We start from the raw sequence: 259,629 nt of genomic DNA on the forward strand, positions 1-259,629 counted from the left end.
CAGATGTAAAACATGTCATCTTTGACAGAGCTGCATCTTAAAAATATCATGGTCACAAATAGTCCGACACTAATGTTATTCCATAACAACTCATACTGAGTTGCTATTACAGCCTGTATAATGTTCTAGTATTTTCTGACAAAGTAAAACTAAGAGTAGCATCATGTGATGGTTGCTGAAGACAGACAGTAATGTTGGTCATTTGAACTGAATAAGTCAACTTAAATGCAACTTAAATGAAAAGCATGACCAACGCAAAGAAGCAAGTGTCACAAGTCATGACACACGGCAAAGAGAGTCAAACTGAAACGGGAGACATGTTGAGTCATTGTTAACTTCACAAAATCGTTATAAACTTACCTGTCCACTCAGCCCACTCCTGTAATGTTGCCTGGCTGTAGCTTACTCTGTTCGTTACTGAGAAGACAGCGGTGAGGATTGAAGATTGAATGGAGTCAGAGCTCCATGTTTTGGACAAACGGCACAAGGACATTATTCTGCATGACTCCAACACTAAACAGCATTTACTGTTTTATGAGAAATTAATAGTATATAGGTGTTTAATTAGCAAAACTCCAGCCGATGATGATTATTTTGAAAAGGGCTATTACTGACTGATTTAATCTGCCGGCCGAAATATCGGTCTTTCCCAAGTTAAAATGTTACCTAACAATAAATATTTTATGTGTTACGTGTAAGCTGAGGTAGTTTTCCTATTTTCCCGAATGAATGTATGCATTTGAAAGCGTTGTTTTTCATATTTCCATTTTCTAGTGGACTTTCATGGTAAGAGTAGACATGCTAATATGCCAATTCCACTACAGGAGACACTTGATCTTCTCTGCCTAAAGTGTTATAAAAAAATATGAATATATCAGTATCTGCATCTGAACATCAGTCAAGATGAGTTGGAAAATGTCAGGTATCTGCAAAGAATCCAGTACTTTGCATCCCTGTTGTCTGAATGCATGAATGTCTGAATGTCTGTGCAAAAAATTCATGAGACTCATCTAATTGTTGTTGATCCTCAGCAGTCTGCTACAAAGTGGTGGACCGACCGTCACGCTGACATTGTCATCTTCAGTGTGACGCCGCAAGCATCTCTTAAAAATCATCTAATACTCTCTGCATTAGATTATCTCTTCATTTGCCTTGGCTTCTGAAAAATAATTTCCAGCCCTCATTATTATGTTGTCCCCCGTAGCGACTTTCTTACTGACAGAATACTTGTAATGTGGGCTTCTTGCCATGCTAATTAATTAAATGGCAATTTGCGGCATCCCTTTTAAACGTTTAATTGTTCCTGATAAGAGCGTCAGCAGGACGCATGAATGAAAGCGGATGGCTGGATGGTATTTCTGTCACACTGATTGAAATCTTCTTGTCTTTTGTGTTCACGTTGAATAAAAAACACTATTTTGTTCTTGCTTAATTTGCAGATAAGCTGCAGTTTTCTGTGCTTTCTTGTGCCAAAGGGAGGGATGTGTCTGTCAGTGTTATGTGCATTTCTAGCATTGTACTGCATGCATGGTCATGGACATGGCTGTATACATGTATGTGTGTGACCTTGTTTTATATGCAGTAAGGTTATGACCAGCAGGCTGGGATCATCATGATGGAGATAACATGCGTCCCTCATTCTGCTCCCCGGCCTTTATTGAAGTGGTGACAGCAGGTCTTTGACCCACAGGCCGAACTCTGTGGGATAATCGCTGCAGTGGCAATGAGCTCAGGTGAAGGAGAGGCCTCCGTCACCTTGTGTATGAGCAGCATTGCAGTAAAGGTGAGCTATTTTCTTTCCATTAAAGTCTTAGAATCTTTTAACCGTGTACCTACTCTACTTTTTTCTTTAGTTTTGAGATGACATGTTGAAACACACCTCCATTGATCTCATTAAACATGTTATTTATGAGTTAAAATCTGGTAGTATTTGACACTGAAGCAGAATTTTATCCCTAAGTACAACAGAGGCTTATATATTTTTGTAAAGTGATTGTGTGTTTCTTTAATTAGGGATCATTTCTCAGTCAAACAAACTCAGGGACTACGCTGACATGTGATGAAACCTAGCATGAGTTTGATGTGGTGTGCATGTGGTGTGCATACAGATAAGAAACATTATTATAAATGAACCCTATCAATGGATTCACATAGTACATGACAGTATGCATAACAATGAGGATAACAGCCGTAGGACTGCATCATAAATGTATTCTCCTTGTCGTGTGCAATTGAGCTTCGTTCTCCCATTTTCTTTTATCTTAACATCCAAGCGCCACAGGGATAATTGCAGCGTTCACATCCACTGGGTAACATATATGTATGAATATTGAACAGTGAGGCTCTCGGTAAGTAAGTGCATGTGTCACATAAAGAAAAGAAAATAGGTAAATCAAATGTGTTGGGTTCACTATAATGCTCAGTGCAACCAATAGACAGAAGATACCGCTCAGATGGTCTTCTCAGTCTGTGTTTAGCTAGTTTCTTGACATAAAGAATCTAAAGCCATGCTGACAACACTCTGCTGTACTTAACACAATAAAGATCTGAGCAACCCTGTTGTGCCTGAGTACTGGGTCTTTGTCCTTTGTGAGAACCAGAAACTGACTTTTTATGCCTATTTAGCTTGTTCTTTTGTTTCTTTTCCCCTCTAGTTTTGGCTTTAACAGCTTTGAACATCTTTTCACCTTTGTCCTTGTCCTTGTGGGTTAAACCTTGCGGCTTGACAGTGACTACAAGCAAATTGAGAGGTCGCTTATTTGTTGGTTTACTTGGATAAGGTCATTAAGGTAGAAGATGTTTCTAGAGAGTGTTTTAATTGAGGCCAATATGTCTTAGAAAGTTGAACATACACTATCGAAACTACAGACTTCATTTTTGTAGACTGCTATGAAGTTATTTAACCTTCCAACAAGCACTTTTAATCGACTAAATACAATTTTTTTGGACTCTGATAAATCAGCTGAATGTTACCTGGCAGACAAAGTAGCCAGTGAAGAAACTAACTGGCATTTGATCAACTCTGTATGTGTCCTTTATTCTGGAGTCACTGTGCCCCATAATGACATAGATAGAGAAATGTCACACAGCTGGTTATTGATTTGTTCAGAGAAATTACCTTTGGTGGTTGCACATACAAGAAATAAAGTTCTTTCTGTCTATAGTAAAGTTGAAAACAAAATGATGACAACCTGGTAGTGATGACCAAGCAACAACCTCCGGGCTGAAAAATGAAGTTTCAAAATCTGCAGTTCCTCCAGTTGCCATTTGAGGCTGCTGCAAAAGTGAATCAATCGTCATAGACACCCATAATAAAAAATTACCCAGCTTTACAACTGAAAAAAACATGTTGACAGTCTGGTACAAAAAACATTTTGGTCTCTACAGTTAATATCTCCTTTTATGATAACTGGAGTGATTTTAACTAGACTCACCGATTTAAATTGTATGAAATGCTTAAAGTTATACATAATGAAGGTTGTGGCTGCTCTGAGTGACAGGCGGATGCAGTCCTGAGAGAGTTTGTGGCCCAGAGTTGTACAGTCTCTTTCCAAATCTGCGCACAGTGTCAGTTTACTCCATCTACGTTAAAATCACTGAGGGTGGACAAAATGAACAACAAACAAAATACAATCTGAGAAAAGGACAGTCTGAAAGACGCATGTCGCAGTTTTTAAGTCAACAACTCCTGTTAGAATTTAAATTCAGAGTCACAGCTCTGGTTTGTTAGTGGAGACCTGAGTGAACTGAATGTTGGAGGGACCTGGATGCCCTTTAAGAATAAAAACCAAACAGAGCAAGCTATGCCTGGTGCATCTGTCTCTCTTCCTATTTGCAGAGCATGTTTCATTTTTTTCAGTCACACATGACCTTTAAAACCCCAAACCCTTCTATATCAATTGTGATATATATGTTGCTGCACTTGATTTGAATACTTTAAACCCAGTGCTTTCCCTGTCCCCCCAAGGTCCTGTTGTTATTTATGTATTTTTACACATTTCCATGCACCTCAAAATAAATTTCCCTGAAAAATCAGCCATTTACTGTATAAACCAATTGACCACAACAATCTTAAATGCTTGTAGACCCAGAGATACACTAAAGAGATCATTTTAATCTTGCAATCTATTATTTAATGTGATTTTTAAAAGTTATAATCTCACTTAAAGGATTAACTGTGTTTTCAGGTGTTTCCTTTCTCTATTGTTTAATTCTCTTCCTTTGAAGTGACCTTTAGGTGCTGCAAATAAGTAACACAACAATAAAGATGTGACCCACACTTTAACTGAGTTTTAATGAGTATTTGCTTGATGCTCTGAATCTATTTGCATATACTTGTGCAGGAAAGTCAAAATAGAAACAAAATAAAATAAGAAAAACCCTGCAACGCATTAATAAAACATAAAGAGCTAACTTTGAGAACAAACAAGGATTTGGAGGTAAATTATGTATACATATGCAAATCTTTGTTCACATGGAGGCCATAGTATGAAAAAACACCAACATGTGCAGTATGCTGACTACTGATTAGCAGATCATAAGGCACCATTTGATGAAATTACATGGTGAGAATAAAGCAAACAAATAAACAAACAAAAACAGGAAGGATCTTTGAAATCTAAGCCATTCGTTCTCCTCTTGGACTGTCTTCCTCCACCTGAAACAGTAAGAAAGGTTGCATTTGGACAGTAGAGACATTAGGTCATAAATAGAAAGATAACTCCTGATGCACACATTAATATTACAAGACAGCCACTGTTATAGAGCTACATTGGATGACAAAATGTTTACAGTCACCATTTTTGGAAATCCCACATGCGCTAGAATATCCCAAAGGCCCATTATTTATGAATGAGTCTTCCTCTGTGAGTGTCCTGTTTTTTAGTTGCGCATGTTTTTTTTGCTAAAGCCAAAATTACCTTTGCATGAGTAGCATATGTAATCTGTGTGAAGCAGTTGCAAGTACAGCAAACACAGCGGTACAAACAGCTTGTAAAGCTCACTCAGACATGGCATTAAAGCACAATATTTCCCAACAGTTTTCATCAGCTCACATAGCAGAGAGCTCTAATAATTATATAACGTGAAGCACAGATCAGGTCAATGTGGATAATCTGGTTGCAAAGACGCAAATACCAGCAAGTCTAGCAGAACAGGGGATTGTGGAGTTTATTTCAAAGTCAGGAACTGAATTTAGCTGCAGTGAGACAGAAAACACTTCAGCATAGATCGGTATATTTTTGTCACTTTCTATTCTCTTGTATAGATCTTAAAAATATTTCAATATTACCATAGCTATCAGCAATCAACACACTGTCAGAACACCAAGGAGAAAATCTGATGAGGACAAATTAGATTTCAGCTTTAGATGTGGCAAGAAAACAATGTGCCATATTTTTTCACCGTACAGTATGAGATATTATTGATGAAGTTCTATACAATGCAAAGACATAATTCACAGATTCCCCTGCTACTTAACCAGTCTTAAATCTTTATCCCAGATGTCACAGAAAAGCTGCAGATGATGTGATGGTTGACGTCCACCATCCTTCTAGAACACGTCTGACTAGCAGAGCTCAGCTGTTACCTAATCATCATATAGGGATATGTTGTCAGATTTATTTTTAGCATTTGGCTAAAGTTACATATTAGTGGTTCAGCATGTAGCGCTGATGATGCAAAGCTGTTTCACATATGATTTGTAGTTTCTCAGATGTCGAGGATGTGCGGATGTTGAAGAAAACGTCCGCTGACACTGATTTGCTTAATAAGAAGAATTTTATTACAAAGAACACAGCATCTGATGAGGCACTATGGTCTGCCCAATGGAGGATTCAAAGCCAATCTAAACCTCCCAGAATAACAATATGCGCTCACTTATCTAGGTTTGGTTGTGTATGAAATCTTAACATATGGTTTCTGTTATAATGGAAGCCAAAGGTCAAAACAAAGAGCTCTGTCCATCAACCTCCTGGACATAGCGACCCATTTCTAAACAACAGCATAGAGTTGCTCTAAATAGCCAAGAGCAGACAACACATTCAATTGTATTAATGTATAAATAACACGTGTCAGGTCAAATACTACAAAATGAAAAAAGAATGACACTTAATCATAATAATGGAAATTAAAATGTGAAACAGGCAGTTAGAATTAGAATTAATTTTATTGACAGATATTTCTCATAGTAGGAATTTGACTTGGTGTTCTGGTGCATAACTGTGCATAAACATTAGGAAATAGAACATGAAAAGGATCCTTAAAAAAAAAAAAGCAAGCATTGTAAGTCAAAATGAAAAGCAAGTGTAGCAAATCTAAGCTTTTATAAAGCACTAAAAATGCTTATACAACATACAGTTTTTGTAAAAAAAAATGTAAGGTGAACCTTCAAGCTCAATTGCTACATTATTTAGATGAAGGTGATTTCGCATTTCAGTTCAGCAGAGTTTGAGTTTAATCTGTAAGGGCAAAATAAATCCATTAACTCTTCAAAATGTGCTTCTTTAAGGAGGCTCTACGGCTCTACCAACTCAGCTAAACGCATGCGCAGTGCTGCTGTGAGTCATGTGACTGGTGATTCCGCTTCCTGGTAGCAGCAGCGTCAGTCCGGTGAGTTTAAGTTCTGTGTTTTCAGCTGGTTCTGTGTTTTATCGGTAGACAACTCCGGGACTGAGACATGGGGCACGAAGGCTTGAACCCGGCGTGTTAGTAGATTCACACTTTGCGGGTTTTGGGAGACCAAACTCGGTCTGGAGGTCTGTGGGGAAACATTCTGCTCCAGCTGAGGGAAAACTTTTTATTTCAACTGTTTGCTTTCCACAGAGGAATATTTTTAACACGGAAGCAGTTACCCTGTCCTCAGACCCAAACTAGCATCTACATTAAGGCCTGAACTCACTGTGTGAAGTTTTATCTCTACACTCTTTCATTAGTCCTTATTTAGCTCACATCTCACAAATATAACATCCGGTTAATTAAGTTCAGACAGCAATATTGCAAGAATTTCTCATTTGAAACGTCCCATTATCGCTGCTTCATAATCAAGCAAGGCAAAAAAAAAATTCAACAAGGGATACTGTAATCTTATTTCTTGTACTTCCACAGACAGAATTGTTAGACCGTAATACTAAAAAACGACTGATAATTAGCTTTTTTCAAGGCTGATGCCCATTGTCAGTAATTAAGGCCACCAATAATTGATATTTGGAACTGACAGACATTTGCAGTGAAAATTAAATTCTTGGTCTTCAAATCCACAATACCTTAATTCACATTTACTTCCAGCATCTCATTTATATCATAGAATTCTTGCTTTAATCCACAATAAAGACTAATTGCAGTTAATCAGGTAACCAGTAAGATCATTAATGCAGAAATAGGATTACATCAGTGTGTTAAACCGTTGATCTGTTGTGTGAGAACAGAGATGCGTAAACATCCATTTACTGTAACTGGAAGCTTCCGGTCATGACTGAAGCAGCAGAGAGGAACTACAGTGTCATCACGTTTCCTCTGCTGATGATATTATCTGGTAAATAATAATCTCAGAGCCATTAACCAGATTAAAAAGCTGGGTTTGAATTAAATTTCCGTGTCACTTTTAATTCATATTTCTGGGAAACCAAAAAGAATATTAAAGCTCTTCATTGTTGAGCACAAAGTACTGGTCACAGAAAATTAGTAACAAACAACACTGTTGGTTTGTGTTTTTTCTGCACTGCCTTAATTTATAAAATATTTTATTGAAGATGTTACACCAACTGTGTATACAGTGAACCTCCAGCATACAGAGATAAGTTGGTCTTTAATAGACAAAAAGTAAAGAAAAAAAATCTAACAAACAGTTATTACCACTGACTTAGATTTCCAGAGTTCACCCAGTGATTACAAAAATATACATTATGTGCATTTAACATGCAGTTAGTAGTTGAATAGCAAAGGGTAAATACAAGCCAGCTACCAAACAAAAACACAAAAAGAAAGGAGGAGAGGGTAACATTTTTTACACTTTTACTCATGACATGTAACCAAGCATGTGGTGCTGAAGGAAAGGCATTGCTGAAGTCCACAGAGAAGTGACGACAGATAGTGAGAGCTGGCTGCTTCTGAGTCAAGGTAACACATTTTGAAATTTAATTCTGTAATATTACTTTTTTTAAAAATGACGAAAGTGATAATCAATCAATCTATTATATCAAGGCTGACCCTTTTTTGCCAGTATTGGTTGTCAAAATTGCTATTATTTTTCATTACGTGCTAAATACTTACAAGTCATTGCCCTGAAAACTATAAACAACATGTTTTGATTTTTTTTTTTAATGCACCACTTAGGCAATTATTTTTTTGAGAAAAATGCTAAATCCCTGCAAGGACCTACAGCCTAAATTCTCATCTTTTAATTGCTTATTTTGGGATAACAGCAGGAAATGTTTCAGTTTATTGGTGGGAGTTTAGGAAAATCATAGATATCTCTAAAAAAATCTCTGCTTTTGTGTGTTATTGTCATATTCCATGTTGTAATTGAAGTTTTTGTGCAACCAAGAGCTGCACAATTAACAGACCTGCGTATTTGACAAATTACAAATGTAAATCATTCATTATTAAATAGCATGAAGAATAATTTTTCATAGTTGTCACTCAATTTAACTCTGTAATTTTATCTATTTATCTACTGCTAAGCTACAGTTTCTCGGCTTTTACGGTTTTTATTTTGACTTTGTAGCAGCTGAGATCTCAAATATATCAATGTTGATCAATTCAAAATGAATTAATATCACGTAACGTCTGACCCAGCCAAAGTATCTAAATCTCTTCATGGATCTCTGACGTGGACGACAAAAGTAACATCAGTCAGGCTGTTTGTCTTTCTTGTTTATGTTAACAGCGTTTCTGTTTCCAAATAGTGCTCAGAGCTGCTGACTTTCATAACCAGCAGTGGTGCTGATCCGTGTGATTTATGACATGTAGCTGATGGATGTGCTGTCATTAGTTGTATACCACATACTGCCATTCATCACTGCAGACTAATCAAGAAATGACCCAGAAATTCCTTCTCCTGCTCAATGTTGTCATCTAAATCATATGCACACGGGCATGAGAATTAACTCTGATAATTTGATTTTGACTGTAAATGATTTTTGTCATGAATCAGAAATTGTTCAATGATTACATGGATTGCTAAAGATTATTATAGCACAGGGTGACTGAGTTTCATATGGCCTAGTGTTGTGCTATTTTCTAGGAATCTATCCATCCATTCATCCACCTAAATAAATAAGGTAAAACCTCCATTTAAAAAAGGGAAAATAACTGGCCTGTTTTCTTTTTCCCTATTATGTTAGCAAGGAAAAGTTATTTTACATCCTTATATAGTTACTATATAAACATATTGATAAAGTACACCAGTGTTGAGTGAATCTGGTTACTTCCAAGCCTTATTATAGGATGCTGTGTGCTGTAGTTGTGATGTTGTCGGATGAAGCAGCCGCCTGTTGAGGTAATCGCTAGTATTTACAGTCTGCTCTGTGGCCCGAGGGCACCATATTACAACCAGCCGACATTTCAACACCACTCATGCACGGAGATTAGAATTAAGGGTTGCGGAGCTGAACCGCAGTATAAGTCACTGTGAAATGTACTCTCAGCTGATGCTTTTTTTTTTCTCTGAAGATTGAATCTACCTGCAGTGTGTAAGCAGGTCACATAAACACTAAAACACTCCGGTGGATTAGATCGAAGCAGAAAGTGGATGATGCAGGTTTGCTTTTTAATCAGTGCATGTCCCAACTTCTCTTGTTGTTGTCCCACAACAGGTGTGGAGGATGAACTCGGGCAATGGCACCAAGAGGAAAGTCAGCAAGCAGCAGCAGCAGCAGCAGCAGCCTTTCAACACGATGGTGGCATCTGACCCCGAAACACTGGCTGAGATACGAAGTCTTTTTAGTAAAGTTCGAACCTATGTGAAGCCATCCAGCGAGGAGTGGAGCATCCCCGACCCAAATGTTGCACTCAGACGCTCAGCAGAGGAGCACTGCCGTCTGCAGGCGCTGAAAGTGTCGCTGAACGGCGTGAAGAACCAGCTCAGTGACAAGAATGTACAGGTGTGGCATCAGCACACCAACTCCACCAATCGGGCCGGGAAGGTGATCGCTGCCGTACGTTCTGCTGCCAACGCAGAACTCTGCACTCAAGCCTGGTGTAAGTTCTACGAGATCCTTGGATCCTTTAATCTTCTCCCAGAGGAGGCTCTTCAGAATGGAGAGCTGAACACGGTCCACCTGTGTGAAGCTCCAGGAGCCTTTATAACCGCTCTGAACCACTACATGAAAACCAGTGAGTTCACGCGGTACTGTGACTGGAGCTGGGCCGCCAACACTCTCAACCCGTACCATGAGGCTAACGGGGGAGGCACGACCATCGCAGATGATCGGCTGATCGCCAACACGCTGCCCTGGTGGTTCTTTGGCTCAGACAACACCGGCAACATCATGATGCAGAAACATTTGCTGGATCTGCAGGCGTTTGTGTCAAACATGCGTAGAGTTGATTTGGTGACGGCAGATGGAAGTTTTGACTGTCAGGAGAACCCTGATGAGCAGGAGGCGCTGGTGGCTTCGCTGCATTACTGCGAGGTCACAGCTGCACTGCTGCTCCTGAGCCCAGGAGGCTCCTTTGTACTGAAAATGTTCACACTGTATGAACACACCTCCGTCTGCTTACTCTACCTGCTGAACTGCTGTTTCCAATCCGTCAACGTCTTCAAGCCCGCCACCAGCAAGGCAGGGAACTCTGAGGTTTATGTTGTGTGTCTGAACTATGATGCCAAAGAGGCTGTGAGGCCCCTGCTGTCAAAACTGATTCGTAATTATGGACCACATCTGGCTGACCGAGAGGCACTTTTCCCGAGTTCTGTCCTCCCGGAGACGTTTCTGAAACAGCATGAAGAAGTGTGCCTCTACTTCCACAAAGTGCAGGTGGAGACAATCACAGAAAACCTGCAAATGTTTGAGGAAATGAGCACAGAGGAGCGGCAGCAGCTCGACCACATCAGGGACTGTGTGGCTCACGAATACCTGCAGCGCTTCCAGGTAGGATGTTTTCAGAACGTGATGAGTAGATAACTGAGATGACAATAACCTAAAGATCCATTTAGAAGCTCTTCTAGAGTTTCCAGTCATATCACATGTTTCTCAGGAACAGATTGAGGTTGCAGTGAAGTTGGAGAATTATTTTTTCTCCTGAGCACTTTAAGGACAGTTTGTCAGTGAGCCTAAAGATTGAACTGAACATAGTGACAAGGCGCGTGCTTTGATTTTAGTGTGTTAGCATAGTCATTGTGAACTTCTTAGCAAATGAATGCCAGCAGTCAGCTCTAATCATGGCTGCAGACCTTTTATCAGATGTCAAAGTTCATTGTGTTCAAACTTAGTTGAGCTAGCCAGAGCATTTCAAGTCTTAATTTCTTTACTAACCTAAACATGTGTATATGCAAATGTTCAAAAACGGCGACTTAGTGAAATGGTTTTCTCTATGTCTAAGTTGCTCTTACATCTCAAAGCATAGCATCTCATGGGGTGAATTTGTCGGTACTTTCTTGTGCCTGCATCACCTGCACTTCAGCAGCAACTTTATTCTCATAAAGGTAAATTTTGCAGCAAGTACATATTTGCCAAATGGTATAAAAAAGTGTGTTGACAGACATTCGTTGAGACATTTAGGCCTTCTTTGTTTTTTGTAATTAAATCTGCAATCGCACTTTCAGACACTTGACTAAATTAGTTGTTTTTTTCATGGTATGAAGAACTTTAAAAAAATGTCCATTTGGTCCAGCTCTGGAACAGAAATGTGTGTTGGAGCTGATGTATTATTACCTTGTTTAAAAAAACCTAAATGTCCTCATTTTTTAATTATATGTAAGACAAATGCAGCATTAAATAGGTTGTAACTACTCTTGCCAGCCAGGTACTTAACTGTGAAGTTATTGATCTGTTTGAATTTCACCATCATTTATCAACAGATTCACCAATTTCATGAATCTGCACAAAATACCTACTTTAAAATTCATACATGGTGGTATACGTTAGAGTCAGACTGTGAAATATGCTGCAAAAATCCCAAAACAAATTCAATTTAAAATCAAACTCAAAGGGATAATGCTCCCTTTACCATCACTGGACATTCTGATCGGTGTTTTGTGCTTATTTAAATTCCAACATTATTCTCAAGCTTTGTAATGGCTGAAACGACAAACGTTAAATTGACTAAATTTGAACTTGAATAAGTGTTTCTGTGTGTAGGTGAGTTTTCTCCCGAGGAGCTGCTGGATCTCTCGTAACACGGTCAGTCCCGCCTGCTGCAGCGTCTCGGCTGGTCGACCTCTGGGACAGAAGAGGCAAACAGGCTCTTTCAATGAGCGCATGGAATTGCAGACCCTGAGCTGGAGGGAGCGCATTGAGAAAGGTTGTCATGCCAGCTGGATCCAGAGACACTGCACTGAGGACAGTGGGACGGGCTGCGTTTTAGAGGGACCCCTGTCCAGCTGCCACGTGGATTCATGGTATGTGATTGTTGGGGCAGCGCTGCCTGCTGTCAGAAACTCTCCGTTCTGTGAAGGAGGACTCTTAAACCACTTGAACGAAGCCCTGATGGACACCGCTGTAGACTGGACCCGTGTTGCTCCCTGTGACTCCTGCCATGTGGCTTGTGCGGCCTCCATCTTGTCTGAGGTTGCAGGTCTTTGTGCCTTCAGCGTGGGGAACAAAAAAAAGAAACAATGTCTGGTGGTTGGTGGCCGCTCAGTTTGGGGCGACTGTGAGAGCCAAATTGGGGATTTACTGTTAACATTTTCTGCAGAGCCTTCATTTCCTCCTGGAGGCTGCATGTCGCTGCACGACGGCGAGCCGCTTTACCAGCAGCAGCTCGTCACTTGTGTCCTGTTTTCCCTGCAGACTCTGAGCTCTGGAGATGCCCTGCTGCTGCCGGTGTTCTCCGCCCTCACTCGTGTCACTGCAGCTGTTGTGCTCTGCCTGCACACATGTTTTCAGTCCGTCTCCTTCAGGTGCCCGCCCCCCCCTGCTGTGGTTGGGATGCTGCTTGTGTGCATAGACTTCTGCCCTGAAGCTGCTGCCCGAATGCTGCCGGTTCTTAGCGACGTGCAGAGCTGCATGAATCAGTTAAAAGAAGAGGACACGGGTAAAAAGCAGCCTTGTGGAGGTGACAGACAGGTGCTGCAGTTTGTTCCCATGGAGGAGCTGCTCACTGGAGGACTCACTGAGTTCCTGTGGACCATGAACTCGGAAATCATCCAGCGGAAGCTGCATCTGCTCATGCAGTCATAGAGCAGTTTAGTGAACTGTCACTCTGGGATACATGCTGTCATTTCAGAAGCTGTCAGTCTGTTGTGTTGTTGTTGAAGCAGCAGACTGCACAGCTGTATGAGCTTCCAGCAGTTAGTCACTGAATCATTTTGCATGCTGATACCTACGGAGCACTCGTGTGATTGAACATTACACTCCTATAACGTCTGACTCTCAATGGACAGATTAAACAAGGATTAACAGTGAACTAGCAAAAACAGAGATTTCCTTTCTTCTTGCTCGTTAAAACCTGGTGCCTTCAGTACCCACAGCTCAGCATGACCTTGGATTTAAGCTCATTTCTTTCAACTCCACACTTCGGATATTTTTCATTCTCAGCCTTGTTGTTTTCAAGAATAATGCTGACTGTTGGAGGACATTTATCAGACTTTATTTACTTGCTGTGAAGCCACACAGAGCTTCATACAACCGATGGCACATTTTCATTTACGACACATATCTTGGTATAAGTGCATTAGCTGATAAACTACAAAAAGGCAGTATAGAAAAATGAAAGATCTTGACATGATACATTCTGTTTGAATTCATTTAGAAACTCTGTCACTGGGGAGTTTATTTTTCATCTGTAGAATGTCTTGTTCATTTAATTTCTTAGACACAGTTATTTACTGACCAAACTGAATAGATCTAACTTTAAGGAGAATATATTTAATTTGGATATACATACTTTTCTCATTGAGCTTTGATAAACAAAATAAACATTTAGTTCATCACGTGTTGCCCAAGTCCTACGCTGGAATTCCGAAGTCAATACAGATATTCATTTATTTCATTATTTTAACGGAAAATCCAGTAATGATTTGTTGTTATAGATTCATATTTGGTTATTAAATAACAGAACTTATTTGATAATGGACTGAACAGAGTGTTTCAGAGTTCATAAATACAGATGTCCAACCCATGACGTTTGTTTGTTTTATTTCATTCATTTGTACAATAAAAAAATGTTTTATGTAAATAAAAATAGTCACCAAACAAGAATGAAAGGGAGCAGAAAGAAGACAAGTCTTATTATGTCTACCCCTTTATCCCCAGAAATTCCAAAAAAGTGAACTTAAAAACAAAAAAAAAAACATGAAAAAAATATATGCATGTGTATACATACATGTATACACACACACACACACACCTATAATACAATAAAATAAAATAGCTGCTGGCCAACACAGACAGTGACATACCATTTTGGTTCTCCAGTTACAATTAAAGGGGAACTTCGTTTTTTTTCCAACCTGGGGTCTGTTTTCATATGTCATTTGATACATGTGAGTGATGGAGAAATGAATTTTCGACATAGCTCCAGTATTTAGTCAGGCAGGCAGCTTAGCAGGCAGCTTAGCAGCTCAGCTTAGCAGCTCAGCTAGCGAAAAGTATGGGGCAGCTGGCCCCCCTGCATCAAAGTCCGCCCTAACGTGCTTTTTTTGCCCCACACTGACCGGCTCAGATAGTCTCAATGAGTGTCCCACAACATACTAGAGATGAGAAGTGAACGAAAACCTCCACATTACCTGACGATCGCTCTTTGTTGTGGTCTGTATCCAAATCTCAGGACGCTAGAAAGCAAATCTCGTTCTGACAAATCGCGAGATTTCGGGGCCAGCTGCCCCATACTTTTCGCTAGCCAAGCTGCTAGCTGAGCTGCTAGCTGAGCTGCTAAGCTGCCTGCCTGGCTAAATACTGGAGCTATGTCGAAAATTCATTTCTCCATCACTCACATGTATAAAATGACATATGAAAACAGACCCCAGGTTGAAAAAAACCGAAGGTCCCCTTTAAGTTAGTACTTTTCAAAACAACAATGAAATGACAATCAAATGTAACTAATATTTCTTTAACAAACTAGCTTTAATTAATCTTTTAAATGCGGTGAATAAATTCAGCCTCACTTCTTCAATCTGAACATGACTTCAGTTCAAATTGTTGTAGTTTTTGTTTCACCTCCAGCATAATGTCAGTCTGTCGTATACACAGCTACTAAAGACCTGCAGGCGAGAACAAAACTGTGATGGTATGAACTTGCAAAGCATGAAAAAGCAAATTACTCTCAGTAGTTGATCAAAAGAGCTCAGCCGTGACTAAATCCACTGAGGATTTTAAGGAGGTTGAACAAACAGACGTCCACCCTCAGCCTCACACATCACAGTCTGGACTTTGCCCTGAAGTGCCTGCTGTCCTGCAACAACATGATTTCATCCCAGGATATTTGGGATCTTTCTATCCTCTATCTGAAGGCATGAAAATGTTTCGTAGGTCATGTTCTGCACAGCTCATGAAGTGTTGGAGGACAAAATTACATATTTGTAGTTGCTTCATTTGTTGATTGTTTTTTTGATGTTGGTCAAATTTAATGAAGGAGTTTATTTTCATACAAAAATATTAAAAATGTGCAGTGATAAATGACAAAGTTGAATCTTTCTGTCCGTTGAGACTGCTGAAGTGTGACAAAATCCCCTAGCGATGTGAAGGCAAGAATATCTGCCCTCTGTGTCCCTCAGAAAGTTTTTGTTTCTTTAAAATGAAAGAAGAAAAGTTTTCTCTGAATCTCTCTAAAACATGCACGATATGCTGCAGTGAAAATGCTTGTCACTTTGCATGAACTTCTGTACATAATCCCAAATACTGTTTCAGAAACAAAATATATGTATGCAGGCCTGATAGCAGCACTGTGAGGGTGAGATGTTCAATACAGTCTGGAAAACAAACTGAGACGTGGAAGAAAGCTGGAATGATTATTGAACAGGAAAATCATACAAACCGCATCAACAATAAAAGCTGATAAAAAATCCACAATCTTCCTCTTGAACTGAGGACAGAAAAGGTTTTACAGTGTATAGCTCTACATCCAACCTGAAATTAATGCGAATATTACTTCTCCGTCAAAACACTAAAAGAGAATCAGAGTAGAACACAGATCAAACCTTCACCTTTGTAGGTGAAAAAAGAGATTTATCTTTAATCTGGTCCAGCCTGATAAACTATAGGTCAGTATTATGGATCAAACCATTAAAAAACACGGTTGTCACTCAAAACTCAGCAAATTTCATCAACAGGGATTTTCATTAGGCAATTTAATACCTTTAAAGTTTGACATTGTGGATTACAGTCGAAAGCTGGATCAGAAAGCGAATCAGCAAGTCATATTCCACTAATCTTTCTCGCTGTTTGCGACACCACCGCCCACACAAACAATACAAATCAGACAGATTCATACAAATTTATGATTTAGGAGACTTTTTTCATTCATTCTTTATCTGAGAGGCAGAAAGAAGCAGCAGTTAATTCATGTTTACAGCGCATGGCTTTGAAAGGGATGTTTAGTTAAGTCTGTGTGTGCACATGGATTTGCTGCGCTTAATGTTGAGCCAAAACCCTTGTTGTTGGGACATTTCATGAATTGTTTCTTACAACTTTAAGAGCCATTTGAGCGTGAAGTTTTGGTTTAACGTAAGTCAGGTTGAGATTTGACACTTAGTTGTGGTAGTTAAGGTTGGAGCTAGTTGCTAAGGAATGTATTGTCAATGCGAGTCCTGACAAAGATAGAAAAAACACTGTGTGTGAGAGAGAGAGATTGGGTTGTATTTCACTGTGCGGTTTTAATCCTCCCTTAGTGTAATATTCTTCTGTCCTTTCCAAATATTACACACACAAACCAGTGTGTGTGTGTGTGTGTGTGTGTGTGTGTGTGTACTTGTTTCTGCTATTCCGGTGGGGACTTTGACCTGACTATTTGCTATAAAGGTGGGGACTTGTCTTACGGTGGGGACCTAAAATGAGGTCCCCACGGGTGGCAACACCGTTTTCTTGGCCATATTGTTGTTAATAAAAATGTAAAAGTGCAAAAGCGTTTGTTTAGGGTGAGGCATTGATTTGGTGATGGTTAAGGTTAGGGTTAGGGTATGGGTTAGGAGTTAGATATGAATGGGAGTCAATGGTAAGTCCCCACCGGTATAGAAAAACAAACGTGTGTGTGTGTGTGTGTGTGTGTGTGTGTGTGTGTGTGTGTGTGTGTGTGTGTGTGTGTGTGTGTGTGTGTGTGTGTGTGTGTGTGTGTGTGAGACATACTGACCACAGTCCAGTTTGTGCAGATAACGTGATCAGATTGTGAACTTTGCTTTGAACTCAGTCTGACCTTTATCAAGTCCAGTTTTCTGAACTGACTTATCGGCACCATTGACATTTTTACTGTTTTTAGGCCTAAAATCAACACCAAATGGCATTTTTATGAAAGATTCTTCTAAATATTATTTATACACTTCAGTAAAATTGAAATTTCTTCATAAAGATATTGTAGTAACACTGTTGACATGCCATAAATCCAGTGTTGGGCAAGCTACTTGGAAACTGTAATGAGCTAAGCTACCAGCTACTCTGTGTTAAATCAAGCTTCACTACACTGAAGCTATGACCCACAGAAATGTAGCAAGCTAAGCTACAGCAATACGGCCAAAGTAGCTTAATACATTCAAGTTACTTTTTTTTCTTACCAAAAAATTTCAGGGACTAATGAAGTCAGTCAAACGGAGACAAGAAAATGCTGACTTGTTTATTATTAAACCATCATTTTTGTTCTCAGTGCTCCAAACTTAGTAAATTGATACACTGAGGAATATGTGGAGCTATATTTAAAATGAATCAACCTTTTTACATTAGAAATCATTGTTTTGATTTTCTTTTTAGTTTGTATTGCAGACATAATGTATCTGATAATTAAGTTGCAGTAGCTTATATTAACACACCACTTACATTGGAGGGTATAATAGGTTACATTTGATATCATTTCCATATAAAGTAAGCAATATTATAGTAAGACAATTTTATACATAATTTGGGTATTCACGTTGGGTATTAAATCAAGTTTTATTTCTTAAGTCTAATATCTATGTAAAATCATTCAATGCTTTCCCAAAGTGCTGTATCCACTACTACTTAACTCAATTTTGGTCTTGAGTGTAAGATTAAGATATTTAATCATTTATGCCATCACTTTTGTTTCCCTTTCTGTTATTTTTTTCAGCCATTTGCTCATTAGTGTTAACAGTAATACTGAAGAAGACAGATTTTGGTTTTACTGTTACCTCGTTTTCTCCCATACCTCTTCCCTCCTATATGTATCAGTTTATTTAATCCCCCAATTTATACATATTCACACACTGCCACCACAACCTTACGCTTAATTTAATTAATTTACTGCCACGCGAATTTTAGATGTTGAAAAGTAGCTCGTTTGTGTGTGCATCTTATACTGCGGTTGACATGTGGTGGTTAGCTAACTGCTGCTGGTTGTGCATATTCGGTAGTCACCTGTATATGGGTTCTCTGATTTGTATTTGACGTCTTTGAAGTTGACAGAAACTTCGCCTTGGGCTGGCACAGTAGGCATCTGAAAACAACTTTTCTCCGTTTTTTCACAAAAACTGATAACTATTTAGGTAGGGCCACGGTGACTCTGACTCCTTCTCTGCCATCTCTCAGTTAACTGAAGCGAGCGTCTGTGTGTGTGGATCCAGTGAAGAGATTGTTGAATGACGACATCAACAGTTCCTCCGCTTCTATTGGTCGACACAGACATGTCGGCGTTTGGAGAGGATGTCACTATCTGATCCTTAAAAGTGTGAGATGAGACTGCAGCAGAGCAGAAAGCTCCGCTTCAAGCAGTTCAACATTCATCATTTTAAAATGTAGCTTTTTGCGTTCGCTACCGCGCTACATGACCAAAAGATTAGCTAAGCTGTTGAAACGTTTTTTGATTTTGTAAACAACGACGCTACCACGTCGTTACAGAAAAATGTAGTTAAACTACTAACGACGCTATTTGTAGTGACGTTACTGCCCAACACTGCATAAATCCACACTTGACTCACACACTACTTTATATTAAATAACACAGAAAGCCTTGGAGTCGTTTCTTCAGGAGGAAATGACATCATGTGGAGCAGGTCATGTGATCTGGAATTAACACACCTCCTTGAGAGGTGTTTTGTAATGAGTAACTAGTAATTTCTCAGGCACAGATACAATTTTTTTATTTTCTGTATAAAATTTGATATATGGCCAAAACAATATCTGTAATGTTTATTTCAACTTAATAAAAAGAACAAACGTTTTTGAAGAAACTCATTTTATTATTGTTTAGCTAATTAGAAGGTGGTTGTTACTAAATTTGGATGGTTATTTAGTTGATATTTTGGTGATATCCAGTCATTTTTTAAATTAATAAATGATTCTTTCCATAATAAATAATTATGGAATTTGTAAAGACAGGATAACAATGAACATAAAAAAACTTTAGTGTTTTTGCTTTTAATAAAAATGGATGCAAGATAAATCCCATGGACTTCAGAAGTCCCTCAATTATATATTGACCCACATATACACTACTCAGTCAATTTTTAAATTGAACCCAAACTAAAGGAGAATGGCACTAGTGTGAATGCAGCAAAATGCTGCATAACTCAATGTCAGCAGAGTCTCTGACTGATATGAGTGTTGTGTTGATGCCTTGATTCTATTTTTGTTTTTAAATCGCTGCTGAATGAAGACGTGCTCCTCTGTCTGCACAGTAAGGATGCTAACAGATCAGGTGAAGTGAAACACTCATTATGCAACAAAGAAAAGACAGCAGGAATAAACTGGTGAGGAGGAGGAAGTCTGTGTTCCTCCTCTGAGCAGGACGCGTTCATCAGAGCAAATCAGCTCAGTCAGTCAGTTGTCTGTTTCCCATTTCACTTAAAGACAAGCGTTTCCTGCTTATTAGTCTCACTTTGTGACTGATTGCTAATATGTGAGAGAAATTAAACTAGTTGCAGTAAAGAGATAATTAACATGCCTCAAAACATCCTTAGCAAAATAAATGACTTATTAACTTGTTTCTTCGATCCTGCCAGCCTAATAATTACATTTTTGGGTGCCTTTATAACCTGCACTGTATGTTGATTTATCTTTTGTTGCAGGTTTCACATGGCACATGCGATCAGGATTTTACTTTTAGATTGTTTCTCAAGTCACAGTTATAGAGATCAGAGCCAACTATTGAAGAAAAAGTTGGCCAGCCTCGGGGGAATATGCTGATTTACTCTTTTGCGGACTGAAGACGAGATGAAAACCACTGTAATGGTCATACAGTGAATGTAAAGTTGCAACAAAGACAAACCAATTATTTCAGCACCTCAGAAACTCAACTTTTTATCTTTTTATTTTAACACGTATAAACTGAACTGTAAAAATGATGATTTGGGTGTTGAGTGCCAGACTGTTTCTCGGCTGTTAAATTCAGCTCTCATCAGCTGCATTTAAAGACTTCAGGAGGTTACAGTGCAGTGCTGGACTCACATCAAACACTCAGAAAGAAAGCAGTGCTGTATATCCCAGCATGACTGAAGCTAGAAAAGTTCTGATTAAAAACTAAAAACACTCAATTTACTAAAGACTCTCTCCATACCTGGTTTGTCAGGTCACACCTGTCTGTTTGAAAAGCAGCTCCATCCAGCGGCATCACTTCAGTGAACACATTCGCCTTCATGTTATCTGGTCAGTTGATGAGACTGTCAGTGTTGAAGCAGCTGCTTTGCCAGATGCTGCGTCATCTCTGCAGTGCGATACAGAGAAGAGGAGAAACTCAGAGTGACTCTTGTTTCTGCCTGTCTGCAGCTCCACAATGAGATATCTTAACACCTACTCAGAGAACAGATCCGAATTACTTCAGTGACCTCTGACTTCTGACATTTTTAGTTTGGAGTGAAATGTTTTCATCCTTGAAAAGAACCAAATCTTGCACCATCATCAGAAATAATTTGTTCTCTGGTTTGCATTAAAGACCTAAATAAACAACGTTTAGTCCTGATCACATCACCAATGTAGTCGATGATTCCTGCATACTTCATGTGGTTCTTTGGTTCTCTCTCTGAAGGTTATTCATCTTTATTTGGTGGCATGAAATTAGAGCTTTAACTAACGGTTTGTACCGCAATCAATAAATCATCAGAAAATAGTGACAAATTCCCATCACAAACATCCCAAATCCTAAACTGGCATCTTGTAATGTGTTGTAATGTGTAGAACCCGAAACATGAAATGTATTCTAAGTCCTGCAAATTTTTACATTAACAGTTCACACATAAAAGTTCCTAAAATCAATGTGTTTGTTGCTATCAAATGCATTTCGTGTTTGTGGATTTTCATTATGGAGTCACGCGTTACTTTCATGTTTTTGGGGTCTCTGCTACTCCTCACAGTGATTGATTTTGTGTTTGACCAATACTTCCATTGGTGCCCACATTTTTAATACCTTGCTTGTCTAAATGGCTCCATTTATTCATGTTCCTTACTGATGTTCATGTGCTTGTTTTTCAATCGACACAGATTATTTTTATTTAAAATACTCACATAACCATTTGTTTTTGTAAAATTACTTTAGAACTATTTGACAGAAGTTTTTTTTCAGCGAACCTGGTGGAGCACACAGAACTATATTGTAAAGAGCCTTTTTTTAAAAATGTATTTTATTTACCAGAGTTGTTTGGAGAACCATTTATGAGGCTTCGAGGGACTATTTTGATGATTCCTGGAGGCATCTTGGGGGTATCTTTAAAGACCTGCTTGCAGAGATGGCTCTTCTGTGGAACTAAAAATAGCTCATCTATAGCTTCCCTCCAAAGAACCATTTTTATTTCCAGTTTGAAACTTTATGTTTCTGGATGTAACAGAAACAGCAACAACAGAAAGTAACGATGAAAGAAGAAAAGTAAATATGTGTTGAGTTTTTAAAGGTGGGATGATTTTGTTATAGAGGCGTCTGAGCATTTATGCAGAATGGATGCCGTGGATGACAGTTATGTTTCATCTCCAACTAGATGAGGAACGGAGCAGAAATAAACGCAGCACTAAGCCATCACAGGGAACATCTGCTCTCTGTCACAGAGACACTGCAGCGATGCAAACCAGTCGCTCTCTCTCTCTCCCCCTGCAGCTGTTGTTTGACAACAAACTCTCTCTGTCGCTCTCATCCAGGAAAGATGGATCATCTAAAAACAGATAGCTGCGAGATCAATCTCTGAATTAGACAGAGACATGAGGCGTATCACATCTGGCGTGGTCCACACAGACAATGCTTTTACAGTATAAACAGGGACATGAGCAAATATGAAGAAGAAGAAAAAAAACACATTTTTAATTTGTGTTAACAGCCCTGGTGAGCGGCTTGTGAAGTTACTGTCATAGTTGAGGGCTTAACTACCCAAAGCAAAGCCTTCTGAGCTCTGCTGAGCAGTCACTGATAGTGACGGCACTCAGCTATTTTCTGCAGTATTAGTGGAAATGTTAAAATGAGAAAAAAACCAGCACAACACAGATAAGAAAAAATAGAACGGTGGAGATGTAATCCGAAAAACTGTGATGGGTCGACTCCACAGAAGTCACCCTGTGAGATAAAACCATCCCTTCTTCTAAACTGACTGCTGCAGATAAAGTCTGAAGTGATTCACACATACTGTATTCTTCCAATAATCCTCGCTGGAACAGAACATACAATTTGCCAGTCTGTAAAAAGAATGAATTCATTTATGTCGAAAGGTTTTAGTTCTATGTGGGAGTGTAGATACAGCTAAGGAGTCTTTGGGGAAAAATTACAAACTTACCAGAGGAGAAAAGAGGGATTTGGGAGGTCACAAATCTTCCTGTGTGGCAGGTGCTTTCTATTCATAAACAACAACAACCAATTAACCTTTAACACCAGGCCAGAATTGAGGTGTCGATCTTTGTCGATTCTTGGAAATTTTGCATTTTAGTTCCTGTTCTAATGGCTGCTTTTATGGACTGAGTATGTAAATCACGTCGGATGGTTTCAGATTTATTGCCGAAGCCTGATGGTCTGTAGGTTTGTCTTCTTAAAATGCTAATCAGTTTAAGTCTACTGTCTTTTTTTCCGACAGTCTTCTGTGGAGCGAGAAAAATCAGGTAAAGAACTGAGATTCACAGCCTCTGTCATACGTGAGCTGGAAGTCTGATGGTAGTGAAAAGAAATGGCTTTAGTGTCATGTAGAGTCAGCTGTTTAACCCTCATGTTGTCCTGTGGGTCAAAATTGACTCGTTTTAAAGTTTGAAAATGTGGGGGACAAAAACTATTTTCACAGTGAAACTTCTAATGTTCACATTTTCAACATTTTTGGAAAGTCTTTGAACATTTTTTGTGAGGAAAAAAGAAATGTTAAAAATGTTTCTTAAGAACATTCACAAAAAATCAACCAAAATCCAGCGAATTTTGCTTTAGATATTTAGAAATCAGATATTTTTTGGATTTTTTTGGGAAGATTTTGGCTCATTTTTTGAAAATATTTACTGGAATTTTCTTATTTTTTTAAATAAAACTTTAAGGGAAACCTTTAAGGAATTATTGAAGTTTTCTTCCTGAAGGTTTTGCAAATTTTCAGAAATTTTGGATTTTTTCAGAAAAGGAAACAATATTTTTTGGTGCCCATAAATGAGGACAACAGGAGGGTTAAATGTGCGATTCTTGAGGTGAAGAGTCATTTATCTTTTGTTTTAGTTTGGGCTCCTCATTCTTATTTGTTGTCAGTTTTATGAGTGTACTATATTCACACGGGCTGCAAAAGTAATTACAGACTTTAAGAACAGAACAGTTGATATGATTCAGTAGCTGCTGGGTAAAATATTTGTTTTTTACTTTTCATTCTTTCTGTAACTTTAAAGTTGTTTTCATTTTGTATTATGCTGATTGATTCCAAAAGCAATAACAAAACATTCCCCGTCCACACGGCGCCCCGAACATCTCATCTCACACATTCAATCAGAACCTCCTCTGCAGTCGCTGGTGGCCGTGAAAACAGATCGTTCGTCCCTGCAGCCAATAACTGAAGCTCCTGGTGTTTTAACTGTTGTAGGTAAAAACAAAAGCTCATATAGTGGTTTATTTTACAATTTGGAAGACTGAATCGCAGAGCTCTGGTAAAATCTCTTGAAAACTTCTTGTCTGATCTGATGGGATTTCAGCTTTATCGTTATTATCATATTTTACCACAGAACGTAGGCCGACAAATGTTGATCTGTTGTGCCATAATCCTTGACCTGTTAGATTCTGAGAGGATCGAATACATGAAAAACATCAAAATGTCAACCAAATATTGTCAGACAAGGTGTTGGTGCTCTACAGACGAAAAATACTTGAATGTAATCTATAAATATAAAGCATTTGACAGCAAACTGTGAGTAAATACTTTAGTCTATTACGGCACAGTAAATGAAAAAATGTGAAATAAGTCAAAACATGTTTTATATTTTAGATTCTTCAAAATAAGCACCCTTTGCTTTGATTACTGCTTTGCATTCTCTCTGTGAGTTTCATAAAGTAGTCACCTGAAATGGTTTTCCAACAGTCTTGAAAGAGTTCCCAGAGATACTGAGCACTTATTGGCCCTTTTGCCTTCACTCTGTGGTCCATCTCATCCCAAACTTTCCAAGAAGGATAGTGATGGAGTGCTGCGTTTACTACAAAAGCCTCTCAAACAACAAAGGGTAAAGGATCAGCAGGAAAGCTACATTTTAATGGATTGGGAGCATTTATTCAAAGGCGTACAGTAATTTGTAGCCAGTTAATATATTTTTTATTCATTATTATTTGAAATTATTTTAAAAATCAAAATATTTCCTTTCAAAGCTCCTGAAAGCAAGTCACTACAAATATGCCTTGTGAATTGTTGTGTGAAAACTTCATGTTCAAATGCCACCATTAATTGTTGTCATTTCTTTGTCTTTCTGCAAAAGAAGCATCACATTTTACAGTATTTAACCATATTTTGAAAAAAATGTACACTAAAGTCAGAATTTGCTAGTATTTTTAAATAATTTGTTGCAGTGTGGGTGAACATTTGCAGTTATCCATAATAAAAAAAATATCATTGGATTGGATACTGTAAAGATGCTTAAAAAAATGAAGCCATAGATGCATTTAATCACATAAATGGAAGGTAATGGATGACTGTCAGAACCTCTGAGGTCTCTGATCTAAACGCAATTTTTAAAAACTCAATAAACAAGCATTGTGCTGACAGTGCATGTGAATCTGCATTTTTCTCTGTGAGGGAGGGGACGCTTAAAAAAATCAAAAAGTGTTGTCTAAAATGTTAATCTGATACGGCTAAAACCCGCCTGGCCTCTATTCGGAGCCAACAGATTGCACTTTGAGCTCATTGTGTCATTTTCTCTCCAAAATACAAACATGATGGAGGCAAAGCCTTCAAATGCTCAGCTGCCAGAACTCTGAGTGTGTGAAGCTGCTGCGTGTTTGTTGGATCATGCGTGTTTTCCAACAGTTTGGCAGCGAGATTATGTCCCATATGGGCCACATTGGTTTGAGTTAATTTGATTAATTTGCTTCAACACTCATAATCACAGACACGGATTCTCTCATTTCCAGTAGTTTGTACAATTACAGTTGATGGCAGATGGATGGTCGATTACTGTACACTGGTGTGTCTCTCCGTCTGTCTCACCGTCTCATGATGTTGCTAGAAGGCTAGACCTCTGCTCACCCGCCGAATTGAACTGGCTCAATAAAGAGGATTGCCTGGACAGAAGGGGAGGGGGAGGGCACAAATCAGACCACAGTGACACTTGTTGTGGACGTTCATTATGCGCGCACACACACACACACACACACACACACACACACACACACACACACACACACACACACACACACACACACACACACACACACACACACACACACACACACACACACACACTGTCCACATCCATCTGAGCTGTGTTTGCTCAGGTTTGTATGCTGCACTTTTATATGTGCATGTGGGACTGCTTGTTGTGCTTCAGTGCATTTGTTTATGGAAGTCTGTCAGCAGACTGATTCATCTCAGCGCTGAGCTCCTGGTCTCAGACGTTTCCCAGCATGTGTGTGATTCATGTTTGCTCAGATTCATATTTCTCCACCTAAAAAACGTTGATGATGAAGCGTGATGTGTGCAGCATCACCTCAGTTTTATTGGGTTTGTGTGGAAAAAAGCAGCACCCAAATGATTAGATGCTCAGATCAACACTTCAGTTTGGTTCTCTTGCATTGAAAGGCAATCACGTATGAGTGGTTTAATTGCCACTGCTCAGAGACACATTAGCAAGATGTGTAATTATGTACAAACATTACCCGTATGACCTGTTCTGCACCATAACGTCTCCCAGTTTTATTCTTAGAGGCTCTAGCTGTGTTTTTAACAGGCATATGGATGATCTGATGAAGAGATTTACCAGGAAGTGTCTTTCTGCAAATATCACTAAGGTAAGACATGAATCTCAACGAATTACACTGATATTTGACACTTTTGTTCACAAATTGGTGGTTGGAGGGTTGTGTGCTGCTGTGCTAAGCTAAGCTAACTGGTATTGGAGCAAACAGCAGGCCCATTAGTGCTCAAAATGATGGACAGTGTTGTTTCTGAGCAGATTCAACATTACTTCTGCATGAATCACTTAAACCTGCCTACAAACCTGGAACGCTCCACTAGCAGCTCACATGACAGACAGCTGGTGTAAAGGTCTTGACAGCTGCAAATAAGTAGAAGGTTGCAATCTTGGACTTTGGTGCAGCCTTTGATTTAATAAATGATTTTTTTTTTTGACTCCTGTAGGTTATGGGTTCTCAACCACATTCCTACTTACACTCAACAAAATATAAACGCAACACTTTTGTTTTTGCTCCCATTTTTTATGAGATGAACTCACAGATCTCAAACTTTTTCCACATACACAATATCACCATTTCTCTCAAATATTGTTCACAAATCTGTCTAAATCTGTGATAGTGAGCACTTCTCCTTTGCTGAGATAATCCATCCCACCTCACAGGTGTGCCGTATCAAGATGCTGATTAGACACCATGATTAGTGCACAGGTGTGCTTTAGACTGCCCACAATAAAGTATGACTGTATGACTAGTCTGGTAATGTCAGACCATTCTGCAGCTAGGATAGTCTGACTGCACCTCATTATCTTCCACGTTTGTTTGCATTTCTTTATTACAGTCACAATTGTATTGGATGGAGTGAAGCCTAGGTTGCAGCAACGGTATCCTTTCTATGACTGCCTAACTTCAGAATCCAGTTTCTCTGAGAAAACCTTTAAATTTTCAGTGCAAAGGTTGTAGCTGTTGTTGTTTTCTATAGTGGAGGAGACTTCAATAAAGACAGCACATAAATGGTGAAAGGAGAGGAAAAAGCTGCGTGAAATACACAGAAATGGCATGTGATGAGTCAGACTACATATGACTGATCACTGAAGGAGTCTGGGTTACTGCTCTTCTTTGTTTGTGTCTAGAGTGACTCTGCTTCTTCTCTTACATGAAAGATTTTGGAAGACAGGAAGACACCACTGTGGCAGAAGCTACTGGGAATACAAAAACAGCTCCATGTTTAGCAGAAAGAAGAGTTTATCTGTTCTTTCATCTGCCTCTTCTGTGTGTGTGTGAAGAACTTGCTCTCAGCTGGACTTAAACTCGCCAAATCATGTGACTTTTCTCGCTGACTTCTTGTTTGCCAGCTCTTTTCTCTTTTTGTAGACCCATAAAGTTATTGCCTCACATTGCTGCAGGTCTCACTGTTGCATCATGAGGACAAATAATCACTTCTAGTCCCAGGTGACCCTATTCCTCATGGTCGGCTTGTTTTTGAAGTTGAGAAATGTGCTCTCAGGAGGTCCAGGGTCTTAATTGTTCCCCATGGAAGAGGGAAGAAGTCGTCCTGCTCTGCCAGCAGGGATTTGCTTTTCTACTGTTCAACCACCCATCAGAAACATCATTTCGAATGTCTAGTTTAGTGCTACGGTGATATGTGGATCACATTGTGTTGAGTTCAGCTCCTATCTCGGCAGGAAGCCACAGTGTGATGGTAAAGAGCTGCTGCTACTGTATGTGGTTCTCTACATATTTGTTGTCTGTCCATTGGCACGCAGGAAACGATGATGCAGTTTTTTTGTCATTGCACGGTGTTTATCTCTAGCAGCTCGGCAGAAGAAAATCACAACTCAATCTATCAAATAGACTGAAAATTGGATTCTGCTTTATCTGTTTTTAGCATAGGTTTTCCAGCCTTTGGCAGCTCCGACAGTTGCTATCTCTGATGACTGCACTATAGTTACTCGGTCCACATTGTGCAGCAGATAAAAATGGCTGATTACTGCGATGAGGCACCCTGTCACTCTAATTTACACAAATGGCACACTCCCACTCTGACTGCTGCTCAGCCACATTAACACCGGAGCAAATGTCTGGCAGTCAAACCCAGAAAGCCTAATTTAATCTACATGCACACTTCCACACAAATAATCCCGCTGTGACATTCATTCCTCCCAACAATATGCATATTTGGCATTTGTTGTTCTTCAGAGCATGTAATTATGCAGTTTTAGATGCGGTTGTCTCAGTGGCATCCCATCAGCGAGTGCGACTTTAGTGTAAGTGATTTCCAGTTGGGCCAGTTCAGCTGATATTCCTGATTAGCTGCACGATGAGAAGCTGCAGGAGGTTGAGGAGCTCATGAACATGGCTGCCCTGAACAGCTAATGATGACAGGTGAGACAAACAGCTACATGGATCTGCCAGACACCACAGGACGCCACCAGAGGCCCCGTGTTCATGCTGTGATGGGTCAGAGCTGTTCTGGCAGCACCTATACAATATTTAGATTTAATGTTGTGGTTGATCAGTGGTACATGTCCTAATGATATATGTGGTGACTCTGCCTACTGTTTTCTGCAGTGTGTGGAGGTGCAGGACTGAACTACCAAGTGATTGAAAATCTAAAATTCTAAGCTTAGGAAGTTCACTTTAGTTCTGCTTCACATTTCCCTGTAATGAAATGAACCACCACAGAGCTGCGTTTGATCCGTCTGCAGCAGCTCAGCCTGATCACACTGGCTGCTTCATATACTCAACAAAAATATAAATGCAACACTTTAGTTTTTGCTCCCATTTTTTATGAATTGAACTCAAAGATCTAAAACTTTTTCCACATACACAATATCACCATTTCTCTCAAATATTGTTCACAAATCTGTCTAAATCTGTGATAGTGAGCACTTCTCCTTTGCTGAGATAATCCATCCCACCTCACAGGTGTGCCATATCAAGATGCTGATTAGACACCATGATTAGTGCACAGGTGTGCCTTAGACTGCCCACAGTAAAAGGCCACTCTGAAAGGTGCAGTTTTATCACACAGCACAATGCCACAGATGTGGCAAGATTTGAGGGAGCATGCTGACAGCAGGAATGCCAACCAGAGCTGTTGCTCGTGTATTGAATGTTCATTTCTCTACCATAAGCCGTCTCCAAAGGCGTTTCAGAGAATTTGGCAGTACATCCAACCAGCCTCACAACCACAGACCACGTGTAACCACACCAGCCCAGGACCTCCACATCCAGCATGTTCACCTCCAAGATCGTCTGAGACCAGCCACTTGGACAGCTGCTGAAACAATGGGTTTTCATAACCAAAGAATTTCTGCCCAAACTGTCAGAAACCGTCCCAGGGAAGCTCATCTGCATGCTCGTTGTCCTCATCGGCGTCTCGACCGGATTCCAGTTCATCGGCGTAACCGATCTGAGTGGGCAAATGCTCACATTCCATGGCGTCTGGCATGTTGGACCGCCATGACTGATGAACTGTTTCTGCTTTTGGAATCTCTGGACAGCATGAAACATCACTTATAATAACAGACATGAAGGAATAATCACAGCTTACTGAGTTATTCAAAATTTGTGAGGATACTTGTCAAATTTTCTCTCACTGATAAGATGAGATACGATTAGATAAGGTAAGACAAGAAAAGATAGGATAAGACACAATAAGATGAATCTACATATGGATATGTACATATCTAACATGGTGAATTTACACATAGATTAGCTCAGCTATGACATGGTGAGTTTACATATGGATATCTACACATTTGACTTGATGAATTTGCTTATGTGCAGGTATGGCATGGAAGAAACGTGCTCACAATTCTGCTATTGCAGTAAGAAGTGTTATTTGGAAAAGACCAGAGCTAAACATAAAGTTATGTCATATTTCTTGATGATCAATCTGGAAGAGCTGTGAAAAGAGAGAAGAAGTGTGAGAATAAATTACAGTTTTACATATTGTTGTGGGGTTGTATGGGAGCAAACTTTGATTGTTCACGAAGAGTAGTAGAGAGAAAATTGGTGTTAAGGGATGATGTGGCATCAGAAGAGCTACAAGGAGAAGAAAGCAGTGACTAAGCAATGCTGTTGATTCAGAAGAGCTGCAGAATAGAAGAACTGTGTTAGCAAAGAAGCTGGTAGAGCTATAGGATAAAAAACAGTGTTACCTGATGTAGATTGTTGCACCTGAAAGCTCGTCAATAGAGAAAAACAATACTAAAACATATTATTGCAATGACATGGTCGTGTTGAACAGTCGGACTGCAGAGGGAACAAAGGACCTGTGGTAATGCTTCTTCTTGCATCGTGGCTGTAGCAGCTTTTGCTGAAGGAGATGCTTAAGGTTTCCACGGTCTCATGCAGAAGGTGAAAGGTGATGTCCATGATAGATGTCAGCTTGGTTAACATCCTCGTCTCACCCACCTCTTTGATGGAGTCCAGAGGACAGACCAGGACAGACCTGGCCCTCCTGACCGGTTTGTCTCCTGTTCGTGCTTCCTCATCCCCAGCAGATCATCATAGAAGATTGCAGAAGCAACTACAGTGTTATAAAAGGTCTCTACCAGTGTTGTACACACTCCAAAAGACCTCAGTCTCCTCAGCAGGTGGAGACGACTTTGGCCCTTCATATATGGGACGTCTGTGTTGTTTGACCAGTCCAGTGGACCCTTTATCGGGCAAGTGATCACATTTGGAACTTCTACACACATTAAATATGGTGTTGCCTCTCAGAGAGGTGGAGAAAATGTGGTTTTTAACAGCCAATCAGCAAAGATCACTCTATGTTACAGCACACTACATCGTGACATTAGTCACTTCTACTTCTACTTCTTCTACTTCATTTGTGATAATCATGTGCATCACAGTCAATAGCATGACTTTCTGATGACACTACATTGTTTGACTTATTCACTCCAAAGTAGATGATGGAAACAAGCCCAATTTGCATCTTTGTTGTCATATTTGCAACATTTTTAAAGTTTATTTGAATTTTGCTCATCTCATATGGAAACACAGCTGTAGTGAGAGTGGAAACAAAACAGATTTATAGCTTCATAACCTGTGTAATATAAATGCACGTACACTCTGGTTTTATGGTGGTGAATGTTTGAGAGGTTCATTTTGAATGCATAATTCCTTACTGAACTTTCATCATCAGTGTTTCCTGCTGCTTGTAGTCACTCCTGTTGTTCAGCAGCTGACTTTTTCTCACTGTGGATAAGCAGCAATGAGCCAGGGGCTACATTTAGGCAAAGAAAGCAGCTATGCAGCTGTGTTTGATATTTTTGTTTTATTTAGAAGACACTAACGTTTAATATAATACTTCTCAGCCTCCACATTTCCCTCAGATGCAACTGTCTTTTCATATAAACATCATAGAAAATTACACTCCCCAAACCTCAAAAATTACTCTAAACTGTGTTACATTTTGCTGTTGTTTTTACTCTTGACTCTGCTTTCTTTGAATTGATGTCAGTGTCTGTAACAAATTTAATATGACATTCATCCCAGACAGCAGAAGACTTTATTCAGTCATTACACAGTGAGAAGGTAACTGTGGGTGTAAAATTCACAAAGGACAAGATAATGTAAATACTGCTATTGAAGTTTTGGCTGTGTTTTATGTTTGCTCGTGGAAGGAGAAGAGGGAGCGAATGGCCAAGAAAGACAAGTTGGAGCAAAGACTTCCATTGATTGGAGCAGGACAGATGTGATGAAACAGCAGCAGACACTGGAGGTAATAATCATCCATAACAAAAGCCATTAACCCAACCTGCAGCCGCCAACATATCTGACTTTATTTAAATACGAATATATTTCAGTTGGTGTTCATTCAGAGCTACTGCGGCAGCACTCTTACCACAGGTTATCATTTGATTATTTTTGAAATAATCAGTTCTTCTTGTGTCTAAACTCCACCAGGGTTTCTGCTTTCAGTTGTGCATAACTTTGCATAAAACCAAAGTTCTCACACTGTTGTTGCCTTTCAGAAAAATTAAATCAAAGTGCACTGAAAAGCCTCTTAGGCACCTGGCCGATCTGCATCGCTTTCACGGTCCGATTTCACTTTCCGCGTTAAATATCAACGGTAAGCCACTTTAACTAATCTAAATTTCATACGATGTGTTTAATACACCATTAACAGGATTGCATAATTATCTATAATCTGCAATCTGCAATGACTGGCATGCAAAGCTAACACCACGGCCTTCCTGATTTCAATTCATCATTTATGTGTGTCTGTGCTCTTGCCTTTGCATTTGTCTGTTCATTCACTGCTACCTAAGTACACGAGGGTGCATATGTGAGTTCATATCCACATGACACTTTTCCATTTGAAAGGTGATCAATGAGGATTAGGATCTTTGTCCCATATCCATTTCTGTCGCTCTCATTTGCCACATCTCTCCATTATTCATGCCATCACTTTACTTCCAGCAGAAAGTGCTGGAAGCCCTTCAAACAAACCCTACAATTCTCTAATTATTATTCATACAGTTTAGGCTTCACGAGGGGAGTTCCTATAAATATCTCCCCCGACTCTGTCTATTTTTCCCTCCCTCCCTTTCTGTCTTTCACACACACAAGCAGTTGTAAATATTTACTTATTCTACATGCAAAAACACACGCTTAATATCTGCCCTCCTCAACTCCCTCTCTGTTTTAGTTTCTCTTCCGTTTCTCTGATCAGCTCTGCAAGGACAAGATAAAGTGTCTTCTCCTTCTCCTGCGTCGTCCCCCTCCTCTCCCAGCACAGCACCCATCCTTCACACCACCTTGTGGAGTCCAAACCAGGGAGGGAGATGCAGCACAGTGAGGAGAGCTCATCCTGCAGCATGAACAAAGGCGCGTTAGTGATTTAGTGGCCACGCAACAACTACTGCTGCTGCTGCTGCTGCTTGGATTTACGCCAAACGAAGGTTCGATTGGCCCAAGAAGACTGAGTGCCCCTCTGACCTGCATAGGCAGAAAGAATGATGGCAGGTGGAGGGTGAAAGGGGATAAAAAGTGAAAGCACAAGAATGGAGGAAGAGTGGGAGGGTGTGGTCTCCCCTGATAGGTGCACTCAAAACTCAGCGGGGCAGTGAAGTGATGATTTGGAGGGAAGCTCGGCCTTGACTGGAGCATGACGTGTACATCACTGCTCTGCTTTATTGTGGAGGTCCTCCTCCTGAGGTGCTGTGGCCCTGGTGATTGGAGATTTAAATTATTCAGGCTTTATCTGACAATTCACAATGCAAGATATAAGATTAGAGGAGACAGGGATGAAATGGATCCTCGTGGATCTACGCAGGCCAGCGGGGTGCCTCGCAGTAGAATAAATTGTTTGATGTAATTTTCTCGTCTGGGGAGCAGCAGGATTGAGTGAAGTCTAATGATCCTGCTATCAAACCAGCAGCCTGGCCAGCAGTTAATGGCAGCTCATATGTAAAGCCCAGGAGAGCCTTCCTCTCCTCCTCCTCCTCCTCCTCTTCCTCCTGTAATTGGTCTCCTGCTGCAGCTGGAGGCTCTGTTCACAGAGGAGGCGCCCCCTTGTGGTGGGCAGGGGAAGCGCGGACGCCGCGGGTGGTTTAAAAGCTCCGGCTGAGGAGGCGCTGCCCACAGAACCGAGGAGCTCTACAGCGGGAAAAGTTTACCTCCAACTACTCCAGACCACTTTCAGGAGGGACAACCTGCAGAGATGGCAACTCAAACGCAGCAGCCGCCCCACCTGCGCCTGGCCGAGCTCACCGCAGCGCAGTTTGTGGACATCTGGAAGCATTTTGACGCAGACGGTCAGTGCGCAAAGTGTCCGATGTGATGGGTGTAGAATTAACTGAGACATCAATTAGTGTTTTTTAAAAGCTCCGAATTCAATTGAGAGCAATTTGCATTATTTAAAATGAAGATTTTTATTTAAAATACTACAGCAGTTTTGTTTTCCAGCGAGAGTTTAATCATTCTGCAGCGTTTTCAGAATAATCCAGTGAAATCAGAAACATCATATATATATATGTATATATATATATATATATATATATATATATATATATATATATATATATATTCACTCTGACTAATTTGAAATGAATGCCAGCTTATAAGGAATATTTGTGATGTCACTGTTTTAGAAATGCACTCAGAAATTTAGTGCATCTGAGATTTTTGTTGGGTGCTATCACTAAAACATTTATCAGTATCACTAATGTTGTGACTTACTCTGCTGTAAAAAAAAAAAAAAGTGTCACTGTGGCTTTTGGGCTATTTGAGTGAAGTTACAGAGAAGAGTCTGGAAAAAGAGGGAGAAGAGAGTGAAAAAGGGATAAGAAAGAGAGGAGGAGAGGAGGAGTGGGGAGGGAGGCTGAAAGATTAAAAAAGAGTGAAAAGAAGATGGGGGAGAGGGAGATGAGGATGCAGAGGAGGGAGGATGAGGGAGGGAAAAGGTAAGAGATGGGAGGATGCCACAGTGGAGGGGTGTTTTCTCCTGGATCTTGCTGGGTGGAGCTAATGGATCTTACTGGGAATGAACTTGTGTGTGTGTGTGTGTGTGTGTGTGTGTGTGTGTGTGTGTGTGTGTGTGTGTGTGTGTGTGTGTGTGTGTGTTGTGTTTGTGTTTGCGCTGGTATCACACAACTACTGCTAGAAGATCCTTCATTAATGCATGAACTCACATTCCAAATTACACTCAAGTAAAAGTAAATAACAGTAAATAGAACATGATGTGTGTTAAAGTAAAAGTTCTCATTCTGCAGGCAGAGCACACCACTGATTACAAAATTACAATTACAGTAATGGACCATTATGACTGATACATTAACATATAAGCAGCTGCTTAACATCTAATGCTGAGCTGAGATGTTATGCTGTTTTGTTGTTAAATCCGTCACTCAATGTTTGATTAGTGTTTTAATGTTAACATGCTCAAACCTTGTTTTTTTCTCAGATTTTCTGTACCTGAGTATTTACATTATTTTCTACTGCTGACTCAACCAAACAACCAGTCTGATTACTGACTCAGAATTATAAATGCAATTGTAACGGTGCATTTTTAAATAAAATGCTGTTTCTTACAATTTAGAAGACCAAACAAATGAAATAATCAATAGATAATTAAAGATGAACATAATGACTGAAGCCATGTTAACTGGTCTGAAGTGACACAAAAACCTAAAGTATCTCAGAGTAAATGCATAACATCAGGTATTTACATGTGTGACAGACAAACTACATATGAGTGCTGTCACTGTCTCACTTTGAGCCACTCCAGCTTCACTGATTTTCATGTTTCAACTTCAATTGAAGGATTATTTTTGAGCCATTCAAAAAAAAAAGCCATGACCTACAGTTAAACCCCTTTAGAAACCTCATCCAAAAGACACGGTTTGATTTCATATTGACTAACGCTGCTGCAATATCCCACAAAGCCTCTACCGTCCAGCCTCACTGCAGGCTGCTTTCTTCTGATGCTCGATGACCAACAAGGCTGTTTTTGTGCGTATGCATGTAAAACTCAACTATGACCAACGTAGAGGTGACAGAGCAGAGGATGACCACAGCTAATGAGCAGCCACTGATGTTAAACACTGTTAAAAATCTAGTCTTCTGTGTCCATTCAGAAGACACATCATGAGCAAAACAAGCAATTAGTGTCACGACTGAGCATCTTCATCCTGACTCTGCAGTGACTGATGACATTCTAAAAAAAAAAAAGATTCAGACTTCAAAGGTTTCATACGTAATGAAATAATCCTGTCAAGATGGACGGTGGAGCTCTCTGAGTCATAGGTGGGTGAGCTGGTGTGCTCCAGCTACAGTAAGTGGCTTAGAGGTGAGTGGAGAGAGAGACAGGGACTTCATAGATCTGCATATTCTAGTGGATATCTAAACCATTTTAAGGCAGCATGGGGTTATTTCAATCTAAAAAAAACCCTTTTAAATAATTAACTTTGATACACAGAGATGATTTTTAGGGTCTACTGATGAGAGATTTTCAATCAGGTCACAGGGATTCTACGTAATGAGAGACAATGCTCATTATGAGTTTCACAGCTGTGTTTGTGTTTGGTGAGAAGAATCAGCAGATGGAGAGACTACAGATGGTGAATGATCAATAGCTAATTGATCCAGAACCTTTCAAAGCTGAACAACAGTAGGGATTTTTAATTGGTTGCATCATCAACTGCAGAGAGGTTAAAGATGGTGATTACTTCCCCACCGATGCATGCCGAATCGTGGCCTTAACTACTTTGACTACATTGAAGTTCCCTTCGGGGATGAATAAAGTGATTCTATTCTATTCTATTCTATTCTATTCTATTCTATTCTTGAGACAATGTTTTATAGCTTTGTCCGTCAATGTAACACAGTAATTTATATACAAACTAAATCATACTTAAAATCTGATCCACCAAGGTAGAACATTAACAAATGAGCCTCGTCAGACCCGGAGACTAACCAGATTTAACTGTTTTTTACTACTAGAATGAATCAGTCAAATGGTATAAAAGATTGAGCCTCTTTATAGAAACCCTAAACATACCAGTAAACACAGAATCCTTTGTCCACTCTTTGTAAAACAGTTCATTTCCTGGACGTGTTGCTTGATGGACTTCAGTTGACTAAAATGGCTCCATTGCATCTGCAGATTGTTTGTCTTTACCACAGCTGCAAGATAGAAAACTGAGCTTCACGGTCGACCAGACACAAAGAATGGAGCATATTTCCCTCTTAATCACACAAACAAAAACAACTCATCCACTTGAAGCGCGACACTGCAGCGTTCAGGACCTCATGTGGCCTCATCTTTGCACCTTTCGGGTTGAGAAGCTCAGTCACCCTCTTGTGATCTGTCCCTGGCGTGGCCCTGTTTCAGTCATTATGTGTTAGGCAGCTGAATTGTTTTTTGGAGGTGCCATTGAGCAATCAGCAATTGAGCTGTGTTTGGAAATGTTTTGTGAGAGACGGGACTGCATCTGCTCAGTGTGCAGTGGTGCGCTCCATGTGACAGCTCAGATTTGGATTGCAACTAAACTCTGGCAGTGAGCCCCAGTGAGCTGAGAACACAGTTACTTATGCGGGATTTATTACAAGTCACCGGATGTGAACGCAAACATACTTCAGATAATATCTTCTTTCCAATGTGACAGTCTCTGTTCTGTATTTAATCACCTTCATTTAATCTCTACATAATAGGAACATTAAAAGAGTGAACTGAACACGACATTTGTCAGGTGAAAAGGGCAGCTATGAGTAAAATATAAGGAGTGCTGTAACAGCACAAGATGATTAAAAGTATTTGGTACACTTTAATTGGGATCAGTCAGAGCAGGATTAGTTGTTTGGCCAGCAGTTACCTCCACTGTAGCAATTTGTAGAAAACAGTTTCAGTACCTTTGACATTGCCATGTTCTTGAATGTCAACAAGAACACACTTACACACACAAGTCTTGACCTACAGTGCAGAAACCACTGTGCACAATAAACTGTGCTTCTGGTCTTGCACATTTTTTGACATATGATGAAACATGGTCTGCCCAATACCTGCAAACACGTTTTAGTTAACTAAACAGACGTAATTTAACTAAAGCGTGTTTGCGAGTGTAACTGAGCCACTGGTCACAGAGTAAAACAATTCCAGTATGGAAGTTTTGTGATCTTGTATTTGATAGTCGTTCTCTTTAAATACAGGTACAGACACATAACTATCTGAGTAACTTCATAAGTGTCTGAATTCCACCAATTTAAAACAGTCTTTTCCAGTCATGCTATCAGAGTGGCTAAAAAAAGAACAACTAAATCTCAGTAAAAGCTCTCTAAAAAAAGAGCAAGTAAATCTCTGAGGAGGATTTCTCAAAATGTCAAACTACTGCTTTAAAAGGCTCTTATGTGGACCAGTAAGAACATATTGCATAGAAATGATCTTTGTCTATCTGCTGAGTTTAAATGATCTTGTGAACCTGCGGTTAGATAAAAGTATATGTGTAGTTATAACACTGCCTACACTGTTCTTAATTAAGCCCTGTTAGATACATCTGAAGTTTGAACTGAACATTCTCTAAGTTGAAACTAAGCATTGAATATAATAAAAATGCTGAAAGTGAGTTGAATATACTGTATATCGCTTTCTGCTTCTCTGTTTGTCAGTCAGTCCACTAACTATTGGACAGATTGCTATAAAGTATGCTCCAGACATTAATGTCATCCTAAACATGAAATACAACCACTTCAGTTTTTATACAACACTATCAGTACACCAAAGATTTTCACATTTTCTTCAGTTGCATGCAAACCTGATGACTTTCCCATCAGCATCAGCTGTATGCTGTTTAATACTGAGTAGCAAAAGCTAAGCTAAGATGGTTAAGATGATAGTGTACCTACAAAACATTGGTACGTTAACCTGTTGCTGTTACAGCCTCATGGAGCTCTTAGTAGAGCTGTTTCGTAAAGCTGGAACATGCAGCATTGCAGAAAAACTAAGGAAATTTTTTAAAGCTTACAACTGACCAAAAAAAAGCCCATCCACCTTTCAGGGTTCTCTCCAAAGTAATTTCTCTACAACACATAAACACTCAGTGTGTATGTACAGCTGGAGGATTAATCCACGACAGTGAGCGCTGATGGGGAGCAGAGAGCAGCGCATTAAAGCTACCTCATGTCTAAAAACACAAAAATAGGCTCCATCCAAAGGCTGATAGTCTAACATAACATGAATACCATCAAACGACACTTGTTCACAACGAGGCTGCAACACACACAGGCAGAGATACAGAAATGTGTAAACATGCGCTAATGAAATTGGAGGATGATAGAGATTACAGACACTTAAAAAAAGATTATCTGACATGTTGTAGGTTTAGGTGAAACAACAAAACGCAGCTGTGCTTTACCTGCCATTTGCACAAAATGCCTGCAGGTAGGCAGGTATGTAGTTTGATAGGCAGGTGGGCCGTCCAATCATCTCATGCAGAGCAAATGCAAGGATTGGACATACTTTTACAGGCCTGTTGCTGCCACAAATAAGAGATTTTTGTCAGGATGTACAGAGACTTTCAACAAATAAAACCAAAAAATGCCTCTGGAATGAATTGCATACACTAGCTTTAAACATAAAGCTCACATAAACAGTATTAGATCAGTTAATCAGTCTAAAAGTATGATTCAAAAGTCTTGTTTTTGTCCAGACTGTGGTTCCTGATAGCTGCATCAATTTTACACCACAATTAGTGATTTGAAATCTATCCTTCCTATATTTTCAGAGACACAAACTGGCACAGGTTGTTGTGTTGCTGTGATGTGTTTCAGCCAAAAATAAATTATCAAGAGCAAAAGTAAAGTAAAATTGAAGCGAAGGTGAATTTCAGGCTTTAGTATTTCATTTTAGCTTCTTTTGTTTCTGCATCCGTAGCTTTGTGCCGCTGTGTCGAGTTGTTTGTATCTAAAACACCCGCTCATCCAAAGCACAGATGGTGACATGGAGCACCTATGAAATACAGTGTGGGAGATGGGGGGGAATCATCAAAAAGGAAAGGAGATGAGAGGATAAGAGATTAAGAGATGAAGAAAGGAGCAGGGTGAATGTCTGCATTTTATTCTGTACATCTGTGTTTTGCTCTGAATCGAAATAATTTTTTGTGCGATAAAAGGCAAAAATCCCAAATCCTCCGGTCGGATTGTAGACAGATGGGGCTCATTCTTCTGATTAAAAAGAGAACGCTGAATGTTCTATATGTTAGGCTGTGACTTGCAGGCAAACCAGTGGAGTAAATTATTGTGTTAAATCATCCCCGGTCTTGTGACTGTCAAAAGAAGTACAAACTCAGACAGAGGGACAGAATGCCCCAATAAGCATCAAGCCGACTGCCCACTTTCACCCTCTTAGGCAAGAAAACGCTCATTATAGTGCTTACACTCCAACGGCACTTGACTCTTGTGGTCTGTTTCCTTCCTGCTGCAGCACGTCACTAAATCTCCACAGTTCTCTCCACAGCTAAATGCCAATTTGGCATGAATTCACGGCGTTCTGTGGGCTTGACCTTGTTTTTGTGTGTTCAGTTACCAAAGAGAGTTTTCAATTAAAAGTTTTCTGTTGTGTGGCGATGATATAACGAGATAATCTCCTCTCCTCAGAGTTACAGAGCATCATAAACATGAATAATAGCGAGCCAGAGTTGTGTTTTGACTAGTTTGCTGAATTCAGGGCTAAGCCAAGCAAATGCTGTTAGAAATGCTCAAACTGAATTAAGCCCAGATGTATGCATAGAAACTCTCTGTATGCAATCCTGTAAACTGCTTACTCTGGTTCAGTCCTGGAGAAGCTGAAACTGTACTGGCACTTGAAATTTGGCAACTGTTCCAAAATTTAAAGACCTCCAGTGACCTCTAATCTTTGATCTGATTCTTTAATCAATCATCTGAACGGTCAACAAAGCTCGAAGCCACTCAAACGCTTCACAACATCAATTCGTGCCAAACTAATTTTGCTCCTCTGGTGCGCCGCAGGAAACGGCTACATCGAAGGGAAGGAGCTGGAGAACTTCTTCAAAGAGCTGGAGACTGCGAGACGAGGAGCCGCCGGAGTGGTGAGTGGGAGCTCATCACCGAACACCAAAGTGACACGAGTGAATTTAGCGTCACATTGTGTCCGACGACTTTCACCTTCAAGCTGTTGTTTGAGAAGATCAAAAGGGACACGCTAATCACAACGAAGCATCCCTGTGTCATAGAAGTTTTGTTTAACAGCTACTAATGAGGAAGCAGCTGCACATAGTGATGATAAAAAAATAAAAAGAAATATTCAATCATGTTAATCGGAAACATGATAATACATGAGCACAAGTATTTTTCCTGTTGGTACTCCAACACAGAAACAACATGCAGCAGAGATTCACCCATTGTTGAACTGACTAGCTTTTGTTGATATTTAGCTGATATTTACTGTAGCATTTTTTTTCCAATCATATTGTTGTTGGTGTTATTGTTATTTATCTCATTGCTAATCTAATGAATTTAAAATTGGGCTGCTGTGGCTCTAATGCAGCTGCCTCTCTTTGTTTGTGGTCTCAAGCAATCTCCTGCCTACAGCACTATTTGACTGATCGCATGTCACAAAAAATATCCAATTAATGCTGAAGAAAAAAAGGCTGAATGTTCTCTTTTTTTCCAACAACTCAGCTCAACTCAACTTTATTACTTGTCCCTTGAGGTACATAGATAAACAAAGGAAATTTAAAGTTCTGTATTGGAGTTTGAGTTATTATAAATTTTGTTTTAAGTTTTTTCTTTTTTGCTACAAATATATGGATCAATATATAATATCGAAGGACTTTTGAAGACCATGGGATATATCTTGCATGCATTTTTATCAAAAAAAAAAAAAAAAGGTAATTATGTTTATTATGATCATGTATTTACAAATTCCATAATTGTTTATTATGGAAACAATCACTTATTGATAAAAAAAAATGACTGGATATCACTAAAATGTCATCTAAATAACTGTCTGAATTTCATAACAACCACCTTCTAATTAGCTAAACAGTAATAAAATGAGCTTATTCAAAAATAGTTTTGATTGTGTTCTTTTTATTAAGTTCAGATAATCATGACAGGCCTTTCTTTTTTGGAAATATATCAAATTTTATATGGAAAATAACAGATTGTATCTGTGTCCGAGAAATCACTTTGAACTAAGTTCCCTGTTACAAAAACAGCTCTGAAGGAAATGTGTTAATTCCAGATCACATGACCTGCTCCACATGATGTCATTTCCTTCTGAAGAAAAGACTCCAAGGCTTTCTCAGTTATTTAATATAAAGTAGTGTGTGAGTCAAGTGTGGATTTATCGCATGTCAACAGGTTTACTACAATATTTTTATAAATAACTTTCAATTTCAATTTTGCTCAGTTGTATATATGTGATATTTAGAAGAATCTTTCTGTGTAAATGCCATGTGGTGTTTGGTTATAGGCAGCCATGTTGATTTTAGTCCTGAAAACAGCAAAAATGTCAACTATGATACAAAAAGTCTCACAATTATTCACTGATTTGTATTTCAGTTCCACATATTGGTTATCTGTCAACACCTAAAGCACAATTATAGTTACAAACTCTCGCTCCACCTTTCTAAACCTGAACTGTAATTAATTAAACTGTAAACTCTTTTAGGCACAATAATTTTGTAGTGAAAATCAGCCCTATAGCCTTGAATATGAATCGGTCTACAAAGTGACCACAGGTCAATTGACTGCTATGAATTCCTAAACATGAGAGCAAAAAATAAATTAAATACAATGTCTTGCTAATACATTCAAGATTTTCAAGCTTGCCACATACGATGTGTTAAATGACACGGATTATTCATTATGTTGACAGGAAAGTTTAACACAAAGCTGAGTTGCTTTTAAAGCTGCTGTTGACATATTTTAATACGTGTAATTTGCTGTGCTTGCAGGATCCCACACATACTGCGTTCAAAGAAAAGATGAAGGAGTTCATGGCCAACTTTGACAAGAATGCTGATGGGAGGATTGAGATGTCTGAGGTGAGAATAAATTAAACCGGCCTCCTTTGGTAAAGACACATCAAACACAGCAGATCAACTCTCCATCTGTCTGCCTGTGTGTGACCTCTGGGTCTTCACAGAGAATCTATCTCACAAATATAGCGACTGTTAAAACAAATCCTAAATGTTTCTTGTCTTTATCAGCAGTGAGTCATTAAAGTAAAGCCTCTCTGTTAATAATCCTTCCGTCTCTTTATGTAGTTGGCTCAGATTCTGCCCACAGAAGAAAACTTCCTGCTCTGTTTCAGAGAGTTTGTTGGATCCAGTGCTGAATTCATGGCAGTAAGTTTATTTGTGTTCACATCTGTGTCACCTTGTTTGTTGACATGCAGCGTACACTTACATAACTCTATACATTAGATTTGCTCAGTCCGATTCTCATCCAAAGTCATACTTCGCCTTTTTCCCTCTCTGTTTCTGCTGGAGTCAAATATTTTGGACTTAAACTTGCTCGCCGCTCACTGATTAACCGTACTGAGCTGTGAAATTTCCTCCAAAATGCCTCAAGTCAGCGTGCTGTCGCAGTCCTTCCTGTGGGATCCATGTTCAGCTGCCCCACAATTCCTTCTGTTTCTCTGCCAAGTCAGGACGCCTTTTTCAAACAGTTCGGGTGTAAATTGTTAATTTAAAGCCTGCGTGCCGTCTGGAACTTAAACACTCTTAAAATGTTATTCTACTGGAAACTGCACAATGTTTGAGATTTAGATCGCAGTCACTCCTGAGAGCAAACTATAATTATAATTCAGAATATCTATGGATTAGTATTGTCAGTGACTAATATTTAAAGAGTATTTTGGCTAAACAGTTATCAGAATACTGTAAATCAGAGAAAATATCACATGTACCCTAAACTGGATATTTTACAGTCATAAAAAACATTATATTTGACTCACACTTCTGGATCCCACAAGAAAACCCTCATTTCTTCGGTGCTACATGCTGAAACAGAGAAAATGTTGACGCACCAAACGCCTGATCCACAGAGTTTTAAAATACTCTGCACACACACACACTTGGTTAACTGTGTTTTCGGAGGCTTTTCAGTGGTGTGATGTTCCAGCTGCTGTCTGTGTTAAAGCTATTCTCAGACAGCCATACATTATGAATGGAGCCCAGCTTTCTGCAGGGAAAGTCAGCGAGTGCTAGAGGGGTTTAGGTATCCATCTTTGATAAAGGCTTTGACTAATTCTATATTTACACTGTGTCTTATGACACTGCCGTTTCTCGCTGCCGCGGCCTTTGTGAATGTGTAAGTATTTTGTCTCTGTAGTTTTCTGAAAACGTCCCTCCTCTCGTGCAGGCCTGGCGGAGGTATGACACCGACCGTAGTGGGTACATCGAATCCAATGAGCTGGAGGTAAAAATCTGCAATGCACAGCTTTTAATGTGCAGTTTGAATTTAGATGTCTGCTTCTGCAAAAACATGCACAACTCATTCTCTTGCATTGAACCCATGACAGTTTGTGCAGTATGGAATGTTAACAATGTCCCTACACATGATAATTATATGTTTAGGAGTTTGTATAAAGACAGCATCATCTGGTACAAATAGTAAATATATGAATGAGTGAATGAATCTGCAGTAATTATTAGGAACACATCCAACCCTGGTTAAGATGATTAGTCTCTGTGTTGTGCTGTGGTACAATTGGTGCCAGTGTTTCTACAGACTGAACCCATCTGAATCTGCACATGCACTGAAAATTCTTGCTGTTAAATGTAAAACAAAACCATTGCTCAACTTGCTTTAACCCACCGGACTCTTAATTTTCACCATAGCTGCTCACCATCACTCATAATTGCTTTAAATAATCTCATTCATTACTGACTGTGGCATTTTCTCTCCTCAGGGTTTCCTGTCAGACCTGCTGAAGAAGGCGAACAGAAACTACGATGCCAAGAAGCTCAATGACTACACACAGACTATTGTGAGTGTTATGAGCAATGTTGGGCTTGTTATTCAAAAAAGTAATGCACTACTTTACAAATTGACTCCCTGTAGAGAGTAATCCGTTACTCTACTTGCTGCTATGCTTCTTCATGACTCCACAACGTCCTCTAAGATGCTTTGCCTCATTATTCCCAGTTATCAATAAATCATTAAATGTTCTATATGTGCTCATATCAGCACAAATCCTTTCACTATTATGCTGGGACTTACAAAAGATCTTTCTTTTGATGCACTTTAATGGAGTTTTACCTCAAAACCAACAGTAAGCTAGGTGAAAATCTGCCTAAAGAACACTTCACAGCAACATCTAATGGCAAAAACAAAACTCGATTGCATTTCTAAGAGAATCAATTTAACACCAGCAGCAGGCTGTACTGGGGATGTTGGATTGTTATCAATGTCCAATATGCTGATATTTTCCAACTTACTTTGGCTGATTGCTAATGTGGTTGCTGATATATGTGCATATTTTTACTTCACTAGACTGCAGAGAACATCGGGGCTTTCTTGTGGTGGAATTAACATCATTTTATCTTATTGTGACGGGTCAATGCACACATTAAATGCAATACTTTACAAATTTTCACTGGGGAATATAAGAAAACTAGTTGAACTTGAGTGTAAAACAGGCCTTGTTTATTTTTGTGCACAGAAAACTGTGAACCTAATCCTTCCCTAACAGGCTCGGATGATGCTCTGGCTGACGCCGTCCTGGCAACAACCACAACCAGAGCACATTTGACCTATTTTACAAGTTGCAAAACAAATAAATAAATGTAATCTCCGTCCACATGTGCACCCTCATGTCGGAGCTGCAGCGCTCAGCGTTAGTCAGCATCATCTAATCTGCCTTTTCATGTTTATTGTGGCCAATATTTCATTTAAAACTCTCTCCTAGAAACAGTAATGCATTAAAGTGTCACAGAGAAATGCAATGTGTTTACAGTTATTCATAGATTTACAGATGGATCTGTTTAACGTGTGTGTTTCTTCTTGCTGTGTAGCTGAGGATGTTTGATCTGAATGGTGATGGAAAGCTGGGCCTCTCCGAGATGGCGAGGTGAGCGTCGCTTTGGTTTCATCTGTTTAGATTGTAAGATTTTGCTGCTGAGATCAAACCTGACCAGCCTCTGTGTTTGTCACAGGCTGTTGCCTATCGAGGAAAATTTCCTGCTGAAGTTCCAGGTAAGATTGAGCTCTCAAACAGCAAAATGTCCCATCCGTCCCTCTGATGTAGAGAAGTCAGACAACACTGGAGACTCAGAGTAGTACAATTCACCATTATTGGATTCACTACAAGAGGATTATTTGTCATTAAGGTACTGAATGGACATATGGGGCATTGGAATTAGATATTACACTTTCTTTATAAACATAATAATCTCCTCTTATGTGTTTGGGAGCAGCTTTAATGTTGCATTAGATTGATGTGATCATTAAAAGTCACATAGTCCCTATTAAAGTTGTCTCTTTATACAAATCTTGGACGTTATATGCATCTCAAAATAAAAATTTCAAAGCATATACTTGACAGTTCATGGGGGATAAAGCCATCGGACAAGTCGCCAGTCTATCACAGGGTTAAAATGAAAATAGCTTATCATTTTGCACAGCTTCATATATATTACCCCCTACGACATGTCAGCAAAGAACAACTTAAGATCTTTATATACTATTAATCTTCAATTTGTACCACAGCGTCCGTGCGCCTCTGCATTGATCTCTTGCTTGTATTATGTCACGTATGTTCCCATATGTACATGCTGGCTTGTGAGAGCAGATCAACAGTTCCTTTTCGACAGAGGATTAGTCTGTCTCATGTGGATTAACTGAACTCTAGTCCCACTTATCGTAATCTGCGTGGATTAATATCAGTTCTAGATCTGGTGGGGCTTTTACCGCTCTCTAGAAATAACCACCAGTTTCTAACAGTTCTCCCTCCTCTCTCTCTTTTTCTTGCACACAGGGCATCCGACTCACCGTTAAAGAATTTGACTCCCTCTTCACCTTCTATGATAAGGTGAAACAAGCAGGTTTCTTTCTTATATGTACTGTGTGTGGCACCTAAACAAGAGTCTGCAGCCATCTGTGAAGCTGTACTTATGATTGACCGTGAATATCTGCTCTGAATGTCACGGTGATCCATTCCTTAGTCGCTGATATATGTCAATCTCATCTACAAATGTCAACCTCGCTGTGGTGGTCATGGAGAACTCAGAGGATCAAGTGATTTGGATTCATCCTCAGGGGGAAATGTCATGGAAATCCGTGCAGTAGATGGTGAGCTCAGTTGGGAGCAAAGTGACGGTTCACTGACTGACATCACTGACATCATGGCTGTAGGCATGGCAACGCCGGTCACATTTACACATTTCTAAATTTGATTGTCATGACTGAATACACACTGGCATTTAGTTATGCACTTATGGCTTCAAATTGATTTGTAGTTAAAGCCACTTTTCCTCACAAGTATTTGATAAATGCTCAGTTTGTAGACATGCTGGTGGCATCATGGCATTAAAGATGTGAATGTTAGTTTTTGATCTGGACTGAAGCACAAACAGCTCACGGACGTATTTATGGTTATTTATGTTGATGATTCCTAGAAGATGAATCCCAGTGTCTTTGTTGCTCCCCTGATGTTTCCTCAAGCACTACTGTGAGGTTTTAAATGAAATGGCTCAAGAACTATTGTGTGAATTAGATCTAGTACAAACGTTCATGTTGCCAAAAATGCTCAAATCATCAGAAATATGTTGCTCGACCATCTCTAAGTTGCTTTAAACTTTTTTTTGTCATAAATGACGGATATTTAAAACAGCAATTTTAAAATTTTAGATTGATTTGTCAAGTACTTTTTGAAATATATATATAGGTATATTTATTAGATATTTATATTTTTCTACATGAACATTGAAATTGGAGGTTATGTTTGAATGACAATATCTCAGGAACAATTGAAGATAAACCATAACATTTTCACTGTTATTTGTCATCATCTGAGTGATTGAGAATATTGGACAAGTAGATCAGATTATCTTTGATTATGGGCAAGTTGAAATTCGAAAAAAAAAATGAAGTCATCACAAAAAGCCGCATCTTTGAGTGCATATGAACAAAAAAATAGATGAACAACAAATGAGATTTTCTGAACCGTATGTGCATGCATGTAGCAATAATTCATACCAAAACATATCTAAAACTTTTAAATATGGAATAATTGGTTACAAGAATGATGAGGAAGTTATTTTTTGTTGAACTGATTGAGCAGATATGACGAGTTGTGCCAAAAAAAGAAAAGGGAAAAATTTGGGTGTCAAAATGGACAATAAAAAAAGATTATATTCAACTTCACAGAAGTAACTTTGTGCCAAAATCTATGTAAAAATGCATCTTAAAAGAGCAATTTCTATTTCACTGACAGTTTAGACAACAGCTGCTCTATTCAGATGGGACACAGAAGTATTCCACAGATATTGATCAAAATGAAAATACTGTTTAAGGACATATCTCTCACATTATGATTTAGTTTTCAACCCAGATCCTTCCTCATCTGCACCACAGAAAACCTACCCAGGATTTAGCCTGACTCTTTAACCCTGTGAGCATTTATTGTGCTATCCTCATTTCAGATGTGGATCATATATGGTGGCACCTAAACTTTGTTCTAAACCTGCAGTGATAAAAACCTATGGATTAACGCACTTTGCACAATGCAAGGACACACGCAGAGAAAGAGAGAGCGAGATAAAACAGAGAAAGAAAAAAACTGAAAAAAAAAATTCTTGGCTTTTAATTTGAAGCCAAAGCATTTGGTGTGAGGTGTAGGTCCTGGGATGAGGTGAGCCAAGCAGGGCTCTGAGGTTTCACAACGGTTTTCCAGAAAACTTATTTTTGAATTGAGGCAAATACAGTAACATCATTCTTCATCACTTCAGACATCACATATTCTACTCAATGCATCATTGAAGCATAGTGTCACATTTCGATGCATGAAAAAATGTGTTGAAAGTGGGTTGAATATCCATAATTGATGCTATAAAAATTTAATTCAAATTAGAGACGGTTGAGCAGAAATTGTACTAAAATGAACCTTTAGTGATTATCTGACTTTTCCTGTTGCATCATCATCAGTTCAGGCATATCCAGTACTGCAGTTAATGATTAAAACTTCAGACATCCACATCAGCTTCAACTATACTTTGTGTTTGGAGCTGCTTCACTAAACCTCCCATAACTACTCTGATAGCTGAATCCCTTTATAGAATCCTTGCAGTCTGTCTAATTCCAACCTCTCGTCGTCTCCTTCACCAGGATGGTAATGAGTATATTGATGAGCAGGAGCTGGATGCTTTGCTGAAGGACCTCTGTGACAAGAACAAAATGGTAATGAATAGTTTGCCCATTGATTGATCAGTTCAGGTTACCTTTCTGCTTTCCAAATATAGACCTGAGATGGTGTAGCTGCCTCAGATGCCTCTGCAATGTATGGTTTGATGTACCATCCATGGAGTGCTCTGTGTCCACTGACTGTATGTGTCTGTGGCAGGACGTGGACTCGACAGGGCTGGTGGATTACAAGAAGAGCATCATGGCTCTGTCTGATGGAGGGAAACTGTACCGCACTGAGCTGGAGATCGTCCTCTGCCGGGACTCCACGCTGTGACCTCCCTGCCTGGGACCTGCCACTCTCCCTGCTGCCTCCTCCTTCCTACCTCCTCATATAACCTGGTGCATGTGTGACCCTTAACCTTGACACCACTTAGAATGAAGACTAACGTGCTCCTAAAGCACAGTGTACTGCTGGCCCTGCTGTTTTAACTTCGAACCTCCTCTTAAGTTATTCTGCTTTTTTCTTTTCTTTTTTTTTTAAAACCCATGCAGTTCCATAGTGAGATAGCCATAGCAATGATTAAAGGAAAATATTGTGCATTTATTTGTTTGACTTCTCGTTTTTAATATGAATTTGTATTTTTAACTTGATCTCATATCTGTATGTACATGTTTTGCTCCCATTGGATTTGAAATGAACACTTCTGTTATGCAGCATTTTATTTATTTATTTATGTTTCGTTTACTATGAGCTTGTACGGTTCTATTGAATATATTACTGAGAGAATGAATAAATATGACATGACAACTCCTGCTGCATGTTCATTTGCATAGAAAAGCATCTAAACATTGTTTTGTCACATCTCAGCTATCGGGGGATCATATCAGCTGTGCCGCTGAAAAGGTTTGTTCGGTGTTTTCTCTTAGTGGCAGGTGAGACAAAGTAATCCCCCGGCAACCCCTCTGACTCTGACTGTCGCGTGGAGATTAAATCTTCAGTACAGATGCACAGACCGAGAGTGTTTTCTCCGGAGTGCTCCACCTTCACTTTCTAATCTCCTGGTAGCAGTAAGTGTGATGTCAAAAGAGCTTGTGCTGCTCTATTTTTATAGAGGACAGTCTCAGAGGCACTCGTAGAACTCGGTGCCACTTTGAGAAGAAGGGGGCGAAGGAAGACCTGCTGAGAGATGAGCAGTAAAAATACAGGAAGAAGGGATGATCTGCTCACTTCTATAGCACAGCATGAGTAAACACAGGCAAAAACTGCACTAGTAAATCATTTAGATATCTTTCTGTCATTCAGATGTGTGTATCTGAACCTCCACATCAGTTTTCTTCAATACAGAACTGATCAAATTAGCAAATTATGCTTCCTGTCACTCATTTTTCACCATAATGTCTCTCTTAAGATGGTGTCCTAGTTTTCTCAAAAAAATGCAGCTTTTCCCCCCACTTTTCTGTTTTTCTACAGTAGAAAAGTCAACACCACCCCACACACACACACATTTCAGCTTGATGGAACAGTCTACCTTCCATCAATTAATCATCAGCCCTTTCATCTTTAATTAAACTCACTATCTTTAAAGCACACCCCTTCATGCACGCCATCACTACAGCTGCACACACGCTCGCTCGTATGCAGAAAGAATGCAACGCCCAGTGCTTCCTTATGGCAAATGTTCAGTGGGCACATGAACACACACACATATATACACCCACAGAAGTAGAGAGGGGCACATGTGAAACAGTGAGCCACAGATCAAGCTGTTAACTGCTGACAACAAAGAAAAAGAGAGTTATATCCACCCTGATTCCTTCACACACATCAGTCCCACTCAGTGAGAGGAATGAGACAAGCAGATGAGATTCCCTGTTATTTACCCTCTGCACAGCTGCACACACACACACACACACACACACACACACACACACACACACACACACGTCAATAATTTTTTAACAGCTCTACCAAGAGGTGATTTTCCCGTCTGAATTTCTCGCATGGTTTCATGTTAATGAATGTTCAAATGATTCAATATCACACCAAAGATTAGATCGAAGATTAGAGAAATGCGATAAACAGATTTAAGCATCAGTACTTTTATCTGCTTTTCTTTCCCATTAATCATCTGACAGCCTCTCAGATTTATCTGGTGTCCCTATATATAAAACTGGAAATATAATAGTTCAGAATGGCTCCACCTGCAGCAGCTACAACACTAACATGCTGCTGACACACTGAGGATTCACTATCTATAATCTAATGATGACTTATATAATAATATATATGTCAGATTAACCACAAGAGTACTCCTACTTCAGTGCTTTAATTGTATTTTGTCATGAATACTCATGAATTTTACTTCAGTGGAATTTTTAATGCAGGACTTTTACTTGCAATGGAGTATTTTGTATTTTTTTACATTTTAAAATTGAATTACTACATAAATAAAAGCTTTAAGTACTTCCTTCAAAACAACTGACAGACATTTGTGACTGTATTCACTGTACAAAGAAAACACAATAAAATAAGCTTAAACTTTGCCTCATTTTCTCAGTGACTTTACTGTGTGTTGATAAATCCTGTTACTTCAGTAATAAATTTGTGCGTGTATGTGTGTTTATTTTTGGACAGTTATATGCTCTTATTCATTTAAAAATGATTTTAGTTCCTTTGCTTGTTGAAGTCACAGAAAACAAGTAATGTGCATTGTATTTCATTAGTTTTTAAATACGCCTTTCATATTTCCTGTTGTCGCTTCAGTTTTTAAATTAATTTTCTAAAACACAAAACCCAGTAAATAAACACAAATCATGTTCAGAAATCAAATCCTTTAAATAAAAATGAGCCCTGAATCCAGAACATCCTGAATCCCAGACTGAGTCAAACAGGACACAGAATGGAACCCATTTGCCACATGGTGTCAAGTATCATTAGTATCATTTTTTCAAATGTAAAGTCTAATGGTTTTCTTCACTGTTTCACATCTTTTCATCATCACAGCAGTCTGATGTCAAACCACCTACAAACCATTAACCTCACAGGGAGCACAGAGGAGGGATAATACTGTCTGTTTGAACATTATTTATGTGAAAAATGAAACAGTTTATAAGTTAAACCAACAATAACAACAGTGTGCTCAAATACACAGAATTTTTGAAAGAAGCCTGTTAAAATTTAAGCTAAGCTGCAAACATCACTCAGCATTACGGTCAGTAGCACGTCTCTCTTATCAGTTTTCCTTTATTGTTTTTCTGGTGCTCTTTCATTTTAATGCCTCTTTCGGCTCTGCCCTGTTTGCTCCACTGTTCCTCAGCTTCCTCCTCCTCATCTCTAAATATTAAACTGTCACCATTTTCTTTCAGCCAAGTGGTTTTAGGACAAATGTAGAATTATTTTAGTTTTGCTCTGCTGTTAGGATTAACTCATGCTTGAGAAATACTTAAAGATTTGGATCATATTTATATTAACTCAAGCTTATGCTCGGACACGCATAGAGTGTAATCACTGAGATGGCAAAAATTCAGCTACGATTCATTCTATTAAGGAAAGCAAAGTTCAGACCCCCGTATGTTACTTCTGCACAAAAAATGGAAATTTTAAAAGCTGCTTTGTGTTCTCCCTCATATTTGTTCCTCTCTGACTTCATGGGTATGTTGGAAATACCCATATCTCCTCTGCACACTGGCAGTCCCACATGTGAGCCAAGAACATGTAGTGTTCTGTCACTCTGTTGGTGTGCCAGTGGAAGCTGCTGTTGTCTGTCAAGTTGCAGGAAAATGTTTCATGGACTTCCAGGCTCTGCAGTATGATGTTCTTCCAGATCACTGCTCTTTCCACACAGACTGACAGTGAGGTGGCTTTCCTCGCAAACCTATGCAACTCCAAAACCAAAACCTGCCAGGCGCCTTCACTTAATGCTGGACTCTACAGAAGCTCCTTAACGTCAGGCCAAGGCTCATTTATACACACTGTGGAAGAAAACACCCTGAAAGTTTAAAAAAAAAAGTGATCAATAGTTTGAGAGGCTAATATGTTTTTTAAAGGTTGTGATTGTACTCCAAATACAAATCTTCATTCTACATTTAAGTTCCCCTATACATCTCTTCAGCTACAGCACAAGAAACAATGAGCGCCAGTGAGAAGTGAAAATGTGGAAAAGGTCTCCATCTGGTGGGCAGTTGAACACGCTGTACTGCACCTGCTGCAAATGAGTAAATCAGTAATTGTAGTTCTTAGCTGTGGTTAAAAAAAAAATGCAGTGAGCCAGACACAGTTGAGCATTTGATCGTCAGTGTCAGATCACAGCTCCTCAGATATTAACATATGATCTTTATGCAGGTGAAAATCCATCTTAATGTAATTAGTCACGCTTCTGTGGTAGGTTAACATGCAGAGACCAACTATAAATGCAACTGGAATTCAGACGATAGTGTCTATTGCGTGATACTACCCTCCAGCAGAACATCAAGTAACTGCAGAATTGTCCTACTGAGGGATGCTCTCATTTATGCAATAAAGCATCCTGATACTATCATGTTCATTCATCTGTTAAACCTTTAGCTAAACTTGGAGTACATTGATGTGTGCAGGCCTCATTTACAGTGTAGCTGACTCAGCACACAAGTAAGAAACCTGGACAACAACAAAAATATAATGCTTAAAGGTAAGTCAGTTATTTTAATTTTTTTTTTAAATTTATCAACCAAAACAAGAGCAGGCAGAAGTAAAAGAAGATAAAATTAAAGCTTGAGTTTATCCTAGGGTATAAATGAGTTTAGCTTTAGATTGTTCAGCAATTTTATTTAAAAATGGAGTTTCCAAGATGCAGTGTAATCAAATCATTTGAGTGTGTATGGCAAGATTCTGCATAAAAGACAGTAATGAGGTAATGTAAGAAGGCAAAAGACCCATAAAGGTCTTATAGATAAATAAAACACACCTCACCTCAGCATACAGCTCACAGAGATGAGTATTATGATTATCCCCAGTGATAAATCTAAATGCAGAATGATAAATAGGGTCTTGCGGTTTAAGAGTCCCTACTGATGCATAAATGTATTAAATTCAACAGTGATAGAAAAATTGCTTCAATTAGCATTTTTCTACAATGCAGAGTAAAACATGACACTACTGCAAAAGAAAGACAGCTTCTCAGCGATTGATCTGTTACTCTTTGAACATTTGTACCATTCAGAGTAGAGATGACAAGATTGTCATAAGCAATATTTATGTCTCCGGTATAGATGATCTATTTAGTTTTATCTGCACTGACAACTAGTTTAGGTTCATCAAGTACAACTTGTGACTAAGCAAAGCAGTGCTGAAATAGCCTAGCCATGCTAGATCCCATGTTTCTGACGGCACAAGGGTCTTGGGAAGCTCGAAGGAGGCGGGCTAAAAGGTTGTCTATCAAATCCCTCTGCAGCAATTGGGTAGGTATACAACCAATCAACGCAACGAATAGGCTGACGTGGTTCCGAGAGCACCGGCGGATTGTGTGGCTAAGTCCCATTAGCTTCCCAACCAGCGGAGCCAACTGGTATATTAAGGATTTGCTATATCCCGTCGGTATAAGTCCAAATACGTCTTTCTTCTCAATGAAACACTTAAGTGCCGTCCTTTGTTTATCTTTCAAGTTGAATTTTAGCTTCAAATCTTTAAGGGCTGTGGCCAAAGCCGAGTCGAAAGATAACTGTTTATTGTGCGCCGGTTGTTTCTGTCAGAATCGTCACGCCTCTGTCGTCACTTCGTTACGCCCGCCTTCTGACTCTACACTTCATGGTGATTGGTCCGGCCAGTTTTAGGAGAATCCAGCCTCGAGCCTTATGGAGGGTAACTAGACCCACCCTGGCAGAGAATTAAATTCGTTGCCGTGGGTTGTCTAGCGCGGCTAGGCTAGTGCTGAAAGCCTTTGAGAGTAGAATACACTTTAGCTGTACTTCAATGTAAAATATAAATTGAGTTGGTCACTTCCTCCATCTCTGCTGCCTACACACAGAAATCTTTCATTATTTTTTAATAAATCTTATTTTTCCATGTTATATGGTTGTGCATATTTACTGTATGTTTTACCACAATATGTTTGAAATCGCTTGTAGTTACATTGTCTCAGCTGTGATTTTTAATATTAATTCTCATATTTTTTGTTGCTTTGTTCACATATGATGGTGTTTGAGGGCATTTCTCAGCTATGAAGGCCTCTATCTGTGTCACATTAATGTGGACTGATGCCTGAACCCAGTGAAACATGACACTTGAAACATAAACATCCACTGTCAGTTTTAATCCTGAAAAAGTGTGTGTGTAGCTTTCCCCTCCCTCCTCAGATGTGCTCTCCATGCAGCACTAGTTTTAGGGATTACCATTCAGATTATGTTTCCTTCCTGCGTGCGCGCGTTACTCTGATGTCAGCGCGTACAGCAGAGCGTGGCGCCGTGGTCGCTTCTGCCCTTCACATCCGTCCACATCCTTCCAGGCTCGACTCCCAAGCGCAGCAACGATGGCCCTGCTCAAATCCAACAAGGTGATCTACTGTCTGGGCAACATCTCCCCGTCCCTGGGAGTTCTGTCCACCCGCAACAGGTAAACGGGCATAACTCGGTACCAAAATAAACGCGGACAGAGACACTTAAACAGTTAAAGCTCCGGTTGTATTAACGGCGTGTTTTCACCGCTAGTTAGACCAGCAGATAACCTGTTATTTGAAGGTTACCGTCAGGCGCCGGTTATACGTTGAGGCTTCGTTACTTGATGATTAGTGTAGCTCGACAAGCTAGTTAGCTAGCAGGGGTCAAATGGTTTCCACAGGCCCCACGGAGCTGTCGGTTGAGGTTAGCTTCAGTGACAAGAGCATAGCTAGTTATTGCTCATAATGTAGCTCTGCTGTTTTATGACTCGGTAACCTAACCGGTTTGACCCAGAAGTTCAAGAACTCTCCTCTGATAGCCAATAAACTGACCTTTACAGTATAACTTTGTGTTGCCATCAGTAAAGCTGCTACTAATGAAAGTCACGTTAGTGTGTCAGTAGCACAGCTTCCCGTGTGGCAGGCACCTGCTGTGGACGGAAATAAGAGCCCAGCTATATATATATTTTACTTGTTGCAAATAACTTATTTATTATAATGAAGTTAAATGAAATTGTTGAATTTAACCAAATTCCATGACATTTTTAAAACAACTTTATTGACTATTTTAAACGATCGCGATAGCGTCAGTTGTTAAACCCGACGCGTAGTTTGAGCCAAGCGGCTTGTCGTAGTCGGTGAAGTCGTGTGAGCTGATTGGCTGTCGTGTTCCGGCTTTGATGGCTGATTGGCTGATTTCTAGCGGTGGAACTGAGATCGAAAGCGGCGTGTCCTTTCATGGCGTGCTTGGAGGGCAAGCTTGTTTAGGTCTTTTATTGCGCTTTTATGTAGTTAAGGGTTTAATATGAAGCTTTTATAATGTTAGTTTCAGCATTAGTGCTTTTATTTGTCGAACCCCTCGACCTATCTCCTACGGTGTAACTCTAGGTTTCATTTTGCTTGCTGCTCGTCTCCTATTTCTGTCTGCGTGGGTGTGTTTCAGTGTGAATGCTTTGTGTGTCACACACCGGTAGCAACACCTGTATTCAGACGTTATTATTTAATGCTAGACGTCAGGACGGGAAGTTGAGACGGTTCGATCGTGCTATTTAACTTTCCCAAAAGGTCCTTGGTCTATCGATCCCTGATAACCCACCAGTCACTCATATTTATTTGAACCCTGAAGTTCAGCTGTTCAAGGTTCTGTGTGCATGTACATTGCAGACTGAGTGAGACCACTTGAGGCCAAATGCCTCTTCAGGGAGCAGTTTGCTGTTGCTCTTTTCAATTGTAAGATACTACATTGTGTTAAAATTCCACACTAAAATAACTGCAAGCATAGAAATGATTGCATACACTGTCTTACAGCTAAAACATGCCATAGTGATAGTCTCATGTGTTGAGAACGTTTACTAGATTTCTCTGTAGTCCCCCTATGATTATATGGTAACCTTATCTAATCTTAAACAACACAGATGTAGAACATTTTCACCTGTATGTGACAACTTCACACAGGGATCGACAATGTCAGCATGTACAACTACAATACAACACCACCACAAAATACAACCTCAGGAATACCTTAGAAATAATCTCTTACGCACTCTCAACAAAGTAGACCTCACTAAGGTGTTTTTTGTATTACTTTGTAAAGAGTTTTATTAAAATTACAATTGCAAGGCGAAACCTAGAACTGCCTTTGTCCTAATCAGTCCAGACTAGATTTTCATGCAAGAAGTTATGTTTGTCATTGAATGAAGTCACAGTGTAACTAATCACATCTGTGTTTTAATATTAGGGGATTGGAGACTCTTGCCCTTTGCAAAGCGCTATGTCCTAAATTTAGCTGCAAAGTTTAGAGCGTTTAGATAGTACAAGAAACCTGAGACAATGACATGTACGTGAGGATAGGAGTGCAGTCACAACGTATAACACACTTCATTTATCAAGCAGAATGTGTCCAGCAAGTTCATCTATTGTACACAAGGTTCCAGCAGCAGGAGGACTATTATGCACCACTGCAATTTGGCATGGTAGCTAAATATACTGTTGCAGCGCAGACCATAATAGTTTGACTTTATTTCTTCTTGGCATTTTACAATTACATTAAGATTCAGCTCATATATAGTGATTAAGCAGCTGTGATTATGTTTACTTTGTAAGATGGAAGTGCAACAAACACCAGTGTGGGATATTCAGTTAGAAATGAGTTTTGAAACCATTCATCTAGTTGAAAACAGAGTAGTTTGTGTTACTGCCTATGAAGTCGAATGTGCTTAGGTAAGCTTAAATCTTATTATGGTTTAAGTCTAAAGAAAATGACTGTCATGTGCATGATAAATTATAGACTGTCAGACTGAGGTCAAGAAGGCAGACTACATGACCTTTTTACATTTGTGTGGAACTTTTATTGCTGCCTTTAATTGTGGCCTACTTTCTTACTCAGATGGCAGTGTGTGAAAGACAAGACTAAAACAGTGTTAAAAGTAAGCAGATGAGTCGGATATTTTCTAGTGAAATACAGGATTAATAAACTAAACATAAAACATTAGGAATCCACAGGCCAGTGAATGATATATATTTTTTTAAAATATGAGTTTACAAATACTGCTACAACCACGCGAAAAGGAAACAACAGTAGTAAATTGGCATGCTTGATCATTGCATTGTCTAGAACATTTAAATCTCTCACATTCTGCGGTGTCCTACTGAGTGTTTACTGTTGTACTGACTGAGTAAATGTGGGAGCGATTTTAGAGACGGCCCACATTTTAGACCCACATTTATCGTCGCTCTTGTTTTTGGACTTTGGACCTCCTAAATGGATTATAATGTTTGCCCCATGAAACTTGTGCTCACAGTGCATGGTTAACGTGTCTGCAGGTCAGTGTGGTGTCCTCAGATCACATGAGGAGTTAAGCTCCTGAACATGTCACAGGAACATCGCTAATGCAGGCTTCAGAGTAGTGACCGGTGTTATTTATGACCACAAAGAAGCAGCTCTTTATAGAACCTTGTTAAGACACATTAGTGTTTCTGTTCATCAACAAAGTTTTCCAGTTCAGTGCCCACAAACATGTCGACAGTCTTCAGTGTTCATCGTTACTGTTGTTCTGTCTTTGCAGCTCATGGTGGGGTGGAGTGCAGATGGGTCCCCCCGATCCCATCCTGGGGGTGACCGAGGCTTTCAAGAGGGACACCAATCCCAAGAAGATGAACCTGGGAGTAGGAGCCTACAGGGATGATCAGGGAAAGCCCTTTGTCCTCAGCTGTGTTCGCAAGGTAAAAATGTCACCAAATCCTCCAGTGAATCCACTGATTTTATTGTTTCTTTGTGTCAGACCTTTGGTGAACTCAAATAGATGTGCAGTACTCCAGTAACCTTTTAAAGCAAGTCTTAATGAAATTGAGGTTGGGGCAGTTTGGATGGTTAATATTTTGACTGGTTGTTAGAGGAGTTTAAAGGTTGTTACTGGTGTCTTCCTCATTGGTTCATTCCTGCTTTGTCATCCGGAGTTCCTGCTTCAGCAGCAGGAACTCTGAACTCTGAATTTCTGAATCATCACCATGAACTAATGTCTGGGCAGTTGTTTTGTTTCTAAGAGAATGTTCACTGTATCACAGATATTTGATGTATAAAGTAAGGGAATACCAGTCCAGGAAACTACAGTTATGTTTTATACCCCCATTTCATGCTGTAGGCAGAGGCTTTGATTGCATCCAAACAGCTGGATAAGGAGTACCTTCCCATTGGTGGTCTGGGGGAATTTACCAAGGCCTGTGCCCAGCTGGCTCTTGGTAATGATAGTGAGGTCCTGAAGAGCAGCAGGGTATGTTGGAGTGTTTTTCAATCCAACCTAAATTAAGTTCAAATAATTTCTGGCAGTTTTAAATTCAAACCAATGCAGCAGTTTTCTTTTATCAACAGAGCATCACCGTCCAGACCATCTCAGGAACTGGATCTCTGCGCATTGGAGCCAACTTTTTGGTGAGTTATTTTATTTTTTGTATTAGACACTTTGCAGAAAACAATAAAAAAATGCAGTATTTAGACTATTCTGGCTGTCTCACCTGGTCTGGTCTTTCTCGGTCACAGTCTCGATTCCATGGAGGTCCTCATGATGTGTACCTGCCCAAACCCTCCTGGGGAAACCACACACCCATCTTCAGAGATGCTGGCATGCAGCTCAAAGCTTACAGATACTATGAGCCCTCCACCTGTGGATTTGACTTCAAAGGAGCTCTTGAGGACATTTCTGTAAGACATCGATGAAAGCTAGACATCAGAGGGTCAATTAAATGAATTCAGCACCGGTTTGAGGTTGGAAGAAATGCTAAAATCCAATCCTTGTCAGTCAGAAGGCTGCTCAGTCTGTATGTAAGGATTTAATCCACATACAAACATTTCTCTGACAATGAATCAAGCTCTGTGTTACCTCATTTTTAGTTTGTTAATGTTCATTAGAATGTTGAATTTTAGTTTGTAGGATTTTAGTAACTTTCAAAAGTTCAGCAGTTAACTGTCACTGAGCAGTTTGGATCAATTCAGTGAACTCGCTGCTGAAATCCTAAAATCCCAGCCCTACTCTGTGCTATTTCTGGAGAGATTCATTAGTCTAGCTCAATGCATTCCTGTCCTTTTCGGCTCTTAGCAAGCAAATCTTAGGTTTCAAAATTCTTCAGTAATCGCCTAGATACGTCAGCTTCCTCCTGTTTTTACTTGCACTATACTGTATGTGCAACATTAAATGTTTACAGTTAAAAAGATATCCATGATTGTGTTTACTCTTTATCAGTTATTTAAACATCTTCTAAATAAATCTACACATAGAGGCCCAGCCTTTGTTAACATTTAGTGATGAGGAAGCATCAAGTTAATGATATGAGCGGAATGCAGGCACAGTGGATGTTACTGTGTGGGTCGTCAGTTAAACTGTGATGGAGCAGTGCTGTAGTAAAAATACTGTCAACAAGGAGAGTCTGCAGTCGATGTAGTGTTGTAGTTTGACAAACCGAAACTCTTCTTTATGTGACAGAAAATCCCAGAGCAGAGTGTGATCGTGCTTCATGCGTGCGCCCACAACCCGACCGGCGTGGACCCGAAGCCCGAGCAGTGGAAGGAGATTGCTAGCATTGTGAAGGTCAGTGAGCATCATTATCAGCAAGGTTCTGCACAACTTTAGCAACATCGTTGATAAAATGTGTTCTTTGTTTTTATCTCAGATGGTCTTTGACAGTTCAAAAGCCATACCTGATAAGTGCTGCATGTTGAGTGTTATCACAATAACTTCTTTATCTTCTTTGTCTGCGTCTTTCTTGTCTCCTCCTCCTTTTTTTCTTTTTTCTTTCTCACCTTATAGAAAAGGAACTTGCTTGTTTTCTTCGATATGGCCTACCAGGGCTTTGCCAGTGGAGACATTGATCGCGATGCCTGGGCCGTGCGCTACTTTATTGAACAGGGCCACAACATTGTGCTGTCCCAGTCCTTCGCCAAGAACATGGGACTCTATGGTCAGTTGGATTTCAGTGCAGACTCTTCTTAAATATATCTTCATAAAGACAACAATCAGTTTCCAGAGCCACAATTAACTAAAACATTTTATTGAAAATTTACCGGTAGGGGAAATTCATGTTCAATCAGTGACTGTCAGAGAATGAAAAATAAACAAAGTGTATCACTTCTTGAACCTCAGCTTGTGTTTTACCACCACCCAGTGGTGGAAATTTGTTAGTCAAATATGGTTTATTCAAATAAGCTTTCAGGCTTTCAGAGTTCTAAAAAAAATTTGAATAATTCATTTATTTCTACTTTGCTGTTCACTCACAGCTGCTTCTGTGTAAAATCTGAATATCATGAAATAATCATATAGTGATATCTGGCATTGCACTGAGAGATTTAAGTCAGGCATAAGAGATTTGTAAAAAAAATAGAGCAGTGGAAGCAACACATTTTACTTTCTTTGCGTTTTACACATGATACGCAATGATTCTGTGACTGTCATATACAAACTCACCCAATTCTGTTCTAGAAGATTCTTAACAGATTGCGATGATGATTTTACTATTTGAATGTACAAATGTAGAGAATTCAGTGTCTGTTTTAAGCTTTACCCTTCTAAGCCCCAAACAGTTTAGGTGTTTTTTGCTCCTGTCACATTTTTACTGTTTCTCATGTTTCGCTGCTACATAAAATTCTGCAACACCATAAAAGAGAACTCGAGTCTATTTTTCTGCCGATTTTTTGTTTTTTACATAATCTGGTTGCTTCGTTTTTTCCCCACAAAATTTTTAAATGAGATGTATAGAATTACAGTGATTATTAATTCAGTGTTCCAGAATTCTGCTTAGATTTGGTCGTTTTTCTCTGCGAAATGATTAGCTCTGGGGCCTTGTCAAAGTTGATAGAAGGGATTAAATCAATCAATATTTGCAGATGAACAGTTTTCCATGAGCGGGTCAGACTCACTGTTAATCTCATTGTTTTCCCTGAATGTGTGTATTAATGCTGACAGGTGAGCGTGTTGGAGGCTTCACTGTCGTGTGCAAAGATGCAGAGGAGGCAAAGAGAGTGGAGTCTCAACTGAAGATCCTCATCAGACCCATTTACTCCAACCCTCCAATGAACGGCGCCAGAATCGCTGCAACCATTCTCAACACACCAGATCTGCGCTCGCTGTGGTACGAGCTTTCAGATGCATGTTTATGGATACTACATCCACATAAAAAATTTTATCTGAATTACCTGTTCGAGACGCATTCTTACACCTTTTTCTTGATCCATGTGTTTGTTTATTCAGGCTGGAGGAGGTCCATGGTATGGCTAACCGCATCATCAAGATGAGAGAACAGCTGGCGGCCGGTCTGAAAAAGAACGGCTCCTCCCACAACTGGCAGCACGTCATCGACCAGATCGGGATGTTCTGCTTTACAGGCCTCAAACCTGAACAGGTACTCGGATACACAACAGAAGAATATGTTCCTCATTTAAATAACTCCATACAAAGTTCAGTTGTAAACCTACTTTTGCTTTGATAAGTTGTATCACACAACAGATGATGCAGCAAAAATACAGTAAAGGAATAGTGCAGCATTTTGGGAAACACTTTGGTGTCTTTGAGCTGAGGATTAATGCAGAAGGTTGATACCACTCTCATCTTTGTTCATTGAATTTAAACCTGAATCCAGAAACCAGAAAAGCAGCTTTGTGGAATCTTAGCTGGTTGCCTGGCAACTGCTCAGCACCAAGAAATAGACAGGAGCGTGAAACGGCAAGTTATGGCCATTTTTCTCCTGCAGGTTTTTTACGGATTTAAACCTAAATGACATTAGGTCTTATTTTGTGAGCTTCAGAGGTGCTGCTGGGTCGATTTAGTTCCCTTTGTCCAGAGACGGGTGACTTCAGCTGTTTCCTCTCCCGTGTTCTGTCTCTTTCTTCAGCTGAACAGGTGCTGGCTCTGGCTTCATATTTACTGCATTGGTGGGAGGGTGGTATTGATTTTCTCATCTAACTCTCCCCAGAAAGCCAATATATGTATTTCCCAAAATGTCAAGTCATTCTTTTAAGGTCATACAAAAAGCACCAAGAAAAAAATGTCAATTTACAAGAAAGATGAAAAAAAAAGAACCAGCAGCCTTTTCTTTGCTCTCTGCATTAAGATGTTTGTAGATTGAAACTTTGTTCTTTTGATAAATATGAAGTCTAGCTTAAATTCAGGGAATTCACACATTTCTTTTGCACAATTTCAATGATTTTGGAGGGTTTTTTTTGGCCTTTTGTTTGCTTTATTGGACCGGTTAGTGGAGAGGCAGACAGGCAAGTAGTGAGAAGAATAGGGGGACGACCTGCAGCAAAGTTCTGTGAACTGAAATCAAACCCAGGCTGCTGCATCAGGGGCTTTACCACCCGTTCATAGGTAGACTGCTCAACCAGTTGAGCTACCTGGGTGCTGACATTTTGGAATTTTTACACTCTTTTTTTAATATTCAATTAAGATCAGAGTTTATGTTCTTGCTTCGATCAGCTCTTCAATAAACATTTGCAGTTAAAAACTTTCAAACAAAAAAAATAATAAAGAAATCCCTCAAATTGGTACCAATATTGAGTAAAATTACATCTATTTCTGAGGGTTTTTTTTTTCCTGCATGGTAGAATCATATTAGCTTCTTTAGTGTTTATTGTTGAACTATCAAACTCCCCTGAGACACTGTGAGAGCAAATCTCTGCTTCTGGTCTTAGTAGAGTTGTTAAATTTGTGTTTGTTACCTTTCTTTTCCTGCAGGTTGAGCGCATCATAAAGGAGTATTCAGTGTACATGACCAAGGATGGCAGAATTTCCATGGCAGGAGTGTCGTCTGGGAACGTGGGCTACCTGGCAGAAGCCATCCACGCGGTCACCAAGTAGACTGTCCTGCTGGGAAAGCGACAAAATCAAAGCAGCAGTGTTGAAAAGGAGCTTTATGCGTCACTTGTTATTGGTCTCCTCCATTCCACCTTTAGAACAGCTCAATATTTAGATTATCTCGATTGGATTTTGTCACAAATTCAACTTGGAACGGCTGCTGTTAATAGTTTGTTCTCTGGTTACGTTTCTTTTTCGGTTTGAATTTCACTGAACAAGCTCCCCAGCCAAACTGCAAAGTATACATTTCTTCCCCCTATTGACCGAGCTGATTGTCTCATCTTTACTTGTTTATTTTGTGGAACCAACTGTTGGCTGTGCATGAACGTCCTCCTGAATTTGTGCTCTTAATCTGCTCTGGGCCCTCTCACTTTGGAACATCAAGGAAAAAACATAGGGCAGTGTTACACTGTGCGTTTGTTTTACGTACAAGATGAGATCTGTTGCTTTGTGAAATCCTGTAGAAATATGTTTTGTTTTATTTTATTGGTGAGTTGTAGCACTTTTTAAGCTGTACAGCACTGTTTAACTTTCAAGACAAGACCGTCAGTGGGCTTTACTGTATTAGCGGGAATTTTAATCAGTTTATCAGTTCTCTGGGTTAATCTGAATGAATCAATCATCCAGTAATTTAGTCTCTTGATTATCTCCTTTTGGAATTTGCACATCAGTCTTTCAATGTATTCAGTACTTTTCCAGTAGGATTTGTAAGTCTTATATTGATTTCAGTTTAGGTGGTCACAGGGCAGCAGTTTCTCAGTCGTTCCTCCTTTATGGCCCTAAAAAAACAAGCACACAAGCCTAAAGAGTTAAACTACAGTACTCTATGGATTCCACCATAAAGAATTATTTTTCAAACTTCACCCAAACCCCAGTTGCAACACCTAGTTTTTTATTTTCATAGTGAGGCTTCGTACTTGATACCCATGCTACTGTCTCTCTGTGTGGCTAATAAACATGAGTGGGGTGTCCGCTGGGAATGAACCCAACAGTTTATTAGGAAAACATGCACATGCTGCTCATTCACTCAGACGCCGTGTTTCAGTGTATGAATCTGGTCATTGTGAAGTCTGTGAGACACAGATGGCATCGAGAATGTGGGCTTTACCCCAGTCTGCTCAGAAAGGTCTCACACTGCGCCTCCATGTTTTCCATTCTGTCAGAAAATATGGATCATTGATCATGTACTTCATTGAACAAACAATAAATCAACATAGAGTAATGAGCTGTTCTGCTGTGTTTTATGTCTGTTCTCGAGCAATTCCTCATGTTTCCCTTCGTGTTTGACTTCTTGTGCACGCTTACATGCTTACATGTTTTTTATTGCAAGGGATAGTTAACCAGCCCGACGGGTACGTCGGCGGGGTTATTGCATTCGGTGCGGTATCTGGCTGGGTAAGTATGTATGTATGTATGTGGCTATGTCCGGTCCGATATCTCTGCAACCGCTGAAGTCAGGATAATCAAACTTGGCACTGAAGATCAGTCTAAGGTCCCCTGCTCAGTTGTGGAGTTACAGGTCAGCAGATCAAGTAGGGAGGGAGAGATGTACAATGATCAAGATTGATACATATTGCATCAGTTGTATAGGGAGGACAGGGTTTTCGCCAGCAGAGGGCGTGGTTCTGCCCTTTACTGAGGGCTCATCTAGTTTGTTTTGTAATGCAACTTGAAGTTATCATAGGGAGATTAATTTAAATGCCATGTTTCAGTTTATTAATTTATCATGCAAATAAATCAGAAGAAGTCTTTAGACAATAATTACGCATAAAGGAATAGGTGTTCAGTTCAGAGAGGATCTTTATTTTCTTCACAAAAACAATGTTTAAAAGCCTGATATCTGATCTTAAACTGAGAGATGTGATTTAGGTTTTTTTTAAAGGTTAAAAAAACAAAGAAATGCAGATATGAAATCTTAAACGCTTCACATTTTACAAACAGACAAATGCCTGTCTATTCCGGCTAACGATTCTGCGTCGGTCTTGTATAAACACTTTAATATTGTACGTTCCTGAAGGAAGATGCAATTAAATCACCTTGAAAATAAAGTGCCACTTGTTTTGCAGTTTGGGGTTGAGTTTGGGTTTAGCAAACGTTTAACTAATAATAATGTAATCTAGTAATAATAATATAATGTACATAATAACATTAAAATAATGTAATAGTAATAAAATGAGAGGATTTAGGATAGGATTGAATTCGGGTTAGCAGACATTTCACGAATAATACAATAAAATAACAATAATATATATCTATATATAATATTTATAATACTATAATGAAATAATAATAATAGTAATATAATAATAGTATAATATTAAAAACAAGACTTTTTATTGGCATGCTTTAAAATGATAAAATCAAAGAAATATTTGGTCCCTTTAATTTGAGGAGTTTGCTCCGTTCATCAGTTAAAGTCCCAAAAACTACAACTCCCACAATCCCAAGGGACACTCAACATCCAGTCACGTGATGACGTGTCACATGCTCCTCCGTTTCCTACCATCGACTATACACAGTCCGTCAGTCATTCTCTGCGGCGGAGGCTCCAGGTAATGTTACGACTCAACAGCACTTTGTCCTTTTTTTTTATAACTGAACATTACAATGAATATAAATATTAAAGAGGTATTTTTATTTTTGTTCGCTCTGTTTGGTGGAAACGAGCTTCGGTGTATTCCGCTGTCATTTTGGTGTTCGTCTGATAGCTAGCTATTGTAGGACACAACAACAAAGGGCAGAGCTGTGTTGACAAATGTTATTGTTGCGTTAATGAAAAGGAAAGCTCTAATCTAATCAAGGCGGAGTAGTTTCTTGTAGGTTGTTTGTCCGTGATGAGGAGCTTTAAATGAAATCATCACCTCTTACATTTCTTCCTGGTAGCTTTATTTATTGTGCTGAACTTTCTGTTGAGACTGTGAGTACTTGTTAGTGATTTACGTGATGGCAAACATTAGCAAAATGAAAAAAATGTCAGCTAATTATCTCAAACTGGGCGTTTTTAGTAAGATTAACCTCCTGTACACCAAAAAACATTCATCATTCAGGACAAGGACATGTTGGATTTGGGGACTTTTGAAACTGTAAGATTGTTTTACAGGTTATAGTCAGGCTGTGTACTTACAGCTTTGGAAATTATTCTTAGACTCTTGTTGTCTTTGAAAAATAATCACAGCAGGCTTTCAACATCGATAATTCCCCTTTAATTCTGTCTTCTTGTAAAAGACTTGGAAAAAATGTCTATAATGCATGCATAACATGTAATTGAATGAATACAACAAATTAGGTTTAAAATATATATATTCAAAATTCACACCACAAGCCACCATTATTTTGTGCAAAAGTAAAATCAACAGACAATCTAAATGAAGTTATCACTCGACAATGGCTAAAGGAAGAGAATTGCAAAATAGGAGGATGCCAGCAGTCTTGTTGCTTAACAAAGAGGCACAGCAAATCAGCTTTGCATTACAACCTTAACAAGAAAACACAGAATCACTCTACCAAACACACAGAGGTCTGGTCATCCTGGAGTAAAGGTATATACAGTTTACAGTCATGTTAGTCTAGCTTTCAGTTCACGTTTCTGTCTTCTGTACTCGACTGTGGAGCACTTATCCTTCCTTTTATGAAATAGAAGCAATTCAGGAGCTGGCTCATTAAAACTTCACTGTAATGAACCACTGATGGTCGGAAACGATTTAAAATTAGCCAGTACTGCAGGTTTCATGTGAGTCATAAACCTTCTATACTGACTAATGTGAAACTACACAACAAGTCATGTTCTTGCACGAATTAAAACTCTAAGCTGTTACCTCTTTTTGTTGCTACTTCTTGTTTGTACTTCTTCTTTGGACTCGGTATGTTATTATAGTACAATGCTGATCAGTTGTAGTTCGCTAATGCAAGTATGTCTAAACGCAACCAATGTTTCTTTACAGATCGATCATCAAATGGCTCCAGCATCACGCTGTTGCTGCTGACAACTTTGAGAAACATCCAGACTGCAGTGAAACTTCAGGACTTTCAGCTGCAGTTATTTCTTGTCCCTTCACTCAGACGTTCTCATCTAATTGAATTTATCTTAGAAGCTAATTTTCTGGGCTGCGTGAGGCTCTGGAGGCCCAGCTCCAGCCTGTCCACTCATGGCGATCAACACTGATGTCGAGGACTGGGGCGGCGTTGGCAGCAACGACTCTGGGGAGAGGGCGTGGCTCCTGCAGAGTCCCAGCGTCGACTCCGTCCGGCATCCTGAGGCCGACGGCAGCAGGAGAGGAGGAGTGTCATCTTTGGGAGCTGTGTTCATTGTAGTGAATGCGGCGCTGGGAGCAGGTCTGCTCAATTTCCCTGCAGCCTTCAATATGGCGGGAGGAGTGACTGCAGGAGTGATGCTTCAGATGGTGAGGAGATCCGAGTTATACGATGCACCTCTTCTACAGGTTGTTTCTTGCTGTGTGGAGCAAGTGTTCAAGACTATAAACATGTAGTGTAACGTAATAATAGGGCTGCACATTTATAATTTGGTGTGGAACATGTTTAATAATTGCAGCTGCTAATCAGACATTAGTAGAGACATTTGTTTCATACTGAACATATATACACAACAGAGAGAAGCAAACATTTTGGCATCAGTTCAGTTAAGTTCGGCTTTCTTTAAACAGCACTAATTCACAGCTTCTGTCTTGTCAAAGCACTAAACATGGTAAAGTGAAGAGCCTAAAGAAAATCATACACAGAAACCCAACAAAATTCCCTTTGGATTCCCTTTGATCAAGCACTTGGCAACAGTGGGAAGAAAAAAACTCCGCTTTGCCAAAAAGAGCAGCAGAACCAGGCTCAGGTAGGGTGGGATTCTGCCTCGACTGGTTGGGATGAGGTTGAAGGGTAAAGAGAAGATTATAGATAGAGAACAGACACATAAGGCACAATACAGCTGACAGGAAATAATGTTTAGTTTTTTGTTATTATTGCTTAAAGTTAATATATGATTATTTGTGTTAAAATGTAAGACTGAACGTTTCTTCATTAAGTGCATTTTCCTCTGATTGTTTGAGCTGGCAGCAGTCTGCAGCATTTACTCTTCTGACCAACACTGAACCTATAACAGACGATGTACAATAATTAGCTGCCTCTTGTTCCTTTGTGTTTCAGTTTATGCTGATCTTCATCATCAGTGGGCTGGTGATTTTAGGCTACTGCTCCCAGGTTTGTGTTGCTTCAGAACATCACACTCTGACTGTCTGAATGTCTTTACCTCCATTTCCTGCTGCTCCACATCTTCACCATGTAACTCTAACTCTTCGGTATTTTCTTTCACTGGTGGTTGAAGTACTGGAGCAGCATTGTTGTGTAATACCGTCTTTGCTCTGTGGTTGTATTCCTGATCAGAAGCAAAGACTTTCACTTCCTGAATAGCTCAGACATGCTTACATGCTAAAACACAGCGAAGAAAGAAAAGCAAAGATGACTCAACAGGAGTCAAGAATGCTTCTGATGCAGCTAATTATATATAGAGAACTCTGTCTTAAAGTATACAAGTTTGATGAAACAGCCTGAACTTAGAGGCTACTGCTGCAGATTTGTCAACATAAACGTCTGTTTTGATGCTACAAACTACAGAAGTGAACAGTGTGTTTATCTGATAAGCAAAAAAAAGTCCATTTTAACTTGATGGAAATATCAGATGAAGGAACTTTCCACTTGCATACCTTTGGAAACTGATCTGATACCTGATTGTGTGATTGTTGTACTTTAAACTTCACTCATGGAATGTTACAACTCAAACAAGTGGGGGGAATGATATAATTTCCAGAAAGTCCAAAATTTTTAAACAGAAATTGAATATTTTAGCCATATTTGTTACAATACATAAGCATAATACTTGCATTAAAATTGAACCGTAAAAAAAAAAAAGTACTTTAATGGTTAGAATTTAACTTTTAGTTCTGTTAAAATTAAAGTAAAATTCCCAAAATGTAAATTTGATCATAAGAATGTGGGAATTTGATGAATGTGATTCACACAGAAACATCACCTGTGAGCTGCAGCACTACAAATTACAAATGGAGAGTTTGACCTATGTTTTCTGCGACTAGCCTGTATTAAACTACTGCTAAATAATGTGATTCTTAGACTTGCACTCCATTGCTATGTGTGCTTTTATGTCCGTAAAGACAGACTGGACTCAGCAGCTGTACATATTGAAGTGAATGTATGTGTGTATGAATAATGAAATTATTATTGATGATCTTTTTTTGTGTAAGCAGGAAAAAATACTTTTTACTGCTGAAACTCTGTCCATGTTTTTGACTTGCTTGTCTGGTTTCTTCAGGTCAGTAATGAAGGCACCTATCAGGAGGTTGTTCGAGCCACTTGTGGGAAAGTCACCGGCGTCTTATGTGAAGTAGCCATCGCTGTCTACACCTTTGGCACCTGCATCGCTTTCTTTATTGTCATTGGAGACCAGCTGGATCGCTGTAAGTGTATTTATACTGTTTCTGTCTCATTTTATCACACGATAAGGCTTTTTTTTTTTAATCTTAGGTGATGTTTTCCTTCACTTTTAAAAGTTAAAAAAGCCATTTTTGCTGTCAGCACTTATTTTTCTGTCACCTACATTTATATTGACTTTTTGTCCTTCATCTGACTGTAGCCTGTGTTTGAACTGATAAAGATATTTCGTGTGTCTTAAGACTGTGGCATCTTTAATGAGGGCAAAGAGCAGCAGGGAAGACACCACTCAGCTGTTTTGCTCAGTAAACGCGCCTCTCATGTGACCCACTCGTACATTTCCCTCCACAGAGATGCTGACAGTTAAAAATCCTGCCTGGGTCAGTTGGTGACCTGCTGCCTCCTTTCAGTCCTTTGAAATGAATGAGGTGGTTGTGACTTGAATTATGTACTTTGGTAAATCTCTGCCGTGTGTAAAGCAGTATACAGCTAATGCCCTGTGTGGCACGCAGGGCGTTGCACTGACTCCCTCTGTTTGTGTCCTCAGAGATTTTTGTATGTCCTGCTTTTTGTTGCAGTGATCGCTGCGATGGATCATAATACCGATGGTACAGCCAGCGGCTACTGGTACACTAACCGCAAGTTTACCATCGTTGTTACTGGACTCCTGGTTATTCTCCCTCTGTCCATCCCCAAAGAAATTGGCTTCCAGAAATATGCCAGGTACAGAAACCTTTCATAATCCATCTACAGCAGGGGTGTCAACCATGCGGCCCGCGGACCAAAACTGGAACCTCCAGAGGGTCCAGTGAAGTGCAGAAATTACAGAGAAGACTTCAACTGCAAATTGTAAATTTGCAAAATTCTAAATTTAAAATAATTTTGAGACCATGACAAGTTGTTTTGATCATAAAGTGGAATACTAGATTGTTCACTGTTCTTTTGTCGTTTTGTGTCTCGCTTTTGTGATATTTTGTCTTAATTTTGTTGCCTTTTTTGTCTTATTCTTGTATCATGTTTTTGTCATTTTGTGTTTCCTTTTTGTTCCGCTTGTGTTTTTTGTCATATTTTGTCATTTTATGTTTTACTTTATTCACTGTTTTGGGTATCGTTTTTTGTTTTGTGTTTTTTTTTGTCTTGCTTATGTTGTTTGTCTATTTTGTCATTTTGTTTCTCATTTTTGTAGTATTTTGTTGTTTTTGTCCTTTTTTGTCTGACTTTTGTCGTTTTGTGTCTCATTTTTGTAATATTTTGTCTTGTATTTGTTGTTTTTTGTCTTTTTTGTCTGGCTTTTGTTGCTTTTTGTCTTGTTTTTGTTATTTTTTGTCTGACTTGTCATCTGAATCATACAGTAAAATATTATGTCGTTCAGTTCCAGATACCTGTGGTTAAATGCTTTGTTCCTTTAAAGTCACTCTGTGATCTGTAAGTTGTAATGTGTAAATGATAAACTGAGGAATAACATTGTTGAAATTGAGTTTATTATTCTTAAGAAATTTCCGCTTGTTCATGATGTTTTGTTAAAAGATAATTCCTTAAATGTGAACATTTTCAGAACATGTTTTTTTGTACTTAAACAACGGAAACATTTGAAGTTGTGTTATTTGTAGGTTATTATGCTCTGATTTTACTGGTCTGTCCCACTTCAGATAAAATTGGGCTGAATGTGGCCCCTGAACTAGAAAGAGTTTGGTTTTCCCTGATCTACAGCTTATTTTCACTCTAGAAATGTTAATTTTTCACTTTTACCTTCCACAGTAATAATTTGAGCTGCTGTTTTTTCCCTGCAGTGCCCTGAGTGTGATGGGAACCTGGTATGTTACCATCGTGGTGATTGTAAAGTACATTTGGCCAGATAAGGAGGTGACTCCAGGCTATGTTCCCACCAGGTAGGACCTCTTCACACTTCATGACACCGACCTTACATATTACACTTAGCAACTTATTTTATAATTATTCTGGCGCTGCCCACCAACTCATTCAAGCCGAAGCATCTGCAGCCTCGTCACCTGGCTTTGCTTGCGTCGCTAAATCGTTGTGTTTGTTACAGTTCTGCTTCCTGGACTGCAGTTTTCAATGCAATGCCCACCATATGCTTTGGTTTCCAGGTACTTCCTCATTTACTATCATTTGCAATTTTAAAATGATTTGAGTTTAATGCTGGGGAATTATTTCTGTCTCATCTCCGGCTCCCTGGTCTCTGTCTCTCTCTCTCTGCAGTGCCATGTCAGCTGTGTGCCGGTGTTCAACAGCATGAGCAGGAAAGAAATCAAACCTTGGGGACTTGTTGTCACGCTCAGCATGATCATCTGCCTTTTTGTTTACACAGGAACAGGTACTAGTGTTACAGTCTGACAATAACTGAGAATCAATTTATAGAGTTGTATGTTAAAGTTTCTATACAATTAAACCACCATGATCAATTTTATGACACTATAAATTTATTTCAAGCTTCAAAAAATGTGCATGATCAGATCTACAAAGTTGTTCTAAACCTATAAAACCTTGCAGACCGATAACAAAAGACCAGTATTGTGTAGCTTTGTTTCCTGTCAGGTGGCTTGTGACTGACTGTCCATGTTTGGTGTGATTTGTTTGTGATCAGGTGTCTGCGGCTTCCTGACGTTCGGCTCCAGCGTCAGTCAGGATGTGTTGATGTCGTATCCTCCCGATGACGTCGCCGTGGCCCTGGCGAGAGCTTTCATCGTCGTCTGTGTGGTCACCTCCTATCCCATTTTACACTTCTGTGGCAGGTAAGATACAGTGAAAAGATAACAGCCAGGCTTGCATACATTCACTTGTGACTAAGATGTGCACTAAGCATGAAAGAATGAAATCGTCAGTGCTTTCTGGAGGACAAACTACTGCATCGTCTTGTTGCTAAGATAAGATCGTCTAATGTAACAGCCTACCTCTTTTTTGGTCTCTTTGCTTACTTTGCTTTGACTAATTGATGAACTAAGATACACAAATACTGGATACTAAATCAATTCCAGCAGATATACTGACCTTATTAAAATGATCAGGTGTTTGCTAAAGGTGATCTACTTACATTCAGTGCTGTTTGCAAATGACAGTAGTATTGTTTTTGCCCAGATTTTGTAAATGGTCTTCATCTCTAAACGTCTATGCTCTTCAGAAATAGATTGTTTTTGTAGCTACCTCAGACATAAAGGAATGATTCTAGTCAGTTAGAGCAGGGGTGTCAAACATGAGGGACGTGGGTCAAAATCGGTTCTCCAGAGGGTCCAATCCAGCCCACAGGACGACTTTGTAAAATGTAAAAATTACAGAGAAGACATTTACTGCAAATTGTTAATTTGTGAAACTGTAACTTTAAAATAATTTCTAGACCAATCATACAGTAAAATACTAGATTGTTCATTGTTGTTTTGTCATTTTGTGTCTCATTTTTGTAATATTTTGTCTTGTTTTTGTTGTTTTTTGTCTGACTTTTGTTGTTTCTCTCATGTTTTTGTCGTCTTGTTTCTCGTTTTTGTCGTTTTGTGTTTCCTTTTTAGCTCGCTTGTGTTGTTTGTCTACTTTTTTGTCATTGTGTTTTTCACTTTTGTCTTTCTTTGTCTCGTTTGTGTCATTTGTGTGATTTTTTTTTTTTAAAATAATTTTTCCGCCCTACCCTGAGTATAGCTTTCAGAGTGTGTATCTGAAGATAAGCAGGAGATAAATGCTTCCTAAGTGTGTGGTTTGGTCACTTTCATTGTTTTACAGCGCAGTATATATAGCAGTTTCTTTTCTACAGTCCCATGCGATCATGTGTCTTTCCAGGGCTGTAATTGAAGGACTTTGGCTGCGTTTCCAAGGCGAGCAGGTGGAGGTGTGCGTGCGCCGTGAGCAGAGGAGAAGGATCCTGCAGACGCTGGTGTGGTTCGTCGTCACCCTCGTCCTCGCCCTCTTCATCCCAGACATCGGCCGTGTGATCTCACTGATCGGAGGATTGGCAGCCTGCTTCATCTTTGTCTTCCCTGGTAACAGTGGCTTCATTATGTGTGCTTGATTTGGATTTCTGTGCAATTTAATGTCACGCAAGCACAATAAAATAATTCTTTAACTTTTCAGGTTTGTGTTTGATGCAAGCCAAGCTATCAGAGACTGACAACCGATCTGCAAGGTGAGATGCTGCGTGTTTTTGAATGCTTTTGTGAAAATTCGGCAAACTAGATTGTTTTCCTTGCAGCAGCAGGTACACATGTATTTGATCTCAAGAGGGCCTCGATGTGTGTGAAGTTAGCATGTTGTACTTGTGTGAGTGCTTGAATGCTTCTGTCAGTGGAGCTGGGGGTTGGTTGCTACGTCATAATTGGCCTTCACCATTTAATAGATTAGAAAAAATGTTACTTAAATGTATATTACCATGGAAATGAAGTGCAACTTTCTGTTTGTTGCCAAACAGGTAGTAATAAACAGTGTTTATTGGAGATTTTCTGCTGGAATCCAAAACAATGACCTCAGCGAGATCTGAGTCCCACTGATGAGTTTTATACTTTTAACTGTTGAAGTCATTCATCAAAAATGGCAATCAGCCTGATTCCAGCACTTCTAATGTATCATCGTAGCTAAAAGGTTTGACTGCAGAACTCATGACTCAGACGTCCATGACAACATTTTTAGATTTCACCTTTGGGTCCAGAAAACAGTGATTTTTATAGACTATCATTGATAGATGAATAATCAGCAGCTTAAGCAGGAATTCAGAAGTTAGTTGATCAGTTGTTGCCCTAAAATAATTCTGGGTTTTAGCACTATAAACAGTCATTTTCACAGTAAAGATATGTGGCTCATTTTTAGTCTATAAATGTTAAATGCAGATTCCAGCAAACATATTTTTTGACCAGAAGGTTCTTTAATGTTGTTTTTCTCTCTTACAGCTGGCATGGATTGGTCGTCTTCGGTGTTGCCATGGTTACACTCGGAGCTTTCATCTTTGGCCTCACAACAACAAACTCCATCTATCAAGACGTTGTCAACTAAAAGGAACATTTTTTTCCCCCTGAGACAGCGCTGTCCTTGTTAACAGAGACGGAGGGAATCGCTCAGACCTGTGCTGCTGTTCTGGACTGCTGGGTGACGTGCAGCATCTCATGACACTCATTAAAAAAAACCAACAAAAAACAAGACCGCTACAGCTTGTCACATCATCTCCTCCATACCAAGTGAAGACTTGAGTGTTTCACTCAGTCAGGGAGTCACCACACGGCAACCAACTTCAGACACTTTCATTTTTATCTCCTGTCCTGTTTAAATAGCATGTTTTCGACACTGTCGTCATTCCACAGGGGCTCAGACTGTCCTCTCCTGTCTCCGGGCGACACATTCCTGCCCTGTTTACAAGAGCTGAAGGACTATGTATAGAAAGGATTTAGAATCAAATTGATTTTAAATAATGAAATTGTACCAATTTGTTTATTTTAACTTGCATGTCAAAGTAATTGTTTCTTATCAGTGAAAATTAACCTGCTGTGGTTCCCATCTACAGGTCCATAATCTAATCCAGGTTCAGACTTTATGTTTGTGCTGCTAACAGTTTATCTTTTGTCCAATGAAAGACTGAATAGAGATATGAGTTGACACTCTCAGTCACAGCATAGTTACTGGATTTGAGTGACAGAATTACTAGTCAGTTCAAGCTGATTTGGTAATTTACAGAAATGTCTTCTACATCAGTCAACTGTGAAGTTTTCAAATAGAAGGACAAAACAAAGTAATGTATTGCATTTGAAACAGACTTAAGAATTCATTAGTTATTTATTTTTAAGTTTTGTTAGTTTCTTTTATATTTTATAGGATTACAGTAAAAGTAGTGTGAAGGCGGTTCCGATTGGCTTTAAGGTTTGATCAAACAGAACTACTTAGCTCATTTAAAGCCAACATGAACAACAGTAACCACCAGTCAGGCTGAGAAGCACAGCTACGTGTCTGTGTGTGAATCTGTGGAGCGTCCACACTGAGCATCACTTCCACATTCAGGATTTGAAAACCCAACTTCATTCAACAGAGCTGGTTCCTCATAGAATGAGTTGGAATCTTTGTGCAGGTGTATAAAAGTGGATGTAACCACAGAATTCAGTTTTGCACAATATTAACAGGTGGACTCACTGGCATGAACAAATCAAACTCCAGACCTCAAGTTTCAACCTCAAGAATGAAAAGTTGATAATTATTGTTCTTTTTGTGCCTAAAACCAAAGTGTGAGCGTTTTTTTTTTTTTATGCAGCAATGTCCAAAACTGTATCTACTGAACACTAAAGAGAACAGATGTTGAGATCAGTCGGTTTACAAGTTTGTTTAGTTTCATGACATGAAATTACTTTTTGAACCAAGCTGCAAAACAAGGAAAATGGTCAAAGGAAGACACGGTACTTCAGACTAAACTGAGATTTTTTTCCCTATTTCATGTTTGTTTAATGAGACTGTGGCAGAGCCAATAAGTTAACGGAGGATGTTGTACATGTTTTGATCCATAATTCAAATGAGATTTAAAACTTCACAGTCCTGTGTTCTTCCTGTTTTAGCCCACTGAAATAAGGTGTTTTTACTTTGTGAATATGAAGGACAGAAAAGGTAAAAGGGAGTTTTGTTTGTCAGAAAAACAGTTATGTTGTATTAGTCACACGACTAAATACAGCGACACATTCATCATGACTTAGAGGAAGGGAAAGAAGCTACAGCTAAATCAGTAATCATGGTTTTGATCAATACAATGCGACTATGTATTTTTTGCAATCAGTGTCTTACAAATTGTTTCTATGGTTTGGTGCTTAACTGTTTGTGTTGAAATTTTTAGAATTCTTTTCTTTTATGTTGGTGCTGCAGATCAAACATTTTCTGGCTCGAAATATGGACATTAACTCTTTCCAAGAAAGCTTTTCATCAGAATCACGTTTCCACGTTGTCTTGCAAAGCAGGCGACTTGAAAACATGATGTTCATGGAAGGTTTTAATGGAAATATTTTACAGATCTACCAATGATATAATGAACTGTAATTAAGGCATGTGAATAAATCTGACAATCCAAGATTTCAAAGCATTTAATAAAAAAGACCAACTCAGGTTGAGTCACAGTTTTGATCCTGGCAGTTTTAGCAGAAGCAAGTTTTGTTAAAAGTGATCACTTCATTAACTTATGCAACAAAACAATCAAAAAAACATCCAGCTTTACATCAGTGCAGACAACAGCTTCATAGATTGTTCAGTTTAGTCAAACATGTGGGCGCATGGATAATTTCTCTGGTTTTGAATTCACTGCACTTGAGTTTCACTGAAACAATGAGAAACACATGAGTTTTTCACATCTGTATTGGTGAACACTGTAGGATGTGTTGTTCTTTTACACATATGCAGTTTCCCAACATATAGTTTGAGGGCCAGTCTGGTGGCATCAACCCAAATGCTAAAGACAAGATTGATGGCTAAATAGTGCTTTACACAAGGCATTAATGTGATTGTTTTACTCCAGTTTGTTCATTTGTCTAAAGCATAGAGTTGGGCTCATGCAGTAACAGTAGTCCTACTTTACATCTTGTTCTGTTTTTGCTTACATTCATTTCCCTTTTAGGTCAAACCTCATGTGGTCTGTCCTCCTTAGTCCAGCCCTGACAGCCTTTATTAAACTACAGACAATATATGATACAGGCTGGAATTCCTCCAGTGTTCACCCAATGGAGATGCAGCGCCACCAAATATATCAGCATCTAAAAATTCAACACACTGAACTGTAAGAGTTGGATGAATTCTGAGAAATACAATTAAATGCCCAAACAATCATTTTTTTTCCCCTCTATACCGACTTCCCTGAGTGAAATGTACCATCTAACAAGTGATGAGTGCAGGCGTATTATAGAATACTGTCATTTGTACTCAGTAGGTGCTATTTGTTATGAAGGACTGGAACATGTGGAGAGCTGGACTGGGAGCCCACTGAGGAACCATGTGACCCGCACCCTAAAACACAGAGGAAAGCAGTATTTTACAGTAACAGTCCCCAACTTGAACCAGTACCACCTTGTAAACACATTAATGCTCACCTTCACCGTCAGAAAAGTGATGTTTCCAAACCGTTGATAGAAACCAGCAACCTGGTCGTCATTAATCCAGGTTTGGTACTCAGTGGTTGGCTATGAAGAATAATTTAGTACAATTAAGCAGAGTTTCTCATTGTGGTGGGAAAAAAAAAACAAAACATAACTTCACTCGAGTTAAAGCTACCTTTATGCCGAGGTCTTCCACAAACCACCGGTCTCCCAGGAAGTTGCAGGCCATGTCGGTGTCTCCGTTGTAGACGAGCGCTCGCAGGCCCAGAGAGAGCAGCTTCAGATACACATCCTTCACTGTGGCGTACAGGGTTGTGTACGCCGCTCCAACAACATCACTGCAACAAACACACTTCATCATCATGTATCTTAATACAGTTTATTAAGCTCAGTTATATTTAAAAAAAATAAAATAAAAATCACTCCTTTCTAGTCGTCATGAACAGGAAAATTAGCGACTCGGACCAAAACTATGTTCTATACCAGGTTGTAACCGTGTTTATTTCTGCTGTAAAGTTGAACAGATCTACAAGGGTTGACTAATTTTTTGTGTTGGGCTCAAGTGGCCATCTGAGGAACTTGGCACTTCCATGGCAGCATAAAGTTTTAACTTTGGAGGTTGCCGCTTGTGGTAAACATGTCGCTGACCTCCAGCTAAACTGTACTCAGGCAAAAGGGGAAAACGCTTCAAGTTCATATTAACAGGTTTTAACAAGCTGACTGTAAAACTATTTGAATGAACGCCAGATTCGACATTCGACGGTTTGAATCTGCACACAATTGAAAATATAAACTACTGAAAGAGGAAAACACTTTCTAATTTGTTCTGCCTTGAAAATACAATACCTGTTTGGACAAAGGTACATTTCTCCTTTAGTAAACATTGAAAATTGCAGCAGTAACACTATGTGAATGCTTTTTTTTTTTTACTATAATCTCCACATTTACACGCTTACTTTATTGGTTATTAAATACATATATCAATGACAATATAATGTAAAAATATTGTGGTAATTGAATAACTAGCGAGAAGCTACTTTATTTTGTAAACAGACTGATAAATACAAATGTAGTTATGAACTGTTACGTCTTCATTTTCTTCATATATCTCTACAACATTTTTTGTTCAGAGTGGTTTTATGTTATTACCAAACAAGTTGGCCTAAAATTGCCTTCAAACTTAGATTTAGTACTTTCAACGAGCTATTTAAGGGCTGCTGACAGTTCCAAATTCAAAAAAATGTGACACGTTTGTCCTCAGCTGGCATGAGGAGGTCTGCTGTAATGTTTTAACTCCAGGAGCGCCCTCACACTGAAATCATAGCTGCCTTTGAGTAATTACAAGTCAAAAACAGCCACAGGGAGGACCTAAAGGATGTCTCTTAATGATTCGTGGCACCATAATCATCCAGCTGCTTCATTATTTGCTGTAATGTACCTGCAGATGTCCCAAGGTGGCAGTATATCAGGAATGTGTAGAGCTTTCCTCACGTCGCCTCTGTTCAGCCAGTTCATCTGAGCCGTGCTGTTGATGCAGGGAGGAACTTCGTTCAGAGACAGTCGACCTAAAAGCTACATTAAAGATGTAAATTATTAATGCCAACAAGAAAAAGGAAGAAGAATTTGAAGCACGGGTGCTTCACTTCAAGCAGCCCTTGTTCATAATCACCTTGAGTTTCTCCGAGTTTCTCCTGGAGTTCTTAAACAGATGACTCATGGTCCTCTCGTAGCTTTTTCCAGAGCCTTCACAGTCCAAGTAAAGCGCATATTCATTTAGTCCACTGTTATACACAATACTAAAGGCCCTGTTTACCTGAAAGGAGACAAGGAAGGCAAATATGAGGAAGTCACCTAAGAGCACCAGAAATCCCCTGCTGATTCTTGTAACACATACCATTATCCTGCAGGTCTCTGAACTGGAGTTGTAAAAGTCACAGGTTCCGTTGTTGCAGCAATTTATGTTCAGATCGCGCCACAAACTGCACATAAAACACAGAAAGAACCTCTGCATCAGCTATGTGCATCTTAAACCTGGGCTTGGTGACCAGATGACTACTTCTGTCGTATCGCTATATAATGCAAGACATTAAACTGCTGTCTGTTACACTGAATGTAGTAGGAAAATAATTATAAAAGATAGCTCAATTGGGCATTCAGAAAGGAAACTGTGTGTAACAATTCCATGGTACAAGATAAATGTATATAATAAATTTACTGTCAGTGTATTATTTCATTAATGTATCCTCAATTCCTATTTTTTCTCTGGCTGTGAGCTTTCTCTCTGCATGTTGCACTGTGGGACAAAAGTCTTTAACAGGACATGTAAGAGTTGTGTTTCTTTAGGATGCATATTTAGATTTTTGAATATAACATCTTAAATCATAAATAGAGCAATGTGAAGGTCAAAAGCTGCTAAAAATTGGGACTACTAGAACAGATTGTGCTCTTGGTACTTCCAAGAACATTATTTAGCAGGAAGGATGGTGTGACTATACATCTATGTAAAGCATTGGGCCACAATTTAACAGTGACCTATTTTTCTTTAATTTAAAACAACCTTTGTTCACAAAAGAGCTCATGACTGTCAAAGGAATATTCAAATACAGGTTCTCGTATAAACTGACTAATAAAAGCACAAACCACGATTGTAGAACTTGTATTTCCAGTCTTTCACTTTCAAGACTGAAATACCTGACATTCAAAGTCACATAAGATCTGACTGTTGATCTGTCCTCCCTCTGAACGCTCATATTTATCCTCCTGCCATGATCACATGGCCATCTTTAATGAGCTAGAAGTTACACATGCTGCATGTAAAGTACCACAATGCCACTACATGGTGTTGCTTTTTTTGTACATATTCCCTCACAGGAAAGCAAACAAGCTGAACAAAGAGCTGCTTACTCTTCTCCAAAGAGGCCGTGATAGTAACCAAAGTGGATCAAAGACTGGTCATTGAGAGCAAAGCTGCTGATGCCATTTCCTACTGCAAAGCCCTGAAAAGAAGTCCAAAATAAATGTTAAGTTGTTTTAAACCGAGTCAGGAAGCATGCATGACTAAGAATAAGAGTGACATCGTGAAGCTGCATTCTGGAAGTGAGGCTGAAGACAAATTTGCATGAAGCACGTCACCTGGAAGTTGATTTTGGTTTTTCCTGTGGCCACACGCAGGCTGAGCGTCGGTGCATAAATCCCACCGTAACTCTCCCCAAAGATGAAGAACTCATTCTGAGTGAAGTTTGGGAATTTGGCAAAAAAACTCTGCAGGGCTTTGTAATTATCATCAGCGACCTAAGAGAAAACAATTTGATACAGTTTCTTAATCAGTACGGACTCTTGTAGTTTCTAGGCTTTTCTTTGCAAAATGCATTGTTTATTCAACAGACTGAGCTACCTGGTTATCATTGGTGGCATATTCGTGGTCATCGGAGTAGGAATATCCAACTCCTGCAGGAGATTCAAGATAGAGCATGTTGGCAATCTTGTTCCAGCTGAAAGCGTTCTCGTACAGCGTGGCTCCGTCATCGTTCACCTGAAAGACAAAGACAACTCTGCCCGTCTCAGAGCCACTGTGATTCAGTGTACAGGTGTAGTTATGCACACAGTTTGCCTGCTCACATGAAACGGTCCATTCTCTGACAGGAATCCATCCAGAGAGCTGCAGCCTGGGCCTCCATTCAGCCACAGCACCAGAGGGTCTTTGACTGGGTCCCTCTGAGACGTCACAAACCTGCACATCAGGATTCATGTTAAACACCGCATCATACTGAATGACAATGGAGGTAGCTGTGTAGCTTCATTCAGAACTAAAAATAGCACAACCTGGAGTAACAATATATTTTTCAAATAACCAAATATTTTTTGTTTAAAAATCCAATAAATGGATAAATCAGGTTCAAGCACTCTGATACAGTTTGGGTCCTGAGCTTCACAGACACAAAACAAAACCGAGAGCACAGATCAACAGGGATTAACTGGCTCAATATGTGTTTGTTGGGTTGAAATAACCCTTGACCTCAAGCTTGGATCATGAGGACAATTTCACTGGATCTGCAGTAAAGTGCATTTTCTTCTAAATCCTGAGTGATAAACGGTCAAAGGTTAACAAACGTCTCCAATTGGTTTGTCAGTGTGGTTAATGTAAACACGAAGCGACACTGTGAATGTGAATCACCAGAGTCAGTATCAGAATCTGTTCTTACAAAGTTTTCACATATCATCATCTTCCTAAAAATAATGGCCTCAGTCATTTTTTGACAAAAGTTTTTTTTTGCCTAAATCATCTCCTCATGATGCTGGCCACCTCTGGTAAAATCACCTAAATCCTCAGTTGAACAGATCATGTGATTCTACCCCTGTGGTATGATGGCCTAGGTCAAGGTTCAGTTTTTTGTGTTGCTTTGAAAACCTGAAAAAATTACTTCAGCCATTATTTTAAGAGGGTGTCGATATGTGGCAAACATCTGCAAACAGGAAATAAGGAAAACCAGAAGAATGTGTCAAAGTTATTATGAAGCAAAGTAAAATATTTACAATGTTTTTTAAGTGAGACAGCTGTGCAGAGCGTGCAGGATTGTGCGCATTATTTGCCTGGGAAGGTACATAATCTTCCGGTGTGTGCGGTCATACAATTGCATTATTTTATTATGTCAAAAAGTATTTTTATTGTGTCTATTCTATATATACTGTCGCTGTGTCATTGGGCTACAGAAACCTTTATCAAATGATTCTTTCTCAGGTGTGACTAACTTTGCTTTGGTTGGATGGGTATCGAGGAATGTTTTTGTCATAAAGTCTTGTATTAATCTAAGAGGGATGCAATTGTTTTGATAAAACTGCTGTGTGTTGGATGAACACCATAATCTCACACAGGTGTGCTCAACCATTTTGACCTTCATACATTTTATAATTCTGTGTCTCCATTAACGATATGTCATCTACTGAGCTATATTTGACATTTGCTACAAACAACAAACCCTATGTGAGCTTTTCCTTCAGTTAGACCCAGTTTGACTGAATGGACACAACATGTTCTCTCTTTTACTTCACGCTGAGATGCAGCGTAGAGAGACAGGAAGCACAATTATTCCCCACATCCCGCGTCTTACCAGTAATGTAGAAACTTCCCTTGTCCTGCCTGCAGGTATCCGGACCACTGTGTGTAGTTGGGTTTAAACTTCATCCCGGGCAGGTAAGTCACCTCATCGGGAGCGTACTGAGCCCGGCAGCAGAGCTGAAACCCGGCCAGCAGACACAGCAGCAGACTGGAGAGCATCACGGAGCCTCGCTGAAACTGAATCAGCTGGAATAAAAGATCGTCTTGTCGGATTCAGAAGGCGACTGGGCTTGTTTGTGGAACCAACTTCCTTTATCGTCCTTAAGTACACATGACTGTTACGGCGAGTCACGTGACCAGCGCCTGACTTGAAGCGGAAGTCCTGAACAGCAAAGTTTAGAAGAGGGTGTGAGCATAGATATATACAAACACGGGTGTGAGCATAGACAGGGTGTGAGTAGTCAGTTAGAGAATAGGATACAGTTGTTTGTTTATCCGTTAGATTGTATCATTACTCCTTGAAACCAGCAGAACTTGATTTTCAAACGCATGTACAATACATCACAGTCCCACTGTCAGTAAATCAATGAGGGAATATTTAATGTTAAATTCATAACATAATCACACATAATCAGTACATAATCAGTTTCAGTATCATAAAACGAAGATTTGACACCAAAATAATGTCGATTTCATGTGCAATATTTATTCAGAATGGACAATATTTTTTAAATCTAATATGTGATATTTTATGCAGTGTGCAATATTTCATTATCATGAGCAATAATTCAATGTCATGTGCAGTAGTCCAAATACATGTGCAACATTTCAATTACATCTGCAACATTTCAAATGCATGTACAATATTTTAATTTCATGAGAAAAAAAATAATTTTCATGTGTAGTATTCCAACTTCATGTGTATCATTTCAACTACATGTGCAATATTTCAATTTCAATCATATGACACACCATGTCTGTCATATTTATATATGATGCAAAACTTTCAACTGTCTGTTGCACTGATTGCATAAGTAATACGACAAAAAATAGCTATAGACATTTTTAATTTAGCATTTACAGAAGAAGGTGATGTACCACAATCTCATTCTACAAAAAATGTACACAATACGCTCATTGTCATAGTGTACTATTTGACTGATGATATTCTTTCTTTCTTTCTTTCTTTCTTTCTTTCTTTCTTTCTTTCTTTCTTTCATGGCTGTGAGCTTCTTTTTTTTCACCTGTTACACTTTGAAATAACCTTAACACTCTCTATTCAATGGGCATTCAGGCTTTTAATATAATCTAATATTACTTTCAGTTAAACTTGTCTTTGTTGATTCATTTTTTGCTAATTAAAAAAAACTATTTTACTGACTTTGCCTTTTGATATTTTTTGTTGTTGTTATACAACTTTCTAATTTGTATGTTAGTGTCTTGCATTGTACTGAATCCTCCATACCTCAGTGTACTAAAACTTTTTTCAAGGCTGCTTTTATATTTTTTTGACTAATTTTGCCTTCTGACTTTTTAAAATTCAGTTTGATTATTTCTAATTTTATTTATATGTCTGCATCTTTAATTTTTATTGGGCTACAGTATAAACAAGGTCTTCATGTCTTAATCTACTCCAAATTAAAATAAAGACTGACTGAAGGGAATATAAATATGATTCTTTGCTTTATTTTTTTAAATTTAAACCATATTATATGATACATGCATCTTTTTACAAATACTGTTCCCCCAAAATGTGACACGTGGACTGACATAAAAAGATCATTCCAACTTCTCTGAATGAAAAACTGGAAGTACCACCCCTGTGACAAATCATATGAATAATATTTATTATTTTACCACTACATGGTAAAATACCTGTATCTCTCTTACTCATGAGGTTCATGTTTTTAAATCAAACATTAGCAAATATAGTATTTTTGCATGCTGGCGGACCTAATGTACAATAATTAACAAATACAAAATTAGTCTGATATATTTTAAAGGATACCATTAAAGGAATATTCCATGGTATTATTTTAATGTGAGGATTTTATTTTGGTTGAAGGGCTTTTATTGCGAAGGCCTGTACAAACGCGCCTAACTCCCATAACTCCATGGGGGAGGGACACCAGAGGAGTCGGTACGGGTGTTTGAACATTTGTTTTTAAAAAAAGAATTAAACCGTGAACCAACTAAGATACCTGTTAAAACTTGTTTTCATCTCGGGTTAAGTCGCTAACTCGGTTGTCGTCGTCAGCCGTGCTAACGTTAGCTCAGTGCTAACTTTGCTAACAGCTTCACTGAAACACCGAGTGAAAACAACTCACCGCTAAGCTCAGGACACACTGGTTATCAGCGTGTATCGAACTAGTGAGTTACACCACGGAGTTAGTTCAGCAAATCACGTCTCTTTCCTGAAAAATATTCGTTGTTCACGAATGAAAAGTTGCACGAAAACTTGTTTCCAGAAGAAGCTTTTCACTGTAAACGTGAGCAGCTGCAGACCAGAGGTGAGCAAGAGATGGAAAGTTTAAACCGTTGTTGTCTTGCTAAATGCTCACAGTTTAAAGCTTTCATAGAGGTACATGATAGAATGGAGGGTTTATTTGTTTTTTTTTTCTTCCAGAGGCAGCAGCATGGATCCTCCGGTCAGTCCTCAGAGTGCAGATGAGGAGACTCCTGTCCTCCCAGACCAGATCCCCAAATACCAGAGGAGTCTGAGGAGCCTCCATGTGCTCACCACCAAGTTTGTCGGGATACTGCAAGAGGCTGAAGATGGCGTGATGGACCTTAGAGAGGTAAGAGAGCTGAGACCAGTCAGACTTTTATATTTTCATTAAATATGAGTTGATTTGCGCTATATTCTCTGATCTAGTCTGCCATACAGCGATCAGGCATAACATTGTGACCACTGGCCTGTTGGTCCAAAAATGCTCTGAACCATTGGGCATGGACAAGACAACCTTTCAGGGTATCCTATGGCAGGAGTGTCAAACTCATTTTAGTTCAGGGCCCACATTCACCCCAATTTGATCTGAAGTGGGCCGGACCAGTAAAATGAGAGCATAACAGTCTATAAATAACGACAACTCCATTTTTTTCCTTTAAGTGCCAAAAGTACATTCTGAAAATCATTTAAGGAGCTGTCTTTTTCCAAAACATCATGAGCAACCTGAAATTTAAGAAAAAACAATTTAATTTCAACAACATTATGCCTGTTTATCATTTACATATTACAACTTACAGATCAGGGTCTTTTTACTAAGACACAAAACATTTAGTCATCTGGAACTGAATGATATAATATTTTACTTCATGATCAAAACAACGAAAGTCAGACAAAAAAAAGGACAAAATATTACAAAAACGTGACACAAAATGACAAAAGCAAGAAACAAAATAACCTTGACCTGGACATTAAGTCAAGGTTATTTTATTATCTATATTAGCTAGTAGGAGTGAAACGGAGAAAGAACTGGATAAGAGAGGCAAACTGACAACAAACAAGTGATCATAAGCAGTGGGCAAGTAAACCACTAGTCGGTCAGCTTCAGAGCCAGAAATATCTGTGACTGCTACAGGGAGAGAAGACAGAGAAAAAGGTAAACTATGAGAGAAGACAGAACGGTAATGACCTGAATGAATGAACTGCAATGGCAAAATAATGAAAGAGAAAACTCAATGAAATCAAGCAACTTACGAGTGCAAAACAGCAGAGCGATAAGAGAAACTGGGCGAGAACACGACTAGAGCAGCTCCAGACAAAGGAAATAAAGGTGAGCTTTTAATTGTGATTTAAATGGAATGAGAGTTCCACAACCAATTAAAATACACGTAGAAAAGTCAGGCAAAAACTGTGACATAGAAGTTTTCTACTAAACATATGTACATTCTCTGGTCCTCCAGCAGGTTGCTCCACAGACTAGAGCCATAGTAGCTGTTATTTGTGACTTACTTTAAGCTATGTGAAGCCATTTAAGGAAGACTTTTTTCATATTTCAGCTCCAATATTGGCTTGATTGCTTTCCAAAATGACCAAACGCTTTCACTTTGCCCTAAAATTTCAACTCTTTTCTAAACTGAAATAGATAAAAATGTGCTGTGATGAAACCAGAGATTAACAGCCTGGATTAATCATATCTAAAATCACAACAGGAGCTGAGGTTTAGATTGCTGTTGCCAGTTGTTTGTAGGAGTTTATACCGGCGCCATCGCACAGCAGCTGGATCCATATCAGCGTCGTCAAACTGTCACAGCTGTCTGGATATTTTTATTTTACTTTTATGAAATAGTTGTTTGATTGTCATGACAGTGGATAGAATTTTCATTTGTTGCCTGTAAGTTACTTTGACAGTTTAAGAAGTTTCACATTAGTTTAGGTTTAGTTTTGAGTTTATTAGTGCGTTATTATGTATCAGTTTGTGTACCATCTACCCTCCTGTGAATGGGACAAATCCCATGTATGAAAAAGGCTAGAGAGACCGCAACTGGAGGACACGAGGGATTTAATGAAGATTTATTTGTTTTAGAAAATCGTGTTACATTTCAGTAAAACTCACCGTCACTTGGCTAAATCTTTTTAAAGGACTGTTTCTAAATATCCAGCATTAATGATGTGTATGTTTCACTACAACTGGTAGCTTATACTTACAGATACCCAGAACATAAACTTTTCCAGGATGTGGCAAAGGTGGTAGAGGAATGACTGTTTGTGTTCTTTCAGGCTGTCAGGATCCTGAACGTTTCACAGAAAAGGCGAATCTACGACATCACAAATGTGCTGGAGGGCGTTGGTCTGGTTAGGAAGATGTCCAAGAGCATGATAAAGTGGATGTGAGTTGTCGTTGTTTTTTTTACTCTCCCTTGTGTGCATGTGTGTAATAAGCGTAGAGCAAACTATGTTTTTGGATACTATACATATGCTTTTTCCAAACAAGGGGTGCACTGCAAGGTGAAGATGAATATGAGCTTGAGAAGAGGAAGATGGAGCTGAAGTCTGAGCTGGAGGACTTGGAGCAGAAAGAATTTATACTGGACCAGCACAAACTCTGGGGAGAACAGAGCATCAGGAACACAAAAGAAGACTGCAGCCAATATCCTTTTACAGCAATGTTTCAACTTATACATGTTGGTTTTCAACGTCTCACTTATTCTGTGTACAGTGGTCCCTCGTATATTGCCTTCGTTACGTTACAGACATCCCCGCGATAGACGAAGTAGCGACCATATTCATTTTATTATTTATATATATTTTAAGGCTTTATAAACCCTCCCCACACACCGCAGAGCAACTCTATGCACAGCGATCACACGTCGATGTGAAATGGACAAAGTGAGCTACGCGTTTTATTCCGATTTAATACTCTTTTAATACGTTTTAATTATTTTTTATGTATTTTTACATTGTTTTCAATTTTGAGGCTAGTAAGTGCATATTTTACTGCAAAAGTAATGAAAATGATGTAGTGATCATAGAGCCTGTCGCTGTGACTGAGCTGTTGTGCTGCAATGCACCATGGGAGTTCGGGGTGTTGGGAGTTTACATGTCATTATTGTGGTTACTGTTAGTGTTACAGTGTTATTAGTGTTTATGTTTTGTAGTTTAGTCAGCCTAGTTTGTTTGGTTAAATGCTATGTTGTCAGGACTGTGAGTGTGAAGTGTGCTTGATGACTTCCTGCTACATTTTCAAAAATGCTGCTTCTGTGTGTGTCAAAATAAAAGCATCTGCCAGTTGCAGGCTACATAATAGGCAGCTCTTCCTTCTCCAGTGTTGTTTACAACACAGCTCGCCATAAAATAAAAAAAAATTCTCTATATATATTAGGGCTGGACCCGAATATTCAGTCATTACGGTGGTATCCGAATATTTATTTTGAGTTCCAAATGTTCAGATATTTGTCACTAATTGGGGCCGAATATCCGGAGCCCAGAAATTACTATTCGGTCCAGCCCTAATATATACGCACGTACTGCAAAATCCCATGTATAGCGAAAAGTCTGCAGTACAAAATGCAGTTTAAAAATCCGCGATACACTGACACTGCGAAAAATTAACTGCAGTATGGCGAGAGTCCACTGTATTTTGCAAAAAGTACAGAAATCTGTGTGTTTCTCTGCAATGTTTCACGTTTCCCACTTTGAAAGTGAGGAATTGGGCAGGTTTAATGTGGTTTTATGACTCACATACTGCATCCGTGTAGGTAATTACTGTGAACTACATTCAGCAATCCTTAATGTTCCTCGTCTAACTAGCGCAGTATTTCAAGTTGTACCTTAACTCAAAGCAACTCTGACCTATGTGAATCATGAGGACATCTGCAGCTGCTTCACTGGTGATGTATAATCACTCTCCTGCCTTTTAACGATGACTCTTTTGTACATTTTGCTGTCAGCATATTTTTGATGCGACTGAAAGTCCAAATAGAGAGGCAGCCAAGCCAAAGCCGGTGCCATCTGCTTTATGTGCAGATGCATTTTTATTCCTCGGAGAAAACCTTTGAGTCAGTACAGACACATTTGCTTTTTGATGAACATTAAAGCAAAAGTTTCTTTTCACTCATCTGTGCTGTGACTGAGTTGCAGTGACTTGTATCTGTGAGAAAAATCAGATTTGGGATTAAAAACCAGCAGTGTATAACTTGTTAAAATGTAGATTTACACCGAAACAGGTGAAACTGTCGGGTTTGAATCAAATTTTTAAACCACTGAGAACCGTGTTTGATGGGGAAGCTGTAAAGTTGCAGCTCAGAATTGGCTGATGTTTTGATTCATTATATTTTCCCAGTTTATCTGTGAGCAAAGCAGGTGTACAAATTTGTTCAGCATGGAGGCAAAGAGAAAATGTATTTTCCCTGGAAATTCTCAAAGAGAATTCTCAAATGATTACTTTCTACTTTCGACTGTGTGGAACTCATCAGGTCACACACTTCTGGTGGTCCGAGCTCCGCCTGGCACACAGATGGACGTCCCCATTCCTAAAGCTGTGAGTTTTGTATCATTACAACCTACTGTCTTTCTTTGTCGCTTCTAATTCAGATGGGATGATTGATTGTGTGCATATATTCCCTTTCAGGTCCAGGACAGCCCAGCTAAATACCAGATCCATCTGAAAAGCGTCAAAGGACCCATAGATGTCGTACTTCTTAACAAACACTCTGTCAGCTCCGCTCCTGTCGTACTTCCAGTCCCACCGCCTGAGGAGATTTTACAGAGGGCCCAGTTAGCCATGTCTGCTTCAAATGAGAAAGAAAGCAGAACTGAACCTCGTCTGGCTCCAGCGAACACCAAACCTAAACGTACGGACATGGAGGACGTGAAGCCTCGTCAATCATCATCGTGTATAAACGCCGAAGCCAACAGAACTGATGGATCTGGATGTGAGTATTTTATTTTTTTGCCGATACATCACTGAAATAGAAAGCTTGCACTTCATTTTTGTGGAGTCGACCTCTAGCCACATTGATCCAAAGTCTAGATTGGAAAGAGTAAAACTTAAACGACCTTCAACTTGGAAAAGTGGCGTCAGAGATTTTTCTCAGCTAAACTATTTTCACTGGAAAAAGGCAGACTTGCTACCACGCTCTGCGATTAGAGTGTTAATACAAAAAGTGGATTTAATGTTTCATGACTCATATTACTGCTAAATCACTAGTGCTTGCTGCTCGCAGTGTCTTTGTGTTTTATTACTTCCTGCATGTTCACACAATAAAGTCTTCACCTCTCATTCTTTTAGCGCTCTCAGCTTTTACATTGGTTTTAAAAAACGATATCCCCCCCACCCCCACCCCACCCCCACCCCCACCGACAGATTTATCAAAGGAACTGCAGGAACTAATGGACCCGATCAAAGGTAGCGCCGTTCTTTTTGAATCTATGAATGATTTATAATGATTTCATTTTTTTGATTCAGTTGATTTGTCCCAATACTAATGTATGATTTAATATGTCTTACCTAATTTTTATAGAAAAATTGAAAACAGATCTACTCACACAGCTACTGGCCTCTGAAGGTAAGTTCACCTTTTTAACGATCATAGGGGGTCTTCAGTTTACGACGTCCTCAACCTAGAGGGTTTCGTCGTTGCGTCAGAACTGGTTAAGTGGAACGAGTTGTCTAGTGGAACGAACAAATACGTCATCACTCGGTGCTATAAGACACCTTTTTTTTTTTTTACATTTGCTGGTTATATGTCACCTTGGATTGTGCTACATTAGCTAACTTTTTGCCCTTCATTATGGCTCTCAAGCGTAAGTCAGACTCTTCTGATGGCATCTCCATGGACGTGAAATTAGATATAATAAATCGCTTGGACCAGGGCGAAACCCTGACGAACATCAGCATTATTAAACAGGGTTTCTGCAGGGCATTAAAAAGCATTAATAGTCATTAAATTGATTTTGCGAAAGTTAAGGCCTTAAATGGCATTAAAAAAAAAATCATTAAATTTGATTCTCAGTGGCATTAAAAATTCTTTCTGCCATTTTCAAAAAAATATTTAATAATAATAATATATAATTATAAACTGCGATTCGTCAGATATGTGCATCTGCATAAACATGCCGAAGCATTGCAATAATTGCCCCGGCCGGTCGGGTACATTGCCAAAAACTGCATGTTTGGAAAGTGGAAGCGAACTGGGAAATGAGGAAATGCAAATTCCAGCAAAAATTGCTAGAAAACATGGAATTCAGAGAATGACTGCAGCCTGTGGGTGGTCAGGGGTGGTTTCCAGATTCAGAAACAGTGAAATGTAGGGACAGTTTTCTTTTTGTTTACAACAAAACAAACCCATGTAATTTGTTGAGTTACGGTATTAAATTTTTTTACAGTATAGCATTAAAATGGCATTAAACAGCATTGAATTTCACTGGCTGGTTTCTGGGCTGCTCAGTGGAATAGTGGTTAGCACTTTCACCTTGCAGCAAGAAGATCCCCGGTTCAATCCCGGGGTGGGCCTGGGATCTTTCTGCATGGAGTTTGCATGTTCTCCCTGTGCATGCGTGAGTTTTCTCCGGGTACTCGGCTTCCTCCCACAGTCCAAAAATATGCTGAGGTTAATTGGTTACTCTAAATTGCCCGTAGGTGTGAATGTGAGTGTGATTGTTTGTCTGTATATGTAGCCTTGTGACAGACTGGTGACCTGTCCAGGGTGTCCCCTGCCTTCGCCCGAGTCAGCTGGGATAGACTCCAGCACCCCCCGCGACCCTAGTGAGGATAAAGTGGTGTATAGAGAATGGATGGATGGATGGATGGATGGCTGATTTCTGCCGAAACCCTGTTAAATGAAGTTCTGAAAACAGTGCAACATACTGTAGTGACCCTCTGTGATGATGAGTGAGACTTCATCTCGTTCTCTGGTCTTTTTTAAGCCTTCACACAAGATACTGTGGACCGTAGCCAACGGCAAAATAACTACAGAAACACTAAAACTTTAAATTCGCAGCCATTCCCAGCTCTTTCTCGCTCAACATACCGGCACAGAGCAGCACAAACACACACTACTGCTGACTCTCAGCCAGTCAGAGGTGAGCTAGCTCAACATGGTACGTTCACTGACATCAGGTAAATCTCGAACTGAAAAATAAACTTTGAAACCTCAACATCAACAACAATATCAGCCCGTTACAATATTCTGTTATCTTCTTGTGAAATGATTCATACATGCATGAAAGTCTTTGGTATTCATGACTTTTCCAAAGAACTGATCATATTGTGATGTACGTAACGTCTTTGTTTACATTTTCGCCGGAAATCGAAAATCGACTTAGATCACACCGTAGAAACGGAACTCCGATGTAAGTCGAGCACCCCCTGTGTTAGTATATTTTTTCATCACGTTTGTCTCTGCTCCTCAGTTTTTTCCCCACTCCTCCATCTCTCTGCACCACCATCTGACCACGATTATTCCTGTAATCTGGACGACAGCGAAGGCGTCTGTGACCTCTTTGACGTCCCAATGCTCAACGTTTGACCAGGAGCTCCTGCGTTTCATCAAAAGTGAATTTTTTCACATCTGTTTGTAAATAGTTACTTGGTTTTAACAAATAATAAAATTAAGATCTTTTAAAACTGCATCATCATTTCATGATAAAACAAACATGTTTGGAGAAACCTGACATCATAACACGGCCTAATATGCCACCACAAACTAGCCTCAGGGATGCATCGAACCTCTATAACTGTGTTTTTAACTCAATTTATGATACAATAGATTGGATTGCCTTATGTGCGAGTTTAAATTCTGTTGACTGATATTTAATACACTGGTGCAACATAAGCATTTGTAACAGGCCTGGGAGTCTGTGCAACTCTTTAAGACTGCTCATTCTCTTAACCCTCCTGTTGTCTTCATTTACGGGCACTGAAAATATTGTTTAGTTGTCTGAATAAAAAGCAAAAAATTCTGCAAAAAATTCCCCAAATTTATGAAAGTTTGCAAAATCTTCAGGAAGAAAATTCCAATAATTCCTTAAACATTTCCCTTAAAGTTTTATTTTTTTAAAACTCCACCAGATTTGGCAAGACAATTCCTGTAAATATTTTCCAAAAAATGAGTAAAAATCCTTAAAAATAATCCTGAAATGATCTAAAGTGATTACATATATATCAGTAAAACTTCTCATATTTTCCTTAAGAATATTTTAAATATTTTTTTCCACCAACAAATGTTCAAAAGTTTCCCAAAGAAGTTGAAAATGTGAACATCAAAAGTTTCACTGTGGATATATATGTATTTTCCCCCACATTTTCAAACTTTAAAACGGCTCAATTTGACCCATAGGACGACACGAGGGCTAATGCATTCATGGTTTGCATGTTAGCGTGCAAATATTGGCCTGTTAGCACAAAAGTACAACTAAAACTGATACAGATACCATGAATTTGAAGTATATCTGGTCCACTTATTGAAGTGCAGAAGCTAAAAGAAAAGTCAGAGATCACCCAAGTCCATCCACTAGGTAGAATATCTCATTTTTATTATAATCTAAGAGGTATTTGCTGAGACATTTCATTCAGACCAAAGAGGTGGACTGACAGACACCAGCAAGGCTAAAAATACAGCTGAGTGAGCACCTCACCATTTTTACTGCTTCTTGTCAAGGCTTTGTCAGGCGCATAAAAACAATCAATCATCATGAAATCTCTGGGTAGAGACTATTATATGAATATACCATACCTTCAAGCTTTGCATATGTATTTCTGTGCAAACAGCAATCCAGGTTTATTCAGTCTTATATAGTGTTGTCCATAAACAGGCTGTCTTGGTAGCTGAGCCCATCAGACCCACGTTTGTTGATATTAGCAGCAACTATGAGGGAAATTATCAGGGAAGTTTAAAGGGAAAATTGCTTTTTCATGGAAATAACCAATGGACATTTGAAACGTAGCAAGAAATAATTAGTGATGTTCTTATTTCTTTAGCATTCCAAAGCATTATATAGACATGAACATTTAATAACTAAATTATAACACACTTTAATGTAGTTATGCATGTTCACTTAGGAAAGAATTTGGGTTTCTGTGTCTGACAGCAAGTTGAACTTTTCAGATGAACACATTTTATACTATGACTGTTTGGTTCATTCAGACTCTAATGGCTGCTAACATGAGGAATTACCCACAACTACATCCACACATCAAATGTCTTTACACTGTAAATATTACTTTACATTGGCGACTGCTGCAATCCTGGATTCAAAAATATATAAATTAAATAAACATGCAGTGGAGGGATGCATATAACAGCATAGCCCAGAAATACTCATGTATGGAATGAATGAGATATTATAAGGTAACACGAACAAGCAACCTCCTGTAAATCTATTTTTACACAGGCTGTGTGGTGTTTTCTGTTACAGTAAATCCACTCACTTGTTCCTCCTTAGGGCAAAACGTGGCAATAAGCTACAGCACTCGGTTTTCACAGTAAATAAAGACTGTTGGACATGAACGTTGTCTGGCCCTGCAGTACGTTTCTGTATTTCAGCACACTGAGCGGCACATAGTGAGAGGGAGGAGAGGAACTACTTTCAGCTGGACAGATATCAGATCCACGGCTTTCAAGAAATCACAGAGAAACCTCGCGGAGGTCAAGGCTGAACTGAAGAACTTGGAAAAGGAGATAGAAGAAGATGAAGGGCGTCACCGAGTAGAGAGCAAAGTAAGGCTAACACACAGATAAACTGAAAGTCGGTATTTCTATTCATTTCTGTTTTGTTTGTTTTTTTTTAAAAGTACATGGTTGATTTTATTGTGTTCTGTTTGTGTATTTGTGAAATGTTTGATTCCAATTACAGGCAACAGGTGTCACTGTCCCCTTACTTTATCTTTGCTCCTGTTTGTTTCCCAAATATAACCATATATGTTATGTGTAACTGTAATAATGTGGAACAAAAGTAACCAAGAGATGACCAACATTGGAGACAGCTGTGACCTGATGTGGACAGAGACACAGAGAAACTGTCAGATCGTTATGTTTTCAGAGAAGTTGTGTGTAAGTTGCTTGTCATGGCGTTGGTGATACGTTCTTTGAGATGATTTATGTACGTATCTTCACATGATACACTACCACCTTCAACTGCTCCCAAGCATAGCATCAAACACGTCTTCTAGGGTATCTGAAGCATTAAAAAAAAATACATTATATATTTTCCTATATGTGTAAACTTATGGCCCACCCTGTTCAATGGAAACCATCAAGGTGAAGCCCACCAACAAATATATAAAACATTCAACTCGCTTAATTTAATGCAGCCTTGCTGAGGCTGCATTAAAATATGTGTCATGCAGCTGATTTCTGTCTTAAAACATTAAAAATTATCAAAAATTTGTGAGCAGTATTGACTGAGCTTCAGACTTCCCAACAAGGAATATGAAACAGAACTTAGCTGCAGTAGTTTAAATTCTTAACACACAAAGGGAATCCAAGGCGTTTGTGTCCTGTTACACAATCTGTAAGTAAATTATGACATTTTTAAAAACATTTTTTGTAGTAATTATTTTAATTTATTTGTATTGTAGGACTGCAGCCCTCACACAAATGTTTGATCACATTCAGTCTTCAGAGGAGAGGATTGCGGGCATTTTCTATAAAGCACATGATGGTTTGGTAAAAGGCTCAGTGTTCTTTGTTGTAGTCAGAAACAAAAACTGTTTAATGTTTGAGTCTTTCTCACACAGAGCCCTCATGAAATCATAGCCTGCAGAATATGAAAACTACAAAAACAGCTTCTGAATAGATAATCTTTTAAGAAGCCTCGTGTTTGAGTTCTTTGATGAATCCTCCAGTCACACAGTGTTCCTGCAGCAAGGGGCAACTACAGGGGGCAACAGAGGGGTGCGCTTGATTTTAATAATTAGGCTTTCTTAGTTTCTTGTTGCTGTTCTGTATCTGTAAAGCCCTGTGGAACATTTAATTTGAGCATGTATTTGCCTTAGACTAAAGAAATAAGTGATGAAGTGTTATTGCTGTTTTTATTAACTATAAGCCATCAGTTGCAAGCGTTGCAGTTTTTTTTTTTTTGTAGCTAACTGGGCCACATGGTGCTTTTAAAATGAGGCAGCAGCCTCAGCATCCACAGAACTCCTCTCTGTCCAAGCTTGGGCTGGTTACAGTTGGTGAGAACTTTTTTAATGTTGGAAAAGCCACGTACGATCTCCTAACTCTCAACTAATAACGTAACATTAATAACGTGTCTCAGTATTTCAAAGATATGTTTAGCTAAAGAGTTTACTAATGCAGTGATTCTGTTCTATGTGGACTGTTTGTACAGCAAAATAATGCATTGTTAGTTATAAAGACACGACAACTTTGAGAACTTTAGTTCCAGTTATTATTTGGAAACTATGACTGTTAAAATGGTGTCAGTAATATTATAGATTGTTATAAGTGCTTACAAAACTGTTGAAAATTACCCACTGACCCACTTTCAACACTTTTTTTTCCACATTGAAATTAGAGGCTATGTTTGGATGACAGTATCGCAGGAACTGGAAATATAAAAGCCTGAAATTTTCACAGTTATTTCTCATTATGTCAGTGATTACGCATCTGTAACATTGGACAAGAAGATCAAATAGTCTCTGATTATGGTTGAGTAGTATTATACAAAAAGAATTGAAGTTGTGGTAACAAGTCTCATTTGTGAGCAGACATTAACAAAAACTCAACTAGTGATATTTTCTGATCCATATGTAGTTGTGTGTCACAATTATATGAAACAAAATACATATAATACAAATCAGAAAAATGACAAAAAGGCTTATTTTTGTTAAATGTTCCGCAATAATTGAGGAAGAATGACAGACAAAATATTGGTAGACAGCCTGATCCAAGTAGGACAGAGTTCTAGAGAAATTTACCAAAGTTTTTATTTCATTTTATGGACATATTTTTTATTTTCAGACAACAATATTGCAGATTCTTAATCAATGGCAAGGTTAAGAAATATAGGTTATGAAAATGTCAGACTTTTGTTCTTACCATAGTTGAAACAAGGCCTCAAATATCAATTTTTGAAATTGGGTAAAATTTTTATTTTTTCAAAATCTCGAATTGTTGACATGCCAAGTTATAATTAATTCTCTCTCTCTCTCTCTCTCTCTCTCTCTCTCATCATATATATATATATATATATATATATATATGATGACTTGGGATATGTAATGACCCCATTAGTTCTGTGAATGGCATAAAATCTGTACATAAAGACCTCTTTAACCTTTACCTGGAAGCCAAATGTCACTCTCAGTGTCATAAAATAACAAAACACACTAAACTAAATCACTCACTAATATTTAAATGAACCCAGCAGGGTTAATTTCTCAGCAACTCATCTCTGGGTCAGTTTGAGGTCGTCATGCGTTTATCTCTGTAAGGATCCGTGGCTAAAAGTTGGCCTCAAACCAAGTATTCCAATCTCAACAGCTAGTTTCACCAGCTGATTTCCCCACTGTCATGACTGAGTTTCCAGCAGAGAGAGGGGGGACATATGGGGCAGATCTGGTTTCTCATTGACTATTCCCGTGGTGAATCGAGCCCTGCTCCACTGAGTGATCGCTGTTCCCTGCGGCATCAATAATACAGGAGGAAGTTATTGTCCCTGTGCAGGCCACAGTATCATACAGCTAAAGCAAGTGGAGGGAGGGGGTGGTCCTTTCACTGGGCCCTCTAGGGTTTCAGGGCCTGCAGACAGTGGTCTGACTCTGGGGAGCCTCTCCTCTGCCCTCACACAGGCACCGATTGTAAGTCAGCCTGACCAAGGGATAAATGTGTCTAAACAGTGACAGCCTGCACAGTCCTGCCGGCCTGGGCTGGTCGGTAAGACTACACCCCCCAGCAAACCCAGTGTGACCAGATGAGATGACTCCCAGCTCAACAGAGAATTAGTCAGTGGGAGACATTGGACAGTTAGAGATCGGGATAGATATCCTGGGTGTGATTAACATGATCCAGATTTTCATCTTGTTGAAGTATCTCGCTGAGTGTTGTGACCTTCCTGTAGCCTCAGGATGGTCCAAAATACCAAACTGGGAAAAACAATACATTGCACAACCACATTTAAGCAGTGACCTATGAGATTTAGACATATGCTTGTTATATCCGCCTGCTGTGTTGCATTATCTGTACATTATCAGTAGAAAACAACCAACTAACGTGAAATATGAAGCCATAAATCAACCTTATCCCCAGAGACAAAAAAAAAGCAAGTGGCCCAAACAGCTAAAACAACAGAGCGACAGAGGACAGAGGTGGGAGGGGTGCAGAAGGAGAGTGAAAGGTAGAGAAAGTCAAAGCGATGGTGAAATAGAGAGTGCCACTCAGAAGGAGGTCAGCACACTGTGTGTTGACACCGCTAAGTTTAAGGAGATGCTGGCAAACGCTCAGGAGGATAGTTAAGGACATGAATGGATCGTAACCGCTGGTGAGTTCTGAAAATGTTTTCTTCTTCTACTTTCTTCCACCGTTTGGATTGATCTTTGACTTTTTCAAACTGAAACCTGTGTATTCTGCTATTCTAGTTAACACTGTGTATTTAACTGTGTACTTAACTTTCCAACTTCACATTCATAATTTTTCTTTGCACACTTTTTGCATCACATGTGGACCTTTATTTGCTGAGTATTATAGCTTGTAAAACTTAATTACATTAGTGATGGCTGTTTTAGTAGCGATGCGGGGAAAGTGGTAAGGTGATGTGGTAGCCAGTCATTAAGGTTTAATATGCCCTCAGATACTTTACTCCTTGAGTCCATTCCATCACTTAAGATGAAAAAACCCCACTGCATGCATTTAGACAGAAGTTTATGTGAAATCAACAGGAAAAACATCCCAAAGAAAAAGATGTGACACCATTGTGTCACTGTGCACGCTGGCATGAGATGAAGATGGCAGAGAAAGGGTCAGGGATGGCCACTCTTAGCTTTACAAGCATCATAGTTTGTGCAGTTTTACTTGGACAAGGAGCCCCTGAGAAGACCGGTGAGTTCTCCACCAGAACATGACACCAAATCCAATATTTGCAAGTTTATCAGTACGTGTTTGTCATAAAATGCTCTCTCTAATGGTGCTGTTTCAGGAGGTAGTAAAGAGGACCAGAGAGAAGCCATTCTGAGGGAGATCATTTCAAAATGGAGTAAAGGAAGTGGTCAGAATCCACAGAAACCTCCTCCAGAAACAAACAAGGAGCAGTCTGTACACACTTGGGTGAGGAATATCGTTGGGAGCTTAAAAACACTCGGTCTGCTTCCTACCAAGAGCCTGCCTTCACTCAACAAGCCGATTGACAAACACCGCCTCTCCGGCTTCCTCTACAACATCTCCCTGTACCTCCAAGAGATGGGTGCTGAGCTGGAGGAGCTGCCAGCAGAGCCCGACGAGGAGCAGCTGTGGGAGAAGGTGCTGCACTACTTTCTCCAGTCTGAAGGGACGCTGAACCAGTGGAATGGCCGGGTGCCGCCCAGGCCCAGTGTCAGGGTACAGGACTGGTTTCTGTCCCTGAGAGGCAGCCCTCACTGGGACTGGCTGCTGGGGCTGCTGCAGAGTCTCATCAGTCTGTCAGAGCGTCAGCCTCACAGGCCCCTCTTGAGTTTCTTATCTCAGAACTGGAGGACAGTGAGCGCTGTGCTGGAGGCTGCCCTTCAGGCTCTGGTCAGTGGGACGTATGGCCAGGCCAGCGCAGGCCTGCAGGGCTTCATCTGTGCTCTGAAGGGTCGCAGTGACTGTGCCTTCAGTGTTAGCTGGCTTCAGCAGCTGCTGCAGTTTCTAGAAACACGCAACTGGAAGCCCGTGGTCAGTTTACACCCAGCAGGAGAAGCTGCTGAACACATTAAAGGCACGGGCGCATATGGACGTCTGAAGCCCTTCAGTTTGCCTCCTGAGGCCATGAGGCAGGATGGGTTGTCTGGGAATGCATCTGTGGAAGACATGATGGCCACAGAGGATGAACCAGACTCCATGCAAAGCTTACTGCTGCAGGCGTTGTCACGTTCAGGTGGAGGAGAGCGAGGAGGCCATTTAGCTCAGAAAAATGTAGCTCTCGTGCAGAGTTTGGACGGGCTGAGGACGGGCCTTCTGCACAGAGTGGGGAGTTCTGTCTACGGTAACCTGAGGAAGAAAGTGTCCCGAGTTACCATGGCGCTGCTTGATGATGTCAGCAGCCTCGTGGAGGTGCCACATCTCAACCTTCAGGGCCGGTGCTCAGTAGGTGAGTAGGAGCAGAAGTGGGGATAAAATTATTAGAGATAAGAACTTGTAAACTTTAAACAGAAAGCTCAGTTAGTTTAAAGTAAAACAGGCATCACTGGGTGTTGTCAGAATAGTTTACGTTACATGCATTTATACACACAATACAATAATATCATCCTGAGATAATTAGAAAAGACCCGCCTTCAATTATAGATGATTTGACAGATGTTGCTGTATGTGTGACTGACATTCAGCTACTTTGCTTTCCAGAGACTGATTAATATACTTTCAAGGTAAAAAGCAAGTCATACATTGCTTCGATTTATCATTAAAAAAAAACAAACTAAACATTAACAGCCTCATAAATTTGGCCCTGACTTCACCTGAGAGATCCAAGAGAGAAAGTGACAGTGACTGACACTGCTTTAAAATCTTTATAATCATCCCAGCTAGTGAAAGCATCTGTTGTTAGCCCAGCTAATCTCTTTATCCTCTCATTGATGTCAGTAACATTATATCTTGGGCATTGTTAGCTGCACTGCGCTGTTACATCAGCCATAGTTGTGTTCTGCAGGAGCTTCCAGCTGCTTTTTCCACCACTCATTCACTCTGATTTTCAAATAACGTGTTTTTCATTGATCTGTTTGAAGGTGACCTGAGACAGCTGATCTTATGGTAAGGTATTTTAGGAAAGTGACTGCATTTTACAAGTTTGGCAGTAAACTGCTGTTAAAACTGATTTCTTGCCTTCGGTCCGTCCTTGCATATGTAGGGGGATACGCAATAATGTGATGTGGAACACTCAGGCTTTGGGCATCAGCTCCCAGGGCCTCCCAAGTTCACTCCCATTCCTTTCCTGTCCACCCAATGAAAGAGATGAGTTGAGATCACGACAAACAACAGCTCAGGCCTCTTCTAAAACAGCTTCTTCTTCAGAAACAATCTCCAAACAAAAACGCCTTCATGAACCCTCCACCACATCTCACAGCCAGCTCAGACACTCACAAGCAGAGAAGAGAGAAAGTAACAACTATCTGAAAGAGATGGAGTTCTCCACCTCCACAGAAATCCTGGAGGCAGCGTGTAATGAATCCATCCCAGGCCTGACAGGCGTCTCTAACTTCACCGTATTCCTCTACTGTAAACTGTTTGAAGGGGAGAATGGTTCAGTTAATCCAGCAATCGCTCAGATGGGGCTCGACCTGCATGCTACATGCTCCGATGCAGCTTGGTACCTGTCTGCTGCTGAGGAGGACTTCCTTTGGGTTCACGTCTGCAGTGAGTTCTTTGCTCATGAATTTAACAACACGGTGTGTGCCAACTCCTCTTTTTGGCTGCAGAGAGCACATCAGGTAGTGGATTGTTTTTGTCCATTATTTGTTTTAATAAAAATCCCTTAAATACATATTAACTCATTCCTATTTTATTATTTGCAGGCTGCACTGACAAGGGATTATAGTTTTTTTAACCAAACAAGTATAGATGACCTGTGTGTGCAGGTCTCAGGTGATGCAATAGGGAGTCCAGGGCTCAATGACAACTGTCTGGCTCAGCTGAACAGCAGGTCACTCAGTGCCCAGGCTTTCAGACACTGTTTCCTGCCCAACAACTCAGTCCTGACCTCAGCTCTGTGTGGCAGAAACTCCTCTGACTCACACCAGACTTTGCCAGAAGGCAGCTGGGCCGCAGCATACTGCTCCAAGATGCACAACTTCTCCCATGAGGACGCCCCTGTGGAGACGTGTCGGTACACGGAGTGGACCGTGCATCATTTCACCAACTCCACTGTCCTGGAGCTCTGCGGACAGACACATGGACTGAGAGAGTACATCTGTTTGAACGCCACACTCTACCATCAGCTGTTAAGATTAAAGCCTCAGCTCTCTGATGTCTGTGCTGATCTGCAGGCAGAACAGGAAGCCAGGAAGTGTTTCCTTCAGAGGTTTTTTGACATGCTCCCAGCTCCGTATGAGTTTGACACATCACAGCTGTGTGTGGACCCGGCCCCGCTGCTGGCAGACGTTGTGCACAAGCTGAGTGTGTGTGAGGTCGAGGGAGGAGAGCGTGAGGGGTTTTTAGTAGCTCTGGGATATGTGCTGCGAGTATTGGACTTCATGGTAGGCCTCTCTTCAGGGCTGGATGAAGGGGAAAAAGAGGCGAGACAAGGTCTGGGTCAGGCCATCCTCCTCTCCAGCCTCCTTGACAACACGTCCTGGTCCACGCTGCAGCCAGAGGCGTCCATGAGCGTCCTCCACACAGTGGGAGTCTTCCTGCGCAGAGAGCAGAACGCCACTCTGAAAGAGGACCTGCTGAGCTGCTTCAGTGTAAGATACGGTAGCTGACTGACACACAAACACTGTCACACACACACTCACAACGAGTGAATAACCTGTTTCTGCTGTTGCATCAGCCTGTCCTTTGGGACCTCATCCAGCGGGATGACAACTCATCTGCACTCAGGGTTCTGCTGCAGGTACTGGCCTGTGCAGCTATATTCATGTTTTACATTTCACAACACATCAGTTCGCTGAACACTAGATTTAGGTGAATAACTTTATCTCACCAGGAGTACCTCCAGATGCCCAGAGACAGCATTCGTACTCTGGTGATGTCTGCTGAAAAAGATGCAGTCAAGAGATTTCTCTCCCATATGCATCAAAGTTGGGACCAGCTTCAAGTTGAAACCAGTCAGGTGTGTAATTCAACTTCAAAGACCGCACTCAGTCGACTATAAATTGAAGATGTTTTCTCTTTTCAGTGCTGCAAATTGACAAATATTGATAAATGACCTCTTGTTGATTTTCTCATTAAAACTATCCATCACAATATAAGAAATACAAACGATTTGCCATGTGTTTCTATGATGAATATTTCTTTCAGTTTGTGGTTGTTGCTATGTGTAGTGTTGTATCTACTTTATTTGAATGCATGTCATGGCCCATGCATAGTTAAAGAGGGCCAGACTGAATACACTGATGGGTTCCCCATCCTGTTGTTTTGTTTTCTCTGTCAGGCCTCTCAAAAGGAGTTGCAGGCCATGGAAACAATGACCGCTGCTTTCATCCATAAGTTCCCCCGAGTGACCCCAGAGCTGTTTGTGGATCTTTCTCAGTTCATCCCCTTCATGTCCGTCTCCGACATCATGAGCTTTCCTGCCTCACTGATTGTTAACGACAGCGTGTGAGTTACAGATGATCTTATTTAAAGTAAAATGTGTCACTTCTCCTATACTAACCGCCTCTGTGTTGCCCTTTAGGCTGACAGCCATTCGTGACCACAGCTCAGGGATGAAGTCACAGCAGAAGAAAGCTTTTGTAAAAAGACTCCTGCAGTCGAGTGTGGTGGGGGATGTCCCAACGTGGCCACCGTACTTTCTCAGCTCCATCCTCCCACTTCTGCCTTACCTTCCAATCAGTCACTTTCAGCAACTGACATCACAGCAGGTTAGAGGGCATTTCCCTCATTTAAAGCTCTTTACATGACTGCTGTGTCCTTTCACAGATCTCAGATGTGGTGAGATGATGAATAAAGAAAGCGATTTAACCTTCAGCCTGCAAAGTTGTTTTGCAAAGAATAAGTACTGACTGGGTCCTTAGGGAGGTCAAGTTCAAATTACAATAAGAAGCAGCCATCAAGGGAAAATATGAACTTGTTTCTTCTCAAAGCATTAGTAGTTGTGTATATATTTTAAACTGAGAAAATATCTTTGTGATTTTGGAACGTTATGGTTCATTTGTATGTTGATATAATACAAATGAGAGCTTTTACACCAAGTACAATCCACACTAGTTCTTAAAAGCTTATTTACCATCCTTTAATTCTGATGTAATTTTGAAGTAAACATTATTTGTATAACACCAAATCTGGCTATCCTTAATCAGTTCGCTATGGTTGACTAGAAAAACAACACTGATGTTGTCCAAAGTATACTATCGAGATACTTTCTAAATTTATCACAACCAGACACATCTTGGGGGTTCTGATCTTGGACTGATTAGCATGTCAGTCATATTTTAGTCTTATCTTATGTAATAGAACATAAACGTGTTTTTATACGTGATTTTCTGACTTTGAGCATCATTTTAGGAAGAGCAGTTTTTAGGTTCATTGACAGAGAAAATAAGGAACTCTGTGTCTGTCTCCTTCAAAATGACTGACACAGTGGTTCTATTTCCCACTGTGTATGATATTTCAAATTAGGACCCATGGAGACATGAACTCAATAAATAGCTCTATAGCTCTATTAATAGCTCTCTCTATTAAAACTGCAAAGGTGGAATTGGATGCTTTTGACTGGAGTCCACAAGGAACCCGATGATGAATAATGATATGAAGTACAGCGAACAAAATGATTAACAAAGTCATGAAAAATTGAAACGATTGAGTAAAGCACCTGTAAAATATGAGAAGAAATACAGCTTTAGGGTCTGTAGGCAAAGCAGCTGGTAGGATGAGAGTTAAGATGAACCCTGAAAAATGGATGAGAGAGGATCTTTTCAGAAATTGCACAAGGACTCTGCAGTGACCTTCACATTTACCAAATTTTTACTCATATGAGAGATTTCTGTTCATATGAGACACTTACTGTTGTTCGTCTTGTAATTTGTCACCTTTTATAGAGTATGTAGTGATTTTTGTTTTGGCTTGTTGCACCATTTAATTGATTGTCTCCTTTAGCTTGCTCCTCTGGTGGAGTTGCTAGGCAACGGCAGTCTGGATGGTGTAAGGGGGCGCCATGTGCTTCGGACCCTCTTCAGTAAAAAGAAGAATCTAACCGGGGATAACATAATGAGGTGGGACTTGGTTATCTGACTTTCTAATTATAGAGAAGTCACTTTACAACACTCTGCAAACATTTCTGACATTAACCAAAGAGCTTTGTGTGGGTTACATCCATCTTGTCTACTGAACGGATTTTCTTACTTACAAAACATTTGCACAACAGATTTTTTTTTATACTAAAGCTAAATATTATTTAACAAATGAAGTTGGGCTGCAGAACTTTATTGTATATATTCAAGGAGGCGGAGGGTTAGAATGAGCCTGCAGCAGAATCTTCAGGCTGGTTATATTAATGACTCGGGGTCAAAGGTTTGTTCAGATATTGACGGATGTTGTTCTACCAGATATGTAAAGCACATCAAATCTCTGCTTGTGCTGCAGATGTTATCTTTGTCTTTGTGTTGTGGTTTATTATTTCTGCTGTTATCTTAATTGTTAGCAGTCGTTAATTTGCTACATTTTTGATTCAAATCTTGTGCAAAATGAAACGCATTTTTCATCAGAAAGGTGAAGAATAATGTCTTTTGCAGATTAGGAGTCCTTGCATGCTACCTGGATCCATCAGATTTGGGTTCGTATCTGGAGGACTCGGCCGTGTCCTCTGATCTGTGGCTGCAGCTGTCTCAGTGCATGTCCAAGGGGTTCGTCAGTGCCACTGGCAGGGTGAGAGGCTCCGAGGAAAAGCTTTAAATCGCTGAAATCCTGAATTCTTTCTTTTTTTTTTTTTTCGCCAAATGTCCAACTAACTCTGACTGTGCTTTGTGGACAGTTGTCCTCCTGGTTGATTCCTGCAGTTCAGAGCCTGAATGTCAGCAGCATGAATTCTCCAGAGCTGTCTGCTCTCAGCGGGTTAATGCCACAGTTAGGAGCTTCCTTCCTCATGTCTCTCCCTTCACAACAACTCCTGGAAGTCCTGTCACAACCAGGATTACGCAGATATTCCCCGGCACAGGTCAGCAGGGAAGGAATTTTCTCATGTGGCTTCTTACTGTTTTTCTTCTTCTGATTTCTCCCTTTCAAGTGCAAATGTATAAAAAATGTTTTTTTTCCCATGAAAGCTTCAAAGCTGTCACATCAATCATTAGTTGTTCCTCTACAAATGCTGCACGGAGCTGTGCTGGATCACCCCTTTTCACTAAAAAAGAAAAGCAAACCTTGACTGAAAGTAGTGCAGGCCTTTTTGTCATAAGTGTCTACAGTTTATTGGCAAATTTCTAAAGAGAAAAAAGAAGATAAACAGTGATGAATTATGCGACCCACGTGAACAGTCTTAAAATGTGAACTTTTCTGTACTTTGTATGCAAACTTACTCATTTATATCCTCCTCCTCAGGCATTTCAAATGTTATCCAAGATTTCAAAAGACACCAACGTAAGTAGACAAATTAAAAATATTTGTGTTGAATTCCAGCCAGCTGCCCTCTGACCGCTGTGTTTCTCTCCTCTGCCAGCTCACCCTGGAAAAACTGTGCCGACTGAAGCCGTTACACTTTGGTCTCTCCCCTGCTGTGCTCAGAGACCTCCAGTGGCCTGAGATCAGTGAAGCTGCCCACTGTCGGTGCTGGAGAATGCTGCTAACTGAGCTTAAGCCTGGCCATAGAGCCATGCTATACAATGCAGTGCAGGAGGTGATGGCGCTTTGTTTCTGCCTCACATCACTTCTCACTTTGCTAATCTTATTTCCTAAATTTTGCTGTGCTCGAAGACACATCGGAGGTGAAGAGGATTTAACAGCTGATAAGATTCAGCAGCACCGTCTTTTAGATTGTGTCTAAACACACTGGGAAATATCTCATTAAGAACAAACAAACAAACAAACAAAAATCCAAAAAGGAGTAACATTAAACTAATCTGGTGATGTAGAATCCCCAGAAGGTGTTCATTTGATCCATGTGTGAAGCCTGCTTTGTGTTTCTTAATGGGACTTTAAAGGCTTCTCGGTTTAAATTTACAATGTTTTTTTTCTGGTTGTGTGTCAACAGGCTCTTCACAGAGAAATGAAGAACATCACTCAGCAGGTAAACTGTCTTTTACCATTTGTCCCTCTGAGGAAGCTGATACAGGTGATGAATGGAGAAACCGTTTTGAGAGGCATCAGCATGTACAGAGACATAAACTGGTCACCGCAGCAGGTACACATTTTACTTGAATCTGCCAGTGTGTGCTGCCTAGAAGTGCATTGACATAACAACAATGGACTGCCAGTTCTTGCACTAAAGAAGAAAATGTTACCAGCTTCGGTTTTCGCTCCCATTAATCTGCGACTCATTGGATATGCTTCAGATGAGCTTTTCAGGATATTAATACTCCATTCACATCAGCTGCCATCAAGCTAATTACTTTGGATGTAGTACAATGGTGTGGAGGAGTGTAGCATAAATTAATAATGGCTACCTTAAAGGGATTTTGTCACAGCCAAGAGTGCATTAGGCTGCTTTCACCACCTGTTCTCAGTCTAACAAGACCTGTGTCAAATCAATAAAGATCGTCCTTTTCACTTGGTAACTTCACTGAATATGTGCTGTCCTGTGACATTCACTATCATACCATAAACACTGTAAAGATTTTAGTTTTCATCAAAAATTAGTCAATCAATTAGTCAAAAAAATTGCTAAAAGCAGAAACGTCATATCAGTCTGCCTGTTAAATTCTGCAACATTCTCTGTACAAGACTCTAGTTTTTGCACGCTGTGAAAATCTAAGAAGCCAAATATGACAAATATCAAAATATGAAAAAAGTCTCACAGCTAGTTATAAAAAAATGTCTTGCTCGACTAAAGTGTTCCACTTGACATCCAAAACATGACTTTTAATCAAAAATCTTTTGGGCTTTAAAGGCTCCACAGGCCTGAAAGGTGGCATTTTTGCCTTCACAAAGTAAAGCAGCAGATTAGGGAATTCTTAAGATTAAGATTCTAAGAGTGAGCATGCTTTTCTTAAAAGTAATGAATCAGGCGAATGAGAACATCCGTAGAACCATCTGTCTGTTTGTGCATGATAAATGCTTATGTGGGGTGTTATAGATCCTACCATTTGCTGCACAAAAAGCCCTGTTAGTTTGATGAAAAATGAAAATGCTAAAAATCATTTTATGCCAAAATGAAAACCAACTCACAGAGACTTAATGTGTATAAGAATGTGAAGTAATTTACATTAATTCATTAATGGAGGGTCCGATATATTTAGTCTCCTATAGCCAGACCTGTATCCTCACTGCTAGCACTGGAGAGTCGAATAAAAATCTATGGTCAATATATAATAATAATGTGAATTTAGCAACTTCATCTAATAACTTAATGCCAGTCAGTCACATTTGGTGTAATTCACATCATGCCACTGATAGTCTCGATTATAGCACATAATGGTCTGACTGCACCTCACTATCATTCTGCTGTAGAGGGAAAAAATGCTCTGGTTTAATAGTAATTCTTTAAACCAGACACAGGCGTACTGGATCGAGCTAAACAAAGGATGTGGCCACAGTGTTCCTGCAAAATAATGACAGGGGAATTGTGTTGGTGGAACATTTGCCTCCAAGGACATGAGCGCTGTCATTAAAATATCCAATAATTCACTGAAAAAGAATAGCAGTGCTGCCTCCCTGCATGATCCAAATCCTGTGAAAAACTTCCCATTTTCAGTGTTGTTTGCTGCTGCATGAAGGTTGTTGTTGCTGTTTTCTGTTGTGAAGGGGATTTTGAAAATGGAAATATGCGGATAGCAACAGGAGAGGAGAAACCCTTGTGAAATGTGCAGCCGATGGCTGGCTTATGCACCAGCAGAGTCAGACTATATCACTGTTTTAGCCAAGCATGTTTTTAAATTTAACACCGAGAACATTTAAAATTGATTTGCAGTAAAAGGGAACATGCAAATTCTTTCATGATTGGTCCTTTATAATAACTGCAAACTGGTTTAACTTTTGTGCTTAAAATGTTTTTTCAGTTTAGAGTAAATCACAGTCAGAATACTGTCTGACATTTACTGTTTTCTCTATAGGCTCAGCTGCTGTTCAGCAAGATCCAGGGATTTCAAAATATTACCAGCAAGTCAGTGAAGTAGGTTTGACTATAAAAATGTTCTGTTTTTAATTAGCAGACTGAAGTAAAACCTCAAAACACAGCGATACAGTTGCAGTCATGAGGTCATATACTTTCTCGATAAATATTGCAAATAACCTCTCGTTAACTTGTAGATCTTTGGGTCAGATTGCTGGTGGAATGAGCTGTGACTTTTTGAGGCTTTGGATCAATGAGACAGATTTTGCAGAACTGCTTCAGTTTGTCAGTGAGCTGCCTGGAGGTACAAGACCTGCTCTGGTGAGAAACAAACTTCGACAGCGCTCAAGCTCTTCATCACAGCCTCCGAAATGGAGACACGAAAACGAACGTCTCCATAAAAACTAAACATATAGTTTTAATACTTACAAGTTCAGACATATTTTGTGTGTTTTGTCAGCGAAAATGTATTGTGGAGGAACTGAGGAAGCAGCCTGACCTCGACCTCAACACCTTGAGTTCTGGATTTGCTGCAGCACTACCGTAAATATCGCCCTATTAAACATCTGTTTTACTCTTTGCTGTACATAAATGTTTCACAATTTATGCAAAGATTAATACATTTTCACCTCTCCTCTGTTCTTTTTCAGAGTGACAATGTTAGAGAACCTCTCTAATGCATCCATCAGAGCCATTCTGGACCACATTCAAACGCACTTTGCTGATTTCCTCAAACTGCCGCATTATAAACAGACAAATTTAGCTGAGAAGGCTGTAACTGAGCTGGTAAAACACCATCATCAGCTATACAAACATTCCATTAATTTAATATTCTACAAGATGAACAGGATTTGACACACTGCAATATGTTTCAGGTAGAAAAGTGCGTTAAAAAGCAGCTTCTAATTTATAAACATCATTAAGTTGAAATAGAAATCCTACATTAACCTTGGTGTTATTAAAATGATAAATGACCACCATGAGATTTCAGAGCAAACTCTAACTCAGAGATTTTATTTCTGGTTAACTTAAATCATGGCTTGCATCGGTCATGGTGAGTCGTGTGTTTGATTTGTTTTAACACATTAATGGGGCAGAAAGAATAAAATACATTTGTTGGTTCATCCAAGCAGCTACAGAGGGAGAAACAGATGGAGAGAGGGATTCACAACAAAACCCGCCTCATCCTTTCAACAGTTTTTCCAACAAGTGAGGTCATATCAGTGTGAAATCCTGGTAATCCAGGCCCACTCTCTCTATGCGGTGCTCCACAGGGCTCTTCTTCGGCTGAGGGGGTGATTGATGGCACCACTCTGGACATCCTGGGGCCTTTGCTGCCTTTCTTGGACCGGGACAGTTTGGCTCTAGTGGACAGAAGAGCTCTGACTCTGCGGCTGGAGGAGATAAGAAGTTTCTGTGTCCCTAAAGAGGCTCTGAGGGATATTAGTGCTCTGCTCACTCAGAGAGACCTGCTCGGGTAAAGCAACACATCTGTAGGAGACCCTGGTTTTGACAGTTGGGTCAATAATACGTCATAGGGAGATTTATTCAATTGGCTCCATGCATTCAAGACACACTGAAGCACTGAAAAAGTGATATATTCTGGAAAAAAACACACTGTTAATAACAAATGTGTGACATGCATGCATTTGTCTTATTTAAGTCAGTAAAACAGAAACAGAAATCTGCAGGTCATGATAGCCAGCATGCACCAGTTTAAAATATGACAAAATATTAGCTTCAGAGTGTCCAGTAATTTTGAAAATATGACATATATTCACTTAACAATTACAACAGCAAAAAACAACCACAGACAAAATTATTCACAACATTAGTTACTTTGTCCTGTGGTGTTTCAGTCTGTAATTACTTAATTTCTGATAACAAATGCTGAAAGCTGATAATGGCTTTTACATTCTAGGAAATGTTTCAGAGTGACTGTTGTTGACTCTGTTCTGAGTCAGTGGCCCAATCCCAATTTAGAAACGGACAGACTTTTGTTTTTAGAGACATTTTTTGGCCTTTTTGTTGGCTTTATTTGATAAGTCAATGTAGAGAGGCAGACAGGAAAGTAGGGAGAAGAATGGGGGAAGACAAGCAGCAAAGGGTTTGACCAGTTCAGCTACCTGGGAGCCCGAAACTGACTTTGAGACTTTGAGGTGCTTTCCTGCTAGGAGATTATTGCCCCACTGTCAAATGGAGGAGAGGCTGAAGACTTTTCTATGCTTTTATGCCTTTCTGTGAGTCTGCATATCTGCATATATTCTTGGAGGGGTTTTGTACTTAGCTTGTAATGAAATTGGTCATATATAAATGTGGTTAAATGTACACAAACCAAGCATAGATGGTGCAAGGAAGAAATCCACCAGGAAGTCTGTCTGTTAGTGACAGCATGTGGCCGCTTGCTGGTTTATTTGCAAAGCATTTGCAGATATTCATGACATCCTGGACTATAAAAATTGTGATGTGTTGTTTCCAAGCAATGTGTGCTGTCAGGAGAGTGTGTCCTATTCCTGCTTTTTATTTCAAGCCCTCACGAACCCACACTCAAGATCTACAGCTGTGACTTCAGTGAACTCTGTAAGGGTTTAGTGTTAAAGCTTCAGAGTGGATGTTGGGATTGGATACTATACTAGTAGCAGTTTCAGCTAATGTTGGCATTTGGAAGACATGAATGGCTCAGTTTTTATGGCAAGTTTTGGTGCAGGTGATCATCGAAGTAACTGAGAATTATCCTCTGAGGATCATGAATGACTGCATGTAAATTAATGACAATTCAAATGATAGTCGATTTCAGATGGATATCACCATAGCAACGCTTAAAAGTCACTCACAAGTGAATGCATGCTGACCTATGAAATGTACAGTTATTGAAAACAAAATGATTTCTATCTGAGTTTGTGTAAATTAGAATAGTTACAGTAATACATAAGAATATAAGAATAATTGGTTTTTTTTTGTGCCAGAGATCCATCGAAATGGCAAACTGGGAATGTTGAACATTTGGGTAGGCTGGTGTTTGCTCTTTCAACAAAGCAGATTAACTCCATTCCACTGGTAAGTAGCCAAAATCATCAGCCCATGCCAGTGATTAATTCAATTTTTACTTTCACCGGTTTTCCAAGACATGTCCTGAGCACGATGAATTTATAATATGTGTTTTCACTGCACAGACGGTGTTGAACAAGGACATAGTGGAGCAGGTCCTGGTGGGTCAAAAGCGGTGGGAGGACAGCGTGGTTGGTAGAGTCTGTGTTAGTCAGTGTGTGGACCAGCATCGCCTCAGACAGCAGACTCAGAGTCTCATTCGAGGGATTGTCAAAGCACGAAGCAGGAGAGCAAAAGGTGCAGTTTATATTTCCTAAAACTTAGTCTGTAAGTTTATACTGTCTAATGCATTTGACATGAAAAATAGCTCTGCTGTTTTATAGTCATGGTGCACCACTACACAGTAAATATAGAGCCTATAAAAAGTATTACTTTTTATTGGTTTTCCACGTCAAATCTTGTCTTATATAATTTTGCTTTTTTGACATGAATTTACAAAGCAAAGACTCATTTTGAAGTGAAAACAGAGTTCTACAAAGTAATGTCAGCTAGTTAAAAATATTTAAAGGTAGCATAAGTAATTGCATAAGAATTCACCCTCTTTACGTCACTATTTAATAGTTGCATTTTTGGCCACACCTACAGCCCTGAGTCTTTATGGATAGGTCTCAATCAGCCTTGCGCATGTGCATTTTTATCTCACTCTTGTTTTCAAAACTATCAGGTTGAAAAGGCAGAGCGAGTGAACAGCCCTTTACAAGTGCAGCCACAGATTCTCAATTGGATTGAGGTCTGGACTTTGACTCAGTCACTCCAGAGCAAAAACCACTTCTGTTTAGCTTTGGCTTTAGGCTTCCGGTAATTGTCTCGCTGGAAAACAACTCTTCTACCAAGTTCCAGTTCTCTTTCAGACTGCATTGGATTGCCATCCAGGAGTTTCTTGTACTTTGCTGCATTGGTGTTATCCTGTACCTTTACACACTTTCTAGGACTTGCTGCTGAGAAGCATCGCAATATTATGATGCTGCCACCACCATGCTTCACACTTGAGATGGTGTGTTTGTGATGATGTGCAGGGTTTGGTGTCCACCAAATGTAGCGTCTAGTCTGGTGGGCTCAATTTGGTTTCATCAGACCAAATAACTTTCTTGCAACTGACTGAGTCTCCTTCGTGCCTTCTGGTGAGCCGTATTCAACATTGAACGTAATTTTTTTTCAACAGTGGCTTTCTCTTTGTCATTTTCCCATAAAGCTTTAACTGGTGAACTCGGACAACAGTTGTATGCATAGTCTCACTCATCTCTGAAGCTGCTGAAGCTTCTAACTCCTTCAGAGGAGTCATACTGTAGGTGTCTTGGTGGTTTCCCTCACTAGTTATTTTCTTGCATTGTCACTCAGTTTTTGAGTAGACCTGCTCTAGGCAGAGTTATGCATTCACCATGTTGCTTCATCCTAATGATAGATTTTCACTGTACCTCTGGGGATATGAAGTGATTTGGAAATTTTCTTGTATCTGTCCCCTGACTTTTGCTTTTTATCACAGAGTTACTTGGTGTTCTTTTGCTTTCATGGTATAGTTATAGACATCAGATACAGGTGTCTTTGAACTAAAATCCAGTGAGACACATTTACTGTGATCAAATGTTCTCCATTTCATTAATTGTATGACCTCTAGCACCAACTGCCTGCTCCTATTTTAAATTAGGTAAGCTTCAAATGGGATGAATACTTCTACTATTAAGTTTAATACATTTAATATCTTCAATTACTTGGCATTACTTTGCAAAACATCTGTTTTTACTTTAACATGACAGAGAAGGATTTTATTTGTAAGTTCTTCCCAAAATGCCAAATTGAACTGACCGTGAATCAGTGATGAAAAGCAATGAAAGGAGAAAGCTTCTAACAGGGCTGAATACTTTTTATAGGCGCTGTAATGCCTCCAATGACCAGCAAAAATTCTTTGTGGAAGTTTCTGTTGGCATCATTTCACAGAATCCATTCATCTTTTTTTTTGAGCAGTGCCAGTTCCAAGCTGTGCAGACATTAGAGGGACGTTTCCTTCAGCTTGGACACCCACTCAGCTCAACCGTATGTCACAGGAGGAGCTGAAAATGTGTGTTGAAGTTTTTGGTGGGGATTCTTCACTGAGCTCCGAACAGCGCCGGTCGCTATGGGTGAAACTCAAGCAGGTCAGTCGAAACTCCTCCTACAAAAGATCACACAACATTTACAATGCCTCAGCTCATGATTTTTTTATTTTCACCCTCAAGGCATCTGCACACATTGTTCTTCTCCACACTAGTAGAAACACATCATGCTCTCTCCGATGGATTATGCAGGCACCATTTGGGTCAGTCAGGAACAATATGTATCACCCCTTGTCTCACTTGTTGTGCAGCTGGTCTGTCTCTCCTCCCCGCTAAGATCTTGTTCCCGTCAGGTGTAAATAAACCTTCAAACACAATTCTCAGTAGAAATCCATAATCTCTTAAGATAATCTAAATTTGACAAGTAGTGTCTGACAATTTCTCTTTTTTTAAAATTAGCTGCAGGGTGAAAGTGTTAAGATAAAGTAAGAGGAACAATAAACACACAGCCATGTTTGGGCTGAAGTTTTTTAACTGTTCAAGCCCCAGGCATTTCTTTTTGTGAGACGTCCACCTGAAAAAATATCGTCATTTTTAGTCAGTAACAGCTGCAACACTGTGAGGCCAAAATGAGCAGCCTTGGGCTCTCTGCAGAAGAGACACTTGGGAGAATTTTGAAATGCAATAAGTCATCTTATTCTAATCACCAAACCAGAGAGAGATTAGGAAAACTTCAGCAAAAATTTGACGTTTTTTTACTTCTGCCACATCGTAGCTGTAAATTGGAGAGTGAACAGCCTTATGAAAATGAGTCAGCGACACCATTATTGAACCTGTTCTAAAAATCCTCAACTGCAAAATCTGATATAACAGAAGGAAAGCACAAAAAAGCTGCATCCATTTCAGTCATACTACTACCAGGTGGCCTCTTAAGTAAATGTGCCGCACTTGGCAAACTTTGAAAAATGGTGCCAGTTGTGTTTTTATAGCAGACATGGCCTGATCCCAGCGCAGGCATCTCCAGGGTGGAAAAGTTAATATTTGCATAATCTGTGTTTGAACCATGCCGTGTTCTTTGATTCAATCCAGTCCTTCAGCCCGGTGAGGGAGCTGAGAGCTGATCAGGTGTTGATGCTGGGCTCAGTGGTGACTGAGATGGGAGAGAGAGAGCTGCAGGACGCCAACCTCACCGATCCAGGTGTGTTGGCTCATCTGGGCACGCTGACAGACTGGACCCCGAAAAAGGTGAAGTGTGATTTCTTATTTTGAGTCAAATTAATTCTTCAAATACATGACAGAGTCACAATATGAATACTTTAATATGTCTATCAATATGTTTCAAATGTTCCTGTTTGACTTTCCAGATGAGAGCAGTGATTTTAAGCGTGATGCGGAAACGCAAACTGAAAGTGGAGCAGTTAACGGTTGTTGATCTGGCGTATTTTGGCCATCTGATCTGTGGTCTGTATCCCTCTGAGATCAAAAGATTAAGCTCCTACAACCTGAGGTCAGTCAAGTCATTGATTCATGATTACCAACACTCAGACAGTGCTATAACACTTAATTCTTGCTATGACATATAATTTTTCAAAGCAAGAGAAAGAAGAAAATCCTAGAGCTCAAAATAATTTCTGCCAGCATTGCAAACAGATTGAAGAATAATCCAATATATCCCAGGAAGCAATGACACAACCAGGTATATGCCAAGTACAATCACAGGACATTAACTAAGAGGAAGATGAACAAAGTTGGACATGTACATATAAGTTGGAATAGCAATTAAAGTTCTTCCTGCACCATTGCAGAATTACTTGCTGGTGGTTTCAGAAAGAAATGAACTGACGTCAAGTAAACCTGCTTACAGCTGCCAACCAGCAGTAGGCTGGAGCACATTTCTTAGCAAAACATTTTGCATATCCTCAAAGGAGGATAAAGCCCTGAATCGTTTTTCTCCAACTGCAGTATGGCCGTCCTGTTCCTGCGGGACACGTCCCTGCCATGCACAGAACAGCAGATGGAGGCGTTGACAAGCTGTTTGTCCAGACCGGAGGCCTTTGGTCCAGTTAGTGCTTGGGGACCAGAAGTTTTCACTGAAATTGGGACATTGGCAGGTACAGTAGAGCACAATATCCGGGTGGGTGTAAACTTTTTTGTGATCAACTTTTTAAATTGTTTTTTCAAAGACTGAGGATGGAGGGAGAATGAGTTGACGCTTCCTGGATGGATAGGTACAATTAAAAGCATCCCTCAGGGTATAGCTTTGAAAGCAAGACTTTTTGTAAACTCTTCCTGTGATTTGAAATGGGAAACATTAATTATCTGACTACAGCATTTTGTCTTTCCCTTTCCAGCGGGCCTGCCCGACTTGGTGCTGTCAGCTCTGCTACAAGAACAAGTGGAGGGAATCACCCCTGAAGCTGTTGCTTTGATACAACCCAAGAAGATGGCAGTGAGTTTAGCCATCATTTTATTATTCCTTATTCAGACTAGTCTGCACTTCTACTGTTTTGCTTAGCTTCACAAGAAATAGACACCTCGTGGCACCAAGTCGAACATTTTGGCTCAAATTGTTTAGTTTGGAGTCACTTTATTTAGCAATTGTAGTCTTTTAAGCTGAAATATAAAGGTATCAAGAGCCTTTTTTATGTTCTGATATGGCACATCTGGAAAAGCACAGATATACATGATCACCTAGAGCAAAATTGTATGTAATTGCTTCAGTTTCAGGGTCCTGGTGTTATCTGCACCTTACTGTCACAAATGGACAGTTACTATTACAGCTGAAAATGTCTTCCGTGAAAAAGGCAACAACATCCTGATTTAATCATAAAATGAGATTTGTTAAAAGCTAAATGATGTGCCTTATTTACCAGGAGCCTTCTTTATGATATTCAGTACGAAAAAATGCACAGAGTAAAATACTTTCAAGCAATATTACACAAAATATAAGACAGCTTTTTAAAATTACTGCATACTTTGGAAACGACGGGGGAATGTAAAGCCAAGGGAAACACAGTTGCCATATTACGCCTGCATTCCTGGCAATAAAACAGACAGTTTTTGTGTTGGGTATGTGCCTGACAGGTGGTGTTTAGTGCAGTTCAGTTGTCGTGGTTGAGTGCGGAGCAGGTGTGGGCCGTCACTGACGAGCAGTGGGCAGAGCTGGACACCGAACAGAGACATGCTGTTGGACTGGCTCGCTATGAAGGAGACGTCCTGCTGGAGCTGAGAGGTGTGTCTGTAGAAAAAAGCATAAACTTCCTGTTGGTTAACCTCTTGAGTGTGTTCATTATGTATCATGATCCTTGTTTCTATGTGGCAGTGACTATAATTGTGGTGTGTTCATGCTGTGTTCCTCTGATTCCACAGGTAGAAACTCAGCTCCAGCAGCCCTGAACACAGGCAGCCTCACTTTATGTTCACTGGCTCTGTGCCTCTCGTTATGGCAACTAATTTAAAATGCTGGAACAGCATTTAATTGTCCCTTTGACCTCCCTTGGTATCAGATTTGTACTTCAAATAAATATTTTAAACTGTACTGTTCGTCTCTGTGTTGGACTTTTAATGTACATCACATTTGATTGTACTTTGCTGTGCATGTTTCACTTTTATGTGAATTACCAGCTTGGCAGAATGTAAATCAATGTATGTGGCTTTACTATGTGCATTATTCTTCTGTTAAAACAATCCCAGGAAGCAGCGAGGCAATGATTCATGTTTGATTGTTTGACAGAGGAAACGGGTTTGTTTACAGGTTGTACGATCAAGCAAACAAACTGGAGATGATATTTTCTTACATTAATACACCATATGCAGAAACACTGAAGTCTGTAATATGGAAAAATTCAGTTGGCATGAAGAATATATGATAGACCTCTGAAATCACCCATTTATTTATAACTAATGTAGCCTCAGTAATCTGCTTATCATGGCAACCTGGGACCTCCACAGGAATCTTACTCAGTTTAGTAGGATTTAATTAGCAAATCTTATTTCAGAAATGCTGAAGATTTGATGCAGTAATCATTTAACTTATTATTTGGTGACATAAAATATAAATTAGTTCATGTTAAAATGATCTTCAGAATGATTTATTATGTGGTTGCTGTCTGAGAACTGACTAGCTGATCCTAAAGCTCCTACTTGCAGGTATTTTTCACGTCATTACTGAACGGATTTTCTTCAGTAGTCAGGTCAGTTAGCAGATATCGATCAGTCTCAGTTAGCTGTTGGCACATCCTTTAGAGCTGTAATGATTTTGACTCTAAGAAGCAAGATGACAAACAATCTGTTACCAGGACTGTTTAGTTGTTGTAGTAGTAATAACTACAGTTTAGCAGAGAAACAAGGTTTATGAAGTTCAAATCCATTCCAACGATACCAAAAACAATTCAGTGTTTGATTAATGAAACAGAGTATAAATCTGGTCTCATTACAGGACACCAGCAGGTTCTGATCTACATGTTCAGGTTCGTAAATGGAGCATGAAGGCCACCTGAGGTCCTACAGACTGTTATTGATGCCCTTTGTAAATCTCACGAAGATGGAGAATGCTGCTGGTTCACCAACCAGGCATAGAAAGAAACTGCCCCGAGAGCCTCAAGTTCACTGCCTGTCAACAGCTTTGTAATTTAAGGAGTTTTATGTAATCTATGACATGGATTTTGGCTGGCTGTGGAGTACATTTCTGGTTCTGTCTTACAAAGGGGAGTTGTGTTTTCATTATATTGGGTATTGTATAGTGTTATTAGATACAGATGAGTGACAAAAGAAAAACCAACATAAGGTGTCTTAGTTAAATGTTGGCCCAGTACGTTCCACCATAAAGGCTTAAATGCACTTAAACATTGATTCTCCAAGTCTCTGTAACTGTACTGGAGCAACCAAACACTATTCTTCCAAAGGCCATATCAAATGATCTACATCATTTTTATTTTCATAAAACTATTCAGTGACCTCTTGTGCTCTATGGATAGGGATATTGTCATCCCCGAAGAGGCCACTCTGATCAGCATAAAAATACTTCATAATAGGATAAAGGAGATCACTCACAGCAACTTTATTGATCTGTAGTGACGCTTCCGTCTATGCCATGCCAACAAAATGCCCCCTACAGCATAGCTCAATGCCCTCAATGTAGGGTTGTACGGTTTAAGAGTTTATGTTTTTCCTTTAATTTCTCACCCATCTCACTTCAATTTATTATGCTTTCTTGGCATAAATATTTGATTAACAATATTGCCAAAGCAACATAAATGATGTAATCCTGCATCCCCTGAAAAATAAATTAAGAAAAACAGCATTTTATTTAATGAAACACAAAAATCGAGTTCATCTCTGTCTCACCTTATCTGTCATGCAGAGACCACGGATTCTTTCACCTGTCGATAGCCTTGATTTTTGTGTTGTCCTTTCACAATGGCTGGACTGTGGTCACCAACTGTTTGTTTGATCAAGATCTGTCTCTGCTTTGTATCTCTGACAGTAAGTAGACATTCTGCCAATTTATATCTATGAGTCAGGGCAGATAGCAACAAAGTTTATTCTGAGTTTTAGTTTGACTCCTCCAGTATTCCAGATAGACATCTTTTGTTCGTGTAATAATTAGGCTGAAGAGGACAGTGGTAGCCAAAGGTTGATTAGAGTTCAGTGTTATCTGATCAGTAAGTCTCAGGACCAGCTGATAGAAGAAACTTTTAGGTGATTTCAACTCTTGTTTTTGTAATGACTGACTCAGTGTATCTTAGCGGCTCAATTTAAGATGTGCATGTTATTTTTGTTTTGTTTTTAATATAGGCAATCAATGTTTAACAGCCGAATTCTATCTTGTGTGCACTGGTTCATGGGTAGGTGTTTTTCTTTGGGTATCATAATCAGAAATAGGCTACTTGATTAATCACAGATGGGTAATTGCTTGCATTACAGCTGCTCCCTTCAAAGCCTGAAAAATTTAAGCAGTAGAGAAAACAACGTATAAACATACATAGAAGACCATGTCCTAAAAACATAAACATAAGTAGAAAAATACCATCATAAAAGCCAAAAATGTACTGTACAAGGAAATAAAAATAGAAATATATGAAATATACAGTGTAAAAAAATTATATTTATATTTGCTGTTGCGCAGAGAAGCAGTTATTGCACATTTATTATGGATGTGCAGAATGGTGCATGCAGGGATGGGATGTTTGACCCATCTAATGTAGTTTTAGTGACTGAGGGAACCCAAACTTCACCATTATTAGTACATTAGGGTGATTGGTTGGATTACATTGCATGATATTATATCTTACAGCAAATTCTCCCTGTACTAACTACCGAACAGTAGGCTGTTGGTTAATCTAAGCAAACAATGTCAAATTAGTCTGCAATATGCTTACTAGACACGGAGTACCATGTATGGAGAACACTTAGTGCCCAGTTGCTGGATGTATATTTTGGCCTGACCCCCTCATAGAGGTTAAGGTTAACAAAACCGGTCATTTACTGCGTCTATACTCTCAACAACAACTTTCTCCATCAGACTGACGTGTATTGGCATGTGGTTAGCTCTCTGGACGATCTATTCAGTGTCTTTCGCCATAATAAATTCGCCGTGTGGGGATCAATACGTTGTTTGGCAGCTGCCGGCCACAGCCTCGGTGTCGCTTTAGAAGCTGCTCCGCCGCCTGTGGCCGGCAGGTGGGGGTGCAGCCGTGCCGCTGCTCGGTAAGTAGGTGTTGCTCTAACGTCTCGACTTTATCCACGGCCGTGACGCATTTCCTGGGGCTTGTACGGACCACTCAGCGGTTCACCGGAGGGGTATCATGACTATTTATAACCAGCAATTCTCTCTTATCAATTTTTCAGTCGTTTCGCGGGGCCGTCGTCGTTTGTAACGCCGCGGTGTGAGACAACAAGCAGCCAGGTCGAGCAGGATGTAAAAGGAAGCTGGTAAGTTGAGCCGTTGTTAAGTTTCCCGTCTCTTCTGGCTCGTATTTTTTTCTTTACTTGTTTGGGTCTGCCGAGTTCGGTACCACCGGGACCCCCGACACGGCATCGGGCAGGACGGCCGGTTGTCCTATTGATCCCGGTGGCTGTCAGTTGGGAGAGAGAGGGGGGAATCACACACACACTCATGCCGAGCTGACGTCGACTGCGCCGCGTCCGGTTTCCGTGGTTGTTCCTGCGGAGTGGAGGAGGAAAAAAAGCTGGTGGTGTCCGCGCTGCTCGCTCGGAGTGAAATGTGAGGCTCGGAAAAAATGTTTGCCTGTTGTGGTTGAGAGGTGAGGGAGAGAAAAAGGGAGGGAGGCAACCTGCTAGACGGAGCAGGTCAGCGTCAAGTTTGCGTTAATCACGGCGGTACAGTTTCAGACATATTTGTCAAGCGGAGGAGTCATCACCGGATCAGCTCCAGCCGCCGCTCGGAGCCACACTATGCCTACGAGTTGTCACGGACTGGACGTGTGAGGTGAGTCAATCGACCGCCAACTCACAGCAGCTCCGCTATCAGCTGAGACATTAAAAGCCTTTAACTTTAGCTCGTAAACAATAAAAGTGTTTGGCGTTAAAGGCCGGAGAAGTTTTCCTTCTTCCTGATCTGTGCCGCAGTTAATCTTTGCTCCCTACGGACTCTTCAGGAGGAGCAGGACTTGTTGTTACTTACAGGAAACCTTTTAGTTTTTCTGTCATAGTCAGATAAATGTGGACTCTGTGGCACTCAGATTGCTTTGGGTGAACTCTGACTTGTCAAGTAAGAATGCAGATCTGGTGTTGCTGGGCTGTTACTGTAAATGTGGCACTCCCTCTAGTCTATATTTACATCATATATCCTTTGATTTTGTGGAAACAATCTGCACAATTTTTCATGGAGAGTATTGAGGCTTACTTACAGTTAAAATCTAGCTGATCAAGGTTTCAGCAGATGCAATGCTGACGTCTCATGGGTGCTTGTGTTGTGGGTGCACCTAACGCTGTAATTTTACCTCCCTGCTGTGGCCAGATTGAGCTGCTGGTGATCATTACAAATAAACACCAAAACAAGGTTGTGGAGCCCTTTGCATGCAGCAACACGCACCAGATGATATCAACACATTTTAGACAACAGATTGCTCTGAATGTGTGTCCTTGTAGTGCCTTTACACTGAGCAAGAATTTCCTTGCCATACAAGGGAATTCATCTACATACTTTGTGTTATCTCAGGAAAATTAGGCTCAGAAAGTGTTGCCTGTGTGAGTTGCTTTGCTGCAGGAAGTCTGGAGAAGTACTTAGATGGAAACGTTGGAACAAAACAAATGTTCTAAGGGGAAAAAAAGAAGAAGAGCAGACAACAGAGTTTTTGTTTTTGTTGTTCGCAAGCGCTCTAATTAGGCAAGCAGAGACCAGCCCGGGCATTAAGCCTCAAATAGGTTTTACAATAAAAAAATTTATATGAAAAAATACAGCCCACTCACAAAGAAATGATAGCAAAGCACAGAGGACTTTGTGAACAATGGAGGTTGTCTTGAACACTGCAGTGATGATGACATGTTGAGTTATTGTCTTGTACTTTTAAATCGGAGAAGCAGTGACATGTTAAAAGGAAGACGGTGAAAACCTGCAGCCCTGGAGAGAAGTAAAAATTAACTCTTGTTGTTCAGGACGGCAAACAATGGCAACAGTGGTCTGATGTGAATGTTTTTGTAATTATTCTCTTGACATCTTGGCTGTCGGCTTTTCTGCTCGCAGTTCCGCCAAGCTTACGGTTTTAACAGTGCTCACTCTCCAAAGATATCTGTATATTATTCACACACTTTCACCATGCTACAGTGTTTTTTTTTTTCCGTATTTTAACAAATGTCCAGTTCAGAAGCAGAACTCTATCAAGGTCCTTCGGCCGACAAGTTGCAGCTCCACTTCTTTAAATTCATGCCTCCTGTTTTCTTGTGTATTATTCAGCAGTGGAATCTGTGTGTCATCTGGAGGCTTTCTTCAGCATAGAGCAAGATATGAACAACAATATTCTGCCCCTTTCTTTCACTGGAAATAATTCAGATCCAGATCCCTCATTGTCTGGGAACACTGCGGAACAATTTTAAGCTCCAAAACATTTGCTGATTGATATTTTTAGACGTCCCCTTGCCGTGATGCAGATTTACAAGATGTTATTTATTTAAATGTCAGAGGCAAGTCGAAAACAAATCCTACAAAGTGAAGGCTGGCGTTTCTGTGGTGATAATGGAATAATAGCGGCTGTGTAGTTTACTGGAATGTTACTTTGAACTGGAGGAATTAAGGCTTATGCAGATAGTCAGCAGTCTGCAGCGAATGGTGGGGAACCAGGCTGTTTCTGCTGCCAACCTGCCATGAAAATACCTCTCTGTGTCACATTGAATAATATTCTGGATGTGAGGATTTCAGGTAGTATTTCACCAGCCCTGTAATATCTTGCAATATTTAGCAGAGACCACCGGTGTAATTTTTGAGTGTTGCTCATGGCGTATTCATGAATGGATTTGCCCATGTAATTATTGTCATTTCATCACTCTGCTACACACACAGCTTATTTTCTCCTGCTGGAGGGCATTTGTGTGCGTGCTTTAACAGAAATATTGATTTCACGTGTGTTCCAATGTGAGATCCGGTAGTAATTATAAGATATTCAAGTGTGCGCAAAGGGTCATACTCGCTAAATGCATTAGAGTTCATTTTTATCTCATTAAAATGTAAACAACAAACTGATGAGGTGTAAACAGTTTCCCTTTTAAATTGTCCTGATGATTTTGGTAATGAGGCCGGTATTATATCCTTTGAGTTTAATGATACTTAGCTAATTGTAATATGCTGCAGTTTTTTAGTGTAATAACCTCCGTTATCGCAGTTAGACATATGGTGTCATTTACTGTATTAAAACTAAAGAACAGTTGCAGCACGACAGTCGGCTTCACCTTTGTCTCTCACAAACTGTGAAGTAGTTGGGCAGCTGTTGTGCCAAGGTGTGTGTGTTTTTTAAGCTGACGTTGAAGAAACTGAGTGGCTGAGCGGCCAGATGAGGTCACAAGCATCTGCACTTAAAATCAGCATGTGTCCAGAAATCAAACAGAGCCTCGGGAAGGTTCACGCTGTTTACTTGTTGCATCAAAGGACAGAGGACAAAGCTGAGTGAGTTATACCAGCAGATTTTTTTTTTTTTTGGTCCAGAGTCTCCTCGTCTTTCTTGTCAGCTCATTTTCCACTGATTACTGCTTTTTCAAATGTGAATTTATCTAAGCCTGGTAAATACTCTGGCAAATATTGTTTGAAGTAGCCAGCTGTCACTTGTGAGCCCTTCAGAATTTAGCTTGTTTGTTTCAGTATAAACGGAAAAGGTGATTTAGAACAAGTGAACATGCAATTAATGCTGGTGTTTGGATTCTTTCTCTTAATTTAGGCTGATTTTTATGTGTTTGTTAAATAGGCTTAAGCGAGCAGGACGGAAGCATTAAAAGGCAGCGGAGGGATTTCACTGTGACAGTTTTACTTTTGTGACACCTGATTTGTTCTGCCTGGTTTAATATATGAGGTGCTCGTTTTATTTATATTTCTCTCTGTGAAGGTATTTCTGAAATAAGGCTGTGCTGCTGAAACGACTGACTTGGATTAGCAGCTTGTCGTGCCGGCTCACCGCCAGGCTGACCTGTTTGCTAATGATAGTTACCTGTAGCTTCACAACACACTGAACCAAGCCTATCTGTAGAGTTTAAATATTTACTTGTTAAAAACAGGCAAAAGGTGAGTGCATCAGTGGATAAAAAGAAGTAGAACGGGTGCTCTTCAGGATCTAGTGGAAAAAAAAATCCATTCAAACAGCAAAATGAAGAGAGGTCCGAGACACTCCCGAGTAAAAACTCCTCGGACCTCTCTTCTATTGTTAATTTGCTTAGCTCGCTTAACATGATGTTGCCGCGTTGCGCTCTTGCGATCAGTTACTTCCTTGTCACTGAGTAAACAGGGCTTTCTTCTTTCATAGCAAAGTGACCAAACATTTACAGATTAATAAAACGTCATAACAGCATAATAAGTGAGATGAATGCCACGAACGCAAGTGAGCGGTGATACACAGTAGCTGTATTTGTTAACATTTGTTCGGTATGTAGCAGTGAAGGACTTACCCGAATCAGCTGTTGTAACAGTATATGTCAACACGTGACGACGATGTTTTCACAGTGTGCACAAAAGGAGGCGAGGACGGGTCAGATGGGAGCGGTGACAATTCTTCAACTTCATATTCATATTATGTAATTTACACAAGATTGATGGAGATCTACTAATGAAAAGGTTATTTTCAGTATGCCTACATTTTTGAACAAGGTCAGCTTAAGGTAATCCAAGTACAGTAAGGCAGAGAAACAAAGCAAAACATGCATCTGAACGTGTTCATTCTGGACAAACAGCTGTAATTAAATGAAACCAAATTAGTTTTGCATGTTATCTATGGATTTATGAGAGGTTTCCAGATAGTGGCCTTGGGTTGCACTTGAATATTGGCTCTTGATTAGAATTAAATGGCGAAGAGATGCTCATTTGAAGAGGTGAAAGTGATGCCATGTGGGTACATTGCCTGAAAAAATAATGAAGATAATTTCAGAAACTAGTCAAGTTTTGAACCTAAACTGTTTAATGACGTATAGAGTGATGACTGTGACAATTTACGGAACAAAAACGCTGTGTATGCAGTCACTTAAGGTACTAATTTGCCTTATTAATGCCGTCTATGTAAATAAAATGACTTCAATGGTGTTTTTGAAATAGAAATTCCATTTTATATTAAAAAAAATATACTTTTGGAGGGTTTCCCTGTCACTCACCCAGTTTAGAAAGTAGACCATCTAACCTGAGTCCTCACCACAGTGGTCTGGGTTTGATTTCAGCTCAAGCCCTCCCCTCTTCCTATCTCTGTTCACCTGTCCTTCAAATATTAGCCAAGAAAACCCCAAAAATAGTCTTAAAAAGTACAATAATTGTGTTGTATTTAAATAACATTAACAGACAGTAATGTCCATCTTTATGTGCGATTTTATCCAGTAGCTTGATTTGGTCTTTATATGGTAAGGTGCTTTTAATGTGATATGCTCTGGCAGCAGTATACCAACATATCACCTCTAAACACGTCATTCATGCCTGACAACAGAGTGTCCAGGGAAATCTTCAGGAGCATGTCTGTTCATGTCGATTGTGACACGATGCGTTACATTTAAGTCCGTCGTTCATTGAATGGCTATCTGAGAAGATGGGGTGATTATGGATACTGGAAACGCCTGCAAAAAGTTGAGAAACTCTGTCCCAGGGGGAAAACTGTGACTGCATACAATAGGCAACACAGAATCGAGGCGCTGTATTCAGTGCGGTCTAGCCATCTTGGGATTACAATAGAGTTAACAACTTGGGATAATGGTCTCAACAGCCTACAGCCACAGCTGACCTTCCTGGCTCCAAACAACAGCTTAGAGGCAAAATTCTATCAGCAAACAATTACACCCCAAGCTGAGATCTGTGTCTCCGTTCACCCTGACTCTGGCAGCTTGATATGATAAATCGGCCTGCCTGATTCATAAGATTGTGTGTTAGATGTTTTCTTGTGGCTGCCTGATTCCGTGGCTATCATTCAGCATATCATAAAAAAACGACACTGAAATCATTACACCGTTAAATATTTTTCTCCAACACTTTCTCTGCTCTGTCCTTGGCCGCAGCCTTTCAGTGGCTGCCACTGCTGCCTCAGGCATTCATACTCCTCCCTCGAGTGGCTACTTCACCTCGCTCCGACACTGACTCTGCTGTGATCCCTCAGCATCCAGGGCGTAGTCTATCTTTCCAACCACACTTCTCCACCTCTGCCACCAGCTCAGTATACCTAAGCATTTTTCTTTCGTAAGCTCCATCTACTTTATCCTCCCGTGGGAGTGGAAACGCCAAAATTTGCTGCTCTGTGTCTGACCACAACATCAGGTCGGGCCTTGACGTCCTGCTTGCTGCTTCCTGTGAGATTACCAAATGCCTGTACTTAGCCGGCCTGCAGTACGCCTGCTCAGACTGATTGTTGGGGTGGATGAGCCGTTCTCATTTTTATTTGCTCGTGGACAAAACAGATTAATAGATTAAATGTGTTTGTCTTCATTGCAACACTTCTACTTAATCTGTAAATTTCCACACTAAGGTTGTTCCTTATTCCACCAAACAAAGGAGGAAGAAGACCTTACAAGTGAGCTAATACTTCTTGTGTTTTTGTCTTACTTTGATTTCCTATGGATTTTAAACCCTCTGGTATGTTAAAGCCATTTGGTTGTAGTCATTCACAGGACGTTGTTCAGGAGTGAAGCTTTTTTTTGAAGCTTTCGTGTAACAGTATATATTTTCTTTTTTGTTTCCTCCCAGGTGAGCTGTGACTCTTCCCTTCTTTGTCTCTCCGTACACCTGCATGTACAGTGAGCAGCCCCGGCCCATCGGAGAGGCGCTGTGCTCAGTGACTGTGCTGCACTAGGAGAACCCATGGCTTCTGGCCTTCCATCTCCCTCCGTAGGCCGCTGGCTCAGGCTGCTGGAGTTGCTACTCGGGCCTCTGTTGGTGTTGCTGCTTGCTGGGCTGGGACCACCAGTGCTGGGTCAGAATGTCTACACCAACACATGGGCTGTCCACATACCTGGAGGTCAGGAGGAGGCTAATCGAATTGCCAGCAAACATGGTTTCATCAACCACGGCCATGTAAGTAATGAACTGCATTTTTGGCTCTTAATTAGTTTTTCTCCTTGTGTTTGTGGTTTTATTGTGTTCAGACAGGAAAGTCAAAATACTGAAACTCTAAATTAGAGGTGGTACAAGGGCCATGTTGCAGTGAAACTACATTTTGACTGTGCAAATATAGGACTCCTGTTTCCTGACACTGCAACAAAGAAGGCAAGCGTGCAGCTGTTATACACAATGTGCCCTTGCTATGTGTTCAGTATCTAACTTTGTCATTTTATATTCTACAAAAATGCAGATGTGCTGATTTAAAATGGTTTACTGATGTTTACTTGTCATTTTTCATTATTTTGTTCTTTTTATTTGACCTTCCTATTGGCTCAGTTGTCTGGGAGCACAGTGTAGTGAAAGCACATCTTTTCTTTTCCCTAAATCTCTAGTCATAGACAAATCTCTGTCATTTTTAAAGCAATGTTAATAGTTTCAAATTCTGTTCTTTCAATTAGTTAGACAACCTAAATTAAAAACCAGAGTTTCCATTCTATAGCCTGTTGTGTGACTACAGGAAGCACTGTAGCATGTTCTAGTGTTGGTGCTTTGTTGTCATGAAAAGGATTTTTTTTTTTTATTATTGCTGTGTCATTCACTGTGATCATTGTACTGTGGCAGTGGTTTTGCAAGGATGAGGGTTTACTTCTGCCAAAGCACTGATTATACATGCATGTCACAACAGCAGATTTTTCATGAGTGTTTGCTACCTTCCTCGTGAAACTTTTGTATTTTAAGATTGTTGTTCACGAGCTGCAACAGTGTACAATCACGTCAAAAGCTGGAAACAGATTTGAAGATCACTAAAGCCTACAAAGGCCAGACAAACGCCCATGATTATGATTGCAGCGCAGAGTGCTGTCAGTGTTGAGCGCATACCAAGCAATTAAGTAAATGGTGGACAAAACACTGAATAGTGAGTGGATAAATTAAAATCATAAAACTTTCATATAAGAATGTAACCAGTAATTTTGGTGTAACAGACAAAAAAAGAGAAAGAAATAAGCCTAAAATTCAGCACACATTTAGGTTCCACTCTTACAGCTTAGAATCTTTTTAAGTGTATTTCGCAATTGTATATTCACAAAACCAAAAATACTCTAAATTTGTAGGTGTTGAATTGATCTAAGTAAGTCAATACATTTTTTTTAGTGAAGTTCTTCTATTTCAACCTTAGACTTATTAAGATTTTACAATGCTCTTTGTTTTCCATACAAAGGCAGACGTGGCATATGAAAAACGGATAATCATTTCCTGTCTGACGAGTTTCTCCTTCATGAGTTCCCATTTCAACTCAAGGGAACCAGATTAGCAAGTTTCACATCATCAGGTCCTCCCTTGAAGAAAACTTAAGTTGCTTCAGTGTTTTGTGGGACTACGCGATACTTATTTTTGGTATTTTGTTTGTCACTCAGTGTCTTATTTGTCTTTGGTACTTGGCAAAAGCCAAATCCTTATTTTTCATAAATGTTCTGCAGTTATTTATGCTCTTCTAACAAGGGTAATTCATTGAAAAAAGAAACATTTTATGGCTGTAGGAAAGTGCTTTTTTTGGATTTCTATCACAGTTCTGGCAATGAATCAGGTTTGTCTTTCTTTGTAGTTAAACAGAAACATGAGACTCAAATCATACTGTTGACTGTTCTTCTAACCCCAAACTATAAATTAACAAGCAAAGTGTCTAAATGTATGTCCAATTGACTAAATCTTTTGTATTTCGATGGGAAAACACACTAGATGTTTTTGCAAATATGCCATTTTCCACAAGTCAAATTAAAAAACATTTTTAGATCTTTCTATTGCAAATGTTTTAGAAGAAATGCATTTAAACAGTAGTGCTGTAATTTACCGATTGCATAACACAGCTTAAGACATTTAGGCCCAGTACAATACGAGGGTGTGACACTGAGGTGGAGGCGGCTCATGTCAAAAGTATAACAAGAGATTATATGCTTAATATATTTTTTTTACGAAATTAAGCAAAAAAACATAATAAAGAACAAGCAGCTCTTCATGCAGATGTTTCAATTCATAGCCCAACTTCTTTTCCAGGGAACAAAGTTACCTCAGCACCATATGGCCTCACTGGTCGTGACCAGGAATGTTATTTGTGCTCCGAATCACAGCATGAAGACTAATGAGTAATCCTACGCACTTAAATCCTTTAACTATGTATTGGCCATTGACAGCGAGGAACCCAGACAAAGCAATTACACCCATGTACTTGCAAAACTGCGCCCTGAAGAGGAGGTGCTGTGTGGTTTGGCTTCTCCCAGCAACTTGCTTAAAAACATTTTATGATATTTTGTGGGAGTGAAAATTGACTATTGTCTGACCAGAGCTAGATTGATGTTCATGACACAGCATCTGAGATGGAAAAAAGGCATTATAATAAAGCAGTCTTAATAAAGTTAGCTGGATAAATGCTGAGCAAAGCGTTGAGCTCTCTCGAAGTCTGAAACACTAACTGAAGTAAAAACAGATGTTCTAGGTTCAAGCTCAGATCCGTTATCCTTCTTGCTGAAGCTGCTTTGCAAGTTAGATCCCTGACCTGGCATGCATTTTTGTGCTTGACAAAAGGTGGGTTCACATCACCTAGTTATGATCCACTGTACTGCTAAAAAAAAGGCAGCCCTGACCCAGTATGTGTTCTGTGAAATAACTTCGGCAGCCATCTTGTGTTGCTAAGGAATTCCACCATTACCTGTGTGCTGATGTGCACATGCTGGGCTCCTGGCACCAAATGAAGAAGTTTGAAGAATCAAAAAGAAATTCATGAGACAGCTAAACATTCATTATCTAGAAGAAGAAGAAGAACCACTTTGTGCATGTGCAAGTTGGTCTTCCACTTCAGGAGCGTCACGTCGTGTTGAAATGAAAAAGTCGAATGAAAAATGAATAAAAGACATCAGCTTAAATAAGCAATCATGAAGATTAACTTGATCTGCTGCTCTGGGCTTTTTTCCACAGCCTACGAGAGGTTGGAACCGCAACTATCATTCAACTCAGCCATTTGTCAGTTGTCAAACGATGTATTGATTTAAAAGATAGAATACCAAACCTCTGTGGTTCAAGGAATGTGGAGGGTTTGTAGTTCGCACAGCTTTGGACTCTTTGGACATTTACAGACGCTGCCTTGGGCTTGATAAAACTGACATGCAATTTTCAATATTTTCTATTACTAATGAAATATTCAACACATTTGCTGATAATGGTTATGAAACCTTAGTGACACTGACTGCTTTAGACACTGGTTTCAGGAGGTTTTCTGCTGGGGACTTAAAGCAGGAGAACTGACAACATGACACTGCTGTTTAAAAGCCTTAAGGGTGACGACATGAAACAGTCACATCTGTTTAGTCCTTGGAAGGTTATTGATGAATTCTCTCTGCTCATTAACTTTGAAAGGTGAACTATAAGGACAAGTGATTACTAAAGTGAAGAAGCTGTCATGCTCTGCGCTGCCCCAACGCCGCAGCATCACTGTCCATTGATTAAAATGAAGCCATTACTTTAGAGATGGGGACCAAACAAATCTGTTAAGCCTTTGTGCCTACAGCTGATGGGAGATGAGGGCGGCTGTGTGAGCTCTGTGTGGCCAGGCATGGCGTGTACGAGCCGTGTGCGACTCTGCTGGCGTGTGCAGGTGCTGGAATTAGACAGGAGAGCTGGAGGGGAGGATCAAAGACTGCAGCTGGGCAGGTTTTATAGCTCCGATGATGGTTGTTTTTATAACGCCTTCACTCGATCCGCTCACTCTATGGCATCCATACGACCTCTTCAACCCCAAAGACATCAAATTTTTATGTTCCTCCATCATGACACGTGGAACACGATCCCATGACCATGTCTGAATGGAAAGACAGTTTTATAGACGTGATGGTTAAGAAAAACATATCAAAACACGTGTTTCTGTTACACTATATGTTGCATCAATTGAGGGGATGTTTTTGGCGTGACAGATTTCGTGGAAAATAACTATTTGAAAGCTTTAAACTGCAAAATCCATTAACGATCATGGAATATGCATCTTTGTCTGCTTGTCAGAATTAGAACTGCAGCTAATGACTACATTCACTAATGATTAATCAAGTAGATTCTTATCTTAATTGAATGTTTGGTTTCTAAATTGCAGAAAATAGTTTATTTATATAACAGTACGGACAGGCAGGGAATGTGGGGAAAGTGAGCAGTGGAGTGACATGCAGCCGGCCACAAGTCAGACTGGAGTTTAGCTGATAAGTGCATGTTTGCTCTATGTGGTGTCACCTTAATTACACAGCCATCATTCAGTTGAGCCCTTTTTGACTCATTGAGCGTCGTCTGTTATCTGTCCAATGATCTAAAGACTCTGTCACATCAGTAGCTCTGCCAGCTGTCATCCACTGGGTGCTACCTGAAGGCCACTTGTTGTCTTTTGTTTTCTCTGTGTGGCTTTAGTCAGCCCTCATGGTGCTGAATAGCGGGCAACTCTGTGTTTATTCAACCATTTAATCTGACTTGTCCTATTTATTTTACCACTAGTAGTGAATATTAAAAGTTTCAATGAGACAAACTCTCACTTTGTATTCTGACCCTGTGATCTGTGATGACCAGGTGTGTTGGTAAATCAGATTCACTGACACGAAAATGGTTTTTGTGCATATTTTATGTGCGTGTGTGGGTTTTTTTTTCCCAACGTTTTCATCGTTGAAACGTGAAAACCATCCAGTCAAGTGGCTGATGTGAGACATCTGTCAGTCCTTGTTGGTGCTGCGTCTTTAAGGTCAATCTTTGAGTTGAGGCCAAAAGTCACCTCAAGTCCACATTGTTTTCCTGTCACTACTTGTTAATCAAGCTGAGCTAGCCAGTGTGGCAGTGAAGGTGGCTGTTTGACGGTACACAATCTTTAAGACGCTGTTGTTTGATGGCAACAAATCATGTAAAACCCTGACACACAGAGTGCACCAACTGTCAGGATTGAATTACGCTTCCTCTTTGCACTATCCCTTCCTAAGCTGCCATATGGCTTTGTGAGTAACCCCCCCTTTTTTTCCCCTTTCTTCCCTTCACTGGTAAAAGCATTGCATTGCTGATGTCAGTAAGGAATTAACAAGGTGTAAGAGTCAGGAGTTAATATGAACCTGAAATTAACCGGACTATATGTTTTAAGTGTAAAAAGGTTGCTGTGACCAAGTGGCCTGCAGATGGATTACACCTCTCACTCTGACAGCACTTTAAGATTATAGGGTCATTTTAGAAACAAGGGGAATAATTAAAACAAAGTTAAAGTAATAAAATTAAGAAACGGCTGACTCACACTGTGGTAAATGGGTATTAACTGCCAACTTGCATCTCTGCATGGTTATTTTACATTTTAAAGACCTTTTCTTGCCCACATCATCAGACTGGTGCTGCAGTTTTTCAAGGGGGAAATGGAATTTTTGTGCCGTCTGCTTCAATTGTGCTCCCATTAGGCCTGTGTTTAAATAAATAGTGAAATGGGATTAAAGGGACTGTGATCTGATAAGAAGGACTGACAGAAGTAAGTGAATAAATGTTAAGAATCATTATAGCGGGATCTTTCAAATACCACAAGATCAAAGACATCATTTAAAATGCATAAATTGTGGTCACTTTGACTAAAAAAGCACTAATTTTCATTGGATCGGCTGAACTACTGGGGAAAGTACTGTAGATATTTTTTTAGGTCATATGTGTTTTGAAACATTGTGCTTTTCTCTCCGAGGCCCAAGGCTTTAACCATCTATGTCATCTTGAATGCATCTCATGAAAATTGTCTTACTGATGGGAAAAAGAAATCTTTGTCTTTAACTTGCTCTTTACAGTGTCGCAGGACAATTTAACTGCTGTACATTGTCATGAGTAATTTACTGCCTTTAGATTAATGACATGATTCTAATTATTTATAATTATTTGTGATTAAATGTCATGATTGCCGTCATTAAGGAATAGGGGAGTGTAACAGTGCAATTAGTACTTCTGACTTGTGGTTCGCTGATTTTAAGTTTTCAATTTTAACGGCATTTTCGAGAAACTTTTTTTTTTGCTTCCTGCTTCCTCCTATGCCTGGAATGTAGATCACGTTTACAGGAAATTGTTTCGATTGAAGACATAAAAAAATAAAAATCTGTTATTTTACTTAGAAGCCGCCTTTGATTATTCATAAGCCAAGGTGGGAGATAAAAAAGGTGATGAATAAATAACTCCTCTATTCCTACTCTCACTTCAAAGAAGAAATGCAGCATTTCTCAGAAGCCTGTCACTTCCCTTCTTGTGAACAGTGGTTTCTGTTGCTGGTGGTGGATAAAAACGCCTGTGTTCGTATAGCTGATATATTTAGAGAACTACTGCCTTCATGGCGTGTTCTGCTGGTCTACCCCAGGGCTTTGCATGTAAGGGATGATTGTGTTTGTCTTACTATGGCCTCACTGTACTTCCATGGCACCCTCTTGGCCTGTTTCTCCTATCTAATGTGCTGATTTCTTCCTCCTTTCTGAAGTGGTTATGAAGATTATTAATATTCTGTTCAGCACAAGATTAAAAAGGGAGCAAAAGAGATGGATATTATCTGTAGATGAAGAACAGAAGATGATGCTCTCCTATCAGTAACTCATGGCACAGCAGCGCACTTAAAGGCAACCTCTAAGAACTTCCTTTTAATTTAACCCACAGTTTTCGTTCAGTAGATATGGCAGAACTTCTAATCTCTTTCTCCCACGTCTGTTTAGTTCTCCCTTATATTTTTACAGCCTCATTCAGATTCAAACTTCCTCCTGATCTGACTTAGGAATTAAAGCTACTGCAGTACTTTTCAGCAAATATCTTAACGCCGAAATAACTTGTACGTGCCTCTTTACCTGCAAGAAAAAATGAGAAGGAATTCTCGCAGTAATGTGAGCAAGTTAAGATTCACTGAGCATCTCACTGGGCCGCTACAGTCATTACGCCATTTTTTAGATTTCTTTACAAATTGAGCACATTTTGAACCAAATAAGAACTTTTTTTTTTTTTTTTTGGCATTTCATCTCAGGTAATTTAGATGGTAATGCACCGATGTGTTCCGACTGAAAAGCGCCTTCTCGAAGTCTAGGAAAAAAACAAATTGGCTATATTTCAATTTTTGAATATCCAAAATGCCAGACAATATCATGTCTCATAGGCAGCTCAACTTTTCCTTAATTGTAACTGCTCCCTCGTCTTTTAATTTTCCACCGTGTTTGATGGAAAGACATTTAAGGCAGCAGCATAGAGAGAGCTGTGTGGTTCACCTTAATTATGGTGGTTTGGTAGTTTTAAAGTTTACCCACAATGAAATGAAGTTTATGTAACTAATGTTTTGACACAGGAGGAGTAAAAATGTCCAAATGTATATTTACATTGACTTTGAAAGCAAACTAAAACCAAAGGTTGGGCTGTAGCTGTGCCAAGCCAAGTCACCCTACAGTAGCTGTAACTAAATCATTTATTTAGCTCCTTTACAGTCAAGATGCAGTTTTCTTTTCACATGGAAGGGTTTCTTTGAAGCAGGGATACTTTCACATATTTATTTGTGATCGGTGTCTATCTTTGTCTTCTTGTTGTTTTATTCTTTTATTTTTCTGGGTAACATGATTACATAAGTCACACCCCATGAAAACGAGCAGTTTGTCAGATTTAATCGTGTATTAATCTATGCTGTCACCACTGAGCAGTTCTGAGCAATTTGTGCAGTTCGATAATGTGGTGTGTATATGCTGTGTAGAACAGCTGGTGGAAACATGGTTTGTTTACTTAAAATGATAATTCATTCCTGAAATACGCAAAGGCTTTCTCACACAAGTTTTCCATAGCATGTTGTTCCAGGGGTGTTGGCAGCGTCGGTACTGGAGGTAAAGCACATCATGCAGTTTTACAACACAGGTTTTCTAATCTGCTTTTTCTGTACTTTGCTATTAAGTGGTTGCTTTTTATCTTTCCTTAAAAAACTGATAATTGTTGGGGGTCTCACGCTGCCTCCCTCCGAGTCAGAATAGTGTGGAGATAGAACTGTGTAAACTACAACACCTCGATTTCGATGCTCAAGTAAACCGTCGGTGCCGTGCTGCCTGATAAGGCATAAATTATTTCTGACCCATCTCTCAGTTGAAACTTCACTGGAAGGTACAGCTACCCTGATTAGAAAACACCAGAAATGAGAGACTGAAGGTACCGAGCCCATAATTGGACTCTTGAGACCGGAAGCGATTAACTGCGGGGAAGTAGGGGGGTCGGTGAAATTTGTTGAAAAGTCTTCTGACAGGATATGATTGGCCTGGAGATGATGGAAGAAGAAGCTGCCTGCTGAGTGCTGAGGAGAGCTACTCTGCATGATTTTCCCACACAGGTAATGATGTTTCTTTTTTTTTTTTTTTTTTTGCACCGTCATTATCAAACACAGTTGATCTGCCAGAAACGAGACTCATCAACACTTTCATGAAGCCCTATCAGAATTAAATCCACACCTGGTTGCTGTAGCTCCTGAACAGGATGTCAGCACAGCATTTATCTTCGTTTAACTGTAAAGTGAACTTTAGAAATGTCAGGGAAAAAAAACTGTGACGTTGTTTGTTTTTCCAGCTGCGTTAAGGTGAACAATGCGTTTTCTTTTTCAAATAAAAAATGCGGGCTTTTCAGTAAACACATCCACATGAAAAATGGAAGGAGCCTTTCAGGAATTAATTAATAGGGAAAAGGTTTCAGCTAATATTGGCGATGTTTTATGCCGTTACAGGAAAAGAAAAGATGTATTTTACAATATTCTAATGAAAACACAAAAGGAGCCCTAAAGTAGGGAAGCACAGCCCATTTACTGTATCTGGGAGATGTGGTAGACCGATAATTAAGTCGGGCTTTGGTGCAAAAATCACTAAATCATTGTGAAGATGACAGATGCTTTTTTACCACATACATAAAACACTTCCGTAGTTGACAGTCGAACACACCGAGAGAGCCTAAGAGTAGAATATTAATACGTTTTTTCCCTGGTCTTGCTCTCTCCATTCGCTGTTGTCTATCATATGATATAGTCTGCAGTTAACACAGGCTTGAATGGACGCCAGCTATGAATCAGCATCATTGTTTTTATTCATCCATGATTTGTTACTATACCCTGAGGGCCTTTCCAGGGTCCTTGAGTCAAGCATGTGGCTCAAACACACCAGCTATGTAGATTGCCACCTCTAAATATTTTATAATGCTTAAGCATGTTTTGTAAGCTTTACTTGGGCCGTTTCTTCATTAATCTTTAACACACCACTCTGTGTGCTGTGGCTCTGGCCTACTTTAGCCAATGAGAGCTGATGGCTCTAATGGAGTGTGCAGGCCTGTACAGTCAGCGTAGCATGTCCCTTAGAGACGGTGCTGCTTTGAAGTTCAGTAATGAATGCTGAAAAAACAGTTCACAGACAGAACAGTTGGATTTGGGCCCTTGTTTGGTGTGGACCCATTAAAAGGCCAGGCTTTTTATCCAGAGGAATGTATGGTTTCTCATCTTGGGATGGTTGATCAGCAGCGGAGTGGTGCATCTCTGCAGCATCTTTGGTGCATCTCTGCCTTTGGTTCTTGTGTTTTAATCAGTGAGAGAGCCTCCTTTTTATTCCACACTCCGACCTCTCACTTCATCTCAGTGTAGGCGCGCTTCTTTAAAGTTAATGAACTGCAGAGATTGACTTATCCTGTTTGCTCTGCTGGAGACTTCTGTGTTGAGCGTAAGGTAATTTTGGAGCCAATATTCCTGAAATTAAATCTTAATCCATTAACATTACAAAAAATATCTGGTACAGTGTATATGAATGTTTCTGCTCATAAAATCCAAGTATTAAATTACAACCAATTTAAAAACTTTTACAGCAGGTAACCTTTTTGTTATTTTGGGAACATCAGAAACATTGAAGTCGGGGAGAAAAAGGTTCGTGGCTTTCAAATTTGTCAGCCAGCCAACATGTTGTGTTCTCTTACCTTGAAGCATTGTAATGCGATTTACAATGGAAATCTTTGAGGACAATTTAAGTAAATAAAACGATGACATTGCGTTTTAGAAATCTAATAACCACACAAGGTGAACATGTTCACAAATTGCAGCAGTTACATCAGCTTTGGAAGCATAGGTCTTGGCATCTCACCAAACTCTTTATTTCAGAGGCAGTCCATAGATCGGCCACAATCTGCAGGTGCTCAATTTAAAATGAATCTATTCATTAAACGCCAACAACTTTCAATATAGCTTGAAGATAATTACGTAAGATATGGAACTGATCTGGAAAAACGTGCCACCATTTATAAGTAAATGAATGTGACTCAGTAGCCAAGTATTTAATTGTATAACCTAGCAAAAGAAAAGAAATCGAGATAAACAAGTTCAGAGTTGGTCCTCATCCATCATTAGCGGTTTCATGGAGTTGAAGCATAATACCATCACGCCTACACACTTCTTACAGCTGTGAAAAAGCTTGGGCAACCGGAGAATTGTCTTTCGATCATTTCTTCTACATTTGACCGTTATTTTTGTCCATTTAAGTTGCCGGAGTGTTCCTGGAAAACGCTACTGGTCTTATCATATCATATCTAAGTAGCATGCTTTCTTTTTTATCTCAGTTGTGTCCATGAGCCTCCAGGTTGTTATGACATAAAAGACTTCTGACAATCATTGTGGTATCTTTGTTAGCAGGTTGCGGGTTTTGTTTTCATTAAACTATTCATTATACTATTACAGGGCTGGTTTGGCAGCACGAACGGGACCTACACAATAATAAGCAGGTGACTTCAGTGTTGTGGCTGCATGGTGTGCCTTTATCTGTAAATAATACATTTTTACGACCCTAAATTAGAAAACAATCTCTGGTGTCTGGGGTGGAGTTGATATGAAAACCTCAGTAAGATTTATTGTCCCAGTTCAGTTTGTCAGTATTTTCATTATAGCTCAACCACTGATAACTTTCTGCAGCCTTGTATGTTTTTATCTTTTCAGATTAGGTTATTAATCAAAAGGACACAGCATCCGGTCAAACTAATAATTGCTATCTTGTCGGAAAACCCCAGTGTTGTGACCCGCAGTGATAGTAGAGGAGGCCAACATTATGAGAGGACAAAAACACCTCATGAATCAGTGTTTGTGGAGACATACCCTCAGGATGACATAAATGATTGCTTGAAGCAGCCACTGGCTTCACACACTCTCCTTTGTGAAAAAGTGATTCTAAAGACAGAGATGAGAAAAAAAAAACAGAACAAACTGGTCAGCAGGAGGCCATCTCCAGCCTAGAGCAAAGAAGCGAACCACCCATATTGTCAGGAGTCCTGGGAACTGCAGCAGCAAAGGCCCAGCAGCACTCAGTCATTACTTTGCTCTCCCACAGAGGAGCGATGGGGGCTGGGATGGAGCAGAACCACACACAGGTCACAGGGGCTGTAACAAGAGCCAGATGTGCTGAGGGGACATGAAAATACATGGACAGGCACCGCTCTAGCTTTTAAACACGAGCATGCTTACATGTGCGTGCACGCACACACACTGAGGGAAAAACTATGTGAGGAATGTCAGTCGTGAAATGGAAAGAAGTATTTTTTGTTATACTCACACATGATAATCGTAGGAATAATGGGAGCAGCCTGCTGTTTGTGTTCATGCACCTCGGCTCCAGTTTCCTTACAGAAAACACCTGGGTGAAGTAAAACGTATAATTATCGACTTACTTTCAGGTATTTTATATCATTGTTTAGCTCACATGCTTAAATCACAGGGCAGGTTTGCTCTGGTGATCAAGATGTCTTCATGAACTGATTACAATTTTTAGGTAAATATATATTTTTACATATTTTTAGGTTTTGGTACGGAGGGAGTTTTGTACAAATAGTTTGACATAGTTTTGACTTTTATTTTTACATTTCATAGGCTAGATGATTAATAGACCTATCAATTAAGAGCAGACAGATTACCTAATTATAAAAATAATTAGTGGTTGCAGCCCTAAAGCACTGAAAGTTTTCACAAAGGCATGAGCACTTTAGATTTACAGTACCAACTTTATTGCATGAACTATCAGCACGTTTTTCACAAGTTGCTGTTCTTGTTTGCTAATGATTATTTGTGAATGTGCTTAAGAAAATAATGAGCTCTAAATGCTTTTAACAAGTGTTGTTAAATGTTTAAACTTTATAAGGATTCACTGAAGTCTGTCAGCAGTATTTACAGGTTTTTGTGTGCTGGTGGTCCACAGATGAAAACCAGGTGACTGCAACATCCCCAGGTCTGTTCTGGCCGATGCAGCATGTTGCATTCCAGCTCCCAAACCCAGTTACTATCCAACAATTCAGAAAAGACAGAATTCAAAAGTACAACATAAGAGGCATGGAAAAATTCCTATTAAATAGTCTATGCTCAACACCTTCCCAATGTAAAGCATTGACGTTTTGATCAAAATAATGAAATAAAGACATACACTCGCTATTTTTTGTTTTAATTTCCTTGATTAGGCTTACATCAAGTATCAATATCACAAAGATGTGATACTATAAAACTCTTTCCGTGTAAGGTTATGAATTTGATCCTCAGACTATAAATCTGGGTGGAAGAATTAACACATCACTTTAAGGAAGGAAGACAATTCAAGGGGCTGCTGAACAATGCGTTTACCCGTGTGCTCCAGCGGCCAAGCTAGAGATAAGGCCGTGTTGGCACTGGGCAGCTTCCAGGTGTGAACATGTTGTTTGTCATGGAGAACCAGCATCCATTGCTAAATGAATTTCTACTGGATTTTTAGAAGTTAAAAGCAGCAAAATGCATTAGGTCCTCATGTCATTATGAAATAGAAGCCAAAAACTGTCACAGTTTAACCAGCCACTGAACTGTTATCCACAGTTCAGTGGCTTCACAGGGAAGGTTAAATTGTGACACTGTTTTTTTATCTTCTATCTCATGTCATGGAACACATAACAAGGACAGGACGCTCCTTTCTAACCAGGCCTGTACGACCCGGCCTCCCTCCTCGTGTTATCGACACGCACACGCAAGCTGACCCGGTAGGCGGGGCCGTCGTTTGTGGTGCGTTTTGAAAGGGGTAAAGGCTTGGATCTGATAAGCCTTTTACAACGAAAACAACGAGGTGAACGTTTAAAAGCTGCCCTAATGGAGGCAGCAGTGTGGGAGGAATGCAGCATTTGGGTGGAGCTTTATTATGACGGCTGCAAGTGATATTTTTTTCTTTTCTTTGCAACAGGAGCCCTGCTAAGTTGTAACAGTTTCGAGCCGTTTTGTTGTGCTGCAGTGTTTCAGAGATTTTGGGTTTAGATTTCAGATCAGGTGTCGTTTCCACTGATATACTTAGTGTCGCTTCACAGAGCTGCCAAGGGTGGAGAAACAGGTTTCTGTTTGAGAGCATTCTGGTTTTGTGTTGCATTTTATATGATGTTTGACAATTGCACGGTTTCTTTGTTGCAATGTACATGATGTACAATTTACAGACGCAGGCACAGTACGTTTTTTTGAGCCTGCCAGTACACTATGTCTTCGTATCGTCACTAAATTAGAATCCACGAAACATCTTGTTCCTCTACTCAGTTACAGTCTTTTCTTCTTTAGTTCTAACGACCTCTAAATGTCAAAACAGTAGCTTTCATTCACATGCTCTGTCTGTCTTCGAAGAAATATTGTCAAAATACTGCTTGGCACAAACAAACAAACACTTTTTCTTTTTGTTGCACCTTAAATTCATCTTTCAGAGCTTCCAATTGTGCACCAGGCTGTTCCCTCCTCGCAGCACTGCACTCTGAGTAGGCGCTTATTTGTTTTTGAGTGTTTCCAGTAATGTTTTGGTTTCTTGCCAACTTGGCAGAAATGAATCCTACATGTGCTGGGGGTAGTTTATTTTTCTGATATCCCTTGAAAAAGGAGTGTTTGTCCTTCCAGCGCGTTATAGCATCTGTTTTATTGACGTGACTGGCCCGTCATTTCTCTGCGCTCTCTGGTTTCCGTGGAAGTCCATGAAGTTGGCAAGTTTGAGTTCGACACTCGAGTGACACCGGCTAAAAAAGTACTGGACTTCTTTCTAGGTCATCTATCCTCGTTGCGAAGGAAGTGAAATTCATCGCATCTGTGTACAGTATCAGTTGTTGGTGTGTGTGTTAAAGTGTTCATGAATATTTTATAGCTGATGTAAGCTATGCATCAGTGAGTTACAGCCCCTCCTCATACACCCCCCCACCTCATCAGATGTTTGTGAAATTGAATCCCTGGATGCTTGCTATTGAAGACGGCGCTCATCTTCTTTATTGTGTATGATGGTTTTGCTGACTGAAGCCATGCCGACTAAATTGGATGCTTTATATGGTTGCTTTTTAGCTGTGGGAGTTTGCTGCCACTGGGTTGCTGGATTGGGAATAATACTTTAAAATATATATATATATGATTCTTAGCTGCTGAAAGGAATGCGCTGCAGTTTCTGTATCTTATTTGACACTTTAAAATGGTCCAAGGCATAACATTTTGTTGTTTCCATTAAGACAAAGTCAAGACACTTTCTGATATTAATTTAGCATAATGTGCCACTTGTCTGGGGCTGTAAACAATCCATTTTTCTTTGTTGGTGTGCTATTGTTTTGTGTTGACATTGCTTGTTTTGCCTGATCAACAGCACCAAATCCAGAGACATTCAATTTACAATGATTAAAACAGAAAAACAGCAAATATTAGAATTTCAGCTCAACAAATAAGTTAAACCGCAGAAGATGTTCCTATTGAAGGTGCACATTTGCTTAAAACAGAGCACCTTTTCCTTTACATTTCCATTATTTGGAAACCCTCAGACAGTCCAGCTGTATAACACTGCATGATAACTACAGCACAGCCCATCTGCCCAGATATAAATATAAATGTAATTATAAGAGCCGCAGTCCACTATTGCTGATGTTAGAATGGGCTCAGAAGAACCCCAAAATTTCCAGCTTGCTGCTGTATTTACCACAATATACAGGAAACCAACTGCACAGGAAAGAGTGAAGAGGCTGTTTTGTGAGAAGTGTCCATCTGTTTGGATCTGTTTCTCTGGAGGCTGCTTCTGCTCAGAGAATGTTACCAATGTTTTGGACAGGATACTGTGGTGGCTATAGTTGGTGAGCCTCAGCGGCTCGCTCTCATTCTCAGGGCAGTGGTCCAGACTACTTCAGCTCTCGTTCCCCTAAGTCTGCGTGGAGATACTCCAGTTCCCAGGTTTCCCTGAGAGTCTAACGCTGCCATTCCTTCGTCTTTCCGATACGCAAAGTAAACTAAGAGGACTGCAATTATGGTACATTGGAAATAGCCGAGTTCTGTGCTGAGCTTAGCTCTGAGGGAGCTTTCCCAACAAGTGGGTACAGTGTTTAGTCCACAGAAAACTGTCAGCCTCCCACTGCTTTCCAGACCTATAATACTAGCTGTATCATAACCCCCTGCCTCCTCCCATCACACACTCACGCACACAACACAGACTGAAACCTTTTATTATCCTTATTTGGCACCAGGTCGGCTTGTTCGTCTATTTTGGGAGTGTTCTCCATTTTCCTTGTTGTTCCAGCTTACGGTAACCTCAGACACTGGTGCAGCTTTTTTTCTTAAGGTTACAGGAAGCATGCTTTGTTTTTTTGCACAGTCACAATTACTCATTGAGGGAGAAATTATAGAGAACCATGAACTAATCTCTGCCTCACAGTGTGTTTCTGTATTCAGCCACAGTAATTTTATGACAACATGACATTTACCCCAGAAAAAAGATACATGAGAATATATTAATGCTATATTGCTGCAGGCTGCAGGAATGTGAACCTCATGTGAATAAAAAGCAAAGGGAGCAACATCACAAAAATAACATGTTGACGAGGGGATCATGCTGACAGTGTTGCTAGATTGAAGGAAATGGTTGTGGACTGTCTTCCTGCCTTTGTCCCCTCCACCATGCAGCAGCGCGGTTTGGCCGACCAGAAGGCAGTTGTGGTAGTGAGCTGGCCAGAGTGGAAGCTCCAGACCGGACTGGACTCTTCAGGGGAAAGGAATGCTCCCCTCTGTGCAGTGGTGTGACCTGAAATGCCACCGCAGACACACACTTATCGAGAAACAGGGCCCACAAGGAGAACATGTGTCAATGTCAAGTAGGTTCAAGTGATCGATGTGTCATATTCGGGGTAGTCAGCTGACTGTCTGGTTTAGCATTCATAATCAATTCTGCAGGTGTCATATGTTTCCATTCCCCGTCCCTGTTATGTTTTATTGTGGATGCATTCCTGTAGGTGTCACTTTCGCGATTATCTCGCACCTTTTGGCATTGTTGTTCTGTTTGATAAGGTTACATCTGTGTTGTGGCTGTGAAAATGGAGGACAAGCATGTGATAATTGGATTCACAACAGATGTGGGGCTTCATTTTATGTTCAAACAGGCTATCTGATAAACTCGATATTGCATTGCTCTCTGCCAGCTTTATCACAAACTGGAATACTGAAGACATTACTGAGACTTCTTTAACGGTATTCTAATTCAATACAGATTTTATTACAAACCCTATGATGGTGATGACAATTGTAATGTAAACTGATCAACTTTAACAGGTGTAGTAATGTGAACAGACAAGTAAAGTTGGTACACACCCGCCAAACCTTGAGATGCAGCCTTACTAGACAACAAATGTGAAAACAGCTGTGTGCTGGACCGTGGCTGCAGAGGGAGTCCACATACCTACTATGTGAGCCTGGTTTTATGGTGTTGGATTTCACCCGCTGAAATCACCACCACAATACCAAACACATGTATCATACACATTAGAGCCATGCTGTGCTTTAGTTAAATACCCCACTGTGACTGTGTTTGCGTTCTTACATTTCCTTTGTGATGTAGAGTGAATTTCAGCTACATCTGGACAACTTCTGTTTCACCTTGTCTGTTTACCGAATGAGAGACAGCTGTTGTGCGAGCAGTGTATTTATGTCCTTTCATTTACTGTAAGGTAATCGAGCCTTTTCTCAAGTTATTTTTTGTTCATTTCTTCCTCACTTTGCAACCTTCCTCCTGCCAGAATCGGAGGAAACACAGGTGGCTCAAGCTGACAGGTCTTGCAGGCTTCTTCTGGCATCTCTAGTCAGCGTAGCTTGTGTAATTACATGTTTGAGGAGCTAGTATGTCAACTGTGAAGTAACCTACAGCAGCTATGTGTGTGGATTTTGTTACGCTTAACAAACAGCCGTAAAGCTATAGCGGCATATTGTGAAAGTGATTGAATTGCACGAGAAGCAGGGCAGCAGGGATTTTGATCTTGATTTCAGTTTCATCTGTGCGTCTCTGTGTTGTATTGACGCTGTAACAATCAAAACTCCCTCTGGGAAAAGTAAAGTATCCACACTATGAATTGATGCCGCTCTAAGGTCACTGCCAGTATCCAGCCGTCGTGTTATGTGCAGCTCTGTTGTTTTCGCTCTCGCCTGCTGTGAGTGAGATTGAGGAGGAGGAGGAGGTTGGGGATAGACAGTGGCTCAGAGTCTGTGTGCTGAGACGACGTGGAGCATGTCCTGCTCCCATGATGACCCATCCAGCATACAGCAGCACCTGCCGCTTCACCCTGTTCAGTCACCATCTTCAACAGCCTCCAGTTCAAACCTGAGCAAAACACACGTGGGACCTTTTCTCATAGTGTTATCGTGAGTTTTGTGTCCTTCAAGGTTTGTTTGGCATAATCTCCAACAGCCAAGTTGTGATCGCACGAGAAAAGAACCTGAGCGCAGAGGAGGCATAAAGTTACGTCTAACTTCGCTTGCCAGCTGAGGATGTTGATGGCAGGGAAGACGCACTGTGACAACACTCTGCTTGGGAACCCCTAAACAAGATACAAAGCACAGCGAAACAGCGGAGAAAATGAACATCTGTGCCTTTTAATTGATCATGTTAGGTCAAGCCCACAGCCTCTCGCAAATTGTAAGAAATTCATTATCTTTGCTCGCTTTAATGAGAAATTCGTTCCTCAAACAACCGGCTCCAGAGATTGTTGGACGCGTACAAGCCACAAACGCTCTGAAAATGGCAAATTTAAGTACATGCATTTTGATAGAACATGTGGTTTGACATTGAAGTTAGTCAAGTGAACGAGCCAGATACGCTCATAATTGCTTCTGGTAATTCATCTTGCAAGCTCGGCTCTCTCCACTTGTGTTGTGTTGCGTAAACTGTATTGATGTTGGGCTTGATTGTGATGTTTTCTGTGCCAGGATCACATATAATATGCAGGACAATATACTGCTTAATGTCTACACTTTCCTCTCTCTGGAACAAGTGTCTGATGGATATTATTTTTATGCCAGACCAAGTGCAGCTTTATTTGACAAGGAGCTGAAATAAAGGCAGCCATGTCATATGAGTTTAATGTTCCTTGACAAGCCACTGACTGCTTTTCATTCTCATAATGTAGATGAGGCCTGAGTTGTTTTGCTCCGCGCTGCTGTCTACTATGAATAATTCTGTGTAGTAACTGCATTCAACATATCTTCCCCTGATAGCTGAATTATTTGGTTGGAAGAGCTTATTTGTTCACACTGCCTAGGGAATGGAAATTATGAATAATTTTGTTGATCGACATTCATAAATGAACACATAAATTTCATATTGGGAGGAACAAAGCATTACTGCGTGGCCGCTTCAGCTGGACACTGCCTTTGAGGTCTCTGATGATGTGCACATAAGATTAAAAAATGATGAGGCAAAATAAACCATGATGGCCCAATTTCTCTGACGATCCCTGCTTGCAACTAATTTCAATTAAACTTAATTGCTGTTGACAGTAGTTTCCCTCAGCCTCACTTCAACTAAAAAACTGCCATGCGGGTCCACATTTGCTCGTCATTCTCGGTGTGTTTCATGCTCTGCACACACCACTCTTCTTAGTTCAAACTGAAAAGAAAATGCGCTTTATGATTTATTTACTCATCTGTTTCAAAAGTTTGTCTTGCTGGTTGTAACTAGAAGACGTCCTGTGGAGTTTATGATCTACATTCCTTCATATTTCTGGTGATCTCCTAGCCTAGCCGCGCTAGACAACCCACGTGTAACCCAGGTCACTTGAACGCCCCATAATTTCTCCCCACACCTGAACTGTGTGGCACTAATCACAGCTCCGGGCCTCCTGCACTGTGATTGGCTCAGACCCTGACTAGCCAAAAAAACAAGATGGCTGCGCCCACTGCCAGTCCTGCACTCCGGCTGTGACTGTGTTCGCTTCTGTTACTCACTTTCAAATCATCATTGCTCTCTAAAATTTGGACATTTGTGCCAAACCCTCCATAACTCTACGGTAAGGTGCTTGAAAATTGTATAGTCGTGTCGCTAACACTTAAGCCGCGGCACTCATGTCTGGCACGTCTTGTTTTCATGCTAATAGAGAACCGGCAGCACCCCGGCTTCAAACTCCTCCATCCTCCGCTACACACCTCTCAGAATCAATGGTGAGTCAAACTAATATGTACTGACATAGGTCCTATGTTCAATATTACGTATTATTCATTAGATCCCGTGATTTTATGTGTTTTTGCCACTTCCGGGTTGTCGCCGGACTATTTTCGTCTGCTTTCTTGTCTGTGTTTGGGCTCCTGATTTCTCGTCAGATGCCCAAACATGGCTGAAATGACTCTTGTGTTTAGGGTACAACTAGTACTATGTCATATATTTGCTGTTTGCCGATACCTCTGTTTGTTTTGTAATTAATTGTTGATAAAGCCATGCTAATAGCAATGCTAAGCTAGCGGTCCATGAACAGTAATGGGGTTAGGCTATTAGTACTAATAATGACCTTTACACTGAACCTATTGTTTTATTTAAATGTTGCGCAACTGTAAATGTTTATTCGTTCATTTGATTGATTGGAAAAAATGTGAATGATGTGTTAATCTACTGATGAAATAAGAAATGGGATGGAATAAGAATTTAATCTGTTAACAGAAGACAATGTTAGTAACGGAGAAACTTATTGGTTTTCTCCTATGACCTCTTTCCAGGTCAGGTTTTTTTCCCCCGTCCCACATCACGTCCACTGAATGGGACCAGATTCCTCTACTGAGGTGGCGAGCTGAAGCCTGGTAGAATCAAATATTTTTTTTTTTTTTATTTACCCACTTCTCCGGATTGTGGATTATTATAAACTGAACCGTGAGGATCGTGATAAAGCAGATTGTGCGCTCAAACCAAACTTAAAAAAGAAGTGTCATCTTATACTTGATGCAAGGTTTTTTTTCTTTTTTTTTTCCTTTGTTTGTTGTCCTCTGTTGAATGATTTGTCTCTGAGATATTGTTCATTTTATTTTCAATTATTCTTACAATATAATTCACTTAAACTTAATTTCTGTCTCCTCTGGTCTTCATTCACCTCCAAGCTCCTACATGAACCCGGTTTCCTTTGTTGGCAGATCCATCCCATTGCATACTACTAGTCCTAACGTTTATTCATTTCTTGACCCTTTTACTGCCCCAGTGATAAGCGTTACACACGGCAACGAATTTAATTCTCTGCCAGCGTGGGTCTAGTTACCCTCCATAAGGCCCGAGGTTGGATGCTCCTAAAACTGGCCAGACGAATCACCATGGAGTGTAGAGTCAGAAGGCGGGCGTAACTAAGTGACGACAGAGGCACGACGATTCTGACAGAAACAACTAGCCTAGCCGTGCTAGACAACCCACGGCAACGAATTTAATTCTCTGCCAGCGTGGGTCTAGTTACCCTCCATAAGGCCCGAGGTTGGATGCTCCTAAAACTGGCCAGACGAATCACCATGGAGTGTAGAGTCAGAAGGCGGGCGTAACTAAGTGACGACAGAGGCACGACGATTCTGACAGAAACAACTAGCCTAGCCGTGCTAGACAACCCACGGCAACGAATTTAATTCTCTGCCAGGGTCGACAACAAAAACGACAACAGTCGTTGAGCTCCATTAGCACCGACTCTGAATAATCTTTCTATTAACATGTCTGTAATGTACTTGAGCTTCACCCATTGACTGTATAAATAAGGCTTCACTGAACTACCGCATCCTCTGATTTTCGGCGCTCTAGGAGCCTATTCGTGATTGGTTGTATACCTACCCAATTGCTGCAGAGTGATTTGATAGACAACCTTTTAGCCCGCTCCCTCCCTGTCGAGCGTGCCTAGACCCTTGCGTCTTCAGAGCATGGGTCTAGCGCGGCTAGGCTAGTGATCTCCTTCTCCCCCACATTTGCCTTTCTTAGTTTGTCAGCACATTATCGCCACCTGTTGATCAGCAGATTGGCAGGATTGTGTGCAGGAGAACAAACATAACAGGAACCCAGACATTCAAACAATGACGTAATAATGACGAACAACTCTGATTCTCCTCCTTTAAGAGACTCTTCAATTTCTTATGTTGTGAGTCTAAGCACAGCATGTCAAGGTATTGGAGTCGAGGGTTTAAGACCGGAAAATTTGAAATTTGGCCATATATATAAAATTGATGTTGCTTTTGTAAGGATTTTCTAACACTTTAATATTTTCCCATAAAGCAGGTGTTGGGAAAACAACCTGTTTCCATAGTCTCATCTGTGAAATTAACTGGTTATGCTGAGCGGGGTTCTAAAAACTCCTCATCAGATCCAACAAAGCCTTTATACGCTGCACTGGACCTGGGTGTAGTACATTTTCCCTTTTATATCTACTTAAACAGATGACTGAGATTTTCAGGGAAATGATCCTTTACTTACAGGATGTCCTTTGGTTTCTTTCAACAGATAAATATCGAAAGTGCTTTCAGAAATGGACCGTGGCTGTTTCCTGGTACTCGTCATAGTTGTAAATGCAGTTCATTTATGGGAAACTTTGATGTCAGTGCAGAGCATAAAAGATGTAATCTGTATCAGATAGCTGGAAAATGGGTGTGCCTATAATATACATTTATGCACTGCTGATGATGTGTCTCACTGTGCTGGTCGCATCTCTGTAGATTTACCTCAATTAGGGTGAGCCAGTTATTATCAAGGAGAATTATAGAGGAATATATTATTTCACAACCTTTTTATTTTCTTTTTTTTGATAGTAGCCTATTTTAGTGCTTTTATGCGTGAGCAGTCGCAGGATGAATTTTGGGCAACATCAATTTCTTGCCTATTGCTGTACATTTATCTGTGAAATTGATGTTGAAATAGATTCAGGCGAAACGAAAAGAATGTGTGTGTGTGTGTGTGTGTGTGTGTGTGTGTGTGTGTGTGTGTGTGTGTGTGTGTGTGTGTGTGTGTGTGTGTGTGTGTGTGTGTGTGTGTGTGTGTGTGTGTGTGTGTGTGTGTGTGTGTGTGTGTGTGTGTGTGTGTGTGTGTGTGTGTGTGTGTGTGTTTGCAGTGGCCTGGACGACGCCAGGTACCCATTACTGGATCAAATTCAGTCTGTGGAGGAAGCAGCAGGAGGATTTTGTCCAAATTAGCATCTTTGCGATAACATTATAGAAGCACAAAGCCTCAGCTTGTCGTCTTTCCCAGGCAAGACAATGGCAGTGCAGATAAATGATGACTGATGAGACAGTCAGTCACTCAGCCAGAATGATGCGCTCAACAATTTTTCCATAATTACAAAGGTGTGCAATGCTTGCCATTCCGAATTTACATCAGTTGTGTCTGCTTGGTGTCATGTTTTGAAAAGGCCTGTGGCACTGTAAAAGAATCTACAGCGTAATAAAATTAGTTTTGCATTCCTTTGTATAATCTCTTACACAAATCACCCAGTTTATTGTTGGCAGCTTAGAGAAATAGGCTGCAGGATTGTTGTCTTTTTAGACAACATCAAATTCTTTTTCACATTCTGCTGCCCTCCTGGCCCCCCGACAAGATACCACATTGTCAACACTGAACCTTAACCAGGCTCCATGGAAACAAGTGTAACAAACAGTCTTGGAGGGCTTCCCCTCTTCCATCTGTGTGGTGGATCTTGTTTTGTGATCTCCCTGTCTTTCACCCCACTTCACCAACGGTTCAGAGAGGAGGAGCACAATGAGTCGCAGGCTTTTTGTCGAGTGAGAGGGATCACACACAGCCTCAGGCGTTGGCAGCAGCAGATCGAGGATGTGGCTCAATTTCATGTCAGCAGCGTGCAGCAGGACACACTGAATAACCAAACTTGTAGTAATGACAAAAAAAATTCTGAAAAAATGTGTTTTCTAGGATGTGAAATCGACTTAAGCCCAGCACAAATATGTCAAATGAAATACTGTAAAAGTGCAACCACAACAAAAAATAGTCAAGAAATGTTTCTGCTGAAGGCAGGTTTCATTAAAAAAAGTACTTCACCTATCAATGTGGAAGAAAATGTCCTTTTCATGTTTTCTCAAAGTCACCCTCAAAATGCTGCTGCTGTGCACCAAAGGGAGATCTCATGACAGTCCATTAAATTGGAGTCCAGAGGGGTCAGCTACCTGTGGTGGGTGCAGAGACAAAAGGGGACAGTCCTCAGTGGAGGACCGTGATGGAAATGTTTCAAATGGAGAGCCATTCAGAAATTAAGAGTGTGCGGTTTCCTCAGATGGCCTCGGTGCTCCTTCAGTGTGGTGGGAAGAACCTGTTTGGTATTTTTATCAGCAGCAGGGCTCTGTCTTTGCTCTAAGAGCAAAAAGGGGAGACCGAAATAGATGGCAGACTTAAATCTTATTAGCTCTTGTCCCACTGGCAATCACCTTTTGCACCATCCTCATTGTCTCTCTGTGTGTGTGTGACACAGTGACAAAAAGAGGAAGGTGTAAAAAAAATGCAATAGATTATAAACGGTGTCATATTTGAAATGAAGACTCCCACATTTAATGGTGTCCTTGTACCTTTACAGTTTACAGTCCAGGTGCTCCTTTGCCAGTTCGGGTCCACTGTTAACTTTATAGAAAAATCTTTGTGATTCGGGTGTCAGGCTCTGCGTCAAAGACATTACCTCTGTATGTAGTTCCTTAACGGGCATTAAAAAGCTCCCTTGAAATCTCCTAAGGGATCAGTTCTTAAAATAAAAACAGAAATTATGTGATGAGACCAGAAATTCATGCCTAATTATTTAATTCAGCGTTGTAATCTGTGGCTCTGCTTGATATTAAGTGACTCATCACTGTATTAATATCAGCTCCTCATGGTTATTCATCAGTGCACAATAATTCTGTCCAACTCTGGATTTTTTTTTTCAGTGTGCTTTCATGTCTTCTTATATAATGGCATTTATTCTAGTGCTCTTAGCAGGAGACCTGTGGGGCTCAGAAGCAAACCACCTCTGAATTCATGGTAAATCTTCTGCTCTTCCCATCACTGTCACTTTTTTCTTTGTCCAACATTAAGTGAAGAAAAAAAATCCTTTTAGGTATGTGTCATAAATATCTAAGAGTTCAAGGAGTTACTTTTTTTGTTTAAGCATCGCCCTCAGCTACTTAAAATGCATTTTTTTCCTTAACGGTCCTTAAAGATGCACATATATAAACACAAGAACAGAGAACTGTGCATTTATAGTTTAAAGAAGGAAAATTGCTGTTATGTTGCATCAATCCTCCAGGCTTTTGGGAACTGACTACACATGATAATAAGCATGATCGGTCAGCATACAATAAACTGATTGAGTCTGTATTATCCTAATTGACAGAAAAAGTTGAATCAGTCCTTTAAAGAATCACAGGATTCTTATTGTAATATGTGGCCAGACTGTGATTTGGCTTTGGCAGAATATCGATTGTGTTAAGCAGGATCTTAAAGCCCCGGCTTGTTAAAAGTGCGGATTAGGGATATTCTGAAAGCAGAATAATGCCACTTGTGGGAAATGTAAATTAAATTAGTCCTCTGAATGGGAACACATTTGGCCAGTCGTTCATGAGAATATGCAGGAAAAAGATTTGGAAAGCAGAAACACCCAGAAGGAAAAATATCTCCCCAGTATCCTCAGTTTTAAAGCGCATATCTTTTTCCTTTGAAACTGTTTGGCCATCAGTTTTACTGTACTGTTAATACAGATTCAAAACTCAGATTAAATTTCGTATTCCCTCAGAGTGTCAGAGGCAATCATACAGTCTGCTTTCCCAGTGATAGAACTGCCTCCCTTGCGATAAAAACCTGCTTCCTCTCCGTCCCTCTCCAATTTCCTCCATCTCGGTTTAGCTGTCTTTCCTTTCCAGACTCCCCATCAGCACCCCACCTCAAACACACACGCACGCACGCACGCACGCACGCACGCACGCACGCACGCACGCACGCACGCACACACACACACACACACACACACACACACACACACACACACACCAGTAGCCAGCGATGGATGCAGTCCACTAATGAGGATGAGCTCATCAAGGCATCTGCATGGGAGTCGGCGACGTGTTGGGAGAGATTATCTCTCAACTGTTAATATGACTCTAATGGGGCGACCTTTGATTTCCAGCAGACTGATCATGAAAAGTTGTTTGTTTCCGGCTGTCAGACAGATTGCACAAGTGTGATTAGAGATTCATCATGTTGGAAAGTTCTGTGACACTGAGCACACAGCAGACTGTTAGACCAGCTCCTCTACATTTTACACTTTATTAATATTGGACTTTCTGGAAAGGTCCATATGACTGGAATTCAGCCCTGCTGTTTTGAATTTAATAAAAAACATCTTTAGAGCTCAGCGGATTTGCATGGAAAAAAATCTGCTGCTCTTTACTGCCTGTAAAGACTCTTGTAAAGTCGGCAACAGCGAGTGGAGTCATTACATAAGTAGGGTTAAGGCTCTTTGTAGTCTAAAGCATGAGATGTGTCATCTGTGCTTATACTGCATGGTGCAGTATGTCTAAGAATTGCAAAGCCAACACACCCTTTTACACATTTTAGAAATTATCATTGTATTCTATGAAAATGGTTGTAAATTAATTTGTGAGCACAAGGTTGCTAAAAAGTCTATAAACTTGCAGTAATAATATTGCATGACACTTGTGCAGATGCTATATTCTTTGTTTTCTTTATAGTACACATCGAGTTTGTCTTTTTTTATTTCTATATACCTTTATTCATTTTAATTGAATTCCAGTGTAAATGCAAGAAAAACGTCTGCTCAGGGTTGCAGAATTGGTTTATTTATAACACCAGGCACCTACATTTTGCATTTGTACTTTCGCAATTTTATGTTTCTAAATGAATCCTTTGTCCGGTCTGAGGTGAAAATTTGCTCCATTATTAACATTTGAAAGGTTCAATGCCTCAGTGCCCTCCTGAAGACCACTTGAGTTAGATTATCTGTCACTTTCTGAACAGGTTATGCTTGAAGAATTTGCTGCTGAAGGACATTGTATTGGATTAGTGCAGTGGTTTTCAAAGTGTGCAGAGGCACTGCGGCAGCCTGGGAGGTGTTTACTGAAAAATAAATTACAGAGTTTTAAATATTAATGAAAATAAAATGGAAGACCAATGAATAATACTGCGCTACCACCACTGCAATCAGGATTAAATAAATAAAATAACACACACAGAAAGGTGGGTTGTTGTACAAACACTGATGTACTTTCGAATGGTTCAAAGGAATAAAGTCCAATAAATTTTGCAATTGCCTTTAACTTTTCTGTTACGAGTGAAGGCTGTTGTCTGCTGCACATTAAAACCTTTAGCAGATTACTTCCCGGGTGCAAGAAGCTCTGTTGTGTGCACAGACAACTTGTTTATCTTCGTTTTCATAATTTATACCGTGAATATCACAACCAGCAGATTTTGAAAGCCTAATCCATGACAGCTAAAACCTAAATACCCTTTTACAAAGTCGCTTGTGTTAATGGGCCTCCAACAATTTACATATCACAGCAGAGGGGTTGATTCTTCTTCCTTCGATGGAAAGCAAGTGACTATAAATTTGAAGATGTTTGCTGAAAACATGTAAATTAGTTTAAGCTGATTTAGAGCCACTGTTCATTAAAACATCTGAAAACCATTCGTCTAAAAATGTATCACACTATGATCAAAATTGTAATTATCATTTAGGTGTTGTATTGAAAGAAAGTTGCTGAAAAAATAAAGATCCAAAAAAAGCAGTCTCAGTATATAAACAACCAAACCTTTACCTTGAAGAAACTGCAAGAGAATCTCCTGTTGTCTAAATGAGCACGTCTCTGCTCGCAGGGAAGTTTTTCCAAAATCCTGAGGTCAGAACGACTCAGTCAGAACCTTTTTCACTGCAGCTCCTGCTGATTGTAGCTCTGCTAAGGAAGAACTAATTCTTTGACATGACAGTTGACTCCATCCTGAGGCTAAAGTTTCCATTTCACACACTGAGTCTGTTCTTGTCTGGTGGGGCATTGAGAGTATTGAATCAAAGGCCAGGGGTTCAGCATATTCTTTCCCTTCACTACATCAAGATTTTTTTCTCCTGTTGTCAAACATAAATGTGGAGAGAAAACGCTTGAGAGCCCTTTGAGTGATTCAGACTTGGAGCTAAATAGCTAAAGAGGAAGTAGCCGTGACTTGGCGTCCATGGACACTGACAATCTTGTTTTCTGTATAACACAGCGCAGTTGAGCAGAGCGATTGCATGTCCTATTGTTACATTTATTGACTTTTCTGTGATAATCTGTGTGAACTCTGTACAGCTGGAGCTTTGGCGTTTGGCGTTAGACCTACGCAATTGCATATGTGTGTTGTCTTGTGCTCCTCTGACTTTTGTCTTGCAGCACCATAAAGATGCTGTGAAGAGTTAGTCATCTGAGGATAGCTCCCATCGACCCGTGAGCTAACAGCCCTGCAGCAGTTCTGCCATGACACTGTAAACTTTTCACATGCTTATCCTCTCCATAAAGTCGAGGTGTGCTGCAGTGGATGTGCTGCTGTGTTTCTCATTTACTAATGCGTAGAGCCAAGATGGAAGAATCATGTAAGAAGCCAATATTGGTTTGTTTTCAGTAATGACTTGAAAGTAAGATATTAATAGTTTCTGCACTGCTTGTAAGTTCCATTATTAGTGCGTTGTGATTTCTGAGGCTTGCCATAAATATAAGAACAATCAGTATTTTCTTCGATTGTGCCTTTAGTATTGTGTATTTAGTATTTGTTTCAGTCTGGGTATATTGACATTTGCTGTGAGCTTACAAATGACCAAATGGTAAAAATTTCATGAGGTTTTCCAGTATTGCATCATACTGCAGTGTGATGTCTGTCAACATTAAAGCATTGCTGGTGTTGCCAACAACCAACAACTTCTCCTGAAATGATTCCAGGCACCCTTTCTCTCACAAGAAACAAGAAGCATACATTTAATCAAATATGACAGCCGAAGCCTTCTCTCTCTCTCTCTCTCTCTCACACACACACACACACACACACACACACACACACACACACACACACACACACACACACACACACACACACACACACACACACTTCTCCGCTGCCAAACTTTAATGACCGTAACAGTGGAGCTTCATGACCTGAACTTGAACAACCTGGCACCTGACTTCTGCTTGTTTGTTTCTGTTCTACGAATCAAAATATTCAAATGCCAGCAGACGGATGAAACTAAATTGAATCAATATTTGGTGTGACCATATTTGGCCTTTTGAAGACCACCATTCTCCTTGGTACACTTGTTGGGCGTGTAGATGTTCGTCTATGGAGTTTGTCTGTCTCCATGATGTTGACATGGGGCTCTCTTGGTGCCATGTCACTTGTTGCAGGGCTCTTCATTCTTCTCGTTGCTGAACACAGCTCCTAACTGCCTCTATGTTTTGGGATCATTGTCACTCTGCAGAATGAATGTGGCTGATGGTACTGTGTGTGATGGATACGAGTCTGAACATTTCCATTATTTAGCTGGAATTTTCAGCACTCTAAGAGGCAAGAAACTGACAGTTCTGTAAAGTGGTGTCGTTGACTTGTGAACCACATGAATCCTCACCCACCATTTGGCATGTGAGCCGCGCATTAGTTGCAGAGTTTAACCATGATAGTTTAAAATATAGTTTTACTGCTGCTGTTATATTTTTAAAATGACTCGAAGGGTACTTGGAGGCCAAGGCTGTCTCACAGTTTTAAAGAAAGTTATACTCCAACTTTCCACTGAGTTTCATGAATTTGTCCTGGTAGTTTTTGACTAGCCCTTCTTACAGACTCCCAGACAAACCAATAGCACAGAAAGCATACATCTGAGGTGGACGTTTGCCCTATATATCCATGCAGAGTTGCAGCGACAACATATAAAGCAGCTGTTTGTTCAAATGGCCTGAGCCTGTTAAAAGCAGTTGTCCGTGACGGTCATGGCAGTATCTATCTTTTGTGGGTTTCTTTTTCTCATCTGATCTGTGACTCAAAAGTCCTCATCCAATCTAAACCATGTTTTGTGATCCCACACTAGTAACTGATAGATTTTTTTTTTTTGCTCAGCAAGGATATTGAATGTACATGCAGCTGTAATTCCACAATATGGTATTGAGTGTTTGACTTATTTTTTGAACAAAAGATTTACTTTCATTGAAGCAGTAGCCCACAGTCTCGGGTAATAAAAAGTATCGTGACTGGAGAGACTTCAACAGGTTAATAATCCCTAAAAAGGAGTAAGTCATGGCTTTTTGGCCCTGTAACCCACAGTCTGTTACAAAATAGTCTGTGTACTTCATGTTATCAGACCTTGAACTGAGGCTCTGTGGATAAACTCTAAACACAATGTCTTCGTTCAGAATCCCTTGGAGTTATTGAAGTTATTGGTTGTGCGTGCCTGTCCTTTCTGCTCAAATGTCCCATATTTCACCATCCTGTTTTATCCACTTGTTTTTGTCAACACCATTAAATGAACTAATCTAACTTCTTCAGAACAATCGAGGTACACGGTGGCCTGTGCCAAGAATGATAATCTGTATTTACTGTATAAACACTGTGGAGGCATGGGGCCGGTAGCTTGTTGAGAGCAAACAACATGTTGATAAATAAGCTGGAGTTTTCCTTATAAGGCTTCATATATCTAGTAGTATTTCCTGAGCTGTGCTAGATGTGTTTTCGGTGTACAAGCCACTACATCTCCTACATGTATGAAAGTCAAATTCAAGACTGAAATATAGGCCTTGAATGCTTCAGTAAAAAGTATTATAAACAAGCTGTAACAACTGTTGATTTACCTCTTGTTCTTATCAAGTACATGCATAACATTGATGCCAAACTAAACTGGAGGTTGATAAGTAAAGAGAGACGGAACGATTGCAGCAAGACAAAGGATTTAAGGAGAACACAATGAGGGGAGAACATGTAATGACAAAGTGCAGTCTGGAAAGAAAGGCAGACAGCTGTGCAAATCCATTTTCAGGTGTATGTGGGGGAAGCTCCGTCTGCTCTGCCATGTTTTAAGAGAAACTGCTTGTTACGTCCAGCTGCCACTGTGCCCCTGTCCTACCCATTCACCGCAGTGAGTAATTAGACTCCAGCCTCATTACATGAACAAGTTTCCCAACTATTTTAGGCGACTGTAACACTTGTGCCTGTGTAAGTCTCATTTTTTCAATTTATCTAAACTCCACTTATGCACAGGCAAAATATGGTAACGCTCTACATCGTGATGCCCTGAAGTTAAATGCCATCAAACTGTAAGGCAACGTGTCATAGCTGATGTCTGTAGTTCAACTGCAGCCGTGGTCTCCTCAAGTGGAATTTCCAAAATCCGCAGACGTTGTTGATGTTCGCGGCTCTGTGTGGAAAGCAGCTTCCTATCACTTGATTGCAGCCCCAAACCTCATTCCCAATTTGTCTCCAGACATTGTTTGGCTCTTTGTAAAACATAATTGTGTCAACAGTCACTAGAGATGAGACACCAGACCTTTTGATAAGTGCCTTCCCACAAGGTAAATTTGGCTGGCAGGAATGGAGCAAACACGCAAACAAACCAGCAGACAGTAATTTTCCACTGTCTGTTACCGTGCATTTTAATAAGGTTGATGGATTAATGCCTCACTTCAGTAACAGCTCACTCGGTGAGCACCGGTTAAGCCTGTCCGGCTTTAACAGTCCCCACCTCATTGCATCAGTAATGGTCACTTGGAAGATCTGCTTCCACATTATTTTTCTATCTAAATGTCTTTGTCATAAATGTTTTTTCCCACTGCGGAAAGCAGTTAAACCCCACAGAAACAATGTGGACTTAAGATTAAGTAGTCGAAAGCATAAGCTTTTAAGTGTTGTTGCTGATCACCAGACGAGGATTGAGCTGCAGGGCGAACATTTAGCAGGACCAGAATGGGCTTCATGTTGTTCAGTGAAGTGAGGATGTGTGTGTGTGTGCATATGTTTGGAACAGTTGAGCTGGTTTTAGAGCAGCTGACCTTTGTCCGTGTACGTGTACATGTGTACGTCCATGCATACGTGAAAAGGTTTTTGTCTTGGAACTGATCTCTGTCCAGTCCGCTGTTCCTCTGTCTTGACTTGTGTTTGCACATTGGTTGCCTTCGTTTTTGCCAGTTGTCACATGTGTGCCCTAAAGTTTATCTTTCAAATTCTAAAATGTAATGACAGGATAATTTTGAAGTTTTAGGCACAACAATTTCTCACACAAAAATCTGACTTTTTTTTTTTTTTGCATTTGGTTAAAATATGCTAACTGCTTTGTTGCTGCTTTTGTAATATCCACTTCATGTGTAATATCTACAAATGATTATGTAAAATAGAAAACAAATTGCAATTTTTGTTTTGACAGTGATAAGCTATCTCCAAAATCACAGGCTGAAAGGAATAATTGACCAACAATGCGCTCCTTTTTAGTATAATCTTTTCACTGGTGTTGGTGGTATTTAGGGTTGCTTAATGGACCCTGCCGCTCTCCTCCCATGTCTTTGATCAGTGTCCAGCCTCCCAGGCTCTTATCTGGACAAACACAATGGATCCGCTACCTGCTTTTATTCTTTTCTTATTCAGAAAAGGGAAAGTCGGCTCAGCTAATGACTTTGGATGTCAGTGTTTTATCCCCTTTTGTATCCTGACTTTTTTCTTTGGTCTTGTTCTTTAGCGCTTTTACACACACAGATGCACACACATGGTGCTGGTCCCACCTCTGAGCTGAATATCACTGTAAAGTGTGTCTTCCCTCTTGGTTATTGCCTCTCTATTGTCCAATGGCTTTGTGTGCGGGGGCTTTTTGTGTTAGCCTGGCTGGAATCGGCCTGTTTACTGTGAATAAATGGGAGCAGAGGAGGTTGGAGGACTGAACTGTGCCTCTTCTAGAGTGAAGGAATGCTATAGCGCACACTGCAGCACCTCAGCTCTACATCACTCTGTCTGATGGCAAAAAATGTGTATGATATTTTCTCCCTTTTTACACCACGTCCTCATTATTTTGCTGCTTGTGATTATGTTTCACTCTGCACTTCTTAAATCGGTGTACACTGGTAATTTCATTTTCTGGCTGTCTGACCACATTTCCCCATTCTCTCCTTAGAAAAACCATTAATTAACAATTCAGAGCATATGGAACTGTTAACAGCACCTCAGTACCTTCATTGAAATTTGGCTAGCTGGCTGCTTAACACAGTATTTAGTTAAAAATGAAAACATATTGGAGTCATGTCACATCTGCTCAGTTGATATATACACATTTCTTTTCAGTTGCATAATTAATTTACACCCCAACAACCAGAAGAGGGGACAATGACGTGAAATTAGATTTTCTGAGGTGTGTTGAGCGTAAAGCCAGAGTTTTCATGGTCACAAAGGTGGCTCTGTTTTTTAACCTGGCTGGATCACCATGGTAATGTATGCTGCATACTGTGGATAACCTGCTCCAGAAAGAGGTTCTGTTCAGAGTATGGCTTTTAAATTGGCCGTAAGAGACGCCACCCTCTCAACAATTCTTTTCCTGACCGTATTCACTCTGAGTGATATAGATTCTCAGCGGAGGGAATGAGTTATACATGCAGATCCATTGAGCTCTAAATTATGTCACAGAATGAAGCCATGCAGTTGCAGTAGTGCAAACCGTATGGATTGTGTTCCTTTGGGAACTTACAGTTTGAGATGTAAAAAATGCATGATTATATTTCTTGGCTTGGGTATCACAGATAATAGAACACAGATTAGAAAACAATTGGTCTGTTTGGAACTATCATCGAGAATATTCTGTTACTAAAAAAAATAATAATTTCACATTGTCAATGTCACACGCAACTTTTGATCATTTTATTCATAACTAATTTAAATTATTAATGAGCTGTGATAGTTTTAGCACCTGTAAAGATTCACACCATCAAGTTGTCTTCCCTGCACAACTGCTCTGCTATGTAAAATGTTCTTCATTCGCTCAGACAACATTTTCTCTCAAGTTAAGTGGTTTCATTGCTCAGTATTAATGACCTCAATTATACTGTATTAACTGACTGAGCACAGAGGATTATGGGTCATGTGTAGGATTTCTCAGAGGACAATATGTAAGTCAAGAATGTCGTAGCATGAGCTAGGTTTGGGTTTTTGTTAGCGGGTGAGCTAAGCTTACTATGTGCAAAATGGAAACAACTTTATAAAAACAAGCAACAGGAGCACGTCTGGGTTTACTGGTTAGTTGCCCTTTAGTCTCACTAGGCAACACAACATGCAGAGGTTGCACATGTAAGGTGGTTTAATGTAAATGCATATCACCAGAGTAGAAGTATGAGAAAACAAAAATCACAGAGTTTACAATAATCTACGTAAAGCAAATGAATTCTTCTGAATATACATAAATAATGGATTGATGCCATGTTTCAATAGCTGGTATAATGGTTAAATTGTCTATGTGTTCCTGTCAGGTAACTGCAGTCTTATTTTATGAATGAATGTCGACATGCATTATTTGAGGCTGCAGTTGCCTGATGCCCTCTCCTTCATACTGATTGCTCTTCTGTAAACACTCTGTTTATCATAGAAGCTGTGGGTTTGTGGCAGACAAAGTACAACAGGTGTGACCTGAGTAGCTTCACACTTCTGATACTGAAGTTATCATATTTAGAGATATTACCACCTGATAGGCAAAGCAATTTAAATGGCCTAGTGTGTTAACTGATCATATCTCTCTCTCACATGTCTTTCCAGGTATTTGGTGATTATTATCACTTCCGGCATCGCACAGTGGTGAAGAGATCGCTGTCAGATCACAGGGGGACACAAGTTCGTCTACAAAGAGATCCCAAGGTAAGAGGTTTATGTTAGGGGGTACAGTCATGAGTTGGCATGAGAGTCACTGATGTTTCAATGTGCTACTGGGAGAAGATGTGTGAGAAGTGGGGACTGTTGCTTTCTTTGTAGTCCTGTTCATGAGACGTGTTTGTGGTGTCACCATGAGGGTAGCTATGGATGTTGGGGTGTGGATGTTTTTGTTTGTTTTTTGCTAATCAGGCACTAATGGGTAGGAGCTTGTATTTATTCAGTATTTGGCCCAGTGAACTGAAAGTGTTCTTAACAAGTTCTAAAGCTTTTGCATGCTCTTTTTATCATCCTGTGCAAAGTTATAATGTGAGATTTCTGGATTTTCTGTACTTAAATCTGAGGCATTTTAACATACTTTGGTAAAAAAAAAATGAGTGTTTGGAACATGCTGAACATTTTGGTGAATATCAGAGCAGTGAATTCTGCTGAGTTCTGTTTGTAACATTTCCACAGAGATATACATTGCATTTGTTCCATTATGTCTATTATGTGCCGTAAATCTAAAAATGTGACAAACTGCAGGCAGTTTTCCAAGCAGATAAAGTTTTTGCAGATGCAATATTACATTACAATGTTTTCAATACTATAGCCGTTCCCTCATTTGCTTTTCTGTAGTAATCATTAAAATATCTCGTTTGATCTTATTAAGTCATCCCTTAAAGTATATTTAGTCAGTGCTGAAGAACTTTTCCTTTCATTTTCTAGTTTGATTGATGATTTGACATAGATTTTCACTCCGTGAGGCCACTAACTAACCCACACAGGAAGAGAGGCAAAGTGGAAACAAATGAGAGCACATAAGCTCACAGCAACAGGGCAGAGAGCCAAACCCTTAGACTTCATTTGTCACCTGTTTTTAATGGCTGTTTCAGATGAGCCACAACATCCACTGTCGCTACTTTTCCTTTCACCTGAGTGTTCGAAGGTGCTTCTCTGTGGATCTTCCCCAGATGCATGCTCTCCTCCGTGGACCTACTTCTTCCTCCTTGACTAATCTAATTTTAAAATTCACATTTCTGTATTTTCCGCAAGAGTGTTTGAGGTTAGTGTGAAAATGAGTCTGTGTCCTACCCCACTGGGAAGGACAAAGGGAATAGTGTGAAATTAACATTCAGAGCTGTGGGAATGCAAGGGAGTGTGCTGCTGAAAGAGAGGACGCACAATAGTATTTTGTTAAACAAGCTTCTATCAGAGAAACTGTGAAAATGTGAAACTGCTTATGTAAAAAAATGACCTGACAACATATAAACCCTAAAGGTTTGTTTTGATAGAACTTGTGTATTGTGAGTATATTTAACTACTGAAATAGCTAAATAACTTACAGCATTGAAGAAAATCACCTTAAACAGTACATAGAGAAAATAAACAATTTATAAATGTTAGATGAGTAAAATAAGAGTCAAAAATGCACAAAAAAAGTATAGCAGGTAAACCCTTTAATGCAAAGTAACACAGTAACTACAGGGACTCAGCAATTTTCCAGATTTTATCAATCTGCCATTTAGTTTTTCATAAAATTTAAGAATTATTATTTAGTGGAAAACTTTACATCTTAAGATTTTGCTTTAATACATTATTCTGCCACTTACAACAGTTCTAAAGAATATAAAAAAAGTGAATTTCTGCTTTCTTGTTGACGAACTTTTCAACTATGACACTGTTAAGCAGCGTTCCCTCTGTCTCCCTATAGGATTTTATGTAATGTCCTTAGTTTTTGTGTACTGGGGGCTGAGGAGTGGTTTTGTATTGCTGTTATGACAGTAGAGTTTGAACTGTATTCAGGCAGCCTTAGAAAAATCATAAGTTAAATTGTAACTTAAATTTGTGAGGAATATTTCAAAGCAGCTGTGTAGCAGTGTCACTTGTATAAAAACCCAGAGCAGCTTTCCCCTGACATTTGCTGTCAATGTGAAGATCCCTAATTGGAACTGTTGGTTGCTATTTATTTGGGCTCCTCCTATGGGCTCCTGGCTGACAATACTGTAGCATCAGGAGTACATTTAAACAGGTGCAGCTGGGTGTTTTTGACAGCCGGCGTACCCAGATCGCAGTGAGTTTCAATGGAAAACAGATCTTAGATGACTGTGGCTTTATATTGCTAATAATGATCAGTTGACTCCAGTACGGTCGCAGCAGACTGACTCAGGCTCCTCCACTTTGTGGCTGAATCCTCTTTGAGTTCTTTGACTTCACTCTTGGGAGTATCTGAGTTGATTGTTGCTGTATGCCTCTCCTCCTAATGACTTAGCCCATCAGTGACAGTAAATTGTAGGAAAATATTTCAAAGTGTTCAGCTTTTTTTTTCTCCACATTTTCTTCCTGTCCCTGTCATCTCAGGAAAATGATGTCTGCATTTAAATTGTGTCCAGTCATTTGCGTAAATAGAGAAATTCAAAGACAGTTGCAATAATTAAGGTAAATTGCCATATAAATCGGTATAAGTACATATCGAGATACCTGTACATATGTGTGAAAACTAACTTGTTGCCTGAAAAAAGGTTACTGAAACCTGCCTTGAAGTATCGCTGACCATGCTGTCATGCTGTGCATCTGCACAGTACAGGTGCACACTGGGAATAGCACAACTGCTGCTGGGCTTGTTTGTGTATGGTACATGTTAGAAGTGGTCCACTTTCCTCTTTGGGATTTCCTTTAACACGGCGGCTTCATTTCCTGTTGTTGAATTCCTTTTTTCCCACAGCACCTCAGAGAAAGTGGAGCGTTACAGTTTCAGGTCCTCCTGTCTGTTCCAGGAGAGTCAGGCCAGCTTGTCAGTAATTGAGCAAATTTTGTTTTATTCACTTGTTTATTTAGTTAAGGGAAGCTTTGAAAATTCTGCAGCAACTTTCAAGTTCAACCAATCCCTTAGTTTTTTCCGATAATATCATCAATATTTTTCTGTAACTCTGCTGTAATTAGCAGTCTGATCAAAGCCTTTAAATCAGCAGATTATTGCTAGTTTGATTCTCATTTGCTTCAGCTACATAGTTGTTCTGAAAATAGTACAAAAAATATTTTAAATAGGGGGAATTTTAAATTGCCAGAGGACTGTCTGGAGCTTTAAAACTGGTTGGGATGAAGCCTGAACAAAACGCTCAGTAAACTCTTTTTGAAGAGTGTCTAATTACTTACAAAAGCCTCTGGACCTCTGCCAGATCTCATGGACTGACGACAGAGCCCTATTAATGAGGTCTATTGAAGATTTAAAGCTTGCGTCTATCTGCTACCTCCATGCCTTCTACTGTTTTCTGTTTCTGCTGTTGCTTTTGTTTGTCCTTGGGTGCAGTTTACTTTGCTTCGTGTTTTTGTTTGGTTCGTTGAACAATTGAGACGGTAGGCAGATGCAGCACAACGATTGTTGACTCCACAAACGCTGAATTTAGCTGATCAATCATCTGTTCACCTGTACGTGAGGCTTTTATAGCCATCTTCATCACTGTTGCCTGAATAGTAGCAACGAACATTAGAACAAGCTTAATCTGAAATATAAATGACATGGTTACTGATCGTGCTAGAACTGGTAGTATATTCCTTTATGGTAATGATGCTTTATTTCTGGCTTCCATTCAGTCCTCAGAGGGAGGAAGCTATGTTTGTATAATGAAGAAGGACAAAGCAGCGGGTGGGCTAAATAGATGGAGTGGGAATTCTATTTGTTAGACAGACAGGACACTCTGCCTAAACGTGAGCCAAAGCAGTGCGTTTGTGAATATTCGCTGTGCATTGGATCGGTCTGGGCGTATGAGATAGACGCCGTTTTTCATTTTCAAAGCCCTTTTATAATGAAAATGCTGTTTGTCAACTTCTGGGATACTTTGTATTCTGTCACAGACTATTAAAGACTTTAAAAAGACTCTTCACATGAAAACTGCAAAATAAAAGTGGAAATGTTTGTTGTTACATTTCTTTCTAAGGTAGGAAATCTGTTCAATATGGGACATTGTTTCTTGTTGCTGTTTACTCTGAATGTGAAGATTTTCAATTACAGAAGAGTCCTTGAATATTGTATAAAAAATAAAATGAATGGTAAATAATGTAAGGTGCCATAAGGCAGATGTGTTTCTGTAACTCTTTATCCTGTAGCTCATTGCGTGAACAGTTTATGAACACACTAATCTGTGCCGTTATTTCCTCATGACAAGGACTTGAGCAGTCCTGTCTAATACATTAATTAGTGGAAAATCACATCTTTGCTGGGTTTTGATGGACATTTCAAAGAACTGTGTGTGACAGTAAGATGACTGGCTGCACAAATTGTTGGGAAATAGGTGGTGTCACTGACATGCGTGCTGCTGAAGGAGTGGAAACTGGCTGCCGTGCTGAAGCCAATCTTCTTATTTGTCTGATTGAGCAGGCAACTTTAATTAGTACTGAAGTGTTCTAGATAAAGATATCACCATTAAGAATTTCTTTTACCATTATGTGAAAGGAACAAAAAAGCTCATACTATAATCTGTAACTGCTCTTCCAGTTTTAAATGTTGCATGTTTCTCTCTCCGACTCTCATGAGCAGTCCTGTTAGACATCGTGGCATCACTGCAACTTTTCCTGATAATGTGTGAACAAAAGCTGTCACACTGTCAGGAAAGCCACATACAAGATTACAGTGTTCTTCTGGTTTTGTGTTTAGTGTGTGATAGCACCAAAGAACTTACACCGTGTTCTGTAGAGATAATAAGACGGCTTAAGGAGCTGATCTGATACAGTGCAGACTACACAAGCTACATTGGCGCAGTGAGTAATCTGTTGCCTTGTACACTGACTTCCTGTCTTTGCCCCAATTACCAGATATTGCGTGCGTTTTCTTCAGAATCTTTGCATGTTTGATCTGAAGTGTTATGTCACAAACACCTACCCTATGTATGTGAGAAACCAAGATTTACGGTGTGATTGATAAACTGACAGGAAACAGGAAAGGGGAATTTACACACATGGCATGATGACGTCAAAGAAAAAAGCTTTTCTTATTCACTGCATACAGATGAGACTTTTTATAGTCAGTAATGAGCATTTATTCAAACACAAAGCCAATATTAAAGCCTGATGCCTCTCTGTCTGTAAACTGTCCTGTCAGCCTTCTAGTCTTCCTCAATCTGTTTAGATGTAGCAGTGATGTCGCATAGACTCGAGAGATGTGAGGCTCTCCTGAAAATGAAGTTATGTGCGTTTATTGATTCATTGAAGAGAATGAAATCTTAGCAGCTCGTATGAATCATCTCAAATTTAATATCCTTTGATTCAATGCTACAGGAAGCTATGGTGAATGATTTATTTATTTTTTATCAGGACCTCATTTCTGCATACGACTTGAGATGCAAATCATATAGTTAAAAACAATAAACATCATCATCTGCAGAATAACCACTGCTAAAGATATTTTACTGCAAGATGATGTACCACCTTAATATATTTTCATATTGTTTTCTGCAGGAGAATTTATCAGAATATATTGCAGACTCAGTAGAATACAGTTATTTATTTGCCAGTATGTTATAGATAAGATTTCCTCTCTTCAGCTGAAAGTAAACGTCACGAGACTGACGACACCAACATAAAGTTTCTAATGCCAGTCGCTATTTGACATCCAGTGTTTCCCCTGGGTTGAAATGGCTGTGAAGTGGTGGGGTGTAGGCAAGGGCCAAAGGCCCTTACATCGGCGAGCGCTGCAGGCGTGAAGCAACTAGGGGGGTCCGGGGGCATGCCCCCCGAAAAAATTTTGAAAATCAAGATGCAAAATGGGGCATTCTGGCACAATTTGGAGCACATTTTGTTGTATTTGTAGCCATTTCCAAAAACTGAATTAAATAAAATTTTCATGTTTCTTTTCTAAAAATATAAACCCACTTGTCCTTGCGATCAAAACATGTCAACTCGTCCAGTCTATTATATTCTGGTCAGATTTCCACAAGCCATTCCAAAATGCCACATCAGTTCTTATTACAAATTTGAAAAAGACGACAAAGGACTTGAATCTGGAATCAAGTGGTGACTTTTACTTTTTTTCTAAAAACAACTACATGTTAGGTACCAAATTCCCACTTCATTTTTATTTATAATAAAAAGGTTATGTCATGACCTTCATTTTACTTAAAAATGTGAAAGAAAACTTCAGCTCTGGGTTAACAACTGGTTTTCTGAAGGAGTTAGTTCTGTTTTCAAAACTGTTACCTTTTTAAACACAGAACTAGAATTTGAACACCGAATTTGTTTTGCCATTGAATGATATAATTTCGGGCACTCTATAAATCATTTTATCAAAAGAAACTAGGAACTTTATATTCCGTTGAAATCATTTGTCTCGTTTGTGAGAACGGGTTTTGTCGTGCCTAAATGTTTTAACGGGAGCCATTTTTGCAGTCACTGTCAATTCGTATCGCCGCGGACAACAAAACAGTAAGCAAACTCAGTAAAGGAAGCGAGATCGATGCCTACACTGCGTTGCTCACTTTATTTTGATGACATGCGATAGTTTTGATACTTAATTTGACATATGTCTGTGATACACACCTGCTTTTAGCCCCGAAAAAGGAACCGATGGAGCGCTGCCGCTTCTTGTCCGCCATGCTTGTTGACGCTAGGAACGTTTGCCAATCGGAACGACTGACATTTGAAACACGATCTCGCGGGATGTCATTCGAGAACTGAGCGTTACCGACCAACGGGGATGTGCCTTGCTGTCTTCACCCACGGCGAGAAAAGGCTGCCATTCTGGCTTGTTGATTTCAGCGGCGAATATACCGGACTTATGTGTCAGTGCTTTCTAATATTTAGCATTACTTTTTTTTATTTTTTTTGGCGCGGACCAGTGAGGCGGCAATGTCTGCAAAATTGTAATGAGGCGGTGGCCTATACCAGCGAGGCGGGCTGCCTCATCGGTCATATAGGAGGGGAAACACTGGACATCTTCTTAATGTTTTTTCCGAGCGTGTACACTAAAACATCTGTCAGATTCACTATGGTGTGAAAGTGGTTTTTGCTTTGTTCATCTCTGCAATGATGTTTTGGTGACAAATATAGATAACTTTCTAGTTATTGCCTCTCACCCAACCACGGCGTGCACATCAATGTTCGCAGCTAGTTGGCAGTTGAATGTAAAGTTTGGAACTTTTAACAGAAATCTTTTGGCACTGTATTTGTCTGCCTTTGACAGCAGCAAATCTTTGACTTTATGTGTCAAGGCCCTCAGTTGTACGACTCCCTACAGGAACGTGTTCAGTGTGAAAAAGCAGTCATCCAATTTGATGTGTAAACTGCCACAGTGGGCCGTCACACGGTTCTCAGGAAGAATCGGGTAAATCCTGGTATAAGCATCTCACCCCCGTTAGATTGATTGAAAACGCTCACAAACGTCTCAGCTCTTTGAAGTTAAGTTATACAATTATGGTGGGTTTTTTTGTCATGTTGAACTGGCATTGCTTCAATATAGCAGTTAATGTGACCTTCATTACTTCTTTCCTCTTTTACTCTTGTGTCTCTAGTGATCTGTAGAGGCGGAGACTGAGGTGCGCTGTGATTTAGTTGTCCTTCACATCAGGTGCTCCGTCCTTGCAGCAGGCGGTTTTCTGTCTCCCTTCTCTCACATATTTTTTTCCCTGTTCTCGTCTACCCAGGCGTTTTGCTGTACAGCAGGCACAATTCTGCAGAGAGAGTAAGAAGCAGGCTTATTTTCACTGTATGCATTCTGCTTCTGTCAACACTTTCTGCAGGAGCCCCCCCCACACGATGAAAGCCTGCTGCAGACTAGGTTACTGTTGTGTTGTTTGCTGTGTGCTGAAATTGCACCCCTGTTTGTATACTGTTAGTTTGCCTACATGTTTAGGTGTGCCCATAAGTGTAATAAATCCTGGTGCATTCCATTTTACACCAACCAGAAATTTTAATTAGTCTCAGGCTGCTGTGGAATTCATCAGCGAGTCTCATTAGTGAGGAGTCCACGATGCCCCTGTGCCTCTAATCTCACTGTGTCTGCTGTCATCCCGCTGAGAATTGGGATCTCTATTAATTCATTTGACATGGTGACACTCATGGCCAGTGCATAATTATTTCTTGTACAGTCCTTTTTTATAGCCTTGTGAGCAGTGGTCTTTGTGGCCTGAGTGTTTCTCTTTGCATCGTTATGTGCATTGTTAACGTCTTTACATGTTTTTACGTTCTTTGTTTAGGTTACTTGGGCAGAGCAACAAGTAGCGAAACGGAGGAAAAAGAGGGACGTCTTCGCAGGTCCTTTAGATCCCAAGTTCAGAGACCAGTGGTACCTGGTGAGTATGAGCACTTCTGAACAGAAGCTACACTGAACAAAAAGCTTTGTGAGTGTTTTGTGTGTGTCTGAGGGACGTAATTCACTGCCGCAGTCTTGTAGAGCTTTTTATTCGCTCAAAGTCAATACCCGTAATTAAATTTGAGGCTGTGATGTTTCCTCTGAGTCGAAAGACAAGCCTGTATGAATCCAATATACCATCTTTGTGAGGAATGCTGTTGCCATTCTGCTGTTTGCAGAACAAGGAGCTCAAGTCTGAGTGACTGTATCTGTAGTATTCGGCTTTAACAATGCTGTACTTATATACAGGGAGCACCTTTGAATTCTGAATGGCGTGCTTTAAGAAATTGATGGTTTGCTTGAGTCCATAAACTGCATAGCAACACAAAGAGAGAGCACAGAGAGAGAGAGAAAGTGAGAAAAAGACCGAAGTGATTCATCTCCGAATGCTCTTATTTTTACTTGATTGATTTTCACATTTGACTTGAGGAATGTCACTGATATATTGGCCTGTTAAAAGCAGCAGTAACAACTCCTGAGATTTTCTGTTCGGCTTCACTCTTCCTTCAATTACTGCGAGGTTGCTTCAGGCGGAAGAAGATTCATGGTGACGCAAAAGAGACTTGCATCACCACTAGTTCAAAATGCCTGTGCTTTAACAGATTCTATTCCCTGGTGTCGGAGTAGTTAGTGGCACCTTGACAGAGTAAAAGCTTTTTGTCTGGTTGGATCAGTGTTGCTAAATGTAATAGATGCTGCTGAGCTCACACCACTTACACAAACTGAATCTGATAGCAGCATATGTCTGTGGCACGTACGGATATGTATGTAACATTTAATAGCACATTCAGTATTTTTTGGGAGTGCAGCTAATCATTGTCCTTCATTTGCCAATTATTTGATTGATTAATTAATCATTTCCATCTTTGAATGTCCAAAAATAGTTAAAAATGCCCATCATAATTTCCCAGAGCTTAAAGTAAATGTCTTCTTTTGTTCAGCTAATTGTCTGATATAAACTTCCAACTAATGCTGTGGTATACTCTTCTGGAGAATACTGTCTCTGCATTTAAGTTGTTTTTGAATTAGCAGCTTGCACCAGCCTTGCTGACTTGCTGCAAAAAAAAAGTTGCTCTCGTCATTGAAATACATTTGTGCGTTTTTAAATTAGACATAGCAGAGATATAGCGAAGTTTGTCACGTAGCAATAATGTGCGTCTCGCCTTTCTCTGCACTAAATGGGTCTGAACCTCATTAAATCTGAACCTGACTGGCCAGAGGAGAGTGTGGGTGGGTCTGTTGGCAGGGTATCCTTGATGGACAGATGCTAATAGTCAGCATCTGCTGTTACAATGAATATTTAATATTTTCCTGATATTTATCTAAATGATGAGACAGATCTTTTCTTCTTTGATAAATCATGGGCAAGTCCCGCAGAGATCTGCAGCACGGGAATGCTGACATTAAGGAAGAAGGAAAAGGACTGACTCGATGAGCAATATTCAAAATGAGACCTTGGACATGCCTCTCAGATTTATTATTCACTCACTGCGTTAGCCACAAAAGGCCTTTCGCAATCTTCATCAGCATTGCAGATCTCAACTTTTAGCTTTAATTGATTTACTTCTCAGTGGTTTAAGTGTCAGTGACGTTTAAAGGTCAAAGAACAAATCCAATCCATTCTGATAGATTACACTTACAAATAGACCTGCGCGATTATGACAAAAGGTATAATCGTCATTATTGTCATGATTATGTAGCAATTTTTGAGTCAATTTTTGTACTTTCCCCTCCAATTAAACAGAGAACTGTTTTCATTTCCATGTAATGCTGCGTTCCTAATACCGAACAAATATTTGCTTTAAAATATGACTTAAAATGAGGTGCAACTTCTAGAGGGAAAATATAAATACCGTTGAACCCTGAATGCTGGATATAGGCACATCCATAGGCACTACGAGTTACTCATGTTCCCTAAACACCTCACATGCAGACTGTGTTAGAAGCAACTTAGTCTCCCCACTCGGTTACTGCAGCATAACAGTTCAGACAGGTGTCACCAAAAATGTGTATGAAAAGAGTGCAATAAGGCCTTCAAATGTCAGATTTATCCAAGTTGACACCAGTGATTTCTGTGTGCTGTTTCTTCTATGAGTGGAGCTCACATTTTAAAAGTCAATGTTGAAGTCAATCATGTTCATTTAATTGTGGGAAGCCAAAATCATGATATTTGATTAACCGTACAGCCCTACCCACCAGGGCCTGAAATCTGAGAGGAAAATGCAGTTAAAGGTCCATCAGACACGTTCTGTTTTAGCGATACACTTTGATAAGAGGAGCTTTGAACTAGTTGAAAGTCAAACATCGCTTTTGACCAAAGGTCAAGTTGAATGTCAAAAGCCCATCAAATAGCATACAGAATGATGATTACTGGGTGCCACCATCCACTCCATCATTGCTTTGCTTGTTATCAATAATAAATGTAATAAATTCAAGCCTGGTACTGATGCTTTCAGAAAAGAAGTGCTCTAATTAACCTTGCATTACTGTCTTCTCTTCACTTGGAAGGTTTTCACTATAAGAGAATGACTCAAATTCCATTAAGAACACATTTTTCAAGGATAAGCTCATCAAAACTTTAGTCTTTATCAGTCTTTTAAAAGAAAAAAAACGTACATCAGATTTTGTTAACACCGCCTTCTTAGCACCACACAGATGTTTCTCAGATAATTAAATTCCATGTAATTTATTTGTGATCTCTTTCCTCAGTACAACAATAACCACCGGGACTTGAATGCCAAAGCTGCATGGCAGTTGGGCTACACAGGTAAAGGTGTGGTGGTGTCCATCCTGGATGACGGGATAGAGAAGAACCATCCTGACCTGATGCAGAACTACGTGAGTATAAATCCTAAATGAGCTGAAACATTGTTTTCTGTGGAGAAACTCTGGTGTTGCAGCCACAGTTGAGCAGCACAGATAGAGCAGATTTTAAATTGAAAAGAATGTCTTTTTCTGCCGAAATACAACAACATTTTAGGAATCATTTCTGTGCAGATGAATTCCATTTTAAAGATTTAGCATTTAACTCGTTTATCTATTGAATAGATAATAACAATAAACCAAGCTAATAGCTTATGTCTCTTTAAAGGACCCGGATGCCAGTTATGATGTGAATGACGGCGACCCAGATCCTCAGCCACGATACACGCAGCTTAATGACAACAGGTACAAGTCTACACTGATAGCAATTACATTTCCGCTCCTCTCTCCTGTTTCGCTAAATGCTGACTGTGTGTGGAGGTCATCTCAGGACAAAACTCCACAGCTTCATTAATTTGTCCCTCTTGCTGTCTGGGAGCTGATTAATGACATGTGAGCAGACCTACAGCTGTTTCCCATCTATTGTTAAGTCTGCGGGCACTAATTATGAGAACAAATTCAGTTAAAGGCCATAGCCTGTTGGGGCTGTTGTGCTCAGGATGCCTGACTTTCTGCCATTTTTACTTTCCAGAATGGAAAGTTACTTCCTCCTATGGTTCCAGCCCCTATCACACTCACACCGCACACTTTATTGGTTTGATTTGGCCTCTTAAACACACAGGTGCCTCCAGGACATTTCGGTGGCCTGGGTAAATAGAGTAAATCTACACTGGGATTAAGGTGGTGTGTGAAGAAAACAGCTTTATTGCAGTGGCATCTGCAGATGGCATTAGGAGTTGTTTACCACCACAGTGATGTCTTGCAGAGAATTGATTGAATTAAGTTCATCAGCATTAATGAAATGGCAAATCTCTTGGCTCTGGAGTGGCCCTGCTTGTCTCTCTTCATTCTCAGTGCCTGCCTACTGTCTGAATTCAATTTCTGATTTGCTGTAATCTGCCGTTTGTGGGCCACTGGCCTGAGAGGCTTTTTTAACTTGAGGCTCACCATGATTACTGGTAATAGGCAGAGAGGATTATAGTTAGGGATGGATGAAAATCAAACATCCCTATCCGAGACAGAGGCCTGGGGTGGGCACCGTGACTGTTGAGGCCAGAGGGATACAGTGAGAGTTAAAGAATAGCCCAAGCATACTGTAACTATGCAAATGCTGCATCAACGCCTTAAAGGCTTTGTCAGACATATAGAGTGGAGGTTGATTGTAGGAGCTCTGTAATTGTATTCGTGCTAAAAATAGAGTTTACTTGGCTGGGGCAAAACCACACACACACACACAGTCATCAGTAAAAGTTTTGGAAACAGTGCAAACAATATGCTGTTGCTGTCTAATTCAGTCCAGTTGAGTGTATTTTTTTGGTCTTGTGAGCCACTGCCAGGGAATGTTTTCACCACCATCAACAAAACCCGAAATGGTGGAATTTCTTGTGGAAGAATGTGGGAGAACATCCCTCCGGTGCTGCTCCACACATCCAAAATCTATGCCAAGGCATGCTTAAGCTCTTCTAGCAGCTCATAGTGGCCCCGAGCCCAGCTAAGACACTTAACTATTGATGTTTCCTTCGTTTTGGCTGCACCTCTTTCCAACCCTCGCTCACCTCAGCCCTTATCTCTTGCCACCCAGCTTTCTGTGTCTTTTTGTGGCTGGACCTATTGAGAGGGAGAATATTTGTGTGTCTGTGTGTGTCTGTGTGTGTATGTGTGTGTGTGTGTGTGTTTGTCTGTTTCCATTGCTTTGCAGTGGGGCTAGTGCAGATGCATGTGTAAACAACCTGTGGGCGGGCATGAAACTGCGTAAGGTTGTGTTAGACTGTAAGTGTCTGTTCCCTGCAGAAAAAGCCCAACTCTGTTCACCTCCATAAAGCTGTCTTTCTTTCCCCGCATACGGGCCGCAGTGTGGACCGTTCACCCGCATGTTTATCTAAAACAGCATGCGATCTAGATGTTTCTCTTTCCAGGGTTTTCTCTGACTCGTATCAGGATGCTTTCCAAATGTGCATTTTCTGGATTAAACCAGGCTAAACTGGCACCGTCCTCTGCAGAAATACGATGTTCATTTCCTCCTGATTTAGTGCAGGGCTTGATATCCTAATTTGACCTACGATAGTCACAATCACTCTATCCACCAGGTGCAATAAATATGCAAAATTTACCAAACAAGATAAAATTGTTTACCAGTAGAGTAGGAGCACGGACCAGCTACAGATTGAATTTAGAAATATTCAATACACAGCAATGAATAAAAGGGCTATTTAACAGTACTGCAAACAGCAAGCTGATTAATACTTTAGCCGACCTTACATTAATCTCTCTCTAGACACTTACTTCATATTCCGCTCTTTACTGAGCTCTGTAAACATCACTGGACCTTTTGTCCTGTAGGCCAGCTCATTAGTAAACTGACAGAACCATTAACAGACCTAAGAGCAGAGCAAAACAGTTGTTCAGATTTACCTTTGTGGTTCAGTGCAGCCCAGAGACTAATGAACAGCAAATGTCACTATCCACAGCCTCGAGAACCTCAGTGATTTTTTATTTTTTTTGGTAAAGTAATTAAGCTAATGCAAGATAAGAGAAAGAAAATAAATGAACGAATGATGGTGTGTGCCAGAATACGGGAGAGGAAAAAGACTTTGGGTATAAAAATGATCAATGCCATGTTGATTAAGTAAATAAATATTTCAAAATATAACATTGCAGTAGTAAACCTAATTAACTATACAGGAATGCTTGGTCGAACTTTTTATGGAAGTTATGCAGAACTTGCACTATTTAGTACTAAAGCGTGTTTTTTGCTCTTTGTCTTATTTTGTAGTTTGTTACTAATTTGTATGTATCATTAACTGTAGATTTAGAGCTTGTAAAGTATTGCCTATCACATGTAGGCATTGGACCCTGGGGGATTTTTATGTTTATGCAGCACAAGAAAACCTGCTGCGTCTGAGGCAGATCTTTATATAATAAGACAAAAAAAATGCTTATGTACCATTTTCTTTTTCCTAATGTTCTGTTTCTTCAGCATAAGTTTGGGGGAATGGTTTTCCTATCTCTGCTCCATTTCCACACACAGTTTGGATACATCTGCATGACAATAGCATGTCTCTTTAGCGAATCTCCAGAGAGGCACTTAAGGTTTTGCACAATGATGATGGTTCTGCCTGCTGTGGGTAAGAATACTGATCATGTTTTTGGCCTCGGGCCTGCAGCCAACTGTAGTTGCTGTAACCTGAGTTAGTCTCTGTGCCTAGAGTCTGCCATGGGGCTCTTTCTTGCTGTAATCGGAACAAGACTTTGCTCAAATTGCTCTTTGTTCACTGTAATTTCCTATTATCACCATTACTGCATTAAGCAAGAATCATGGGTTATTGCACCAGGTATCAGATTCAAAAGATGTGTTGAAGTTTCTGAGAAGAAGATTCTTTTCTTTTTTTTGGAAAATAAGTGAATCTTCAATCAGGATTCTGCTGTGAATGACAAGTGAAGACATGAGAGGGTTTTAAGAAGAAAGTGCATGTGTTTTCATGCTTTCAATGCTGTCATTTTAAGATGAAATCTGATGCAGTAAGCAGTGCAGGTATGTACCCTCCGGTCAGACACTCTGCGAAATATTTGTAATGTGGGAGGCACCCACACTAATTGACTGTTGCTTCACTGAGAGTTGTTTAGGTCTGCTGGAAACTCATCTAAATTTGACTGGTGGGACATTAATTGCCCTGAAGTGCTGCACGTCTAGACACGAGTGTATGAGGGAAACAGTTGATGTGATGACACATGCGATAATTTGCCAGCTCTTTTACATGGCTGTTTTATTTCCATACGATTATCAACTTCCCTAATCCGTACATTTGCATATGTATGTATAAATCTTTAGAACAATCTTTGAAAGGGCTTTCTACAAAAGTAACCTAATTATGTCTAACAAAAGCAAAATGTATTGCAATATGAAGAAAAACAAAACAAGCTCTGAAAAATACTTGAAGTTTTCTGTCAAGCAGTTTTTAGTTGGTTTCGATAGTTGTCGAACACTCAGTAAATATTAGATTTGTAGCGTTATAATATAGATCATGAATGTTTTTACGAAGTGGGCCTAGTTGAGATTCAAAACTATTTTGTTTTGTAACTGATAGTCTGTCATTGTGTCAAAGGATCCGGCATATATTACTGCAGTGATAATGAATCCCTGCAACTTGTTAACAGCTGATTACCAATGCTGTACTCGGAGCGACAGACAAGACTTTGTGTCGGAGCAGTTTTATTCTAGGACTTCATTTGACGATCTACTGCGCTGTCACCTTTTTACCCTCCTTTCTAAACCCCCAAGACTCTGGTTCAATCTTGGTTATGTTTCATGTGATATCAGACTTGTCAGGGCCTCAAAACTGTAGAAATGAGGGCAGTCAGCAAGCCAGCATTCATTCCTTCAGTCTCGTCTTGCTCTCATTGTCAGAGGACTGGTGGCCCCCTGAGGCTAATCCTCATGACTGATCATCTTGTTAACAGACTCACAGAATCTTAGTTTCGAAGAAGATATTCTGCATTTTGGGGTTTGGGCTGTAAATTATTTGCTATATTATAAAATCTTTTATTTATATGAAAACCATTATTCAGTCTTGTAAGATTTGGCCTTTAAAGTAATTTTATGGTACAAAGGTTGTTGATTGGTTGATAACACTTGAAAAATGCCGTTCCAGCCATCCTTGTCAGTCGTGTTTACACAGGGAGCCAGCTGCTTTCACAACCAGACTTTGCGAAAAGTGTTTGACCCTCAGATGCACCCTTGTTCACATTCTTACTGACCTTAACTATGAGTGGAAGCTGTTAAAGGATATTTTATTTTATCCAATATATCACTCCCAGGAAAATCACTCCCAGAACCTGATTATGCAAGTAGCTCTTGCATAATCAGGTTCACAAACCAAGGGCTTCACCTCTGTAACTACATTTGCATCCTGTGAATCACTCTTCCATGTAAGTGACTGTAATGAATGCATCAGAGGGAGATTTGGAAAAATCTCAGGTGAACACAGGAGGGATGAGACTGTACATGCCCGGTATCTCATCTCAGACACCTGAGCTGCTCCTTATCAGCAACCGCATCACAAACACGGATGCTGCAGGACGTATGGCTCCAAAGTCAACAGACTAGCACTTCCAGGAATATTGTGATAAAAGTTCTGTGGAAAATCCTCCAGATGACATTTGTGTGTGAGTTTACTTTTGCGTCTGTGAATGTGTTTTTATTATCCAGCAGTCAGTTTCCTCTTAGCACGCTGTAGCCAGGCCTCTGTCTCTCATCTAACTGACGTCCTGCTTCACATTAGAAACGCAGTGCTGGAGCTGACTGTGGCTCTGAAGTTAACCTTTGCCCTCTCAACTCATCATGGTGTTGAAAGAGAACTCTGGGGACTCACAACTGAGTTACAACACTCTGACCTTCTGTCATTAAACCCGATTCTTTAATGAAACCTGAAGTATTAGTAATGATTTGAATTAACAGTATCAAATGAGTTGGGCTACGGCTTTTGTGACCTCTAAGCTCTCTTGTGAACAGTCTAAAGTGCACTTTGGGTATCATTATCTGTGTGATTAGAATTTATTTAATACTCATTCATACCTAGTAAATGCACTTTTGGCACCCTACCATCAGACTAAAAATTATTGGATGTTGTCCTTTTCATCAGTGGATTTTCAGTGCTGATATGGTGTTTGATTATTTGTTTTTTTTTTGGTTTGGCTCGTTACCCAGAATGCCTTAATGGAAGCCCGCTGGCCTTGATAATTCTTTCAGTATTGAACATCTCTTGTTTAGGTTGTTTACTAATGTTGCCCTGGATTCAGCCTTCCATATCACGGTGCCATCTCCCCTGGATTGTGCCACGGTTTGGAAAGCATTAATGGTTTGAAGGACATTAAGAGTGTGTATCCATCTATCAGGCGAGGGGAATTCACCTGACTGGAATGTGATCATCAGCCACTCAGTCGCAGATTTTTGGGTTTCTACACTGCGCTGCCTGGAGCTAAATCTTAACGCAGAGATTCAGGCTTAATGAAAGGCACATTGTGAAAATGGTAAATCTAATTCACAGCGTCTTGCCATGTGTGTTCTCTGTGTGTCACCTCATTTCTCTTTTCACTTCAATTTATTTAAGCTGAAGGCACACCAAGGTTACTGTGCTACAAGGCCATAGATAATGCACAGTAGTCTCTGCTCATGGACTGTTTTGTTTTTCTTTGCTATAAATGAGAGTTCATATTTGTTTAAAGGACTCAGCGCCAAGAACATGTATCCTTGAGTTTTTTTGTCTCAGTCTGCAGCTTGACCACTGTGCAGAATGGAGCACATGATTTCATAGGCAACCTTTGTTAGACGTGTACACTACCTGCAGGAATGGAAATATGTGATTTGCTGTATCATTAAAAAAATGACACTTAAGAGGATAAGTAGATTCCCTCTCACGGTCTCATCTTTCTTTCTCTCCAGGCATGGAACAAGATGTGCAGGAGAAGTGGCAGCAGTAGCCAACAATGGGGTCTGTGGAGTCGGTGTGGCCTACAATGCAAAGATTGGAGGTAAGGTGTGGATGATGGATTTGATTTCACAGAGGCAAACCTCAGTTTCAGCTTTCAGTTTTTTTGCTTTCGCTTTTGACACCAGAATAGGTGAAATACTTGTTCTGCAGTGTCTGTGTTATTTTCAGTCCATTTCCCAGGCACAGCATGTCACTGAATCTTTTTGTGGATTGTCAGTGCGCTGTGAGCATTTTGGTTTTGCATGGAGTAACTGTACTGAAATGTAGTTCCTGAAATGGCACAATGCTGTAGCTTTTATTGAATGTGCATTCCCTTAATGTGAAGCTTAGTGTTCTGAGTTTGTCCACAAGTGAAACAAAACCGGCTGATGTAACTCACTTCAGATGTTGGCTCCCCTTTTCTCGCCTGTGGACAGACCGTTAAAAATGCCTTTGAGCACACAACCACCACTAGCGCCAACCTCAAAAATCATCAGATTTGAATTAACACCTCTCTGACATTGTGTCAGCAAAAAAGTCAACATCAGAACCATCATAAGTACAGGGTTTATAGCAGAGCTGTTGGGCTGGATTGCCTTAATTTGCACATGTACCTAAGAACCTGCTAACGCAATACATTTACAGACATCTGGTTGTGCTGGTGGTGTTTTAAAAGAAACCAGTGAAAGAAATTAAAGCGGCTCCCAGACTTTAACTGTTTACTGCATGCTTAAAAAATGCTGTCTGTACAGTTTGTTGAAGGCAAGCCGTCTGCTCTAAGACTTTTTTGAAACCACGTCACACACTGGCTGAATACACATTTTGAACTGTCGACACTCTGCTATGATGTCGGCCCCCCCACTGTTTTTGAGTGACGCAACTGTGACTTGAACAAGTCCTGTGTAGCATCAAACGTACTTAATTGTGCCCCTCTGGCCAATGAAATTTCATCACCCAGTGTCTGTCACCACCATTACGTGCTCACAGCATGTTGCCGTGTTTCATTTTCCCCCATTTCATTTAGGAGAGTGATTCCAATGAAATAAAGACCAAATAAACAATTCTGCCTGTTTACTTTTAGTTTCTGGGCTTCCTAGTTGCTCTCACTTTCTCTCAGTGTTTTTCCACCCCCATTTTCATCTAGAACGCAAATTACTAAATACTTAATTTAATGTGGTAGGTTGAGCTGAAACAAGTCAGTTGACCGAAAATTAACCAGCAACTGTTTTGATGATTCATTATTCATTTGTCCTTTTTTGTCTCTTTTTTTTCTTAGCACGAATTAAAAAATGCCAAACAGTTTCTAGTTCTAGTATTTCGGATGAGAAAAATGGCTTCTTTTATCAAGTTTATTTATTTATTTTTATGTTGTAAAATTAAACTTTTTTTTTCTTTGTTATGCCTTTCTCTGGAAACCTGTAGTGGATATCTTTTCTGTTTCCCAGACTGAATTTTCTCGGCATATGACTAATCAGTTAACCAGCAAACATTAAATGGCAGAATGATTGATGGTGAAGGTAGCAGTTCCAGTGGTAATTTTATGTTGCAGAGGATTATTTTCCACAAGCTTGTGTACTTTCAAACTGACTTCCAGTATACTTCTGATGTACAGCTTTGTTACTAAACTATTTTCTCTGTACGAATGCAGTTAAGATGTCAAGGTGTAAATATACTCATCAAATTGGACATTGATTTTATGAAAAATCCTACAGTGGTCTTCGGGGTTAGAGTTCAATTGTTCTTCCACATCAGAACAGTTAAGTTTGTGTGTGTCAGAGGCACAAAAGCACAGCAGCATCTGCCCATTTATGAGACGGTACAAAAGCGGTGAGCGTCGCAAAATATTGTGAAATATTTATCTGTTTGTTCTAAAAAAGGATTTTGAGCCCCGATGGGTTGTTTTGCTTCTGCCTTCAGGGAGTGAACAGTTTCTATTATATAGTTTTAGTTCCTATTCTTCAAAAGAAGCTTCAGTAGCACTGATATTAAAAACAACAAAGTTGACTTGTAAACAATTTTGATTATTTCATGTTCTCTTTCAGTTTTCTTCCCACAGTGTGGTTCTGAAGTCCTGGCTGCAATAAATTAGCTGTTTGGAAATAAAGTTACTTCTTGCTGTGGTACCACTGGTAGTACATGTGCATGTGGGGTTTGTATTGGTGATTATTCGTTTCTTGATCCTGTGCTGAGGATGTGTTGTGCAGTCTGATGGGGTTCTGCTGACTCCAACATGGAGCATAATGATGTGTAGTCCTTTTAACTGTCGAAGCTCACTTATCCCCATGCATGCTAAATCTCGTTACCTCCCTGCTTATCTCAATAGTCGTCTGTCTACTTCCAGCTGTGATAAAGTTTTACACCCAGTCAAATAGTGCCATAACCGAAGTCTTTATCATCATCATCCCAGATGGCAAATGTAAATACACCACATTGCATTCAGTTTTTCGAACACAAGTTGTCTTTCATGTTAGGTGGAGCAGGAAGCTGACTGGTGGTATGAAAAGTCTGTAACTGTTCTAGTATGCACACTTGAGGCTGTTTTCCATCAACATAACCAGAAAGTAGAACTGAACTTCAGAAACCACACAAATTCCACCAATCTGAAGAAACAGGCTCTATGTGGTCCAAAGTGATGTTTTAATTAAGATAAACTTTTCATTTAGAATCCAGCCTTTCGCTGCCAGACGTAGGGTTCAAGTGTGACATTTTGCTTGGTATAAGGTGCACAGACTTGCCAAACATCAGTGAATGCTGCACTGATGTACACACAGCACAGGCACACAAAATAATCCAGATTGTACAAGTCTTCAGGTAGCTCTAAACAGCTGGAAGCCTGACAAATCATGTTTTCCCAGATATAGAAAGAAAATGCAGAAACCAAAACAGTTATTCTTAAAGCATCATTGCAGGCTATTAATTTTTCCAGCCAAGTAGCATAAACTTGGAGTGCAGACGGAGCAGAGCAAAAGCTTTTGTGACTCCTCTGTACAAGATCACCTGCCCCCGTGCCACCTGCAGTGCTGTAGCTCATTATTCAGCCAGGAGACTCTCTTCTGTGAAGTGTCTCCATGGTAGTTCCAAAAAAAGAATGCTGTTCTAAATCTTCCAATATTCATAAGTTTGACTGGGGAAGAAACTAACCCCTCTGTTTAACTGTTAAAAAAAAAAAAATTGTTTCAACAAAAGTGCAAATGAAATAGTTTGTTGCAGTTGTTGTTTCAGAGCTGATATCCCTGAGGGTCACCACCTCAAACCGTCTGAATCTTGCTTTTGCTTAGTTACTCCCACGGCTGCTCTTTGTTTCAGCCAACTTGCGGCAGATATGTAGAAGAATAGTTCAACATTTTGGGAAAACATGTATTTAAGCTTTCGTGTAGACATTGGGTGTGAAGATCAATACGCTTTCATGTCTGTTCATTAAATATTAAAGTACAAATTCATATCAAACCACTGATAGTTGTTTTTACTCACCCTTTTTATATGGATTGAGCAAGATATGATTTATTTAGTAAACTTTAGAGGTGTTGGGAGGTGGATTTGGTCTTTCTTCAAAGTCACGCTAGCATTTTTCATCTGCTTCCAGTTATTGCGTTAAGCTATCTGTTGCCTATTTACGTGCAAAAAATCAAACAATTCATTTAGAATATCTTATAAAAGAGCAGCAACGAATACAACAATGAATCTTCTTTGTTCTAGCATTTGTTCAAAATGGCTGAACTCACTTGATGCTCATAGTATTGTTCGATGCATGTATGCAGAACGTAGACTGAGCATTGATTTACTATTGAGCTTCTTCTGTGGTTTTCGGGATAGATGATATTTTGGACATTCAGTGGAGATACTCAAGTCTCCTCAATGCATCACATGTTCCTCTCACACAAATGCAGGCTGCCATGGAAACACAAGCAGCTCAGTGGCTGCTTTTAGAGAACTTCAAAGAGCCAGTGCTTGGTTACTTTAACCCACATAGAACAGCATGGAGTAACTTGACCTGCAATGTATCAAAGGGGGGAAATTAGTTTGTTTTTTAAAGTGTCTTTGATTTTTCACCACTCTCTCTGTGGAGGAACGTTACGGAGACAGAGAGAGTTCTGTTGAAAGAAAACCTTCTGAACAAGAAGCAGAAATAATGGGTTAGGACAAGCATGTCAGTCTCTGTGTACCTACACTGCATTGTTTTGTGTATGTGTTTATGTTTTATCTCCAACACAGTACTTATCTGCTGTCACTTTTAATTTACCCTATAAATGAGTCAAAACCTGCCATTAGACACTGGCTGCGTTGTTCACATCTCTTTAAATAAGAGCAAGTCTCATCAAATTTACACTTAGACAGTCGCACTAATCTCACCCAGACATGTAGGGAAAAACAACTAAGATTTTCTTTCATCTTTTTGTCTGAGTTTTTAGTCTCAGAAGTCTGCTTCACACTTGAGGAGGTAGTTCACCCACAATGCAACTGATCTCAATCCATTTCTTTGTTTTTTTTTTAAAACCAGCTCCAAAGAAAATCAATAGAGATGGTGTTTGATTTACATGGTGGGGCCCGTAATAACATCACTGTGGATGTGCAGAAAATGAACACGGGCAGAATACGCTGCACCACTGAATGAGCTTTGCAAATACACATGAACATTGAACTGCATTGCAAACTAATATGTGAATATGCAAATCATACATGGCAGCAGTAGTTCTTTGTCCCTCTACACCTTGCTGAGCACACTGTTGGGTGAAGCTCCAGAGCTACAACACCATGAGGTGCAGCTGAGCCGCCAACTGGAACAACAGGAATCAGCAAGATTGCCACCTGCAGTACTTTGCATCTTTCAGTGTAGTCTGTTTTGTGGATACAAGAAAAATACCAATTTAGCATTGCATTCTGACAATGGTGCAATCATAGTATTCCTAAAAAAATCAAAATTGTTGCAGCAGATCCAGAAATGTATTTTTTTATTCCATCTGTTCTTCTTGCTTGACAAAAGAGTGCAACCCAGCTGCCGAAGGTTTGGTTGGAGATTCGGGTGTGTTATGCTAATAGTGGCTAAGGTAGCCTTGAGCTGCTTGCTTCAGGCAGGGAAGACGAACGAGCTGTACTGGTCTGGTAAACTCCACACTCACAGTTGTTTTTATTTTAAAATCTATAGTCACTTATCCTTGTCGGGAGCCATGAAAAGCTTCATGCGAGTTGTTTTTTTTTTTTTTTTTTTACATATACAGTGATAAATATTGATGTTGCTGTACTTCCACAAGGATACTGCTCACTAAAATGTAAATAATTACAGTACATAGTTACAAAGTACATATTCACGGTAACTTGTACTAAATTTGGATGACCAGTTTCAATTAACAACAACAACACTAGCCATGGATTTAGCATAAGGGATACATCCTTCGCAGTATTAACACTAATATTCTGAATTTAATCCATGTACATATATGCCCCCCACCCCCCCAAACCCCCCTACCCCTCCCCCACCCCACCCCAAACAAAGAAATCAGAGGAGCAGAGGACTTGTGTTTTGAAAAACTGCTTAAATATTTATTCATAGATGCAACAAAGCCTCAGACTGAACCAGGTCTTTTTGTCTTGAGCATATCAAACACAGATATGTCCTTAATATGCACAAAGCATGAGCAGAAATCTGGCTGAAACACGCGAGTTATTACAGTTCAGAAGTTTCTAAATTATTTTCAATGAATTAATTTGACATTAATGAGAATACGTGCCACATCCCCATTTTAAGAGGTTACTACTCTAAGTAATAAAGTAAATCATGTCTATATGCGTGTTGACTCGGCAGGGATAATATGAAATATGAGAGGTGATCTACAGGAGAATTAATGTGAAACAACATAAAATGCCTCAGAGCCTTTTTGATTATATTATAAACTGTCATCTGATTACAGAGTTAAGTAAAGATTAAGCAAATAAAAAACATTTCCACAATGAATTGATGCAGAAAATGAACAAATTGGTGCGTTAAAAAACAACCAGAATACAAGACTTAAAGTGTTTGATGCTCAAACTTTCTTTGGGGAGGAGTTCAAATACAATCCACACTCATGCCAACTTTAGCACCGCATTTCGTTTTGCATAGAAAATCTACCTCAACATATTAGCATTTCAGTCACAATTTTAAATAAAATATATCTTTTTTTATTCCAACTACAACAACTGCCTTGTTCCCAGTAAATAATTCTGTAGAAATGCTAAAAAAACGTGCCTGTTTTGCCACCTGTTGTGTGTGCTGCAGGTGTGCGCATGCTGGACGGTGAGGTGACCGACATGGTGGAGGCCCAGTCTCTCAGCCTGAATCCCCAACACATCGACATCTACAGCGCCAGTTGGGGTCCCGAGGACGACGGCAAAACTGTGGACGGACCTGCCAAGCTCGCCAAAGAAGCCTTCCTGCGTGGAGTTACAGAGGTGTGTGTATGTGTGTTTGTGCGAGTCCGAAATTATTTACTGCCTTTGTGTTGCTTCCTTTCAGCAGTCAGTAATTGAACTGTTGAAGCATGAGAGGACACAAGCGGGAAGAACAAAGCGTTTTTGACCCTGACAATTATGAATGGAAAGGAACGTCCTCTGAAGGACACGAGGGAGGAAATCTTGGGAAATGAATGGAAGCAGCAGTGACAGAAATGCTACTTTTTTTTAAAAAGACAGTCCTTGTTAGTTGAAGGGCACTTTAAAACTGCTAGCTCATCCTTCATCTTGCAGCTCTTTGAGTCAGTCCGCATGAGCCTTCTTCAAGTGTGAATTAAGTGTTTGGAGGAAGAAAAAAAAAATCAAGGTTGTTTTTAAAAGTTCCAATTAAACAGTTACTGGAGCTTTAAATTACTCGACAAGCATTTCTAATCAAAAGCCTCCAAACGCGTGCTTATCTATATGCATGTGCATGCAGAGAGATTTTAGGAGGGTAATTTTGAAAACTCGTCTGTCAGCATCTAACAACAAGACAATCTGAATATTAACCAAGAGGCGAGCACACTGTCTTGTCATCAGTCCTGTTGTTGATAACAGCACTTGTTTTAATGCATGTGGCACGCTGGGGCTGTGTCAGATATTTGAAATGAACAAGTGAACAGATTAATGAGCATACAGATCACACCCCAAACTCTCACATCTGCTCTCCATGAATAAACACATCCATCCCACTAACACTGACTCTTGTGGCAGAGCAGTAGGATTCCAGGCATGTGCCATAAAGCTGATTGGTGCCGCTGACACTGACTACTAAGATAATTGCCACAGTGACAGCGCTGTCAGATGGTGGTGTGGGTGGTGCATAGCTAGAATTGATCAATGCTGAGAGAGAGAGAGAGAGAGAGAGAGAGAGAGAGAGAGAGAGAGAGAGAGAGAGAGAGAGAGAGAGAGAGAGAGAGAGAGAGAGAGAGAGAGAGAGAGAGAGAGAGAGAGAGAGAGAGAGAGAGAGAGAGAGAGAGAGAGAGAGAGAGAGAGAGAGAGAGAGAGAGAGAGAGAGAGAGAGAGAGAGAGAGAGAGAGAGAGAGAGAGAGAGAGAGAGAGAGAGAGAGAGAGAGAGAGAGAGAGAGAGAGAGAGAGAGAGAGAGAGAGAGAGAGAGAGAGAGAGAGAGAGAGAGAGAGAGAGAGAGAGAGAGAGACACTCAATACAATAAAGCGGCTCTTAGATGAAAATTATTGCACTTCAAAGGCTGAGAGGTTGGATGATTTATTACAATGAGCTGTTGTCATATAGAGCCTTTTTGTATTGCATTGCTGTCATGCGATATTTAGCTCTTTGTAATTTACTGAGTGACCACCCCGGCCTCTGTGATGTATGCTGGCTTCTAATGGGCCCTTTTTGAAATGAGCCCTGAAATGAATTTGCCCTCCTATAATTGGGATTCCTATTGAAGACTGAATAAGATTTTGTTCTTTTTCTGGGCAGCGGTGGTCTGAGGCACAAATGAATGAAAGGAAATGTGGTCGCCTTTTTTCTCTTTTTTTTTTTCTGTTTGTCTAAATGTACCGCACGCTCTCCAGGGTCGTGGCGGTTTGGGCTCCATCTTTGTGTGGGCTTCTGGGAACGGTGGAAGGGAGAAGGACAGCTGTAACTGCGACGGATACACCAACAGCATCTACACCCTGTCCATCAGCAGCTCCACGCAAAACGGCAACGTCCCCTGGTACAGCGAGGCGTGCTCCTCCACCCTCGCCACCACCTACAGCTCGGGCAACCTCAACGAGAAACAGATAGTGAGTGTCCTCTCCCCTCACGAAAAGCTTTGGCTGTCACACGGAGTTCCTGCCTTCATGTCTGTGGTGAACTCATGAGGCTATTTATTTCCAAAGTAATATTTAGTCGACCCACAGTCTGTTTAAATGTAGCTGCTGAAAATTCTAACCCAAAGGTATTAATCCAGTCTACAAATTAAATGTGTTTTTTTTCTGTAGCAGTGTTGTAAATTTAAACAAGCCCACTGCAAATTCCATTCCCTGAGCTTAACGTGATGCCTGAAATGACCAGTGTGCTTAAATAAACAAGTTGATTAATTTGTGCTCAAAATAGTTGAATTTTTATCTCAACAGACGAAGTGATTAGCAGTAATTGTTTCAGTTCTGTACATACAGTGCATTAAGCATCTGTAGCTTCTAGTTTTATTAAACCTGATGTCTCAATCTCAGCAAGACTCCTCCAGCCTTTCCTCCTTTCCTTCCTTCTTCTTCTCTGTTCATTCAGTCTTGGGCCATTAAAATGATTATGAATAGTGAACGGCTGAAACTCCAGCTGGCAATCTGTTGCTGCTTAACATTCTTGTCACAAACACTAAATCTCTCTCTCGTACACACACGCATTTGCTCGCGCACACACATTTTCTTTGTCTAGCGGCCAGACCAACTGGACAGACAGCTTATGACATCCCCATGACATGTGGCTGGTCCCTTAATGCTTCAGTGATGTACTCTTTTAATTGTGCTGTCACTCATGGACCCCAGAATGAAGACCTGGAGCAGAAGCGAGAAGATGAGACCTGTGGGGTTATGATTCTTCATAGTCCCACAGGTCCTATGTGTGACTTTTTTTTTAAATCTCACATATATTATCCTTCTCTTTCAATTCAGAGTAAAAAGGATATGCTCCTAAAGCTCTTGAATGCATAATAACCATTAAAGTCATTCTGCCAGAGCATTTATTATTCTGTCTAGCAGTTTAAAGATCCGTTTCTGGGCGCATATTCAGCAGCTTTGTGATCGTAGCTACTTTTCTATCAGTCTTATTCAGTAACAGACTGATCTAACCTTAGGATTACACAGTGTGTGACTGGGGGGGGGGGGTTTTCACGTGGCAGCGGTTTGTAACCTTTATCCTTCAAGTGATGGGTTTTGCTGAGGACAAATACTCGGGTTCTGCAGCAGCATGCTTTGTATTCATGCAGCTGCAGAAATTCCCACCTGGGAGCTGCCCAGTACAACCACAGCTCTCTGCTGTGGGTCACTGAGGAGATCTCTGCTGGAGCAGTTCATCTGTAACGAGACTCACTCAAGAGAAGGAAGGCATTCGTTATACGATTTACCCAGTTTGATTTTCCAGCTGATGACTTTTGCTTCTCAAGTTTCTGCTTCCTCACCCGTCAGCCGCTTTCTGCCTTCCATAAATACATGTGGGATAATAAGTGAAGAGGTGATGGAGAATAAATGTGACTAGCTTAATACAGGAAAATCCAAGTTATCAGGTTACAAGAGTGTAAAATTCTTATGAATTCATTTTAAATGAGTTCTAGTAAAAGGTGAGGCTTTGTGATTCTGTGTGAGGATGACTGAAGGTAAAAAGCTGAATTAGAAAAGAAGTAGGTATGTTTTTGTTTTCTCCCTGACAACAGCAAGTGAAACGCAAGCACTATGAGTGTGTGTATTGCCCCGAGAATAATGGAAGAATGATATATTAAAGCAAGAATTCTGCTGGAGATAAGCCTACTGTGTTCATCTTCCTAGGTGACTACAGACCTCAAATCAAAATGCACAGACTCCCACACAGGCACCTCTGCTTCCGCCCCGCTGGCTGCTGGGATCATCGCTCTCGCCCTCGAGGCTAAGTAAGTGCTTATCACTATTTTTCTGAGTCTGACAAAGCTTTGCAATTCTCTTCAACTGTATATCCTCACTCATTTGCTCAATCTGTTTATTTCCCTGTCTTTTGTTGATAACTTTTATTGATTTTCTGGAGAAAATTTGATTATTTTGGGAATCTATAGGTGCATTAAAATATACAGAATGCCAGCCAGAGTAATGCGAGTTATTCCCCCACTGTTATCAATTTTTAGTTTCTTGTTGCTAAAAGTTTCCTAACAGCAAATTCTTCATTTAAAAAAAAGGTGTTATACTTTTTTGGTGCACAGACTTGTTAAAACCCAATTTAATAATCTCACAGTCTTGTAGTAAATCAAGCTTTATCTGCTGGGTGATGTGTGTTTACGCATTAATTCTACTTGATTATTCCATTTTATGAACGACTTTTTAACCCTTCTGTCACAGATTACAATTGTGCATTTGCAAATAGCTCAGTTTGGATGTGAGTGGTAATCATTCGTGTCTAGTCACACAGCACTAATGGGGGGACAAACACGAATGCTATGTCCTGAAAATGAGTAATTAGTCTTGTGGCAGAACAGAGTGAGTCGACGGGAACAGACCGCAATTAAAAAAATGAATTTTATAAGAAAATGAGTAAGGATACAAAGTAAAATGTCTTTTTTCCTCAGTGCATGAAAAAGATTTATGAATTTGAAGTCTGTGTGTAGTTCATCACAGCAGAGAGGCAAACCAAATTGTGACCTCACGTAACCCCTTTTAATGCCTGGTCTGTTCCAGTGTGGATGCCTGCAGGAAGAATTATGACAGCACTACTTTGTCAGGTTTTCTCTTTACAAGACATTTTGCCAAAGGGCAGAAATTGAGTTCAAATACATGTTGACTGAGGATTTAATGTAAATCAGGAAAGAATGTGACTGGTACTTCATTGTGTTCTGTATGTAATCAGCTGTCCACCTGCAGGTTAAGACTGCAGGATGTATTGTCAGAGGCGTCTCTTTGATGTGCTTCAACTTGAACTTCAAGCCAGAGTCTTACCATGTGTGTCACCGTCTCTCTTTTTTTATGTGGCTCCGTCTGTACGTGCTTGCATATACACTCATTCCAGTAAAAACCTGACCTGGAGGGACATGCAACATCTGGTTGTACGAACCTCTCACCCTGCCCACCTGCTCACCAATGACTGGAGAACCAATGGTGTTGGCCGCAAAGGTACAGCAACTCTACTCAAGTTATCTTTTGCCCTCTTCAGTTTAATGTTGCCTTTTAGGCTCTGTAGCCCTTCATTGGGCAAGTGATCATATCTGGTAACTTCTGCACACATTATATATGGTGTTGCTCCTGCCTCTCAGAGAGGTAGAGAAGCATGTTGTTTTCACCGGCCAATCAGCCCTGATCACTTACAGCACACTACATTGTGGCATTTGACCAGTCAGCAGAGGCCTGGAGCATATGAAACTTTGTCTTTTCTCCGAAGTTGGAAAAAGACTCGGGCTTGGTCCTCTTCCATATTTGAGATCAAACTAATCATGGTTAGTTGATGAAACTCACACATTGTTGGCTGAGTAATTGTGCTAAATGATGATATATACATTTCTTGGAGAAATTTTTTTTTTCCGCTATCGGGCAAGGAACCATATATGATAACTTCATTGACCTTGAATTTCAACCTGAAAGTTAAGTCTTGAAAAATGTCACAAAGTATAGTCTTTTGTCCTCCAATAACACTCGAGTTGAAATTTTGAATTTCAAAATATTTCAGTGAGTGCCCTTAATATATTATGCAGCATTTAAACCAAACTATTGTCTGAAATTTAACACACCAAAACTGGACAGAGTTTGGGTGATACACAAAGTGTAGCTTGTTTCTAAAGTTGGAACTGGAAGAGAGTGGATGCTGTTCTCAGCAGGCTAACTTTCATGTGTCCATTTCCTCTTTTCTCTCTTGGTTTCTGCAGTTAGCCATTCATATGGATATGGTCTGCTTGATGCCAGTGCAATTGTGTCACTGGCAAAGACATGGACCAGTGTGGGGACACAGAGAAAATGTGTAATCACCATGGTCAGCGAGCCAAGGTTAGTACTCTGCACTCACACACACGTACATCAGCTCACTGAATTTATCTTAACACCATGATTACAAGTGTCTGCACATACTACAGCTGTCCGTTAAGAAGCCTCTACTTCAAACTAATTCGAACTAGCAAGTAATTTGTTTGATTTGCTTTGAATTCCACCCACGTAGCTTGATCCCAAACTAATTCACTTGTGACTCCTGAGGAAGGTAATGTGGTTGTTTATAGGAAATATAAGGTATATTTTTGGAGCTTGACCCCTTGTATGTAAAGATGCGCAAACTGTTTATCAGCATCTCCATCTTGGCAGTGCCTGATTCTGCTGTGAATGGAGGTTAGGTGGGCCGTAACTATGTCTCTGTGGTGTGGACTGTCCGGTGATTGTACTGACTAGCCAATCAAAGCATCTATAATTATCTGATCTCAGTGTATTCTACTTCAAATATATTCTTTTTCCTTTTTTAGCTCCCACATGTCTGCTACTACTATTGTACAGTTGTATGTGGTAACTGCTCTATGTGCCTTTGAACTGCAACCAGGTTACAAATAAAGCTTTTTAATTCAATTATAGACAGTTTTAAGCCTCTATGCAGTCTAAACAGGTCAGTTGGATACAAATTCTAAATGAATAAACTTAAAACTAAATATGTAAAATGAATAAAACAAAACTATACTTTGCACCAGGCTTTAAACATGTTTTTTTTTTTTGTAAATTTGGGTATTTTAACATGAGGGTCAATGATTGTTAACTCTCTTTTGGAGGCAGCCTCAAGTGGCCATTTGAGGAACTGCAATTTTGGGTGTTTCTGCATTGGCTTCATCTTTTCAGCCCTGGAGGTTACTGCTTGGACTAAACCCATACTAGGGACTAGAAATCAGAATACGTCCTGTAGGTACGAAAAATTGCCTCGATCACATTTAGAAAATCTGCTACAAACCTCTTGACTTTGGCCTAAAATGTGAAAATGATACAGTAACAGTCTTGAACACACTGAAAAGAAACAGCACGTTGAATATCCCGCAAATACTTTGTTTTTGTTTGTTGTTGCATTGTTGTAAACTCAAGCTATAATTAAGTAGCACGATGAGATTCTAGATAGCGAGTGAAAAGACACACTGACATTAAACTGGTCTATAACAACACGTAGGTGTAGGCGCTGCTCGTGTATGACTGAGCTGTCATGCTTTGCTGCAGTAACACATTATGTCCCCATCTTCAGCTTGGCTCTGGGCGCCTGTTGAAACGCCTGCAGTACATGTGTGTGTGAGTGTGTGTTTCTGAGTGTCTATTTGTGCACTGAAGCAGGCTGTCAGCTCTGATTGAGATGAAACATTTCAAACAGAAGTAATAATTTGTCAATTCGTGGGTTCCTTTGGTTGTTGTGACTTAATTTTCCTCCTCAGCCATTTTATTCCTTCTTTTCCTGGTGTCACAGCCTAAACTCAGTCTGACATCTCTTCTTCATTATGCGCTCCCTGTCACTTCTCTCGCCGGGTTTGAGGTTTCTCTCTCTTTTACTGCAGTTATCAGATGCTCAGAGCAGATGGTTCGAGCATCTGGGAGCAGCAGTCAAGGCAGGTTATTCAATTTACACTTTAGGTCTTTAGCTGACTTACTTATCAAGACCGACTTGCAGTGCGGGAGCTGGTAGGGCTTCGGCGTCTTCTTTGCTGTCAGTTGCTTCCAGTCATTATCACCAACAGTATCTCGAGCACGACAGTTAAAAAGAAATAAATTTTTGCGAGAAACTATAATATTATTGCATTAACTGCTACCTACAGTGCTGAATAATCAATGTTATAACGGTTAAGCACCAGTGTTACACAGCTACAGTGAATTATAACAACCACAATTGCAGTGACATTTGGGCTTGTTTTGACTGATACCAAAAGGCTTGTTCATGAGTTCCTAAGTGACACCGGTTTGCAGTTTGTGATTTGAATTTCTATTATTGTGACTATACCTTGTGTTTATATTTAGAGAATGGATTGTGCCTCAAAACAGAAAAGCTCAGCAGGATTGCTCCTGTAAGCATGTGTCTGACAGAGAGAATGAATACAGGCTTTGTATCAAATGGGTATCAGCAAGATTTTTTGTCTGCTGTATGGACACTGAGGATGATTGGCATGTTCTTGTGCCTGCAGACCTTCTTCTTAAAGAGGATTAACCAAACTTTTATGCAAATTACCACCAGGATTTCAAAATGTTGTATCAGTGAAAAGTGGGTTATGGCATGAGATGGAAGCTCTCACGCAGCTTTTGAAAAAGTGATTTATGATTTACAAAACCCCTCTTATTTCTGCAAGATACTGTGCCAAATGTGTGGAAATGCTCAAGATTTGGCTTCCTCCCAAAGTATTTTTTATTTGTTCTGAAAAGCTTTTACACACTAAATAATAATACATGTTGAATCTTCAACATGTAATGAGTATGTAATAATATGTCATACTTCAAAAGAAAGCCACATGAATTAGGAACAAAATTACCTGCTATGAACCGACATATCTAAAGATTAAAATACCTCTTGTGAGGACCAATGTCAAAAGTTGCATTGTTTTCCAGAATGTATGAAACCGCTTTAGTGAGGAGCTGAAAATGTGCACCACACTGTGTAAGTAAAATAAAATGTTTATTGAGAAGCCATAAAAATGTGTCTTTGAAAAGCCACTGCAGTGGGGTTTCATGATGCTGTAAGATTTTTTTTTATTTTCAATTGATGTTATCTCTTGATGAGAACGGTATGAAATGACTTCAGATTTTCTTGTTGATTATCCACAGTGACAGAATGGCAGACTGCTGGTTATAGGTTTGCAGCATATCGCTCTGTCTCTGTGTGCTTGTAAAAAACAGATGCTGTGTTTGCAACAGTGCCACAAATGTTGCTTCTTCCAGACTTTAAATCACAGACGCCCGCGCCATAGTGGTCAACTGGCAATGATAAATCAACTTCATTTCCATTTTTTCTCTCTTTTCTGACTCCACTCAAAAAACAACAACATACGTTTTCCAAACATGAGCATGTTGAAATGCTACTTGGCCGGTTGTTGTGACTCATTGGCATCCCAAAAGTGCTGTAAATTGACCTTTTAGATGATTTTTCCCATGTGAGGCTGCTTCAAAGGTCAGAGGCATCCACTCTAAGCAGCCTTTTAACGGATGATGAATCGGACAGAAACTGGAGGGACTGCGTCTTCAAGCAGCCTGACAGTTTAATGATCATACCACATCTTGTCTATAATTTCGGCCACTGTTTCACTAAAACCTCGTGCCTTCCTCCTGAGAATTGTTGTGGATGCGTGTAATCTCCTAAGCCGATTTGGGGGAGGAGGGGGAGAGTAAAAAGAGGTGGGTGCTTTCCTTGCACAGAGGACAGCAGTTCCTACAGGTTGTGAGACACTAATCCTGTTCAAGGCCACGAAGTCGTCACCCTTTGCAGCTTTCACAGCAGGCGTGAGCAAAGTGTTGCACTCACAGTTTTCTGGATTGTAGCTTATCCAGCTCTCAGGAATAAGCCAGCGATGATTCCAGCTCAACACAACATTCAAATATTCTGATTCAACGTGTCTTTTGTTTCTTTTGTCGTGTTTGACAGGAACATTGGCAGCCATTTATCTATTAACAAGAGTGTGGACGCCTGCATCGGGTCAGACAGTCATGTGACCTCATTAGAGCACGTCCAGGCCCGGCTGTCCCTGTCCTACAACCGGAGGGGGAACCTGGCCATCCATCTCATTAGTCCTTCCGGTACACGCTCCACTCTGCTCCACCCCAGGTGCAATCACAAAAAGCTACACAAACACAGAGACATGCAGTGGAAGTTAGTAAATACGAACTACTTTGCACTAATGCTTGTTGTTTTCCTGCAGGCCTCATGACTTCTCATCGGAGGGTTTTAATGACTGGGCTTTCATGACCACCCACTCCTGGGATGAGAACCCCACTGGGGCGTGGACACTGGAGATTGAGAACGTGGCTGGTGCCAGTGACTATGGTAATCAGCTTTGTTCTCATGAGAGTTGATGTATCGAGAATTCAGAGATGTCCAACTTTCTCTCATTCAGTGTCAAATTCCATTCCTTACACAAGTCCTGAGGGAATGTGTTCAGATTTCTCTCTGACCAACAGTCCTAGACCTATAAGATATTCAATGCTGACTGAAGAAAAGCACAACCGTGATGTGTCTTTACCGTCAGGTCACCAGGACGGCTTTAAATGGCTTGGACACTTGGATGTTATTTAACATGTCTTAATCTGTTGAGTCTACAGTTCAGCTCAGGATTGAAAGGTTCAGCAGTGGGAGATTAGAGATCAAGAGGCTCCTGTATCTAAAGTGTCCTCTCTTTTTATAGGAAGCGACTGTACAGGTCTGCCGCACTCAATTTTCTTATTGTTGGAAGAATAGTAAAGCAGTGACCTGAATACTTCGCTCTTTATGTTTGCCCACGAGCTGTCATCCGTACCTGGACACAGCATATCCACCCCCAGCAGGATATTCAGCCAAGAAAACTCCAGAACTACAGATTTAGATCAATGTCTCACACCTTCCCACTCAGTAAAGAGTGATTTACTGAAGTAGAATCTCTCTCAAGGCCCCACACTTGAATGATTCTTGAGGGACATGCACTTTATAACACTTGTTAGACTCAGAGTGAAATTATGCTGTCTTTAAATGTGCGGCTCATATCAAGGAATCATTTGTGTCACTATGCAGAAAATCCAAGAGTCTACAATGAAAAGATACACTTACAAAGCCCACCCGAGGGAGTGCTGGAGTCTTACTGTTTTTGACAGGCCTACTTTTTCCCCCCAGTTAATTTGAGTTTTTATCTTCCTCTCCACTCAGGCACTCTAACCCAGTTCGTCCTGGTGCTGTATGGTACTGGCTCAGCATCTTCTAGCTCCTCTGAGAAGTCCCAGCCTCTCAATGGCAACTGCAAGACCTTGGATCTGAGGCAGATATGCATCGGTAAGACGAGTAATCCCTGTCTCTGGTTTGCTCGTCACGCACAGTTACAGTCACAGCTGTTGAGGGGGAAGTCGTGTAAAGCCATGTTGAGCTGTGACATGTGAAGTAGCCTGGTTAGCGTCAACGCACTGATTTATTGTCCCGTGTGTGCTCAGCTGCATCTGTTTGCGTTCTGCTTCTACATCAGTTTTGTACAGACCTATTTGAAAGACACACAATTATCCTATTGAAATGACACTGCAAACGTCATGTCATTGTGCCCGGCAAATCCAAACAGTGCTGAAGGCAAGGTCTAAAGATACAACTGAGCACCAACAAAGTGTGCAGTACACCTCCATGTTGTGAGAAACAGTGACAGTCTGACCCCTACTGGCTGTCAGAGGTACTTACATGCCGACACACAAAGGTGAACTGAACATAATTATCATGTATGTACATAATCAGCATTTTCTGATAATCGTGTGTCATGTAGTGCACAGTGCTCTCTCACTTGGGTACACAGCTATAGTTCTCTTTGTTTTGAACAAGATGACAAGATGCCACAGTAAATTAGATTTTCCTCCCTCTGTTGGCTCTCCTGTGTTCAGCTCTGTTACCCCCAGCACCCACAGTCTGCTAATTGTCATTATAGGCAATGGTCTGCATCTGGACCTGCTGCATATGGAAATGTGTCTGCTGGTTTATAAATGCTGCGCTCAGCATATAAACAGCAAAGCTCTTTGTCATCAGTTTTAGTAAGAAAAAAATAACTCAAAACGTAAGAAAAAATGGCAACAAGAAAGTACAATTACTTTTAAATTCCGTTCACATGAATAAATGCAGAAATGTTCAACACGACCTGATTAATCATGTTGGCTGTGCACTCTGAGCCTTGACTTTCTTCGCAGGAAACCTGGTTCTGTTTTTTGGCTTGTCTGACTCATATGTGGTCATCACATATGTGTGTGCAGCTGTTAATTGCTGTTTCTGTGTTCCAGAGTGCAACGGCGGCTACTACCTCTTTCAGCAGGGCTGTGTGAAACGATGTCCACCGGGCTTCTCGGTGGGCTCCCAGCCCGTCAACTACACAGTGGGAAACTCCATACCACCAGCTTCCGTCCCCGCCTGCCTGGCTTGCCCACCACCCTGCCTGACCTGCAGCAGCCTCAGCCCTCAGGCCTGCCTGTCCTGCCCTCCTCACAGCTCCCTGGACGCCGTCTCTGGAACCTGCCTGCACCTCAACCAGTTCATGCGCGAGACCACTGGCAGCTTCATGGTGGGCCAGGGGAGCTCGAGAGCGCAGCTTCCGCTCAGCTCTAATCTGCCCATCACCATCGCCGTGCTCAGCTGCGTGGCCATCATCGCCACCTTCGCTGGCATCTTCCTCCTGCTGCAGCTGCGTTCAGGCGCACTCATCAAGCTGCCCTCTCTGGAGGCTGGCGGTGGCCTCGGGGGCAGCTTCAGCCTTGGGGGAAATAGGGTGGTGTCGTACCGTGGCATCCCGACAGTGTGGGGGGATGACGGGGTAAATACAGACTCCGAAAACGAAGAGTTTGACGTCCAAAATGAGAGGACTGCCTTTATCAAAACACAAAGTGCTCTTTAATGCCTCCCACACATCCTTCTTTCTCTCCTGCTTTTAAAATCCTCTCACCCCCTTTTGTCTGATAATTCAGGGCTGTGGTAACTGTCCTTTCACAGTCTTTCCTGGTTTTATCTCTCGTTCATTTTTTTCTTTTCTTTTCACTGTCTTATCGGATTCTCATCTGAGCCCTGTATTGGGATCTGATCTTCCACTCTGCTGTGGGAGACCTGATGGGAAGCTGCTGTCTCTCAAAGCTCGGGAAGGCCTGAGCTTTGCTCTGTTCACACTTGGGCGCATTTCTATTAAACTGGCTCTCTCCCTCCTCTTGCCCTCAATCATGAACAGTGTCTGTCTGTGCAGAGTCCATTTTCCCCTCCAGCTCTAGCTCCTTTTTGTTACAGTAAACAAATGATTATTATTTGCTTTCTTCCTTTTTTCCCTCCTCTTTCCATTAGTCTCAGTGCAGTAGCCAGACGAGATTGTTGAATGTGAGTAGTGAAGTGTGTGTGTGTGTGTGTGTGTGTGTGTGTGTGTGTGTGTGTGCGCACATGTCTGAGTGAATTGTGTGTGTGAATGTGAGCGTGTAAATCTGATGAACAGTGTAGTGCCCTTTATAGAGAAGCTTAAGCGGGTCCTGTCATATTTAGTATTTTAACGATACAATGAAAACAAAAATTGTATTATGAGGCATGAAATCCAATTTGGAAACATTTTTTCTCTCTCCCCAGAGTGACACAAACATGTGAAATCTGTTCAGAATAGACCACTTAACTGTAATGATTCACATTTTTTACGTGCATTTTTAAATGCACAAATTAAAAACATAATAGTTGATAAAGAAATGTGCTGACTTGAGTCGTTTCGAATTACACGCCACCAATTAGACAAACAAAACAGACCGAGCGCTTCCTGGATATGCCATCTGTGACATCTTTGTTTTTATGACGATACAATAGTGCTATTTACTTTTAGAAGACTCTTTCTTCCATGCAGTCGCTTTTCAAAACCAGTACAGTTATTGTTCCTTTTGTACACATGATGTGTAATGACCTTTTCCATCTCTGGAAAAGCAAACTGTGAGTCACTCAACGAGCGACAGCTGCCTCTAGCCTTTTCGGATCCCAGATGAACTGAACTTCGTCTGGTTTTAAAATTTGGACCATCACATGGAATGGTTTAGGAAACAGAGAAATGATAAGAAAACAGGTCAGATGATCAACCCTGAGGCACACTCCCTTCCAGACCTATTTAACTTCTTCATCTGACGTGCTCCCAGCTCTGATGCTGATGAGGCCAGTACAACGTGTGACTGTTGAGCACAATAGTGTTTCATAGCAGCTGGCAGGTGTTGAGTTACCTGTGACTGATTTCTTGACAGAGCAGACACAGTAACAATACATCAAGGCTTTCCTTTTGGCAGAGCACATCAACACTACAAACACACTCATATCTTAATGATTGAAAGTTAGCGTGTGTGTGTGTGTGTGTGTGTGTGTGTGTGTGTGTGTGTGTGTGTGTGTGTGTGTGTGTGTGTGTGTGTGTGTGTGTGTGTGTGTGTGTGTGTGTGTGTGTGTGTGTGTGTGTGTGTGTGTGTGTGTGTGTGTGTTGCATGTGAGGATGAGAAATGTTTATCTGCCCTCTGAAGTGAAGGTTTTCTGTTTCCTCCTTCATCTCACAGCTTCTGCTCTCCTCTTCAAATGTTGAATATTGTTTTTAAAAATCCTTCATTGAGACTCCTCATCTCATCAGCCTCTCTGCACTTACCCTCCAGTCTTCATCTAATCTGAATTTCAGATTATGTCTTCGGCGTGCTTGCCAATTAATTATATTCCGAATGATTCTGCAGCAAACTATTTATTCGGAGAGATTTTAATCACACCTTTAGGGAAGATTATTTTAAAATGATAATTCCTCCCAGGCTGGTTATCATCTGAAATACGCATCTCATTATTTAATCCAGTGTAGCCATTTTTGATTCCACTGATCGCTTTTGTTGAAATTATTATTTTTTAATTTCCACTACAAAAACGGTGGAGCTTGCTGAGAGAGGTTGTCATGGTGATGACGTGCATAGAAAACCGCAGCTGCTCACCCTTTTATCTACCTCTCATATCATTCAGCAAGGTTTCATACGCTGTTAGAGGAGCTGATAAATGATTATAGAGGTCAAATTATATGTAGGTTAGATATGAAGATGCTTCTTGGGAAAGATTTTGGACGATGTGCAAGTTTATGAGAAAAACAAGCGATTGCCATTCAGAAACTGTAAAGCTGCTGCGTAAATCCTACTCTCCCGGAGCTCCTATCACCCCTAAAAATTTATTGCCTTTAGGATCAGCATTCATGTGCAGTCACACCTGGGCTTTAAACCTGTTACAGAAATAGAATGTGTAGAACAATAGTCCATAGATCTTGTTGGTCAGCATTTAAGTGCCAACGCAATCTAGAACTGTTGGGGGAGTTTTGTTTTTCATCTCTACCCACGCATCTCCTCGTGGAATTGCAACCTTTCTTTGTTCTTAAGTTTCTGACAATCAAAAATGTTTCCTTCTTTTGAGGGCAGAAAAGTGCAGAAGCACGCAAGAAAATGTATTTTAATTTTTAATTTAACCACTTGTGGTAGAAAACCTTCACGAAAGTTATTGTTCATGAATATGCAGAATGCCATTTAAATTGCAAATGCTCATTCAGAAGTCAAATGTTTATTCAGAAAAAGAAAATTAACTAGTTAAAGCTGCAAAGAATAATGATTTTCAATCTAATACCTGCCAAAATTCCTCTCGTAAAGGACGCAGGAAGATTGGCATGTATGCTCTCAAACACAGCGCTGAGCCAGGAAGCTTAATTCATCTCAGATGGCTGGTGCAGGTGTAGCACATTTGGCTTACTGCGGCGGTTTCTGCATTGGAAGCCAATCCGAGAATGTGGATTTGGAGAAAATGCCCTCAAAAGGAACAGAGCTAGTGTGGCGAGTGTGTGCTGCAGGGGTTTGTGTGATGTACATTAGTGCCTACTGCCATTTAGGCTCTGATTAGTCCCAGTTTAAGGAGGGTGCTAATTTGAAAATGTAATAACTTCAGCCTCAGACTTGAGTCACAAAATCTTATTGACTTCCCAGCTTGGTGAGAAGTGTGTAAACAACAGATAATGGACTAATGCAGCAGCAAAATTGCTTCCATAAACTATTTTCTTCAACTGTGGACGCTTAAGAGTCTGCTTCTTTTGAAGAACTATAATGTGAGACTTTGACCAATTTGTTGCAATTACTGCGGCCTAATTGATTCTCAGTCTAGTCTGCGTTATGCACCGAGCATTTTCTCTCTCTGAAGATTTACACAGCTTCCCGGAAGAATAGCTTCTCGTGAAATGCAGCATTTTGGGATGTTGAGACAAGTTTCTGTGGCCCCATGAGTGCACACACACAAAATGATTTATTCATCTTAGCTTGATGTTGTATTCACTACAGCCAGAAAACTTTCAGCTGATGAACCCGCAGCTCTGCGCATTCAAGTGTTCAACTTTTAAAATCATGAATGCAGGCAGCGTTAAGGAGCTGGTGCTTCCAAAGCACAGGAGTTGCGGAAAACCATTAGCAGCCAGCTCATTCCTTTCACCGCAAGAATGTGATAGAAACTACACACTAAAAAAGAAGAAGTTCTCTAATTGTGCCAGAAAGCAGCTCGTAATTAAAAGACGACCACTGGCAATGATGCGAGAAGCCTTTTATAAAGAGAGGACTTGCTCGTGGGCCACAACAGAGTCTTGTCTTTATGTGGCTGATTTGTTTCATGGGGAGCTCAGTGTTGCTCCAGCCCTGCTTTAGGATGTAGTCTGAAGTGATCGATATGAAGTTGGATGGAGTTAATAGGAGCAATATCTTTGGCATAACCAAAGACAATCATTTTAATGCTGTCTGTTTCGTATTACGACGTGTTGCTTTCAGGTTGTCACAGTCCATCGGCCCCCTCACTTGTCCTCAAAGTGTTTTGTTGAAACCTTTCCATTATCTCAGCCTTTCTGAAGATCTGCGGCGACACCTTGTATGTTTAGCAGCTGTGGAGGGAGGAGGTAGAATGTATCCCATCGCCATTAACTTAAGGGCTGAATCCGATCTGCGCGCGTCCGTTCGTGCACATGCTTGTTAAGTAGAAATGAAACACTTTGCGATGGAGGGGCGGTAAGTGGAGCAGCCTCGGTCGACTCCGTTGACTTCCTCCCGCCTCTTCACGAGGTTCCTGACCTGTGGCTGCACACAGTACCTTACAGATTCGTGACCTATGATTAATGTACAAGAATGACTATCTTACGTGGGACATAACTCTAAAATAAGGCCTATTTTTGTACTATATGAATGGTGCAGTGTAATTTTCTTGTAATTTAAAGATTTTTTTTTGCTCTTGTTTTCTCCTTTTTATTTAATTGATGTCAATTATAGATTCTACTAAAAAATAAAGATCTATGCAAATTTGAATGTGTTTTTATTCACTTGAATGATTTTTGGTAAACATGATGTGATGCCAGTGTTGATGGAGGAAGAAATACTCAAATCCTTTACTTAGATAACAGTAGAACAGGGTAGACATGCTCCATTCACAGCAAAGGCACTAAAATATCACTATCAGCAAAGTGCTTAAATGTATTAACTATTAAAGTGGAGAGTTTGAGATTGTTCTTTCTGAGGCTCCATTCTATTTATGTAGAAGTTCTCAGCTTTTGGGTCGACTAAAGTGCGTCACAGAATACATCTGACCATCATGAGATGGTTCATGGAACAGAAAAGAAAAAAAAAAAACACTTCTCACATTGGAATCTGTTTTCATTTTTATTCTTTGACTTTTTTTTGTGAACTGTTTTGTAAATGGTGGGTAATTTGATCGGCGCCTCGGAACAATTTTGAAACCATTTGAGACGTTCAAAGGGAAAATGTCTCTTTTTGCTCCGAGTCAAAGCAGATTTTATTCAGTGATATTACAGCAGCAGCATCAGTCTGTCCGTCAGTTTGCTGCTTTGGCCAAGGATGAAATATCCAAACAACTATTAGATGGACTGACAAGAAATCCTGCTGACTTTGCTGATCACCCAACAACAATGAAAAGTAACATATCTGCTTAGATACAGCATTGGGCGTGTTTTATTTCCCTGGTAATGTACAGTATACTTGAGCTCCACTAGATTTTAAAATAATTGCTTTTATTGCTCCATAAATTAATTTAGATTTATTAGACAGATAGCTACTACTTATGTTAGATTAATTTTAAAGACACAACATGGGTTCTAATATTTGATCGTTTGGTGCACAAAATCAGCTTGTCACGTGATTTTACTTATTAAATTACAAACTTTTTTCGCAGTTTTATTTATCATGATTCTTTCATAGCAAATTCTAATTTAGAATTTTTCTTTTAATGTATGTGTACAGATTTTCCACATTGGTTTGGACCTGATGGCTCATAAGAATTTATTATCGACATAAAAATTAGTACAACGGTGCCGCTGTTAAGTGTTATTAATGTACAGTGTGATGTCAGTATGTTAGATAAGATGCTGAACGAGGACGGTAAACATTAATATTTGTCTTTAAACTGTTTTTTAGACTTGGACAGGCTTTATTAATCTCCAGAGGGAAAATTTGTTGTTACAGCAGCTAGATATTCATTAAGGGGGTAAACAAGAAGACAACACAGAATATTAGGGTCAGGTATAAAGAGAAGGTATCATAAAATAAAACAATGGATTAAAATAAGATAATAATATGGAAAATATAATATAGAACGAAAACAGTAATATATAACATAGAAAAAATAACAAAATATACATAAATATTTATAGTATTTATTTAGGTCTATACAAAACCTGCATGCCCCCACCCTGATGCACCCACAGCCTTACAGTGAAATCCACAAAAAACGACAACGACAAAAGTTTGAGTACAACGCCTGGATGTGATGGTTCTCCAGAGTCCATAGCTACTGTGATAAAAATGCCCCACACTGGTTGCAGGACTTACTACCTCCATGTTCACACAGGTGTTCTCCCCACAATAAGCAAATCATATGCAGATTAAATGGAAATCATTCTTTAGGCCTCCAAACTAAAACAGTGACGGAGCAGAGAAACTGTCAGTAAAACAAGATTCTTATTTATAAAACGCAAGATTATGAGCGTAAAAAAAAACCCATCACACGTTGTAAAACACATCAAGATAATAAAGAAAACATCATGTCAAAGTGAAACAAAACAGTAAGACTGCATGTTCATGGTGGAACAGCATCACGGTTTCAATGCAGCGTTTTTAGTGACAGTTTTTTTTGTACTCATTAGTGGTTAAAGGCAGTGTTTCCTTTTCAGTTCAGGTTTTCGTTTGAACATTTAGTGTTATTTTCAGTGACCCCGTTGTGGCTCTGCATGTTTTCACAGTCTAAAACCTGAGAAAATGTATTTTCTGTCCGTGGAACTGCAGTTTCTATAACATGAAGGCGGATTTTAGGTTGACAGAGTGAGATTAGTTGAAACGTTTGGACATCAAACATGAAGAACACCATGACTGTCTGATACTGTTTCTAAACATAAAGGCCGACATTTCCTCTGCAGTCTGTACAAGCAGTCTGAGAAATGCTGCACTGTTTCTTGTACTTTTCTGTCTCTTCTCCTCTCCAGCCTGTGTAACGAGTACATTTGATGAATAACGCCAATGAGTTTACACCAACCGAGCCATAAATGAAAGTAATGAAGTGAGACTGAGTTCACACTGTGATAAAAAGAAAATGAAAAGCCTTGTATTTTATGCAAGAGACACCCTCAGCAGTTTTTAACAGTCGGTTGCGGTCTAAAAGCAGTAAGCAGGACACTCTAAAAAGAAGTTTCAACACACTAGCATTGCACTGCATTAAATAGTGGGACAGTATCTATAAACTTTACTCAGTGCTGCATGTTCAGCAGCATTTTTGTTTCAGTAGTAAACCTACATCAGTAAGGGGACGCTTTGAAGCCACACTGCTCCGTCCTCAGTCAGTGCACGTTTGCAATAAAAGTCCTGCTTTCACCGTACAGAGGCAGAAAGTATTCACTGTAAAGCTCCAACACACACACCAGGCTCTTCATGAGGCTTTGGTTTCTCACAGCTAGAAAGGTTGTTTTTGTTGTGCAGAGATGTAATCCATGTCTTTGTTCCATCCAGGCATGATTACTGTTACATTTTGTTTCCAGTTTAGATCTATGTCAGACATTAGGCGTAGCACATCGTTCCCCAAATGAATTACAAGTCTCACAGTGTTTCAGTTTTTCTGCTATAAATACTGTAAAGATGGTTTATTTGACTATGCCATGTAACATCTGGCTTTGGGGCTGCTCTAAATGGACTGTCTTGTTTTGAAAACCGTTGGACTTCTGCTGTTATCGCCCCCTTCAGGAAGAACATGTTGTCTGCATCTGTGGTTGACAGTTCTGTGCTGTTAACCATAGTTCAAGCTAGAGGACTGTTTGTAAGCTAGGTGTTAAATAGCGTCTGAGCTGAAAGGCTTTCTAGTTGTTAGAGGGGGGACTAAATATCTTCACAACTTTTATTTTCAACCTCCAAGTTTGTAACAATTACAAAACACAACTAAAAGATTTATTTTTTGCCATGTGGGACCATTAAGGAGCTTCTGATGATATCTAAAATTAGAAATGCTCCTTAAACCTTACAATCCATCTGTGCTTTCTGCTCCCAGAACAAGGGACCGTCATCGTCTGCTGTTACCCATAAATCCAAACTTTAAGCTTAAATTTTCCTGAACTTTCGGTTATTTACTGGTCCTTTAATTACTTCAGGCTTTGAACCCGTTCCCCGCGGCCGGTCGCTCTCCATCAAAATCTGTTAAGCCTGGTACTTACAGTCCATGGTGTTCTGCTGACGAAATTACTGAAACCCACTGTGTCTCTCTAAGCCTGTTTGTTTGTTGTCCCCTAAGCACAGAAGCATCCAGGCTATGTGTCTGACTCTCTCTCTCTCTCTATTTTTATCCTCCCTGTCCTCTCTTTTCACTCTAACTCTTCTGAACCATCAGCGGTCCAGGGGCCTGTCTCTCTCTCTCTCTCCCCTCTGACTGTCACCGCCTTCTGGATGTGGATTTTTGTCATCCAGTCTCAGCCTCTTCTTCTGATTGTCTCTGCCTCTTGTGCTCATGCCGTCCTCACCTCTCTCTCCCTCTCTGTGTTTGATTGCTTTCTCTTACATCAGTTTAAGGTATCTAAACGATGGAGAGGAGGTTGTGTGGCACCAGAAAATTGTTAAGTGTCGTCCAGGCTCACAGTCTTTGTAGCATTTTGTTCTATAATGTCCACACAGCGTACAATAGCCTATTGGTAGGTGTAGAATCAACTCCCTTCTCTGTCTTATTAGTGTTTTAAATGTCTATGTTGAAGACAGATTAAACATCTTGAGTCAAATTTGCAATATTAGGCTACAGAGATTAATTTAGTTTAATCTGCGTCATGTTTTTATAAAGATGATGCAAAGTTTGATCAGTTTGCAAACTACACCTGTAAAATATAATCCATGAAGTAAAAAAAGTAACACATGTGCTTCAGAAATGAGCCGTTAAATAGAAAAGGGAAACACAAAAGTAAAATGAAAGTGTCTCAAAAAAAGTCCGATCCTGGTTTCATTTGACTCTGATGCTTCAGCTGTACTGAGCAACAGTGGAACAGCCGTCATTATGTAACAAACAAGATGAAATGCGTGTCTGAGGTCTGTGTTCTTTCTCAAGCAGGAATCAGCCTTTCGTCTATGAGTTGTTCTGTTTTTATTTTTCAGACAGAATGCATTTACTGTCTGATAGTTAAACACAGCTACAACAGAGGTACGCTGAGGTGAAAATACTTTACAATAGCAGTTTAGAGTTACTGTGCATCTCAGGTTGTTTTAAAATTGAAAGTAAAATCACAATTTCAAGCATAACCACATTCAAACAGACATGAGGAAGTGCCGCCTCACATGAACCTCTGCATTTTTTTTAAATTTTTTTTTGCTCACAGGGAAGTGAAACCCTTCTATGGCCACAGGGAAATAAATACTCTTGGTCATTAGCAGCTGCCTCGGAGTGTCACTCACGAGAACTCAAAGGATTTTACTGCTGACAGCGAACCGTTGACTGGAGGAGAGAGCAACCAGCCAGAGATGGGCTTTGGGGAAGACCTGTGGTGTCCACAGGCTCATGCAGCAGTGATGAGGCTGCTGGACTCAGAGCTGCACCTGATGGAGATCATGAAGAAGTGGATGGGTCAGCGAGCCAAGAGCGAGCGGGAGTTTTCAGTGCAGCTGCACCACATGACGACCATGGTGGAGAAACTGGACCGACCTCAGCCCAGCGCAGGACAAGACTACATCAGCCAGCTGAACAAGGTGAGGCACTGCAGGTCACCGTGCACTGAATCATCACTTCAGCATCACTAACCCACGGCTCCAGTAGAAGATAAGACCTGCAAGATGCTTTAATTCATTCAATTCATTTAAAAGCATCTGTTTTAAAGTTTTAATGACATTTTGATATGTTTGAAACATGGATAATCAGCATCACATTTCACAAATGAGGAAGGTGATAAACAGACTTCCCTTCAACCTCATTAGAATGTGTTTTTTAATCTTTAGTTATCATTGTTTCAGGAAGAAAAATGTGAATTATTTGACAGAATGTATCACTCCTATGAGGTCAGTAATAAATACTTTTGTTTTTGATGTTAACAAGATATGTATCGCTTTAAAAAAATCCCACATAACCACACATGGAAGTGAAAAACTGTCATTTATGTAAACAAGACTCCACTGACAGCTAGAGAGTCACTGCAACATACCCTCTATATGGATGATCCAAAGCATAAATCTATAAAACCACATTGTACTCAGGTTTTATAAGGTACCAATAACTGACCTAAACATTTCTTCCCTTGTTGTATTCAAATGTTAAATGCATTCTCTATTCCTAATAAGAAAACACTTAACACCACTGAGGTGCATGGATTTTGGATACCTGGATTGTGGATTTATGGATACTTCAAATTTTGCACAATCCATCCAGATGTGCAGACTACTGGATATGCACGACCAGTAATGTGCTTCATGCTGCTCTAATGCTACCTATAAATGTCAGTACATGGAGCACACGTCATCAAACCGATAGTAAAGTTAGTGAGTAGGTTTTGCAAAATGATATTGAGGCCACAGTGGGTGTGGACAGACAACATCCTGGAAAATAAGACTTTAATTTCTGCAGCTTCCTTTAAGGGCGGGGGTGTCAAACACGAGGCCCTCAAACCAAAGCTGTCCACAAGAGGGTCCAATGCAGCCCGTGGGACGTATTTGCAAAGTGGGAAATTACAGAAAACACATTAACTGCAAACTGTAAATTTGTAAAACTGTGACCTCAAAATAATTTCTGGACCTTGACAAGTTGTTCTGATCATAAAGTAAAATACTAGCTAACTGTTGCTCACAGCTCTTTTGTCATTTTGTGTCTTGTTTTTGTAATATTTTGTCTTATTTTAGTTTTTTTTGTCTTGTTTCTTGTCTGACTTGTCCTTTGTCTCACATTTTGGTCATTTTGTATTTCCTTTTTGCCTCGCTTGTGTATTGTCTCATTTTTGTCATTTTGTGTTTCGCTTTCTTTGTTGTTTTTATCTCATTTTTGTCGTTTTGTGTCTTCTTTGTCTTGCTTGTGTTGTTTATCCATTTTTTGTCGTTTAGTTTCTTGTTTTTGTAATATATTGTCTTGTTTTTGTTGTTTTTTTGGGGTTTTTTTGCCTGACTAGTGTTGTTTTCATCATAAAGTAAAATATTATATTGTTCAGTTCCAGATACCCGTGACTAACGCTTTGTTCCATTGTAGATAAACTGTGATCTGTAAGTTCTAATGTGTAAGTGATAAACTGAGGCATAATATTGTTGAAACTGAACTTATTTTTCTTTAGGAATTTCAGGTTGTTTATGATGTTTTGCAAAAAAAAAAATTCCTTGCATGTGAACATTTCCAGAATTGTACTTTTTTTTTGGAATTTTCGTTATTTAGTGTTTTTTATGCTCTGATTTTTCCACTTGAGATTAAATTGGGTTGAATGTGGCCCCAAAGATGAGTTTGTCACCTCTGCATACTGCATAAACATGTTACACTTTCGAGGCTCTGTCTAGGTTTATGATTGCTTGGTTTGGACTCTGTAACTATAACATATATTTGGAGATTCAAACAGACAAACCCAGAACTAGGTCAAAACATGTGGGGAATTTTCCAGTTTGTTTTCTCTGGTGATTTCCATTTTTTAATGCTCTGTTCCTTACATGACCGTCTGTCTCCTTCCGTCAGTCATGGGGAGTGTTGGTCTCTCAGACGGAGTCCCTCAGTCAGGTGATGAAAAAGCAGTCTGAGGATCTGCTGGACGGACCCATCAGCAAACTGACGCTGCTCATCAGAGACAAACAGCAGCTTCGCAAAACCTACTCAGAGCAGTGGAACCTGCTGAGGCAGGAGCTCAACAAGGTCAGTAGCAAACAAACAAACAAGCAAACCATCATGTTTCCATTACATCAGAGCACATTACAGGAACTTCAATTCAGTTCCTGCAGACTAAAACTAGCCCACTTTTCATGACTCATTTTTTGTCTATAAACAAGAGACAGATCTCCCCAGTGTCAGTGCAGAAGCAGATTTATGTGAGTGTTACAGTAAATGCACCTTTACAAACTTCTACAGTCAACAACCTTTGCACAGTTCTCTCACCTTGACAAAACCCTTCACTGCTCAAAATAAACTGATGTTTTTTGATGCCTTTTGAATGTCTGTCTGGTTGACAACATCTTCAAATTTTTCTGTTGACAAGTGTATTGACAGACTATTACAGAGTCAGACTGATAGCTGAACTGCAGTTTACTCTCAAAAGAAAATAGTGTGGGAGCATTGATGAGTGGTTGCATGTTTATCGTGTTGTTTGGACAGACATACAAAGTAAATTTCACTTTTGTGCAATGTTCAGATTTTTTTCAGCTCATGTTTTTCATGTCTTTTTGTTGCCTAAACTTTGGAACTCTCAAAATGGTACATTGGCCAGTGAGACTTTTGTTGAGTGTATTATTTAGTGCAGTATTTGTTAAATGTGTTTGTATTTAAATCATGATAGTTGCCATTACAAAGTTGTGAAGATAATAGGTTGAATTGTTATGTGTGTGGCATGCCTCACCAACCAAGAAGAAAAGACATTTTGTGCCTGTACATCTAAGTCTTGATTTTTAAAAATATGTCCTCATGACGTGCAGATGAAGACCGCAGTGGCAGCTTTATAAATAGCCAGCAGTGTGATGAAATGAGATTCAATAGACTGGAAAGAGTGTGTGCAAATGCATTTTGATGCTATCACAAACGGGTGGCAGCCCCACACTGCTTTTATTACCCAATTACATCAGGCAAATGATGTGTTCATTTTCCGTGATCCATATTGCTCTGCAGTTTGAACATCTATCAGGCAGTTTGTTTATTTTAATTTTCTTACTTACTTACTGCTTTTGTGAGCGTCACTGTGTAGTCACGCAGTATTTTATGTCACGACTGAGACAACAGCCCTGTCAGAGATGCTATCTGTGGGGGGGGGTTGAAGTGTTGCGACCAGCAACGAAACAAAGGTCAGATCATTTCCTCATGTGTCGTTTCTCGTGTTTCATGTTCCTCTGCAGTGAAACATAGCAGGTCTGTTGTCCACTTCCTGAGTTGTGTGGCATTTACACCCACTACATCATCTTCACACTGCACAAGTAACTCCAGGATCACATCAGCCTCTGCACCGTGTGACAAATGTGTGCTGCTATTTTAACACACATAACAGAGTTAAATTTATAATGCAAAAACGTGATTGTAGTAACCAATTATAGTCTCTAGAAGCACAATAAATTAACTCGTGGGATTCTTCAGGGATCGATTTGAGGATATCTACTTTTTATTCTGTGTGATGTACAGCTCCCAAGATACACAAGCAATCACACAGTACAAATACCTTTTTTTTTTTGGAATTTATTTAAGATATCCGAGCCAAAACTACAGCTCAACCAGGATAACACTGAAACTTTTAGTTGTATCTTCTGGAAAGAAAAAGAAACTGGCAGACAAAATTAAATTCTCCAGGACTTGAGAATTACAACAAAAGTGTGGCAATTTCTCTCAGTGAGCCACAGAAAGAGACTCTTTTATAGCCAGCAGGTTAGACCGCTGCAGCTCTCTCCTGATTGATCTACTCTAAAAAGTTAGACATCAGTTACAACTGACTCAAAAGTCTGCTGCCGGAGTGCCAGCGTGGACCGAGAGATGAGAACACACTAGTCCTCTTTTAAAGCCCTTAAAGTTGGTTGCCTATCTGTCGCTGTATTGATTTTAAAATTTCTTTAATTGCCTTTAAAGCCGCTTAATGGTCTTGTTCCAGCTTACTTGCCTGGCAGGCTGCCGAGCTGTGAACCAGCACAGCTCTTTAGCTCCACTGCTTTCAGTTTTTTAGTTGCTGTTGGTGAGGCAGCTTTTAGCTTTTATGCTTCAGGAGCATGAAGAGGATGATAATCTGAGAACAGAGGAAAAAAGACGAATACAGGCTTTGGATTAGAGTGATTTATAGCTATTATGAAGTTTATCTATTCATTTGTGTTACTGTATTCATACTTTACACTGTCCTGTTTGTCTTCATCGATCGCTTCAGGTCACCCAAACAGAGCTGGAGAAGCTAAGGAGCAGCTACAGGCAGGCGGCTAGAGATGCAGCTCAAGCAAAGAAGAAGTACCAGGACACCAGTAAAGGTGCTAGATCCTGTTATCAATTAGAGAATTTCACACTGAAGGCGCAGTTTTATTTTTGATCGCTTTTTCCTTTTTCTTTCTTCAACTTTCCTTCCTGTGTTGAGCATAAATCAGACATGCAGACTTCCATAACGGAACAATGAGGTAACCTCTTCCTTTGTGTTTGTACAGATAAAGAGCGAGATAAGGCCAAAGAGCGCTACGTAAAGGCCACACTGAAGCTGTACGAGCTCCATAATGAGTACGTCCTCTCTGTGCAAGCTGCTCAGGTTTACCATCAGCACCACTACAGCCAGATCCAGCCGGCCCTGCTCAGCGCTCTGCAGACCCTGCAGCAGGAGATGGTGCTCATACTGTAAGTGTGTGTGTGTGTGTGTGTGTGTGTGTGTGTGTGTGTGTGTGTGTGTGTGTGTGTGTGTGTGTGTGTGTGTGTGTGTGTGTGTGTGTGTGTGTGTGTGTGTGTGTGTGTGTGTGTGTGTGTGTGTGTCTGCATACATTTGAAGGACAGAAAGGAAATGAGAGAAGCTTTCAGACTGACAACAAACTGTCATCTGCCCACAGTGGTGATATTCGCTGGTGCATGTCCGTAAATTGTGTTGACATCTGATTTCCGTTTCCACACAAGGAAAAGCTGCACTCGGTGACACATAATTTAATCGTGCCACAATATAAATGTTTGCCCGTGGAATTTTGAGCCTTCATAACTTTAAATTACTGCGATTTTTGAGGATTTTTCCACAAGATATGACAAACTTTTCTAACCAACATTCGTTTAATTATCACATTCTCTGCAAAGTCATTTCCATAGACTTCACTCTGACCTGAGTTGATGCATCTCAGTCTATGTTAAGCATTTTTTTTCCAGCATCTTTATGTTAATAATGTTTAGTTGTGCGATTTAAAACAGCAGCTTCTCCTTGTTTGTGCTTTCGAGAAAACCCGAACATCTAAGATTTCAAAGTTGCACAAACGCTGCTCTCACAAAGTCAGCAAATCAAAAGTTTAAAGAAGCAAAACCAGAAAGAAGTCAGCAGAATTGGGTGATCTGAATTCAGAAGCTGTAGACATTTAAAGCTACACAGACAGCAGTCAGGTCTCAGATGTTACACATGGTTTGAAGGCAGGAGTTTGCAAAACAGGCCCAGACTTGTAGCATCATTAAACCCCAAACAAGAAATCACAACACAAATCTGACAAAAAAGCAAAAGCAGTGTGATGAACTGCTTCAGTCAGGCAAGCCTCAAAGGAGATTTTCATCACACAGATCCATCACAAGCTACAGCCAGTCAGTCTAGAAAAGTATGTTTCTCCCCTGAACAAAGGAGTAATGTGTTGTATATGTGGTTTGAATATCACTGAAACTGGTCCAACTACTCTGCCTCATGTTTCATCTCTTTTCTCGCATCCTTCCAACCTCTGATCCAGAAAGGAGATCCTGCAAGAATATTTTGACATCTCCACCCTGGTTCATCATGAAGTGAAGGTGATCCACAGGGAGATGTCGTCGGCTCTAACAGCCATCGATCCTCACAGAGAGTATGAGAGCTTCATCCATCAGAACAGGTAGCAAACTCATTCCCTCAGCAACATCGCAATCATGAAAGCTGCCCCTGCAGAGCAATGATGCTGTGGACGGTGTGTTTGTGATTGTAGGTCTGTGGGGGAGATTCCTGCTTGTGCAGATTTTGACTGCAGCCTTCTGGAGGACACTGAACAGCTACGTCCCCGAGAAATCGAACTAAACGAGCTCACACTTGAGAAAATCCAGCACAAGTGAGAACAAACAAATGCAGTCTCATTCAGATGACAAAACTCCACTTTTAACTACTTCCTCAACCTCTGCTGTTCTCTTTATCTCCTGTTTCCCACAGTCTGTTTTTACATCAATTACTTCCTCTCCTCACATTGTTTCTCTGTGTTCTTCCACCAGATTGACGACGATGGAGGAGGAGCTGCTGGACCTGGCTCGCACGCTGGGTTCCCAGCAGGCCTCAGTCGAACACCTGGAGCTGGAGCTGGAAGAAGAGCAGGAAGGTGTCAAAAAGGGCCAGAGGTGAGCAGATTGGTGATGCTGTGATGGTGATTTCAGAGGTCAGAGAGGTGGCTTCAGAAATAATAAGCTTATTGGCACTGTGAAGACAAATTGCTGCAGTTTGCCTCTGCAGGCAGTCCCTCCCATCGGGATAGTTTGGTGAGCTGTTGGCTGTGCAACAACTAATAACCAGTGTAGTCTCAGGGGGCAGTAAGTGCCTTATGAATTATAATACAGCAAACGGTCCGAGTTATGGAGCTCAATCTCTTCATTTGTCTTGGTTGATGAGGCTGTCTGAAGGTGTTAGAGGTTTACAATCCCGAAGGAGTGATTGAGTCATTACCAAGCTCCTGAAGGACGATGGAAACAATGTGTTTATTTGCAAAAAGTTGATCATTGCTGAGGGCAGCTGGGGAGCACATATGGTGCTGGTGGTGTTAGTGAGGTGAGTGGAGGTTATGCTGCCCTTCAGTGTGTATTTTGAGGAAACATTTTGTAAATCAACAGTGAAAATCTGTATTAAATTGACCTCTTGTAGCTGAGAACTGTGCACCCGAGGAGATCACTGAAAACTTTTTCAAAGATTTTGAATAATAAACTTTCCTTCCAACTGACTGAGTTAAAACAGGCTTCACTGATCATTTTCATGTGCTTCTTTTATTATTTAATCAATAAAATGTCTGAATTATTAAAATTCAACATTCCAAAGCCTAAACTCAGTCAGTTTACAAAGAAATGCTGCAAATCCTCACATTTTAGAAGCTCATATAGGAGAACATTTGGCATTTTTGCTTATAAAATGATTTAAACCTGTATATATTTCAGTCCTAATCAAAAGATCCCTGAGTAACTGACTCAGTGGGTGAATAATGGAACTCCTGAATATAGTTTGTGCTGTATGGACTGTACTCATGGCAACTTGCAGATGTCAGGTTGCACACAGGGTGGATTGTCAGTGGGGGTCCAACAGCAGAATTTTTTGCTCGACAGCTTTCTAACAGGATGATCCTGCCCTGCTGAAGCCTTTTTAATAAAGTCCAAAGACCTCCACAGTGAATAAGCTCTGCTCGTTTCATTTTTGAAGCTCCGTTTCACCTCACTTGCAGGGCTCTTGGGTCATTAGAGGTTTTATAGGTCCTCCATGCACATTATCCAGACGAAGGCTGACTAAGCTGTTGTCAGAGAATCCCTCCTATTGACTGCATTAATCAATGGGAGGAATCTGCAGACCAGCAGAAACACACGTTTTATTGATGTCTATGTGCTGTTGTGCTGTTTATTTGTATCATTTGTGTTGTTTCATTGACGTGCTGCCGTCTGCTTTGTTCAGGGTCTACCAGTTCAGCAAGAGACACGCAATGGAGGAGTGTCGGCAGCAGGTGGCCTTGTCTCAGGGCATCAGAGCCAAGATGGAGGCTCAGAGGCTCCTCCTGAAGGAGAAACTGGACCAGCTGGGCTCCAGAGAACCTCCCTCTGCTCTGAAACTCGATACTGACACAGTTGTACGTTCATCCAGCACAAACAATGTATGTTTTCTTTGATGATTGCTCTCTATCATTTGTCGTTCATTAGCTCCTGATCTGTCAGTCAGCAGGGGGGAAACAGAGGTAGTGGTAGTCATGGTGTTGAGTTTAAATTCACAGAGCCAGTCTTTTTTTCTGTATTTCATCTAAACTTATGCACACAGAATGACTTTCTGTTGCACCAGAAGTGGAACAAAGTCATTGTTTTGGAAATGACGAGAAAGTTTGGGTTATTAAGTCCATCAACAAGAAGTTCCATGTCAAGGCCAATCTCCTAAACTTATTATGTTGGATGATAAACAAGTCATTATATTAGATGCAGCATATTAAAATCAAAAGAATAACATAAAAGGTACTACTACCAATACTAATTACCGCATTATTACTTGTTTATTGATTTTTTTTTAGCACAGCACATAGGCTAAAGCTTCCTCCTTTGTGGTGCTTAACATTACCGGTAGCTCATATTTAGCCTCAGTCTTATCCAGTCAAAGAACAGAAGTAATCTGAACCTCAAATTGACCTAAAGTTGACCTGAGAACTGCTTTTTGTGCAACCTCCAATGTTTAACAAAGTTGGGAAGTATTGCATCTCTGTTTTGACTTCGATTTGCATATAGTCGTCTCTTTTATTGTTTAAATCTTTAGATCCAAATATGATAATGCTGGGTATCACCTTCTTCTTCTGCCCACAAGCACAATTGGCTGCTGGCGCTCTGATTCGAAGCCAAGTTAGCAGCAGAGAGCCGCACAGAGCTGCCAGCATGGGAGTAGTCTTGTTTAATTTGTGGTTTTCGTGACTTGAAACTCACTCGTATCTACTCCTCTGCTCAATATTGCAGCCATTGTTTCAGCAAATCTGCCTTTATGATGAATACTAAGTCACAGGAAGAACAATACTGTTTATAACTGGACCTACCAATTAGATATAGTACATTTTTGCCTTTATTTTGTGAGTCTTTTTCTCAGTTTAATCTTCCTATAGATTAAAATGTCGTATATGGTGAATATCTGTTTTTATTGTGTTTTGTGGTTGTAGGTGTAAAACACTAGTTGTTAAGCTACAAAGATATTTACTTCCTAAACATTAACTACAACTAAATAGCATTCCAGCTTTACTATCCAGTGAGAATTCGACCCAGGTGCTAAGTAACACCTCACTAACCATCAGTCGTTCAGCTCCAACCCTGATTAAGAGGTCTGACTGAAAGAAAAAACACGTGTGAACATGTGAGACTTTGATTAATTCACCGAAAAGGGGGCACAGTATGGGAGCTTTAATGAAGAGCTGGAACAGGTTGATACTGTCAGTCAGAGAGGAATAAAATGTTTTAAAGCTGCTGGAGGGAAATTGAGAGGCTTGTGTGTTATGGAGTTCAACCACCAGGATGCTAGCATTTTCTCAAAATATTATTTTACTGACCAGCTAAATTGTTTGTGTGCTTTTCTTCAGGGCCACAGTCACAGTCCATTCAAACCGGTCATGGACGGGATCCTGAGTGGCCTGTTTAAACCCAAATATGAGGTGAGTTGTTCACTAAATTATAAACAGTGGAAACTAATTAAACACCAAACAATGACAGAAGGGAGAACTAGCATTTATACCAAACTGTAAAAGAAAGAAAACTTACTAAAAGGAAGAACATTTGTTCCAGCTGAAGGACACTTCCCCTCTTCACTCTCTGACCTCCCTGCTCTTTACTTTTGCCGCAGTGCCTGTTTTCATGCACACGAACCTCTTACCACACAGCAAACAATAAATCATGTTGTGGAGAAAGCGGCAGAGTTTTAAAGTGTATCCTCTGCGTGGTGGAGCTCGCTCATGCACATGATCTTTCTTTGGGGTCTCGTGGTCCTGACGGCACCCTGGGACTTATCGAGGTCGGCTTTGTCGGTCGCGTTACTACTTTCAAGATTCTGCCTGACCTAAAACCAAGTTTGCTTCTCAGGCAACCAGTTTACATCTAATCGCTTAATCATTGCTGACAGACAGAAGCACACAGGGAGCCGTGACCCAGCTGCATACTAACTCTCAACGGGAAAGGCCCGGTACAGCGGTAATGCAGTGTTTAAACTGACAGAAGCATAAAAATCACTCTAAAACATCCTTCTGAGCAAGTCTTTTTTTAATGTCTCTAATGTGCTGAACCTCAAGTCTTAATTATTTGCTATTTTTGCGTGAACTACCTCCCCCTCTTTAACTCCCAGCCCTGTGGTACCCTGGAGGCGTGAAGGCTGGTGTGTTTCGGCTTTAAAGTTTTACAGTCTCTCCTTTGAAGTATCTCCATATAATCTCTATAGAATCACCCCAAAATCCAACCTCTTGTTGTTTCATTATTCATGTCAGCTTTAAGGATCCTGCGTTTCTCCCTTCCTGCCTCCAGGTGCCTCCGGTTCTGACCCCGGTGCAGGAGGCGAATCGTCCTCTGGGGCAGCAGGACTGGTACCACGGAGCCATACCCAGGCTGGAGGTCCAACAGCTGCTGAAGAATAACGGAGACTTCTTGGTGCGGAAGAGTCAAGAGAAACACGGTTATGTGCTCTCTGTGCAGTGGGACGGATCCTGCAAGCATTTCCTCATTCAGAACACAGATGTAAGTAAATCTACCTCATGGATGCTTTTGTTTAGGCACTATTGTATGAAGGCATTTCACATTCTTGCATCAGTTACTTCCCTATGAGCGTTTTTCCAGTTTTTAAATATGTATGCATGTTTTGATCTAAGCTGATATTGCTAAAAATCTATGCTTTTCTGGGTGTGTCAGTAGAATCTGTACCGTCTGGATGGAGAAGGTTTCAACAGTGTCCCGCTGCTGATCTGCCATCTACTGTCGTCACGGCAACATGTGACCAAGAGGTGTGAAATTGTGCTGAAGAAACCCATCCTGAAGGTAACGCTGTGACATTTACCCTCATTAATTCTGTATGTAAACTCTGTAGATTGTGTGTTTATGTTAGTCCAGATCTGTGTGACCCAAAACTTCATCATAATTTTAACTGTTAATTAAAGCGCATGAGCAAATTCAAACTCAATGTCTAATGATATTTCTGTTAAACCAGGGGTGTCAAACTCATTTTAGTTCAGGGGCCACATTCAGCCCAATTTCATCTCAAGTGACCAGGAAAATCACAGCATAATAACCTATAAATTACCACAACTCCACATTTTTCCTTTGTTACATTCAAAAAATGTTCACATTTAAGGAATTATCTTTTTACAAAACATCATGAACAAACAGAAATTTCTGAAGAAATAAAGTTCTATTTTAACAACATCATGCCTCAGTTTATCATTTACACATTACAACTTACAGATAAGTTTATCTACAAAAAGGCACAAAACATTTAGTCACAGGTATCTGGAACTGAACGATTTTACTTCAGACAAAGACAAAAAGAAAAACAAGGTAAAATATTACAAAAACGAGCCACAAAACAACAGAACAATGAGCAATCTAGTATTTACTTTATGATCAAAACAACTTGTCATGGTGTAGAAATTCTTTTAAAATTTATAGTTTTAGAAATTTACAATCTGCAGTTAATGTCTTCATTTTAATTTTTACATTTTGCAAAGTCATCCTGTGGACCGCATGCTTGATAGACCTGCTTTAAACTGTCTTTACACTAATTTTCTCTGGTCTCACGGTTTAAACAGCACTACTGTGTGTGTCTTCTTTATTTTTAACCCCATTAGGACAAGTGGGTCCTGGACCATGATGATATTGTCCTGGGTAGCCTCATTGGACGGGTGGGTAAACCTGACATCTGTTGAGAAGCAAAGTGTTGTTTTTTTTTTCATGCCGCTGCTTTTAAGTCATCTTCCGTACTGGCTGCAAGAGAAAAACCCTGAAAAATGTTTTTGACTGAAGTGATGGTGGATAAAATTCACAATTATTGTATTGAGCTAAAGTGTACTCGAAAGTTCAGCTAAAATTATCTTCTAAAAGTCACTGTCATTTTAATCCAAACCTCCCACTTTGAGTTTCTGTCTCTCTGTTGTGGTATTTTGGAAGAAAGGAACTTGAAGTACGATGATGGTGATGTTGATAAAATGTAATTCAGACTGCAGATATTTCACATCAACTCCAGCTGAACTTTGGATATCATTTCTATACAGACTTTGTTCCTGTATCGCTTGCACTGAAAATCTCTGTAGCAGCCAGTAACTGGAAAATAATGTGACCACATCTGCTAATTTTAACTTTCCTACTGATTTTACTGAAACTTTGTAAATTTTTTAAAGGAAGTTTTATTGACCACTGACCAACTGCTGCTTCCACAGTCAGTTTGATCGGTCACAAGTTCTTAGAATATATGCATGTGCTTATTACAGTCATAAAACAACATTTGGTTCAGTTGGTTCAGGGAATGTTATTAGCCAGGTGAGCCACTGATATGTCTTTAAACTTTTGGTGCTGGGTTAGACTCTGCTTTATTAAAAAAAGAGAACATTCTGGCTGATCACGTTGTTGTTGGCGCTCCACAGGGTAACTTTGGAGAGGTGTACAGTGGTCGCCTGCGCTCTGATAACACTCCTGTAGCTGTGAAATCCTGCAAAGAGAACCTGGCCCCGGAGCACAAGAATAAGTTCCTGATGGAAGCCAGGTTAGTGCGCACACATGTGCACACACACACACATGTGCACACACACACACACACACACACACACACACACACACACACACACACACACACACACACACACACACACACACACACACACACACACACACGGCTGTAAATAAATCCTCTCCTGCGCTGTCCAGGATCCTGAAGCATTACGACCATCCTAACATAGTGAAGCTGATCGGAGTCTGCACTCAGAAACAGCCCATCTACATCATCATGGAGCTCGTCCAAGGTAAATATGACCCTGTTAGACACCATCGAAGATTTGCTCTGTCATTATTATACCCACCTTCCATCATACGCATCATATGTGTGTCTCCAAATATCTGAAGGTGGTGATTTTCTCTCCTTCTTGCGTCACGAGGGTCACAATCTGAAGCCGAAGATGTTGGTCAAAATGACAGAAAATGTAGCATCTGGTATGGAGTACCTGGAGAGCAAGAAGTGTATCCACAGGTTGGTCAATCCGTGTTTGTGTCGCCACGATTTGAAGGGACAATGCAATTTACTGTGCCTTTTATCTAATATTAAATCAGGCTCAGATAACTTTCTATAACTTAAGTCAGAGAGGCAGCAGCAGGGCTTCTGCACAGAGGCAATAACTGATCCATCCTTTAACAAATAGGTGTGAACATTAAATCTTGCACAGTTAGAGCCAGTTTTATTTTTGCAGAATGTGTTACAGCAGGAAACACCCTCATTGCATTACAATACTGGATTATAATGTTTTATACTGTTGTCAGAAACACTGTCTCAGGCTTTAAAAAGATACAGTATATTTAAGAAAAACAAATATACAAAATAAACTCAAAGAAGCACCCTTACTTCTGATGTACTTCATGTACAGATTTATCCAAAGCGAAGCCTTCATGAATATAAACATAGAAAACACAGCAGGCTGCTATCTTAGACAAATGATCACTCTGGTGAGAACTGATTAGCTGCATATTAAAACACCTTCATTTTGCATATGGCTTTATGTAGTTTCCACAAGAAACTAAAGTGGAACAAGCTGCGTACAGGCAGATGGACCTGGAAGCCTTTACGGTTCCAAACATCACTCATTTCCTCAGCTTTCACTTCACCTAACTGTTAATTGCACTTTCCCTGCAGCACTTCTCCATATGTTGGTGCAGCGGTGAAACGACGGGCTGAAAAAAAACACAGGGATGAAAGGTTTCCTGAAATAAAAGCCAAAAACACGCTCTTCTGGCTGCTCAACACTTTTAGTTTACTTTGATGAAAACGACAGCTATGACTTCAGCGGTGTGTTCCATGACATTATCGTGGCAGAATCATTTGACCAAAGAAACTTACAGCTATTACAATAAATATATTACAGTTATGTAGTTTTTATTTAACATGAAGTACAATAAAACTCAAAATGAACACTAGCTAAGTGTGATCAAAAACCATTGTGACTATTGGTTTCCTGCATCTTTCTAAATGTAAAGGAATTCCAGAAGCTACATTTCAGATATTAGGAAGCTGTTTCTCTATATTTCTTTGCACTAACTGTTGTTAGATTGAATGCTGTTGTGTTTTAAGACTTAAAGCTGCCGCAGAATGTATGAGACACAGTCAACTTAATATGGTGCTAAACCATTCAGAGCTATAACGGTTTTATACTGATAATAAATGATTTTTAAAAAATCTGCAGTAAAAACCGACAGGGAGCCAATGAGAGGATGCTGAGATAGGTGTAATGAGATCTTGCTGAACATATTTCACAAGCTGAGAGAAAAAGTGGCTCACAACTCTGACTGTAGCTCCAAAACACAGCCTCAGAAGACTGTGAGCAGGAGCTGCTTATACAGATCAAACGTGAGGTTTTGCATGTAGCCTACAAACAAAATATCTTCTTTCAGAGCTTGCGTAAAAATAAATCTGAGAAAACACTGAGATCCAAAAATATTGAACCTCTATTTATAGCGAAGATTCTGCAAAAGCAGCCTGAAATTGGAAATGCGTACAACATTTTTGTGGTGTTTTAGGGGATCTGCGAATGGGGAGCTTTGAGTGAGTCATCAGTGAGGGTTGTGGTTGCTCTGGAGGAAGGAGGAGGTTGTGACATCCGGCTCATTACAGGGATGTTATACGATTTTCCCAGCGGGTCAGATCTGCTGGTGCAGCCTGTAACGCTGCATGCTAAACTGAACTCAACACCAGAGACATGACAAGGACGCCTGTTCTCTCACTCCTGCTGGTGCTGTCTGTTCTCTGGCTGGTTCATTCTTTCGTACAGAGCTGGATGTGTTTGTGTCTCCTCTGTATCCATTTTTCACCAGCCCCTTACATCTCTCTCCATCTGTCTTGCTTTATTTAAGGGACCTTGCAGCCAGAAACTGTCTGGTTGCAGACAACAACGTGGTGAAGATCAGTGACTTTGGGATGTCCCGTCAGCAGGACGACGGCGTCTACTCAGCAGAAGGTGGCCTCAGACAGATTCCTGTCAAATGGACGGCACCTGAAGCCTTGAACTATGGTAAAACACTGGTCCCTCTGCTCTGTTGTCAGAACCAGTCATTCCTGATGATTCACTCAGACAGTAAACTGACCAAGAGCTGCGTCTGTGCCTTTGCTAATGCTGCCCCCTGCTGGTGTTTGCAGGCCGTTATACCACAGACAGTGACGTCTGGAGCTTTGGCATCTTACTGTGGGAGACCTTCTCCATGGGGATGACGCCCTACACGAGCATGACCAACCAGCAGACGAGAGATGAGGTGGAGAAAGGTAAAGACTCACATCAGGCACTGAGAGATGAGGTGCCAAAGGTTGCAACTGGGGGAAAGTCCTGCTCTTTCACTGACCTTCATTCTTTTTTCTTTATTCCACATGACTCAGAACATGTGTGCCCTGAGTTCAGACTGTCTGTTTGTGTTTCAGGATACCGTATGCCGGCTCCTCACAGCTGCCCTGTGGAAGTGTCCAGGATTATGAACAGCTGCTGGCAGTACGACCCCAAAAACAGACCGTCTTTCAAGAAACTTCGAGCAGAACTCAGCACCATCCACAACAAGATCACATAATACAGCCTGCTGACATGGACATGTAGTTTTAGTGGTTTTTGTTGTTACTTGTCTTTTCCTTGTGAGCAGATGCTGAAACAAAGCATGAACACTGAATCAGAGCATCAAAAGCAAACAAAACAAAAGCATTTGTGTAGTATTTATTTTTAAATTTCTTGGAAATGAACTTGGAAGTGGTGTTTTGTGGATTTATAAAAGCAGGCCAGCTGATGGCAGCACTCCTTCAAAAAGCTTCTCTTCAACACCTTTACAACACGTCTCCTTTGACAGAGGCATGTAAATATGTTTTCTCTTTTGTGCCACAGTACTGTACCTCCAAAGTGCTCAGTATTTATAAAAATGGTCAAGAGTTTAGTTCAGAGCTTCATTAAAACTCCATAAAACTCAGTTGCTCGTCCTTTGTTTGGCTCAGTCTTGTTTTCTTCCACTTTTCCCACATTTAACCCTCAAGTTTTAGACTATCCTTTCAAATTTTTCTATAAAAGACGTTTTCCAGTCAGTACAGCTCCAAAACTGTGAGGCCAAAATAAACAGCCGTGCGCTCTACAGATCTGAGACCTGAGAAGCGTTTTGAAATACAATAAGTCTCCTTATCATCACTGTAGACCAGAGTGGTCTGAAAAACTGCAAATAACAGAGTAAATGACAGACTTAAAAAGAGTGAGTTTTGATATTAAGTCGCAAAATTACTAAACTGCAACTCTACCAAATGTGCTGCAGCAGAATTGAAGCTGCATCCATTAACAGTCATAAAGAAGCAGACAGTCTCTTCACTGAATGTGTCAAAACTGTGCAGCTTTCTAAAAATGGCATCAGACTGCATTTAAATAACAGCCGAGACTTGGTCTCAGTGCCACGATGTCCAGGATGGAAAGCACCAGAGGCAATAACTGTTTTTTTTAACTATAACTTTGACTGCTTTTGCTTCAGTCACAGGAACTCAAGAAACAGCTATTTCTTAACAACGCTCTTATGGGAACTGGACTTACAGAGAATTCATGAGAGATTGAAATGAACGTTGCTTTTTCAACACTGGATGTGTGAATGTAAAACTATTTACTAATGAGTCATATTAGACAGTGTCAGCAGTGTTGTCGGTTTGTTCTGGCTGTCACCAAGGCAGCATATGTTGTTATTCACACTTTAAATATAGACATAAAATACACTCCATGACCGTTGCTTTAAGCGCCATGAGCTGATGTTGATGTCACCTTATTCAGTGACCATTATAACAGGTGGAGCAGTGCAGAAGCTCTGGATTAGAGGCCCAAACCCCACTAGAAACGCTTTTACTAATAGCTGCAGTTCTTAGTAAAATACCTTTTTGTGCCAACATGTAGCAGCTGATACAAAGCCAGAATTAATTTCTCACAACTAAGAAACACTCACGTCAAGATGAGTCCATTTTCACACTGTACAATGACTACAGGTAAAAATAAATGTGTGTTTATCATACACAATCTGTTAACCTCATTGTCTTGTTTCACTGTAGAGAATTTTTTTAGAACTTTAAGCAAGTTGCCAATGTAAAGAGTACTGCTGAGGTAGATATTTTTGGATTTTTATTCCACATTGAATGAGAAATGGTTAACTGTGCACTCGAAATATGTTTGAGGTGGATTCCTGCAGACAGAAACAAGGCGCCGTTTTGTCCTACGTGCAAAACGCGTGTCTGAAAATGAGCCTAACATAATGTTTACTTCTGTGACTTTGTTTTTTGATGCAGATTTCACAACCTCTGAGCTTCTGAGTGCTACTAACCCTAACCCAAAAAGCAGGATTCCTTCCAACGTATGCCTCAGAGATATTTAAGGACAAGTTGTTTTCATGTGCAGCCGTCGTTTTGGAGAAATATTACCATGTCAAAAAGAAATTAAGAGATGTTAAACAGTAAGAGGTTATAATTAGAATAATTCATATGATGAGTAGTGCTTGAATATGCTGCCTATACTTGATGTTTTTATCAGTTTATTTTATTTTATTTTTCTTCCGAGCATATGAATCATATTTTAGTGTGGAAGAAGAAATATTTACAGGACTTCATGGTTGTCGATTAGTGACTGTTGATTTGCTGCTTGCCTCTTTATCCGGTAATACGTTGAAATGACTGTTTTAGTTTGTTGCTAGACAGGAGAAAAAGTTTTAGTCAGATAAGATTAAGCAACTGTGTTTTACTCTTCCACTCCATGTCAGCTGTTGGATGTGATGCACGTTGTTGTTTTTTATCCTCTGAAAGAAGATCTTTGTCTGGTTTGCAAATGTAATAAGAACAAAGATCTTCACTAAAGCATCTTGTTTTCTGATTTGTCTGCTTTATGCAGACTGCCACGTCGTCTGGAGTTCACAGAGGATGAACACCTTACAAGTTCATGCTGTCTCTGACCTGTGTTCAACTGTTGTCCTGCTCTGTGGCTTACAAAAAAGCTGCAGCAGCTCTTATGCAATATTGCTGTGGAAATGCAGGCAAAAATGTCAAAAGCATTTTTCTTAGAGAAGAGAAACCCACAACATCTGTTGCGTTTGGCCTTGAGTGTTAAGTTTTTTGTTAAAACCAGGCAGGTGACATTGCTGAGTGACACTGACATGTCAACTCCTGACAGCGTGAGGGTGTGTAGAGTCACACAGAGGTTACATAAGACTATGTAACTGGCTCCATGCAAACGCTGCTGCTGTCTGTGACGCTGCCGTCTGGCCCTGAATATCCTTGGCTCAGTGTCAAACTTAAACTGGTGGATTATTTGTAATTGTTGCTGAAATTAATTACACTTTCCACCCTTAAGCCTTCTTATATTTATTATGGATTAGGCATATTAGTGTGGATAATCCTTTTCATGTCTCGCCGATAAAGCATTTTTACCTGCTGCAAGATTTCATGCCCACAGTCCAATTTGAAATTAATCCCACAAAGAATGAAAACATGAGATTGTCAATGCAGTGGTGCTCTACGATTATTATGCAGGGATGCTGTATCTTCAGTCAAAGCTTACTGAGTGATGGTGTTTTCAGATCTACGCACAGAAAAACAACATTAGCGCCACTTCCAAGCAGATGGATCACCAATTTACAGTGTTTCTTCAAAGCTGAATAAACCAGAGTGGAAGTGGAGACTACAGAACATGCACAACAGTTTAGTGGGAAATGTCAAACCAATATGTTATATTCGGTCGGCGAGGTTTTATTTTCTACAGTCAGAAAAGATGAAGGTGTGTCACCTCTTTGCTGATCCACCTGAAGTTGTTTTACAATTGAAACCTCACCGGTTGAACACGTTCTGTGACTTTGAGTTGTCACGAGTATCTTATGATGCTGAAGCTGACATTCATCTTTATTTGGCTGCAAGGAAACAAAACATTTCAGCCATTTGATAATGAGCAGAAACGCTTCTTCAAATGAAACACTCTAAGCTACACTTTGACAGTTTAAACAACAACATAAATCATCGCCATCGAATATTTAGTCCATGTTTAGTACGTCTGCTTTAGGACTGTGACTGCAAATTTTATTGCACCTGCATGTCTGGTTATTAAATATCTGATTTTCATGAGTTGCTATGCTAATGCTGTGTTAATGCAATGCTTTAATGTAAGTGCTGTTTTCGCTTTTCAGTAAATTGTAGAGTGAAGAAGTGGGTCAGCCATGTTTCTCAAGACGCTTTCACAAGAATGCTTTACTGCCTCAAGTAAAATCTGCCTCATTCTTTTATTATTTTGAGTAATTGGAACTTTCATGAGTAAAATGTATTAAATCTGATGCAAAATAACCACATAGAATGCATTAAAGACACTAGTGTAGCTACTTAAGTTTTAACAGAAACAGTTTCATGCTTTAAACATAAAAATGAACTGAAGTGAATGAATTAAAATGTTGACGGAGGAATGATTCATGAGTTTTCTTCAGCACTAAATGAATGAATACATGCAATATGTCCAAATAAATGAAAGGTTATTGTATGATTCATTTAATTGGCATGAAATGACAAAAAAAAGAAGAAGAGCATTTTGAGTTAAATAAAGTAAAGGGAAAGCGTTACGTTCTAAGGTGTGTGTTTGTGTGCAGGGAAGGTAGGTTGTTGGTGCCTCATGATCTGCCTAAACCCAACAGTGATGTGCTTAAAGGACTTTGATTTAGTGGCATCAGCTTGAAAAGTAGAAGTTGGCTTTGTCTTGGATTTTGATATACTTTCTTTTTTTTGTAAATAACCCACTTTTTTTTGCTACATGCTCAATTTTTCTGCCTCTTCACCTGGTTTTCTTTCTATTTGTTTCATCCCCAAGGCTCCGGGGACGCAACACAATTTGGGGCTTCTCAAGAAGTAAATGCATCTATTGGTGAAAGATAAAAGTAAATGCAGACAAAAGTCACTCTCTGAATTCACTGTTTAACTTTTTTCCAGTCCATTGCAATTCATTCTCTTCTCTATAATCTACTGTGCATTTTACTGAATCTCAACTCCCAGTTTAATTTATTCAGTAGCAGAGGGCTTCTTTTCTACTGACCAGTTAGCTAAATGGACAGACAGATGCCATTTAGGGTTGAACTAAATTGTGAGTTTCTAACACAAATCACAAAGGCTAGGGAGATTCGCAATATCGCCAAAAGTATTCGGTCACCCATCCAAATAATCAGAATCAGGTGCTCCATCAGCCATAACATTATGATGACTGACAGGTGAAGCAATGATCTTGTTATGATGTAGCATTCTGATGGGAATCCTAGAGTCCTGACATTCATGTGGATGTTTGACATGTACCACCCACCTAAACATTGCAGGTCAAGCAACCCTCCAAACCCCCCATGACGACAGTAGTCCTTGATGCCAATTTCCACCCTTAGCAGGACAATGCATCCCGACAATGCTGCTCAGGAGTGGCCCAGGGAACACAACAGAGCTAAGCTGTTCACCTAGGTTCCACGCTCCCCAGATCTTACTGAGCATCTATGGATAAACCTGATCTAGGTCCCACCATCCCGGTACCACAACACATACCCAGAAGTCCTGTGTCCATGCCCCACTGGGTCAGAGGTGTTTTAGCTGCATAAAGAGGACCAACCCAATATTGGGCAGTTGGTCTTGATGTTATGATTGATCGATATCATCCAGCGTGTCGGACCCGTCTGAGTTTCAGCTGTTGTTTCAGTGATAATACAAATTCCTGTCGTCTTCCTTGTGTAGCAGTCACACGTTTTATGGTATCTCATGTGATACCAACCCATCACGTGTTTCAGATCTACTATCATGGTAAACATTGAACTAAAGCTTGACTTTTTTATTATTTTTTAAATCACAAATCCAACATGTCTCACATGTGGACAACAGAACAGGACTTTGACTCCAGAGTAGATTTGGTGTGGGAGCGCCATGTTTAGTTGCAGTTGACTTAAAGCTTAAATAGTCAGATTTTTTCTCACACACAAATATTCTGTAAAAACCTTTCAGCATGTGGTAATTTAAGTGGTCTGAGCGGAAACTGGATGTCTGCTCCTCTTGGTTCTGTTTTCATGTTATAGAAAATGTAGCCTGTGATAGAGATTCCAGCCAATCAGAGGGCTTTTCACACAGATCAGATGAGAGAGAACAAACAGCAGCAAAGCCCTTTGTTGGAACACAACTCAGGATATATATAGAGGATTTCCACTCAGGAGAATGAGCTTCCAGTCCTGTGCCATGAGTAAAAATTGGCATTTACTTTCTGGCCTGTTTCCAGGAGTATGGCTGCAGCAACTTTATAATTCAGCATTGATTGAATCTTTTCATTTTCAGTTACTGTGTGGTTAGCTTTAGGCATGAAAATTATTTAGCAGTGTTCAGGAAAAGGTCACAGTTTGGGTTGAAATGGACTCTTTTTAAAATGTTGGCCACATGTTAAAGAGATACATGCTGAATTAAGCTTGTCTTTTGTTTTCTTGATATCCTGAATGATGAGTCCATTTAAACAGAGTGACAGTGCTGACATCACTGAATTTCTGTAACACTCAGGAGGCACGAGGCGATCGACCAGTACGGTTAGTTTTCTGTTGAGGCTGGACTGCCCAAATCAATTCACAAAATGCGTCTGAAATATTCCAATTAGAATGTTTTAGCCCAATCATAAAGTCGTGATTAAATTTGGATTAAATTGAGAAATTTATACTACTAGTCTGCATCTTTTGCTTGAATGCATGATATATTTTATTGCTAAGTGTCCCCCATTACCAGTAAAAGTGGCCCAGAATAAGTAACACTTCTATCAAACAGGGTGACAGATTGCGTTTATGTGAATGTTACTTATTTTTAAATCAAACCATTAATTTGACTTCATTTTAGGCATGTTGATGAGAACCCTTTTAAATGAAAAATTAATGCCATCTTAGTTGTCAAACTTTGTAAAACTCCTACTAATCCCAAACAGTGCTACACTCTGCTGTTTTTGTCATTTATCATGATTTAACACAATTGAAAAACATGTTCAAGAAGTAATTTGCAACAAAGAGATTAATTTCTGCCATTATTTATACAATTATTTCTAGTGATTTCAGCACATTTGTATCTTTCTGTATTTGTTTGTTCATTTGTCATTGAGAAATTATAGGTGACCATAAATTGTTCATTTACTTTGTTAATGATTCTGCTCACTATTATGTATTAAAGCTGTGCAAGTTCAGTAATATTTAAACTCAATAATGTATTTATAACAACCTATAAGGAGCAGCAAGAGCAGCTCTGATTGGCTGGTTGTTAAGTGTGGTTTTATGCTATTCACTGAAACACACAGAAAGCAGCTGCTAGTTGGAACAGCAGCCCTTCTTTAGTTTCACTAAAGCTGTCACTATACTGAACCACAGCAAGGAAACTGGTGATACTATAGCAAAACACAAAGCTTTTGTGAGAAGGTTAGTGTTAAAGTTACATTACACACCTTAAAGTGTGCTATTAAAGGGAAACAATCAGAAGTGCAAGTAAAAAAAAATGCAATTATACGCAATTGTGCAAGCAAAACATGTGAATTCTCTAAAAGGGCATTTGGGGGAAAAAAGGAAATCAGGTGTATTTAAGATTTCAGTTAAAAAATTCAAGATCAAATAAAAGAAGAACAGAAACCTGCTTTATGAAAAACAGTGAGTTCAAATTGAATAAACTCAATCTGTCGTTCCAACTTTGTGTTTTCTACTCTATTTTTTTTTTTTTTTTTTTTTTTTTTTTTTTCTTTTTCTTTTTTTTTGTCTGCATTTATTCTCATTGTTTAACTCCATGAAAGGGGTGTCAACACTTTATGAGATTAATGCATATTTTAGTCTTGCAGCCAAATATCTTATTATTTGGTGCATGCGTGTGACCATCACCAGCCCTCCCTGAAAGCTAAGCTGACACTTTTTATTACATTACCCTGTTTAAGAGCCAGGGAGGGCAGTGCTACACCTCAGTGGTGATGTGAGGGGAAACAAAGGGGTGGACAGGACGAGAGGGGATGGACAGGGACAGGGTCTAGCAAGCAATGCTATTACATCTGAAGAATATCAGGTGTTGTGCTATTCCCAACTAATAATTACCCATCAATAAGACAAAAAAGCAAACACATACACAAGAGAACAGAAAACCAAACAAACAATAAATAAATAAATAAATGAAAGAATAATTAGCCAGACAGTACTAAACACCATAGTTGTGGGTGTCATGTTAGTATAGAGTGGAATAGGCCAGATGATACTAGAGGAAGATACTAGAGAAAAGGAGAGAGGGTTTAGTTTGAGATTAGACTCTGGAGAGAGTCTCAGCACATTCCGGCGGGTCCCATCACTGCTCAACAGCGGAACTCGACAGGAGCTGGTGGGACCTGAGCAAACATGCACATGCAAGTGTGAAAGACCCCGAAGCCCAGAACAGCCATCACAGCAGTGCAGTGCCAAGCCGACAGGGCACCCCCCCACAGGCCGAGGAGCCACGGGGCAGCGCCCCCAGAGAGCAACCGGGGCCACCATGTACCACACGGACCCCGAAGACAAGAGGGCGAAGCTACCAACACCCCCAGCACGCCGGAACCGGCCCAGGCAGCCCGGGGCAAGCGGACCCACCCGCCACCCAAACCCCAACCCCGCCCGCCCCAGCCCCCACCAAACCCCCACACCCCACCACCCCACCCACCCACACCCCACCCACCCCCCACCCCCAAGGGGGGCCGACGGCCCCAAGCAGCCGGGAAGCCAGACACAGGGGCAGAGCGCCCCGCCGAAGGGACGGCAACCAGCCCAACACCGGGGCAGGCCGCCACCGGAGGCCGGCCGGAGGGAACCGGAGCCGGGACTCAATGCGAGTCCAGAGGGCAAAAATGGACAGAGCAGTGGGGCCCGGCAACGCAAATGGGGGGGGCACCCCGCATACCCACCCGCACCAGCCCCCGGGCGAGCACAGCACACCCAAGGCCCCCACATCCCGCGACACGAACCAACCCCCCCACCAGGATAGAGGCACCACACACAACCAGCCCGCGCCAAAGCCACAGCACCCACCAGGACAGCCAGTCCAGATCCCGCAGCCCAACAAGGGTCACCGCACCAGCCGGGACCAGCAGGACACGCAGGAGAACCCCCACAGGCCCCGGACCCCCGGCCCCGGGGACCCCCAGCCACAGCGACACGGATGATGGTGCACCCCGCCGCCCCATAGCCGTAAAGCCATATGGGGGCCAGATCCCACCAGAGAGGCCATAACGGTGAAACCCACCCGTTATTCTCCTATTAATATGTCTCCCGATCCCTAACGGGAAACATTATCCCAGCACCGTGGTAGTGTAACCCTGGGTGTCATGTGGTGCATTAAAAGTGGGAAGGCTGGGGGGGCGTTAGCCAACCCAGACCTAGCCCCAAGGTGAGTGTGTGTGGTGCATTAAAAAAAGATTGGAGAGCAGGGGAGGCAGGCAAGAGGGTGATGAGGGGGAGACAGGGCCGTATAGCCCTGCCACCCGCCCCACCACAGTGCCCATCGTTCCCACCCCCACCTGCCCTCGGGGCCCTAAATGTTGTGTCCCTATATGTGCCTAAAGGTTGCTATTTACAGTGAGGTGTGAAAAATGTGAGGTGCACAATCAGAGGCATTCTGGTGTGGATCTGGCCCAAGAGGACAAAGCAGTGGGGGAGGCAGGTAGCAAGACCACCGGTACTGACGCAGAGGGCCCCCAGAGCCAAGAGGCAAGGGACCGGGGAGGGCCCACACGAACCAACTGGCCCAGCCGGCACAAGAACCCCCCGGGAGCTGCAGATCAGAGCAGCGCCCCGGCAGGCACCGTAGCCCCAACACAGGTCAGCCACATGCGGCGCCCCACCCCGAAGGGGGGACCAGGCCGCGCCACAAGGAAGCGAGGGCCACAAGCCGCCACACCCACCCAGGAGCCGGCACGACAAGGACGCAGGGCGCCCACCCCGCAGCGCCCCCGAGACCCCACCCACCCCACCACACCCCAGGACAGCACCAGGCCCGGACGGAGGCCCCCAGCCAGCAGAAACTGGACTCCAGTGGGGGCACACAGGCCAGGATGAAGGCCTGTGCCCAGGTGGGCCAGAGCCACCCCCCAGAGAGAACACCCAGCCCCCGCGCCAGACCACCCGCCCGCAGAGGGCCACCGGCCCCCCACGGGAGAGGGAGAGGGGCGAGGAGGGGCGGGCAGGCAGGAGAGGAGGGAGGAGGAGGGTAGCGGAGCAGGAAGGGACAGGGGAGCAACGGAGGGGCCGACTCACCCGAAGCCCTCCGGACCAGCCAGGCGCCCAGGAGAGATCAGCCGCCGACACCCCAAGGTCCAGGGAGAGCGTGCAGACCCAGCAGACCTAGAGCTCAATGGGGGAGACACCCGAGACATCCAACACCAGGGAGAGGGGCACAAGCCACCCCGACCCCGCAGAGCCAGAGAGCAACCCCGGGAACCCTAGAGGAAGGTCACCACCAGTGCATGCATACGGTCTTGAAGTCCATGGTGCTATCAATCTTTGAGAGTTGTAGTGTTAATAAACTGAAATAAAACAGAGGAAAGTTAGACCATATGCACAGACAGAACAGGTATTACAGATTTTTTTTTTTTTTTTTTTTTTTAAATAATGGAGGCAGTGGCATACGCCCACATACAAGCAGGAGCTATAAGTTAATATTTAATGAATTAATAAATGGAGACCATTTTTCTTTAAATGAGTCCAATTGTTTTTTCCGGGTAGCAGACATTCTCTCCAGTGAAATGTGTTCTGTGAGGAGGTTTAGCCAATGGATGATGTTGAGGGCTTTCTTATCTTTCCAGTTGACTAAAATAGTTTTTTTGGCAATGGCGATAGCTGCAAGTGTGGGTTGGATGTGGATAACCGGTAAGGCTGTTAGCGTTAGGTCACCAATTAGGCAAATGTTCGGGGAATGTGGAATCCCACAGCCCAAAATATCGGAGAGTTTCTGTGTGATTAGTGCCCAGAATTGATAGACAGGTGTACATAGCCAAAGGGCGTGAAAATATGTGTCAGCCATGTTTTGAGTGCATTGAGTACATGTGTCTGAGTTTGAGAAGCCCATTTTATATAATTTATATTGGGTTATATGCGTTCTATGAAGAACCTTAAATTGGATCAGTTGTAAGTTGGTATTTTTTGTCATTTTAAATGTGTTTTCACAGATCTGGGTCCAAAAATCAGAGTCAAAGGATTTGGACAAGTCTTCTTCCCATTTGTGAGTTGGTAGGTGAATAGAATCTGTCTTTGAGAGTAAACTATAAATTTTTGAGAGGTTCTTTTTGTTTCTTGGAGACAGTTTCGCAATATATTTGACAAATTCAGGTGGCTGTAAATCAGTTGGCTGTGGATTAGACTGAAGCGATGGAATTCTACTTGTAAGCGTCTTCTTTACCTGTAGGTAGTGGAGGAAGTTTCCATTTCTTATTTCGAATGTTTGGAATAAGTTTGTATATGTCCTAAATATGTTATCATCAAAAAGGTGGTGGAGGTGGGTGACTCCTCTCTCTGCCCACGTCCTGAAATAAAGAGCTATTTTATTGTTTGCAAAATCAGGGTTGTGCCAGATTGGGGACAGTATGCTGGGTTTTAATTGGGAGCCTGTGACCTCCAATGTTTTCCACCAGGCAGACAAGGTGGAGGCAATCATTGGGTTCTTGAAGCAGGAGTGATGTGTTTTCTACTCTAATGGAGACTTTAAATTTCCAAAAATACTAAACACTGCTATCATAATATAATTATAATACCACTGTCTAGAGTATTATATCAGGACAGTAATGATTCAAATAACTTGAAGGAGATTGTACAGATCCCACTTGCAACATTTTCTTCATAGTGTAAAGAAAGTTTTAACTTCAGGAAAATCTCTCACCCACTTCCCAGATAAATGAATGTCTTATAACAGTGTTTTGTAAGTGTGGACTAATTGGAACTACTGAGGTTAAATTGTTCGAACTAGTAATTAATTTTCTGTAGTTTCCTTTTTGCTTTCCAATTAATCTGATGAAGACATTTTTTTCTTTTTGTGGATAGAACTGATTGTTGATTTTAAGATTGTAATCCTTTATTGTTTACTGAACATTTATTGCATCTCTTTTTATTTGCTTTACCCCGTATGTTCATCGTTACTGTTTATTTATCTGCTACACAGTACTTTGACGACTGAATGCACTTTGCGTTTGGCATTCTGTGGCTTAAGTGTCATCCTTTTTCACTTGCGCTCTGTATGTCTTATGTTTTATGTTTTATGGTTTATCTTGTACTGCCTGCTGCTGAAAAACAAATTTCCCATGGGATAATAATAATAAAGTTGAAGTTGAAGTTTTTTTGGAAAAAGGTCAAAAATTAAAAACTAAAGAAAATGTAATTTCTTTTTTAATTATGTCCCACTAATGCACAAAAAATTAACCAATCACTGAACTCACCAGTTAAAAAGCAATCTATGGTGTAGTAACACACACAGAAAATCAATAATGTTAATTTTGCTGACGTAACAGTTCCCAAGAATAAAGAGACTGGTCGTGTGTGTCTGAAGTCACCTGCCCGCTTCACTGAGGCTGTGTGACATCTCCAGACCTAATCTGCATGTTCCTGGTTTGAAGTCACATGATGAACCATGTGAGAGACACAAAGCTGCTGTGTGACAACGTAAAACCTTCTGTGCCCTCCTCGCTGCTGCTCAGGGTTATCTGGGAGTCACATCACCTTCAGGAGGTTACTGCAGCGTTCTGCCACCAGCAAACAGCCGACTGCTCGACGCGCTCATATCTCCTCGGCATCTGGCTGCGAGTGTCTTTTCTGTAGCTGCCAAGTGCGAGGAATTTCCTGTCTGGTTGGTCACGCTCTCCAGGTTGCCTCCAGACGGATCAAATCAAAGAGCAAACTGTTTGACTGATGTCTTGTTTTCTTAATTCAAGCCAAAGTATCTTAGGCATACAATTATTGCAGAAGTCAGGTTCTAAAGATCAGTTTCAAACAGCTGGCTCATCTTTTATTCTGTCAAGGATGACAAACAGAAAATTGTGCTACAAAGGAAGTGAATCGTGAGAAGCATAACTGGCTGTAAAGAAATCCATCTTTCAGAGATGTGAAAAAGAAGTAACTATTTGATGCCATTTTTAGTTTTTGCTTAATTTTCTAGACACTGATGTGAAAAGTTCATCGGTTTGTGTGCAGATGTTCAAATAAAACTGTGCAGATGATGGAGCAGAAACCCACAGAGTAGTACAGTTCATAGTGCTGTAAAGGGACATGCGTCATTTGGATTTTTTCAGCCTGACTGTAAAAGTCCAGTAGTTACTTATTTTTGGTGCCCTGATGGGAGATGCCACTTTACAGTACTGAGAAGACAATGACGAAGCCAAGAAAAGAAAGACAATTGACCAGTTTTGTTTGTTCGAATAGCTGCGGTTAACTGATCTGTGTCTCATTCTCCTGCAAAGTGACAGCAGCGAGATCATTCCAGCGGTGTGGCAGAGCATACCACACCATGTGACAGAGGCATTGCTAAAATACTTTCAGCAGATAAGATCTGAAGCCTCCATACAGCTCCACTGTCGCATGTTCAACCACTCAATGGCTGAAATATTTTCGGACGACATTTTATCATTTCTGCATCAACTGAGTTGAAATGATAAACATTTTACTGACAGCTATTCATTCCATCCATTGTGCAACTTGTTTCATAAATATTTTTTCTATATACAATGTTGATGTCCCGATCTTTACCTGTTGCATTCATTTTCATTAACGTTGTTTCTTGCTTGCCTCGTGGTGTATCACCTGGATGAATGCTGCCTCTGACAGGGCTTAAAATATGACCTTTTGATGGAGCCACATTCTTCTTTTATGCCACCCTGCTGTCTGACAGAGAACTCAGGAACTCTGTAGCAGGGCTTTCATCATCCGATGAGGACAGAATGATCCCTAATGTTGCCTTTCAACTGCCTGTCAAGGATAATTTGCTCCTGACTGTTTGATGATATATTAAGAACAACGTCAGAACAGAAAGCAACAGAAAACTGCAAAGGAAATACACTGGTTAACAGCAAAGGTTACAGCAGTGTACACAACTGTCATTCGAACAAGATTTTAATGTGCTTTTTTCTGAAACAGAACCACATAATGACATTTGAAATTAACTTTACCTTTGCATAGTTCAGCATGCTGTTCAGACCTGGTGATTGTGACTCACAAAAAGATGCACAAAGTAAGAAGCTGCAAGATAACTAACAAAAAATGAAATACTGATCCCACAGACAAGACTGAGCCAAAATATTCTAATACTTCCATTTCATATGACTCTGAATTACACAAAACAGTCTGTCCTGGGGCTTTTATTGGTTTTTGACTCTCTGAAACGTGGAGAAAAACTGTAAACTCCTTCAGAAAACACTGTATTTCTCAATTATCTCTGTAACTGAATAACATACATCCATCAGCAACAACACTAAACTACCTGCCTCACATTGTGCAAGTTTAGGGTCAGAAAGGACAAGATGCTATCTGACTGGCATGACTCACAAAGTTAAGGTGAGGTTCAATAATTCTTTTAGCAGCAGGATGTCACATCATAAATAAGGAGATGCTGCATGACAAACATTACGTGCATTTCAGGTACACAGTATTTCAAGTGTTCTATTGATTTCCATTTCATAACTAATGTAACATTATCTCCACTTTGAGTGATAGAGCATCCCCAGTAACACAAAAGAAAAAGCTTTTTTTTTTCTGTTTCTGCATCCGTGTCAATGTCTCACTTTACATTCAGGTAAATCCTTCTTTATTCAGCATCCCTAATGTCTACTTGCCGGTGTCAAATTTACATGATCACTATTCTCGTATTCCTGCCGGTTCAGCTTGATACAAAAGAATTTGATAAAGCTTTGATTTAAAATTTTAGTCAGGCTATTAAAATGCCATTTGTGTACAACTAAAATACATCAGACAGCATAGTGTAACATAAAACCGTGTGATGATCCTGACAACACAAAAGCATAACTCAGTCTGTCCTGATGTCACAAATGCAAGCAAAAATTTCCCACAAATATCTTTAACCTGTTAATTAGTTAATCTGCACTAGTAGTGTCTGATCTAGTTGGTGTATATGGCTACTAACAGTCTTGAGCGCATCCTGTGATATTATCAAAGACGAGAATCTCAATTCACGTGGTGTTACATAATGTGCTGAAGAAGGAAACCTGATATGATCTAGAATGTTCCGTGTGTCACTCAAATGCGACACAGCCCTCGAGGTGACAAAGTGACGAATCCTCCAGCTGGTATCTCTGTTGTTTGATAATCGTAGATAATCAGAACCAAAAATGCACAAATAATCAGCTGCCATGTGAGGAACTGAGAGGAAACCCGTGCGTCCTCTTACTGTTACAGAAACACTATCATGTACTTTAAACTGACAGAACAGTGCTTCACACGTGACTAAAGATTGCAGAGTTTCAGTGTAATCTAAGTGATCAACACTCTGCATCAAGGATTTTGCAACTGTGGTGAACATCCTAACTACTTTACATCCCCCAAACAGATAAAGGGACGCAGCCATGATTACTTCATTCATTGTCAGCAACCAGACTCTTTTATAAACAGTAACAGTTCGAATTAAAAGACTAAATGAGAGTGGAGAGACACAACAAATGCAGATGCTTTCACTCAGGTGCACTGCATCCTACAATTAAGCAATTAACGTCCACTCGTGCTCTGAAAACAATGTAGATCAGCCCAGTGGGTTCTGAATTTGTAGCAAGATGGAAAAACAAAAGACTGCTCAACTGGTTAATGTTTAAATGTTCGAGATCAGCGACATCTACGTGTGGATTTGTGGGAAAAGCATCTGTAAAATAGGTCTGAAACTGTGGTTGAAAAATTAACGATGGTGATGGCCATGCATTATGTAAGAAAAAACAGATGAGAAACTCTTCCTCACTGGACTGCAAATGTCAACGCAGGGCGCGATCAGACTCAACAAGAACAATCAGTCGACAATTACAGAGAGGAATGTTATAGCAGGGCTGACTTAATTGCAAAGATGAATGCACGAAGGAGAGGTCAATGCTGCAAAACCCAGAGATACTGCTCTACACAGATGTGGAAACAATCGATTTGGTCCGATCAGTCAGCCCTCAACAACTGTACAAGGCTGAATGCTTCACCCCTGCATGAAGGGGATCCAGTGGCTGTGTCATGCTGTGGTGAGCATTTTGCTGCAATGGTTTGGCTCCAGTTGTTCCCTCAGAGGGATAAGTTCTCTGCAAATCAGTAGAAAGTTGTTCTGAGTGATCGGCCTTATAATATGATGAGACATTTCCATCCTGATAGGAGTGGTTTCTACCAGGAAGACAATACCTCCATCCAAAGGGCCTGAGGGCTCACTGAGTGGTTTGATGAAAATGATGTGAATTATATTATGCCTTCACACTCAGCAGATCTCGACCCAGCTGAACACCTACGGGAGATTTTTGGAACGATTTGTTCAGCGATCACCATCATCAAAACACCAAGTGAGGGAATATGTTTTTGAAGAATGATGTATTTCCCCTCCAGCAGAGATTTTTACAATCAATGCCAAGGAGCAATAAAACTGTTGTGTTGGCAAGTAGTGGCGCAGCACCTTACTAAGACACTTTATGTTGGGTTTGCCTCTAATTTCTTGCCTCTCTGTACACCGCTGAGAAGGACTTACGTAGCAGGTATCACTTCCACAGAAAAATACTGTTGCGGCTTCTAGTCAGAGTCATACATGCCTAATGGCAGGATGCCAGTGTGGTGATGTTTAGTTCATAAGCCTGACTGACAGGTGTGTTCACCCAACACCAGTTACTTTCACAGAGTGCATAGCTGCACTCAGAAATCATTTCAAATAGAGGACCAAGTGAACAATGGTCGCATGTCATCGCCTCAGCTTCAGTAACAGATCCTGAGCGTCTTTACTCAGCAGCCTCATGTCGACTGTGTTTTTGACTTAGCTGGCCCTCTGGGAAATGTGAACAATTGGTGACTATGGCTCCTGGTTGTGACGTCACAAAACATATCAAGTTATTCCTCATCAAATGACTGCCCTGCATCTTTTCAGTCCAGCATTCAATATATGAAGAGTTCATTTGCAAAAACAGATGGCTCCGTTTTGATAAATTTTCAGAAAGCTTTTTTTTATTGTTTACTTGAGATAATATCAATCAAACTGAAGTTGAGTGGATTTGACTCATTAGAAAATTACATGACAAAATAGAGAAAAAACAATTTATTAGCGTTATTATTATTATTATTATTATTATCTCAAATAAACAATAAAAAAAATTAGTTTTCTGAAAACGGAGTTAACTGTTTTTGCAAATGAACTCTTCATATGCAGAGATTACATTGCTTCCTGCCGCCTGTTCTGGGAGTAAAGTCACCTGCCCCAGCAGCAAGAGCAGCACCTGAGGAGGCGTTTACCCCCTAACAGGTAGGATGAGCCTCCACCTTGCTTGTGAGTGGTGGAGTAGGTCACACCCCAGAGCTGCATGGATGCATATAAAGATGCTGACACCGTGCTGGAAACCACAGCAGAATCTGGATCTGACTGAGGAGTGATCTGAGCAGCATCAGGAGAAAAGCATCACCATGGGGAACTGTTGCGAGAGGGCGAGTAATTTCTTTGGACCGCAGAAGAACACCAACGTGCGGGTCAGTCTGCCGGCCGTCTGCTTCGTCTGGCAGATTGCTATGATCATTCTCTTTGGAGTTTTCATCCGCTATGATGACGAGTCAGACGTCAGACTCTGGCTACAGTTCAAACGGGAGAACAACATCACCAGTGATATCGAAAATGACTTCTACTTCAGATACCCCAGTAAGTATAGCAACAACCAGCCTCTAAATGTCTTCTAATAAATGCAGGTTGGTGTTGGTCATCGACTAATACTCATACTTTTGTACTTTGTAAGTGAGACGTCTGGTGTTTTTCCACTAATGACAAAAGAGTAACTCTGAATTTCTAGTCTTTGCAGCTGCAGTTTTTTGGAACCAAACTGTGGCATGTTTTCTCCCATCTTCCCTCCCCTGTTCATGTCTTTGGCTCTTTTTCATTGCTAGAAAATTGCTGTGTTTTAAAATTATATTCACTGAAGGGTCATGAAAACAACATGAATTTTGATGGAAGAAGGCTTTTATCCAACTTCAAACTAGACTGCGGCAAATTTAGGAAAACTATTTTGAAAAGCTCCACTTTTTATGAAATTATATCTTTCTTCTTGCATGTGACGACAAAAAATCACAACATCGTAATGCAAATTTTAGATTTTTCTGGACAACTGTCTGTCCAATATATAGCAACATCACAAGGAAATATTCCAACTGCAAAGCTTTCTACTGAAAAAAAATGTAAGCATACAAGCTTGAATGAAAGCAGAGATATATAATTACCAAGAGGCCCACAGGGAAGTTAGTGAACATGAAACAGAAATTAAAAATGCAACAAAGATTTTTTTTTATGTTGAGTTATTTTTATTGAGTTATTTTACAAATGTAACTCACTGCATTTTATTCCCACCTGTACAGGCTTCCAGGACGTCCATGTCATGATCTTTGTTGGGTTCGGCTTCCTCATGACCTTCCTGAAACGCTACAGCTTCGGCGGCGTGGGCTTCAACTTCCTGATCGCCGCCTTCGGGCTGCAGTGGGCTCTTCTCATGCAGGGCTGGTTCCACGCCCTCGACTTGACGACGGGAAAAATCAGCATCGGAGTTGAGAGGTAAGTCTTCTCCCTGCTGCTGTAGGTGTGGTGTGTGACAATGAAACCACACCTATCACTCCTATCAACTATCTTTGCAGGCTGACAGAAAGACCTGATTGACATGTTTTGTTACTTTCTTTGTTCCTCATAGTCTGATCAATGCAGACTTCTGCTGCGCCGGCTCTCTGATTGCCTTCGGTGCCCTCCTGGGGAAAGTCAGCCCTGTCCAGCTGATGGTCGTCACCTTGTTTGGCGTCACACTGTTTGCTGTGGAGGAGTACATCATCCTCGACCTCCTTCATGTGAGTCTCATTAATCACAATCAGCCCGGAGGGACACAATTATTGTCTGAGAGCTGAGAATTCCCCTTCAAACGTTGCAGTGTTTGTATTTTCTGCTGCTGCTGCTGTCATCTATTAACAACAGTGAATGTGACTGTTCCCACAGTGCAGAGATGCTGGTGGCTCCATGGTCATTCATTGCTTCGGAGGGTACTATGGTTTGGCCATCTCCTGGGTGCTCTACCGACCAAACCTACACCTAAGTAAACGGCTCAACGGCTCCGTCTACCACTCTGACGTGTTCGCCATGATTGGTGAGTGACTGGGTATTTATATTTTATACTTCAACCCTTTTTGACCTTGGTGTTTTATTGAGCAAAGCTGCCGTTTTATTTGGATTCGTCACAGCAGTGGTTTGGCTGACTCTCTCCTCACAGGCACACTGTTCCTGTGGATGTTCTGGCCCAGTTTCAACTCGGCCATCACAGACCACGGCGACGGACAGCACAGAGCTGCCATCAACACTTACCTGGCCCTCGCCTCCTCTGTCCTCACCACTGTGGCCATCTCCAGCATGTCTCAGAAGAAAGGAAATCTGGACATGGTAAAGCTGCACTGCTTAAAAACACAAACAAAAAGAGCACGCAAAAGCTCAGTAGCTCTACCACCAGTAACATCCGAATGTTTCTCAAGGCTGACGTGCTGTTTCATCCGACAGGTACACATTCAGAACGCCACTCTTGCAGGTGGTGTTGCCATGGGAACAGCAGCAGAGTTCATGATCACTCCTTATGGTTCCCTCATTGTTGGGTTCTGCACTGGCATCATTTCAACCTTTGGCTACCTGTTTGTCACGGTGAGCCTGCAGTTTTCACCTCCTTGTTTTCTGGTCAGGTGGAATTTTGTGCTGTGGCGCTTTCCCGGAAAGTAGAGTGGTGCAAAAACTCAGCCTTATGTTGTATTACAGGGTTATGACACCAATGGTGACTCATCGTACCAGCATTCACTGGATACTTGCAGTAAAAACAGTCATGTGAAAAATGAAGCTCGGTGTTGTGACACACCTCAGAAATTTATGCCAACTTTTATGTTGCAAGTTGAGGAAGAGTGTCTTAAAATTGATTTTACACCGAGATACTTCACATTGATTTTAAACAGATTACTTAAACTAAATCTGGAAATTGGAAAATAGTTAGAGAGAGGTCAACAGTATCTTTAAAATCATAGCTACGACCCTGATTACATACCACTAATTATTGTACATCTATTTATTACTTTCAGCCCTTTTTAGAGAGGGCTCTCAAGCTCCAGGATACATGCGGAGTCCACAATCTCCACGCAGTCCCAGGGATGCTCGGTGGCTTCATAGGTGCTATTGTTGCTGCAGCAGCCACTGAAGAAGTCTACAGCAGGGAGGGGTGAGTGACTGACTCAAACACTCATTCTTTCTGGATGAAAACCAAACAAAGATGTTTTTGGGGATTTTTTTTTCGGAGTGCACTGATCTCTCAAAGCTCTCTATGAAAATCTGAAAATCTGCTTATAAATTGTTGCTTCTTTTTCCTGTCCAGGCTCGAACTCGTATTTGACTTCGAGGGCAGGTTCGCGAACAGATCAGTAGGAACACAGGGAGGCTTCCAGGCAGCTGGTACATGTGTGTCCATCGCTTTTGGACTCGTCGGAGGGACCATAGTCGGTGAGTTTGAAACATGTGTTATGTAATACAGCCAGTCAGATTTGTGGATTATCGTGGTGCTCATTTTTAATGCTGGAGTATTTTGAAAAAATTTACAATGTGGCTTTAAAGAACTCCATATGCAGTATTTAAAACTAAACATAATAAAACATGTATGAAGAATCTGTATCACAAAAAAACTTCTGTCATTACTTTGACTCACAGTTAAAAGCGGATGTCTTAAAAAACAGACTCCTGTTTCTGAATTTTTTACAGTGAGGCTGTAGTTACATGACTGAATGTTATTTTTTTTGTGTAAAACAGGTTTAATAGGAACATTTACATTGTGTACAACTAAGAAAACCGTACTTATAAAGCCTGTTTGTTCTGTCTTCAAAGGTTTCATCCTGAGGTTCCCCATCTGGGGCGACCCTGCTGATGACAACTGCTACGATGATGAAGCGTACTGGGAGGTAAACAAAAAGCATTTCTACCTCTGAATGCTTTCCTGTGCCTTTAATATGTTGATATTGATAAGTTTCAGGCTCATGATCTGACCACATGTGTTGGTTTTCAGGTTCCTGAGGATGAGGAGACTCTTCCTCCTGTTCTGGAGTACAACAACCACATGATCCACAAGCACCAAGACATGTAAGCACTTTTCACAAATTCACTTCTCCATCAACTCCTCTTTCACATGCATTTCTAATTAATTGTCACTTTTCTTCTTTCTGTTCAACAGATCTGAGTCAAACTTCTCTGTGGAGCAGAGTTAAAGTGGGAAACCGAACACCTCCGATGATGATTTTGAACTAGATGCAGCTGTGAAACATCAGTAATTTATGAAGGAGCATCAAAAATGATCAATTCTATGAGAAAGGAACATTTTTGACACACAGATCCTCTAACACACCTGCTTTTTACAACATTTACACTTGATATTTGTGTCTGGTACTAATTAATTAAATAATACAAGTTACTATTACAATGACGCTGCACAAAATAAAAACCAAATGTCTTATTTATGCAAAAATAATTCTGAATCACAATTTGTATGACTCCCAAAGGAAACTTTATGCTGCTAAATTAAACTTTCTTTCTCTTTCATTTTGGAACCAGCATCATAAATGTTAAAAAGATAATGCCAGGCACCAAATCCAACCTGTATAACAAGAAGTGAAAGAAAACGTGTTTATCTAGTGTAAGCTGAGTTGTAACAGGAGGTAGAACAAAAGCTATGGTTAGGAGTTCAGAAACGCATTACTGTCTATTTAAGTGGAAGCAAATCCCACTTTCCACAGACTATAAATATATATTTGACTTCTTTTGATTGTAGAATGTTGTCAGTGATAATGTTTGCTGTTTTATTGCTTTTTAATGAAGATTCTGTTGAAAAACAGCATTTTATGTTGTGCAGACATAAAGAATATGTAGGAATCAATTAATTGTATATGTTATTTTGTTATGTATAGGTCTTTGTGAACTGTATGTACATATGATCCCACCTTCTATCACGCACTATTCGTTGCACAACTATTCGTTGTTCTTATGATGGAAGTTATGAGCAACCATAGCAACTATGATACAACTCCACAAATGTAGTTGTGTTGATGAATGTTGACTCTAATACTCTCTTTCTCTCTCTATATATATATATATATATTATATGACATTTTTATTAGTTGTATTTTTGCCATATTGCTGTTTTAAATGTAAACATCCCTAAATCACACTTAACTGGATTTGAAAAAATAAAGTTATATTGTATTTATTTCTGTTTGTTTATGCTCTATAATTGTTCACATTTTTACACAAGCCATCTCTTCATCAGAGTTAAACAATTAAAATACTCTTTAATAAGTATGCGGCTTGAATAACTGCAATAAATAATGTCAGAACTTTTTTCTGGACATTAAAACCAACCTAAACAAATTAACAAAGTGCATAAACATCTTTAGATGTTAGACATAATTATTTCCTTGTCCAGATGAGTTAATTAAAACGTAAGAGACTGATTACAACAAAATAATAATAATGCTAATAATAATAATAATAATAATAAGAAGAAGAAGAACTAGATGAAGAAGAACAATAGAAAGAAGAAGAACAAGCAAACAAAGTGCTTCACAATGCGGCAAATTCAAGTCATAAACTCAGAATTTTAAAAGACAGATAAAAGCACAACATGATGAATTGAAACTAACAGTGTTAGAAATTGAAAAAGTATTAATGAAAGAACTAAAAGGTATTTCAATGGAGGGTAAAACTCAGATGAAATCAGGAAAAGCTCTCCAATAAATGTGTGTTTCAATAAGAAAATTAAAAGAGATGACTGGCTCAATAAGGTAGATAATTTCTGAAAGTCAGGGTCCAGACCATAAACTCCTTATCTTTTTTTGCAGTCTGGTCTCTTTAGTTTGCAGCCAGTGGAACAGACATAAAACTTTTGCGCAAAATTCTCAAAGTGTGTGTCAAAGTTCAGAGATATAGCTGGGAGGGAGACTGTAAAAGACTTTAAAAGTAACCAGTAAAGTCTTAAAATCTAAAATCTATTAGTAATCAGTGTAAAGAAACTAAACACAGGAGTGATGTCATCATGTCTGCTGGCTCTGTTCAGTCTGAAGTTGATCAGTAGCTCTTTGGTTTAAGCAGGTAAAAAGATTGTTGGAGTAATCCAGGTAAAACGTAATGAAAAGTATCTTTTTTGTCATAAACCTTTTTTTGTGTGTGTGCATATTTCAAGGACGGTTAAAAAAAAGAAAAAAGAAGAAAACATTGGACACACTTCGTATTGTGCTGCTCAAAAATTCATTTCTTGACAGACCAGATCCCAGATTCTCATACACTTGACCGCTAATGACTGAGCTGAGGTTGTTCAGTCACCAACAGTCAATGCAAACTTTGTGCAATAAACACACTGTGAGATGTGTTCAAAACATCGTGCCAACTGTGTCATTGTAAAAAGAATCAAGTTCAGGAAATGTGGCCACACAGCAGACATACACTATATTGCCAAAAGTATTTGCTCACCCATCCAAATAATCAGAATCAGGTGATCCAATCACTTCCATGGCCACAGGTGTATCAAATCAAGCACCTAGACATGCAGACTGCTTTTACAAACATTTATGAAAGAATGGGTCAGTGAAAAGAACTTAGTGAATTCCAGTGTGGAGCTGTGAGAGAGACGTGTTCTCTGGAATGACGAATCACGCTTCTCCATCTGGCAATCTGATGGACCAGTCTGGGTTTGACAGTTGCCAGGAGAACCAAACTTGTCGGACTGCATTGTGCCAAGTGTAAAGTTTGGTGGAGGCAAGATTAGGGTGTTGTTTTTGGCCCCTTAGTTCCAGTGAAAGGAACTCTGAATGCTTCATCATACCAAGACATTTTGGACAATTCCATGCTCCCAACTTTGTGGGAACAGTTTGGAGCTGGCCCCTTCCTCTTCCAATATGACTGTGCACCAGTACACAAAGCAAGGTCCATAAAGACATGGATGACAGAGTCTGGTGTGGATGAACTTGACTGGCCTGCACAGAGTCCTGACCTCAGACCGATGGAACACCTTTGTGACGAATTAGAGCGGAGACTGGGAGTCAGGCCTTCTGGTCCAACATCAGTGTGTGACCTCACAAATGAGCTTCTGGAAGAATGGTCAAAAATTCCCATAAACATACTCCTACACCTTGTGGACAGCTTTCCCAGAAGAGTTGAAGCTGTTATAGCTGCAAAGGGTGGACCGACGTCATATTGAACCCTATGGATTAGGAATGGGATTTCACTTACATTCACATGCGAGTCAAGGCAGGTGAGTGAATACTTTTGGCAACATAGGGTAACATTACAAGAGAAAAACTGTCTCATTTTTCCCGTTAGAACCACCAGGGGTCTCTGTACTGGGAACACACAGAACGCATCAAACTCCATCAGTGTTGTTGTGCAGCCAGAGGGCCTAGACTCCAAAACGCCTTTGTTTGTCTTTATGCCATGAGCTTAGAGACCTCTATTGTCTGTGTCTGTTGTCTTAAATAATAATCCAGTCTTTTATTAATTCTAATATTTCTGCTTTGTCACCGTTGTGTCTGTATCCGATAAAGACAAGTTCAACAGTATAAGACAATCAAAAGCAATCTGAGCACATTTCAGATTCCTCCCATATGGCTCCAGATAGTATATTTTATAACGTAGGAATGTCAGCTTTGGTTGCAGTTTTGCACTCTTGATATCACAACAGCCTTAAATAAGATATCCCACCTCTTGGCAAAGATGACATGAATAAGTACACTACCAGTCAAAAAATTTGGACACCTTCTCATTCAATGTTTTTTTTTAAAAAAATAAAAAATTTCTACATTGTAGATTCATACTGAAGACATCAAAACTGTAAACGATTACATATGGAACTTTGTGAATAAAAAGTGTTAATATTCAATATTAATCTATAATGTTGAAAATAATGCAATAAATAAAAACCATTGAATGAGAAGGTGTGTCCAAATGTTTGACTGGTATAGTATGTGAGTCACGAGTGAGTCAGTGCCAGTAAAAGCAAAGTGTCATTAGTTTTGTATGTCTAATTTATTAGCTTTAGACGCGTGCATGTTTGCTTTCTTTTCCAGTAAGTTATGATTACAAGACAATTGCTCATGCAAATTTCTCATCTGAGAACAATTGTTCATTGATCTCTTTTAATTTCCTTCTTAAAACATTTTTTTAATATCAGACGCTTCGTTAATTTTATTTCAGTTTTAATTTCCTTTTAAATACCACTTATTTCTTACACCGGTTTTATTTTTTTCCTTCACCTTTTAAACTCTGAAGCACTTTGCGACTTATTACTTTTAAGCAAATAAAAATAGTAGAATAACAGTACACTATTAGTGAAGATCAGCACGGTTTCATCAAGGTGACTTTACCAGTTACTGACTGAGTGAGACAAAGAAACTGTTAAGAGAACAGTCAGCAACCAGATCCATCCTGTCAGGTTTGTTTGTCATGGCAGCTGTCCAAAAAACAAACAAAAAATCAAGTGACTGTTTTCATTGATACATTGAAGCAAGAATGCAGGAAGACAGAGACTCAGCAGGAAAACAAGCGCTAATTAAACATGTCAAAAAATTAAGCGACCCACAAATCGAACCACAGCTGGCAAGTGTCTCACCAGCGAGTCAGCTCCTGCTGATGCTACAGCATAAACAGAGACGATTGCTGCTCTTATCATGTCAAAATAAAATATCCAAATTGCAGCTTTTGTCATTTGGAAAGCAATCCCAACTGCTGCTAGCATAGCAGGAGAAACAGTCAAAAGTCTTTTGCCAATTATGGAAAAAACAGCAGCTGTTTGTGTTGGAACAGCAGTTGCAATTTTCTGCATCAAAGCAGGTCCGAGAGTGACTCAATGAGCACATCAACCAGAAAATAACCCCAAAAACAAAGTCAGTACAATAGCAACTGCATGTGGTAAATGATGGGAAATGCTGCTTTTATCAATAAAAAAGTGACAGACATGCTGGATTTTGTTAGTGTGCGATCTGTGTAAAGGAATTCATATTTTAAATTGACTTCTGTTTGAGATGTCGAGGCCTTGAACCTGCTATTTCCCTGGCACCTCCGTGGCTGCAACAATAGTGGTAGAAGTATTCAGATCCTTTACTTGATAACAGTTCCAAGACCACACTGTGGAAAACACTCCATTACAAGTAAAAATGTAAATCTACTACATTCAAAACTTATCTGATGCAAAAGTATGTAAATGTTATCAGCAACACTTGTTTAAGGTAACAAAATAGTGCACTGAAATGGACCATGTCTGCGTTTTACTTTTGATGTTTTTGATTAATATCAATTAATGCATAACTTTGATTAAAATTGTGTTACTTTATACACTGTTTGATCTACTGCAAAGCATCATATTCTATAGAATCAAATGGTCCTGTGAAACACTTAGAGCTGCTTTTCTGAGCAAATGTTTTCAGCTATATGGAAACTGATTTTAAAGAGTTTATTAGAACCCATAAAATAACATTTTTTTCATCAGAAAATTCCAATTCCGGATCACCAAATTCACAGAATAATGGTTCAGTAGACAGGAAAGGTGTAAAAAATTGTAACTTGCTAAAAATGTCACACAAATGTAGTGAAAAATATTTATCTGTGATACGCAGTGGAGTAGAAGCAGAAACTCGAGTAACCTTCAGGTACTCCACTTTCTTTTAAAGTACCGCAAAATGAATTTACTCTTCAACCCTCTGCAGGAATGAATTCGGAGATTCACCTATTGTGACACCTAATCAGACGTCAAGGATTCGTGGTAAATGTTTCTGAGGAAAGATGAACACAACTTTGCTGTCATACTTCATAAGATTTATTGAACTGAGTAGTTGTGGCATTTATGACAGTGAGACTAATTACTGGTTTACAGTGACACTGAGTCAGAGGACTTAAAAGTGTAAAGGGTGAGGCCTCAGAGATGATACTCCTGTTCCTGAAATCAGCACAACTCACCTTTTCTTAAAACACTGATGGCTTTGTTTAGAGACACTGTTTTTGTTTTTGCTCTTCCTATGAACCCTTTTTATGTTATTTACAGTCTGCTCAAAGCCCCCTTCACATACAGTGTTTAATTTTTAGTTTTGGACAAAACAATAACATTTTTTTAAAAATTGGGTTCTCTTTTATTGTCCATTGTTTGTGGACAAAAGTGTCAGAAATAACCAGTGCAGTGAGCCTCTAATGTAAGAGGATATTAGGCTGTGATGTGAAAATGCCTGTTTGTTCAATGACATAGACTAATAATTAGAAAAAAAATGATTTTATTACTTCTAATATTTACAGTTAGATATTGCAATAAAGTTTTTTTCTATAACGCTTTTCAGAACCAGTGGTCCAAAGTGCTTCAATACCAACAAAGAAAGGATATAAGAACAACATCAATAAGGCAGAAACAACATCCATCCATCATCCATTCTCTATACACCGCTTTATCCTCACTAGGGTCGTGGGGGGTGCTGGAGCTTATCCCAGCTGACTCGGGCGAAGGCAGGGGACACCCTGGACAGGTCACCAGTCTGTCGATGGCTACACATACAGACAAACAATCACACTCGCATTCACACCTATCACAGCCATAAACTAGTTTAATGGTCCCAGTTTCCTAATTTCCTTTCCGTTTTCAGTCATTTATGTTATGTAATTATAGATTTACTCTTCAAACTTGCACGGCATCATGGAGACACAACAGTTTTCACTGCTTCTCGATTTTAATTTCTTCTTTTCTCCACAAGGTGGAGCTGTGGGGTAATAAATGCTGCTGAGTAAAGGGTCAATCGATAGTTCTGGCCTTCAAACTCATGCTGTTCTGAAATAAGATAAAAATGACTATTTAAAAAGGTGTTAAATGACCTCAAAAAAAATCTTAGAATGAATGAAGTCAGTGTTGCATACATTTGAGTGATTTGTTTTGTGTGGAGGCCGTCAGCTCCGGCTGAGGTCCAGCTGTTTCTGGATCCCACCCAGGAGCCTACTTGACTCATCTCCACTGACAGATGTATTTGCAGAAATGTTGAATTTTAAAACATTTCTGAAAATGATTTTTGGTTTTTTCAACACATAATGAACACAACTCAAACTACTACCTATAACGTAATGCTTAAGGGTGACTGGCCATTTTTAAAGTTCTTTTTTTTTTTGCCTTTTTTATATAGAGGACAGTGGAGAGAAAGACAGTACATGTGGGTAGAAGAGTGGGGGAAACACATTCAACCATGACCAGCCTTTTTGAGGCACAGACTTAGTAAAAGGGGAAATGGTGTCATTTTCCAAATTTGCCTTGATTTGCTTTTAATTACAAAGACATCACAAAAGGAATAAAAACAATGGAAATAAGGTTTAAAATGTCAGAAATATAATCTTCTATTGATGTACATTTTCCGACAGTCTTCATTTCACTTTCACACCAGCTGACACTTTAATTGTTGTGATTCTGATGACTTAAGAACCCTCCTGCCTCATCAGGTTGAAGTGCTGCTGATGTCCCACCAGTGAATGAGCTGAAAACTATCTCCATCTCTATTGCTGTGGTCCTTAGCTTCACTCTGACTTAAGTTGTGCTTCTGGTAGAGGCAAAGATTGTTAAGTGGGCTTCCTGAGGTCACTGTGGACACGCTTGTTGCCCTCAGGCCACTGGTCTCCCTGCTGCCTTCATTCTGATGGTAATGAGGCCTGGACAGACCAGTCAATAGGACAATTTCCTGACCAATCACTGTGACATTAATGAACTCTTAATATACTGGGTGGACATGTGCTTTGCGATGTTTTTTCAGGTTGGCAGAAGCTTTATTGAGTGAAGAGTGGAGTTAAAACACTGCTGGGATCAGCTCAGTTATTAGCTCAGTAAAACTTCACTTACAAGGTGTCACACTGTTTTAATTTGACCGTCCTGTTGTACTGCCATGCTTTCCTGCTGATCAGTTTTATTGACATTAATGGAAGCAATAGTGATATAATGTCATTAAAGGACAACGTTTGCACATAACTTTACTTTCAACATTTGTAGGCATCAGGTCAAGATTGAATTATAGATTTTGTAGCATTTGTGTATTAAAATAATGTCACCATGCTATATTTATTGCTGTAGACTGCATTGCATACAGTAGAGCTGCATGTGTTTTCGCACATTTTAATTATTTGACAGTTTATGCTGCTAAGAATTAAGAATGTGACGGGACATTTATAGTACTAACTTTAAATTAATCAAGATTTGTTTTTTCTTTTAAAAAAAAGCAGCATGTTTGCAAAGTTAGAGGATACCATACACAATTTTGATTAAGGTTATATTTATTGTGTGTAGGAAAAATGGCCTGAATTACAAATTGTGCCACATTTCCTACTATTCTGCAGTGTTTATTGTTTATTACGTCTTTTCTAAAACTTAAGCAGCTGATATTTATCTGTCATTTTTGTATGAGTAGGACAGCAAAGTGTTGGGTTTTTAAAAAATGAACTCAGATTTTCTTTTCATTAAAAGAAAAAAGTAAATTTATTCATGTATTTTCCACTGTATTCAGTAAAATTCACATAAAATATGTGGAGTTATTAATTTTAGGTATTTCAAACTGTGACAAAGTAGAGCAGGAATCCATGAAACATAAATAGGGAAACATTGAGGGGATTTTCTGACAGATTTATAGCCAAAATGACAGAGAAAAAAAAGTAGTGCTAAAATGTTAGTCTATGTTCAAAGATATGAACCTAATGAGTGTACTTAATAATCAAAAACAGACCAATGTTTGTAACTTTCACTCAAATCAGTTGTGTTAAGGAATTATGAACATCTGACATTTTTTAGATTTTTAAGGACAGGATCCAGGAGGTGAGGATGTTGCCGTATCAGAGATGTTTCTCTTAAATTAGGACCTTGCAGGGACCTGATGCCGGAGGAGAGTAAACGCACCTCCTCTTGTGAATCATATGACCCTGGGGAGAGTGTTTGTGAAACCACTTGGTCTGCTATTGTCCTCCTGGGACTGGCCTCCTCTGAAAAGCTGCAGAAAGCCTGTAATCAGATTAAAGGTTGCTGAGAAGGGGAGGAGGGATTTTTGAGGAATAACGAAGAGGTCGTGGAAGTTCTCTAATCAGTACCTGCCATTGAAGTGCAGAAGAGGCGCTAAATAACGCAGCAGGAGGGGAGGCGGGAGCCAAGCTGGAGGGACAAATTGGCCTGTTGTTGGAGGAGGATAATGGGACAATGAGGGAGGGGAGTATAATCAGAGAGTGTAGAGCGAGAGAGAATAGGTGCAATGGGAAAAGGAGGAGACTGAAGAACTCCAAAGGCTGTGGCCTTGTACCATCTTGCCCTGGCAATTATATCACTTTTGTGAGCTGATTGGAGCAGGCTGCAGAGTCCATCTGGGCTTAAAGATAGACGAAGCAACCTACATTTTCTCACTGTCCTCGCCAAGTGGTCTCTCAAGGCCACCGAGCGAGACATCAGGGGCTTCTGTGGTCCAAATAAAACTCATCAGCACACTTCTAGAAAGCTCCTCACATGACAGTGACAACTATTCTCAGATTATTTCATTTGCTCATTTGAAAGCAACTTATAGGAACAACTTAGTATTCTGTAAGGCAGCTTTATTTGTTGTTGATGTGATTTCTCAAAGGTTAACTCTCCAATTTTACCATTAAATGAACCACCTGACTGTCCTGAGCTTGTGGTCCTAATGTCACATCACGAGCTCTACCAATCTCTCCGTCATCCTGATTACTCATCAAACGTCCATGACCTGAACACCAGGCATCATTAAAGACCGATCACTACTTTTTTATTCAGCTGACAAGAGTCCATTTGTTGGGGTCAAAGGGGAAAGTCTCAGGGGGGAAGACCTCTCCTCTCCACTGCTGAGGAGGACAACCACAGAAATCACTATTCATAGCAGGGGAGTGCTTTGATTTGGGCACAAAAGCCACTGGTTTCCTGTCTATAGATTGAAAGAAGTAGAAATCAGCACTGGTTTAAAATATGAGTGAGGGATCCAAACTCAGTGGTTTAGTTAAAGAGGTGCACCTGCCTCTGAGAGCCCTGATTAATGCTACAGAGATAGTATTTGATCATTATAGTAAAATAAGAACATTTCCCCACATACAGTCTGACATGTACAAACTATTATTGTCATATTTTACATGTTATTTTAATAGTAGTTTGCATACAGAATGGGAGCAAAACCTCGTATTTTAGATGCACAACAGAGTCCTTTTACTAAGATCATTTAACCTGTTTATTGGTTGCATTTCTCTCTATTTTAACTTATTACACTACAGGCAGAAAGTGCAAAAAAAATTAATTCTATAGTTACAGATGTCAGAAAAGTAAACCTAACCTTTTTGATAGCAATATTAAAATATTTGCTGTTGACCCAAAGTTTGAGCTAAAGTTTGAAATGATCAGTGAGTAAATTTTCACCACAGCTTGGCATCTTCTCACACATTCTGGCCCGTAAACTTCTCTACACCTGCTGGAAACTTCAATACCTCATGAGTTTACATATGAGTAAAAAGCAACCAGCCTTCATCCTGCAGGACAGGAACCCTTTAGATGTTTTTGCATCTAAAGACTAATACAATGAAGACACAACAGAAGTAGGAAATCAAAGACGATAAAATCGTAAAATATGAGATAAAAAGATAAAAAAGGAGAGCTGCTTGTGCAAAACTACTTATAGAAATGGGATTTTTCTGACATGTTTTTTCAAAAACTGTTTTGTTTAAAAGAAAAAAATACATTTATTCATGTATTTTTCACTGTATTCAGTACAATTCACATAAAATAGGTGGAGTTATTAATTGGAGTTATTTCAAACCATGACAAAGGAGAGCAGAAATCTATGAAAATTAAATAGACAATAAAGGGAACTTTTTTTGAGTGAGATTTACCAGAATGTAGCAAATTGCATTTACAGCTGTGCTACATGAAGATACAGACTGGAGTTGAAATGCTGATCAGAAAGCAGTTCATCAAAGCAATAAAAAGTGATGCGTAGTTTAGTCAGTGGTGCAAGAACTCCATGATGAATTTAGAAAAAATAACATCATTGATGAGAAATGCATGTTACTGATTCAACAAACTACAGTAAAGCTACAGCAATAGTAACTGTGATGCCGATGAGACGCAGTGACAGAGAGGGGGCAGTAATCTCACACCGCACACTGCGACAAATGCAAACGAAAGAGGGAAAGTCGCAGCAAAAAGGAGGGAAAGAGGGGGACAGGAAAGGTGGGGAGAGCAGTGATTCTCCTGGGAAGGGAGGGTGTTTGGGTGAAAAGCAACAGCATATGTATTGTTGGAGGCCCTGACTCGCCACCCTGGAGAGCTCCCTGTTCCCACGGTTTGCTCAACAAACAAACGCACCCCACCACCCCAAAACACACACACACACACACACACACACACACACACACACACACACACACACACACACACACACACACACACACACACACACACACACACACACACAGTCACACACAGCACCATGCTCCTACACGCAGTGGTGATGTCATTAATTACCATCAAAATGAGCATGACAGCAAGCAAGTGTGCGTGCGTCTGCCAGCGAGGCTTTGTGTGTGTGAGTGTGTGTGCGCGCGTTTGTGAGCGTAAATGTGTGTGTGTGTGTGTGTGTGTGTGTGTGTGTGTGTGTGTGTGTGTGCATGCGTGTGTGTGTGAGGGAGACGTAGGGAACGAGAAAGAAAGAGACCATTGTCCATTCTGAAATAAAGAAATCTTCACTGAAGCATTGTAAATGGAAAAGGCAGAAAAATGGACCAAATTCTGGGATCTTTGAGTGAGAGCTGGGCTGTCACATCTCGTCAGAGCCTTACAAAACCTGATGTGCACACATTGCCCTGCCTGGCCACAGAGACACACTGTGGCCCTGTGCTTGTGTGCTCTCCTGATGAAATTCAAGCCTTCTCCCTCCCAGCCTCACACGCACAGGCTTCTTGTTTTTATCAACAGTGTTTGAATTTATGCTGTGTGTACACTTGTCTGAGTAGACTTTTTGTTTTTGGGCGAGAGCAAGTAAAAATGCTAACTTTCAGGTCCTCAATACGGTTCTGCTGTCATAATTAGGTTTAGATGCAAAGAATAAATTTCTGGTTGCAACAATTTTTCCATATAATTCTACATTTGGACTTATTTTGCATGAAACTAGTCAAAACAGTGAGGAAAAACTTCAGTCTACAGTGTAAATGTCTATAGCATTTTTACTGTCTTCTAATGCCTCTTTTCTGGCTCAATATTTTCATGAAATGTTACAGCTTTCCCATCACATGTGAGCAAACACGACGTGCACCTTTACTCATTTATACATGTTTAGACTGTAGTTTTTTGTTTTTTTGATATATGCACTTCTATTGCACTCTGCTTTAGGTTATTTATGTCTCACTTGATACTTTTATGTTTTATGAGATGTTACATCACTTGTTTATTGTGGTCACTGATGCTATTTTTTGAGTGTATGTTTTAAAGTCAAAATAACAAATCAACTCATCCCTCATTATGTTATGATTAGGTTGAAGACCAGTTCTGTATGTGATGAAAAATACAAATACAAAGAATCTTTTGCTCCGCTAATAGCTCTGTGAGGCTACACTCAAGCACAGTGGTGCTTTGAGTTGAATACTAATGCCACTTTGGTAGCACACTGATGTTTAGGAGGTATATTAAGCATTCTCAGCATCTTTTTTTTCTCATGCTGGCTTTCACTAATTGGCACTACAACAGCTGAAACTGATAGGAATATCATTAGCTGTGGTGGTATTTAGTATTTTGCAGCTATTTAGAAGTTTTCATAAGATGATCGTGCATGATAAAACATTAACGTATCACCAGAGATTACAATTCAGTTTGCAGTGGAACATAAGGACCTGTGCCACAGTTCAGTGGAATTCATCAAATAGAAATGATTAACTTTGCCACCATTGCCTGGTATAAAGCAGGACTGTCTAAACTCTCAGCCTGCTACTAAACATCCTGCTGTACAAGTAGAGAGTTTGGATTTCAGTAGACATCTTTAATTTTCTAATATGATAAATAATAAAAATAGTAGTGTTAAAGTTAAGGAATACAAAGAGGTTTCAACCAAATAATAGAAACAAAGATGCGTGTGTGTGTTGTGTATGTGTGTGTCCGTGTTTCTGGCTCTGCGCTGATCATTGTATGGCCCTTCATTAGAGATCTTTTAGTTTTTGGCAGAGTGGGCCTCACTAAGCTTTGGCTGTGCGCTGAACCAGATCAGGGACTGAGATTATTGTTGAATGCGCCACCATAAATGCACGGGGTTCCACCTCATCAAAGTTTGCTCAGATAATTGCTACTATTTGATCTCCACTATCTGAAAAGGAACCGTGTTAATTAGAAGCTTTGATTGGGACGTGAAGAGAAGAGAAACAAACGTGTGCTTTGTTGCCTTGTACAAATCTCTCCTCTCAGGGATTTATGTATCTGCAGAGCTGGAAGGCTTTCGTGTTCAAAACGCTGATGAGGTTCTTGTTTCAGGACTAGTCCCATCTCAGTCTTTTGGAAAATATCCAAGTGCTCATCATCCGACCAGAGAACTGAAACAATGAATGCATTGAAGATGAGAGACGGGTGATCCTTTATTCTGAGTGGTGATATACGTCCAGTCTAATGTTTGCACGGTGAGGTATTTGAGATTCATCGTTATTTTTTTTAAATGTCAAAATAAATAAAAGATATTAGCATGACAAAAGCATATTAATCAAGTTTGTGCCTTTTATGTATTATAACAATTAAATAATAAAATTAAGCATCATTTCTCATTTTAATCACATTTACATGTGCAATATATATAATGTATGTCCAATCTAATGTTTGTATATGAATAAATAAAAACATAATATTAGCATGACAAAAGCATACTACCCAAGTTTGTGCCTTTTATGCATTGTTACTATTACATTTGAATAATTAAACTAAGCATCTGTTATCCAATAAATCACATTTTCATGTGCAAAACAAGCACAAACATTTCAGTAACATGAACCTTTATGGAAAATAGACAACTTCGATTTTCAAGAATCTTTGTGAAACATCCACTTTGTCAGTTTTTCCATAGTGACTTGGGAGGAACAATCTGAGATAAGCAACACATCAAAGAAACTACATTTCAGACACTTGAATTTAATGTAGAT

At 40.1% G+C, this 259,629-nt stretch overlaps 10 protein-coding genes and 1 long non-coding RNA gene across 17 annotated transcripts; 10 read left to right on the forward strand and 1 right to left on the reverse strand.

The window, feature by feature from the left end:
* The first annotated feature begins 6,548 nt into the window (after positions 1 to 6,548).
* cmtr2 (cap methyltransferase 2) lies at positions 6,549 to 14,280 on the forward strand. 2 transcript variants are annotated; one of them, XM_022205927.2, is made up of 3 exons: positions 6,549 to 6,609; positions 9,813 to 11,087; positions 12,297 to 14,280. In XM_022205927.2, exons 2-3 carry the CDS (start codon positions 9,822 to 9,824, stop codon positions 13,335 to 13,337), a joined length of 2,307 nt encoding a protein of 768 aa, XP_022061619.2. In that variant the 5' UTR covers positions 6,549 to 6,609; positions 9,813 to 9,821; the 3' UTR covers positions 13,338 to 14,280. The 2 variants fall into 2 exon arrangements, with proteins under 2 accessions (XP_022061619.2, XP_022061618.2); XM_022205926.2 differs by lacking the exon at positions 6,549 to 6,609 and adding an exon at positions 6,616 to 8,115.
* A 19,867-nt stretch (positions 14,281 to 34,147) lies between these two features.
* LOC110959158 (calretinin) lies at positions 34,148 to 50,215 on the forward strand. The gene is made up of 11 exons (XM_022205928.2): positions 34,148 to 34,355; positions 41,062 to 41,141; positions 43,014 to 43,103; positions 43,326 to 43,406; positions 44,425 to 44,481; positions 44,975 to 45,052; positions 46,080 to 46,135; positions 46,221 to 46,260; positions 47,042 to 47,095; positions 49,390 to 49,461; positions 49,625 to 50,215. Exons 1-11 carry the CDS (start codon positions 34,262 to 34,264, stop codon positions 49,739 to 49,741), a joined length of 819 nt encoding a protein of 272 aa, XP_022061620.1. The 5' UTR covers positions 34,148 to 34,261; the 3' UTR covers positions 49,742 to 50,215.
* A 5,611-nt stretch (positions 50,216 to 55,826) lies between these two features.
* LOC110959159 (aspartate aminotransferase, mitochondrial) lies at positions 55,827 to 65,597 on the forward strand. The gene is made up of 10 exons (XM_022205929.2): positions 55,827 to 55,993; positions 59,102 to 59,258; positions 59,678 to 59,806; positions 59,905 to 59,964; positions 60,073 to 60,234; positions 61,013 to 61,117; positions 61,337 to 61,487; positions 62,489 to 62,654; positions 62,774 to 62,924; positions 64,256 to 65,597. Exons 1-10 carry the CDS (start codon positions 55,911 to 55,913, stop codon positions 64,376 to 64,378), a joined length of 1,287 nt encoding a protein of 428 aa, XP_022061621.2. The 5' UTR covers positions 55,827 to 55,910; the 3' UTR covers positions 64,379 to 65,597.
* Positions 65,598 to 66,803: 1,206 nt separating this feature from the next.
* slc38a7 (solute carrier family 38 member 7) lies at positions 66,804 to 77,919 on the forward strand. Its single transcript, XM_022205930.2, has 12 exons — positions 66,804 to 66,927; positions 68,317 to 68,775; positions 69,527 to 69,580; positions 70,707 to 70,851; positions 71,404 to 71,548; positions 72,616 to 72,714; positions 72,876 to 72,933; positions 73,046 to 73,160; positions 73,431 to 73,578; positions 74,612 to 74,811; positions 74,903 to 74,954; positions 75,712 to 77,919. The coding sequence occupies exons 2-12, from the start codon at positions 68,521 to 68,523 to the stop codon at positions 75,812 to 75,814; spliced, it is 1,374 nt and encodes a 457-aa protein (XP_022061622.2). The 5' UTR covers positions 66,804 to 66,927; positions 68,317 to 68,520; the 3' UTR covers positions 75,815 to 77,919.
* Positions 77,856 to 84,293, reverse strand: si:ch211-122f10.4 (cathepsin A-like). The gene is made up of 11 exons (XM_022205931.2): positions 83,982 to 84,293; positions 82,492 to 82,603; positions 82,268 to 82,405; positions 82,006 to 82,164; positions 81,778 to 81,869; positions 80,768 to 80,852; positions 80,543 to 80,686; positions 80,312 to 80,445; positions 79,049 to 79,211; positions 78,868 to 78,957; positions 77,856 to 78,784 (listed from the first exon to the last, which is right to left on the reverse strand). Exons 1-11 carry the CDS (start codon positions 84,146 to 84,148, stop codon positions 78,701 to 78,703), a joined length of 1,368 nt encoding a protein of 455 aa, XP_022061623.1. The 5' UTR covers positions 84,149 to 84,293; the 3' UTR covers positions 77,856 to 78,700.
* Positions 84,294 to 85,980: 1,687 nt separating this feature from the next.
* Positions 85,981 to 93,999, forward strand: LOC110959150 (transcription factor E2F5-like). 2 transcript variants are annotated; one of them, XM_051944917.1, is made up of 10 exons: positions 85,981 to 86,069; positions 86,556 to 86,727; positions 88,653 to 88,762; positions 88,867 to 89,022; positions 90,219 to 90,262; positions 90,848 to 90,912; positions 91,003 to 91,306; positions 91,738 to 91,779; positions 91,895 to 91,939; positions 93,786 to 93,999. In XM_051944917.1, the coding sequence occupies exons 1-10, from the start codon at positions 86,044 to 86,046 to the stop codon at positions 93,899 to 93,901; spliced, it is 1,080 nt and encodes a 359-aa protein (XP_051800877.1). In that variant the 5' UTR covers positions 85,981 to 86,043; the 3' UTR covers positions 93,902 to 93,999. The 2 variants fall into 2 exon arrangements, with proteins under 2 accessions (XP_051800877.1, XP_051800878.1); XM_051944918.1 differs by having other exon boundaries at positions 85,988 to 86,439.
* A 4,612-nt stretch (positions 94,000 to 98,611) lies between these two features.
* Positions 98,612 to 119,072, forward strand: LOC110959163 (stereocilin). The gene is made up of 30 exons (XM_022205932.2): positions 98,612 to 99,854; positions 100,252 to 100,411; positions 100,509 to 101,636; positions 102,268 to 102,292; positions 102,390 to 102,969; positions 103,054 to 103,941; positions 104,028 to 104,090; positions 104,184 to 104,309; positions 104,631 to 104,797; positions 104,874 to 105,060; positions 106,295 to 106,410; positions 106,930 to 107,062; positions 107,169 to 107,351; positions 107,732 to 107,770; positions 107,850 to 108,026; positions 108,381 to 108,530; positions 110,398 to 110,456; positions 110,594 to 110,717; positions 110,857 to 110,939; positions 111,047 to 111,182; positions 111,671 to 111,873; positions 113,363 to 113,453; positions 113,570 to 113,741; positions 115,467 to 115,636; positions 116,624 to 116,779; positions 116,899 to 117,041; positions 117,497 to 117,645; positions 117,886 to 117,983; positions 118,619 to 118,766; positions 118,904 to 119,072. Exons 2-30 carry the CDS (start codon positions 100,312 to 100,314, stop codon positions 118,990 to 118,992), a joined length of 5,883 nt encoding a protein of 1,960 aa, XP_022061624.2. The 5' UTR covers positions 98,612 to 99,854; positions 100,252 to 100,311; the 3' UTR covers positions 118,993 to 119,072.
* A 3,203-nt stretch (positions 119,073 to 122,275) lies between these two features.
* furina (furin (paired basic amino acid cleaving enzyme) a) lies at positions 122,276 to 204,235 on the forward strand. Of its 3 annotated transcripts, none has more exons than XM_022205933.2 (16): positions 122,276 to 122,467; positions 128,907 to 129,233; positions 163,289 to 163,387; positions 171,565 to 171,660; positions 174,429 to 174,557; positions 174,811 to 174,887; positions 181,081 to 181,169; positions 187,362 to 187,534; positions 189,113 to 189,325; positions 191,063 to 191,163; positions 192,267 to 192,370; positions 193,117 to 193,234; positions 196,827 to 197,006; positions 197,101 to 197,225; positions 198,078 to 198,200; positions 199,178 to 204,235. In XM_022205933.2, the coding sequence occupies exons 2-16, from the start codon at positions 129,021 to 129,023 to the stop codon at positions 199,783 to 199,785; spliced, it is 2,448 nt and encodes an 815-aa protein (XP_022061625.1). In that variant the 5' UTR covers positions 122,276 to 122,467; positions 128,907 to 129,020; the 3' UTR covers positions 199,786 to 204,235. The 3 variants fall into 3 exon arrangements, with proteins under 3 accessions (XP_022061625.1, XP_022061628.1, XP_022061626.1); XM_022205936.2 differs by lacking the exon at positions 122,276 to 122,467 and adding an exon at positions 122,536 to 122,984; XM_022205934.2 differs by lacking the exon at positions 122,276 to 122,467 and adding an exon at positions 125,581 to 125,654.
* Positions 148,370 to 149,427, forward strand: LOC127530531 (uncharacterized). Its single transcript, XR_007937116.1, has 3 exons — positions 148,370 to 148,577; positions 148,665 to 148,728; positions 149,278 to 149,427. It is a non-coding gene; the product is annotated as an uncharacterized LOC127530531 (long non-coding RNA).
* A 136-nt stretch (positions 204,236 to 204,371) lies between the features above and the next one.
* On the forward strand, positions 204,372 to 225,164 carry fes (FES proto-oncogene, tyrosine kinase). Of its 3 annotated transcripts, none has more exons than XM_022205938.2 (18): positions 205,587 to 209,146; positions 211,098 to 211,271; positions 213,466 to 213,562; positions 213,734 to 213,917; positions 214,988 to 215,125; positions 215,216 to 215,335; positions 215,493 to 215,615; positions 216,925 to 217,096; positions 218,570 to 218,641; positions 219,501 to 219,710; positions 219,885 to 220,007; positions 220,814 to 220,867; positions 221,606 to 221,724; positions 221,886 to 221,980; positions 222,081 to 222,204; positions 224,076 to 224,233; positions 224,359 to 224,481; positions 224,635 to 225,164. In XM_022205938.2, the coding sequence occupies exons 1-18, from the start codon at positions 208,922 to 208,924 to the stop codon at positions 224,775 to 224,777; spliced, it is 2,454 nt and encodes an 817-aa protein (XP_022061630.1). In that variant the 5' UTR covers positions 205,587 to 208,921; the 3' UTR covers positions 224,778 to 225,164. The 3 variants fall into 3 exon arrangements, 2 of the variants coding, with proteins under 2 accessions (XP_022061630.1, XP_022061629.1); XM_022205937.2 differs by having other exon boundaries at positions 205,588 to 209,146; positions 216,925 to 217,120; XR_007937110.1 differs by lacking the exon at positions 224,635 to 225,164 and having other exon boundaries at positions 204,372 to 209,146; positions 216,925 to 217,120; positions 222,113 to 222,204.
* Positions 225,165 to 241,800: 16,636 nt separating this feature from the next.
* Positions 241,801 to 246,685, forward strand: rhcga (Rh family, C glycoprotein a). Its single transcript, XM_022205940.2, has 11 exons — positions 241,801 to 242,076; positions 242,784 to 242,976; positions 243,110 to 243,260; positions 243,406 to 243,553; positions 243,677 to 243,843; positions 243,958 to 244,095; positions 244,521 to 244,657; positions 244,811 to 244,935; positions 245,314 to 245,387; positions 245,492 to 245,565; positions 245,657 to 246,685. The coding sequence occupies exons 1-11, from the start codon at positions 241,848 to 241,850 to the stop codon at positions 245,688 to 245,690; spliced, it is 1,470 nt and encodes a 489-aa protein (XP_022061632.1). The 5' UTR covers positions 241,801 to 241,847; the 3' UTR covers positions 245,691 to 246,685.
* Positions 246,686 to 259,629: the final 12,944 nt, after the last annotated feature.

The sequence above is a fragment of the Acanthochromis polyacanthus genome, chromosome 2, assembly GCF_021347895.1.
Source record: "Acanthochromis polyacanthus isolate Apoly-LR-REF ecotype Palm Island chromosome 2, KAUST_Apoly_ChrSc, whole genome shotgun sequence".
NCBI classification, from domain to species: domain Eukaryota; kingdom Metazoa; phylum Chordata; class Actinopteri; family Pomacentridae; genus Acanthochromis; species Acanthochromis polyacanthus.

What these genes read in the sequence shown, in the direction of transcription:
- cmtr2 (XM_022205927.2), top strand. Translation starts at nt 9,822, where the DNA reads ATGAACTCGGGCAATGGCACCAAGAGGAAAGTCAGCAAGCAGCAGCAG. An exon ending in AATACCTGCAGCGCTTCCAG is followed by an intron (nt 11,088 to 12,296) that starts GTAGGATGTTTT and finishes TTCTGTGTGTAG; the next exon opens with GTGAGTTTTCTCCCGAGGAG.
- LOC110959158 (XM_022205928.2), top strand. Translation starts at nt 34,262, where the DNA reads ATGGCAACTCAAACGCAGCAGCCGCCCCACCTGCGCCTGGCCGAGCTC. An exon ending in TCGAATCCAATGAGCTGGAG is followed by an intron (nt 44,482 to 44,974) that starts GTAAAAATCTGC and finishes TTCTCTCCTCAG; the next exon opens with GGTTTCCTGTCAGACCTGCT. An exon ending in GGCCTCTCCGAGATGGCGAG is followed by an intron (nt 46,136 to 46,220) that starts GTGAGCGTCGCT and finishes TGTTTGTCACAG; the next exon opens with GCTGTTGCCTATCGAGGAAA.
- LOC110959159 (XM_022205929.2), top strand. Translation starts at nt 55,911, where the DNA reads ATGGCCCTGCTCAAATCCAACAAGGTGATCTACTGTCTGGGCAACATC. An exon ending in GTTCTGTCCACCCGCAACAG is followed by an intron (nt 55,994 to 59,101) that starts GTAAACGGGCAT and finishes CTGTCTTTGCAG; the next exon opens with CTCATGGTGGGGTGGAGTGC. An exon ending in CAAGAACATGGGACTCTATG is followed by an intron (nt 61,488 to 62,488) that starts GTCAGTTGGATT and finishes TAATGCTGACAG; the next exon opens with GTGAGCGTGTTGGAGGCTTC.
- slc38a7 (XM_022205930.2), top strand. Translation starts at nt 68,521, where the DNA reads ATGGCGATCAACACTGATGTCGAGGACTGGGGCGGCGTTGGCAGCAAC. An exon ending in TGGAGACCAGCTGGATCGCT is followed by an intron (nt 70,852 to 71,403) that starts GTAAGTGTATTT and finishes TTTTTGTTGCAG; the next exon opens with TGATCGCTGCGATGGATCAT. An exon ending in CTTCATCTTTGTCTTCCCTG is followed by an intron (nt 74,812 to 74,902) that starts GTAACAGTGGCT and finishes TTAACTTTTCAG; the next exon opens with GTTTGTGTTTGATGCAAGCC.
- si:ch211-122f10.4 (XM_022205931.2), bottom strand. Translation starts at nt 84,148, where the DNA reads ATGCTCTCCAGTCTGCTGCTGTGTCTGCTGGCCGGGTTTCAGCTCTGC. An exon ending in CAGAGAATGGACCGTTTCAT is followed by an intron (nt 82,406 to 82,491) that starts GTGAGCAGGCAA and finishes TTTGTCTTTCAG; the next exon opens with GTGAACGATGACGGAGCCAC. An exon ending in TCACTTTTCTGACGGTGAAG is followed by an intron (nt 78,785 to 78,867) that starts GTGAGCATTAAT and finishes TCTGTGTTTTAG; the next exon opens with GGTGCGGGTCACATGGTTCC.
- LOC110959150 (XM_051944917.1), top strand. Translation starts at nt 86,044, where the DNA reads ATGGGGGAGGGACACCAGAGGAGTCG. An exon ending in AAGAGCATGATAAAGTGGAT is followed by an intron (nt 88,763 to 88,866) that starts GTGAGTTGTCGT and finishes TTTCCAAACAAG; the next exon opens with GGGTGCACTGCAAGGTGAAG. An exon ending in ACAGCTACTGGCCTCTGAAG is followed by an intron (nt 91,940 to 93,785) that starts GTAAGTTCACCT and finishes TCTGCTCCTCAG; the next exon opens with TTTTTTCCCCACTCCTCCAT.
- LOC110959163 (XM_022205932.2), top strand. Translation starts at nt 100,312, where the DNA reads ATGAAGATGGCAGAGAAAGGGTCAGGGATGGCCACTCTTAGCTTTACA. An exon ending in CACTCAGGGTTCTGCTGCAG is followed by an intron (nt 104,091 to 104,183) that starts GTACTGGCCTGT and finishes TTATCTCACCAG; the next exon opens with GAGTACCTCCAGATGCCCAG. An exon ending in ACCGGGGATAACATAATGAG is followed by an intron (nt 106,411 to 106,929) that starts GTGGGACTTGGT and finishes TGTCTTTTGCAG; the next exon opens with ATTAGGAGTCCTTGCATGCT.
- furina (XM_022205933.2), top strand. Translation starts at nt 129,021, where the DNA reads ATGGCTTCTGGCCTTCCATCTCCCTCCGTAGGCCGCTGGCTCAGGCTG. An exon ending in GTCTACAAAGAGATCCCAAG is followed by an intron (nt 163,388 to 171,564) that starts GTAAGAGGTTTA and finishes TTCTTTGTTTAG; the next exon opens with GTTACTTGGGCAGAGCAACA. An exon ending in TCCTGCGTGGAGTTACAGAG is followed by an intron (nt 187,535 to 189,112) that starts GTGTGTGTATGT and finishes CACGCTCTCCAG; the next exon opens with GGTCGTGGCGGTTTGGGCTC.
- fes (XM_022205937.2), top strand. Translation starts at nt 208,922, where the DNA reads ATGGGCTTTGGGGAAGACCTGTGGTGTCCACAGGCTCATGCAGCAGTG. An exon ending in TGAGGCAGGAGCTCAACAAG is followed by an intron (nt 211,272 to 213,465) that starts GTCAGTAGCAAA and finishes CGATCGCTTCAG; the next exon opens with GTCACCCAAACAGAGCTGGA. An exon ending in GGTGTCAAAAAGGGCCAGAG is followed by an intron (nt 215,616 to 216,924) that starts GTGAGCAGATTG and finishes TGCTTTGTTCAG; the next exon opens with GGTCTACCAGTTCAGCAAGA.
- rhcga (XM_022205940.2), top strand. Translation starts at nt 241,848, where the DNA reads ATGGGGAACTGTTGCGAGAGGGCGAGTAATTTCTTTGGACCGCAGAAG. An exon ending in GAAGTCTACAGCAGGGAGGG is followed by an intron (nt 244,658 to 244,810) that starts GTGAGTGACTGA and finishes TTTCCTGTCCAG; the next exon opens with GCTCGAACTCGTATTTGACT. An exon ending in CGTCGGAGGGACCATAGTCG is followed by an intron (nt 244,936 to 245,313) that starts GTGAGTTTGAAA and finishes CTGTCTTCAAAG; the next exon opens with GTTTCATCCTGAGGTTCCCC.